General features: G+C 40.1%; 3 protein-coding genes and 2 non-coding genes across 8 annotated transcripts; 4 read left to right on the top strand and 1 right to left on the bottom strand.

Annotated features, from left to right (window-relative positions):
- The first annotated feature begins 91,420 nt into the window (after positions 1–91,420).
- Positions 91,421–203,987, top strand: RAB3GAP2 (RAB3 GTPase activating non-catalytic protein subunit 2). Its single transcript, XM_070767967.1, has 35 exons — positions 91,421–91,657; positions 120,994–121,055; positions 139,720–139,843; positions 140,685–140,766; positions 142,880–142,927; positions 143,012–143,087; positions 143,410–143,511; positions 147,982–148,081; positions 150,574–150,672; positions 157,063–157,211; positions 158,570–158,649; positions 158,770–158,859; positions 160,460–160,599; positions 162,330–162,546; positions 163,095–163,238; positions 163,672–163,754; positions 164,109–164,173; positions 168,086–168,176; positions 171,372–171,499; positions 173,364–173,577; positions 173,912–174,009; positions 182,071–182,176; positions 182,785–182,945; positions 183,970–184,198; positions 185,547–185,720; positions 185,820–185,926; positions 188,405–188,471; positions 191,186–191,256; positions 193,744–193,779; positions 195,234–195,308; positions 195,607–195,825; positions 199,543–199,632; positions 199,831–200,052; positions 200,679–200,837; positions 201,034–203,987. The coding sequence occupies exons 1-35, from the start codon at positions 91,543–91,545 to the stop codon at positions 201,187–201,189; spliced, it is 4,179 nt and encodes a 1,392-aa protein (XP_070624068.1). The 5' UTR covers positions 91,421–91,542; the 3' UTR covers positions 201,190–203,987.
- On the top strand, positions 153,365–153,496 carry LOC139176560 (small nucleolar RNA SNORA36 family). Its single transcript, XR_011561022.1, has one exon. It is a non-coding gene; the product is annotated as a small nucleolar RNA SNORA36 family (small nucleolar RNA).
- A 241-nt stretch (positions 203,988–204,228) lies between the features above and the next one.
- On the bottom strand, positions 204,229–248,339 carry IARS2 (isoleucyl-tRNA synthetase 2, mitochondrial). The gene is made up of 23 exons (XM_070767968.1): positions 247,977–248,339; positions 246,076–246,198; positions 241,124–241,283; positions 240,101–240,249; positions 239,967–240,016; positions 239,776–239,885; positions 239,598–239,688; positions 239,136–239,251; positions 234,466–234,635; positions 233,433–233,523; positions 231,708–231,859; positions 229,816–229,976; positions 219,249–219,351; positions 218,536–218,629; positions 216,690–216,798; positions 215,619–215,721; positions 214,610–214,735; positions 213,871–214,002; positions 212,961–213,067; positions 211,655–211,800; positions 209,992–210,182; positions 205,852–205,996; positions 204,229–204,716 (listed from the first exon to the last, which is right to left on the bottom strand). The coding sequence occupies exons 1-23, from the start codon at positions 248,241–248,243 to the stop codon at positions 204,574–204,576; spliced, it is 3,039 nt and encodes a 1,012-aa protein (XP_070624069.1). The 5' UTR covers positions 248,244–248,339; the 3' UTR covers positions 204,229–204,573.
- Positions 248,340–250,916: 2,577 nt separating this feature from the next.
- On the top strand, positions 250,917–277,840 carry BPNT1 (3'(2'), 5'-bisphosphate nucleotidase 1). Of its 4 annotated transcripts, none has more exons than XM_070767962.1 (10): positions 250,917–251,176; positions 257,556–257,683; positions 260,824–260,928; positions 261,642–261,749; positions 263,150–263,198; positions 265,964–266,055; positions 267,789–267,833; positions 272,373–272,570; positions 275,307–275,412; positions 277,247–277,840. In XM_070767962.1, exons 1-10 carry the CDS (start codon positions 251,161–251,163, stop codon positions 277,393–277,395), a joined length of 996 nt encoding a protein of 331 aa, XP_070624063.1. In that variant the 5' UTR covers positions 250,917–251,160; the 3' UTR covers positions 277,396–277,840. The 4 variants fall into 4 exon arrangements, with proteins under 4 accessions (XP_070624063.1, XP_070624066.1, XP_070624064.1 ...); XM_070767963.1 differs by having other exon boundaries at positions 251,170–251,307; XM_070767964.1 differs by lacking the exon at positions 250,917–251,176 and adding an exon at positions 254,125–254,143.
- Positions 262,008–262,080, top strand: TRNAE-UUC (transfer RNA glutamic acid (anticodon UUC)). The gene has a single exon. It is a non-coding gene; the product is annotated as a tRNA-Glu (tRNA).
- Positions 277,841–288,358: the final 10,518 nt, after the last annotated feature.

The raw sequence follows: 288,358 nt of genomic DNA, 5'->3' as shown, positions 1-288,358 counted from the left end.
AGATTGCCGGGAGAAATATCAATAACCACAGATATGCAGATGACACCACCTTTATGGCAGAAAGTGAAGAGAAACTAAAAAGCCTCTTGATGAAAGTGAAAGTGGAGAGTGAAAAAGTTGGCTTAAAGCTCAACATTCAGAAAACGAAGATCATGGCATCCAGTCCCATCACTTCATGGGAAATAGATGGGGAAACAGTGGAAACAGTGTCAGACTTTATTTTTCTGGGCTCCAAAATCACTACAGATGGTGACTGCAGCCATGAAATTAAAAGACACATACTCCTTGGAAGGAAAGTTATGACCAACCTAGATAGTATGTTCAAAAGCAGAGATATTACTTTGCCAACAAAGGTCCATCTAGTCAAGGCTATAGTTTTTCCTGTGGTCATGTATGGATGTGAGAGTTGGACTGTGAAGAAGGCTGAGCACTGAAGAATTGATGCTTTTGAACTGTGGTGTTGGAGAAGACTCTTGAGAGTCTCTTGGACTGCAAGGAGATCCAACCAGTACATTCTGAAGGAGATCAGCCCTGGGATTTCTTTGGAAGGAATGATGCTAAAGCTGAAACTCCAGTCCTTTGGCCACCTCATGCGAAGAGTTGACTCATTGGAAAAGACTCTGATGCTGGGAGGGATTAGGGGCAGGAGGAGAAGGGGACGACAGAGGATGAGATGGCTGGATGGCATCACTGACTCGATGGATGTGAGTCTGAGTGAACTCCGGGAGTTGGTGATGGACAGGGAGGCCTGGCGTGCTGCGATCCATGGGGTCGAAAAGAGTCAGACACGACTGAGCGACTGATCTGATCTGATCTGATCTGAACAGTAATCTTTTGTTGTTCGACTACATGGCTTTTGGGTTTTTGTTTTTTTTTCCAACAAAAATTCCTATGTATTCTGACTCCTCCTTTTCCCCTTTGGGACAGTTCCTCAGAACTACCTGAGAGGCTGCCTTCTCAGGCTATCATCCTCAGTAAGGTCCCCAAATAAAATGTAACTAGCAAATTGCAGGTTTTCTTTTTTTCTTTTTCTTTTTTTTAGTCAACAAAAGTAACACACATGAAACCCTTAGAGGGATAATTAAGTGCTCGATTACTTGGACTATGTGTTCAGAGAACAGAAAGTTCCAGTGTGCTGAAAATGAAAATTACCTTCATACAACACTATTCATATTAATTCACCTCCACCTTAGGTACAAAGAGCTGCATTGAAGATGGGTCATAGATGCATTCTCTGGCTAGAAAATAATACCAACCTGTTTCCTAGAAATGAATGAAAAGGATTTGTGAAAATAAACCATCACTCTTGAGAAAGGGAAAGGCAAGACTCTGTAGCAGTTTGAAAATGTGACATTGAAATTTCCCAGTCAGCCCCAAATCATCATCTCCCTCCCAGGAGTGGTTCTTGGAAATCCATTGTATACTCATTTTCCTCCATGGAGTATTCACTTGAGCATCAGCATCATATTCTGTATGTAAGTTACATTGAACCTCTAGCCCTGAGCGAATCCTGTGCTCTGATTTGAGGCAGGACGTAGATGGGTTCCAGGCTAGACATTTGCAGCTAGACTTCTGTTCATATTTCTAGAGGCAGAGGATAGATGGGCCCCAGGTTAGACACTGATGTCCAGCTTCCTGTTTATACTTCAAGATAGAAATAACAACAGAAACAGGGTGAGTAGCTGAACTTTGTCTCCTGTGGCCACTTTAAGATAATAGTAACAGCAGGCGCAGAGACAGGCTAAGCCCTGCTGGCGTAAAGGATCAGGAGATCACAACTTCCCTATACCTGGGGCTGGGAAGATTTCAACTGCACATGCGCAGATAGGCTCCTCGGGGGTCAAAGGGAGGGGACACCAGGCCATAATAAGTTGTGCTAACTCCACCAGTGGCCCTTGAGCTGAATTCACCTTGGCTAAAGGATGCACACACACATAAGGGAGAACTCTGAGGCAGATTAGCCATGGGATCAAAGCAAGACGATCGGCCAGAGGAAAACAAAGACCTGGAAGACTTTACCCCTTACTCTCTCTCTGAGCTCAAGCGTGTGTCTATCCACATGTACTCTGCTTTTCTAATAAACCCCTTGCTTTCATCTCTGCCTTCCATCTCCCCGTCAGAATATTTTTTTCAAGGTAGACAGGGTCTGGGGCCCAGACCCTAGTCACTGGCCCTCGTGGTCTGGTGGTTAGGACTTGTCGCTCTTGCTGCTGTGACTGGTGTTTGATCACAAGTCAGGGCACTAAGATCTCACTTCAAACTGCCGTTCACCGCAAGCTATCACTCTCACTGTATGTCTGAAATCATGCTCAGCATGAATGGAAAAGAATCAGTGGAACTGAAGCCATAGATGCTGAACACTGGTTAGGAGTTGAAGGGTAGTTTTATCTTGTGTCTATGACTGTCTGAAATAATCTTATATTCTATTCTCACTGTGGGGTGTTACTACAGATTTTCTACCCATTTGCCAAGAAGAGTACAGAGAAAGAGAGGAGTGTCAGAGAGCTGTATTCAAAATAATTATCTGTTGCTCTTGGTAACTGAGACTTGCAGTAAATTAAATTAGAGGAAACTATGGTCCTTTTGGATTTTCAGATGGTTGAATCTTTTAAAAAGTGGACTTAGTTTATTTTGGGATTTTATGGTTCAAATATTTCTCCGAAGGTCAGTAGGCCTTGGGAAGGTTTATATCCCATATTTAGATTTCTAAAGCTATGTTTTAAATAAGAGTATTTGGGATTTATCCAGAATTTGAACTAAAAATAAGAATTGTGAGAAAAGTAGGATTTTCACAGCCAACCCAGTCATTTGCATGTCCCCATTCAAGGCCATCATTAGAGATCCTCTTACTTCACGGCCACATGTCCTCTTACAATTTGCTCGTCTTTTTCTTCAAAGTCTTCACCCTGTGCTTGCCCTTTGGACTTGACAAAAGAATTTGGCTGACCAAATGTATACACTGGGATTTTTGCAGTTCCAAGTAATAGAATATTCAACTCAAATTGGCCTAATCCAAAAAAGAAATGTATTGTCTCATGCAACTAGAAATTTCAGAATTTCAGGTGCACCATGGTGCAAGGGCTCAAGTGATATCTCCAGGACCCATTTTTTCCTCTGTGCCATGACTCAACTAACTCTACTTTGATTCCATTCTCAAGAAGGCTCTCCCTGTATGAACCCCCAAGTGGCTGCTACGTGTTCTGGGAATAAGTTCCTACGAGGCCCAAATCTGGTAGAAAAGAGTGGGGAATCTTTGACTCAGAATTCTCTAGAAAAATCCACAGAAACATATTGACTAGATTAGGCTAGGTCTTATGCCAAGAAAATATGTTACAGCCATTGGCTGAGACTTCAATCCCAAGAGCAAGGGCCTACTCTAGGCCACAGGAATGAAAGGGAGCAGGAGTGGATCTCAAAATAAAAATAGGGGCCACTGATAGCAGCAAAAGGACTGGATACCAGGGAGGCAAATGACAAATGTCCATCCATCCAGCTTAGAGCATTAGCTCTTTCTACGTTTCATATAGACACAATCTGCTGTGCTAAGTCGCTTCAGTCATATCTGACTCTTTGCAATCCTACGGGCTATAGTCCGCCGGGCTCCTCTGTTCATGGAATTCTTCAGGCAATAACACTGGAGTCGGGTGCCATTTCCTCCTCCAGGGGATCTTTCCAACCCAGGAATCGAATGCAGGTCTCCTGCATTGCAGGTGGATTCTTTACCATTTTAACCACCAGGGAAACCCAGGAACACTGGAGTAGGTAGCTTATCCCTTCTCCAGGGGATCTTCCCAACCTGGGAATTGAACTGGGGTCTCCTGCATTGCAGGTGGTTTCTTTACGAACTGAGCTAATACTCCTGTCATATTGAGCTCCCCATACTCAACTGGCCATGCTCTTTCCACTTTGTGTCACCCCACATGCTGGGACATGTGATAAGAAGTCGAGTCTATTGTCTGCCTGCCATGAAAGAGTGTAAATGAACTTACTCCAGGTACATAATTGAGGGCTTTGGACCCTGTCCGATGAAACACCCTAACAATACCAGGATTGCTACAGACCTGCTGAAATGAGCGTTGTTGCTTCAATGCATATTGATCATGTAAACTCAAGAACATCTAATTTTAAAACTTATCCTGCTGTAGGAAGAATGGTGATACAACATCTGTAGCAGGAGATGGGAAGTTCTCAGAGGCACTTAACATGGTGGCCAATAACACTGGGAGTGCTTTTTCTCTATTGTCTTAAAAAAATATTTCAAAGTTTATCCTCCAACTAATTAATCCTTTTTAAACTACTTGGCACCTGATAAGGTCTATTCAACCTAGAGGAAAATACTTATTCAAATTATGGATAAAGTCGTCACCTACCATATCAATAAACCAAGGATGTTACAGCTAACAAACCATCACCCACTGCAGCCTCCCCTAAAGGTGCACCCTGAGGGGATTCAGGGTGGAGTAAGGCAAGATCCTGTCTAGGACAGTTAAGGTGCATATCAAAGGAATGATTTTAGTGAGCCCAGACACGGGGCTTCACAGGTGGCCCTAGTGGTAAAGAATCCACCTGCCAATGCAGGAGACGTGGGTTCGATCCCTGGGTTGGAAAGATCCCCTGGAGGAGGAAATGGCACCCGACTCCAGTGTTATTGCCTGAAGAATTTCATCAACAGAGGAGCCTGAGTGTATACAGTCCATGGAGTCACAAAGGGTCAAGATATGACTGAGCACACACACACAGTCTCTTCCATCTTCCCAGACACAGAAAAGCATGCTAGATTCGTTAACTTGAGATGTCTGGCTGGCTGTAAGTAACAGTAATCTTTTGATGTTCCAGTCACCTAGTTTTTATTGCAAAAACTTCTGTATATCCTGGCTCCTCCCTTATCTCTTCGGAGCAGTCCCTCAGAGGTATCTAAGAGGCTGTCTTTCAGGCTAAAGTCCTCAGTTTTGTCCACAAATAAGACATAATTCTTAACTTCTAGGTTGTGCATTTTTTCCCAGTCAACAAAATTATCTCAAGAACTATGAGTTAAATAATAAAGAAATGGACTTATTTTGTTATTTTTTTAGCATATGAACAGAGCTAAAAGGAGAATTTCAAAAAGAGCATATTTCATTAAACATATATTTATCAAGAGCCTGGGAAGTGCCCAGCTGGGTATACACCTTTGAAATGATAGAGGTAAGATCCTTGCCCCCAAGGTGCAAATAATCTAGTAAAAAACAGTCTTGTGAACAGTATACACATTTAAGTGAAGTGAAGAGAAGAGAAGTGAAGTCGCTCAGTTGTGTCCGACTCTTTGCGACCGCATGGACTGTAGCCTACAAGGCTCCTCCGTCCATGGGATTATCCAGGCAAGAGTACTGGAGTGGGTTGCTATTTACTTCTCCAGAGGATCTTCCCAACCCAGGGATCGAATCTGGGTCTCCCACATTGTCGGCAGATGCTTTACCATCTGAGCCACTAAGGAAGTCCATACACATTTAACACTCACATTAACACACACATTACCAGATGCCCCCAAGCGTGCCAGGAACGCTGACTGAGAACCACTGCACCCTCCCCTTGGCTCTGCCAACATTCCTACCTGGAGAAGAGGTGATCAGTGTTAGACTGTATAACATCCCTGGGCCTGCTTGGCATCTTCCAACAGATGACTCTTCCTTATTTTTTCACCTCCCCTTAAATCCTGCTGCATCAAGACCATCTTGGCAGTTTCTCCTGCTTTCCTTATTGTTGGGAAATGCCGGTGAACTGGAGAGAGGCTCACTGGAATAATTTAAAGGCAACTCCTCACTTGCAGAAGCAATGCTCCAGTTACGTAAAGATAGCATCAGGCCACCCAGCCTTCAGCCTGTGCCTGAGGCGGGTATAGGCTAGTGATGGCTTCAGCTAAAATAGCCAGTGAGGCAGCAGTGGCCATAACCACCCCAAAATTGTCATTAATTATGGGCTTCATTCTAAATTGAGGGATGATGCTGTGTGTGGGAGAGGGATTGGTTAGATCAGTTGGTCAGCAGCAGGAGAGCTGGTAAAAAGTAACACTTATTTGATCTGTAATAAAAATATCATGATTATTTACATTTTTTGAAGTCAAGTATGGAAATTTTATCTACTTTCTCCACCTGCTTCCAGCCTCTCAGTTATTTCTTTAAAAGAAAAAAAAAAACTATTGGAGTGTAGTTGATCAGTGGCTCAGCAGTAAAGAATCAGCCAGCCAATGCAGGAGACGTGGGTTTGATCCTTGGCTTGGAAAGATTCCCTGAGGAAGGAAATGGCAACCCACTCCAGTATTCTTGCCTAGAGGATTTCATGGATAGAGGAGCCTGGCGGGCTACAGACCACGAGGTTGCAGAGTTCGACACAACTTAGGGACTAAACGACAACATAGTTAATTTACAATGTTGTGTTAATTTCAGGTACAGTAAAGTGAATCTGTTATACATATACACGCATTCATTCTTTCTAAAATTCTTCTCCTATGTAGGTCATTACAGAATATTGAACCTCAGTCTTTTCAATAAGCACCTTCACCACGGAATTCAGAGAAACACAAATCATTAATACATTTGAGTCCTAAACATAAAATAAGCAGAAGTGAGACTTCTGTGAAAAGAAACAATATGCAGTAAGATCTAGAACTCCCAAACAAGCTTTGTTCATTCAAATCCCCAAAGAAATTGTGTTCAAAATTATGATCATACTTGCCAGATTTCTAGGTGTGACTATTGAAATATACTGATTTAGTCAGGGCTAAAGATTGAATAGAAGCTAAAGCTGGAAAAAGAATAGAAACAAATCCAAGAAACAGCGTCCTTTTTATATCTGCCCTGTGGAAGTTGCTTTTATTAGTTTAATTAAGCTCCTGGATTAATTCAGGTAAGCCCTTCCTGATCCACCCCTTGCTCAGGCAGGAAATCCAGCACAAGCCTAAGCTGAGTTCATTCCAGGACTCGGGCAAGTTGAGGCGTGTTACAAGGACTGGCAGGGGTGAGGGGTTGGATCTACCTAAATGAGGTGTGGAGGGACCTTCTGGGAAATGACTCCCTTTCAGGAAAGGGATTTTAAGGCAAACAAATTTGATACAGGCTTCCCTGATGGCTCAGACAGTAAAGAATCTGCCTGCAATGTGGGAGACCTGGGTTTGATCCGTGGGACAGAAAGATCCCCTGGAGAAGGGAATGGCAACCCAGTCCAGTATTCTTGCCTGGAGAATCCCATGGACAGAGGAGCCTGGTGGGCTACAGTCCACGGAGTCTGCAAAGAGTCGGACACAAATAAACAACTAACACTTTCAGAGGTTCAGAATGGAAGTGGTAAATGAACAAAAGGGGTGAGGGGGGGGATCTCGGGGAGGCTGAGGGAGCCCCAAACTCTTTTGGTGTTTGAGGCCTCTGAAATACTACAACATTAATTAATATCAATACTGGGTTATAAAGAACAGTCACATTTTACTAGTTTACATATAACATGTACATGTCAGATATTAATGTTGTTAACACCAAAATAAAAACACATTGCAGATATTCACAAGGTAATTACAGGATTTCTAAGTCAAGCATTTCTAATTCATCATTCAGTACAGGTGGACTGAGCCAGACAGACACACAGAAGAAAGGCTTTATGGCGAGTGCTCCTTTTTCTGTTTCGGAGACGCCTCTCTGAGATGGCATGAATGACCTATGGCTTCATCCCCGCGACTGTCCTGTGGCTGGCTCTATGCATCCCTCAGATTGTGCTCCTGCTCAGTCCTCACTGCCGCAGCCCGAATCTTATGCCTGGGGGCGGGGGGGTGGGGGGTGGTTGCAGGAAAAGGACAAGTCGAAACCACAAGAGCTCTTTATCCGCAAGCTCTGAGAGACGCTGAGTTTGCAAATGTGCTGGGGCCAACACTTCTTCAGCAACTCTGGCTTCTTTGGCAACCACCGGAGTTGGCTCAGACTTTATCGCCTGGACTGGACGTCAGCGGATTTGGCTTGGGTGTTCCTGGGGCATCATAGCAGTGGAAGTGCCTTCACCTGACACCAGCAGTGGCCGCATCTTCCGGGCATATTGACAGCTGAGCTGTCACTGGTTACAAGAAAGCTCACCAATGGCAAGAAAATTGCAGTAGCCATGGGATAACTAGAAGGGTCATATTTCATTGATTAATCCATCCCTGTCCTTTCACTTGGGGGCCAGTCTTCCCTCAGAGAGCACACTTTCTGTTTCTCTGTGGTGAATTTCGTAGGACAGTCTTCATGGGAAGTCTCTCCCTGTAACTGGGTGGGTAAATCTATTTAATCCTCAGGCTTAGTATCTAGAGGGCTTCCCTAGTAGCTCAGATGGTAAAGTATCTGCCTGCAATGTGGGAGGCCCAGGTTCCATCCCCGGGTTGGGAAGGTCCCCTGGACAAGGCAACCCACTCCAATATTCTTGCCTGGAGAATTCCATGGACAGAGAAGCCTGGCTGGTTACAGTCCATGGTATTGTGAAGAGCTGGACACAACCAAGCAACTAACACACACACTTAGTATCTAGAAGCCCACTTGTCCACAGACAGAAGGTTCAGTCTCCAATATAAGCTTAATTGGGAATTTTTTTAAAGTTATAACTTTGAATGTAAATGCTGGCTCTTTTGTCTTATTTCTGGATTGGCTCAGAATTCTGGAAAGAGAAATGCTATTTGTTGAGCTTCTTAAATACTCACAGGAACATCATCATCAAGATCATCATCACACTATGTTCTCAGGGCTTATATATTATTTGCCCCTAATAGACATATAAAAGTACATATGAGGAATGAATGCATGAGAAAATGTGTGTAACACTCACCCTGCAAAAACAGCAGAAATATCTGACCGGAAATGAAAGGGTGCATAATGGGAAGAAGGCACATCTAAAGAAAAACTGTTACAGTGACTCAATTTTTTTTTCCCTAAGGCTGGTATACCCCAGCAAGCAAAGTCTGCTCATTTACTGATTCGTACTTTCAAGAAACACCTTTTGAGCATTTAACATGTACCAGGCACTCAGGAAAAGAATCCCCACCTTTAGGCAGTCATACTCTAGTTGGGTAGGCAGACCTGGGTGTGAGTAACTGGAACTTAATATGCAAATGGTTTACTAACCACAGAAACCAATTCCTATAGAGCATCAAGGCGGTGGCAATGAGTTCTGACTATCAAGAAAGTTAGGAAAGTTTCAAAAGACAAAGGACCAAAGGATATCAGCTAAAGTTCATGGATTCACAGTGAGGAAAAGACAGATAAGTTTGAGACATTGAACGTCAGTGAACTGGCAATTCTTCTGGAAGCTAGCAGATGGAAAAGACCCCATTCAAATGAACTGACGATTCATTCATCCAGAGTATTAGCTGAGGGACTGCTATATGTAAAGAACTGCCCTGGGACTGTGCAGATGCAAGCATGGCAGAAAAAGGACCTAGAGCTATATGTGAAGGGGAATCATAGAACTTCTCTGGTTTCAGCACAGAGCTCTCACTCCCAGACTCTGTGCTTGGCATAAACTTCCTTCCAACAGAGTCCTGTTTTACAATAACTCTGAAAGTGAAAGTGTTAGTCAGTCAGTCATGTCTGACTCTTTCAGGCCCCATGGACTGTAGCCTGCCAGGCTTCTCTGCAAGAATACTGCAGTGGGTAGCCATTTGGAATATAACTTTTAAAAATTATGAATCACTATATCATACCCCTGTAACTTATATAATATTACTATACATCAATTACACCTTAATTAAAAAAAATAAATGAATAAAGTGACTGTATTTCTGAGGAGAGAAGCCACCTTCTATGGGCTGGGGTTGCCTATTTTTCTAAAGGGAATGGAAATTTCCAGAACCTGGCATATGGAAATGGGAAGATCCAGGGCCAGAAAGACAAGACTCAGAAGGCAGAGAATCGTTTACCTTTAATGGATTTGGGGACCACGAACCAATGGCTCAGCAGAGGAGGAGATGCCTGAGGTCTTTCCTCTAACATGGGAAGGAGAAAGTTGGCATCCACCATGACAAGTGAGGTCAGGCTTCGGCCATTGCCTCTGAGAACAGGTGTATCTATCAATGATTCTAGTTTCACATTTCTCTGCGTTGCATTTTCCTTCTGTGACGTTCAAGCCCTCAGTAAAGTTGGGTTGTTACAGTCTGGCCTTGGGTTGTCTAAAACCTAAGGTAAGGATCTGTGTAAAGTTGTTTTGAGGGAATAGACTTTTCTTATCCTTAGTTTAGCTTCATCAGAGCAGCAGCATTGATTGAAGGAAAGTAGAAAGTTCTAGAAATGCAGAAAGTGACCAGCAGGAAAGTGAATGGTGGTCCGAGGCAGAATGGAGTTCACCAGTCTGGAATCCTGCAAAGCAGAGGCATAGGTGTGGCATGATCGAGCGGGAAACCACATGAGACCCTTCCCATTCACCTCCTTCTGAGCACACGGAAGGGGAAGGAACCCTTGTGGCTGAGAAGCGCTAGGTGCTCAATGATACTGTTGCCACCTCCTGAACACACAGACTGCATCTCCTAGGTCCCTTGCAGTGGTCGAAGCAGCATGACTGGAACAAACATAGGGGCACCAACAGGGAAAGGGCAGGGTAAGATGAATTGGGAGACTGAGATTGACATACATACAGTATCGATACTGTGTATAAAGTAGATAACTAATGAGAATATACTGTAGAGCACAGGGAACTCTACTCAAGGCTCTGTGGTGACCTAAATGGGAAGGGAATCCAAAAAAGAGGGGACACATGTATATAGGTGACTGATTCACTTTGTACAGCAGAAAATAACACAACATTGTAAAGCAACTATATGCCAAAAAATGAAAAGAGCACGACTGGAATTGAGGTAGGCCACTATCAGGCCTGGACCCTAAAAATCTCCATGATACCCTCTCTTGGTCTTCCCTTGCTCGCTGGTCAGCTCTGTTCAGATACTCTACAGAGGACTCCAAGAGGGCCATGCGTGTGTGCCTGCTAAGCCAACTCAGTCATGCCCAACTCTGTGTGACCCTATGGACTGTAACCCTCCAGACTCAACTCTCCATGGGATTGTCCAGGCAAAAATACTGCAGTGGATTGCCATACCTTCTTCCAGGGGATCTTCCCAACCCAGGGATCGAACCCACGTCTCTTACGTCTTCTACACTTGCAGGCGGGTTCTTTACCACTAGCATCACCTGGGAAGCCCCCATGGAGGGCCATAGAGCGCAGCAAACTCAAAAGACAGAGGAGCCTGAATGCCTGAGTCATCACTTGGAGGAGAGCTGGCAGACTTGCTTTGGGAGTTGTGATGTGAGCAAAGGATAAACATTTACCGTGTAAACCATTGAGATTTTGAGCTTGTTTTGCTACTGCAGCTAACATTAATTACTCTGACTAATACAACATAAAGGGATGTCTGAAGTCCTATTATTAAACAGATGAGGGCCTTTGAACCATCTGAGGTCTGGGTTACAAGAATACAAAATCAGACATAGATCTGTCTCCCAAAGCACTAGCAATTCACTAAGAAGCTTAGAGAGAAAGTGACAATAGAAAGATAAACAGGAACCTAATAAATGACTGCATTTTCCTATTGTAGACATTCGTGATGAGGCACTGAGCCAGGAGGAAATGTTTAAGCGACGATTGTATAGTATTGTTCTTCTGTCAGTATTGCCAAGAGTTGAGTCCTTATTTCACAAGCGGTGAAGTCATTGCAACCCTACCCATTTTTCTCTCCGAGTCTCTCACAGGTTTTTGTTTATAACTTTTATTTCTACACTTGATCTTAGCCAAAAGGCCGAGAAGCAATATTTATAACTTTTATTTCTGCATTACCATGGTTTTATTTTTTATTTCCCCGTGGCTATTGGAAAAGAAAACAAATTATACTAAGTCGGTTCTTATTGAGCCAAAACTTTGCTAACACAATGTTCTTTAAGTATATATAACTTCAAACCAAAATATGACTAAAACTTCCCCCAAAAAAAGTTCATTTGGCACCCCTGGAGGAATAGCTATTCACCTGAGACATATAGATTTTCTTTGTTTCTTTTAATCCCCTTTTCCCATTTCCTTGGAACTGGATAAAGCATTAAATCAGAGGTTCGCAAATCTGAGTGGAAGGAAATATCCAGCCAGGTGAAGTGGGTCTGTGACTTTTCTTCTCAATTTTTTAAAATTCAAAAGTAACTTAAAATATATGCTGCACCATGGATAAACTTTAAAAACATTAAACTATGTGAAAGACGCAAGACACAGAAGACCACATATTGGGTAATTCCATTTATATGAAATAACCAGGCAAATCCATAGAGACAGTAAGCAGATTAGTGGTTGCCTAGGGACTGGTGTGAGATGGGGGTAGGGGAATGACTGCCGCTTAATGGGTACAGGGTTGCCTTTTGGGATGATGAAAAAGTTCTGGAACTAGATTATGGTGGTGGTTGTACAACATTGTGAATGCATGAAATACTATTGATCATACACTTTAAAATGGCTAAAAGGATGTTAAGTGAATTTGACTCAATTTTTTAAATATTCTGACTTTCAAAGGTAACTTACTATTATCTGTTGCCTTGCTTGCCACACATATTCTTGTTCTGTCTCCTATTCATCTTTCCTAAAGCTATAGCATTAATAACAGCAGAAATTAAATGCAGCTCACTGCAACCAGACTGGCAAAAACACAAAACTCAGCTTTAGGGCAATTGACTGTCTGCTGAATCAATGGAAAATCTGAAAGGGGAAATCGTATGATCTTCAGTCAAGCCTCAGGGGAGACTGTGCTTCCACTTGGAGCAGACATAGAACTGTAAGTTCCTGGATGGGAGATTAAAGACTAAAGAAATGTATCTGGATCTTTTCAACTCACCTCCCCTAAATGCATATTGGTGTTATATACAGATCTGACCATTTAAAAAAAAATCTTACCTCCCAGAACTGGGATAAGCCACTTGGATAGTGAAGAAGGATAATGACTGGCGGGCCGAAAAGGAGCTGGGGTTGGATTGAGGTTGTCACATTGATCCCTAAAAAGCCACCCAGTCACTGTCATTGACTTTGTGCCAAGCAGGTAGGTAGAAAGACATGAGGCTTGAAGACAATGGACTGAAAGTCATTTGCTTTAAATCCCTGCCCTCCCTTTCTGCCTTGGCCATGCTTTCAGCTGGGATGCCTTTCTGGGAGAAAAAGGGCAAGGCTGTCACTTCATAAAGAAGTACATACCCTCATCTCAGGCTCCAGTCTGTTCTTTGAGATGGTTTCCAGGCATCTCAGGATGTAAAGTTAGCAAGATGTCAGCAGACACTCCCTGGTCCAGCACGACAGAAAGCAAACACCATTTGGTGTTTTGATTACTGACTCCTACATACTAGCCCTGCTTTAAAGAAGATTTGAAGAGAATCAAGCAAGGTGACTGCCAGCCCCTAAGGCAGAGGTGTGCTGGAGCTGGCTTGGCTTATAAGAGTTAGATGCTAAATTTTCAAGAATTTTTCAAGCCAGTCCTTAAATGAAACCATTATTTTTTAAAATTATATTACAAATGTTATTAGAGCTAAAAGAGCTGTCAGTTTAATGGTTATAATTTGTATAAAGGTGATAAATACTACATCAACAGTAGACTGCATAACAGATGTTATGATAATAGATTTATTGGGTAAGGATTTAGCGAATTGGGCTACAACACTGTTCGTCAGGTCATGGCTGAATTGCAATCATAGGTTGACTATGGATGTATGATTCCGACAAAATCAGCAAAAGCCTTTACTAAGGGTCAGTGGCTCTGTGGAATTTACGATAAAGCATGCTGTATTCAGTTCAGTTCAGTTCAGTTCAGTCCCTCAGTCGTGTCCAACTCTTTGCAACCCCATGAATTGCAGCACGCCAGGCCTCCCTGTCCACCACCAACTCCCAGGGTTCACTCAAACTCACGTCCATCGAGTCGGTGATGCCATCCAGCCATCTCATCCTCTGTCGTCCCCTTCTCCTCCTGCCCCCAATCCCTCCCAGCATCAGAGTCTTTTCCAATGAGTCAACTCTTCACATGAGGTGGCCAAAGTACTGGACTTTCAGCTTTAGCATCAGTCCTTCCAAAGAACACCCAGGGCTGATCTCCTTTAGAATGGACTGGTTGGATCTCCTTGCAGTCCAAGGGACTCTCAAGAGTGTTCTCCAACACCACAGTTCAAAAGCGTCAATTCTTCGGCATTCAGCTTTCTTCACAGTCCAACTCTCACAACGCTGTATATTTATTATTATTTGTAAATTGTACCCCACACTCCTTTTATATTGATAAAACTCATAATAAACTCATAAACTACTTTTTTTTGACAGCCTGTCTTTAAATATTACCAGCACACCTCTACTTAAGGTCAATAACCATAGGAGACCTGTAGCAAGCCATTTTCCCACCTGTGAAAAGAAAGGAAGGAAAGGAAGGAAGGAAGAAAGAATGGAGGCTGGGAGACAGGGATGGTTCTAGGCAGGCCTGTCTCTCACACTTTAGATTTAAAATAGTGAAGAAAAATCTACATATAAAAAAAAAAAAACCACAGGGCTCTCTCCTTATACATGTAGAGCAGGAAGCCTCTGACCTTGTACAATTTGAGAAGTACTCCAAGGCTTAGAGCCCAGAAAAATCTACTCCTTCAGCTTTCCAGAGCTTGAGTCTTGAAACTCACAGGATTTGAGCATCCTTCCTTTGGGTAAGCCTGTCTCCTAGAGCTTTCTTTTGCCTCCAATCTCACTCATTAGCACGTTAGCCCACGTGTGTGTATAAATAACTAGATATGACCTTGAAAAGCACTGTACCTCTTCTTTGCAGGGAAATGAGACAAAATTAAAAACTCAGATGTGGGAAGAGAGTTGGGAAACGCCAAGACTTTGGACCTGCCTTGACAGTATCGGCCACGAAGTGAGGATATCAGATAGCGTCTGGCAAGGGCGCCAAAGGCCCTGTGGGTGAGCTCAGGGCTTCTCAGAGGATGGCAATGCTCCAGGGGTCATGTCACGTGTGGACCAACCTCATGTGGGTCATGGGACTGAGCCTGCACATCAGACCCCTCAGAAAATAAAGAGGCTAGAATGAACCCTAATGCAAACTGTGGACTCTGGGTGATGATGGTGTGTCAACATCGGTTCACCAATTGAAACAAATGTACCACTCTTTTGGTGGGGAATGTTGATGGCGGGGAGACTGTATGTGTAGAGGGGAGCAGAAGGAATATGGGAATCCTCTGTATTTTCTGCTCAATTTTGCTGAAAAATCAAATATACTTAAAAATAAGAAGAGAGTTTTACTTGGTAGTTCTGGTTCTCAAGTGTGTACCCAGATACCTTCTTTCACTGCCATTCACAATCTTCCAGGGTCTCATGCCGTGATCGTAACATTACAATCCTTGGAAAGATTAAACTACAGTGGTGGTGGTGATTTAGTCACTAAGTCGTGTCCGACTCTTTCGCAACCCCATGGACTGTAGTCTGCCAGGCTCTGCTGTTCATGGGATTCTCCAGGCAAGAATTCTAGAGTCAGTCGCCATTTCCTTCTTGAGGGGATCTTCCCAACCCAGGGGTGGAATTCACATCTCCAGCACTGCAGGTGGATTCTTTACCTCTGAGCCAACCTGGAAGTCCAACTTAACAGATAAACAGGTATAAATGTGTGGATTTATAAAGTGGTGGCAGGGAGAGAGAAAGCATCTCTCCCTCCAATCAAATTCAGAACTAATAAACACTTATAATGTTTTACTCTTTCAAGGCCATTTCTCCCTTGCCCTTCAGACAAAATATTGTGACAAATATTGTGGTTTTCAAATCTGTATCGCAATCTCTTCTCAGATGCATATTTTATTTTGTTTATAGAGACCACCCTGGTTTTCAAAATATTTCTCTGAATGTCTTTTCAAAGGTTTATTTGATTTCACTTCCTATCCCTCCCCCTTTTTTCAAAGTGTATACTTGAATTGCTCTTCAATACTATCATCAGACCTTTGAAGTTTGTCTACTGGCAGTCCAAGGGGCTCCCTTCCTTGTATGTTTCTGGAAAGGTCAGAGGGTCAGAAGACACTGAGTTGCACTCAGCTGTGAAACGGGCCCTAAAACTAATTCGACAGCAGCCTAGCTGCTCTTCCCTCCCTCCATCTCTTCCTGCATACAGATGTTTTAGTAAACGGAAAAGCTGTATATTTTTAAATGGGATGAGGAACCACTCACCATGTACACAGAGGGCAGAGTTGGCTCCTGGTGGTGACTATAAATGTCAGATCTGGGCCAGATCGTAGCTGGTCCAGGTGGAGGTTCACACCTGCCCTATACTGGGTCTCACTCACCTCCTGTTCTGCGGGCCACAAGGTCATCCTAATGAGATTATACCTGCCTATTGGTCCTGCTCCATTCAAAGCTCTGGGCCAGCTTCCGGCAGTCCAGATGATCTTTCTCCACCAGGACCCCAGTCATCAGCTGGCTCTTCTCTTGCCTTGTTTGGGTTTTCCCAACCAACAATGCTACCAAGTGGTCTAAGAAAAACATATTTTTGACTTGTTTTTCTTATGAAGTCTGAAAGTTCTTAGGAAGACAAGTTAAATCTCACTTCCATATTTTATGAACAGCTTTTACTGCAAGGAATCACAATTGACCAAACTGGGACTGTTGAGGAATTCGGAATGGGTGGTCACCATGCCAGGATCTTCTCTCACAAGGGCCATTGGTCCTCCAGCCAACATCCATGGACACTTTCACTTTGTGATCAGAGATGGGAACAGAGGAACTCATTCATTTGTCTCCCAGGTTGGCAGTACTTTTCCAAGATGTCACCTTTGAGAAGTTACTGCTCTGGGGAATTCCCTGGTAGTCTAGTGGTTAGGACTCTAAGCTCTCACTGTCAAGAGCCTGGGTTGGATCCCTGGTCTGGTAGCTATGATCCCCCAAGCTATGTGGCATGGCTGAAAAAAAAGAGAGAGAGAAAGAGAAGTTATTGCTCCAGATTTCAGTCTAAGTGTGGGTCTTGGAGGGTTTTTTCCTTTCACGCCCCCAACCCTAAGACAGACCCAGTGGATGACTCTGTCTTTCCTGGAGTTCACTCTCAAATGGATGATTTGTTTCATCCATTATAAAGTTGTTTCACCAAGACTATAAAGGAAGTGATCTGGTATAAACAGAGCACCTGGACTCTGAGTTAAATTTTTGATCTGAGCTAAAGCTGTCTATATTTTATAGGATAGCAGGGCAGATAATGACTTGTGTGAACTATTCTTAGCTATTAAGTAGAGGCCAAAAACATGATAAAATGATGATTACCAGTGCATCTTCTGCTGTTTGCACATGGCCAGCTGTCTCTGGGAGCCTTCCTGGGGATATCATCTCTATGGTTGCCAAAGAGAGGAACTGCATAAAGGAGATGACCGGCTCCTTGACTCAGCTTCTCTGGATCTGACCAGGATTGAGACCAGGGAAGGGATGGTGTGTTCTGTAGGTCTGGGCTTGACATTGGATGTGTTGAAGCCATTTCTCAGCATAAGCTTTCCTTTACTTGGCAGGTTGGAAAAACTGATTTATGGCTGTCAGGCAGAATTCACAGGAGTCACAAACCTAAGATGCATCTCCTCATGGCTGAACTCGCCCTCAGCAAGTGGGTAAGAGGCTGGTGTGCTCCACAGCGACCCTTGCTGAGTCATGGCTTCTGGGCTGTGGGGAGAGTCCGGCAGCAGAACCTAAACCACAAGAGAGGAAACACCGAGGCTGGAGGAGACTACACAGTCCAATTAGCGCCTGTGATGTGTGTTCTTTCCTGAGTACTGCCTCCGCAGTAAAGCCTCCAGACAGCTAAAAACTAAAAGTAGCAGCTGCTAATTAATCCTACCTCCTATTCCCCTACTTGGTGTCCATCCATTTGTTCTCTATGTGTGTGTTTCAATTTCCGATTCACAGATAGGTGGATCTGTACCATTTTTCTAGATTCCATGCTGCTACTGCTGCTAAGTCACTTCAGTTGTATCCGACTCTGTGCAACCCCAGAGATGGTAGCCCACCAGGCTCCTCCGTCCATGGGATTTTCCAGGCAAAAGTACTGGAGTGGGGTGCCATTGCCTTCTCCGAATAGATTCCATATATAAGCCTTAATATGTGATATTTGTTTCTCTCTTTCTGACTTACTCCACTCTGTATGACAGACTCTAGTTTCATCCACAGCTCTGAAAATGGCACATTTTTGTTTCTTTTTATAGCTGAGTAATAGTCCATGGATGAATTGGGAGTTTGGGACTGGCATATACACACTGCTGTGTATAAAATAGATAATTAATGAGAACTGCATATCACAGGGAACTCTACTCAGTGCTCTGTGCGACCTAAATGGAAAGGAAATCCAAAAAAGAGGAGATATATGTATATATATGTGTGTGTATACATATATATCTGATTCACTTTGCTGTAAAACAGAAAAATAGCATGACATTGTAAAGCAACTATACTCCAGTGATTTTTTTTTAAAGTAGCAGCTCCTTGTTCTTCTCTGTGGTTTTCCTCTCTCTTCACTCAGAAAGGGCTGCAATTAGCTTGGCTCATGGGAAGACTGGGCCATGGCCACCCCAGACCACCAACCATCCTCCCGCCTGGAGAAAGTCACTGGTGAAGAAGGGTCAGGAAGGAATATCTGCTTAGTCTCTTTGCAAGGCTGCTTGTCTTTGACCTTGTTTTCCAAACCAAAGCTCAGGACGTGTGGTCTGAAAAAAGGATCTTTGTACTGCTCCCAGGGGCATGAGTCAGTCGGGAGAAGCACAGTTTAGAATACAGATGTTGGAGTCTCTGGCACACTTTAAGAATAGCAAGGGAGAACACTAGTTTGGGAGTCAAATGGAAATGATTAAAAATCGTATCTGCTTAAAAACTGTGCGGTCTTAGACATATTATTGAGTTGGCCAAAAATCTCATACCATCTTATGGAAAAACCAGAACAAACTTTTTGGCCAGCCCAGTATTTTACTAGGACACAGCTTTCTCCTCCATAAAAGAGAGTCATAATTCCTATCTCAGAGAGCTGTTCTGAATACAGAGATAATATATATGTAAGGGAGAAAGGGAGAAGCATGGCTATAGATGTCACAATTGCTTTTCAAAAAACCAGGATTCTTTTGTTCTTCTGGATTCTTTTGTCTTCATGGGTTGGCTGCCCTTTCTTAGTAAAGAAACAAGAATTTGGACTTGCTGGAAATAGGCCAGGAGGGATCCCCTGGGGAATGGGATGGAACCAGGGAAAGAAAATAGGATCTGGTGAGCTGGTGTGAGAGGCAATGGCACCCCACTCCAGTACTCTTGCCTGGAAAATCCCATGGATGGAGGAGCCTGGTAGGCTGAAGTCCATGGGGTCGCTAAGAGTCAGACACGACTGAGCACCTTCACTTTCACTTTTCACTTTCATGCACTGGAGAAGGAAATGGCAACCCACTCCAGTGTTCTTGCCTGGAGAATCCCAGGGATGGGGGAGCCTCATGGGCTGCCGTCTATGGGGCCGCACAGATCAGACACGACTGAAGCGACTTAGTAGCAGTAGCAGCAGTAGAGCTGGTGTGAGGCTAGAGGCGGAGGTTCTAAACTTAGGGACTTGAAGGCTGGACAGATGAAGGTTCAAATCCTACCACTGTCACTAAGTAACTTGGAGCTTTGGGCCAGTTCTTTGCCTTCATTTAGTTCAGTTTCCTGGAGAATTGGGATCAGCATATTGAGGTAAGAGAGAGTGAGCATCTGGGCTGGACACCTGGTATTTGTCAAGTGGAGTAAAATTGAATCTTTGTACCCACCCAGACACTCCAAGATCAAAGCTAGTGGCAGAAGCTGAGCTCTGCTGAAGCAGAGATAAAGTGCCCACTCCTGAGGTCAAGGAAAATTTCCCTGTCTGTATATATGCTGGAAGCCTACTTGAGGGTCAAAAGGGGAGGGGTCCCCACCCATAATGAGTCTGGACATGCACCCATAGGCTTCTGCAGTAGGATCCATCTTAGAAAAAATTTGCGCTTGCATCCTGGGAAGGGTTCAAGGACCAGTTAGGTGTGAAGAAACAAACAAGATAATCGGCCAAGATATACAAAGACTCAGAAGGATTGTTCTATATACGTGATTTACACCACCGCTTCCCTGCTCTCCTCCTCACGCAGGACACCTGCATTCCTCTCCAGGTATGTATCTCTGCCTAGCTTCTGACTTCTCACTTAACTGCGCTCCTCCTCACTGGAGAGGACGCCCATGCCCTTCCTCTCCAGGTGTGTATCTCTGCCTAGCTTTTGACTTACTGTGCTCCTCACTCAGGGGGTCCACACTCCCTTTCAGGTGTGCGCTTCCGCCTTGCTTCTGTCTGAAATAAACAACCTGTTTCACTGTGTGTTCTCCCATGCATTGTGCTGTGTCTCTAATATTAGACTTTGGACCTGTTTTTACAGTTTTTGCTTCCTTGAAACATTCTTGCTTTTAAATAGGGGAAAGAGCCAGGGCCACTTGGCTTCTAACCTCTAGCCCTGGTGGTCTGGTGGCTAGGGTTCCTGGTTTGAATCTAGGCTACCCACCTTCAATTCCTGGGCAGGGAACTAAGATCTCTCTTTAGGACTGCTCACTGCTCTCCCTCTGAGATCAATACATCCCTCCCAAAGCTAGAGTAAGCATTAAATGAGATAATTATTTTGAAATATCTAGTACACAGTACCTACCATTGCTATGGGTATGAATTACATTGAGATTTTATGGTCTGGTTTCTACAGTGAGCGACCCCATGGCAAAAGCACATCTCCTGCCTGTTCAACTAAGAGTGGACACAGTCTTGGCCCAACCTTTCCAAAGTCCAATGTCAGATGGGAGAGAGTTGAGAGAGGTTAGGCTACATCCCTGGGTTCCAGCAGCAGGTACCACAGTCTAAGCCCCAGCTGAAGACCAGGAATCACTTCCCCTTCACACTCTCTCTTTAATGTATTTTTAAAATTGGGGTCTAGTTGCTTTACCATGTTGTGTTGGTTTCTGTAGAACAACGAAGTAAATCAGCTATATGTATACAGATGGGTCCCTTAATGTATTTTAATTAATTAATTTTTATATTTATTTATTTATTGACTGTGCTGGGTCTTCATTGCTGTGCAGGCTTTCTCTAGTTGCAGAGAGTGGGGGTTACTCTTTGGTTGCAGTGTGTGGGTTCCAGTGGCTTCTCTCGTTGGGTAGCATGGGCTTTAGTTGTGGCTTGTGGGCTCCAGAGAGCAGGCTCAGTTGTTGCGGTGCATGGGCTTAGTTGTTCCATGGCATGTAGGATCTTCCTGGGCCAGGTATTGAACTGGTGTCCCCTGCATTGCAAGGCAGATTCTTAACCATTGGGCAACCAGGGAAGCCCCCTTTTAATGTATTTTTGATTCAGAAGAGCAGCATTTGCTTTCTGTGACTGGGATGACAAATGTAAACAGTTTGTTTTACTTGCTATATTTATTGTTTTCTTTATTATATTTTACTTTATGTATGTAAAATAAATTAATGTACATAAAAGAGTTTTGTAAACAAATAGGTGTATCATGCAAAACTAAGCCATTAGGATTATTATTACCAGAAGAAAAGGGTTTAAAACCTCCAAGGCTGGATATTCCTTTTCCATATCAAGTACAGTTTTCGTCAGATACATCATCTAGGCACTAAGCACTTTTAAAAGTCTTCTCTGGAGTTCCACCAAGTTGCTCCAGGGCCACTGAAAATGAATACCCCTTTTGCATGTGGTGTGGTTCTGAGACAAGGGTCAAGTGGACCAGCCCACTGAGTCCTAGATGGGATGGTATCTTCATCCCTGTGGCAGTGAGGGGATGGGGCTGTCACAGGGAGAAGAAGACAGGCAGTTCTCTGCTGCAAAGGTGCTTACTATGGAAAACATTTCGAGTAAAGTCCACAATATCTATTCACTTCCTTTTCGGTAACAAGTAATACAAAGTAAAGCCTACAAAAGTGTTCAGATAGAGACTTGACCTCATCTGAGAGTTAAGGCAAAGGCTTTTCTGAAGAAATGATACTGCAGCACTTGATCAGAGTGTTTGCATGCAAGAGAGAAAGCCCAGTCCCACCAGGAAGAGGGAGAGCATGTGCAAAGGTACTGAGGCAGAAAGGAGTGTGGTGGTTGAGGGTCCAAAAGAGGGTCAGGATGTCTCAAGTCTAGTAAGAGGATGGGGAAAGTAGCCTGGGATCGAGGGGCAACTAAGAATGACTCATCCAGGTTGTTTACATGGGTGAATGGTACAGATAAATCCTTCCTCTCACAACCAGGGGAACAACCATCTGTAATGTATGAGAGAGAGGGACAGCAGACGTGAATATATGAACACCTTCATTAAGGGTGTGGATGGTTTACCAGCTGCCTAAAACACTGTGCCAAAGTCAAGGACCGATGAACTGTTTGAGCTGGCTGATCTTCCTCTGTCATGGCCAGCTTGCAGACAGGTGGGCAGGAGAGAGGCTGAGGCAGTGTGTGGTTCTGTGCAAATTCATTCCCACTAGTAGGAACAGGCTCAGAGTGAAGCCTACTGATGATCTCACATAGAGGAGAGAACACATTATAGTCTAGACACCAACCAAACACGTATCATAAGAGTTGTGTGCATGAGAGCACCCAGCCAGAACCCAACCTGCTCCTTGGGTAACTCCTCTGCTTCCAGAGGAGCGCCCATGTGAAGACTCTCTAGAGAAAGTGTTTCTACTTCTCAAACCCTGCTTATTTGTCCTGGCCCCTTGGAGGAATGAAAGCATCAAGGTATCTGGAGCTGGCCACAGGCAGCCTGCCTCTAACACGAGGGCTTGAGAACAGAGTGGGGTCCTCCGGCTGAGCTGTCTGGGGCTTGTGATCCTTTCACCCTGGGATGGTACTTTCTGGCACATCTATACCCAGACATATTCACTGTCCCTCCAAGATGGGACACCTCTGTAACAACGCCAAATGAAAGTCCTCTCATTCAGGTAAAGAGAAGCAAGAGAAACTGTTACCAGTTCAGAACTCTTGGACTCTTTGGTGGTATTAGTAGCTCACTCATGTCCAACCCTTTGTGATCCCATGGACTATAGCCTGCCAGGCTCCTCTGTCCATAGGATCCTCCAGGCAAGAACACTGGAGTAGGTAGCTATTTCATTCTCCAGGGGAATCTTCCTGACCCAGGGATCAAACCCAGGTCTCCTGCATTACAGGCAGATTCTTTACTCTCTGAGCCGCCAGGGAAGCCCAGTAGAAATTGATGAGTCCAGACAAGAAATGCAGGCCAGGCTTTACCCGGACTTGTGCTGAAGCTTAGGGAGCAAAAAGGAGTAAAAAGTGCCCCTGCCCACTCCCTGAAAGTGAAGGAGCTGGTTCCTTAGGTGGGGTGAGTGGTGAGGCAGAGTCATGGGTCAGGCGGAGGGGTGGCTTGGATGGTCTGCCTACCCCTTTCCTTGGAGGTATTGTGTCCAGGGGGCACGTGCAGTCCCCCATTTTTGCTCCCCTCACCTCAGAAGTGGCAGCTGGGGTTTTGGTCTTTTTGTGTCTTGTTCATAATTTGCCTCAACTGCCCATGCATGCAATTATTTTTGTTGTTGTTCAGTTGCTAAGTTGTGTCCAACTCTTTGTGACCCCATGAACTGCAGCATGCCAGGCTTCCCTGTCCGTCACTATCTCCCAGAGTTTACTCAAACTCATTTCCATTGAGTCAATGATGCCATCGAACCATCTCATCCTCGGTCTCCCTCTTTTCCTCTTGCCCTCAATTTTTCCTGTGTCTTTTCCAATGAGTCAGCTCTTCTCATAAGGTGGCCAAAGTATTAGAGCTTCAGCATCAGTCCTTCAATGAATAATCAAGGTTGATTTCCTTTAGGATTGACTGGTTTGATCTCCTTGCTGTCCAAGTGACTCTCAAGCGTCTACTCCAGAACCAGTTCAAAAGCATCAATTCTTCAGGGGCACTATTTTTAGTTCCTTCTAGTTTGTATTCTGCTGCTTGAGGAGACGTTTGTCCAGGTGCAAGCACTGCTCCGAAGGGTCCGAGGTCCCAGGTTCCAGCCTGGCTCAAAATCAGTTTCTCCTCTTTCAGGTTCATGTGGGAAACATTTGTTCTTAGCACTTGTCTGCTAAGAAACATCAGGAGCCTTCCAACTATCCTTCCCACGACCCGTAGCACCTGTCTCCTCCTCTTCACCTCATCCACCTCCTTCTCTTCTTTTTTCTCTTTCTTCTTCTTAACACTTCCCTATACCATTCCAATATTTCTCTAATGAATATCAGTTCAGTTCAGTTCAGTCGCTCAGTCGTATCCGACTCTGCGACCCCATGAATTGCAGCAAGCCAGGCTTCCCTGTTCATCACCAACTCCAGGAGTTCACCCAAACTCATGTCCATCGAGTCAGTGATGCCATCCAGCCATCTCATTCTCTGTCATCCCCTTCCCCTCCTGCCCTCAATCCCTCCCAGCATCAGAGTCTTTTCCAATGAGTCAACTCTTCACATGAGGTGGCCAAAGTATTGGAGTTTCAGCTTCAGTTTCAGTCTTTCCAAAGAGCACCTAGGACTGATCTCCTTCAGAATGGACTGGTTGGATCTCCTTGCAGTCCAAGGGACTCTCAAGAGTCTTCTCCAACACCACAGTTCAAAAGCATCAATTCTTCAGTGCTCAGCCTTCTTCACAGTCCAACTCTCACATCCATACATGACCACTGGAAAAACCATAGCCTTGACTAGACGGACCTTTGTTGGCAAAGTAATGTCTCTGCTTTTGAAGATGCTAACTAGGTTGGTCATAACTTTCCTTCCAAGGAGTAAGCATCTTTTAATTTCATGGCTGCAATCACCAGCTGCAGTGATTTTGGAGCCCAGAAAAATAAAGTGGTCCACTGTTTCCACTGTTTCCCCATCTATTTCCCATGAAGTGATGGGACAAGATCCTATGATCTTCGTTTTCTGAATGTTGAGATTTAAGCCAACTTTTTCACTCTCCACTTTCACTTTCATCAAGAGGCTTTTTAGTTCCTCTTCACTTTCTGCCATAAGGGTGCTGTCATCTGCATATCTGAGGTTATTGATATTTCTCCCAGCAATCTTGATTCCAGCTTGTGCTTCTTCCACTCCAGCATTTCTCATGATGTACTCTGCATAGAAATTAAATAAGCAGGGTGACAATGTACAGCCTTGACATACTCCTTTCCCTATTTGGAACCAGTCTGTTGTTCCATGTCCAGTTCTAACTGTTGCTTCCTGATCTGCATATAGGTTTCTCAAGAGGCAGGTCAGGTGGTCTGGTATTCCCATCTCTTTCAGAATTTTCCGCAGTTTATTGTGATCCACACAGTCAAAAGCTTTGGCATAGTCAATAAAGCAGAAATAGATGTTTTTCTGGAACTCTCTTGCTTTTTCCATGATCCAGTGGATGTTGGCAATTTGATCTCTGGTTCCTCTGCTTTTTCTAAACCAGCTTGAACATCAGGACGTTCACAGTTCACGTATTGCTGAAGCCTGGCTTGGAGAATTTTGAGCATTACTTTACTAATGTGTGAGATGAGTGCAATTGTGTGGTAGTTTGAGCATTCTTTGACATTGCCTTTCATTGGGATTGGAATGAAAACGGACCTGTTCCAGTCCTGTGGCCACTGCTGAGTTTTTCAAATTTGCTGGCATATTGAGTGCAGCACTTTCACAGCATCATCTTCCAGAATTTGAAATACTTCAACTGGAATTCCATCACCTGCACTAGCTTTGTTTGTAGTGATGCTTTCTAAGGCCCACTTGACTTCACCTTCCAGGATGTCTGGCTCTAGGTCAGTGATCACATCATCGTGGTTATCTATCTTGGTCATGAAGATATTTTTGTACAGTTCTTCTGTGTATTCTTGCCACTTCTTCTTAATCTCTTCTGCTTCTGTTACGTCCATACCATTTCTGTCCTTTATTGAGCCCATCTTTGCATTAAGTGTTCCCTTAGTATCTCTAATTTTCTTGAAGAGATCTCCAGCCTTTCCCATTCTGTTGTTTTCCTCTATTTCTTTGCATTGATCACTGAGGAAGCCTTTCTTATCTCTCCTTGCTATTCTTTGGAACTCTGCATTCAGATGCTTATATCTTTCCTTTTCTCCTTTGCTTTTCACTTCTCTTCTTTTCACAGCTATTTGTAAGGCCTTCCCAGACAGCCATTTTGCTTTTTTGCATTTCTTTTCCATGGGGATGGTCTTGATCCCTGTCTCCTGTGCAATGTCATGAACCTCATTCCATAGCTCATCAGGCACTCTATCTATCAGATCTAGTCCCTTAAATCTATTTCTCACTTCCACTGTATAATCCTAAGGGATTTGATTTAGGTCATACCTGAATGGTCTAGTAGTTTTCCCTACTTTCTTCAATTTAAGTCTGAATTTGGTAATAAGGAGTTCATGATCTGAGCCACAGTTGGCTCCCGGTCTTGTTTTTGCTGACTGTATAGAGCTTCTCCATCTTTGGCTGCAAAGAATATAATCAATCTTATTTCAGTGTTGGCCATCTGGTAATGTTCATGTGTAGAGTCTTCTCTTCTGTTGTTAGAAGAGGGTGTTTGCTATGACCAGTGCATTCTCTTGGCAAAACTCTATTAGTCTTTGCCCTGCTTCATTCTGTATTCCAAGGCCAAATTTGCCTGTTACTCCAGGTGTTTCTTGACTTCCTACTTTTGCATTCCAGTCCCCTATAATGAAAAGGACATCTTTTTTGGGTGTTAGTTCTAAAAGATCTTGTAGGTCTTCATAGAACCATTCAACTTCAGCTTCTTCAGCATTACTGGTTGGGGCATATACCATATTATAATAAACAGGGAAAAATAAAAGAGAAGAACCGAAAGGAAACTTGATCCTCAAATTACTAAGAAAGGTTGACCGGAGGGGGTGAGTATCCTGGGCTCTGGTCCTGGCCTTTTCACTCATAATCTCTACAGCCTTCAGCTCTCTCTGAGAGGGAACGCTTAAATCATTTCTAAACTCTATTTAAGCTTTAAGCTAATGGAACATGTGAATAAGTTGATTTTTTAAAGGCAAAACAATCCTCAGGGACCAAAAGCATTCTCCAGTAACTTCATCATGGGACAATAAAACAAGAAACTAGCCTTGAGCAAGGTTATTGAGTTCAACCCCTGACTCCAGTTAGCCATGCTAAAAGGACTTAGCCCTTAGACCTCAGTGCAATCCTGCCTTTAGGGCAGTGAACACAGACACACACACAGACACACACACACACACAGAGGAAGTAAAACACTGGAGAGATCCTTGAAAGAAGAATTTCTATTATCACTGATTTGCTAAAATGTTGTCAAAATTAAAGTCTCAAATTTGTTTATCCTCAGCTTTAGAAATGAATAGGATGATGGTGTCACGAAGCAGTTCCCTTGAGCTAGACTATTATTGATTAATACTTTCTCCACTTCTGAGAATTCATGCATATTCTGTCCCCCCTACAATGTCTTCTTGTGAAAGTCTCTCAGTCATGTCTGACTCTTTGTGACCCCATAGACTATACAGTCCATGGAATTCTCTAGGCCAGAATAGTGGAGTGGGTAGCCTTTCTCTTCTCCAGGGGACTTCCCAAACCCAGAGATCGAACCCAGGTCTCCTGCCTTGCAGGCAGATTCTTTACCAGCTAAGCCACAGGGGAAGCCCAAGAATACCAGAATGGATAGCCTATCCCTTCTCCAGCAGATCTTTTCAACCCAGGAATCAAACCGGGGTCTCCTGCATTGTAGGCAGATTCTTTACCAACTGAGCTATCAGGGAATCAGGGAGAGCTCTGATGAATGTGTGTGTGTGTGTGTGTGTCTGAGTCGTGTCTGATTCTTTGGGACCCCATGGACTGTAACCCACCAGGCCCCTCTGTCCATGGGATTCTCCAGGCAAGAATACTTTAGTGGGTTGCCATGCCCTCCTCCAGGGGATCTTCCCAACCCAGGGTTCGAACCCTGGTCTCCAGTACTGTGAGTAGATTTTTTACCATCTGAGCTACCTGGGAAGCCCATTGTGATGAATGGATGGCATCAATTGCCCTAGAAGACTTCCCATATTTTGAGGGACAGATAATATTTAGGGGGCTCCCTTGAGAAAAAATGTCTTCTTGTTTATCAGAAAGCCTAATGCTGAAGACCTGCTGGTAGGATCAAAATCAGATTTCACCTGAGTTTCTATGGGAGTTTTAACCTATGAGAACAGGAATGAGGTTTTCTCCCATCTCTCCCTGTCTATGGGTTGTCTGGGAGAGAGAATTTTCCCTCTAGCCTTCTTGAGTTCTTGCAGCTGAACTAATAATAAGTTCAACACAACACAGGACTTCCCTGGTGGCTCAGACAGTAAAGCGTCCACCTACAATGTGGGAGACCTGGGTTCGATCCCTGGGTCAGGAAGATCCTCTGGAGAAGGACATGGAAACCCACTCCAGTACTCTTGCCTGGAAAATCCCATGGAGAGAGGAGCCTGGTAAGCTACAGTTCATGGAGTCGCAAAGAGTTGTACACAACTGAGCAAACTTTTCTTTCAACACAACACAGACTGATGGAAGAAATGGCAACAATTTTTTTAAAGATACTTATTTATTCATTTGGCTGCACCAGGTCTTAGCTGTGGCATGCAGGATCTTTAGTTGTTCGTGGTATGCATTCTTAGTTGCGGCACGTGGGATCTAGTATCCTGACCAGGGAGCAGACCTGGGCCCCTGCATTGGGAAAGCAGAGTCTTAGCCACTAGACCATCAGGGAAGTCCTAGGAAACGAATTTTAATTCATGTGCACAAAGGTCTCATAGAAATGGCACCGAAGTAGCCAATGCTGGCAGTATTGATGCTTTTTAGACAAACAATAAATTTGTGAGAATTGACAGGAGTAAGAAACTTGGGTTTGGGTGCTCAGTTAGTGAAGAATCTAAATGGAGTTTGGGCTTGGGATAGCAAATTAAGTAACAAAGTTTGCTTATACAGGCTTCTGGGCTCAAATCTCCCACCTCTGGTAATAACAGTGTCCGACTTCCAGATGTAGGCAGTGCACCTCTCACATGAGGGTTTTTATTTCCTGTTTTCAGAGAGACAGGGAGAAGGGTCACAGTGTCTCTCTTGCATTGGTCATTTCAAAACTCCCTCACGATGGATAGTTAACAAGAGAAGCAGAAGAGTACTGCTGAGAAATGAATAGCAGGAAGAAGTCAGGAACTGCAGGAACCGAAGGGCACTTACTTTCATTGCTGAGATCATCAGAGCTGCCAGATGACTCAGATTACTCAGGTTCAAGAACTGCTCCTGAGCTGCCATGGGATCTTCATGGGGAGGAGTTGAGCCCTGGCTGTAATCAGGGATGCTCTTCCTTGTCTGCTTTTACTTCATCATATTACCTTCTCCCACCCCATGTTAACACGTCTCTCTGATCCTTAAAAACTGTACTTTCATTTATTCAACAAACGTTAAAATCCAGGTTAAAAAAAAAATAATCAGCATATCATTGAGGCACATTTTGGGGTGGCTTGCCCTGGACCTCAGTGGAATCCTGGTTGACCTTACCACCACCACCTTTACATCTCCATCACTCATGGGGATTTGCTTTAACTTGAGAAGCATAATCTATGGCTGCCTCGAGGAGGTTTGAATCCTAAATCACAAAAGTCGATGCCAAAAACCGACAAGTTGCAAACCAATTGAGAAAGCCATTTGCATATTTGGAACATATGGTTCAATTATGTCATTTAAGCTCCATAGTAGTAGACTGCTGCTTATTAGTGCTCTCATTTTGGAGATCAGGAAACAAAGGCTCCATGAGTTATATTAGGTCTGAATTGAATATTAATAGATCCCTTTAATGTCAGACCTAAAATAACTGGGAATAAGAGATCAAATAAAAATCAAAAGGCTAAAAAGAGAAAACAAGTCTGTCATGAGTCGGAGAGTCTCAGCAGATTTCACAGTTCCCTGAAAGCCCTCGAACTTCACTGTCTAATCTGATCACGATGACCCACATGTGGCATTTAAATTTTAATTGTAATGATTTCCTCAGTTACATGAAGCGCATTTCAAGTGTTTAATGGCCACACATAGCTAGTGGCTACCTTACAGATTTATATAGCATTTCCATTATCACAGAAGATTCCATTAAACAATACAACTCTAGAATGTATCCTCATGAATGAAGGGGTCTATTCTTAGAAGATGATGGTTTTTTAAAGGCTATTATCTGAGCAGTGCTAGTATGGAGCTCCTGGAGGACAGAAGTAATCTGCTTTCTCCTGCCGATGCAACAAGATGCAGCAGACAGCCTTTGTATTTGAAGACAAAGCAGAGAGTCTTTTAAGAACCCACTCACTTGCCCAGGAGGCAGAGATGCTTCAGTGGCCAATGCGTGAGGTCTTTGAGGGCCCAGGAGGCACAGACTCATCCTCTGAGCTCTCTCTTCCTCTCCAGGAGGCTTGATGGACTAGAGGACTCAGGAGGCCCTGTCTAGTTGCTCACCTCAACATGCTTCTGTGATGATGGGACTTCCCTGGTGATCCAGTGGTTAAGACTTTATGCTTTCAATGTAAGGGGCCCGGGTTTTACCTCTGATCAGGGAACTAAGATCCTACATGCCACCTGTTGTGGCCAAAAAATAAATAAATACATAAAGTAAAATGTCTCTTCCAAAAAAAACAGTCCTTCTGTGATGCAACCAGCCAGAGGTAGGTAAGATTCTAAGGCTTAGTTTTATGGGGAGGAGAGAGAAAATGCAGGATCAGAAATCTCAATTATGCCTCAAGCCTAAGCCAGATGTCCCCCTATCGCCTCCAGAGCTGCGCTGAGTGTTACTGCCTTTGGTTTGGTCCTTAATAAAAACTGCAATTTGATTTTTATTTGATATTCCTGTATATACTAATTCTTTGGAAAACCTGAAAGAAAGAGACTAGCAGGTAGGCCTGGGACGAGGTGACTCTGGGAGGCTAAATATTAACTACCATTAAAACCTCATCTCCCAATGAACGACACTTTATCCATTTCTTTTCTTTAGGACATGCTGCCCATCCCCTTCTTTCTGAAAGTCTCCTTCCTTTGTTTCCATGACAGTATTCTGAGTTTCCTATTTCTTTGACTGTTCATTAAAAATACCTTTAATTTAGTCTTCTTTTTCAACTGTCCTAAATGCTCCTACACAATCACACCTCTATTTATGGTTTTGCCCACTTGCCATATATGAATACTCTGGATGTTCTAATTGCATCTCACATCTATTTAGCTCCATACACAGATACTCGGTGACCTGCCAGATGTCACCATTCAGATGTCCACAGGCAATCCAAAGTTATTTCATCTTACACAGAACTCATCATTTCTCTTCCTGTTGCTAAACCTTTTTTCACCCAGTTTCAGCCAAGGCTAGCCATTGCTAGTGCTCTAGTGCTTCTCAACTTTACTGGTCGGCTTTAAACCAGGATTATGGTTCTGTTGGCCCTAGGCTCCCTCCAACAACCTGAGACACAGAACTTCGTGAAAACGATCTATAAGATATCAAAGGCTGTTTCTTTGTTTGGCTTTTGTTGGTTTTGTCTTGTTGTGGCCGCACCACACAGCTTTCAGAATCTTAGTTCCCTGACTGGGGATTGAACATAGGTCCTGGTAGTGAAAGCTCAGAGTCCTAACCACTGAACCCCCAGGGAATTCCCTGCAAAGATTTTTAAGATAATGTTCAGTGCTAGTGAGAAAATAACGTGAGAGTCCATATACATGCTTTTATGATGGGAGCATAAATTTATACATTCCTGAATAGCAATTCAGTGGTATGTGTTGTTACTAATATCAAAACACCCTTTCAGAACACACTTGGGTTCCTGAAATAACATAGCAAGACAGAGACCTATCTGACCTGAAGAATCTTTGGAGTCTATACTTGCCTTCTTGATGCCAGGTGGCACTCCTACACATCGCAGGAGTAAAGAAGGTGATGCCTTAAGATCAGCTTGTCGGAATAATTTTTCATAAAAGTTTAAGTGTCTTGAGCCCATCTTCCAACAATATCATCCATAATTCCCTCCAGAGCCATTTGTCTTTGATAACAACTCACAGTTTATTATATCAGATTATCAGGGCTGATGACAGATGGCAGCCTGCAAATATAGACACTCCTTCCAGGTTTGGAGGTTGGTGCTCAAGAGTCTCATCTAGAGCTAGTTTCTTCTCCTCACAGGTACTCAGAGGCTAGATACAAGACCTCAGCCAATCAGAGCTTGATGGACCCTTCCAGACCCTTGCAATGAGATATATATGTCCTAGGTAGAAAACACAGAAACGGCAAAGAATTCCAACTCTGTCACACCACATTCCAGCACAAAAGTTAACCATAAAATTTTATAAATACCACCAGAAATGTACTTTCCAATGGACAGAAAGCTCTATTCAAGGAAATCAAAGAAATGTAAAGCAAAGTAGTGAGTGAATCGGAGACATAATGTGGTACATTAGCCCCCAGAGCTGGGTGTCTGAAGCAATGCAACATCTTTCGAACACGTGTTGAGAGTTTCCAAAAATTTATTCTCAATTCCTCTAAAATGAATGTGTACTAAATGAGTAAGTAGAGACAAGGGTAACTATTTGTGGTCTAGGATGTTTAATGCAATATTATTCATAAAAAATAAAAATAGTGGAAACTATAAATGCACTATAATTTATTTGTTATATGTTATGTTAGTTGCTTAGTCATGTCTGACCCTCTTTGTGACCCTATGGACTATAGCCTGCCACTCTCCTCTGTCCATGGAATTCTCCAGGCAACAATAGTGGAGTGGGTTGCCATTCCCTTCTCCAGGGGATCTTCCCAACCCAGGGATTGAACCTGGGTCTTCTGCATTGCAGGCAGATTCTTTACCATCTGAGCCACCATGGAAGTTCTATTTATTATAGGTGGGTAATAAATAAATTACAGTACTATGAATACTATGCCACCACTAAAATTATATTTTGAAATAGTTTTAATATCCTAGTAAAATGCTCATGATACAATATTGAATTTTTAAAAAGTACATATATGTACAAGTATAGCTCAATTTTAAATGTCTCAATATATATACATATGTGCATTGTAAAACAAGAGTTAAAACATACTAAATGACAGAATTAGAGATTTTCCTACAATGTGTAGCTGTTATCTTTAGAATAAGAAAAATATTAGAAAAGCAGTCAGGCTGTCCTCACAGTATTATTTAATACCTGGTGACAGAGAAAAGAAATACATTTTATTTCCAAGTTCTTTCTTCCATTTAGATTTGAATACCTTGAAGGGATTTCCCTGGCAGTCCAGTGGTTAAAGCTCCACACTCCCAAAGGAGAGGGCACAGGTTTGATCCCTGGTCAGGGAACTAAGACCCCATATGCCACATAGCATGGCAAAAAAAAAAAAGAAGAACTTGGTTAGATTTACATACCTTCAAAGTAAAGACTTGTCTACTATTTTTTTTTTTCTCCCTTATGTTTAATAGTACAGGGTTTTATGCACAGGAAGGCAGTCAGCCAGTAAGTTTAAGGAGAAATATCTAATGTGATCAGTTCAATGATCACTTCTAAAAAGGGCCCATGGTCAATCTGTCAATAAAAAGACCAATAAATCACAAGGTGAAATTCAACATCAGTAAAGATGTCAAAATTTCCAGTGTAGAGGAATACCAAAAAAAATTAGGGTCAAGCACATCTGAGTTCCAACCCAAATTTCATCACTTAATAGCTAAGTAAATTTGGCTCAGTTACCTACTTCTTTGAGCCCCAACTGGTCACCAATAATAACCAATAGTTAAAAGAATTAAAGGAGGTTCGGTACCTGGCAAATTGTTGGTATTTTGTTTTCCCCCTCTTGAAGCATGCATCATTTCACCAAGAAATGAAAGTTATAAATAATTAAAATTGTCATCAGCATCCTCAGTTCATTAAATATCTTCTTTTGAAGAACTCAAAGGATTTAACATTAAATTTTAAATGGTATCTGTGTGGACTAAATCCACCCACATTTGGAAAACTGGAGTTGAATCTTTTGTTCTTGCTGCCAGCAATTAAATTTTTCAATATTCCCCTGAAATCCTTTTGTTGTCTCATCAAATCTGAGTGGGACGGGACACTCACTTCCCCAGGGTCTGGGGTTGAGCATTATATATGAAAGTCACACCAAGATCAGGAGAAATGAATACTTTGTCTCAGGCCATTTATTTTCAAATGCTTTTTGAGGTAGGAGAAGTGAATGGGAGGAACTTTGAAAGAGTAACCAGCTTTATGAGACGAAAGGATGTCATTTTCATAATTTAATACTAGGAAGCAGAATAATCTTTGATGAAATAGTTATTTTGGAACTGGAGTATCTGCTATTTCCTTTATATTTTCCTCTTACAGTATAGGGACATTAATTACAGTGAATGTAATAGGGCCATGTGAAATTTTATTTTTCATGCAATACCACTTCTTGTGCTTTGACTAGTTGGTTAAGCAGTAAATTTCAAAATATCTTTTCTTAGTCATCTACTTAAAAAGATATTCTTTCAAAAGACTTATCAAAACAATTCTATATTCTTCTATTTTGATCTATGAACCACAGGACTTTTACATTACGCTTACTTTGAAGGAGGTGGCAATAATTATTAATAGCTGGGACTATATGTGCATTAAGCAAACCAGTCATTTCAGCAAAGAAAACTGGGTAGTAATAATGATGTGATATGCTTGATTCAATGTTATTTAAGCTAAGGCAGTGTACAGCTGAGTGTTGGTTCTGCTTTGGCCCAGCTGCTTCATCCTTTCTGGACCTATTAGGAATTGTCCTCTGTTCTTCCCCATAGCACATCAGACACTTTCTGACCTGGGGGACTCATCTTCCAGTGTCATATCTTTTTGTCTTTTCCTGCTATGAACGGAGTTCTCTGATCCTGGGAAAGATTGAGGGCAGGAGGAGAAGAGGGCGACAGAGGATAAGATGGTTGGATGGCATCACCGACTCAACGGACTTGAGTTGAGCAAACTTTGGAAGATGGTGAAGGACAGAGAAGACTAATGTGCTGTAGTCCACGGGGTTGCAAAGAGTCAGACACAACTTAGCAACTGAACAACAACAACAAATGGGGTTCTCCAAGGCAAGAAAACTGGAGTGGTTTGCCATTCCCTCCTCCAGCGGACCACGTTTTAACAGAACTCTACACTATGACCCGTCCATCTTGGGTGGCCCTGCATGGCAAGTCTCATAGCTTTGTTGGAGTTATACAAGCCCCTTCACCATGATAGGCTATGATCTATGAAGGGGACAGTTAAATGTGGTGGGATCCCATTCCACATCACGCTTTGGGAAATTTTTTTGGTCATTATCATATAACTTGCATTCCAGCATCCTTGCTTTATACTACAAAATTCTTATGGTGTGGTTTTTGTTCTCATGGACTCAAGATGGTGCCTCTATGTCCTCTAGACACAACACGATCATTCCAGGCAAGAGGAAGAGATAAGGACAACACTGTAAGTCTGCCAGCTGGGAAACAATTTATTTCCTAGAATTTCCACCCAGTAGAATGCAGCTTGCATATCATTGGTCAGACTTATGTGACATGTTCATTATTAACTGCAAAGAAAGCCTAAGAAGTCATCCTCATGAAATGTTTTTCCTCTGCAGAAGTATCAGATATCCCATCAGATTCATTCTCACCCCCGGAGACATCTTCCTGGTGCCTCTTGCCCTCCTCCAATCTGACCTGGATCTGCTCTAATCTTAATACTCAGTCAGGAACCCGGAACACCTCCATTTTCATCATCCTAGGAACTTTCTTCCTCCTGCTCCTGAGTTAGATTCTCTCTTCCTTGTAGGCTTAGTTCTTGCTTACTCCTTTGTTTTAGTGATGCACATCCTTCAGTAGTTTTTTGAAAAGGATAAAAAATATTTGAGATCTATTTACTTTGCCAACAAAGGTCCATCTAGTCAAGGCTATGGTTTTTCCTGTGGTCATGTATGGATGTGAGAGTTGGACTGTGAAGAAAGCTGAGCACTGAAGAATTGATGCTTTTAAACTGTGGTGTTGGAGAAGACTCTTGAGAGTCCCTTGGACTGCAAGGAGATCCAACCAGTCCATTCTAAAGGAGATCAGCCCTGGGTGTTCTTTGGAAGGACTGATGCTAAAGCTGAAACTCCAGTACTTTGGCCACCTCATGCGAAGAGTTGACTCGTTGGAAAAGACTCTGATGCTGGGAGGGATTGGGGGCAGGAGGAGAAGGGGATGACAAAGGATGAGATGGTTGGATGGCATCACCGACTCAATGGACGTGAATTTGAGTGAATTCCGGGAGTTGGTGATGGACATGGAGTCCTGGCGTGCTGCAATTCATGGGGTTGCAAAGAGTTGGACACGACTGAGCAACTGAACTGAACTGAACTGAAGACATCTGAAAATATATTTTATCTTGTGTCACACTTGAATGCTAGCTTGGCTGAGTAGAAGCCTAGATTATTAATCAGATTTTGGGGCTGCTAGTTTCTTTTTTTTTTTTCTTCCAATATTGTGGAGATGTCATTCAGCTGTCCTCTGTTGAGTTCTCAGATGTCTGCGCAGCACTGTGAAATCCCAGAATCTTCAGTCAGCTTCCTGGAGTCTCTCCATCCATGTGTGCAGCTTCGTGTTTGGCCAAGAATCCAGGAGGACTCTTTGCTGATATCTGGGTACTTCTCCCAAGTACCTGACTCAAAAATGTCAACTGTCTTATTGTCCGTGAGTCCCAGTTTCTGTCTTATCTCCTCTCTGATTTCATTTCTATATGCCATCTTTATAGAAGGCCCCATGGAGAAAACCAAGGTGAATGTGATGGTTACATAATGTGTTTCCCTTTCCTTAAGAACCTTATCCCTGCAGTGTTCAATGCTGAATAACTGAAAAGTTGCTTCATATATTCTGCCCAGTTTTACGGTTGTTTGCTGTAGGAAGGAACGTCTGTATCAGCTACTTCATTAAAGCTGAAACTAAAATCTGATTGACAGAATTTTTTATTTTTTAAATTTTTGGCCGTGCTGTGAGACTTGCGGGATCTTATTTCCCCACCCAGGGATCAAACCCAGGTCCTCGTCAATGAAAGCTCAGAGTCCTAACCACTGAATGGCTATGGAATGCCCTAAATTTTCTTACTTTTAACTTTGTTCCGTTTTCAGTGCACATACAACAGAATTTAATTCAACATCTTAAAAGGGACAATTTTTTATTGTGATACTAGTTCTACCCCCCCCCCCCCCACCAAGTAATTAGTGATCAGGAAATGGCAACCCACTCCAGTTTTCTTGCCTGGAAAATCCCATGGACAGAGAAGCCTGGCAGATTACAGTCCATGGGGTCGCAAAGAGTCAGACACAACTGAGCGACTTCACTTCTACTTCATAGAAAAAAGTGGGGTGTTTCAATGGGAAACTGTATGACATCTGTAAAAACTTAACAGCCTAAGTGCTAGTAAGGTTGATTTCTCACTATGAGATAAGGTGTAAGTGAAAGAAGATGCTTTTGCTCTGGATTGATCCGGGGAAGATTTGGATTTCTATTTTGACAGGCTGCTCAGAGTCTTCAAATATTAGCTCTAGAAAAATGAGCTCCCCATTCTTAGGAATGGAGAGAAGATTCTGCCAGAATAGATTCACATAGAGGAATTTCCTATTATAATTCCAACACATAGCTAAGCTAAACAATCCGTTGGACCAGAAAAATTCAACAGATAATGAAAACCAGTGTTTAAGATAAAAGGAATTTAGGGACTTTCCTGGTAGTTCAAAGGTTAAGACTCCTCACTCCCAATGCAGGGGGCCCAGGTTCAATCCCTGGTCAGGGAACTAAGATCCGACATGTCGCAATTATGAGCCCGTATGCCGCAGCTGAAGAAACTGCATGCAACTTAAAAAAAAAAAGACAGACCCTGCCCCCATGCTGCAATAAAGAACCAGAGCAGGCAAATACATTTTTAAAAAAGGAAAATAAAAGTGATTTATCCAAACTCTGGGCTTACCAGATGGCACTAGTGTAAAGAATCCGTCTGCCAATGCAGGAGATGTAAGAGACACGGCTAAAATCCCTGGGTCAGGAAGATCCCCTGGAGGAGGGCACAGCAACCCACTCCAGTGTTTTTGCCTGCAGCATCCCATGGACAGAGGAGCGTGGCGGGCTATGGTCCATAGGGTCACAAAGAGTCAGACACAACTGAAACAACGTAGCTTGTACACATGTGTTCAAACTCCAGTGTGTACTGTGGATAAAGACAGAAGCTGGGCTCCTTTTCACACAAGGCTTCATGACTCCTACATCTCTGATCTGGAAGGTCGTCAGCATACTCCTAATATCCCTACAGGTTCTGCTTTTGCCTTTCTCAGATATTGAGAAATGAGCATCGATGGTCTCTCAACATGGGAATGTGGACTTTGGGGTCAGACTCACTAGTTCAGATTCAAGCTGCCTCTTACCAGTTGTGTGATCTTCAGGATGTTACCCTCTTTGAGGCTCAGTTTCTGGAATACAGCAGAAAGCACTGCTTCCTGAGACATTATCTGCCTCTGCCCTGCCAAGCTGTTGGTACTAAAGCTAACTTTCTAGGGCAAGTGCCTGGACCGAGGAAAGGGGTAGGTGGCTCAGGGGATAAAGAATCTGCATGCCAACACAGAAGACATGGCTTTGATCCCTGAGCCCAAAAGATCCTACATGCTGTGGAGCAACTAAGCCCGTGTGCAACAGCAATTGAGCCTGTGCTCCAGAGCCCGGGAACTGCAACACTGAGCCCTCGAACCACATCTACTGAAGCCTGTGTGCCCTAGAGCTCGTGCTCTGCAGCAAGAAAAGCCGCTGCAATGAGAAGCCTGCTCACTACAACCAGAGAGTAGTTCCCGCTCACCAAAACTAGAGAAAAACCTGTGCAGCAACGAAGACCCAGCACACCCAAAAAATAAACAAAATAAATAATTTTTTTTTAAAGACACCTTCCTCTTAGAAAGAAGAGACAGGAACATGCACATGTTACCCATCCCACCTGTGGAAGTAGCAAACCGCTGCACACCCTGTGAGTGTTGGCCACAGACAACTCCTCGATCACTGTTTTTGTCCCTCAAGTGTGCCTTGCCTTTTCTTGCCCCCAGGGCTACACACAGCTCTTTCCTCCAACAGCAGTGCTCTTCCTTATCAAATCCTCACAGTGAGTCCCATCCCAAACTCATGTTTCCTGGTTAACTCTTACTCTTTTTACAAATCTCAACTTAAACATCTCTTCCTCAGGGGAACCTTCCCTTCCCTAGACCAGGTTCACCTCCCCCTGCACTGGGTTCTCTGAAAATTCATACTTCTCCTTACATAGGGGTCCCCAGTCAGATCAGTGGTGGCATTAGATTACAAATAAAGTGCACGATAAATGTAATGCCCTTGAATCATCCTGAAACCACCCCCCTACCACCCCAGGTCTGTGGAAAAACTGTCTTCCACGAAACTGACATGTGCTACGTCGTATCCGACTGTTTGCGACCCTATGGACTGTAGTCTGCCAGGCTCCTCTGTCCATAGAATTTTCCAGGCAAGATTACTGGAGTGGGTTATCATTTCCTCCTCCAGGGGATTTTCCCAACCCAGGGATGAAACCTGCGTTTTTTGCATCTCCTGTACTGGCAGGTGAGTTCTTTAGCACTATCACCACCTGGAAAGCCCTATAAAATTGATCCCTGGTGCCAAAAACGTTGGAGACTGCTGCTCAATATGTCACAATACAATAACAGGTGCCACAAATGCAATTATTTATTTAATATCTGTTTCTCAGCTAGATCATAAACTCCATGAGGGCAGGGATTATGTCAGGAATCTCTAGGACCTCACCCCGATCCATAGCCAGAGGCTCCATAAGCTATTGCTGACTTGAGTTAGCATTAGTGGTGACGCACACATGTATATTTGAAGTATGTTGGTGCTGGAGAAGTGGGAAGACTGGTTAGAAGCCTAAGATGGGGTCCAGCAGCAAGATATTTTGAAAACACATCTCTTTTCTATTAAAAATTCCACACATAGAGGGAGTTAGGTAACAGAGACAAGAATTCAGAGCTCAGTGGATAGGCAAGCACTCTGTCTATGAAGTTCTTTATGGAAACTTTGTTGAATAGAGAAAAGAACAGAAATCAGTGTCACTGAGCAACCTAAGCTCACCTGGTTGGTACAAAAAGGTAGAAAAGGAAAATATTTGAATTCTGGCCATTGTCCAGTTTTGGGTGGACTCCAGGAGCTAGTGATGGACAGGGAGGCCTGGTGTGCTGCGGTTCACGGGCTCGCAAAGAGTCGGGCATGACTGAGAGACTGAACTGAACTGAACTGAGAAGTCATTTTACGGTTCAGTACTTTCCTTTCTTCTCTAGTGAAACACAAGAAAGAGATAGGGTGTTTATGACCATTATATTGTCCTCTTCTTATACTGAGTGGGGGGTGGAAGTATATAGTTTAAGTGTGAAGGAACCAAACACAAAAACAAACCCTTTAATTCTAAAGAAGAGACTCTCAACAGGATCAAGAAGGGAAAGATCAGCAACATTTGACTTGAAAATTTTAAATAATTTACCATTGTTGTTCAGAAAATTAGATGTAGGGACTTTCTTAGCTCTCCAGTGGTTAAGACTCCATGCTTCCACTACAGGGGGCACAGGTTTGACCCCTGGTGATGGAAGTAAGGTCCCACAGGCTATGTGGCATGGCCAGGAAAAAAAAAAAAAATTAGATGTACATGATAGATGGAAAGATAGATATAAATTTTGCTTTATTTCTCTCTTTAGGGTGTGTGTGTGTATGTGTGTGAAAAAGAGAGGAAAATAAAACATATAGAAAAATAATAACTGGCAAATCTAAGTGAATGATAATATATGTGTATTTCTTTTAGCAATCTCATTTTTCTGCATATTTGAAATTTTTCAATTAAAAATATCATCGTGATTAATAAAGCTTTGTGTTTTCAAAATATTATACTTGGTCCGTACAGGGAGTTTGTAGAAGCTTCATTTCCCACCCCCTTGCACTTCCATCCCTAAGATTCTCTCTCGCTATCCATTTAGAAAACATACGAATCTTTGCTGTTGACACCTGGCCAAGCTCTCCCCTCACCACTGCTCCCAGACATTCAGCCAGTCCAAGTAAGAGCTACTGTTCTAGGGGTAGGGACCCTGGAGCCACAGACTAAAAGCAGCTTATGTACCATCATTCTCCTCAAGAGTTTTACACACTTTGAAGTTTTAGATATAATTCCCTAATAGCTCAGTTGGTAAAGAATCTGCCTGTAGTGCAGGAGACCCTGGTTCGATTCCTGGGTCAGAAAGATCCCCTGGAGAAGGGATAGGCTACCCACTCCATTATTCTTGAGCTTCCCTTGTGGCTCAGCTGGTAAAGAATCTGCCGGCAATGCGGAAGACCTGGATTTGATCCCTGGGTTGGGAAGATCCCCTGGAGAAGGGAAAGGCTACCCTCTCCAGTATTCTGGCCTGGAGAATTCCATGGACTGTATACTCCATGGGGTCGCAAAGAGTCGGACACAACTGAGCCACTTTCACTTTCACTTCCTAACAGTACACAGTTGAACCAGGTAAGCCTCCCAAGGTCCTTTCAATTGTAAATGTGCTTGAATGTGAACTGGTAAGGGTTTAGCGTCTCCCAAGTAAGTTTTACAATACTGTTTCTTTTCCCTTGTGATCTGACTACTCAGATTTTTGAAGCTGGCACACACTTTTGCTTTGCTTTCTTTTCTGTCTCTCAAAAGAGCTAAGATCCAGTGTCTGCCAGGCAAAGTTGCTAGAGGTGGCATTCCTGGAAGCTCCCACCCCTAGGTGATGTCAGACCTCACGTGACCCAACCACCATGCAATGGGATGCATGACGTCATTTTAGGATGTGAGTCCTTCTAATGCAGAGATTGCTGCTGCTGCCACCGCTATGAATAACAAGCCATCACCGTAGCAGAGTCAACTTTGCACATGTCAGTGGTCAAGGCTGTGTAGACAATAGACTCCTCTGAAGGTCACATTGCCCCCCCCTAACGCAGGGACCTTGGTGGCAGGTCACAGAACATATTAAACATTCATGAAACATTCTGCAATTGCAGATCTGAAATGAAAGCAAGGTGGGTTTTCCCTGCCAAGATGTGGTATCTTGTGGTTCACATTTTGTTGAGTCAGGCACTTCAGTTGGTCAAGCTGGGGTTATGTGGGCAGATGTTGGAGTGAATCGTCACTGTCCACTGGTGGAAAGAGACTGACTCTGAATATAAAACTCACGAGTAAACGTATCAGGACAAGAAGCCTTTAGATGGGCATTAAAAGAAGACAAGGCATACTTTAAAGAAACTTCTAATTCATAATTACTTCAAAATAATTATAGATGCAGAACTTGAGGGTGGAGGGAAAAGATGAATAGCCAATATCCATTTGAAAGATAGTTATCAATAGAACAATAGAAATAATAACAATATTTTTTCTGTGGAGACTTTAGAGGCCTCTACCATAGACAGAGAGAAATGTGTTAGTTGCTCAGTTGTGTCTGATTCTTTGCGACCCCATGGAACGTAGCCCACCAGGCTCCTCTGTTCATGGGATCCTCCAGGCAAGAATACTGGAGTGGGTACACATTCCCTTCTCCAGGGGATCTTCCCAACCCAGGGATCAAACCCACATCTCCTACATTGCAGGCAGATTCTTTACCATCTGAGCCACCAGGGAAGCCCTCTACCAGAGAATATCATGTCAGTTCAAATAGTGAGTTTTATCTCTTCCCTGCAATTAACTCTGTTTCTTAAAACTAAATCTGGAGTCCAGAAAGTATTTGCTTCCCTACTTACTTAACAGTTGTGTTCACCCTCCTTGCTCCCCCAGTGCGCTGAGGCCCTCTTGATCACTGCCTGCTGCTGCAGCCCTGGTCTCCTAGCAACACTCAGCTCCCCACAGCTTGGGAAGTGGGGATGTCAAAGGGAGCCTGGAGGGCAGAGATGAGACCATGAGGAAGGCTCTTTTCTCCCAGGTCTGGAGTAAAGAATTGCTGCTTCATAATCATTAATATTACAGAAGAAGGGATTTGCTTTCCTTGGCATATTGAGGACTCAGCCCAAGGGTAGTAAATCATGTGCCAAGGAGGGTGGGACTGCATTTTGGTGCCAGAAGCAGAGAGTTCTATTTGAGAGATGCCTGGTAATTCTTTCTCTACTTGCCCTAAGGACTGATGAAGAGATAGGTTAAATGTATTGTCTTTTTGGTACACAAACAGACTGTTAGGATGCGCTTCAGTTGTTCTTTGGGAATAATGTCATTTCAGAGTCTGATAATATTTTAGGATGATGTGGCTCAAGTATCTGATCTTCTGTAACCTGGTAAGTTGAGGCCCTGGGAAGTTAGATGACTCACTTGGGCTCTCCCAATAAGGAAGGGTGAAGTCGGGACTAGAATACTACCACTCACGGCTCAGTCTTATGCTCCTTCCAGAATCAGTGTAGAGGTGCATCGGGCCATGACGGTTCACATCATAGTCAAGGTCATGGGTTGCAAAACAGCTGGCTATTTTCAGGGATACGGTCTGTGTTGCAGACGGAGCAGAACTAACTGAAACACACGACCTGTGCTCTTGGCCACACTAGCAACATGTTCTCCTTGGTTGAGCTAACCAGGACAGATACCAGTGAGAAAATGGCAAAAATCAGTGAAAACAACAACTAATCATCACTCACCCATGAGTCTTGCATTGAAAGATGGACTCTGGGTTTATCCCTTTGTTTATGGTCAGAGGGAAGGTGATACCACGCTATGAAACTCTTTTCCTCTCCCACTCAACAAAATTTTTTGTTATGACAAAAATCAGCCTCAAACTTTTTTTTTTTAATTTTTAAAAATGTTGACTTTGATTGGACCATTTTTTAAAGTCTTTGTTGAATTTGTTACAATATTGCTTCCATTGTTTATGTTATGGTTTTTTCGGCTTTGAGGCAAGTGGGATCTTACCTCCTGGACCAGGGATCAAACCCACAACCCCTGCATTGGAAGGCAAAGTCTTAATCACTGGACCACCCTGAGAATTCCCTCAAGCTATTTTTAAATGACAACAAAAGGAACTGATCTCAGCTCTTGTCAGTTCAGTTCAGTCACACATGTAGCTCATGGAGCTAAGTATAATAATTAGGGTCATTCAAAGAATGAGAGAACCTGAAGAATCAGAATCAGGAATTGGGAGTCAATCCTCCATTTGGCATTTATCTCTGGGTCTGTGGTTAACTTTTGTATCTCCTCCTACAGCAAGTCTTCTCCATTTAGTTAGAAAGTGGACCACAGTCATCTAACTTTATATCTTTCTGGCACCATAACCCCTGAGACAAGACAGTTATTCCTCCAATTTCAAACTTGGGAATCCCAGGAAGGGACTCTGATAGACTCAGCTGGGGACTTCCATGGTAGCTCAGCTGGTTGGGAAGTTCCCCTGGAGAAGGGATAGGCTACCCACTCCAGTACTCTTGGGCTTCCCTGGTGGTTCAGATGATAAAGAATCCACTGGCAATGCGGGAGACCTAAGTTCGATCCCTGGGTTGGGGAGATCCCCTGGAGGAGGGCGTGGCAACCTACTCCAGTATTCTTGCCTGGAGAATCCCCATGGATAGAGAAGCTTGGTGGGCTACAGACCATGGGGTCACAAAGAGTCAGACACGACTGAGCAACTAAGCACAGCACAGCACAGGCCCAGCTGGATGTCGTATCTTCTCCTGAATCATCACTGAGTTGGGAGAAACAGGAAATTATGATTAGCCAGACCTATGCTACAGGTTCATGTCTCAGAGTGAGGGAGGAAAAGGGAATAAGGGGTAATAGGAAAGCTTGCTTGTATAGCAGAAAGACCACAGCTACACCAGCTCCTTCCATTGCATCTTTATGCCTGTAAGTGCTGTCATTCAGCAAAACTGGCATTACCTCATGCCCCCCCTCCCTCTAGCCCACATGCACAGAAATGAACTGTTAATAAACTTGGATGATGACATTGGTGGTCCAGGGATCTCTTGGCAAGTTAAACAGCCTTGTCAAAATCAATCTATATCAATGAATCCTGCAAGAACCTTCCAAGGACAGGAGGGCAAGAGACAGTGTATAAGTAAGCTCCCTACATATGAATGAGTTCCATTCTGAGAGCAAGTTCAGAAGTCCAATTTGTTCATAAGTCCAACAAAGTTAGCCTAGGTACCCAACTAACACAATTGGCTATATGGTACTGTACTGTAATAGGTTTATAATACTTTTCACACAAATAATACATAAAATAGACACAAAAAATAAAGAAGACATTTTTAATCTTACAGTACAGTACTTTGGAGAGTCCAGTAATACAGTACAACCGCTGACATACAAGGCCTGGCATCGAGTAAACAGGCAGGAAGAGTTACTGATTGGAGGAGGGAAAAGAGGTTGAGAAGGTAGAGCTGAAAAACCGTCAGCATAGGAGAGGGAGGGCAAGCTGCAATTTCATTTACGCCTTGTGGTGGAATGCACGTTCACATCTTTGAAAGTTCACAACTTGAAGTTCATGTGCAGGGGACTTACTGTCCAGTGATTAAGAGTGCTAGGAGAGACAGCAAGTGGTCTGGGTTTTGTCACTAACCAACTCTGCGACCTTAGGCAAGTCCTTTCATCTCTCCATCTGTTTAGAAAATGGGAGAAGCTGGCCCACGAGATCACTAAGTTCCATCTAGCCCTATCCTTCAGGTGCAATGTAGGTGCTGCTACAGAGCCTATGTGTCACTGCCCCCTCTAGTGGCTAAAGTAGGAAAAGCCTACTTCCAACTTCAAATGAAGAGGGAAACAACTTTCTCCACCGAGCCTGACAAGCACTTTCCCTCGGAGAAAGTTTTAAAGGCCTGCTGCTGCTGCTAAGTCGCTTCAGTTGTGTCCGACTCTGTGCGACCCCATAGACGGCAGCCCACCAGGCTCCCCCGTCCCTGGGATTCTCCAGGCAAGAACACTGGAGTGGGTTGCCATTTCCTTCTCCAGTGCATGAAAGTGAAAAGTGAAAATGAAGTCGCTCAGTCGTGTCCGACTCTAGCGACCCCATGGACTGCAGCCTACCAGGCTCCTCCGTCCATGGATTTTCCAGGCAAAAGTACTGGAGTGGGGTGCCATTTAAAGGCCTAGTTCATAGCTTTCTCAATAGAAGCCCTGGAGAAGTGCCAAGGGCAGCCTAGCTCCTGCCCAGAAATGTAGCAGAAACCCTGACATTGTGATTCTCCACGTCACTACGTGTGTCCAACCGAGGTGGTAGAAATAAGAAACTGACCACAGAGGAAGAAAAAATTGGTGAAGAGTGTAAACACCTCTGCAGACAGTAGAGGACGAGAGGGAGAGAGAGGTTAGTCTCGTGAATGCTATTGATTGAGATTCATTTGTCTTGAAGTGCTTATTGCGCATGTACTGTTGTCCTAGGCACTAACTGATTGATAGCACTGAGGATAAGGGAATTCACAGTTTCAGTCCTCCCAAAGCTTATATTCTAATATAGGACATACACAGAACATATGGATGGATACAAAAACAGTATCCATAAATATAAGGATAGTAAATGTCGGAAAGTGAAAATCTAAGGTGTTCTCTGAGCTCACAACAGGGGGCCCAGCCCTTGACTTTGGTATCAGAGAAGATCTGTCTGAGGAAGTTATCTTTAAGCTCAGGTTTAAGAGTGCTAACAGGGCTTCCCTGGTGGCTCAGTCGATTAAGAATTCGCCCTCAATGCGGGAGACCTGGGTTCATTCCCTGGGTTGGGAAGATCCCCTGGAGAAGGGAACAGCTACCCACTCTGGTATTCTAGCCTGGAGAATTCCATGGACAGAGGAGCCTGGCGGGCTACAGTCCATAGGGTTGCAAAGAGTCGGACATGACTGAGCAACTTTCACTTTCAACAGTGTGGTATTTTGATTTACAAGTGTACATACATCTTATTATAAATATATATTTATACATAGATATAGTTGTTGTTCAGTCACTAAGTTGTGTCTGATTCTTTGCGACCCCATGGATTACAGCATGGCAGGCTTCTGTGTCCTTCTCCATCTCCCCGAGTTTGCTCAAACTCATGTCCATTTAGTTGATGATGCCATCCAATCATCTCATCCTCAATCGTCCCCTTCTTGTCTTGCCCTCAATCTTTCCCAGCATCAGGGTCTTTTCAAATGAGTCGACGCCTCGCATCAGGTGGCCAAAGTATGGGAGCTTCAGCTTCAGCTGATTGTCCTTCAGCATCAGTCCTTCCTATGAATATTCAAGGTTGATTTCCTTTAGGATTTACTGGTTTCACCTCCTTGCTGTTCAAGGGACTCTCAAGAGTCTTCACCAGCACCACAGTTCAAAAGCATCAGTTCTTCAGCGCTCAGCCTTCTTTATGGTCCAGCTCTCACATTCATACATGACTGGAAAAAACATAGTTTTGACTATATGGACCTTTGTTGGCAAAGTGATGTCTCTGCTTTTTAATACAATGTGCAGGTTTGTTATCGTTTTTCTTTCAAGGAGCAAGCGTCTTTCAACTTCACGGCTGCAGTCACTGTTTGCATTGATTTTGGAGCCCCCAAAATGAAATCTGACACTGTTTCCACTTTTCCCCCTTCTACTTGCCATGAAGTGATGGGACTGGATGCCATGATCTTAGTTTTCTGAACGTTGAGTTTTAAGCCAGCTCTTTCACTTCTCTTTGACCTTCATCAAGAGGCTCTTTAGTTCCTCTTCATGTTCTACCGTTAAAGTGGTATCATCTGCATATCTGAGGTTGTTGATATTTCTCCCAGAAATCCTGATTCCAGATTGAGCTTCATCCAGCCCAGCATTTCATATGATGTACTCTGCATATAAGTTAAATAAGCAGGGTGACAACATACAGCCTTGACATACTCCTTTCCCAATTTTGAACCAGTCTGTTGTTCCCTGTCCGGTTCTAACTGTTGCTTCTTGTCCTGTATACAGGTCTCTCAGGAGGCAGGTAAGGTGGTCTGCTATTCCCATCTCTTTAAGAATATTCCAGTTTGTTGTGATCCACACAGTCAAAGGCTTTACTCTAGTCAAAAAAGCAGAAGGAGATGTTTTTTCGAAATTCCCTTGTTTTTCTGTGATCCAGCCTATGTTGGCAATAATGATAGTAAATGCCAGCAAGTGCAAGCTGCTTCCCTCAGACTCTTCAGCCTCATCTGTTGAATTCATTCAGAATGTAGTGTTGCTGACTTCGATATGGAGACAAGGGGCAGGAAGAAGGTTGGTGCTAAGTCAATGCCCTGCATAGAGTAGGTTCTTTTTTTTTTTTTTAAAGAAAGTCCTGCTTTTAAAAAAATTAGTTAATTTATTTGGCTGCACCGGGTCTTAGTTGCAGCTCCATGAATCTTCAATCTTCGTTGCAGCATGCAAGCTCTTAGTGTTGGCACGTGGGGTATAATTTCCCAACCAGGGATTGAACCCAGGGCTCCTGTTTAGGGGGTGCAGTGTCTTAGCCACTGGACTACCAAGGAAGTCCCCAGAGTAGGTTCCTAACTCAGTTGAATGGATGTGTGAACAAAGAGCTTAGTCTGCTGGTGTGTCCAACAACTAGGTGATGACAAGGGTGTCACGTCCATCAGAAAACTGAGATGCTGATAGAGTTTTAAGACTCAAAAGAGATCTTTAATTCCAAGCACAGTCACCTCCATTTTTTTGTTGTTGGCCATCCTCACTCCTCCGGAGAAGGCAATGGCACCCCACTCCAGTACTCTTGCCTGGAGAATCCCATGGACAGAGGAGCCTGGTAGGCTGAAGTCCATGGGGTCGAGAAGAGTTAGACACAACTGAAAGACTTTACTTTCACTTTTCACTTTCATACATTGGAGAGGGAAATGGCAACCCACTCCAGTGTTCTTGCCTGGAGAATCCCAGGGACGGGGGAGCCTGGTGGGCTGCAGTCTATGGGGTCGCACAGAGTCAGACATGACTGAAGTGACTTAGCAGCATCCTCACTCTCAGCATCGCAGGCTTCCTGTGTCCCGCTGCTGAGACTCTTGGATAAAGTATGATTTTCCATGATTCTAAAGATGAAGAAAAACCAACCCCAGTTCAGGGATAGGTGGTCTGAGGGCCACTGAACCAGGTGTCAAGATAGGACAGGAACTGAAATCACTCTCTCCTACAACTGAGACTTTATTTCATAGAGTCGGCACATTTATCAAGGAGAATATATTGGGAATTAAATCATTTTCAACACACTAAAGGTCATATTTGAAGGAAGATTAATGAGGGTCCTTTTTCAAAATTAAGATTTCCTAATGCAGGAGGAGAAGGGGATGACAGAGGATGAGATGGCTGGATGGCATCACTGACTCAATGGACATGAGTCTGAGTGAACTCCAGGAGTTGGTGATGGACAGGGAGGCCTGGCATGCTGCAATTAATGGGGTCGCAAAGAGTCGGACACGACTGAGCGACTGAACTGAACTGAACTGAACTGAATGGTTTCTGTGTGTGGACTTTCCCCACCAGGTTTTCTTAAAATGTGGTTGACCTTTAAGGCAGAAATTTGTGTTGGAAAACAAGCCTCAGTTTCTGAAAATAAAAACTTTTAACAGTCATCATCCTATACCCATAAGGATTCTTTCTTGCAAACAGTCCAAAACAACTCCAATTGCTCTAAGGAAAATGGGAATTGGTGAAAATGAGAGGTACGTCACACAGAATCACAATAAGGTTGAAGAACCAGTTCAGGGTGATGAATCCAGAAAGAAGCCTGAAATCATGTTACAGAATGGGTCCCTGCAGCATGACCCCCCTCCCCGACCCTGCCCCACATTGCAACTTGCACCACTGAGAGAGTGCATTGGTGAGATTACCTTCAACACTAACTGCCAGAGACCCCCCAGTTACAAGACTGTAAATAAGAGAAAGACAAGAAAGACCCATCTTTCTTGTTTTAAAGCCTGGAGCCTCAAGGCTGACAGGTAAACTCCGTTCCTTGGAGCCCCCTCTATGTTCATGTTCTCCCGTGCAGTCTCTGTTACTATGGTTACCTCATGATTTGTGATCGCTGTTCCAGTTCAGCCATCCTGAGCCCCACTCTAGCCAACATAAAGAGGGAAGGGATGAAGTCCCAGCTGTCCTTTATTTTTTATTTGAAATCTCTTGCATTCCTATGCGCTAACAATGAAAGATCAGAAGGAAACAACCATATGGAGAACAGTATTGAGGCTCCTTTAGAAAGAGGCATCCCGGAAGAAGTCAGAAAGAGCTCCCCTGTACTGTGCACTGGCCAGAACTAGTCAATCCCTGCCTCAATGGAGCAGGGTGATATGGTCTTTATCCTGAGTGGCATGTGCTCACTTAAAAAAAAAGAGGTTTGGGGAGACACTTACACTGTTGGTGGGAATGCCAACTAGTACAGCCACTATGGAAAACAATGTGGAGATTCCTTTAAAAACTGGAAATAGAACTGCCACACAACCCAGAAATCCCACTACTGGGCACACACACTGACAAAACCAGAATTGAAAGAGACACATGTACCCCAATGTTCTTTGCAGCACTGTTTACAATAGTTAGGACATGGAAGCAACCTAGATGTCTGTTGGCAAATGAATGGATAAGGAAGCTGTGGTACATATACACAATGGAATATTACTCAACTATTAAAAAGAATGCATTTGAATCGGTTCTGATGAGGTGGATGAAACTGGAGACTATTATACAGAGTGAAGTAGGCCAAAAAGAGAAACAGCAGTACAGTATATTAGAACATACATATGGAATTTAGAAACAGGGTAACTATGACCCTATATGCAAGACAGCAAAAGAAACACAGATGTAAAGAACAGACTTTTGGACTCTGTGGGAGAAGATGACAGTGGGACAATATGAGAGAATAGCATTAAAACCTGTTTATTACCATACGTAAAATAGATGACCAGTGCAAGTTCAATACATGAACCAGGCACTCAAAGCTGGTGCTCTGGGACAACTCAGAGGGATGGGGTGGGGAGGGAGGTGAGAGGGAGTTTCAGGATGGTGGGACACATGCCTACCCATGGCTGATTCATGTCAATGCTTGGCAAAAACCACCACAGTTTTGTAGAGTAATTAGCTTTCAATTATAATAATACATAAGTTAAAAAAAAAAAGAGGTTTGGGGGAGAAATGTTGGGTATAAGATAGGCTCAAAGATGTATTGTACAACATGGGGAATATAGCCAATATGTTATAATAACTATAAATGGAAAGCAAACTTTAAAAACCGTATAAAAATGAAAAAAAAAAATAGGGGACTTTCCCAGTGGTCCAGTGGTTAAGAATTCATCTTCGAGTGCAGGGGATGTGGGTTCAATTCCTAGTCCAGAAACTAAGATCCCACATGCCTCAGAGCAACTAAATCCATGGGCCGCAACTACCGAGCCCACGTGCTGCAAGAGAGACCCAACGCAGACAAATAAATAAATGTAAAAACCAAGAGGTTAAAAAATGAAAAAATACACATGCCTATGTTAAACAAATTAAGATCTGTTGTTACTAAGGATGAAAGGAAGAACAGAAACCTAGAGGCGTCTGACACACATAGCAGACACTAGACATGAGACACCATCATTTGCTCCACTGTCCCTGTCTGTTAATTCCCAGGAACTCAGGTTTTCTGCAGCCACTGTCACTGCAAGGAACAGCTGTGTCTGATGGGCAGGGCCAGGGTCACGTGCCCACTCTCCACAGTGAGAAGCAGGTCGGGGAATTGAATATCTGACCTAATTGGCCTCCAGAGTTAGGAAAAGATTCCACATTCCATAATATTCATAAAGTGTAAAAATTCCCAAAGGAAAATGTTGATTTGAATCTTAGAAAAGTTCTCAAACAATTATAATCCCAGACAATACTGATTTTGCTCCTTCTCATCTAGAGTCTCACTGTGAAGCTACATAAAAATATTATTGCTTTTGGCAGTGATTTCTTGGACATAATACCAAACGTATAGGCAACAAAATTTAAAAAATGGAAAAACTGGCTACATCAAAATTAAAAACATCTGTGCATCAAATGACATAGTCAACTGAGAGAAAAGGCAACTACAAAATGGAAGAAAATATTTGTCAATTATATATCTGATAAGGGGTTAATACCCAGAATATATAACTAACTCTTACAACTCAACAAACTGAAACCAAATAATCCAACTTAAAAGTGGCAAAAGAATGTGAAAAGACATGTGTCCAAAGATATACAAATCTCCAACAAGCACATGAAGAAGATACTCAACATTACTAATCATTAGGGAAATGCAAACCAAAACTTAAACACATTAGGATAGTTACTATTTTTAAAAAGAAGAAGAAAGAAAACTGCAAGTGTTGGTGAGGATATAGAGAAATTGAAGCCCTAGGCACTGTTGGCAGAAAAGTAAAATAATGCAGCTGCTAAAGAAAACAGTATTGAGGTGCCTTACAAAATTAAGTCATACGATCTAGCAATTCTATAGTCTGAGTATATACACAAATAATTGAAAGCAGTGTCTTGAAGAAATATTTGTACAACCAGGTTCATGACATTATTCAACACAGCCAAAAGGTGGAAATAACCTGAGTGTCCACTGACAGGTGAATGAATGAAGATGGTGTGGTATATCCATACAACCACGTAGTATTCGACTTTCTAAAGGAAGGAAATTCTGACATGCCAGAGCATGGGTAGACCTTGAGGACATTATGCTAAGTGAAATAAATCAATCACAAAAGACAAATACTGTATGGTCCCACTTATGTGAGGTGTGAACACCCAGTAGTAAATTTCATAGGGACGGAAAGTAGATGGTGGTTGCCAGAGGGTGGTCTTAAGGGGAAAGGGGAGTTTGATGGGCATAAAGTTTCAAGTTTCGCAAGATGAAGCACTGGGGAGATTGGTTGCACAACGATGTGGAGGTACTTACCACTACGGAACGGTATATTTTAAAATGGTTAAGATGGTATATTTTATGTCTATTTTATCACCATTTAAAAATCTGTTAAAAATACTACTACTGTTTCTTGATGTACACAGCAGTGGCCAAGGTTCTCAACTAGTCTGGCATTCATCTTGCCCAGAATGTGAGAATAGGTAGTAAGAAGAGACACATAATAAAATCTATGGCACACAACCCAAATCATAGAAGTCTTTGCTCTTGGATGAGAAAAAGAAGGAGATTTTTTCCTTTAGCTTTAGGAATTTATCTATTCCTGTGTGTATCTATTCCTATTTCCTATAACCTTAAGAATTTAATCTTATTTATTCCCTATACCTGAGATACAGGGAATAAAATTTTCAACATGAATAAATTAGAATTAGTATTCCGTGAAGAGTTTAATCTAGCCATTCTCTTTTATTTAGAAAAAGTTCTAGCATTCAAAAAAGGCAGATAAGTGGGTTAAGACCCACAATCCTCAGAAGAATTCAGTATAGGGAATAAAAGCAAGTATAATTCAGTAGTCCCATTACTACTTGAAATAGCAGTAAGTGTAATTTGAATCATGTCTTCAGAAACCTGTCACCTACTATATACATTATCTCATTTGAACCTCAAAATAGTCCCACAAGAGAATTAAACAAGTATCACTGCTCCTATTTTAAATGTGAAAGCCAAGGCCTTTGGAGGACATATCTAGGGTTAAATAAAGTGTTCTATGAAGGGCAACGACTCAAACCCAGAAGGCAACAATCCATTTTCTTCAAACACATTATGGTGCTTCCCTTAACACTTAGAAACAAACTGGTTAATACAGAAAGCAGGCCAAAGATTCTATGCCCTTTAAATATATATACTGGCTTTATTTTCATTCCAGTTTTCAAACTTTGCTCTTTCATGATATTTCTTCCATCACAATGGAAAAAAATATCTTAAAGCTTTGTTTTGAATAAAAGCCAAATTTAAAGCTCTCAAAAAGAAATAATTTTGAAAGTTTCTGTTTCCAGATATAAGGAGGACTAACATATCTGAGACTCTTTTAAGCATTTCAAAATGCTGGGTAAAATATAGCAAATACTCTTTTCAGTCATAGCTGAGAGCACAAAAACAAAGGGAAAGCTTCAGGACCTGGAAATTAAAAAAACAAACAAACAAACCAAAAAACTGAAAAACACAGACGTGAGCTTGTAAATTAACACACAGACTGTGCTGGAGCAGTGGGCATTACCAGTGTTGGTAACCAGGGCAACTTTTGTGCTCGTCTGGGAAAGGATGATTATGCCTCAGGCTGGTTCAAAACAAGATCTGGAACTGAGAACGTGCTTCATAAAACTAAAATTCAAAAAGAGCTACCCCCTCAATTAAGCAGTAATTTAGAAAAGCTTCCACCTTCTACCGTAGATACGAAAGGCACTTGTTTGAGTAGTCCTGGCTCTCTGTGAAAAATTCTTTGTGAGAATTAAACACCACCTCAAACAGAGGAATTAGCACAAAAAAATGATTCCAACTTCCTGATACCCCATGACATGTGATAAGAGCAAACCGAACTCTGCTCTAGATGAGCATGCCTTCAACCCAATTTGCTCATATAAGGCTCTGCTAAAGACGAGATATCAGCCCCAAATTATGAGACACACAAAGAAACAATCTACTCTACATGAGAGTCAAAACTAGACCTCCAAAACATGTGATATTAGGATAATCTAAGAAAAAACATAAAAGTATGTTTGAATTTATTAAAGATATAAAATAAGAAATGAAAACATAATAAAATGCAATTACACTATTGAAAAAAGGAAAACTTTTAAAAGAAGTGAAGTGAATCTCTAAAAGTTAAAAACATAGTAATCAAAGTTTAAAATTGCAAGAAATAGGTTAAATAATAAGCTAGACATGTTTAAAAAGAGCATTAGTGAACTGAAAAACAAGTGTTAGGAAATTGTCCCAAATGCTGCTGCTGCTAAGTTGCTTCAGTCATGTCCAACTCTGTGTGACCCTATAGACAGCAGCCCACCAGGCTCCCCCATCCCTGGGATTCTCCAGGCAAGAACACTGGAGTGGGTTGCCATTTCCTTCTCCAATGCATGAAAGTGAAAAGTGAAAGTGAAGATGCTCAGTCGTGTCCGACTCTCAGCAACCCCATGGACTGCAGCCTACCAGGCTCCTCCGTCCATGGGATTTTCCAGGCAAGAGTACTGGAGTGGGGTGCCATTGCCTTCTCCGTGTCCCAAATGCAGCTCAAGCTAAAAGAAGAGGGTGGGTGGAAATGAAGTTCCAAGAGGAAATAGAGGTGATTGAGAAAAGCAATACACAAAGAATTAATGGCTAACTTTTTTAATTGATAAAAAAGTCGTGAATCACTAGGTTCAAGAAGTACAGTGAATGTCGAATGTAAATAAATTGTTGTAAATAAATGTAAACATTGCAAATGTAAATAAATATTGAATGTAAATAAACACTGAATGTAAATAATTCTACACATAGAAACATTATGAAACATTATGAAAATACTTTCAGAACACCGAAAAACAAAAGGAAATGTACAAGCAACCACAGAGAAAAGGTACTTTTAATTTCAAAATAATGAATTAGATCCTAAATTTACAAATCATATATGTTTCTGCCTCAGTGACAAGTGCCATATTTTGCTTTTCATAGTGAATTATACCCATTACCAGAATCATGCGTGCTTTTTCTTTTTTAAAAATAAATTTATTTTTAATTGGAGGTAATTGCTTTACACTATTGTGTTAGTTTCTGCCATACATCAACATGTATCAATCGTAAGTATATGCATATCCCCTCCCTCTTGAGCCTCCCTCCCACCCCATCCCACTCTTACAGGTTGTCATAGCACCAGGTTTGAGCTCCCTGCAGCAAGTTCCCACCGGCTATCTATTTTACATATGGTGATGTGTATGTTTCAATGTCACTCTCTCCATTCACCCCTTCCTCTCCTTCCCCCACTGTGCCCACAAGCCTGCCTCCACTGCTGCCCTGTGAATACGTTCATCAGCACCACCACGCGTGCTCTTTCTATCAGCCAGCATTAAGGACAGTAAAATATTTCAAAAGGACGAGATCCTGAAATATTATTTTTCTGAAAAATAAAATAACTTTTATACAAACATGAGCATTATATTCAGAGTAGGTTCCTTGGAGGCAATGCTTTTTTTCCCAAGGTGTAGGTATTGCTCTTTATGTTTATACAGGTCCTCTTTTTAAACGTCCTTTAAAAAAATTAAAAATCTAGAGAAAAATTATCTTTGGGTATGGTGCCTTATTTTTTAATTTTTAAAACTTTTAATAAACTTTTCTCACTTTTTCCTGCCTGTCTCAGTTCACTTAACACCATCTCTCTTTGCGTCTTACATGAAACCACTGACCGGTGATCTTGGGGCTGTAGTCTTAAATAAATGTGGCCCACATATTAATTCAATTCAGTTCAAACTAGCAAACATTTACGAAACCCACACCATGTTTTAGACCCTGAGCTATAAGCTAGAAAGCAAAGAGGAACTAAAGAGCCTCTCGATGAAGGTGAAAGAGGACAGTGAAAAAGCAGGGTTAAAACTCAACATTCAAAAAACAAAGATAATGGAATTTGGTCCCATCACTTCATGGCAAATAGAAGGGGGGAAAGTGGAAACAGTGTCAGATTTCATTTTCTTGGGCTCCAAAATCACCAAACAATGATTGCAGCCACAAAATTAAAAGATGCTTGCTCCTTGGAAGTAAAGCCATGATAAACCTAGACAGTATATTAAAAAAAGCAGAGACATCATTTTGCCAACAAAGGTCCATGTAGTCAAAGCTATGGTTTTTCCAGTAGTCATGTACGGATGTGAGAGTTGGACCATAAAGAAGGCTGAGCACTGAAGAATTGATGCTTTTGAACTGTGGTGTTGAAGACTGTTGAGAGTCCCCTGGACAGCAAGGAGATCAAACCAGTCAATCCTAAAGGAAATCAACCCAGAATATTCATTGGAAGGACTGGTGCTAAAGCTGAAACTCCAGTACTTTGGCCACCTGATGTGAAGAGTAGACTCATTTGAAAAGACCTGATGCTGAGAAAGATTGAGGGCAAGAGAAGAAAGAGGGCGACAATGGATGAGATGGTTGGATGGCCTCACTGACTCAATGGACATGAGTTAGAGCAAAATCAGGGAAATAGTAAAGGACAGGGAAGCCTGCTGTGCTGCAGTTCATGAGGTTGCAAAGTCGGACACAAGTTAGCAACTGAACAACAATAAGCTAATTATACAAGAAACAGTCTCTACTTTCCAAGAGCCCATCATTTATCAGTGGAAGCAAGTCTACAAACAAATAACTACCACAATGTGGTCAGCACTCTAATAGAACTGCGTGCAAAACCAAGGTTAGGCAACCATTCACTGTGCATGAGCGCTGACATGGAGAGGGGCAGAATCAGGGGAAGCTTTAGAATTGACACTGATTTGGGTTCTAAAGAAGCAGTGGGAATTCAGGAGGCTGACAGGAGGATGTGGGTGAACTGGAGACCAAAGTGACAACACAGACAAAGAGAAGAGTCTGATGGTGCACAGGACCGAGAAGACCCCAGTGTTGATGTGCTCTGGGGAAGCACTGAGATGTAGGGGAAGGAAGGGAGGTGGGAGAGATCTGAGAGAGCTTGGGAAGGCTCCTGATTCCATGATCAAAATCTGGGAACTGGGATTTCACTGGTGGTCCAGTGGCTAAGACTCTGCCCTCCCAATGCAGGTGGCCTGGGTTTGATCCCTGGTCAGGAAATGAGATCCCAATGCCACAGCTAAGAGTCCCAATGCCACAACTAAGAGTCCGCACGCCACAACTACACACCCTGCGTGCCACAACTAAGGCCCGGTACAGCCAAATTAAAAAAAAAAAAAGTTAGGAACTGATATTTTTTTGCACCCTACTGTGTGCCAAGCACGCAGAGGAGCTTTTCATATATTCTCTCATCTAAGAAGTTTGAACTTGACTCACTGAGTACCAAAGAACATTCAGAAGGAAGGCAGTGACATCATTAAATGAGGAAGGAAAAATGACATAAATCCCTTTGTATCTTTATGCTTCCTTTCAATGCTCAAAATGGTACTAGCTGGGAAAAACTGAATGAATGCTGGGAATGCAAAACAGTGAATGTAGAAACAACCAAAATTGAGGACTGTCCGAATTTACTGCAAGCTTCACATTCCTTGAGGGCTCCCCAAGGAAGCTATCATTTACTCCCTTCTTTATTTGGATGAATAGAGTAGATGTTCCTGAAAATTTACAGACTAATTTGGAAATGCTGTAATTGGAGGTGGCTTAATCAGGAATGCAACCCAGAAAACCTTATCCATTCAACACTATAGCACCTCATTTGACAAAGGGTACACTATCTGACAATACAGGCCCTCCTGAGGGAAGGGATACTAAAGAATAGTAAGAATCGCCATCATCATCACCATTATATCATTACATTAAATGTAGTATAATCTACATATGTACAAAGTATAGCCTAGAGTGTATAGAGTGTACTGTATACTAGCTATTCATGTCTTATTTAACAATCTCCACACTGAGCTCTAGTTCTAAAATGGGTCCACTATTCTGTCTCCATTTATTCAACTGTAAAAGGAGAGTATTGGGGACTTCCTTGGTGGTCCAGTGGTTCAAATCAGATCGGATCAGATCAGTCGCTCAGTCGTGTCCAACTCTTTGCGACCCCATGAATCACAGCACGCCAGGCCTCCCTGTCCATCAGCAACTCCCGGAGTTCACTCAGACTCACGTCCATCGAGTCAGTGATGCCATCCAGCCATCTCATCCTCTGTCGTCCCCTTCTCCTCTTGCCCCCAATCCCTCCCAACATCAGAGTCTTTTCCAATGAGTCAACTCTTCGCATGAGGTGGCCAAAGTACTGGAGTTTCAGCTTTAGCATCATTCCTTCCAAAGAAATCCCAGGGCTCATCTCCTTCAGAATGGACTGGTTGGATCTCCTTGCAGTCCAAGGGACTCTCAAGAGTTTTCTCCAACACCACAGTTCAAAAGCATCAATTCTTCGGCTCTCAGCCTTCTTCACAGTCCAATTCTCAAATCCATACACAACCACAGGAAAAACCATAGTCTTGACTAGATGGACCTTTGTTGGCAAAGTAATGTCTCTGCTTTTGAATATGCTATCTAGGTTGGTCATAACTTTCCTTCCAAGGAGTAAGCGTCTTTTAATTTCATGGCTGAAGTCACCATCTGCAGTGATTTTGGAGCCCAGAAAAATAAAGTCTGACACTGTTTCCACTGTTTCCCCATCTATTTCCCATGAAGTGATGGGACCGGATGCCATGATCTTCATTTTCTGAATGTTGAGCTTTAAGCCAACTTTTTCACTCTCCACTTTCACCTTCATCAAGAGGCTTTTTAGTTCCTCTTCACTTTCTGCCATAAGGGTGGTGGCACCTGCATATCTGAGGTTACTGATATTTCTCCCAGCAATCTTGATTCCAGTTTGTGTTTCTTCCAGTCCAGTGTTCCTCATGACGTACTCTGCATATAAGTTAAATAGGCAGGGTGACAATATACAGCCTTGATGAACTCCTTTTCCTATTTGGAACCAGTCTGTTGTTCCATGTCCAGTTTTAACTGTTGCTTCCTGACCTGCATACAAATTTCTCAAGAGGCAGATCAGGTGGTCTGGTATTCCCATCTCTTGAAGAATTTTCCACAGTTTATTGTGATCCACACAGTCAAAGGCTTTGGCATAGTCAATAAAGCAGAAATAGATGCTTTTCTGTAACTCTCTTGCTTTTTCCATGATCCAGCAGATATTGGCAATTTGATCTCTGGTTCCTCTGCCTTTTCTAAAACCAGCTTGAACATCAGGAAGTTCACGGTTCACATATTGCTGAAGGCTGGCTTGGAGAATTTTGAGCATTACTTTACTAGCGTGTGCGATGACTGCAATTGTGTGGTAGTTTGAGCATTCTTTGGCATGGCCTTTCTTTGGGATTGAAATGAAAACTGACCTTTTCCAGTCCTTTGGCCACTGCTGAGTTTTCCAAATTTGCTGGTATATTGAGTGCCGCACTTTCACAGCATCATCTTTCAGGATTTGGAATAGCTCTACTGGAATTCCATCACCTCCACTAGCTTTTTTTGTAGTGATGCTTTCTAAGGCCCATTTGACTTCACATTCCAGGATGTCTGGCTCTAGGTCAGTGATCACACCATCATGATTATCTGGGTCGTGAAGATCTTTTTTGTACAGTTCTTCTGTGTATTTTTGCCATCTCTTCTTAATATCTTCTACTTCTGTTAGGTCCATGCCATTTCTGTCCTTTATCGAGCCCATCTTTGCATGAAATGTTACTTTGGTATCTCTAATTTTCTTGAAGAGATCTCTAGTCTTTCCCATTCTGTTGTTTTCCTCTATTTCTTTGTATTGATCGCTGAAGAAGTCTCTCTTATCTCTTCTTGCTATTCTTTGGAACTCTGCATTCAGATGCTTATATTTTTCCTTTTCTCCTTTGCTTTTCACTTCTCTTCTTTTCACAGCTATTTGTAAGGCTTCCTCAGACAGCCATTTTGCTTTTTTGCATTTCTTTTCCATGGGGATGGTCTTGATCCCTGTCTCCTGTACAATGTCACGAACCTCATTCCATAGCTCATCAGGCACTCTATCTATCAGATCTAGTCCCTTAAATCTATTTCTCACTTCCACTGTATAATCCTAAGGGATTTGATTTAGGTCATACCTGAATGGTCTAGTAGTTTTCCCTACTTTCTTCAATTTAAGTCTGAATTTGGCAATAAGGAGTTCATGGTCTGAGCCACAGTCAGCTCCTGGTCTTGTTTTTGCTGACTGTACAGAGCTTCTCCATCTTTGGCTGAAAGAATATAATCAATCTGATTTCGGTGTTGACCATCTGGTGATGTCCATGTATAGAGTCCTTGTGTTGTTGGAAGAGGGTGTTTGTTATGACCAGTGCATTTTCTTGGCAAAACTCTATTAGTCTTTGCCCTGCTTCATTCTGTATTCCAAGGCCAAATTTGCCTGTTACTCCAGGTGTTTCTTGACTTCCTACTTTTGCATTCCAGTCCCCTATAATGAAAAGGACATCTTTTTTGGGTGTTAGTTCTAAAAGGTCTTGTAGGTCTTCACAGAACCATTCAACTTCAGCTTCTTCAGCGTTACTGGTTGGGGCATTCACTTGGATTACTGTGATATTGAATGGTTTGCCTTGGAAACAAAGAGAGATCATTCTGTCATTTTTGAGATTGCATCCAAGTACTGCATTTTGGGCTCTTTTGTTGACCATGATGGCTACTCCATTTCTTCTGAAGGATTCCTGTCCGCAGTAGTAGATATAATGGTCATCTGAGTTAAATTCACCTATTCCAGTCCATTTCAGTTCGCGATTCCTAGAATGTCGACATTCACTCTTGCCATCTCTTGTTTGACCACTTTCAATTTGCCTTGATTCATGGACCTGACATTCCAGGTTCCTATGCAATATTGCTCTTTACAGCATCGGACCTTGCTTCTATCACCAGTCACATCCACAGCTGGGCATTGTTTTTGCTATGGCTCCATCCCTTCATTCTTTCTGGAGTTATTTCTCCAGTGATCTCCAGTAGCATATTGGGCACCTACTGACCTGGGGAGTTTCTCTTTCAGTATCCTATCATTTGCCTTTTCATACTGGTCCAGTGGTTAAGAATCTGCTTTCCAGTACAGTGGATGAGGGTTTGATCTCTGGTCGGGGAACTAACATCTCTCATGCCATGGAGCAAGTAACCTGTGTTTCACAGCTACTGAAGCCCACACACTCTAGGGACCGTGCTCCACAACAAGAGAAGCCCTTGCACTGAGAAGCCCCGTGCACCACAACTAGAAAGAAGCCAGCTCACTACCATGAAAGATCCTGCATGCTGCAACTAAGACCAGATGCAGCCAAATAAATAAATACTAAAAAAGAGAGAGAGAATACTGGACCAAATGGTCTCCAGATTTCCTTCCCGCTCTAAATTTCTATGATTCTAAAGGTGATTTCTCTAGAAAAAGGAATTATATTCAAGTTCTGTATTTTGTGTGAGAAAGTTACAAAGGATTATACTGTATCAACATCACTTGTCTTCACTGGTTTAATATCCTTTATTGAGTTACTTTACACTGAGCCATATACATACACATCTCTTCAAAAGAAACATTTCAGGACATTTGATGAAGTAGTTGTTGCTCTTAAAATTTTTTGATTATTTACAATTTCAGAGATATTAGCAGTTATACTGGGGAATATTAGCATTAACTACTATAATTTAGGATTATGCAATCTTCCTTTAGGCAAACCACTTACATGAAAATAGAATAAACTTGTGGTTAGGTGGTTGCTTTACAAAAATAATCTCATAGGATTTACTTCAAATAATGAAGTCCTCTAAATACAATCTTTGTAGTGGTCCTGTCACAAAAAGCCTATCTATTAATAAAAGACCAGGATGAAATAGTCACTATAGATATGCTTGTGCATGTGGATACATATTTACACACATATATGACAAAGGGTTTGTATCCAGAATATGTAAGGAACCCTTATAACTCAACAAGAAAATAACAAGTTGAAAATAGGCAAGAACCTTATGCAGACACTTCACAGAAGAAAATGCATGACTAGCTAGATAGCACATGAAAATACGCCCCAAATCACTAGTTATCAGGAAAAAAGTAAATCAAAACCACAATGAGATACCACCAGAGAACCATGAAAATAGCTAAAATCAACATAACTGACAATACCAAGTGTTAGTGAGAATGTGGAAAAACCAGAGCTCTTATGCATTGTTCATAAGAGTGTAGATGGCACATTTATTCATAATGGTGATAAAATAGTTATCTTCTGATACACCAATTCTAGTTCTAGGTATTTACCTAAGAGACCTAAAAATAAATGTCTATAAAAAGACTGGTGCATAAAAGTTCAAAATAGTTGTTTATAATAGCACCAAACTAGAAACAACTAGAAACAACCCAAAATTCATGCAAGGTGAATGATAAACAAATTCTGGTATAATTAAACAAATAACTAGTACTGCTAAACATAAATAAGCAAATTTCTGATATCCACACAAGAGGGACAAATCTCACAGAGATTCAGGTGAGTGAAAGAAGTCAGACATAAGAGTATATCTATCTCATTCAATTTATATGAACAGGGAAAATTACCATTTTTGAGAGATGGGGCAGGGGCTGGGTTAGTGTAATCAGGACTGACAGCAAAGCAGCAGGAAGGAACTGATTAAGGCGATGGGAATGTCCTACATATCGACTGGGGTCAAGGCAACACGGGTGTAGATGTTAAAACTCATCAAACTGTGCACTTAAATCTTCACAATTTTAAATGTATGTAAGTTACATTTCAATAAAGATGACTTTATAAGAGTAAGAAATGATTTTACAAGAACGATGGTATCGATTACCAACAATTTTCTGTTAAAAGATGTTTGACACTTTCTTATGTCATGACTCCTAAGTATCAGTTTCTTGTTACTGTAAAAACAGTGGTTCTTGAATGGATAAAGAAGATGTGGTACACGTATATAGCGGAGTATTACTCAGTCATTAAAAAGAATGAGGAATTCCATGGTGGTCCAGTGGTTAGGAATCCACACTTCCACTGCAGGAGGGCACAGGTTTGCTCCCTGGTCAGGCAACTAAGATTCCCACAGTCCATGCAGTGCAGCCAAAAAAACAAAAAGAAGAATAAAATAATGTCATTTGCAGCAACATAGATGGATCTGGAGCTTATCATACTAAGTGAAGTCAGACAAAGAGAATGACAAGTATCATATGATATCCCTTGTATGCAGAATCTTTAAAAAAATGATGCAAATATTTACAGAACAGAAACAGACATAAACAGAATGAATTTATGGTTACCAGGGGGAAGGTCAGTGTGGAGGGATAGATTGGGAGCTTGGGATTGACATGTACATATTGCTATATTTAAAATAGATAATCAGAAAGAATCTACTATAAAATAATAACAAATAAAACCAGTGGGTTTTTAAAATATAAATTTATTTATTTTAATTGGAGGCTAATTACTTTACAATATTGTATTGGTTTTGCCATACGTCAACATGAATCTGCCACAGGTGTACACGTGTTCCCCATCCTGAACCCCCTTCCCATCTCCCTCCCTGTACCATCCCTCTGGGTCATCCCAGTGCACCAGCCCCAAGCATCCTGTATCCTGCATCGAACCTGGACTGGCGATTCGTTTCACATATGATATTATACATGTTTCAATGCCCTTCTCCCAAATCATCCCACCCTTGCCCTCTCCCACAGAGTCCAAAAGACTGTTCTATACAACTGTGTCTCTTTTGCTGTCTCACATACAAGGTTATCGTTACCATCTCTCTAGATTCTATATATATGCGTTAGTATACTGTACTGGTGTTTTTCTTTCTGGCTTACTTCACTCTTTATAATAGGTTCCAGTTTCATCCACCTCATTAGAACTGATTCAAATATATTCTTTTTAATGGCTGAGTAATACTCCATTGTGTATATGTACTACAGCTTTCTTATCCATTCGTCTGCTGATGAACATCTAGGTTGCTTCCATGTCCTGGCTATTATAAACAGTGCTGAGATGAACATTGGGGTACACGTGTCTCTTTCAATTCTAAACCAGTGGTTCATGACAGAGGGTGACTGTATCCCCTACCAGATGTCTGGCAATGTTTGGAGGTATATTTGGTTGTCACAAGTGGGGCAGTGGGGTGAAGGTAGCTGCTGGTGTCTGGTGTAAAAAGGCCAGGATACTGCTAAACATCCTACAATGTATAGGATAGGACTGCTTCTATTCAGAGAATGATCAGGCCCCACATGTCAAGAGCACCCTGCTGTAAAACACTTCCCGAAATTATATTCTGACGTGCACACAAACATTAGGGAACTTATTAGATTTACTCACTGAATGTGAGCATTTATACAATATCACCATTGTGCAGTACGGTGACCAAGGGGACAACTTTGCAGTTGATGGTGCTAAAAATTCTTCATCTTACATTATAATGTCAAACTTTGAAATATGGACTGCTAAAGGACAAAGTAATAAAAATAATATTTGACTTTTTAAGAAGTCCATCTGAAGACATTTCAGGGACACAGGTGTAACATAAAGAGAAGCTGTAAGTTTAATGAAATAGCAATGATTCCCTTAATATTTGTGTTTAGAATCACCTTGACAATCTAGTTTAAGAGGGAAGAGTTCTAATAAATACAATGAAAGCAGACTTAGGGTGTGATAAATACATATCTTTTCCTTCAAATGTCTTACACTATTAATGAGCTCATTTATTAAAATATCCTTAAAGTGTTCTTTTCATATTCATTACAAACTTTTGTTAAATACTTTATCTAGAGACCCATGCATGGTCAATAGTGCTAAATAGTTAAGCTGTAACATATAAAACAGTAAAAGAATTTCACTTACCAAGATATTAACGTGCATTAACCAGGACTCCATTCAGTACTGAAATATTTATTAATACGAGTGAATTATTTATTCCCTTGTTTTATTCATTACTTAACATCTCAGCCCTTTTGATTTTGAGATTTCATTTCTTTAGGAAAAAAAATCTCAGAATGGATCCTGCCATGTTTACAGAGCTTAATGTCATAGCTTACAAAAAATACTATTCTCCAAAGGATGAGATTTTCAGCAAATGTGATTTAGCTAGAAGGGCTGCATATAGTACGGTGTTGTGCTCATAGACAGCATACAGTGTCTGAGGATGAAATGATGATGGGGGAAAAGGAGAGGAGGGACAAAATAGACAAATGGAAATAGAATGGGAATGGATATCAAAGGATTGATATTAATAGTATGTGGCTAAATTAGTCCATAAAATGTAAGATGAGATTACACTTTATCAAATAATTTAAAAAATTAAAATGTAGATGGCTCAGTGCCACAAATAAAACCCGTATTGATTTGTATCATCATCACGGGTAGTAATTTTAAAAATTGACAGTTATTATACTTATCAGAGTCAGAGTCTATTTTCTGATTAAATGGAGCCCAGTAAATCATTTTCTTATCTCACCAGTAAAAAAGCATTTGTGTGAGATTCGAAAGATTACACAGAGCATAAATTAAATAATAAGTATTTCTTGTTTTTATTCCGTTTCTATGTAAATCACCATTCAGTAAATATTTCATGATAATGGCAAACTATTTTGTAGCTACATTTTAAAAAGTACTAGTTGCAAAGGAAATGACTGGACAATCTAAAAGTCATAGCATTGATTTTTTTTGAATTCTGCAACAAGAAATTATATTTTATTTTCCTGATTACAAATGATTATCCAACCTTTTGTCTTTTCAAACTCAACGTTTATTAAGTATAGTTTTTGAAATGGATTCAATGCTTCAGTTTGCTTTGAATTTTGACCTTTTAAAAAGTAGTGTTTACTGCCTCCTCAGTTTTCTGCCATGTGCATGATGGTGCAATTGCTTGAATCTCTGTTAGTATCGACTAAAAGCATAGCCATCATAAATTTTCTGCTGAACAAGTTGTATTTCTAATTTAGTGAGTGTGCAGTATAATATATAATCCTTGATGCTTGTCTCCCTAAGGATCACAGTTAAATTCCACCTTAAATAGCTGGTAGATACATCACAAAAGTGACTCTTTTCCCAATAAGATATAAATCACCTAACTGACTGGAAAGACAATCAAATATTTAGTTCTGTGCTCCTGATTTTCTGTTAGGAACAAAGAACTCTCCAGGGTTATCACAGAAAACAGAAAAAAAAATTTTTCTTAACCTTTTAAGTTCAGAAAAGATTTGGCAGAAGAGGGAGAACTTCATTATTAAGAAATAGAAATAAATCATTAGTAATAAGCACCACGTGTGCCTTTTAATCAACTGACTAGCTTGACTAGGTTTACTAGCTTTACTTTTAATAAACTGACTAGCTTTATTAGGTTAACTACCATTAATAGGTCAGCGTAAAACTACCATAAATAAACTAAGTCATCCAAAATACTTTAGACAATGTCACAGAAAAGTGTGGGGATATCTGTGTTTTTTAAAAAAGAAAATGTATTCATTGTTCTAAAAGTTGGGCTTTACCAGTGGCTCAGCAGTTAAGAATCTGACTGCATTGTAGGAGCTGCAGGAGACATGGGTTCCATCCCTGGCTGGGGAAGATTTCCCAGAGGAGGGCAGGGCAACCCACTCTAGTATTCTTGCCTGGAGAACCCATGGACAGAAAAGCCTGGCGGGGTCCATAGGGTCACAAAGAGTTGGACACAACTGAAGCAGCCTAGCATGCATGCACATTGAGAAAATTTCTCACTGTCAAATGTTCTAATTGTAGAAAATACTTGAGAATTCACTATCATATATCACTGATTCTAAGATATATTTTCCCACACTATAACAACTCTAAAATAGAACTTGTTGTTGCTGTTTAGTCGCTAAATTGTGTTTGACTCTTTTGCAACCCCATGGACTGTAGCCCCAGACTCCTCTGTCTGTGGGATTTCCTTGGCAAGAATACTGGAGTGGGTTGCCATTTCCTTCTCCAGGGGATCTTTTCCCACCCAGGGAGTGAATCAGTGTCTTCTGCATTGCAGGTGGATTCTTTACCACTGACCCACCAGGGAAGCCAAAATAGAGACACATTTTACAAAAAAAAAAAAAAAAAAAGCTATATTATAGTTTAACAATGTATTTAAATAATGATATATCTTTTAAGCAATAATATCTTAGATTCAATGAAATATAGTAAATGACAGGTAGAATCTGTACTAAATGGATTGCATGAATTAGGTCATGTTAATGTACCCATATTACAGGTGATGAAATTGAATCTAAAGAGATTAGAATACTGTGGCTGCTTATACCATTAAAAACAGTAGTACCTGAACTCAACCTTAAGGTTTAGAAAAAGCTCTCACTTTACCTAGACTACACCATCTTATACATTTGTATGAGGCTTGCAAGAGGAGCAAGAATTGAGAAATGTGCAGAAAAGTATCAGTTTTACATAAAAATAAGTGTCACGTGATTGTGAAAGCCTGCTTGAGATTTAAAAAAAATAATAATAAAAGCTCTGCATTAAGAAAACACAGTAAGTTAAAAATCTATTTTTTTCGAATTAGCTTGATCACAGTCAATGATGTCCTGGTAACTATTTAACAACTGGTTTGGGAGGGCTTCCCTGCTGGCTCAGACCAGGGAAGAATCTTCCTGTGATGCAAGAGACCTGGGTTCGATCCCTGGGTCTGGAAGTTCCCCTGGAGAAGGAAATGGCAACCCACTCCAGTAATCTTGCCTGGAAAATCCCATGGACAGAGGAGCCTGGCAGGCTACAGACCATGGGCTTGCAAAGAATTGGACACGACTGAGCGACTATCACTTTCACTTGGGAGTGGTAGGAAAGTAAATCGTGGTAGTGTTTGCTGATTTCTATGGTATAAATATTCTCACTACTATGGCAGATTTCCAGACACCAAAGTGGAAGCAATTGGTTTATGAATTTCTTAAAAGTTAAGCAGGTCTGGCAAACTAGTAGGAGACATCTTGAGTACACCACTGCCAGTAAATGTTAACCAATCATAAAGAAATTGTTATATCGCATGATTATCTTATAAAGTCTCATTTGCAATATTAATTCAAATTGTCTTGGGAAGGAAGATTAAAAACTGATAAAACTATCAAAGTCATTGCTGCTAAGATGATGGAGGAATAGGACGGGAAGACCACCTTCTCCCCCACAAATTCATCAAAAGAACATTTGAACGCTGAGTAAATTCCACTAAACAACCTCTGAATGCTGGCAGAGGACATTAGGCACCCAGAAAAGCAGCCCATTGTCTTCAAAAGGAGGTAGGAAAAAATGTAAAAGATAAAAAGAGAGACAAAAGAGGTAGGGACGGAGCTCCGTCCTGGGAAGGGAGTCTTTTTAAAAAAGAGAGAAGTTTCCAAACACCAGGAAACACTCTCACTGCCGACTCTGTGGCGAGCCTTGGAACCACAGAGGGCAACATAACCGGGAGGAAAAATAAATAAATAATTAAAACCCACAGATTACGAACCCAACAGTAACTCCCAGCGGAGAAGCAGCGCAGATGCCTGCATCCGCCACTAGCAAATGGGGGTTGGGCAGGGAGGTGCGGGCTGCATTGCTTAGAGTAAGGACTGGGCCTGAATGCCCTGAGGTCAATCTGAGCGAACTAACCTGGGCTAGCAAACCGGACTGTGGGATAGCTACCACGTGAAAAGCCCTAACCTAAGACACCGCCAGGTCCCCTCACAGAACAAAGGACTGAGCAGAGCTAGCTGGCTGCAGATCGGCCCATCCCCCCTCTCTGGTGACAGACAGGAGAGGGCAGCCAGGCCAGAGGAGGGCAGTCACGGCCCCAGAGAGGCATCTATCAAACTGCAAGCAGGCTTTGTTGCTAACCAAGACTTCTTAGGATTCCGGACAGTCAACATCCGCCTGAGAAGGTGCGCCGATTGTACACCCCGAAAACTGAGCTGCAGGGATGGGGGAGGCGATAAGTTGCAGCAATCACGCTCGCCAAACACCTGGTCACCTGAGCTGCTCAGACCTGGGAAGGGCACAAAACTCAGGCCCAACCAAGTCTGCACCTCTGAGGACTACCCGAGTGCCTGAACCTGAGAGGCTTAGACCTGGGAAGTGCATACAACCCAGGGCCGGCATCAGACTGTTCCCAGCAGAGCAACCTAGAGCCTAAGCAGGGTAGACTGGGAAAGCACACACACTGTGAGTGAGGGCAAACCCAGGGTGGCCAAGACACTGCGAGCACGCGTGTTATTTGTTTGCAGTGTTCCTCCCTCCCCATAGCACGACTGAACAAGTGGGCCTAAAAAAGTGTCCACCACCTCCCCCTGTGTCAGGGCGGAAATTAGACACTGAAGAGACCAGCAAACAGAAGAATCTAAAACAGAGGGAACCTCCTTGGACATGACAGGTGCAATAGATTAAAAACCCTGTAGTTAGTACCGACTACATAGGAAAAGGCCTATAGATCTTGAGAAATATAAGCCGGATCAAGGAACTATCTGAAAATGAACTGACCCCACACTGCCCACAACAACACCAGAGAAAGTCCTAGATATATTTTTACTACTTTTACTATCATTCTTTAATTTTTAAAAATTTTAAGTCCTCTATTACTCCTTAAATTTTCATTTTTATAACCTACTATTACTTTGCAAAAAAAAAAAAGAGAGAGAGAGAGACCCTGTTTTTTAAAGCAAACTTCATATATATATATTTTATAATTTTTGACTTTTTTTCTTTAATATTGTATTTTTGAAAATCCAACCTCTACTCTAGATTTTTAATCTTTGCTTTTTGGTATTTGTTATCAATTTTGTACCTTTAAGAACCCAATCTTCAGTACCCATTTTTACTTGGGAGCGAGATTACTGGCTTGACTGCTCTCTCCCCCTTTGGACTCTCCTTTTTCTCCACCAGGTCGCCTCTATCTCCTCCCTCCACCTTTTCTTCTCTACCCAACTAAATCTGTGAATCTCTTTGCGTGTTCTGGATGGTGGAGAACACTTAGGGAACTGATTACTGACTGGATCTGTCTCTCACCTTTTGATTCCCCCCTTTAACCTCCTGGCCACCTCTGTCTCCTTCCTCCCTCTTATCTTCTCTGTGTAACTCCGTGAACATCTCTGAGCGGTCCAGACTGTGGAGTGCACATAAGGAAGTGATTACTGGCTAGCTTGCTCTCTCCTCTTTTGATTCCCCCTCATCTCATCCTGGTCACCTCTGTCTCCTTCCTCCCTCTTCTCTTCTTCATGTAACTCTGTGAACCTCTCTGGGTATCCCTCACTGTGGAGAAACTTTTCATCTTTAAACTAGATGCTTTATCAACGGTGCTGTATAGATGGAGAAGTCTTGAGGCTACTGTAAAAATAAGACTGAAAACCAGAAGCAGGAGACTTAAGTCCAAATACTGAGAACACCAGAAAACGCCTGACTCCAGGGAACATTAGTTGACAGGAGCTCATCAAATGCCTCCATACCTACACTGAAACCAAGCACCACTCAAGGGCCAACAAAGCAAGACATACCACGCAAATTCTCCAGCAACACAGGAACATAGCCCTGAGCTTCAATATACAGGCTGCCCAAAGTCACTCCAAACCCATTGACATCTCATAACTCATTACTGGCCGCTTTATTGCACTCCAGAGAGAAGAAATCCGGCTCCACCCACCAGAACACCAACACAAGCTTCCCTAACCAGGAAACCTTGACAAGCCACGCGTACAACCCCACCCACAGACAGGAAACTCTACAATAAACAGAACTCCACAAACTGCCAGAATACAGAAAGGCCACCCCAAACACGGCAATATAAACAAGATGAAGAGAAAGAGGAATACCTAGCAGGTAAAGGAATAGGATAAATGCCCACCAAACCAAACAAAAGAGGAAGAGATAGGGAATCTACCTGATAAAGAATTCCGAATAATGATAGTGAAAATGATCCAAAATCTTGAAAACAAAATGGAATCACAGATAAATAGTCTAGAGACAAGGACTGAGAAGATGCAAGAAAGGTTTAACAAGGACCTAGAAGAAATAAAAAAGAGTCAATATATAATGAATAATGCAATAAATGAGATCAAAAACACTCTGGAAGGAACAAATAGTAGAATAATGGAGGCAAAAGATAGGATTAGTGAGGTAGAAGATAGAATGTAGAAATAAATGAATCAGAGAGGAAAAAAGAAAAATGAATTAAGACAAATGGGGACAATCTCAGAGACCTCTGGGACAATGTTAAACGTCCCAACATTCGAATCATAGGAGTTCCAGAAGAAGAAGACGAAAAAAAAAAAAAAAAAAAAAAAGGACCATGAGAAAATACTTGAGAAGATAATAGTTGAAAACTTCCCTAAAATGGGGAAGGAAACAATCACCCAAGTCCAAGAAACCCAGAGAGTCCCAAACAGGATAAACCCAAGGCGAAACACCACAAGACACATATTAATCAAATTAACAAAGATCAAACACAAAGAACAAATATTAAAAGCAGCAAGGGAAAAACAACAAATAACACACAAGGGAATTCCCATAAAATAACAGCTGATCTTTCAATAGAAACTCTTCAGGCCAGGAGGGAATGGCAGGACATACTTAAAGTGATGAAAGAAAATAACCTACAGCCCAGATTACTGTACCCAGCAAGGATCTCATTCAAATATGAAGGAGAAATCAAAAGCTTTACAGACAAGCAAAAGCTGAGAGAATTCAGCAGCACCAAACCAGCTCTCCAACAAATGCTAAAGGATCTTCTCTAGACAGGAAACACAAAAAGGGTGTATAAACTCAATCTCAAAACAATAAAGTAAATGGCAACGGGATCATACTTATCAATAATTACCTTAAACATAAATGGGTTGAATGCCCCAGTCAAAAGACAAAGACTGGCTGAATGGATACAAAAATAAGACCCCTACATATGTTGTCTACAAGAGACCCACCTCAAAATAAGGGACACACAGACTGAAAGTAAAGGGCTGGAAAAAGATATTCCACGCAAATAGAGACCAAAAGAAAGCAGGAGTAGCAATACTCATATTAGATAAAATAGACTTTAAAACAAAGGCTGTGAAAAGAGACAAAGAAGGACACTACATAATGATCAAAGGATCAATCCAAGAAGAAGATATAACAATTATAAATATATATGCACCCAACATAGGAGCACCGCAATATGTAAGACAAATGTTAACAAGTATGAAAGGGGAAATTAACAGTAATGCAATAATAGTGGGAGACTTTAATACCCCACTCACACCTATGGATAGATCAACTAAACAGAAAATTAACAAGGAAACACAAACTTTAAACGATACAATAGACCACTTAGACCTAATTGATATCTATAGGACATTTCACCCCAAGACAATGAATTTCACCTTTTTCTCAAGCACACATGGAACCTTCTCCAGGATAGATCACATCCTGGGCCATAAATCTAGCCTTGGTAAATTAAAAAAAAATTTAAAGCATTCCAAGCATCTTTTCTGACCACAGTGCAGTAAGATTAGATCTCAGTTACAGGAGAAAAGGAGAAGGCAATGGCACCCCACTCCGGTACTCTTGCCTGGAAAATCCCATGGACAAAGGAGCCTGGTAGGCTGCAGTCCATGCTAAGGGTCGGACACGACTGAGCAACTTCACTTTTACTTTTCACTTTCATGCATTGGAGCAGGAAATGGCAACCCACTCCAGTGTTCTTGCCTGGAGAATCCCAGGGACGGCAGAGCCTGGTGGGCTGCCGTCTATGGGGTCGCACAGAGTTGGACACGAATGAAGCGACTTAGCAGACTTAGCAGCACAGGAGAAAAACTATTAAAAATTCCAATATATGGAGGCTGAACAACACGCTCCTGAATAACCAACAAATCACAGAAGAAATCAAAGAAGAAATCAAAATATGCATAGAAATGAATGAAAATGAAAACACAACAACCCAAAACCTGTGGGACACTGTAAAAGCAGTGCTAAGGGGAAGGTTCATAGCAATACAGGCATACCTTAAGAAACAAGAAAAAAGTCAAATAAATAACCTAACTCTACACCTAAGGCAACTAGAAAAAGAAGAAATGAAAAACTCCAGGGTTAGTAGAAGGAAAGAAATCTTAAAAATTAGGGCAGAAATAAATGCAAAAGAAACAAAAGAGACCATAGCAAAAATCAACAAAGCCAAAAGCTGGTTCTTTGAAAGGATAAATAAAATTGACAAAACATTAGCCAGACTCATCAAGAAACAAAGGGAGAAAAATCAAATCAATAAAAATAGAAATGAAAATGGAGAGATCACAACAGACAACACAGAAATACAAAGGATCATAAGAGACTACTATCAGCAACTATATGCCAATAAAATGGACAACGTGGAAGAAATGGACAAATTCTTAGAAAAGTACAACTTTCCAAAACTGAGCCAGGAAGAAATAGAAAATCTTAACAGACCCATCACAAGCATGGAAATTGAAACTGTAATCACAAATCTTCCAGCAAACAAAAGCCCAGGTCCAGACGGCTTCATAGCTGAAATCTACCAAAAATTTAGAGAAGAGCTAACACCTATCCTACTCAGACTCTTCCAGAAAATTGCAGAGGAAGGTAAACTTCTAAACTCATTCTATGAGGCCACCATCACCCTAATACCAAAACCTGACAAAGATGCCACAAAAAAAGAAAACTACAGGCCAATATCACTGATGAACATAGATGCAAAAATCCTTAACAAAATTCTAGCAATCAGAATCCAACAATACATTAAAAAGATACATCATGACCAAGTGGGCTTTATCCCAGGGATGCAAGGATTTTTCAATATCTGCAAATCAATGAATGTAATACACCACATTAACAAATTGAAAAATAAAAACCATATGATTATCTCAATAGATGCAGAGAAAGCCTTTGACAAAATTCAACATTCATTTATGATAAAAACCTTCCAGAAAGCAGGAATAGAAGGAACATAACTCAACATAATAAAAGCTATATATGACAAACCGACAGCAAACATTATCCTCAATGGTGAAAAATTGAAAGCATTTCCCCTAAAGTCAGGAACAAGACAAGGGCGCCCACTTTCACCACTACTATTCAACATAGTTTTGGAAGTTTTGGCCACAGCAATCAGAGCAGAAAAAGAAATAAAGGAATCCAGATTGGAAAATAAGAAGTAAAACTCACTGTTTGCAGATGACATGATCCTCTACATAGAAAACTCTAAAGACTCCACCAGAAAATTACTAGAGCTAATCAATGAATATAGTAAAGTTGCAGGGTATAAAATCAACACATAGAAATCCCTTGCATTCCTATACACTAATAATGAGAAAATAGAGAAATTAAGGAAACAATTCAATTCACCATTGCAATGAAAAGAATAAAATACTTAGGAATATATTTACCTAAAGAAACAAAAGACTTATATATAGAAAATTATAAAACACTGGTGAAAGAAATCAAAGAGGACACTAATAGATGGAGAAATATACCATGTTCATGGATTGGAAGAATCAATATAGTGAAAATGAGTATACCAAAGCAATCTATAGATTCAATGCAATCCCTATCAAGCTGCTGCTGCTGCTGCTGCTAAGTCGCTTCAGTCGTGTCCGACTCTGTGTGACCCCATAGACGGCAGCCCACCAGGCTCCCCCATCCCTGGGATTCTCTAGGCAAGAATATTGGAGTGGGTTGCCATTTCCTTCTCCAAAAAATGCATGAAAGTGAAAAGTGAAAGTGAAGTCGCTCAGTCGTGTCCGACTCTTAGTGACCCCATGGACTGCAGCCTACCAGGCTCCTCCGTCCATGGAATTTTCCAGGCAAGACTACTGGAGTGGGGTGCCATTGCCTTCTCCCCCTATCAAGCTACCAACAGAATTTTTCAGAGTTAGAACAAATAATTTCACAATTTGTATGGAAATACAAAAAACTTTGAATAGCCAAAGCAATCTTGAGAAAGAAGAATGAAACTGGAAGAATCAACCTGCCTGACTTCAGGCTCTACTACAAAGCCACAGTCATCAAGACAGTATGGTACTGGCACAAAGACAGAAATATAGATCAATGGAACAAAATAGAAAGCCCAGAGATAAATCCACGCACATATGGACACCTTATCTTTGACAAAGGAGGCAAGAATATACAATGGATTAAAGACAATCTCTTTAACAAGTGGTGCTGGGAAAACTGGTCAACCACTTATAAAATAATGAAACTAGAACACTTTCTAACACCATACACAAAAATAAACTCAAAATGGATTAAAGATCTAAATGTAAGACAAGAAACAATAAAACTCCTAGAGGAGAACATAGGCAAAACACTCTCCGACATAAATCACAGCAGGATCCTCTATGACCCACCTCCCAGAATATTGGAAATAAAAGCAAAAATAAACAAATGGGACCTAATTAAAATTAAAAGCTTCTGCACAACAAAGGAAACTCTAAGCAAGGTGAAAAGACAGCCTTCAGAATGGGAGACAATAATAGCAAACGAAGCAAATGACAAAGAATTAACCTCAAAAATATACAAGCAACTCCTACAGCTCAATTCCAGAAAAATAAATGACCCAATCAAAAAATGGGTCAAAGAACTAAACAGACATTTCTCCAAAGAAGACATACAGATGGCTAACAAACACATGAAAAGATGCTCAACATGACTCATTATCAGAGAAATGCAAATCAAAACCACAATGAGGTACCATTTCACACCAGTCAGAATGGCTGTTATCCAAAAGTCTACAAGCAATAAATGCTGGAGAGGGTGTGGAGAAAAGGGAACCCTCTTATACGGTTGGTGGGAATGCAAACTAGTACTGCCACTATGGAGAACAGTGTGGAGATTCCTTAAAAAACTGGAAATAGAACTGCCTTATGACCCAGCAATCCCACTGCTGGGCATACACACCGAGGAGACCAGAATTGAAAGAGACATGTGTACCCCAATGTTCATCACAGCACAGTTTATAATAGCCAGGACATGGAAGCAACCTAGATGTCCATCAGCAGACGAATGGATAAGAAAGCTGTAGTACATATACACAATGGAGTATTACTCAGCCATTAAAAAGAATACATTTGAATCAGTTCTAATGAGGTGGATGAAACTGGAGCCTATTATACAGAGTGAAGTAAGCCAGAAAGAAGAATACCAATACAGTATGCTGCTGCTGCTGCTAAGTCACTTCAGTCGTGTCTGACTCTGTGAGACCCCATAGATGGAAGCCCACCAGGCTCCCCCGTCCCTGGGATTCTCCAGGCAAGAACACTGGAGTGGGTTGCCATTTCCTTCTCCAATGCATGAAAGTGAAAAGTCAAAGTGACGTCGCTCAGTCGTGTCTGACCCTCAGCAACCCCATGGACTGCAGCCTACCAGGCTGCTCTGTCCATGGGAGTTTCTAGGCAAGAGTATTGGAGTGGGGTGCCATTGCCTTCTCTGCCAATACAGTATACTAATATATATATGGAATTTAGAAAGATCATTAATGATAACCCTGTATGTGAGACAGCAAAAGAGACACAGATGTATAGAACAGTCTTTTGGACTCTGTGGGAGAGGGCGAGGGTGGGATGATTTGGGAGAAGGGCACTGAAACATGTATAATATCATATGTGAAATGAATCGCCAGTCCAAGTTCAATGCATGATACAGGATGCTCAGGGCTGGTGCACTGGGATGACCCAGAGGGATGGTATGGGGAAGGAGGTGGGAGGAGGGTTCAGGATGGGGAACACATGTACACCTGTGGCGGATTCATGTTGATGTATGGCAAAACCAATACAATATTGTAAAGTAATTAGCCTCCAATTAAATAAATTTATATCAAAAAACAAAAACAAAAAAACTATCATAAAGCAAATATAAGAGTATGGCCAGTCTATTTAAAAGAAGGATGTACAGAGGAATAATAAATCTGTAATAATAAGTCAGGATATTGTCTTAAAGTAAATACTGAACTTCTACAGGGAATCCAGCAGTTTTAAGCCATAGTCTATAAATAATGTGAAATGTGGCAGTCAGCTTTCAAAGGTTTTTCTAAGAGAGAGGGAAAATAAAGCTTCAAAAGGAAAGGTAGAGATTATTCTAAATTTGGGAGTGACACAAACAACAGCAAAGACTGAAAAGAAAGCCAAATTTTTTTAAGTTTAAAAGAAAAAAAAACAGGGGAAAATACATTTTAACTTCATAAAATGTGAATCAGTAAATTTTGAGAAAATAATTTCACACAATAAAATTGGAAAAATAAAAAATTCAAAGATACCCAACTGTGATATGCAAGCAGAAACAGGAAAATATGTTGACAAGATGATGGGCCAAAATGCCAGAGCCTCTGATAGAAGACTTAGCCAGGATGGTAGAACTCAAATGCTATTACACAGCCTCTGTGGAAGTACCTACAGACTTTTGCTGTTCTAGAATTTTCTTGGTTAAAAATTGCTTGAAATTTTCAGGGTATTGGTTGCTTTTGTAAAGCAGAAAATGATCCTGTTTAAAAAATAATTTTTGCTTTAATGAACACTGAGCACATTTTGTATCTCTGGACATCTTTTTTTTTACCCCACCTCAGAGCACATATCCCCACCAAAAAGTATATTCAAGCCGACTATAGGAATTTGAGTCTCCCGAGCTCTGACCCTATAAATGGGCTTTCCTCAACAGAGTGCCCTGGCGCATACTCTGGGGTCTTTCAGCAAACACCTTGGTGCACTTCTGAAAACAGCTCCTAATTAAACAGAAGTTGATAGGAAAAGGAACCAAAACAGGTTTAGAAGGGTTACACTTCCTCCTTCATCTTGTCCTCCATGTCCTCAGTTCCATGCAGTAAAACTCAAAATGTCCTTTTTTTCTTTTCTTCCTAGTTAAAAACTACACTCATCCAACAGATGCAGGGCAGGTCTCACCTTCTTGACACAGGTCCCCCGACAGCCTCCTGGCACAGCGATCTCTCCAGACAGAACCATGCTTGCCTGAACCACTTTCTTTCACTATATAATCATATGGGACCTCTTTTGATTTATCTGTTTAGACAGCAATGTCTATCTGTCCAACAGCCCTGTGGGCAGGCAGGATCTGTATTTCATGCCATTTATCTCCACCCCCTGGCTATTGGACCATTCTTTCTTTTCTTTTTTCCTCCCTTCCACAAATGTCTATTAGCAAGCTGCCTGTTTGTCAAGTACTTATCTGCTAGACACTGGAGATGAAAACAAATTTGAATAAACTATTGTCTCTGAGTCTGAATGAGAAACAAATTTGAATGAACCATGAGTCCTTTTTAAGATTTTGCCCCTCCTTACCTCTCCGTCGTCCCCTTCTCCTCCTGCCCCCAATCTTTCCCAGCATCAGAGTCTTTTCCAATGAGTCAACTCTTCGCATGAGGTGGCCAAAGTACTGGAGTTTCAGCTTTAGCATCACTCCTTCCAAAGAAATCCCAGGGCTGATCTCCTTCAGAATGGACTGGTTGGATCTCCTTGCAGTCCAAGGGACTCTCAAGAGTCTTCTCCAACACCACAGTTCAAAAGCATCAATTCTTCGGCTCTCAGCCTTCTTCACAGTCCACCTCTCACATCCATACATGACCACAGGAAAAACCATGACCACAGAAAAACCTTGACTAGACGGACCTTTGTTGGCAAAGTAATGTCTCTGCTTTTGAATATGCTATCTAGGTTGGTCATAACTTTCCTTCCAAGGAGTAAGTGTCTTTTAATTTCATGGCTGCAATCACCAGCTGCAGTGATTTTGGAGCCCAGAAAAATAAAGTCTGACACTGTTTCCACTGTTTCCCCATCTATTTCCCATGAAGTGGACGGAGGATGAGATGGCTGGATAGCATCACTGACTTGATGGACATGAGTCTCAGTGAACTCCAGGAGTTGGTGATGGACAGGGAGGCCTGGCGTGCTGCGATTCATGGGGTCGCAAAGAGTCAGACACAACAGAGCGACTGATCTGATCTGATCTACCTCTCCAACCTAACCTCAACACTTTTCTTTTAGCTCTAGACAGACTAAAAGATATTCAATTCTCTAAATACACAGCTGCTGCTGCTGCTAAGTCACTTCAGTCGTGTCTGACTCTGTGTGACCCCAGAGACGGCAGCCCACCAGGCTCCTCTGTCCCTGGGATTCTCCAGGCAAGAACACTGGAGTGGGTTGCCATTTCCTTCTCCAATGCATGAAAGTGAAAAGTGAAAGTGAAGTCGCTCAGTCAAGTCCGACTCGTAGTGACCCCATGGACTGCAGCCTACCAGGCTCCTCCATCCATGGGATTTTCCAGGCAAGAGTACTGGCGTGGGTTGCATTGCCTTCTCCATTAAACACACTAAGTCCTCCCATCTCCAGGGTACTGAGTTGTTTCCTGTGTTTAAGAATGCTTTGCCCACCCTACTCTTATTCTGTCCTTCCTCCAGTTTGTATCTGAACAACATTGACTCAATCCTTCTGGTCTCAGACTAATGGTATTTCTCCAGGAGCCCTCCCTGATATCCAAAGTGGAATACCCTTTTTATGGTCTCCTCTGTACTTTTCACAACATTGCACTTTCAAAATGGAGTTACAGTTGTCTATCTGTGCGCGTCACGGAAATCTGTTATCTATTAGTACAGATATGTGCTGCTGTTGTGTATTAGGTATGAGTCATGTGCATGTTCATGGTATTTTTGGTACCTAGCGGTATTTTTTACAAGGTAATGAATGAATGAATGTCCATAGGTAAGTGGGTCGAAATTCCTGCTCTTGAGAACATCACCATCTAGTGGAGGAGTGTGTATCAGTTGCTCAGACTCTGCGACACTATGGACTATATAGCCTGCCAGGCTCCTCTGTCCATGGAATTCTCCAGGCAAGAATACTGCAGTGGATTGTCATTTCCTTCTCCAGAGATCTTCCTGACTCAGGGATCAAACCCAGGTCTCTTGCATTTCAGGCATTCTTTACCATCTGAGCCACCGGGGAAGCCGCCAGTGGAGAAGATACACATTCAAATAGATAAACCATCGTACGAGGTGCTACATTTTATGACACAGGGGCTTTTCAGATGGCTCAGTGGTAAAGAATCCGCCTGTCAATGCAGGAGACACCCAAGACTCCAGTTCGATCCCTGGGTTGGGAAGATCCTCTGGAGGAGGAAATGGCAACCCACTCCAGTATTCTTGTCTGCAAAATCCCGTAACAGAGGAGCCTGGCTGGCCCCAGTCCATGGGATCACAAACAGTCAGACATGCACACAAGTCCCCTACGTACAAACCTTCAAGTTTCAAACTTTCAAAGATGTGAACATGCATTCCATCAGCATCAGGTGTGAGTGAATTTGCAGCTTGTTCTCCATCTCCTATTGCTGACGATCCTTCAGCTGTACCATCTCCCACCTCCTCTCCCTCCTCCAGGCAGTAACTCTTCTTACCTGTTCACTCAGTGCCAGCCTCTGTATGCCAGCGGTTGTACTGTACTACTGTACTTTTCAAGGTTCTGTACGCCAAGACTTAAAATGTTTTTTGTTTTTTATGTATTACTTGTGTGAAGTGAAGTGAAGTCGCTCAGTCATGTCTGACTATTTGCAACCCCATGGACAGTAGCCTACAAGGCTCTGCCATCCATGGGATTTTCCAGGCAAGAATACTGGAGTGGGCTGCCATTCCCTTCTCCAGGGGATCTTCCCAACCCAGGGATCGAACCTGGGTCTCCTGAATTGCAGACAGACGCTTCACCATCTGAGCCACCAGGGAACCTATTACAGTACTATATAGTCAATTGTGTTAGTTGGATACCTAGGCTAACTTTGTTGGACTTATGAACAAATTGGACTTATGAATACACTCTTGGAGCTTGTTCCTATGTAGGGGATTTACTGTAAATACATAGACAAATAAGCTATGGGGTTCCAAAGGGATTAATTTTGCCTGTGAAGACAAATTCCTCACTAAGGAGGTGAAATTTGAGCTGAGTTTTGAAGGCTTTCAAGATGTACTAGGAGAGAAGAGGCTCGTAGCATATGCTTAGTGATTTAACTCCTTTTGAATGTTCCAGCCTAGCTCTGTACAGGTCTATATGGTCCTAAATGTTTCAGACCTTCCAGATGCCTTTCAGTGCAAGAAAGAAAAGACCAGAGTTTGACCATAAATGAAGGACGTGACTAAACAGGGAAGGAGGGAAGGACTGTATTTGGAAAAAGACTGTGTGTGTGTGTGTGTTAGTCACTCAGTCATGTCTGACTCTTTGTGACCCCATGGACTGTAGCCAGCCAGGCTCCTCTGTCCATGGAATTCTCTAGGCAAGAACACTCGAGTGGGTTGCCATTTCCTTCTCCAGGGGATCTTTCCAATCCAAGGATTGAACCCAGGTCTCCTGCATTGCAAGCAGATTCCTAAACATCTGAGCCACCGGGGAAGCCTAGGGAAAAAAAAAAGATTCAATAGTATCAAATATAAATCAAACCAATGACTTCTGGCAAGACTATTAACACTGACTACATCTACAGGAAAGAAACTGCATCAAGAAGAGTGAAACAGTTGATTGCCTATGCCATTCAATGTAAAGAGCACAAATTAAAAGGCTTGAGAGAAGGGAATTCTTCACTGAACACATAAGGGAAAGTTCCACAGTTCTGGAATCTTATAACCCATGAAAGTTTTACCAATGATGAATAGAAAGCCAACATTCAACATGAATCTAGACTCTGGTGGAAATCATTAAGAATGTCATGGAGCTGGACATGTATGACTCCCAACCTATAAAACCTTCCCTCCACAGCCCTTAGAGTGCAAGCAAGATGTGAAAAGTGGTATCAGTAAAGACCAAAAGGAGGCTTTTCTCACTTTTAGGCAAATGAAGAAATATTGATTAGTCCTTAATTTCTGGAGAAATTAAAATTTGAGTAAGTTTAAAATTATTCAGGCTACTGCTCTAGACTCACTACTGACCATGATGTCACAATTCACATACCAGAAACAGCTGCTTGTTTGTCCACACACACAAATCATCACTACGCCAAAGCCTTTTATGATGTTATTGCGTTTGCCTGGGCTACTTTCTCCTATCTCCCTTCTACCATCATTAACCAGCTAAAGACAAAGCTTAAACATTACCTCCAAAAAGCCTTTTATGAATCCTAAGGCTGTGGTATTTTCCCTTGCTCTGTGCCCTTGTAATATTTTTGCCTGTTTTTGTCTTAGTAGCCTACCAACTCTACCAGTAGAGGGTCTTACTTATATTTATGTTCATAGGGTCTCTAGCTATTCCTAGGACCTAACGGGCACCCAGAAAATAAATGAATAAATTAAAAGAATATATTAAAGTGTTACTGGAAGATTTCTAACATGATTAGACATGGGGCTTCTCTGATGGCTCAGATAGCAAAGAACCTGCCTGCCATGCAGGAGACCATGTTTGATCCCTGGGTTGGGAAGATCCCCTGAAGAAGAGAATGGCTACCTACTCCATCACACTTGCCTGGAGATTTCCATGGACAGAGGAGCCTGGCTGGCTATAGTTCATGAGATTGCAAAGAGTTGGACACAACGGAGCGACTAACACTTTCACTTAACTTCCACTTTTTCATGATTAGACCTATGCCTCAGGAGGACAAGTCTGACAGCAATGTGCAGGATGATTAAAGTGTGAAGACATCAAAACCAGAAGCAAGAAGAACTGGGGGCTATAAAAAGAACTCAGGAAAGTGGTTATGTAGATCTAGATTAAGGAGATGGCAATGGGGACTGTAAGGAGGGGATCAATCTGGGAGGCCTTTGAAGTTAAACCAATGGAGTCTTTAACAAGGGAGATAAATCATATTTTTAGTCTTTCTGTTATTAAGTAACCCATCAACAGAAGAATTATACCATTAACAAAAAGAAAGGAGTCTAGAATGAGGGTGACTTTGGAGGAAGGACTAGAGGAGGAGAGAAAGACAGCAAGAAGCTAATAAAATATCCAGACATAAAATGATTAAAGAGGAAGAAAGGGGCCAGGAGGATGCAGCTTCACTGAAGCTAATGTTTGGGAAAGCTTTAAGCAAAGTGTGGTCCGGAGTAAGAACGCTACAGCAAAGTCAAGAAAGATGTCAGGGAATTTCCTGGCAGTTCAGTGGTTAAGACTCCATAAGTCCACTGCAAGGAGCATGGGTTCAATCCCTCTAGGGGAACTAAGATCTTGCAAGCTGCATGGTGCGGTCAGAAAAAAAAAAAAAAAAAGAAAGATGTCAGCCTCAGTTATCTTAGCTCACAAACCCCAAGGCAATGGCTTTTGGGATTTAGGGTCTCAGATTTAAATACAACTCCTTCCAACAGTTCCCCTTCCTCCTAACCTGCCCTTGATTTTCCATTATGAAAATTGATGGTTGAAACTTACCACTCAGGTACTCAACAACACTGGGAATATTCCTTTATTTCACGGAACCTTTTAAGGATCAGTTGTGCCAAAAATAACAAGAAATATTCAGTCATTTGGAGCATATTTTTATGTCCAAATGAAACCAACATATTTAAGTCATTAAACATGTCCTGTTAACTGGTTTAATCTCTTCTGAACGGTGCTAAGGAAAAATGTCAGAGAAATAAAAATGCTTTTATTTCAACAACACAGATGGAAGAGACCAAGCTTCCTCCTTGAAAAAGTTCCTTTTTGTTACTTAGGTCATACTGTGTTGGGATTAGGTGCAGCTACAGTAACAGAAAACCTAAAATAACAGTAACTAAAACATGGAAGGATTTATTTTCTTCTGTAAAAGAAGTCTCCATGTGGTAGTCCAAGCTTAGACGGCAGCTCTGGGCAACAAAGAAGCCTGGAGCCTTGCCTCCATGCTCTGCCATAGTTTAAGTCACCTCATGGTCTAAAATGGATGCTGCAGCTACAGCCATAACGTCAAACTCCATGAAAGAAACAGAAGAGGGGAAAGAAAGACCACAGAGTTGTCCTTAGCTGCCTGTTCCTCTTTAAGGAAACTTTCTGGAAATCCCTCCCAACAATTCCAACAATTTATGCTCCATCTCATTGGCCAGCACTTAGTCATTTGGATCCACCCAGTCAGTGAAAGTAAAAGTGTTAGTCGCTTAGTCCTGTCCAACTCTGTGGGATCCCATAGACTGTAGCCCAGTAGGCTCTTCTGTCCAAGGGATTTCCTAGGCAAGAATACTGGAGTGGGTTGCCATTCCCTTCTCCAGGGGATCTTCTCGACTCAGAGATCGAACCAGGTCTCCTGCATTACAGGCAGATTCTTTACCATCTGCGCCCCAGAGAGACTGAGGAATGTGATTTGTTTTTAAATCTGAACACATAGCTTGCCCAGTAATATAGCAGTTCTCTTGTTAAGAAAAACGGGGTATGGATAATAGGCTAGTAATCTCTTCCACATGTCTTCTCACTGTTTTAAATATTGTGACCTCCTTACCTAACATGTCTTAAATGCAGTAAGGTCAAGAAGAAGGAAACTTACATGTAGAATTAAACAATAAATAAACAAAACCAAAAATGAGCTTTTAGAGAACAGAGTGGTGGTTGCCAGAGGCAGGAGTGGGGGATGGGCAAAAAGCATGAAGGGAGTCAAAAGATAAAACTTCATTCATAAAATAAATAAATCAAGGGGATGTACTGTACAGTATTGATGTAATGTACATCAAGGGGATGTAATGTGCAGCATGGTGATTTAATAACACCATAATAACACTGTAACGATATTTCTAAGTTGCTGAAAGTAGAGTTTAGAAGTTCCCAGTGCAAGAAAAAAATTTGTAATTGTGTATGGTGATGCAGGTTAACTACTTATTGAGATGATCATTTCACAATATATAAATATAGAATCATTATGTTTTACACCTGTAACTAATATAACATTATATATCAATTATATCTCAAAAAAGTTATCAATAACACATACACTCAAACTATGGAGACTTAAAAGCACTATAGCATTCAAATTTTTAAGCTATTTTTAATCTTCCTTTCTTATGCTATTTAAGTAGATTTTGCCCTTATATAAAAATTGGAAAATATTGAAAACACATATATTTTATATTCAAAAAACCTAAAGTTTTTTTTTCATAACTGATAAATGTCAGCAAAAAACAAAAACACTTCTCTTACCCTCAATAAAACATTTTTCCTTTGCGTTGTTGCTAAGTCGTGTTTGACTCTTTGCAACCCCATGGACTGTAGCCTGCCAAGCTCCCCTGTCCATGGGATTCTCCAGGCAAGCATACTGGAGAGGGTTTCCATTTCCTCCTCCAATTTTCCCTTTACCCAGAGTTAAAGACTGCCATAACCAGTCTCTGTGGCTCCTGGAAAAATAACCTACTTCTGAAGAGAGGTTATAAATTTTCTTCCAAGGATAGAGTTTGGTTGATCCATAAGCTGATTACTTGTGACTTCCTACCTACTAAATGCCATCACTTTGTCTCAGCATTCACTGCCCTTAAATTCTTCATTGAATTCAACACAGTAGATTCAACTGTTCATGAAATTTTCTTTTCCCTCCCTTGGCCTCTCTGACATGGTTCTATTATGCCTGGTTTATTTCTTTGACTGCTTCTTTTCAGTCTCCTTTTCGAGAGCTTCTTCCTCCAGGCACTCCTAAAAAAGCAATGCTCTCATTTTCTTTCCAGGACCCAATCCTTCTCATATCCCATGTGAAGTCCAGTGACACTTTAACTCCCACCCTTCAATATAATGTTGTGTGAATGACTGCTCCAATCCCACATTTCTAACTTCTGTTGATAAAAAACATGTGTGGTTTTTTTTAACCTAGATCTTCCGCAGACACTTTGAATTTAAGGAATCCAAGACTAAATTCACCCTATTCGTGTTAACACTCAAATGCATTCCTCTTCTTGCCTTCTTTTGGTTGCTAACATGACATTGCCATTGCCTTCTTGGGTCTCATCTTCCCTCCTTGCCATCCATATCTAATCACATACCAAAAATCCAGCTCCAGAGCAGCACCACCTTTCCATTGCCATTACTTCTCACTTATTATAGAATAATGTTATGCTGGGACTTCCCTGTTGGTCCAATGGCTAAGACTCTGTGCTCCCAATGCAGGGGGCCCAGGTTCAATCCCTGGTTAGGGAACTAGATTCCACATGCTGCAACTACTGATCCCTCATGCCACAACTAAGACCTGGCACAGTCAACTACTTAAATAAAATTGAAACCTTTAAAAGACAGAATAATGTTCTGTTATCTTGAGGTGTCTCTCTGCTGTCAGTCATGCATCACACATACAGTTATCCATCATACCATACTTCTTCAAAATAGTATCAATTGGCTATACCTTGCACACAGAATAAAGCTCAGATTCTATTTGGACTTTGCAGTTCTCTATAATCTGGATCCAATCTGATCATCGCCTTTCATATTTCTTCCCCACTACTCCTTTTCCATAAGACAACCTAGCGATCAAAATGAATCTCCCCCTTAATTCTCCCATGGCCCTTTATGACTACTCAAAGTCACCCGTGGTACTCATTACACTCTGTTTTTAGAGCTATTTGTGCTTGTCTGTTTCCCTGCTTAGGTGGTAAATCTCTGGAGGGCTGGTTCTTATCACCCCTCTGTGCTCACAGGAGTATCTTTAGTGGAAGAAGATAGATGTTATCTTTCGTGGATGTTTATTGAATAAATATGGGTTGTATATAGCCTCCGCTTCTGCTCACAGAATTTGAAGTTCAATTTAAGGATAACCCTCAGCACAGCTATGAGGTAAGCCTTCGGTGCTTCAAGATATCCCCTTTCAGGGACTTCCCTGGCAGTCCAGTGGTTAAGACTCTGAGCTTCCACTGCAGGGAGCATGGGTAAGATCCCTCGTAGGGGATCCTGCATGCCACATGGCATAGCAAAATAAAATAAAATATACTTGGGAATTCCTTGTTGGTCCAGTGGTTAGGACTCTGCACTTTCACTGCTGAGGATGTGGGTTCAATCCTTGGTCAAGGAACTATGATCCCACAAGCTGTGTCACCAAAATTTTTTTAAAATTTTGACCACCAGTCAACCACTGGTGGTCCAGTGGTTGACTATATGCTTCCACTGTAGGGGGCATGGTTTTGATCCCTGGTTGGGGAACTAAGGCTGTGAGGTGCAGCCACAAATTTTATATAAATATATATATATATATATATATATATATATATATATATATATCCTCTTTCTTTTACTTACAGATGCTCAGTGCCCTCTCATTCACTTCTGCCTTCCTTAGACCCCTTACTGGGGTGCGCACATAGACCCCTCCTTTTGAGCAAGTCGAATGCCCAGATCTTTTCCTTCCCAGTTTCTTACCAAAACTTACACTTCCTTGAGATGCACTTTAGACTCCAATCTTCTCATTCTGTAGATCAAGGCGACATGAATTGCTCAAGTCCAAGTGACCTACTAGCAGGCCTAGCTGAGATGGAAACTAGTCTCTTGACTCTAAGTCCACTGCTCGCTCTTTCACACTTTGCTGCCCACCCTGTTTCTCAGCCCCTCCAGTCTCTGGCTGCTGTTAAAGATTGGCAAGGACTGGCCTCTGGTACTCCATGAGCATCTCTCTCTTTGCAAGAGTTACCAGTGCTCTAACCCTCAGGAACAGATCCTGGGGGGAGCTCGCATTCATTCTTCTCTTGGCGATTGTTTGGTCAGTCTCTTCCTAGCTTCTGAACACAGAGACACTGTCTAGGCTGGGATCCGGAAAGCCTACACATTTTCTGCAAAGTGCTTTCCCATGGCTGTGTGGTTACTGATCCTCACAGCATAACAAACCTCCCACACTTCACAGAAACCATGGCAGCAGAACTCCAGAGGCATCACCCTGCAGTTTTACAACTTCCTGGGGCGGAAGAGCTCCATTCACCAACACGAAGTAATTTCTGTAAAGGGGATCTAGCATCCTTAAAAGCAGTCATGTATGGGTCTTTTCAGTACTACTTGGAAGGAAGTCAGGGACTTCACAATTGACACTAAGCAGTAATGCCATTCAATAGCAGCCACACAAGAGATATATGAACGCCTCAGGGCAGAACAAAGACCAGCTGAATCAGCCAAGGGCAGTTACTTCTACAAAATGCATTTACCTGAATAGGAACTTGAAGGGTTTTCAAGGAATGATACTGTATCCTTTCCAAAAGTGTCATGTGTTCTTTGCTCATCTTATAAAACTAAGAATTGAAATTTAAATTTTATTCTAGTATGGTCTTGGTGTTATATTTTAGGATTTAATCATCAGGGCTGATCTGAGGAAGTGTTATATATTTTTTTTTTTCAAATGGAAGAAGGAAGCACTGAAAGTTTGCCTTTTCTGCAAGATTTGATTTTACAATTATAGGTATTTGATGTTGAAGGAACTTCGCAGTACATCTTAAGTGAAAGTGAAAGTCACTCAGTCATGTCTGACTCTTTGCAACCCCATGGACTGTACAGGGGGTTCTCCAGGCCAGAATACTGGAATTGGTAGCCTTTCCCTTTTCCAGGGGATCTTCCCAATCCAGGGATCGAACCCAGGTCTCTGGCATTGCGGGCAGATTATTTACCAGCTGAACTACAATGAAAGCCCAAGAATATTGGAGTGGGTAGCCTATCCCTTCTCCACCAGATCTTCCTGACCCAGGAATCGAACCAGGGTCTCCTGCATTGCAGGCAGATTCTTTACCAACTGAGCTATGAGGGAAGCCCCAGTACATCTAAACCAACCATATATTTTAGACGTAAAGAACTGGCCTCACATTTGATAAAATTATCTATTTTGTGAAAATTATTTTACTTTTGAAAGGGCATCTCAGAAAACTCTGAAAACTGTTCCACTAATTAGAAGTCAAAGTGCCATTATATATGTTTTTTGAGACAGAGGGCTGGTTACATCAAATTGTTAGGGGAACTACCAACTAAAACTGCCTGCCCTGGCCTGGCACCATAGTAATCACTTGCATGAGTTATCCTTACAAAAGGAGGTCCTGGTTAGGAACAAGGATCTAACAAGCTACCATTAACCAGAATAATTCAGGAAACGTCAAGAGGAGAGAAGAGACTCCAGTCCATATGTCCTGCCACCCTCCCAGAAACCTGCTTGCTGGAATCCATCTTGGCTGAGTGACAGGCACACCACCAGGAAGGACCCTGAGTCACAGTGATTGGCCAGAGACAACCTGAAACCAACCAGATTACTGTAAAACCCAAGACTGTGAACCACATGGCAGAAGAGTTCTCCTGGGTTTCCTCACCCTGCAGCTCTCCACCAGAGTGCCCTTTCCCAATAAAGTCTCTTACTTTGTCAACACCTGTGTTTCCTCAGTCAACTCACTTCCATGTGTCAGCCCATTCTTGGGCCCTGGAAGGGGTCCCTTTTCCTGCAACAAAATGACATATTATAGACAGCTTACATAATCCAGTTCTAAGTGCCATGAGATCAAGTGCCCTTATGAGTGCCCTTATGAGATCAAGAAGGAATGTTATCTTTTTCAGCTTTTACTTTTTAGAAAAATCATTTAAATGTGCTTAAAGGGTCTTCTCTTTGAGTAGTCATGTACAGATGAGAGTTGGACCATAAAGGCTGAGTGCCAAAGAATTGATGCTTTCCAACTGTGATGTTGGAGAAGACTCCTGAGAGTCCCTTGAACAGCAAGGAAATCAAACCAGTCAATCCTAAAGAAATCATCCTTGAATATTCATTGGAAGGACTGATGATGAAGCTCCAATACTTTGGCCACCTGATGCGAAGAGCTGACTCATTAGAAAAGATCTTGATGCTGGGAAAGGGCAAGAGGAGAAGGGGGTGACAGACGATGAGATGGTTAGATAGCATCAACAACTCAATGGACCTGAGCTTGAATAAACTCAGGGAGATAGTGAAGGACAGGGAAGCTTGGCGAGCTGTTGTCCATGGGGTTGCAGAGTCTGACACAACTTAGCAACTGAATAACAAAAGGGTCTTCTCAGATACACACACATATATCTCATTTAAAAAAATTGAGATAAGACACATTCAGGATGGCATTGTGACTACCTACCTTTAAAGTGTGTGGAAAAATACTTTAAAAAAATATAAAGTGCTTTGTAAAAGAAGTGGGTTATTCTATTTACCTTATGTACATATTCCATTTCATTTATTCCTCCAGGAAATATTTATTGAGCACTATGTGCCAAGTCCTGGGAAGAGACACTGAATATAAAGGACACAAAATGACATCCCAACCTTCAGGAATTCACAATGAAGTCTGTTCCTGAAACTGGCAACACCTCCAACCCAATAAAACAAAACAACTTGGTGAGGTTCCCTGTTATGCTATGAACTTCTTTTCTTCCTAGCATCATGATAATTTCAGTTAAATAGTTGAGTAATTAATATCTTACTATCCATGTCAACCATCAGAATTTTAAGCTCCATGGAACAAGTATTTCACCTCTTTTGGTCTCTGCTTTATACTGAAGCCTTGCGTGCCTGACACAGAAGAGGAGCAATGAATTTGTTGAATGGACGGAGAAACGAATGAAAAAGCAAACGGATGTCGGAAAACAACAGAGGACAATACAGTATAATAAGTACTGTATTAGGCGTGCATAGTGTGACGAGAATTTATATGAGGCGTTTAGAACTAGGCTTGACGGAGCTGACTTCCAGAAGAGAATTTGATCTTTTCAAACTCAGATACTTGCACGACACCGTCCCCCACTGGCCTGGCAGTAGCTTAACAGGTATTATTCTCCACCAGGCCATCTAGAAGACTGGTTAAATGGCTCAAAGGCCGGCGCGGACAACGTCCAATGAGGTCACCTCTGGCTAAGAGCCAGAATGACTAAAAGGGTTCACCCCCGGTGCGAATGCAGAACCCGGACTGAAGCCGGATCCCGGCCTCCACCGCGACGTTACACCCCGCGGACGCCGCCGGTCAGGTGATTCGGCTTTCGCCCGCCAGAGCGCCTGGGTTGTCCCGCGCATGCGCAGTGCTCCGGGCGGCGGAACCGAGGGCGCTGACAGCTTCCGGTTTGGTTTCCCCGCCCCCTGTGTAGCTGAAGCTCTTCGGGCTCCGCGGTGGCGGCTGGAGCAGCGGCGGGGTGGCGAGGGGGCAGGGCGTGGTGAGGTAAGGTGAATGCCCGAGCGGGCTTCCCGGAGCCATGGCCTGCTCCATTGTCCAGTTCTGCTCCTTCCAGGACCTCCAGGCCGCCCGGGACTTCCTCTTCCCTCATCTGCGGGAGGAGACCCCCAGCGGCGCCGTGAGGAGGGACCCCAGTAAGTGCCCCCGCCTCGCCGCTCCCTTCCCCGCCTCCTCCCGCGGGACCTGCGCGGCGGGCTCGGGTCTCCTGCCCGCCCCGGCGCTCCTAGTTCCTCTCTCGCCTCCCCTTTCCTTTCCGCGCGGATCCCCTGCCGTGCGTCCTGAAGCCGTGTCCGTCTGCCCCGACTGCGTCGGTGTTGTCTTCCTCTCGCCTAAGCCACTCCGCCCTCAGCCAAAACACTGCATCTGGCTTGCTCTGCTCCCTGCCTAGCCCACTTCCCCACCCCGCAACTCCTACTTTTCTGAGTCTCTTCTCCGTCTCCCCCTCTCCCTCCGGCCCGGGGTCCCCCGTTCTACACTGCCTGCCCCGTGATCGCATCCTCCTCCCCACTCCTCGCCAGCTGTCAGCGCGCTATCCTGGTTTCGCCTCAGCCCCCACGCTCCTCCGTGTTTGGGACTGTGTGGCCTTCTGCTGCTTCTCTTTCTGAAAGTGTCTGTCATCGCCCACTCTCTGCCTTCTTCCATCCTCTTTCTTCCCATTCAGGTTTAGAAAATAAGTGATTGACAAGTGAGAGACTCCTGAGGTGGTGAGTTGGAGGCTCCCAAATAAAGGAAAATAACCTGTCAGGGAGTGAGAAGCCACATCAGGAGTTAAAATCACAGCAGCTTGGCCATGAAAAGTTAATGAGATGAGAAGCCTTCTGCTTGTTATTATCATCAAACAGCGTGACTTGCCCACGTAGTGTAAAACCCCAAGTCTGTTTATTCTGCTGCAGAATTTCCTGCGTTTTACCTTTTAAAGGGGGTATGTTTTGTGTGTCAGTTTTTTTTATTTCCATTTTACTGCAAAGCCATATGTCCAAAGTGCTGTTGCTTTGTGCTGTATTGGAATGATGATGAAAAGCCCAGTAAATAAGTTTCTCTCCGTTTTTAAAATTTAGAAAGTATCAAATCACATCTATTTATGACTGTTAGCTCTGTGCTGTCGGTAGTGCTGCCAATCAAGTGAGACTGGTGGTCTCTGTCCTCTAGGAGCAGTATAGTGTACTGGGACAAATAAGTTAACCCCTCCTGTACAGTGTGAGCCGTATATATACATATGGCACTAGGTGATACAGTCTTTGAAGTGGAGGTACTTAAGTCTACCTTTGAAGTGGCCCTTAGATGAATAGGGGAGAGGGAATAGCACCTGTAGAAGAAGGGAGGCCTGAAATGGCATGGTATTTAGCTAAGAGAGGCTGAATGACTGAAGAGGACGGTGTGAGGAGAAGAGTCATAAAGGTAATAAGGAGCTTGATCATGAGAAGCCTTGTGAAAGGAGTCAGATACATCTGAAGACATTAAGCAAAGGAATGATGTGATAAAATTTGTCCTTAATGGAATCAGCAAAATTCTTGCATAATTGTTAAGTGTGTTGGCAGCAGTATGGAGGAGAGATAGGAAGCAGGGAACTTCATTCTGAGGATATTTCAATAACCCATGCAAAAATGATGCAAGCATGGACTAAAGTAGCTTCAGCAGGACTTGAGATCAGCAGCTAGATCAGGAAGATATTAAGAAAGAATCTGCAGGACCTAGTGAAGATCTGGTGCTGGGGGTTGTAGCTGGTGAGTGAGAGGGAGGTGAGGTTGCCTTTGGCTTTTGACTTGGGCAAGGGTTTCTAATGAAAGGGAATGAAGGAGATCGGTTTTGGATCTTTTACATCTTAAATGCATCTAGTTTGTCCAGTTTTAAATGTATGCAGTGTCTAGTCGAACAGGTCTAAAACTTAATAAGGATCCCTGGCCTCGAGGTGTTAACTCAGGAGTTACCAGTAAAAAGTGTCAGTCCGTCTCAAGGGTTATGAATATAGAGAAATGAATGCAGGACTGAAGATGTAACCATAGAGGAGCACTGAAGTTTAAGTCAAATAGAGATGAATGGGAAGAAGACTTAACAGAAAGAGGAAAACTAGGTGAACGTAATGCCCCAGAAGTGAGAGAGAATCTGATGAAAGGGAGGAGTGGTCAGTAGTTGTGAACACAGCAGAGATCAGCTAGGATGAGGATGGAAAAGTGCTCATTGGCTTTGGGTGGATGGAGGTGACTAGGACCTTAGGACAGTTTCAGGGGAAGGGCGGGAGAGGAGTTAAAAAATAAATTTGCCTGTTCCAAGGAGCCAGGTTGTGAATGATGGTGGATATAGGACTGTTGATAAAGGATGCAGAGGAAAGAACACATTTCCTCTATCCCATTGCCACTCCCCTTGTCCAGGCCACCATCTTCTCTCACGTGCTAGATGGAACTGGTCTTTTAACAGATCTTCCTGCTTCTATGGTTGGTTTTGTTTTTTTTCCTGTGTATGATAGTTTGTATCTGCTAATCCCAATCTCCCAATCCTTCCCGCCCCTAACCCCCTCCCCTATGGCAACCACAAGTCTATTCTGTGTCCTTAAGTCTGTTTTTCTTTGGTAGATATGTTCATTTGTGTGGTATTTTAGATATCACATGTAAGTGATATATGGTATTTGTCTTTTTCTGACTCACTTTGTTTAGTATGGTAATCTCTAGGTCCGTCCATGTTGCTGCAAATGGCATTATTTCATTCTTCTTAATGGCTGAGTAATATTCCATTGTGTGTGACACACACACACACACACCACATTTTCCTTATCCGTTAATCTCTTAGTGGGCATTTAGGTTGTTTCCACGTCTTGGCTATTGCGAATAGTGCTGCTGTGAACATAGGGGTGCATGTAGCTTTTTGAATTACAGTTTTGTCTGGGTACATGCTCAGGAATGGGATTGCTGGTGGGTCATAAGTCGGTTCTATTTTTAGGTTTTTTTTTTTTTTTTTTTTTTTGAGGAACCTTCATACTGTTTTCCATAGTGACTGAACCAACTTTTATTCCCAGTAACAGTGTAAGAAGGTTCCCTTTTCTCCGTACCCTCTCTAGACTTGTTAATTTGTAGACTTGTTAGTTAACTTGTTAGTTAGTTAACTCGTAGGTAGTTCCAAAAGCTGTCAAAGTGAACTTTTGAAGACAGTTTAATCATAACAGTCTTCTCTCTATAACTGCCTGTGGTTTCAGTTGCACTTAATATAAAATCCAAAGTTCTCACATGGCTTAAAGGACCGTGAGACCCCACTTCCTGCCGCTTCTTGTACCCTCATACTGTTTTCCCCTTATTTCTTATGCTTCAGACACTTTTTTGTTGTTAAAGCTGTGATGTGCTTAGTTGCTTAGTTGTGTCCGACTGTTTGCGACTCCATGGACTGTAGCCTGCCAGGCTCCTCTGTCCATGGGATTCTCCAGGCAAGAATACTACAGTGGGTTGCCATGCCCTCCTCCAGGGGATCTTCCCAACCCAGGGATCGAACCCAGGTCTCCCTCATTGCAGGCGGATTCTTTACCTTCTGAGCCTCCAGGGAAACCCACCAGGCTCGTTTGTACCTCAGACCATTGCCCTTGCTCTTGTCCCCACCTTGGATGTTGTCTGCAGATCCTTGCATGCTCAGTGCATCTCAGGGAGACCTTTTTTGAGTATGTAATCTAAAACAGCATCACTATCCCTTTTTCTCATTTGTTACTTGCAGGCATTTCATCTTGTTTATTTTCATCACCAAGTCTGTATTGTCCAGTACGGTCGTTTCTTGCCAGAACTAGCCGTTGAAATGTGGCAGTTGCTGCGAGGAACAGAATTTTTAATTTTACTTAATTTTAATTAAATTTAAATAGTCAGATATAGCTGGTGGCTACCATGTTGTATGGCATGGTTATGAATGCTGAAATTTAGGCAGCTACAGATTGAATACTTGTGCAGGGTCACACAGTGGAGAGTAGCCATAGGCTATGAATTTGATCCAGGCGTTTGGGAATATAATCATACCTGAGACATCAGATTAATTTATAATATGCCTGTGAGTTTTCAAATACAATTTAATTTATTACCCTTTTAAATAAAATTATTTGGTATATGTATGTTGGTATTATTGTGGCTACTAGCAATTCAAGTGGAAGATAAGTGGAGAAAAAACCCTCTTAATCAGTGAACCCCTTTGCCAGATCTGTATTTTACAGTTAAAATGGTGCTTTAATTTAGAAATGAAAGTCTAAAAAATAGCTTGTCCTGTTGTAAATAGTTTACTTGGAATTCTTGGAATGACTGGTTTATAGATCTCAGTAATCTCTCTGCCCATCTTTTACAAAACATCAGGCTTTGTGAAGAGTTCATCTTTAAGAAAATCTGAACCTAAATTTTTATGAGGGTGAAAATTTGCATTGTAAAAATGAAGTTATGGTGGTTATTTGGTTTTGCTTTTCTTCACTTTGTTCTAAATGATTATTGGGAAATAGAAATCATGAGATCATTTTATTTAGTTTATATAGTTTTGCTTTTAGTATGTATCTTTTCAAAAAATATTTATTTGAAATCTTTGGTTACTGCATAACGGATCTTCTTTGCATCATGAAGGATCTTTCGTTGCAAAGCACAGATTCTCTAGTTGTGACACTCAGGCTTAGTAGTTGGGGTGCGTGGGCTCGGTTGCTCTGCTGCATGTGGGATCTTAGTTCCCCAATCAGGGATAGAACTTGTTTCTTGCATTACAAGGTAGATTCTTAACCATGGGACCACCAGGGAAGCCTCAAGCTTATATAGTTTAATTTCTTATACAAGCTCATCTCTGGAGGATATATAAACAGCCCCCTCCTGCAAAAAATAGAAAACTGAATTACTTGTCATGATTTGTCCTAGGCAGCTGATAATTTTGAAGACTTGTCTGTTGGTTTAATGGTTTTGTTTGTTTGTTTCTTTTTTTAATGTGGATGGCTGCTGTTGACAAAGTGAGACCTAGTACTGGGAACCCTGAACTCAAAACTACACCTCTATATTTGAATTGTCAGAGAATAAACAACAGTATGACTTTGTGTTACTTTGTATCATCAACTATGAAATGAGACTGTCGTCTATTGCTTTAAAAGAGATCTTGAACCCTATTTCCCAGTCTTTACATTAATTTATACTAATGCTGCTGCTGCTGCTAAGTCGCTTCAGTTGTGTCCGACTCTGTGCAACCCCAGAGACAGCAGCCCACCAGGCTCCCCCGTCCCTGGGATTCTCCAGGCAAGAACACTGGAGTGGGTTGCCATTTCCTTCTCCAGTGCATGAAAGTGAAAAGTGAAAGTGACGTCACTCAGTCATGTCCGACTCCTAGCGACCCCATGGACTGCAGCCTACCAGGCTCCTCCGCCCATGGGATTTTCCAGGCAAGAGTACTGGAGTGGGCTGCCATTGCCTTCTCCAAATAAATGTTAGTAATTGTGCTCTGCTTAATCGCTCAGTCATGTCTGACTCTTTTTGACCCCATGGACTGTAGGCCCCCAGGTTCTTCTGTCCATGGGATTCTCCAGGCAAGAACACTACAGTGGGTTGCCATTCCCTCCTCCAGGGATCTTCCCAATCCAGGGATTGAACCCAGGTCTCCCTCATTGCAAGCGATTAATAACTGGTTCTACTCAATCAGATGCTGTTTTAGACATAAAATTTGCTCTCATATTTTGACATTTTGGAGATGGGCAATAGTATAGGTCCCCACCTGGCCTACAGTGACACAGTTTCCAGGGAGATTGGATTTCTGTACCAGAGTTTTCTGATATTTGTAATTGCTGAATTCGATCCCTGGGTTGGGAGGATCCCCTGGAGAAGGGAACAGCCACCCACTCCAGTGTTCTGGGTGAATTCCATGGTCAGAGGAACCTGGTGGTCTACAATCCATGGGGTCGCAAAGAGTCAAACACAACTGAGTGACTCATTTTCATTTTTTTAGGCCAAAAAAAAAAAAGAGAGAGAAGGGAAGAAATACATGTACAGATAGGGAGAATCAGACTATTTGGAGGTAATTTACATATTATAATATTGTGGATCTGTTAATTTACCTGGGCTTCCCTGGTGGCTCAGTTGGTGAAGAATCTGCCTGCAATGCGGGAGACCTGGGTTTGATCCCTGGGTCAGGAAGATCCCCTGGAGGAGAGCATGGCAACCCACTCCAGTATTCTGGCCTGGAGCATCCTCATGGACAGAGGGGCCCGGCAAGCTGCAGTCCATGGGGTCGGAAAGAGTTGGGCACAACTTAACAACTAAGCACAGCACATTAATTTACCTAATAGTAAGTTAATTTTCTGTTAACATTCTAATGAGGTAGAGCAGCCTCTACTTTCCTTCTTGCTCTTTTACCAGAAAGATAGAAGAAGATAAAGCATACAGGAAATTACCTTTGAGTCATCAATTAAAGTTTGTTTTTGTCCAATCACTAAGAAAAGTATGCTTTTTAGGATAACCTAAAGTCATGGACTCAATTTGGAATATTATAAATGGTATAAAGTACCCATTTTTTTATACTGAGTGAAATGCTTTCATTTGTTTGTGATCATAGTAGGGAGAGAAAAGTAATCTGAAAGTAGAATATTTATAAGAATTTCAGAAAATTCCTAGTTACTGCACTTCAGTAGCTGTTTAAGGTTGGAAGAGGTCTTAGGAGATAAATTTCTGTCGATGACAAAACTGACACAGGACTAGTTAATTCCTTTATTCAGCTGGTACTTATTGAGCATCTACTACATACAAAGTAGTCCTAAAGGTAAATAAAATAGGTCCCTCTCCTCAAGGACCTTTGAGCCAATAAAGGAGATCAGTATGTAAAAGAAGTGTTAGAGGTACTGTGCTATAATTTGGCATATGATAGTTGGAGAATGAAGGGGTGTTGGCTAATGCTGTATAGTGGACTCAGAAAAATCTTCACGAAGGAACTGTTTTCACCATGTCTTAATAGTTTCACAGAGGTTCAGGTGGAGAGAAAATGGCCAGGCAAGGGATGTGAAACAGTATGGGGTTCAGAAAGATGGAGATAGTAAATTCTGTTGGAAGAGTGGGATGTGGTAGGGTAAAGAGACAGATTGGCAGAGGAATTTAGATTTTATGCAGTAGAAAGGAAATAAGAATACTTAGGAATTACAAGGAAATTTGCTTAGGGTTACTTGGGAACAGATAGTTTTAAATAGATTAGTTTCCAGATGCACCTGTGTAAATGCCTACTTTCCCACCCTCCATTCTGCTTTACTACACAAAGGCTTACTTCTCACACATTTTAAATATTATTATAGTAAGTTGCTTCCAAAGCATTTAAGCAAAAATTTGTGTTTAAGTCTCTGTAAACTCCACCCCCCATCCATCTCAACAAGGGATTTCCAAATAATATTTGCTATTAATGTTTAATAATTATTTCTCAAAGTTGTGATAATGTATGTTTTTTCAGTTATCTGCTTCTAATAATAATTGTAATAAAACAATAATATTTAGAGCCTTAGATCCCAAGAAAACTTTTTTGTGAATTCTTAACTCTTTTTGCAGAGAAACTTTCGGACTGATGATATATATCTGTATTACATTAAAATAGCATTCTGTGGAGGAAATAGAATGGAGATAAGAATTCAGTGAGAAAAAAGAACTTATAAAATTATTCTTAGAGACACTAATCATAGTTTTAAAATGGGTATTTGTGGGTATTGTTTCCCAAAAGTATTTAGAATCCACTGAATAAATTTAAAAGGATGATATAAATACTATATTAAAATATCCATGTTTAGTATATCAGAAATTACATTTTTGTCAAGGAGGCACATATTACTGAAAAATTCTTTTGGGGTGTATATAATCAGAAAGCTTGAAGACATTCTATGGAGCTGTTGTTCCCAGTGTGTTTTTTTTTTTCTTTTTCATTATAACATGCATAAAAAATGAGACCTAGGCCCTGAATAGTGAAAACAATTTTAAAGAAGGAGGAAGAAGTTGGAGGACTTTACTTTTTTATTTTCAAAATATATACAAAGCTATAGTAATCAAAAATGTGGTACTGGCATAAAGACAGAATAATGGATTAGAGAGAGCTCAGAAATAAACCCTTGCATATATGATCAGGTGATTTTTGACAAGAGTGTCAAGACCACTCAAGGGGGAAAGGACAGTCTATTCAACAAATGGTGTTGGGAAAACTGCGTATCCAAATACAGGAGAATGAAGTTGGACCCTTATCTTATACCACATTCAAAAATTAACAAAAATGGATTAAAGACCTAAATATAAGACTTAACACTATAAAATTCAGAGGAAAGCATCCGGGGAAAATTCATGACATTGGATTTGGCAGTGGGTTTTTGGTTATAACACCAAAAATACAGGCAAAAAAGCAGAAATAGGTAAATCGGGCTATATCAGACCTTAAGACTTGTGAATTGAAAGATGCAGTCAACAAAGTGAAAATGCAGCCTACAGAATGGGAGAAAATATTTGCAAATCATATATCTGATAAAGGATCTGTATTCACAATACCTTATTTCTCCAGCCTAGTAACAGCAAAATACAAGTAAAAACTGAGCAAAGACTTGAATAGATTTTTTCCCAAAGATGTTATAGAAATGACCAGTAAGCATATGAAAGATACTCAGTATCATGAATCATGAGAAATGCAAATGAAAACCACAGTAAGGCATCACCTCACACTCACTAGCTTGGCTTCTATTAAAAAACTAAAAACAGAATAACAAGTGTTGGCGAGGATATGGAGAAACTGGAACTCTGTACACTGTTGCTAGGATTGTGCAACTGCTGTGGAAAACCATATTTAAAAATAAAATAGAATTACTATATGATTGAGCGATCTCACTTAGAGGTGTATATCTAAAAGAACTGAAAATAGTATCTAGAAGAGATAGTTGCACACCCATAATCATAGAGGGATCGTTCATAAAAACCAAGGAGTGGGACCAACCAAAATGTCCGTCGATGGATGAATGGAATGGGGTATATATATGTATAAGATGGAATATTATTTGGCCATTAAAAAGAAGGAAATCATATCACATGTGACAACATGAATGACCTTGAGAACATTCTGCTGTGTGAAAAATTAGCCAGTCAGAAAAAATAAATGCATGATTCATTTATCTAAAAGTTAAATTATTCCATTTATCTAAAACAGTTAAATTCATGGCAACAGGAAGTAGAATGGTAGTTACTAGGAGCTAGGGAGAGGGAGAAAAGGAGTCTTGTCTAGTGAGCATTACAGTCTCAGATTTGCAAGATGGAAAAGGTCTGAAGCTCTGTTTCACAACAATGTCAGTAAACACTACTAATGCACTTAAAAATGGTTCTGATAGCTTTTATGTTGTGTGTCAATAAAATATATAAACTAGTATGATAATAAATAGGTCGTAAAATGTAAAACAAAGCTGTTCATGGTGAGAAGTGACCTGCTAGAAGTTCCAGTAGCCCCAGGCCCTACCAAGCTATCCTGAGAGCCGAGAGGATCAATATCTTGGCTCATCTGTAATCCATTTGCAGTTCCCTGGGCATCTCTGCTATAGGCAGAGGGTAACCACTGATGTAAGGCAAAAGTATAGCATTTCAAGATTTGATTTGCAGAGAGATGGGTTTGGTGGCTCTGAAAAGGATAGGTTTTGTAGTTCTGAGTTAGAGGTAGGTGATCATTTGGGAGATGTTTATACAACTCTAGATCAGGGTCTTCAGAAGTAAAGACAGGACTAAGGCAGTAGCAGGGTGATGGCGTTTGAAACTTGAGAAACATAGCAGTGGCAACCTGTGCAAGGAATTTGAACTGAGAAATAGGACAGCCAGGTTAATATTTGAAAGACATTTCTGTGTTAGCAAAGAAGAGAATGAATGGGAATGGTGGGTGAAAGTGGAAATAGAATGACCAGTTGGGTGGCCTTTGTAGTGTCTGTCAAGAATCTTTTCCTTAGATTGGTATTCTTCAGATGGTATTTAATGGTCTACACAGGGACAGTTCTGGATCTGTACGACAGTAAGTGTTTTTGTATGACTACTGTGTTAATATCATTTGGGACTATTGAGACCCTAAATGAACTTTCCTCATGAGAAAGAACTCTTGAAATTCTTGGGTGTCTGCCATACCATATTGCTGTTTTGAAAAGGTGACCAAAACCAGTTCTTTGAACACAGATCATTGTTGTTTGTATCATGTGAGCCTAAGCCTCACATATAAATTCTTCAGAAGAGAGACTCTCAGGTCAAGAGAGATAATCACCTATTATTACATCGCCTCTATTTTTTTTAAGTGTATAAAGTCAGACATAAAATCTGTCTTCTAGCTACTCATATCCCCCCTTCCAGATGTTAAAACTTTAGTCTTAAGCTTTTTAGTATAGTAGCCACTAACTACATGTGGCTGTTTAAGTATAAATTAATAGAAATTAAGTAAAAATTACAGTTCACTTTTTCAGTCATACTAATTACATTTCAGTGGCCACATGTACCTACCTATTGGCTACCTAATGGACAGCACAGATACAGAACACCACCATCATTATGGAAAATTCTGTCATTATAAAGTGCTGCCCTAGCGAGAATCTTCCAGACTTTCTGCTTAGACAGTAAACATACATGCTGCTGGGATGTTTTGTTTCTCTATTTTACATTTTATATTATGGCCTCATTTTTGTAAAATGTACCTTCTGGAACTTTTTTGGTTAATTTTTAATGTCAGCTGTTTTGACAGTGTCAAAATGTCAATTTCTTTTTCAACCTGTGTATATAACTGTAGCATTTTTTTTTTCTAATGCCTGTACAGTTATTTCAGTGAAGACTACCAGGTTTTAAACATTACCCTATCAATGAACATTTAGAGTATTTCCGGTATTTTTGCTACAAGAAAATGTTCTAGTAAGCATCCTTATACATGCTTTACCTATGATGTTAATATTTCTGTATGTAAATTTCTGGGATTGGAATTGCTGGATAATAGAAATTCACATTTTAGTTGTTGAGCACAGTCACATAGTTAGTCTAAAAATTGGTCAGGTTTATTCCTGTCCATGGTAAACAGAAATGCTCATTTATACACACATTTGTCATCTTCCTGTGTTATCAGTTTCTTTGCTTTTTGCTCTTCCAGTAAATGAAAAATGGTTCTTAGGTGATGCTAATGTTATTATCAGACTTTATCTGTGTTTTTTTTTAAAAGCAACAAGTAATAGCAAGATTAAGCTGGTATTGGAAGAATTTACCTTAACTATGAGGAAAGTTTTCTCACAAGGACAATCATATTAGAATTGAATAAGTAAGGAAAATACTGAATTGGCTATAGAATTTGCAGAAATTAGCTTTGGTGAGCAGTATTTATATACCTGCACCTTCATTTATGTTCCCTGTTCAGTTCAGTTCAGTTGCTCGGTTGTGTCCGACTCTTGCAGCACACCAGGCCTCCCTGTCCATCACCAACTCCCGGAGTTCACCCAAACTCACGTGCATCAGGTTGGTGATGCCATCCAGCCATCTTATCTGTCGTCCCCTTCTCCTCCTGCCCCCAGTCCCTCCCAGCATCAGAGTCTTTTCCAATGAGTCAACTCTTCACATGAGGTGGCCAAAGTACTGGAGTTTCAGCTTTAGCATCATGCCTTCCAAAGAAATCCCAGGGCTGATCTCCTTCAGAATGGACTGGTCGGATCTCCTTGCAGTCCAAGGACTCTCAAGAGTCTTCTCCAACACCACAGTTCAAAAGCCTCAATTCTTTGGCGCTCAGCTTTCTTCACAGTCCAACTCCCATATCCATACATGACCACTGGAAAAACCGTAGCGTAAGTTCTATCTAATATACAAAATATATTGTTGCCCTTAGTCAGTGACTTCCTTTAAAAAATAAAATGAGTAGAAAGAAGAATAGGGCATGTTAAATTTCTTCAAGTCTACAGTTTGTTTTTATCATTTTTGTTAGGATGAGTCTAAAGATTTCTTAGATTTGGAGCAAAAGAAGCATACTTGTGTTTTTGTAACTATTTAGAGCAAGAAAAGTGAAAGTGTTAGTTGCTTAGTTGTCTTCAACTCTTTGCAAGTCTATGCACTGCTCTTCTCTCCATGGAATTCTCTGGGCAAGAATACTGGAGTGCGTAGCCATTCACTTCTCCAGGGGATCTTCTCGACTCCAGGATCAAACCTGGGTCTCTTGCATTGCAGGCAGATTTTTTTTTTTTTACCATCTGAGCCTCCAAGGAAGCCCTTTAGAGCAAGAGGATACACTTTGTTTCTGCTTAAAGATATTTTCAGTTCTGTCCTTTTTTGAACTGTCAGAACATTTTCCTTGAGTGATATAGAAGGCCACTTATTTGATAACAGGAGTCCTTAGAAATCTGGAACTGGAAGGGGCCTTACAGACCTAGTCTGATTTAATCCTGGTGTTTTGAAAGAAACTGATGTTTGTTGAAAATGGGAGCCTCCTCATTTTAGATTGCTGCATATTTTTATGTGCTGAGAGGATATGCTAATATAAAATTTATATTCCCATTTTCCATTTCTTTAGAAATAGAAAAAGATGAATAATTCTGAGGCATAGGAAATGAAGTAGCTTCTCTATTCTTTAGTCTTTTTTTTTTTTTCTTTGTATTGCTATGTGATGCTTTCTGTGGCTTGGCCAAGAATAGCCAACTAAAATTGTTGAACCTACGAATTATTTACAAGTTACAAGTTCTGGAGGTTGGTGCTCTTTATAGAAACAAGTACATTCCCTTTTTCCTGTTTTAGAAGAATGGAAATGAATTTGCTTCAATGCGAGTAAGATCTTTTCTTAGACCATGGAGATTAAATTTTCTTTTTCCTAACATTTAATGATTTCAGTTTCCCATTTAGTTTTCGATCCTGACATACTTATATTGAAGAAAGCAAATACTGTCAAATTAATTGCCCACTTCTAGAATTCATTTTCCCTTTTAGCTTCAGGTTCTTTTTAAATGTGAAACTATTACTCAGTTTATGAGGACAGACTGTTCAGAAGCAAATTGGAATAATGTATATTTTAAATTAAATAGAACTGTGAAAAGCAAAAGTTGAATTTCTCATTTAAGCTTTTGTTGGTAAAATAATTCATTCGTTGGAAATATACCTTAAAAGACATCTATTATTTTTTGATGCTTGAATTACAATGTTTTCTCCATAGTTCGAAGGTTTCAGTGACTATAAATGACTGATGATATCAAGTGAGAAGCTGAACAGTTTTTTTAATACTAGTATAATCTAATCTCTTTAGGGAAAAAATTCTCCCTAGAGGAAGTTGTAGTTACATTTTATGTTTTAAAGCCATTGGTTTTATTCATTTACCTGATAAGGGTAAGAACAAGAATTTATGTTGCCAGTTATTCTAGACAGTTCAAAATAGTCCTCTTCAGTGATATGTATTAAAAAATGATTGAAAAGTCAAATTACTTGTCAATGAGGAGGTTGTTGCTTTTCATTACTAATACTTATAACTTCATTTTGCTCGTGTTTATTTCTCTCTACATCATATAAGTTGATTGGAGATAAGCTTAGGAATTTTGTTTAAATAGAGAGCAAGTATGATTCAAGGTGTGGTATAAAATATGAGTGAGGGGTAATTTTAGCAAATGAAGTAGTAATGACATAGTAATTATAACTAACATAGTAATCTAAACTGGCAAACTTCTTTTTATTGTTACTGTTTATTTATTTACTTTTTAAATTTGTTTTTGGCTGTCCTGGGTCTTCCTTGCTGTGCAGGCTTTTCTCTAGTTGTGGTGAGCAGGGGCTACTCTCCAGTTGCAGTGCGCAGGCTTCTCAGTGCAGTGGCTTCTCTTGTCGCGGAGCACGGCCTCTAGAGCACGAGGGCTTCAGTAGTTGTGGCTCCCCTGCTCTCAAACACAGGCTCAATAGTCGTGTCTCATGTACTTGAAAGTGCCTTTTTTTTCAGTAGGCTGTACTGGAAATGAGGTGGGAAAGCCCAGTTGAAACATGGACATCTGAAATATTTGGCTTACAGCTGATGCTGTCCTGCTGTGCTGTAGTTGTAAAATCACTGCTTTAGGAGCAGCATCTGGCACATGAGTCATAGCACTAAAGTAACAAACCTAGGGAGGCAGTCTCGTGATCTAATTGTAGATGTCTCCAATAGGCAATATTTGCCATTTCTTAGCTGTTTTGAGTATAACCTGTTTTATTCACTGTTGGCAAAAAGAATATTTGCATAATAGAATACAGACACATTTTGAGAATGATGTGGTTGTTCTTTTTTGTCTTCAAAATGATATGGTGTTTATTTGGGAACTCAGTGTTCTTTGTAATTGTTTTTTCTAGCCTACCAAAAAGTCAGGTTGAAAGTAAATGCTTAATTGAATGTATTGGTTTTTCTTTACTGATGCAAGATCTTTTTAAAGCAATGATACAAGTTTTGTTTTGAAATGTTGAAATATGCATTGTGCATGTGTGTGTGTGTGTGTGTGTGTGTGTGTATCTGTCAGATACAAAGATCCATTAATCCATATTAGGCCAACTATATTGAGCAATATTTCTAGAGGATCTTTTTTTACATTGTCAGATTCTGCCATTTAGACTTTAATTAGAACAAAAATATTCTGTTTCTTCTGTTCTTAATCAAAACTAAAGCTAAAGATGGTTAATTATTTTTTCTGACTAAAATGGAATAGAGAATTATCAAAATTTATCAATATATATTTATAATTTTACATAGAAAACTTATTTACAAAAGATAGTTTTGATTTGGAATATAAAGTCTTTGTATATAAAGTTTATAAAAATAAAATGTTTTTGTATTTCTGTGAAAATTTAAAATATTTAGAATCAACATCTGATTTGTTTACTATATTTAAATATGTTAATTTAAATCCTGCTTCTTTTATAGGGATATATGGGGAAACCTTTGGGTAAGAAGGTTATTTTCAAAGACTTGATGTCCTAAATGGATATAAATATTTAAGTACCTACAATGTTCTTGAAGATGCATATATGTGTGTGTGTAAGAGTTTGAGCACACACAGTATGTATATTCCTTGTCCTCCAAGGCTTAAATGTTTAGCTGTATTGACACGGTATTCATTTAAGATCAACCAGACAAGTTAACAACACAACAAATGACCCAACGCAATTTATAATTCTGAAAGGAAAATATAATCAAATGCTGTGGTTTCACAAGAGGGAAAGATCATTGATAGATGCAATAAAACTTCATAAATAATTAATCCAAGTCCTGAAGGAGAAGGTGAATTTGGAGAGCTGGAGACAAATGGGAATACTTAAATTAGTTGACAGATAAGGGATAGGCTAATGCAGAGAGTAAGAATGAAGAAAGAGGGTGCTGTGTTTGGAGAGTAATCGTTTTAACAGCCATCAAGGGTGTGTATGTGCCAAGCACTGCTCTTTTAACTCTTAACAAAAATGGATACAGTTATTAACTCCATTTTGCTAAAGAGGAAGCTGAGAGGGAAGAGATTAAATTGCCTAAGGATATATGACCCCTCAGGGGTAAAGCTGGGTATCAAACCCAGGCAGGCTGACACCAGACACCTAACAGTTGTTCTGGACCTGTGCTGTCTCGTACTGTGCAGTGGAGCACTAGGAACATGTCTGGTCCCAGCTGAGATGTGCGCTGAGTGTAAAATACGTGTTGGATCTTGAAGACTTAGAGAACCAATGTGAAATAGCTCGTGAACAACTTAATAGTGATTACATATTGAAATGACGTTTGGGGCTATACATATTAAATAAAACATTTTAAAGTTAACTTCACCTGTTTCTACTTTTTAAATATGGCTGCTAGTCAGTTTAGCAGGGCATGTGTGGCTTGTATTACATTTTTATTGGACCGTGCTGCTAAAGACTGCCCTCCAGTAAATGAAGAGGCTAATGAAGTGACAGAATAGAAATAAGGATGAGGGCAGGCAGAGGAAAACAGATTTTAGATCAGATTAGATTGGCATTGAAGTTTATCCTTGAAGCTAGTATTCTTCAGAGCGTCATCCATGGACAGCCTGCCTCACATTTTCAGGATGGGGTCAACCCTGAAACTTGAGTCATCCCTAATTCATTGTTTTAATCTCTTTGCAGAGATTTTAAGGTTCCCTAGAGAGGCCATGCTGCAGAAGAGACTGTAGCTCCAGTTTTGTAAAGGCAATGGATGTGGATGCCATTTTCTTAATATTCTGATCAGTGTTGTTGGGATACAGGCAGTTGATGACAGTGTCATTTAAAGGATTGCTTTCTAGAGATGAGGTGGTTACGACTTACTTATTTAATAAATGGGGGGATGGTAAATACTTAAAATTACCCCATAATTTATAGCCTAGCCTTAGACTGAAAAGCATGCCACTTGGCTCATTAGGTGAACTGGATGATTTGGTGATTTGTGCAGTTTTGGGAATTCTACACTGGATCCTGATCACCCTAAAGAAGTTTATGTCTTGAGTGTCCATCCGTGATAGTACATTTTGTTAAACTGACTTCAGTTCAGTTGCTCAGTAGTGTCCAACTCTTTGCATCCCCATGGACTGCAGCACGCCAGGCTTCCCTGTCCATCACCAACTCCCGGAGCTTACTCAAATTCATGTCCATAGAGTCGGTGATGCCATCTAACCATCTCATCCTCTGTCGTCCCCTTCTCCTCCCGCCTTCAATCTTTCCCAGCATCAGGATCTTTTCAAATGCGTTACATCGGACTTACATCTTTTCAAATGAGTTTCAACTGACTTACATCTCAACACATACAAGAGTTAGGACTTTCAAATCACCCTGGCTTATAGAAGGTTTTGATCTATTTATTCTAACAGACCATCATCTTTTGATGTCTTATTTCTTCCTGTTATGTAGAAATTTATAGACCTTAAAGTTTTGTAGTAAATGTTCCTTACTGACATTAAATGGCCCAGTTCTCAAATGTAAAACACATTGCTCTTGTTATTCACAAATTTGATCAATAATCGATTAAAATATACTGATAATGACATGGATTGAAGAAGAGCATCCCTCATAGAAAAGTTACCAGAAGGAAAGACCACCTGAATAAAATTTTGTATATGAATGGCATCTTTATTAGACATTCAGCAGCTATTTTTTCAATATAAACTTTTTTTGAAGATTGTGCTTGACCTGCTTTCGTATTTGAGGACATAAGAAATAACCTTGGTAAGGTACTACGATTCTGATACTTCAACAGTAGCTGTCAAATAGCAGCCTGCAAAACAGTATCAGATGAATTTTAACTGAAGTCAGGAGGCTACAAACTTTACATCACTGACACTGAGTAACAGTAGCCAGAAGGTAGTACCTTATTTACTGATGTTTCCATCTTTGATTTTTTTTTTATGTTTCTCATTTTTAAGTTGACTAAAATTTGGAGTCCATTTTCTTACATTATTATAAATAATACTGAGAATTCTAAACCAACCTTCAAAAATATCTTTAAGCTCTCCAAGTAACAGTTCTGTTTTTCACCTTCACCTTCCTTTAACCTTTTTGTACCATGACCCCTTTGGGAAATGTATTCCTGTGACAGTGGGAGGTGCCTGATTAGTTTTTCTTTGCCTCCAGTTAATAGAAATTCCCCAGGCAGAGACATTGAGACATGGGTAAACCGTCATGAGCACCACTTGTTTTGTAAAAAGAAGGTATTTCTCAGAGTTTTTTTTCTTCCTGGAATGTTTTGAATTGTGCTTTATGGAGAGAACTGGGTCTCGGCAGGGGCTGATAATCAAAATTTCTGCTGTCTTCTCCTGATTGAATGAGTCATTTGTGAATGGAGCTGGGTACTTTTTTACCAGTATGGAGGAGAAATAACACATTTTTTTAATAGTTTTCTTTTCAACAGCATTCAACAGAGGTTATGTGCACAGACTAAGCTCTTTGAAGGCTTATTTTGCTTTTGTATGTCCAGCACTTAGCACAGGGCCCAACACAGAAGAGATGCTGGGTTGTGTTTGTTGAATGCATGAATGAATACATGATTAGCTGGCCTTCATGAAGTACTTTAAATTCTGCATGCTTTTCCAGAGAGTTTGGTAATTTGATATTTTTATAGCAGTTTTAACATTGAATTGTGGACCTTAGAGCAATAAGCTTTACTACACATTTTGCTCTCTCGTACAAAAGACATTATCAGTCGGATGGCCTAGTTACCATTAGCCCATAAGAAGATAGTTGCTTTCTATGCAGTAGAAAAATGAGCAGACTAAAGGGATTGCCTAGCAAATTTAGATTGCCAAAGAGCAACTGTAGTTTTCCAAGTTACAAAAAAGAAATTTCCAAGGTTCAAGATCACAGGAATATTTCCATGTTAATGTAATGAAATCTTGCTTTTGGTCTTACTTGTAAGCCCCACTGTTTCCTAATCTTACTCTTATTCACAGGCCGTAGGAGTAAGTATGGGAGAATACTAGGCAGCGTGGGCTCTGGAACTCAGGCAGAACTGGATTCAAACCCCGCCCCTCCATTTAATCCTCTGGATTTTAGGCAAGTGATGTAAACTAGGCAATCTGCTTTTCTCTGTAAAAAGAGAGAGATAGGGGATCCTTGTCGTGCTTATGTGAATTAATGTCAATAAAGCATTTAAGCATATAGAAATGCTGAAAACATGTTAGTTGTTGTTATGATAACCTCTGTCTGAATGGCCTTTTTTTTTTTTTTTTGGTCTCTTTGCCTTTGAAAAGTTTCTAGCCACTTAAAAAAAAAAATCTGTGGATCATTTTTAAAGTCTTTATTGAACTGGTTACAATATTTGGCCCCAAGGCACGTTGTCATCTTAGCTCCTTGAACAGGAATCATACCTGAAGCCCTGCATTAGAAAGCGAAGTCCTAACCACTGGATCACCAGCGAAGTCCCTCTAGCCACTTTTTATAAGATTTCATTTAAGATGACTCCTCCCTGTAGTTTTTGGTCTCTTTTACGGCCTCATCTGAGTTTCCATAGTAGTCAGTAGTCAGTTACAGCCATCACCATAACGATTACTTGTTTGTCTCTCTCCTACACTAGATCACAGATTCTTTAAAAAGAAAAGGAGTTCATATGTTTGTATTTTTCTCTGTTTCTACTACAGGATTTGGCACAGGGTATTTAACAGAACATTTGTTAAATTGTTCAATTGATGTGTGTATGGAAATCTTCTATTAGTTGTACAGTGTTAAATAAATGATTAGTACTATGTTATACCTAGCAGTGTGCTTGGCACATTATAAAGTAGCTATTTGGTGTTTAAGTACCAAAGACGGGGATATTGCCACAGAGCTAATTGAGCAATGATTTCAAGTACCATACTGTAACTTTTTTTTAATCATCTAATATATAGTTGATTTTAGCAGCTTTTGGAACGTTGTAGATAAGTGGAAGTTCTTTTTGCTTCCATCCTCCTGTCAGCAGATAACATGTTCAGTCCCATCGTTTAGGTTGCTTCTTCCTCCAGAATTTTGAGGCTAATTGGTTTAAATACAATATTTTATTTATATTTTGTAGTATTTTAATAGCTAAATCCTGATGACTGGTATTAAGAACTTACTATGTTGGGAGAATGACATTGAAACATGTCTAATATCATATGTGAAACGAATTGCCAGTCCAGGTTCGATGCATGATACAGGATGCTCGGGGCTGGTGCACTGGGATGACCCAGAGGGATGGGATGGGGAGGGAGGTAGGAGGGGAGTTCAGGATGGGGAACACGTGTACACCCGTGGCGGATTCATGTTGATGTATGGCAAAACCAATACAATATTGTAAAGTAATTAGCCTCCAATTAAAATAAATTTATATTAAAAAAGAACTTATTATGTATCAGGTACTGGGGACTTAGCATGCTGATGGCAATCCCACTAACCGTAGGTACTGTCATTTTCTATGATGTTATGGTAAAAGAGCTAAAGCTTATGAATACGGGGTAACTGTTCTGGGTCACAGAGCTGATAAGGGCTGGATCCAGGATGAACCTAGGTAATCTGATTCTGGGGCTAAACTTATTAGACAACTCTCTGCTCTTTTCACACTTAGGGAAACTTTGATTTGTTTTTTAATTTGATTTGAAGTCATACATATAGAGTATCTGGTGTTTGGTTCAGAATATTAATAGTTCCTTTAAAAATGATAGTTTTATTCATTCTCTTCTGATATGATATAAAATAAATTCAAAGATAATTATATAAAAATGTACTCATTAATTTGGGATTTTTTTTTTTCATTTTTTAAAAAATTTGACTGTGCTGGGTCTTTGTTGCGGCACGTGGGCCTTCTCTACTTGCTGTGCGTGGGCTTAGTTACCCTGTAGCAAGTGGGATCTTAGTTCCTTGACCAGGGATCAAACCCTCATCTCCTGCATTGGAAGACAGATTCTTAACCAGTGACTACCAGGGAAGCCCCCAGTTTGGGATTTTTATTTATTTATTTTTTTTTTAATTTTTATTTTATTTTTAAACTTTACATAATTGTATTAGTTTTGCCAAACATCAAAATGAATCCACCACAGGTATACATGTGTTCCCCATCCTGAACCCTCCTCCCTCCTCCCTCCCCATACCATCCCTCTGTGTCGTCCCAGTGCACTATCCCCAAGCATCCAGTATCGTGCATCGAACCTGGACTGGCAACTCGTTTCTTACATGATATTTTACATGTTACAATGTCATTCTCCTAAATCTTCCCACCCTCTCCCTCTCCCACAGAGTCCATAAGACTGTTCTATACATCAGTGTCTCTTTTGCTGTCTCGTACACAGGGTTATTGTTACCATCTTTCTAAATTCCATATATATGCGTTAGAATACTGTATTTATGTTTTTCCTTCTGGCTTACTTCACTCTGTATAATAGGCTCCAGTTTCATCCACCTCATTAGAACTGATTCAAATGTATTCTTTTGAATGGCTGAGTAATACTCCATTGTGTATATGTACCACAGCTTTCTTATCCATTCATCTGCTGATGGACATCTAGGTTGCTTCCATGTCTTGGCTATTATAAACAGTGCTGCGATGAACATTGGGGTACACGTGTCTCTTTCCCTTCTGGTTTCCTCAGTGTGTATGCCCAGCAGTGGGGTTGCTGGATCATAAGGCAGTTCTATTTCCAGTTTTTTAAGGAATCTCCACACTGTTCTCCATAGTGGCTGTACTAGTTTGCATTCCCACCAACAGTGTAAGAGGGTTCCCTTTTCTCCACACCCTCTCCAGCATTTATTATTTGTAGACTTTTGGATTGCAGCCATTCTGACTGGTGTGAAATGGTACCTCATAGTGGTTTTGATTTGCATTTCTCTGATAATGAGTGATGTTGAGCATCTTTTCATGTGTTTGTTAGCCATCTGTATGTCTTTTTTGGAGAAATGTCTATTTAGTTCTTTGGCCCATTTTTTGATTGGGTCGTTTATTTTTCTGGAGTTGAGCTGTAGGAGTTGCTTGTATATTTTTGAGATTAGTTGTTTGTCAGTTGCTTCATTTGCTATTATTTTCTCCCATTCTGAAGGCTGTCTTTTCACCTTGCTAATAGTTTCCTTTGATGTGCAGAAGCTTTTAAGGTTAATTAGGTCCCATTTGTTTATTTTTGCTTTTATTTCCAATATTCTGGGAGGTGGGTCATAGAGGATCCTGCTGTGATGTATGTCGGAGAGTGTTTTGCCTATGTTCTCCTCTAGGAGTTTTATAGTTTCTGGTCTTACGTTTAGATCTTTAATCCATTTTGAGTTTATTTTTGTGTATGGTGTTAGAAAGTGGTCCAGTTTCATTCTTTTACAAGTGGTTGACCAGATTTCCCAGCACCACTTGTTAAAGAGATTGTCTTTAATCCATTGTATATTCTTGCCTCCTTTGTCGAAGATAAGGTGTCCATATGTGCGTGGATTTATCTCTGGGCTTTCTATTTTATTCCATTGATCAATATTTCTGTCTTTGTGCCAGTACCATACTGTCTTGATAACTGTGGCTTTGTAGTAGAGCCTGAAGTCAGGTAGGTTGATTCCTCCAGTTCCATTCTTCTTTCTCAAGATCGCTTTGGCTATTCGAGGTTTTTTGTATTTCCATACAAATTGTGAAATTATTTGTTCTAGCTCTGTGAAGAATACTGTTGGTAGCTTGATAGGGATTGCGTTGAATCTATAAATTGCTTTGGGTAGTATACTCATTTTCACTATATTGATTCTTCCAATCCATGAACATGGTATATTTCTCCATCTATTAGTGTCCTCTTTGATTTCTTTCACCAGTGTTTTATAGTTTTCTATATATAGGTCTTTAGTTTCTTTAGGTAGATATATTCCTAAGTATTTTATTCTTTCTGTTGCAATGGTGAATGGAATTGTTTCCTTAATTTCTCTTTCTGTTTTCTCATTATTAGTGTATAGGAATGCAAGGGATTTCTGTGTGTTGATTTTATATCCTGCAACTTTACTGTAGTCATTGATTATTTCTAGTAATTTTCTGGTGGAGTCTTTAGGGTTTTCTATGTAGAGGATCATGTCATCTGCAAATAGTGAGAGTTTTACTTCTTCTTTTCCAATTTGGATTCCTTTTATTTCTTTTTCTGCTCTGATTGCTGTGGCCAAAACTTCCAAAACTATGTTGAATAGTAATGGTGAAAGTGGGCACCCTTGTCTTGTTCCTGACTTTAGAGGAAATGCTTTCAATTTTTCACCATTGAGGATAATGTTTGCAGTGGGTTTGTCATATATAGCTTTTATTATGTTGAGGTATGTTCCTTCTATTCCTGCTTTCTGGAGAGTTTTTATCATAAATGGATGTTGAATTTTGTCAAAGGCTTTCTCTGCATCTATTGAGATAATCATATGGTTTTTATTTTTCAATTTGTTAATGTGGTGTATTACATTGATTGATTTGCGGATATTGAAGAATCCTTGCATCCCTGGGATAAAGCCCACTTGATCATGGTGTATGATCTTTTTAATGTGTTGTTGGATTCTGATTGCTAGAATTTTGTTAAGGATTTTTGCATCTATGTTCATCAGTGATATTGGCCTGTAGTTTTCTTTTTTTGTGGGATCTTTGTCAGGTTTTGGTATTAGGGTGATGGTGGCCTCATAGAATGAGTTTGGAAGTTTACCTTCCTCTGCAATTTTCTGGAAGAGTTTGAGCAGGATAGGTGTTAGCTCTTCTCTAAATTTTTGGTAGAATTCAGCTGTGAAGCCGTCTGGACCGGGGCTTTTGTTTGCTGGAAGATTTTTGATTACAGTTTCAATTTCCATGCTTGTGATGGGTCTGTTAAGATTTTCTATTTCTTCCTGGTCCAGTTTTGGAAAGTTGTACTTTTCTAAGAATTTGTCCATTTCTTCCACGTTGTCCATTTTATTGGCATATAATTGTTGATAGTAGTCTCTTATGATCCTTTGTATTTCTGTGTTGTCTGTTGTGATCTCTCCATTTTCGTTTCTAATTTTGTTGATTTGATTTTTCTCCCTTTGTTTCTTGATGAGTCTGGCTAATGGTTTGTCAATTTTATTTATCCTTTCAAAGAACCAGCTTTTGGTTTTGTTGATTTTTGCTATGGTCTCTTTTGTTTCTTTTGCATTTATTTCTGCTCTAATTTTTAAGATTTCTTTCCTTCTACTAACCCTGGGGTTCTTCATTTCTTCCTTTTCTAGTTGCTTTAGGTGTAGAGTTAGGTTATTTATTTGACTTTTTTCTTGTTTCTTGAGGTGTGCCTGTATTGCTATGAACTTTCCCCTTAGGACTGCTTTTACCGTGTCCCACAGGTTTTGGGTTGTTGTGTTTTCATTTTCATTCGTTTCTATGCAAATTTTGATTTCTTTTTTGATTTCTTCTGTGATTTGTTGGTTATTCAGCAGCGTGTTGTTCAGCCTCCATATGTTGGAATTTTTAATAGTTTTTCTCCTGTAATTGAGATCTAATCTTACTGCATTGTGGTCAGAAAAAATGCTTGGAATGATTTCTATCTTTTTGAATTTACCAAGGCTAGCTTTATGGCCCAGGATGTGATCTATCCTGGAGAAGGTTCCATGTGCACTTGAGAAAAAGGTGAAATTCATTGTTTTGGGATGAAATGACCTATAGATATCAATTAGGTCTAACTGGTCTATTGTATCGTTTAAAGTTTGTGTTTCCTTGTTAATTTTCTGTTTAGTTGATCTATCCATAGGTGTAAGTGGGGTATTAAAGTCTCCCACTATTATTGTGTTATTGTTAATTTCTCCTTTCATACTTGTTAGCATTTGTCTTACGTACTGTGGTGCTCCCGTGTTGGGTGCATATATATTTATAATTGTTATATCTTCTTCTTGGATTGATCCTTTGATCATTATGTAGTGACCTTCTTTGTCTCTTTTCACAGCCTTTGTTTTAAAGTCTATTTTATCTGATATGAGTATTGCTACTCCTGCTTTCTTTTGGTCCTTATTTGCATGGAAAATCTTTTTCCAGCCCTTCACTTTCAGTCTGTATGTGTCCCCTGTTTTGAGGTGGGTCTCTTGTAGACAACATATGTAGGGGTCTTGTTTTTGTATCCATTCAGCCAGTCTTTGTCTTTTGGTTGGGGCATTCAACCCATTTACGTTTAAGGTAATTACTGATAAGTATGTTCCCGTTGCCATTTACTTTATTGTTTTGGGTTCGAGTTTATACACCGTTTTTGTGTTTCCTGTCTAGAGAATATCCTTTAGTATTTGTTGGAGAGCTGGTTTGGTGGTGCAGAATTCTCTCAGCTTTTGCTTGTCTGAAAAGCTTTTGATTTCTCCTTCATACTTGAATGAGATCCTTGCTGGGTACAATAATCTGGGCTGTAGGTTATTTTCTTTCATCATTTTAAGTATGTCTTGCCATTCCCTCCTGGCTTGAAGCGTTTCTATTGAAAGATCAGCTGTTATCCTTATGGGAATTCCCTTGTGTGTTATTTGTTGTTTTTCCCTTGCTGCTTTTAATATTTGTTCTTTGTGTTTGATCTTTGTTAATTTGATTAATATGTGTCTTGGGGTGTTTCTCCTTGGGTTTATCCTGTTTGGTACTCTCTGGGTTTCTTGGACTTGGGTGATTATTTCCTTCCCCATTTTAGGGAAGTTTTCCACTATTATCTCCTCAAGTATTTTCTCATGGTCTTTCTTTTTGTCTTCTTCTTCTGGAACCCCTATGATTCGAATGTTGTAGCGTTTAATATTGTCCTGGAGGTCTCTGAGATTGTCCTCATTTCTTTTAATTCGTTTTTCTTTTATCCTCTCTGATTCATTTATTTCTACCATTCTATCTTCTAATTCACTAATCCTGTCTTCTGCCTCTGTTATTCTACTATTTGTTGCCTCCAGAGTGTTTTTAATTTCACTTATTGCATTATTCATTATATATTGACTCTTTTTTATTTCTTCTAGGTCCTTGTTAAACCTTTCTTGCATCTTCTCAATCCTTGTCTCCAGGCTATTTATCTGTGATTCCATTTTAGTTTCAAGATTTTGGATCAATTTCACTATCATTATTCGGAATTCTTTATCAGGTAGATTCCCTATGTCTTCCTCTTTTGTTTGGTTTGGTGGGCATTTATCCTGTTCCTTTATCTGCTGAGTATTCCTCTGTCTCTTCATCTTGTTTAAATTGCTGAGTTTGGGGTGTCCTTTCTGTATTCTGGCAGTTTGTGGAGTTCTCTTTATTGTGGTGTTTCCTCGCTGTGTGTGGGTTTGTACAGGTGGCTTGTCAAGGTTTCCTGGTTAGGGAAGCTTGTGTCGGTGTTCTGGTGGGTGGAGCTGTATTTCTTCTCTCTGGAGTGCAATGAAATGTCCAGTAATGAGTTATGAGATGTCTATAGTTTTGGGGTGACTTTGGGCAGCCTGTGTCTTGAAGCTCAGGGCTGTGTTCCTTTGTTGCTGGAGAATTTGCTTGGTATGTCTTGCCCTGGAACTTATTGGTCCTTGTGTGGTGCTTGGTTTCAGTGTTGGTATGGAGGCATTTGATGAGCTCCTGTGAATGAATGTTCCTTGGAGTCAGGAGTTCCCTGGAGTCAGGGTTTGGACTTAAGTCTCCTGCTTCCGATTATCGGTCTTATTTTTACAGTAGTTTCAAAACTTCTCCTTCTATACAGCACCATTGATAAAACATCTACATTAAAGATGATAAGTTTCTCTACAGTGAGGGTCACTCAGAGAGGTTCACAGGGTTACATGGAGAAGAGAAGAGGGAGGAGGGAGTTAGAGGTGACCCAAATGAGATGAGGTGAATCAATAGTGGAGAGAGTGGGCTAGCCAGTAGTCACTTCCTTATGTGCACTCCACAACTAGACCACTCAGAGATGTTCACGGGGTTATACAGAGAAGAGAAGAAGGAGGAAGGTAACAGAGGTGGCCAGAAGGATAAAAGGGGGGAATGAAAAGGAGGGAGACAGATCCAGCCAGTAATCAGTTCCCTAAGTGTTCTCCACCGTCTGGAACACACAGAAATTCACAGAGTTGGGTAGAGTAGAGAGGGGTTAGGGAGGAGACACAGGCGACCTGGTGGAGAAAAAGGAGGGTCCAAAGGGAGAGAGAGCAGTCAAGCCAGTAATCTCACTCCCTAGTGAAAAATGGGTCCTGAAGATTGGGTCCTTAAAGGTACAAAATTGGTAACAAATACATAAAAGCAAAAATTAAAAATCTAGAGTAGAGTTTGGAATTTCAAAAATACGATGTTAAAGAAAAGAAGAAGGAAAAGAAAGAGAGAAAGAACGAACAAACAAAAACAAACAAGGTCGCGAAAATTATAAAGAAAGTACAGGTACAAAATTGATAACTAATACCAGAAAGCGAAAATTAAAAATCTAGAGTAGAGTTTGGAATTTCAAAAATACGATGTTAAAGAAAAGAAGAAGGAAAAGAAAGAGAGAAAAGACGAACAAACAAAAACAAAGAAGGTCGCGAAAATTATAAAGAAAGTACAGGTACAAAATTGATAACTAATACCAGAAAGCAAAAATTAAAAATCTAGAGTAGAGTTTGGAATTTCAAAAATACAATGTTAAAAAAAAAAAAAAAAAAAGAAGAAGAAGAAAAATAAAGAGAGAAAACAAACAAACAAATACGAACAATGTCACAAAAATTATACAGAAAATACAGGTACAAAATTGATATCAAATACCAAAAAGCATAAATTAAAAATCTAGAGTAAAGTTTGGAATTTCAGATATACAATGTTATATAAAAGAAGAAGAGAAAGAAACAGAGAAGAAGAAAAAAAAAAAAAAGTCACAGAAATTATATAAAAAAAAACTATAGGTACAAAATTGATAACATATACCAAAAAGCGAAAATTAAAAATCTAGAGTAGAGTTTGGAATTTCAAAAATACAATGTTAAAGAAAAGAAGAAAAAAACAAAAACAAACAAACAAAAAAAACAAGGTCAAAAAATTATAAAATATATATATATGAAGTTTGCTGAAGAAGAAAAAAATAGGGTCTTTTTTTTTTTTTTTTGCAAAGTAATAGGTTATAAAAGTGAAAATTAAAGGAACAATAGAGGACTTAAAATTTTTTTTTTTAATTAAAAAAAAAGAAAGAATGATTGTAAAAATAATAAAAATATATCTAGGACTTTTTTTTTTTTTTTTTTTTTTGTGGGTGTTGTGGGTTCAGTTCATTTTTGGCTAGTTCCTTGGTCAGATTTACATTTCTCAAGATCTATAGGCCCCTTCCTATGTAGTCCGTAGTAACCACAGGGTTTTGATCTATTGCCTGTAGCTTCCAAGGCGTTTCCCTCTGTTATATCTTCTTCTGTTTGCTAGTCTCTTCAGTATCTGGTTTCCGCCCTGACTCAAAGGGCACGGTGGAGGACACCTTTTTTTTTTTTTTTTTTTAGGCTTACTTGTTCAGTCGCGCTGTGGGGAGGGAGGGAGGGAGGGATGCTGCAAACAAATAACACTGGCGTGGGCTCGCAGTGCCTCAGCCACCCTGGGTCTGCCCCCGCTCACGGCGCGTGTAGCCTCCCTGTCCACACTGCTCGGACTCTAGGTTGTTCCGCCGGGAACAATCCGAGGCTGGCCCTGGGCTGCATGCACCTCCCAGGTCCAAGCCGCTCAGGTTCAGGCACTCGGGTAGTCCTCAGAGGCGCAGACTCAGTTGGGCCTGCGTTTTGTGCTCTTCCCAGGTCCGAGCGCCAATTTGCTCTTCCCAGGCGAGCGCCAATGCTGCGACTTATCGCCTCCCCGCCACTCGGTTATCTGGATGTAAAACCGGCGCACCTTCTCAGGCAGATGTTGACCGTCCAGACCCCCAAGAAGTTTTAGTTAGCAAAGAAGCCTGCTTACAATTTTATAGATAATGTCTCTCTGGGGCTGCGATTGCCCCCTTCCGGCTCTGGCTGCCTGTCACCGGAGGGGGAAGGTCTGCAGCCGGCTATCTCTGTTCAGTCCTTTGTTCCGTGCGCGGGCCTGGCGGTCTTAGGTTAGGGCTGGCTTTTCGCGTGGTAGGTATCCCACAGTCTGGTTTGCTAGCCCAAATTATTTCGCTCAGATAGCGCTCAGGGTATTCAGGCCAGATTCTTACTCTCAGCGATGCAGCCCACGCCGCGCCTCCCTGCCCAGCCCCGGTTTGCTAATGGTGGATGCAGGCGTCTGCGCTGCTTCTCTGCTGGGGGAGTTACCGTAGGGCTCGCAATCTGCGAGTTTTAAATTGTTTATTTATTTTTTCTCCCTGTTATGTTGCCCTCTGTGCTTCCAAAGCTCGGCACAGATTCGGCAGTGAGAAGGTTTCCTGATGTTTGGAAACTTCTCTCTTTTTAAGATTCCCTTCCCGGGACGGAACTCCGTCCCTCCCTCTTTTGTCTCTTTTTTTTTTGTTTTTAATATTTTTTCCTACCTCCTTTCGAAGAGTTGGGTTGCTTTTCTGGGTGCCTGATGTCCTCTGCCGGCATTCAGAAGTTGTTTTGTGGAATTTACTCGACGTTTAAATGCTCTTTTGATGAATTTGTGGGGGAGAAAGTGTTCTCCCCGTCCTACTCCTCCGCCATCTTGGCTCCTCCCCCCCCAGTTTGGGATTTTTAATTCCCCATTGCAGTGGTGGTTGGACATCTTATTTTAATCCAAGACAGTGTTATCATGTATAAGAATTCCCAGAGTGTCAGGAAAAGGTGGGAAATAGTAGACCAATCTGGTTTCAAAATTGTTTTCTTAATCTTTGATACATTATCTTATTAAAACACTTTTAAAGATATCTGTGTGAAATTTTAGGTGTGTTTTTGGCCACTATGTACATTTAACTTGTCTAATATATGAAGTAACAGATACTTGTCATTTTAAGATTTTTTAAAAAGTCACCTTTGCAGTTTGATTTAAATGTGGGTAAACTTGATGTCCAATATCTTAAAATCCAACCAACTCGCACACTTTTACTATCACATAGTGGAAATCTGGGTCAGATGTTTCCTGAGTATTATTACATATAGCAAAATCCTGACCTAGTATAGTATAGTTTACCGTTGTTTTCTTCCTTAATATGAGGTTGGTTCTATTATGTTTAGAGGAAATGTTTTTAAAATAACTTAAGCTCTATATTTTACGTAGTAAGCACTTTTCATCTTTTTCAAAACAGGTAAATCAAACTGGGAAGATGATGGTTGGGGAGCATGGGAAGAATCAGAACCCCAAGAACCTGTAAGTCTGCAAAAATATGCATGCTTTTTGATAGTGGCATTTTCCTTTTGTAATGATGGTGACATATTTCAGTGTTAGGTCAACATTTTAAAATCGTTATCAAGAACCTTTTTTGCTTACTCAATAGTACTTAAGTAGATGCCTGTTCTTAAGGATTTAATGACATTTTATAGCTCAGTCATTGGGCTCAGTGGAGAATAATTGTTTTAGGATTCTTTCTCCTTCATTGGTTATTCTTTCAGACTCTTGAATTTATTCATTCAACATAGATTTGTTAAGTGCCCACCATATTCTAGGTGTTGGGAGTATAGCATTGAGCAAGTAAACAGAGTCCCTGTGTGTAGTGTATTTTTACCTATAGATAATACAAAATCTAACCTACACTGGCTTAAATAAGAGGGACACTTATTAGCTCACATAAAAGGAAGTCAGAGATACTATGTATTCCCAGATGGGTTGACGAGGCAATTCAACTATGTCATCAAAGACTCACGTTCTATTCTGCATACACCATGTTGACTTCATCCTAAAGCTTGTTGCTCTCACAGGTGTGGTGGGGCAACTTGTTTTTTCATTCCTGCCCAGAGAGAGAAAAAGGCTGGGGCTTTTCATAGCTTTCTTCCTTGCCTTTTATCTCCTTGGCTCATTTCTGAACTAGCCACTAGCAAGGTATATGAGATTTTCGTCAGTCAATCATATCAGTCATTCCTGAAGTTGGAGGATAGAGGGTCAGCTTTTCCTGAGGCCCATGGCTGCACAGGGGAGGAGTTGATACCTGAACAAAATCAGGGTTTAGTTTTTTTTTGTTTTTTTTTGTTTTTTTACGAAAGAGAAATGAACCTATATACTGGATAGGTCTTATCATCCCTGTGCCCAGCTGGCGAGAGAGGGGAAAAAAATTTTTTTTAAGGTACATGAAAAATATCAAATGGTGGTAGTAGAGAATGCAAATGGTGATGTAACAACTGTAGATTGGGTGGCCTGGGAAGGTGTTTAAGGATGTGACTTTAAGCTGAGGTTTGAAAGATGGCGGGGAATCAGCGAAGTATAGGTCTGGCAAAGAGCATCGCAGGCCAGGGCAACAGCTCATGCAAAGGCCCTGTGGCAGGATGGGCTTGGTATTAGAAGGAAGGTAGAGAAGGCCAGTGGGGCTTGGCAGGACTGAGGTGGCTACAAGAGGGGATTAGAGAAGCAAACCAGCCTGATTAAAGACTTCATGAATTTGAAGTTTATTCTAAATGCAATAGGAAACCACATTGATCTGATTCCTTATTGTTCATCTTGCTGCTGTTTAGAATAGATTGAAGTAGGGAGCAAAAGTGGAAGCAAGGAAAACCAATTAGGAGGCTGCTAGAGGAGTTTAGTTGAGAAATGATGGTGACTTGCATTAAGATAGAGAAAATGAGAAATTGGTAGATTCAGGATGAGTTTGAGAGATAATGCTAAGACATTCCTATGAATTGGCTGTGAGGTATGAGGGGGGAAGGAAGAACCTAGATTTAATTTCTTTAATCTGGGGCATGGTGTATAGTAGATAAAGTATAACAAGATGTTGCTGCTCCCTAAAGCTGAGTAATAGGTACCATTCTCTTTATTTTTGTCAATCTTTGAAACTGTCCATAATAAAAGGTCTTTGAAAATCCTTCCAGATATTTGGCTTGAGCTACTGAATGCATGGTGTATCACTTACCTTGTTGGGAAAGACAAAAAGAATAGATGTGGAGGAGAAATGAGAGAGCATCATGTGAGCAGCAGAGCATGTAAATGTCATATAGAGTTGTAGCAAAGCTCCAAGGGGAGATGCAGAACAGGGAACCATTTCAGAGGACCTCAAGGAGGATTGGGATGCGGTGCAGCTCAAGGAACTTAGTTATCCCATCACCTCCGCAAACACCACCTTGTCCCTCTCTGCTCTAGTCCTGTGTCAACAGGGAGACTCAGTTATACTGTCTCTGCATTTGCTAATAAGACTGACTTACTCATAACTTAGACTCTAGATTGTCTTCAGTTCTTTCTCCTTTTCATTTCACCCTCAGAGCTCATATGAGGATTTTACTGAGTCTGTTCTTCAGCATCCAGTGTAGGATATTTGGGTGGGGGGTGCAGTGCGTAGATTTATGTGAGGTCAGGGACTTCCCTGGTGGTCCAGTGGTTAGGACTTCTTGCTTCTGCTGCAGAGGGTATGGGTTCTATCCTGATCTGGGAACTAAGATCCCGTATGCCACATGGTGTGGCAAAAAAAAAAAGAGGAAACTACAGAAAAATAAGCTGGTGCTGAGTTTTGGTACCTATTTAGAGGCCCAGAGGCCCTCCCTCATCTTAAAGAGTTTACTGGTCCATTTGGAATGGGTTTTTACTTGTGAATGACGCAGCTGGGGATTTGTGTGCAAGGCTAGTTCTCCTTACAAAGATCTGCTACATCTTCCCTGATAATATTACTGGGGTGGGTTCACTGATTGTGTGTCATAGACCCGCTTTTTGGTTTTGCCTTCCTTAAGCTCACAGGTTCTCATGGCGTATAAGCCAACATAGGAGAAAATGGGACTTGCTGGTGGCTCAGACAGTAAAGAATCCACCTGCAATGTGGGAGACCCGGGTTCTATCCCTGCGCCAGGAAGATCCCTTGGAGAAGGAAATGGCAACCCACTCCAGTATTCTTGCCTGGGGAATTCCATGGACAGAGGAGCCTGGTGGGCTGCAGTCCATGGGATCACTACAGGCTGGGGTCAGAGAAGCAGGCAGGCCTGGTAAGTCTTTGTGAATTTGAAGTTTATTCTACCTGTGATCAGAAACCACACTAATTTCTGGTTTTTGAAGCTCACCTTGGCTGCTCTGTGTGATAGGTTACCTCCCATGCTCATAAAGGTCATGGGTTGTTTATTGTTCAGTACTTCATTTTGATGTTGCACCTTCCCAGCTGATCCTGGTGACATGGACAATGACAGCCTAGTTAGACTGTGTGAGTGTTACCAACCTCCTTTGAATCTGACATGTAAGTATGTTGTCTTCTCTTTATTGGGAAGGTGATCCTAAATCTAGGGATGACATAGCTTAACTGTTTCAGTTAAAAGCCAAAATATGCTTCTACTCCTTCTGAAAACACATGAAATTACTCACATGTGAGCATGGCTTGATTCACATAAAAGTTGAGTATTCACAAGTGACCCTTGGGAACGAGGGTGGCCTTTTCTCTTTGTCTTGATGGATTTGCTCACACTGTGGACTTGAAATGCAGCAAGTAAGGCAGTATAGTTAGGCCTTGTTGACAACAGTTTGGGGGTACCAGTCATTCCTGTTTGAACCCTTTGCCCTGTCATGGTCTCATATATATGGTGAGGGAGAAGGTATTTGGATGACAACAAAAGTGGGCTAGAACACTAAGGCAGTTATTCAGATGTTCAAGTCATCCTGCAGTGTTTAAGAGAGCTTCTTTGAATTTGGATCCAGTCTTCAAAACAAGACAACATGGCACTGTGGCCAGGGAAAAGGATGTGACCTCTGCCTGACACAGCAGCAGCATCTAGAACTTTCTCTGTGTAGCATCATTATGAAGTTCTGTTGAGAAAAATTTTATAACCAGGACTATTAGTAATTTTACTCAGCTGAAGCAAGAGACTTCTGTTACTTCTGCTACCATCTACGGTGATTAACAACTCCAAAGGCACAGCCAGCTCCAGGGGCCTAGCAAGAATCAAGAGTGCATTTTGTCGAATGTGTGAAATGCAGAAGTGGCACGCTATAGTCAGGGTAGTAGGTGTAACCACCTAGTTGGAATGGAGAGGGAACTTCCTACCCTCTCTTGTCGTGTACAGACAGCAAACCCAAACCCTGCCTTCCATGAGTCCCTTGAAAGTTCTTGTTCACATTAAAGATGAGTGAAGTGAAAGTCACTCAGTCATGGTCTGATTCTTTGCGACCCCATGAACTACACAGTCCATGGAATTCTCCGGGCCAGAATACTGGAGTGGGTAGCCTTTCCCTTCTCCAGGGGATCTTCCCAACCCAGGGATCGAACCCAGGTGTCCCACATTGCAGGCGGATTCTTTACCAGCTGAGCCATAAGGGAAGCCCAAGAATACTGGAGTGGGTAGCCTCTCCCTTCTCCAGGGGATGTTCCCGACCCAGAAATCAAACTGGGGTCTCCTGCATTGCAGGCAGACCTGAGCTATCAGGGAAGCCCTTAAAGATGAGAGAGACCACTTCTTCCAATCCTTAAAGATGAGAGAGAACAGGATTGAAGAAGTGGAGCGGCTTTAAGTCAGGGTGCTGTCACTATCAAAACAATGAGAGGCTTCTCCACCAATTGCCATTGGCAGTTACTGTGACTAGCAGAGTAATGAAAGTAGGCTTTCATTCTTGTTTAGTCTGACATTAAGAGACGAGTCGTGTTCTGGTCTTCAGGAGGCTGCAGTGGTGTGTCAGTGAACCACAGAGAAGGGTACCTAAGAGTAAAGTATGGCAGCCTCTGCCACTGACTGCCGACCTGAAGGCCAGCTCACTGCTGTTGAGTCCAGCAAAAGAGCTATAAAAAGTCAGAGTGCTTTTAATCTCCAGGAGACTGTCAACTCTTTGATAGTAGTTTATTTTTATGGCAGAAAGGAGTAAAAAGCTTTTGTAATCAGAGAGATTTAGTACCAGGGGTCTGGATAAGGCTTTGCTAAGGAAAGAGAAAGCCTCTTTAATTTTGCTTCTGGGGTGTCAAGTAGAACGAGGACTCAGTGAAGAAAGCATAATCTAGTATCTATTATCATCAATAGCCAGCCGCGTCCAAGAAGGCATTCATCTGTATGGCAGGCTTTGGAACTTTAAGCATGACTTCCATTATAGAAAAGGACAAATGTCCTTCTCCTGTAGATATTTCATGCCTTTGTTAGTCTCTTCGGCTGCCATAACAGAATACTGCAGACTGGGTGGCTTAAACAACAGAAATTCATTTTCTCACAGTCCCAGATGCTGGAATCCCAAGGGCAGGGTGCCATCCGGGTTGGTTTCTGATGAGACTCTTCTTCCTGGCTTGCAGGCGGCTGCGTCCTTACCTGGCCTTTCCTCTGTGTGTGAAGACAGAGAGTGGGTTCTGGTGTTTCTTCCTCTTATAAGGATACCAATGTAACAGGTTGGGGCTGTGCCCTTAAGACTTTATTTCACCCTAATTGCCTCATTAAAGGCCCATCTTCAGATAGTCAAGTTGAGGGTTAGAGCTTGTGAATTTGGGGGTGGGATACAAATCAGTCCTAACAGTGCCCCAAATAACAGATCCATATCAGGTGTAACTTTTATGTCTAGAAGTGCATTGAATAAGGTTAAGAAGTTCCTCCTCGCCCGTGAGTAAGTACACTAAAAGATTGAAAGACAAACAGAATAGGTTTTCAGGATGGAAGAAAAGGCTAAACAAAGATCTTTCCCCATATTGAATTCTAAGTTGGCATCATGACAGATAGTACCTGACTGGGGGAAATGGGGAAAGAAGATATTGTACTGTAATACCTATCACTTAATGATGTATGACAGATAATAAATTGTATTTTTTACAGTGTTATAATGGGCTTCCCTGGTGGCTCAGATGGTAAAGAACCCACCTGCAATGTGGGAGACTTGGGTTCGATCCCTCGGTTGGGAAGATCCCCTGGAGGATGGCAATCCACTCCAGTATTCTTGCCTGGAGAATCCCCATGGACAGAGGAGCCTGGCGGGTTACAGTCCATGGGGTTGCAGAGTTGGACACGACTGAGCAACTATGCGCAGCACAGCACAGCACAAGGGCTTTTAGTTGGGGTATAGTTTTCTCTTTGGGAAGGAGGTGATACTTTGCTGAGCCTCATGCTGTAATGGGAATTGAGCTTCCCAGGTGGTGCTAGTGGTAAAGAACCCACCTGCCAGTGCAGGAGATACAAGAGACACGAGTTCGATCCCTGGGTCAAGAAGATCCCCTGGAGAAGGAAATGGCAACCTACTTCAGTATTCTTGCCTGGAAAATCCTATGGACAGAGAAGCCTGGCAAACTACAGTTCATGGGGTCACACAGAGTCAGATATGACTGAAGCTACATATCATGCATGCAAGGGCTTTTAGTTGGGGTGTAATTTTTTGCTTTGGGAGTAAGGTGCTATTTTGCTCAGCCTCATGCTATAAAGAGAGTTGAGGCAGTGGGAAGAAACTTGCCAGATTAATTTAATTTTAACTAGCAAGGCAGATTGAATGAGCTTTCTTTCATTAAAACCAAAGGGTTGGAAGTACAGAATCAAGGATTAGCTTGACAGCAGTTTCTGGAACAGGAACACAAAAAGTCTTGGGTTAAGGTCCTCAGTTAAGGTAGGCAGCATGGGAAATTTCCATTCAAAAAGACACTCTAGGACTTTGTTCCATCTGTTTTACAGAAGGTGATAGCATGCCGTTTACAGAGGCACTACTGATTTCACACATTAATGGGAATATAAGCATGCTGGCCAGATAGAGGCCCCAGAGGAGACAGCACGACCTGATTAGAGATTCTTAGAGCATTAGTGAAAGTGTTAGTTGCTCAGTCCTGCCGGACTCTTTGTGACTCCATGGATTGTAGCCCGCTCCTCTGTCCATGGGCTTCTCCAGACAAGAATACTGGAGTGGGCTGCTATTCCCTTCTCCAGGAAATCTTCCCAACCCAGACCTCCCACATTGGAGGCAGATTCTTTATCATCTCAAGCAATAATCTGGGGTAATGCTGGAAAATATCTTGCCTTATTTTAGTGCCAGTGGACTCTGGTGCCATCTGGCACAGAAGAGCCATAAGCATGGGCTGGGCCAGAGGCAGGAGAGCACCCACAGGATGCTGCGGGCACGCCCCAGGCTCTCCTGTGAGGGGTGTGGTCGCAGAGGGTCTCTTTCCTAAGGTGGGCCTCATCAGGACTTTGGACTATTAGAAACACTTTTGTTTCCCAGTGTCCTTCCTCTCCACATTAACACGAAGCTGGGTTTAGCCTAGTGCTTCTCAACTGGGGGTGATTTCGCCACTGAGGGGACATTTGGCAATGTCTCGAGACACTTTGGCTTGTCATAGCTTGGGGGGAGGTGCTAACTGGAGGGATGCTGTGAGGTGTCTTACAGGGCACAGGGCATCCTCCAAAACTGGATTGGCCACCCAAAATGTTAGTCATGCTGGAGTTCAGGAATAGAAATCGTGGAAAGCCCGTGGTTTTTTGTGTAACTGTCTCAGCCTTTCTTCCCACCTTTACCCCCTTTTGTTCTCTAAAATTTCTTGGCCTTGTTTGGGGGCCTCTAAGCTTTTGGTCTTGTAAATCAACCATACCTCAATATAAAAAATAAAGTTATTTAATTTTTTTTAAAAAGGAGGGGGGAATAAACCCTTTTTATCTTTATGGCCATGAGTTTGGTTTTAGTAGATTCCGGTGGAGTGGTTTGCTCGTATGAAAAGTGCAGCTAAAAAACTGTTCACCAGCAAACAGTGTAAGCTGTTCCTGGGTCTTAGGCCACAGACCAACCAACAGTCCAGGCTCAGTCTTAGTGGCAATATTAATGCCTAAATATTTAAGAGCAACCTATTTTTAGTCTCCATATTTAGTCTCCATATTTTAGTCACCACTTTTCCTTGCTCTCGACAGGTGTTCATTTTAGTTCAAATCTGGACTCCTCAGGCATTCCTGCAGGCTAGATTCTGGGAGTTGGTTTTGCATAGTGATGGCCCTCTGGTCTTCTGGCAGGGAGAGAGGGACAGCGACTGAGTATGAGGAGTCAGGGCAGGGATCTAGGGACCTGCCTCTGCCTAAGCACTTTTTCAACCAAGACTTCTGACTTTAGCCACTCTTTGCTCTCCCTTCCACAGGGAGCTGGCACCAATTCCTAAGCCTGTTGGCAGTTTTGCAGTGCAACTGGAGTTGCTTCTCAGCTTTCCCCGGCATCACTTTAGTGGGAGTTAGTTTTCTAAGGACTGTAAAATCAGTTACCTCCTGTCCATCTGCTTTCTAGTTCTCAAATTTTAGTGATTTTTCTCCTCTTGTTCTTTTTGCCCATACTTGAAGCAAACTCTTTTCCTGCTGGTTTTAGTGGGGTTGAGAGTGCTGGGGAAAGTGAGAGTAAAATTGATACATTTAGTTCTCTTTATGTCAAGGTCCATATAGATTTCATTTTTACATACTGTTCTAAGTCTTGCCTTTTCCATTTAGTGTAATGTGGAGGTTTTTCTGTGTCTCCATATTTAAATCATCTAGTTCTTTTAAAGTAGTACTATTTCATTGTCTAGATGTATTGTGATTGATTCAGGCACACCCCTATTGAGAGACATTTTATTATTTTCTTGTTCTTTTCTGTCACAGGCAGTGCTGTAATCATCTTTACATCTACTGTGCCTCTTTGGTTACACGTGTGTGCAGTATGATGACTGAAAGTCAGACTGCCGGAATTTCTATCTTGTCTTTGCCACTCAGTGACTGTAGAACCTTGGAAAAGTTCTATAACTTCTCTCAGTCCAGTTGCTGCTGCTAAGTCGCTTCAGTCGTGTCCGACTCTGTGCGACCCCATAGACGGCAGCCCACCAGGCTCCCCCATCCCTGGGATTCTCCAGGGAAGGACACTGGAGTGGGTTGCCATTGCCTTCTCCAATGCATGAAAGTGAAAAGTGAAAGTGAAGTCGCTCAGTCGTGCCTGACTCTTAGCGACCCCATGGACTGCAGCCTACCAGGCTCCTCCGTCCATGGGATTTTCCAGGCAAGAGTACTGGAGTGGGGTGCCATTGCCTTCTCCAGTTACCTCATTCCTAAAGTGGGACTAATAGGATTATTAGTCATAGGATTAAAATTATAGGATTATTAGGAGGATGAAATGAGAAGTGCTTAAAATAGTACCTGGAACATACACAGTATGTGCCTCAGTAAATGTTACCCATTCTTATTCTTCCTTTAGAATAAATTCCTAAAAGGTATACATGTTGTTGTTGTTTTAGTTATTACTAAGTCATGTCTGACTCTTTTGCCATCCCATGGTCTGTAGCTCGCCAGTTTCCATCCAAGGGATTTCCCAGGTAAGAATTCTGGAGTGGGTTGCCATTTCCTTCTCTAGTTGACCTTCCTGACCCAGAGATGGAACCCATGTCTCCTGCATTGGCAGGCGGATTCTTTACCATTGAGCCACCAGGGAATCCCAAAAAGGTATACATGTCTATTTCAAATTTGAATAGAAATTGCCAAATGGTGCTTCTAAAAGCCTGCCTCAGCATATATTCCAAACATAGTGAGACTGTCTTCCTTCCCTCTCTGTGTCACAGAAATGAAAACATCTCTGAGCTAATTGCTTTCCATCATTGTACGCTATTTATTTTGTAAAAAATGAAATATTTCTCTGTATGCCTCTTTTTATCAATCCTGGGAAACTCAAGACAATGAGAGATGGATGTGTTTTCTTACTGCGGTACTTTTCGAAATCATTGGCCCCTAGTAGATTATCAAACTATATACTTTGCAAAATCAGAATGATGTGAAATGCTATTTCAGTGTTTTAATTTTATTTTTAAATTTATGAGTGAGGTTGGTCATCTTTTTACTCAGATATTTTTGGGGGAATGTGTACTGTTGTGTCTGTGTGTGTGTGTGCCTAGAGAATCCCGGGGACGGGGGAGCCTCGTGGCCTGCCATCTATGGGGTCGCACAGAGTCGGACATGACTGAAGCAACTTAGCAGCAGCAGCAGCAGTACTGGTGTGTGTGTGTGTGTGTGTGTGAACACTAATAGCGGTTTAAGGTCCATAGCATAGTTTAACTGTCAGATCTGTTCTTATTTATGTTGGGTGCTGATTATTTCTTGTTTATTGAGTCTTATTTGTCCAACTAGATAGTAAAGATTTTGAGCAATAATTGTTTAGTACTTTCTTATATCCCAGGAAGCACATAGATTTTAGTATTAAGTGTTGTCTCAAAAATAAAGAAGTTTGATTTTTTTTTTTTTTTAGAAGTTTGATTTTTATGTTTGGTGTTTTGTTGTAATTATTTGTGAAGTGAATTTTTTGTGAGTAATGAATTTGTTTTGTAAAAATGAAGTTTATAGAAAATTCAGGTAGGGAAAAAAATATAAAGAATAAGATAGTCAACTTTCTGACATCTAAGAATAGTCATCATTACTAACTTTAAGAAGCTGTAATTGTGGGCATATTTGGCTGAGTGGTTGGATGAATGGGCAAACAGATAATTCTCTAAAAATGGGATCATATATATTCAATTTAAAATAATAGCAGAATTAATCCTACTGTAATTGACAGTTGAAATAAAACTGGAAAGGTTACTGAATGATCGTTAAGTTACTCTAAGGTTAGAAAGAGAAATAATTTTAAAAACTGAAAGATTGAAGTCAGAGGTTTTTGTGACTGTGTTTGTAAATTTTTTTCCTTTGTTTTATCTGTAATGAAATTTGTAACCAACATTATAGCTCTTGCCTTGCCTCATTTTAATATTGACAAGACCTTAATTTAAGATGTTTGATTTGAGAATTTTAGTCTGTGATCTGGAAAATGGCCAAGACCAATACTTTTCATGCTGTGTTAGAGAAAGCTCTAAGGTTCTGCAGAGATGCTTCCTCATTTCTGATTTTATCTATTTCATATGTTAAAATACTGTATAAAATTTTGTTTGGGAATAAGAAAGTCCTGCAACCTAAAAAAAAAGTTTGAGAAGCATTGGGTAGTACATATGCTAATAGGAAACTAGAAAAAAAAGACAACTTATATAGCATTGTTATTTACTTCTTTGTGTTTCAAAATTGCCAAGCACTTACATCTCTTGGTTTAGAAAGTGTAGTTCAGTTCAGTTCAGTCGCTCAGTTGTGTCCAACTCTTTGCGACCCCATGAACCGCAGCACGCCAGGCCTCCCTGTCCATCACCAACTCCGGGAGTTTACCCAGACTCATGTCCACTGAGTTGGTGATGCCATCCAGCCATCTCATCCTCTGTCGTCCGCTTCTCCTCCTACCTTCAATCTTTCCCAACATCAGGGTCTTTTCAAATGAGTCAGCTCTTCACATCAGGTGGCCAAAATATTGGAGCTTCAGCTTCAACATCAGTCAGAAAGTGTAGCTGACTAGTTTATGCCCATGAATTAGGAAGTGAAATACTGAGAATTCACGCTGACTGTGCTGACAGTCCCTTATTTGTACTGGATTCTGTCGGCACCACTGTCACGTGTGCGTGTCTGTGACAGCACAGTGACAGTGACAATGAAAACTGCACATGATGGACTTATTAACTAAAGTTGAAGGCCTTGAAAAATTACTCTGGGCTGGGGCTCTCTAGTCATCACAGTGGTTGATGCACCACAAAACATGTGCCACTCTTCAGAGTGATATTTACCAGCCCCTGTGGTGGCCAGCTATAATGAAAGGTTGGTTAAATTACTACATTTTCCCATCTGCTGCCTTGTGAAAGACTAATCGTTTGATGAATTTGTGCGATTAACATCAAAAGAAATAAAATTTTAAATTACATATTTGTTACAGTCCTAGTGTTTAGAATGGATTCCCTTTCATAATCCACATTGATGGCTTCCATATTTGTGCAGATTAAGAAAATATTTTACTAATCTCAAGGCAAAGAAAAAACTTTGAAGTTTAGGATATGCTAAAAGAAAATTATACATTCTCTTTTCTCACCCCTAAGCAGGAGCTGTGTTTTATAGCTAATGGGTGAATTTAATGTTAACTTTAGTATCTGAGTGCATGCTGAGTTTTGTGGAAAGCCAAGGTATTCCTTGATGGTGCTGTTTTGTTTTTTTAAATATCATGCCTCACTAGGAAAATTAAGTACTTTATCACGTGATCACATTATTTTAGAATCATTACCTTCAAGGGAGCATTGTTCCTAGCCACAGGCCCCATATTCGTGTGGGAGGTTTTCAGAAAAATCTTAATTGGTAGCAGATGCCCTTATGGTACAAAACAGTATGAGCTTGCATCTTACCAGCCAGCAAATGTGTGTTGGCACATTCTTACGAGACCTTGACAGCCCACTTTCCTCCCTTTACTTTTTTAATCATCGAGGGGCCCTCATCTTTCAGTTAGAAGACTAGAGCTCCTTGTCACCCCCTTCATTCTGAATGCAGAGCAGAGCGGAATTGAAGGGGCTGTGACTGTTTTGCTTCTAGGGCGCAGCTTCTCAGGGCAGTGCAGCATGGAAACAGCACAGGGGGTTGTCCAGGCAGTTGCACCCCAGGGCCTGCGTTCAGATGCCTGCGTCCAAATCCCTGCTCCCTCTGTGTGATGTAGGGAAGGAGAGGAGTAATGGAACCTTCTTGGAGAGCAACAGTGAAAATTAAGTACGATTTATGTGTAAAGTATTGAACACAGCGTCTGGCACTTAGTGTTTGGCAGATGTTCCTGTTGTACATCATCCAGGTCACTGATGTCAGCCCTGTGTCATTCCTGTTGAGTTAGGTGGCCAAACCCAAACACACATCTGGGGCAAACACTTCCTCTGATGGAATCACTGTCTTCTGCTTAGGGTGGCGCCAAAGGATTCCTGTATCGTGAGAGGAGATTTCACGTGACTGGCCTCATTCCTGCCACGTTGCTCGGGTGTGAGTAGCAGGCATTCTAGGACAGTGAACAGTGTAGGACTTCTACTTCCCGTCCTTTTGTTCTTTGCCTGCCTTTGTGTACAGCATATTAGTTGTTGATTCAGATGTAGCAAGGGATTTCTTTTTCTTTTTGAGGATTTATTGAAAGACATTTGATTTATAGGAGTACTTTGCCCACCTCCACTCCCAGTTGTTTTCAGTTCTTCCATTTGCTTTATCATTTTCTGATAAAAATTCACACTGCATGGGGCAAAATAGCTAAGCCTGTGGAGAAATAACACATTTTAGCTCTGTTTATAATTTTAAAGATAATACTTGTTTTTAGTTGTGTCCTTAAAAGGCTTTTTATTTTATCAAATCTGATACATTGAATATTGTATCTTCAGAATTAAATGTGACCAGGAACTTGTAGTTGCTCCTACCCAGCCCCAGTGTGGCTGTGGATCAAAAGAGCTATCGAACTTGTGTTAAGAGCACACACCATTGGATTTCGTGACAAGCTAGCATCATTCCCAAGCAGCAAGACTAAAGCTTTAAATCTAGAATTTTATAACATGTCAAATCCTAATGATAATATGATATCTTAATATAATGTAACCTAATATAGTACAAGCCCTAGGGAAGGAAATGGCAATGTATTCCAGTATTCTTGCCTGGGAAGTCCCATGACAGAAGAGCCTGGAAGGCTATAGTCTGTGAAGTTGCAAAAGAGTTGGAGGTGACTTAACCACAACAACAAGGAATAGCATACCTTATTTCATTGTGCTTTGCAGATATAGTGGTTTATTTTTCTTTTTAACAAATTGAAGGTTTGTGGTAACCTTGCATCAAACAAGTGATTGATGCCACTTTCCAACAACATTTGTTCACTTCCTGTTTCTTTGTCACAATTTTCTAATTCTTGAAATATTTCAGATCCTCTACTGGTAAAATGATTATGATTTGCTGAAGGCTAAGATGATGGTTAGCATTTTTTATCAATAAGTATTTTTAAATTACAGAGTGTACATTTTTTAGACATAATGCTATTATGCATTTAATAGACCACAGGATAGTATATATAAACATAACTTCTATATGTGCTGGGAAATCAAAAAATTCATGTGACCCACTTTGTTGTGGTGTTTGCTTTATTGTGGAGGTCTGTAGCTGAACCCACAGTATCTTTGACCTCTGCCTATACAAGATAGTCATGTGAGTGTTGTATAACTTAATTTTGGTATATGGAACTCCCACTTGTACTCAGTCAGTTTTGCCATGATAGACTAGGAAGATCTGCTTTTAGTCCCACAGTCACAGGAAAGATGGAGAGTTGGAGAGTGAAGAGTGATGGAAGGTATTGGTTTTTGCCATCTTCTCACCCCTCCCCCACCAGCCCTCATCATCAATAGATGAAATTGGAATGCTGATCCATGTGGTTTCATATTAGTAAAAATGTACATGATTGAGATGGCTCAGCAAGGGTGGGGATGTAACCAGTCATTGTGGAGTAGTTTCTCTGAATTTGCTTCTCAGTGATATCTACTTCTTCTGCTTTCATCTTGGTTAATTCTTACAGGGCAGAACTCATGTTTGTGCTGAAATACCTTATAGTCCACTTGCTGGACATGGTGGCAGACAAAGCTTGATTATAATTTGACACTGAATTCTAAACCCAATAGAGAGAGTAGTTCTTAGTGTGTTTACTTGTACCTACATGGATATTGTACCTACATGGATCAGATCAGATCAGATCAAATCAGTCGCTCAGTCGTGTCCGACTCTTTGCGATTCTTTGCATGGGTACATCAGCCATAATCTTAAAATGTTAAATCATAAAATTACTTAAGGAAAAATATTACTAAAGATACTATTATTCCTTATGGATACATTACTTAGCATACTAGTCTTGAATCAATTGCTCACTGTTACATAGTTTCATGTGTAAGAATAAATACTAGGTAATTCAGGTATCTTTGTGAATATAAATAAGGAGGAATTGGAAAGCTGTTATTCACTCACGTTTGCGGTTGTGCAGTGAGCGGAGTAGAGGAGTCATAGAAAGTATCGAAGACGTCTGGTCTAGGGTTAGAGAAATGCAATCACAGAAGAAACATCAGAGAATAGTAAGACTTTTCATGGCAATAAATCCGAAGGATGGTAAAGTCAGAGGAGAATGAGATTGCAGTAGGAACTGGCATGTGAGATGGACAGATAGAAAAGAGGAAAGAATCTTTCTAAAGGAAGAACTCAGAGCAGTGCCTCAAGAATGTGCTGACTCCCATGTTCAAATATGGTTCCTCACAGCTCTAAATCAGTTTGCAGAACCACAGGAAGAGTAGCCTGGTATATTGTTGTTGTGTCATTGCTAAGTTGTGTCCAGACTGTTTGTGACCCTGTGGACTATAGCCAGCCAGTCTCCTCTGTTCCTGGGATTTCCCAGGCTAGAATTCTGGAGCAGGTTGCCATTCTTCTCTGAGGGATCTTCCCGACCCAGGAGTCAAACCTGCATCTCCTGCATTGGCAGTTGAATTCTTTACCTCTTAGCCACCAGGGAAGCCCAGTCTGCTATTTAGCGATAAGGAATAGGGCAGTTCTTTTAGAGAACACACTTTTCATTGACTGAGACTGGAGTCAAATCCTGCTGCTAAGTCGCTTCAGTTGTGTCCGACTCTGTGCGGCCCACAGACAGCAGCCCGCCAGGCTCCCCCATCCTTGGGATTCTCCAGGAAAGAACACTGGAGTGGGTTGCCATTTCCTTCTCCAATGCATCAAAGTGAAAAGTGAAAGTGAAGTTGCTCAGTCGTGTCTGACTCTTCGAAACCCCATGGACTGCAGCCTACCAGGCTCCTCCGTCCATGGGATTTTCCAGTCAAGAGTACTGGAGTGGGTGCCATTTCCTTCTCCGGGCGTCAAATCCTAAGGCTTCTTAAAGACCTGTTGCAGTCACCCACCAAGATGAGAGTGGTTGTCCTCTGGCCTCAGATGCTGATTGTGTGGCAGGGAGTACATATTTTTAACCATCCCAAGACTTTTATCTTTATTGTAGAATGAGGTGTGGGCCAGTTAGTCTTTAAATGCCTTCCATCTTTGAATTTCTTAAACTCTTTGTCTTTTGGGCAAATGTAAACACAGCTCTCATCCTTTCTAGTGACAGTATTTTGAAAACAGGATAAAAACAGGAATAATACTCTTTGTTGAAAAGTAATTTTTACAAACTTTTTGGAGTTTACTGTTTGAACAAAATTTTGGAAGTATGATAAAAGGAAGGAACCCATTTGTATAGATGTTCTATTATTTAAAAAAAAATTTTTTTATAGAGCTTGCCAAAAGTAGAGCTGTATTATCCCTATTCTGGAACATTGTTTGGATTTCTTTTCTATTACAATGAGATGGAAATTTTATAGAGCAGTCAAAGAGTTTAGATACTCTTAATTTCTTATCAAACAGAACACTTAAATAATAACCCTGTATCACTCTCCCTGCTTTGATTCTTGTTTCTGAAGGATGTTTTCCCTTGAAAACTCCTGAACGTCAGTTAGTGTAATTGGATCTCACTGAAGTAGAGGAAACCATAGGGCAGTGATGCCCTCGGCGGCCAAGGCGCTGTGAGGAGTCCTGGGTGCGTGCCGGCCAAACAGAGACTGTGCACTCGGGTGGAGATTGTGGGTCAGGGGAGAAGTGAATTACAACTCAACTTTTACCTTATAACTTTCACTTTTTAGGGAATAATTTTCTCCCTGGCTTATATGTAGAAAAATACACATTAAAAACAACAGACTAGATAACAAAAGTCCTAAAAATTGTAGCTTTACTAAAATAAGGGATCGTGCCAGTATGACTCTTCTCCCTATCTTTTGGGAGTGAGTGCAACCTCTTTAGCGTACCTTGCAGAAGAAAGAGGAATATGGTTGATTCCTCAGTGTTCCATTGAGAAGGAAAAATAATTCGATGGCTATTCCAGAGGTTTCAGACTTACTTGGAGATTTTCCTAAGGGTTTCTTATAATCCGTATTTTATTTCTGTTTTAAACATTTCTTTGATAGTATCACAGCAAGAAATATTTATCTTTCCTAGAAATACTGCCATAATATTTCTGATTAGGATGATTTTCTGTTTTTAAAATCCTTTAAATTTCATTGTACTAGCAATATATTCTTATTGTTTGTGGTAGTCACGCAATCATGTCTTTTTGCGACCCCATGGACTATAGCCCACAAGGCTCCTCTCTCCACAGAATTCTCCAGGCAAGAATACTGGAGTGGGTTGCCCATCCCTTCTCCAGGAGATCTTCCCAACCCAGGGGTAGAACCGAGGTCTCCCACATTGCAGGGGGATTCTTTACCATCTGAGCTACCAGAGAAGTCCTAAAGCTTTAAAAACCATAATTTTTTTTTTTTTTTTTAATGCCAGCATTCTGCATCTCTTCCCCCCCTCTTCCCTCTCATCTTGGTTAATTCAATCCAAAAGCTGTCGGGTAGGGTTGAGTAAGGTGGAAGATCAAATGACATAAAACCTAGGAGCTATAAGGAGCTATAAGAGAGTAAATATAAATAGATCAGTAATTTTAAGACATAAAATTTTAAAATTCTGCATGAAGAAAACTAAGCTATGACATGAACTGGGGAAAGCTTTTGTTCAAAGGGCCAATTTTCTTTGTATGTAAAAATGCTAAGTAGAAAACGAAAGAAGGGAAAGGTATGTAAAGGTTTTGTTGTAGCATTTTTTTTAATAATGTCAAAACATGCACCTAAATAGCAGAATAGTTAGGCAGTTTCTAAGGAAAAGAACCTTCTATAGCCATTAGGATGATAGTATGAAAATTCAGTGGTGTCCCAATTGTGGGTGATTTTCCCCTTCTATTTTCTGTGTTTTGAATAAAACAAAATAAATCTCCAATAAGCAATACAATGTTATCAGGAAAAATAAATGCTTTATGTAAAAAAAGGTATATACAAATCAATTAGAGAAAGATCAGCAACCCAACAGGGGGTCTGCAAAGGAAAGGAACAATATACTGTTCATAGAAAAGTCTCTTCAGCATATGAAAAAATACCCATTCTCACTCATAAGAGCAATGCTGTAGACTAAGATACTACTTTTTATGTGCTAGTTGGACAAAAATCAGAGTTAAAGCGCTTTTGAAGAGTCCCTGAGGAAGCAAGCACTTTCAAAACTTGCTGGGTTAGATTATAAGTTAACACAACTTCTGCAGAGCACAATTTGGGCATAGCTAGCAAATTTACTAACACACATTCCCTTTGACTAGGAACTTATCCTACTGGCATCCTCCCACATAAACTGATAAATGTATAAAATTATTCATTGTAGCATCATTTGTAGCAGCAAAAGACTGTGAACAACACAAATGTCAATCAGTGGGGGCTGGGGTGTTTCTACAATGGAATGCGCTACAGCCATTAAAAAATTTAGGAACTTTAGGTAGAGTGAAATCTAAGGTATATGTTAAGAGAAAAAAAATATAGAAGTATGTATGTAGCATGCTACCATTTGTGTCAGGAAAGGGGAAAGGGGTAGTTAATTATATTTGCCTATGTGCATGGTGTCTCTGGAAATACACATGAGATACAGTCGCACTGCTGTCTCCAGAGTGAACAGCAGGGTGGCTGGGACACAGGAATTGTCAGACTTTGCAAAGACCTTTTTGGATCTGTGAATTTTTAACCATAGGAATTTACCTATATAGTAAGTACATATTCAGTTGAAAAAAATAAAACACCTTTCAGATCACATAAAAAGAAATGTTACACTTTACAGGCCATAAGTGCCAGGTAATATTTTCTTTGCTGTCTAGCTGCAGATGCCCTAGCTATCTGTCTCAAGTAGGATTAGTTACCAGATTTCCTAACTAAATCATTCCTGGAATGATCCCTATGTGAGATTCTTTTAATGTCTTGCTATCTGTTTTATTTAAAATTTTTACATGAATTTTCAAAATTGAGATCTGCTTGTGGTGAGTATTTTTTTATTGGTCATCTTTGACATGTTTTGGTAACAAATATTATTGAGACTATAAAAGAATTGGGAAGGTTTCTTTTCCGTTGCTTCTCAAGGTGGACGTGGTGAGTTGAACTGTTCTTGATATTTTTCCATGGAAGTAATTGTAGTTTTACTCACAGGAAGAAGAAGGAAATACTTGCAAACCACAAAAAACTTGCTGGCTTCAAGATTGTATTTTATCATTATCTCCAACCAATGATCTTATGGTTATAGCTCGGGAACAAAAAGCTGTATTTCTAGTGCGTAAGTACTCTATAATTTTCATTTATTTTAATGCATAGAATAGAAAATGAATTAGGTAGAAAGAAAAAGTGTTACTTCTCCATTATATGGTAGCATTTGATAGCTTGATATGTTGCACAGCACTTTTGATTCTCTTTTATTTCTTTCTCTTCCCCTTTCTTTTCCTTTCTCTTCTGTTTCTTTCCTCTCTGTCTTTCAATTTTGGCTGCAGATACTCTAGCTGTCTCTGTCTGGCACTTCAGAAGCAGTTTTGGGCATTGCCCAATTCTCACAAGGGGCAGTTAGAGCTAAAAAGGCCACTGCCCCCTTCTCAGCAATAATGTGAATTGGGTGACTTTCAACTCTAATTTGAAAGCTCACAGTACTCTTGTTTCCTTTTTGGGGTATAAGCTTAGCTTACAATTTTTGTTGAAGATTAAAGTTTGGCTATATATAGAAGGTGGAAAACCTCACTGATCAAAATAAGGTCTTGTATTAAATGGGTACGGAGTTGCGCTATTAAGCAGATTTGCTCTCCAATAGCATAAATCTATTAGAAAATTTTTCTTTGCCAATTGAAGATAAAAGTTTTATAAATAAAAATGATGGGGTAATACATAGAATTAATAACTTTATTATATGGATTGCATTGGAAGAGAGACTAAAGAGTTTTGTAACAATCTTATAAAAATTTTTAAACTTTATCTTATATTTACTTATAGAAAGACCTACATAAGTTAATATAGAACTATTAAATTCTGCACCTATCATTCTAAAGTAAAATAATGAAATTAATAAATTCTGTTTTAGTATGCTGTAATTAAAGTTATTTTGTGTGATGATTTTTTTTTTTTTTTTTCAGCAAAATGGAAACATAGTGATAAAGGGAAGGAAGAAATGCAGTTTGCTGTTGGTTGGAGTGGTTCTTTAAGTGTTGAAGAAGGGTAGGGACCAGTTAGTTCTTTTTGTCTCTCCATATGTTAAATGTATATGTGAAATTGTTTGACTTGTATATCAGTCTGCTAAGACGTTTCGTCATTTGGAATGTTGATTAAATGTATGTTCATTGCAGCTTTAGAGATTGTAGAGCATGATTTGGGCAGTAAACTTTAATTTTATTAACCATGTAATTATTAATCAAAGAACCAAAAAAAAAACAACCCTTGCGTTTGGAGAGGATTTACAGGAGAGTTCAGAGAGAACTCCATAATATCCTGTCTATATTTTGTCTTTTCCTTTAGTTCAGTCACTCAGTCGTGTCAGATTCTTTGCGACCCCATGACAACATGTGGTCCCCTGGAGAAGGGAATGGCAAACCACTCCAGTATTCTTGCCTTGAGAACCCCACGAACAATCTTTTCCTTAGCTCTCTGTTATTATTATCTCTCTTTTTTTTTTTTTAAGCATACCACATGGCATATGAGATCTTAGTTGCCCAACCAAGGATCAAACTTGTGTCTCCTGCAGTGGAAGTATGCACTTTTAACTTCTGGACCACCAGGGAAGTCCCTCATTGTTAATTTTATTCAGCCAAAACGTCAAGGGCTGCCATGGTCCTCTCTGCTTTGTTAGCACTGAGCTTGTACTTAAAGGGGACAGTGCTACATTAATTGCTAAAACTCATAAATACTTAAGAAATGCAAGTTAGTAAATTCAAGTTTCTTACCTACCTGGTTAGAGTTTTAAAACCAGATTTCTAGCATGGTTCTGTGATGGAGCTGCTAGCCTGGAACCTGCAGCCAAAAATTGTTTTCAGTTAAATTTTTATGACTGAAAGTTATCTAGTTGGAATGAATAAGGTTCTTTAGACTTTAAATTCAGATAAAAGACAATCAAATAGAAATCCATAGTACATGCCTGACACTCTGTAGAGACTCGGTGAATTATTTTCTACTCTTGTCAAAATAAATGCTATTTCTCCTTGAGTCATTTAGTCTAAGCATTTAGAAGACTTTTAATTTCTGTCAGAAATGCACATGCAAGGTTCAGTTACTTTAGGGCTTCCCGGATCGCTCAGTGGGTAAAGAATCCACCTCCAATGCAGGAAACACAGATTTGGGTTCAATCCCTGGGTTGGGAAGATCCCCTGGAGAAGGAAATGGTAGCCCACTGCAGTATTCTTGCCTGGAAAACCCCATGAACGGAGGAGCCTGGCAGGCTACAGCCCAAAGGGTCACAAAGAGTCAGACATGACTAAGCATGCAGGCATGACAGGAGGGCCCGAGGCTGTCAAGAGCCTCACCCACTTATGCTAGTGTGTTACTTTAATGTTTTCAGTTACCTAGAGACAACAAACAACCAAAAAGATTCATTTTGTTTGGTGTCTAGTTTGATATATGGGGAAGAGGATTTATACTTTGTTGAATAAACTGGTGATGGTCCTGAGTTTGGACAGTTTAAGGAAGAAGTCAGTAGGCATTGTTTTAATTTTGAGGCTTGTCTCTGTGCGTGGGACAAATTTTTCTCAAATCTGCATGTCAGAAAAAAAAAAATCTTTTAGGGACCATCCAGCTCATCAGGTGCTTAGAAATAGGTTATCAGCAGCAATTTCTGCAAAATATAAAAAGAAAAAGAAGCCAGCCAGTTGAAATATGGCAAGTCTCCAGAATCATGTTCTCAACAGAAATGCAGTCTGCCTGTTATGTGATTGCCAGTTCCTCCCACCTTCTGCCCAAGTTCTTCACTTATGTGGAGGAGAAGGGAACAGTGGGAAATGACTGCTTGGTGATCCCTTGATGTTTTCTTACTTTTGTGTATAATCAGTTGTATACGGTAAAGGTTTGCTTTTTTTACTTTTATGCTTTTCATGACAATACAGAATGAAAAATACTGTTTTTTTTATTAACCTCGAGTGAATGTGACGTTAGCTTTTATGTGAATGGGTTTTATTACCCTCCTTATGGTGGAGTTTTGCTCATTTTTTAAATTTATGTATTGGATACAACTGGTCCACAGAACTCATCTTCCACTTAATTGTCCTTTAACATCCAAACATAGAGATAGAAAAGACATTGATAAATTGATTGGGTAAACATATGATTTTGTCTTTGTTTTTAGGGAATGTGTAACCAGTGCTCTGTGCATCCCACTAGCAAGCCAGAAGAGGTAAGGATAAGTGAGTCAAGTGAGGCTTTTTTTTTTTTGGTTTGATGTATGAACTCTTAAGATCATTGATTTTGTTTGTAACAGGAGTTCCACTGGACGTCCAGACTGGACCTGCATTGTGGTGGGCTTTACTTCGGGTTACGTACGCTTCTACACAGAGGTGAGTTGAACATTACGCAGTTGAAAGGCACCATTTGACTGGAAAACCTGGTTCCGCATTCCCATCACACTCCTTTGTGACTCACTCCCTGCCACTTGAATGTGTAGTTATTACTTATGGGGGTGAAGGCTGGGACAGGGGAGGTATGGTGGTAGAAAGTTCTGCTGTAAACTATAGAGAAGAGAAGCCATGTTCTTCTGCAGACTGACCACCTGGCATCCGTGGAAAACCTGTGGGGGAAATGCCGCTCTTTGCCCAGCCTCACCTGTTCAGGTATATTGGTAAGAAAACAAGCAGGGCTCGTCTCTGTGCTTCCTCCTAGAACGGCGTGCTGCTGCTCGCTCAGCTCCTGAACGAGGACTCAGTGCTTCAGCTCAAATGCAGGACCTACGAAATCCCACGACATCCTGGTGTGACTGAGCAGGTAGCGTAAGAGATTGTGTCCAGAGGGACAGTGGCTTTACTCTGAAGTGGTTTCTTCCTTCTTGTTGGGTGGAAACTTTAAGGTATCTTCTCGTGGCACAGTGAGCTCTGCTGTCAGACTTTAGAAATAGAAGCTATTCATAGCTGAGTAAGGAACACCAGTCTTGCTTTTACTTACTGAAATTTCGTGTGCTTTGCTCTACAGTAAAATAAAACACTTAAGTTGGAAACCAAAAGATTTTCTCATTTTTAGAACTTAATAGTGACTTAAGGTAAAAATGGCTTTATATAACCTTGGCTTTATATAACCTTATATCTTTTTTATTTGGACGTAGGTGTTAAAAGTATGTAGAGTAAAAGATTTAGCACTATTAACAACAGAGTTAATAGTGCTACTATATTGCACTAATCTATTTCTCAGAAAAGGGGTTATTCAGTTTTTATTTACTGTGGAAAATATTTTATATTCATTGAAAATTTTGATAGAGAAAATACTATTGAGTGTCTAAGGCACTCCACAGTTTTCACTTCTTCCTAGGTGCTGTGTGAGATTTTGGTTGTCTCACAGTCAAAAATTTTGATTGTGTCTACAGTAATTGTAGAGGCACATGAACTAATATGCTCTTGTTCAGCACATCTTGTGTGGTACATCATCAAAACTATATAATATGCCTTCTCTCTTGGTGCTGTCCGGCTTCCAAGAGGTTTGAAGTAAGCAGATGAATGTATATTGTGTTCCTTTGTGGACGTAAATTGTGTGATAGACTGGAGTGAAATTTAACCAGTAAGAATAGACTAATATCTGTTCATACTGGTGATTGAGTTAATCAGTAGTATTAAGCATTACCTTATGAGTTGCTAATTTACATGAACAGAATAACTTCTGTGCAAATCTAGAGATGAGGGAGCTCAATTAGGACTAGGGTAATAAAGGAAAATTTCATTGAGGAGGTAGAGTTTGAATTAAGCCTTGAAAATGGGTATAGAACTTAGAAAAGAAGGGAAAATATTTTAGGTAGTTAGGAAAAAAATCAGGAAAGATTCAAACATGGAACTGTGAGACAGCAACTGTGTTAGAAACTGAGAAACTGTCCAATAGTCTGAGTGACCAGATTGTTTTCATAAATTTGAAAGTGAAGCGAAAATCAGAATTGCTTCAGAAGATTTAGAAGCTACTAGAGATATGGCAACCCACTCCAGTACTCTTGCCTGGAAAATCCCATGGACGGAGGGGCCTGGTGGGCTGCAGTCCATGGGGTTGCTGGGAGTCGGACACGACTGAGCGACTTCACTTTATTTTTTCACTTTCATGCATTGGAGAAGGAAATGGCAACCCACTCCAGTGTTCTTGCCTGGAGAATCCCAGGGACGGGGGAGCCTGGTGGGCTGCCGTCTGTGGGGTCGCACAGAGTCGGACACGACTGAAGTGACTTAGCAGAGATATGAGAAGGAAGTAGTATCATCAAAGGGATCTTGAAGGACCTTGTTCTGGATGAATTGGACTTGTGAGAATCTGGAATCAGGGAGGCTAGTTATCCTGTTTTTTCAGTTATCAGTAATAGAATGCAGTGCTGCGAGCCAGGACTGGAATGGCTGTGGGAAAAGGGAGGAACATTTGACAGGACGGGGTACTGTATCGAGATGCTGAATTTTTTTTTGGCTGCATCTGGTGTTAGTGATGGCATGTGCGATCTTTGGCTGTGGCACACAGACTCTCTAGTTGTGGTGCTCAGGCTCAGGGTTTGCAGCGTCTGGGCTTAGTTGCTCCACTACATGTGGGATCTTAGTTCCCCTACCAGGGGTTGAACCTGCATCCCCTGCATTGCAAGGCAGATTCTTAATCACTACCACCAAGAAAGTCCCAAGGTGTCAAATTTAAAGAGAAAATGAGTTGGCTCTAAGATCTCCTGCATTGAGGCATTTGATTTTGTACATGTTTGAGGTGATAGTAGGAAATAAAATGAAATGCCATCATGCCTGTAGTGATACAGAACTACCCTAGAGGTACAAAGACTAGATTGAAGATGATGACTGAAGTCACAGATACTGAACGAACTCTTCCCAGGACCCATTATAGGAAAATGAAACTGAAAGCTGAAGACTTAAGTTACAATGCTGATCGTAAGGAGTTGGGAGAAAATGGAACTATTGCAGGAAACAAACAAGGAACTGTTGGAAATCCAAGACGGTGATCTGTTTATTGAAGCTGCCTCTCAAGAGCCATTTAAAAAAAAAAAAAACAAATTCCCTGGAAGATGAAGGTTCTTTAAATACTTTAAACTTGACTGTGTTTGTAATAATCTGTGTTTAGAGCTGGTGGAAAAATATAACTCACATTTAAATACTTGCTCTTTGCTTTTGTGAGTCAAAATCTTTTCACTGAAAAATATTTATTAAACACATGGAGGGAAGTCTTTGTTGTTACTCTGTATTTTACATAAGCATCTTTCGTTCCAATATATATCAGTTTGTATATCAGAAATATCTATTTGCTGCATCTTTAGTGCACTCCCACATCTATTAAAGATCACAAGAGCAGATTTCCTTGTAATTCAGAACTGGGGGCAGTGAGTATAGTAGGTGGGACGACTGGTCATTGCAGGAGAAGATTCTAAAGGGAGATGTTTTTCTGGAATGCCAAAGAAACCTCTTCTGTGGTTTTTGCACAGAGATCCCTATCATTTAGCTCAATTTCTGCAGCTTTTGGACATTGGTGTTTATAAGAGTATCTTTTTCAGGAAAACAGTCTTGTTTTGGAGATACTTGGCTAGCTGGTGGTTAGCTCTTCCCTGTCAGGGACCTCTCCCCCACTGCCATGCTCGGTGGACTGCGTAAGCTAGGCATTGTCAAAGTGTCATGTGAACCCCAACATCAGCTCCCACCCCTTGTGGCCCACAGAAATGTTGTTTAAAAATGGAAACACCCCAACAGTCTAGTAGAAAAAAAGGACAAGGCAGTTCTCCAAAGAAGAAATATAACTGATCGACAGCATATGATAAACTTGTGAATGATACTGATAATCTCAGAATTATAAGCAGCTACATTTGGATAAGTTTTCACCTTTCAGACTGGCAAAGGTGAAGATTAACAAAACTTGGTGACAGAGGGAGAATCAGGCACTGTCATGTATTGTCGGTGGAATTATAAACGGATAGGTACTTCCTTGAGATAGTTTAATAATATGAATGAAAATGAAAATTGTGAATGCTCTGTGACCCAACAGACCTCCCTGAAGGAATTTAGATCAAAGTGATGTGAAAAGATATATACAAAAGAATGTTTACTGCAGTGATGTTCGTAATAATGAAAATATTTCATTCATTCATAAACATTTATTTACTGCCCGTTATGTACCCAGCCTAGTTGTAATCACTGAGAATCCATTTTTGAACCAGACATGCAAGGTTTCTGCTTTTGTGGAGCCTACAGTTTGGAGGTGACGGAGGGTAACCAATGATGAACAGCTGGAGATTTTTCAGGATGTTTCCAGCCTCTGATAGGTTCTGTGAGGGAAGTAATCATGTTGATGAGATTGAAATGAGACAAGGAAATGGAGTTGATGTTTGAGACAGACTCAGGAGTAGCCTTTCAGAGCAACCACATTTGTGCCAAGACCTGAGTGATCTAAAGAAAGGCAGGCAGTGACTTGGGAGGTGAAGGTGCAATGACCTCTGTGTTCAGGGTGCAGGGGGAGAGGGGTGAGATGATGTTGGAGGGAGAGGCCCCATCTTGAAGCTTGGGTAGAGTTCAGGTTTTATTCTAAGTGCAGAAGGGAGCCAGTGGAGAGATTTAATCAGGAGAGTAGTTTGTTCTGCTGTGTCTCAGGAAGATCACTCCAGCTGTGGAGTGTGGATGGTAAAGAGGGAGACTGGAATCAGCAGACCAAACTAAAGTCCATCAGTAATTGAAATTTTGGCACATATGATGCAATACAGCATCGCCACAACAAAAGTTGATTTGCTCACTTACTGAAATGGAAGAATATCATTGATATATTACTGAATAAGGAAAAACCTGTTATAGAATACTGTATATGGTATAGTCTTGTACAAAAGTGTGTGATTATGTATGACCCTATATACTGAAATACGTCTGGGATTTCAGGTGAGTTTTTCTCTTCTTTTTACTTTTATGTGTTGTTTGCATCCATGTAGTGACTAAATTTCACTTTTATGAAACTTGTACTTTTTTGGGTTACTCCCTTTGTCTATCCTGAAAATATTCACCATGTACAAAGGCTCATATTTGAGAAGAATTTTAAGTCCTTGACCAAAAGGCATTCAAAAAAAAGTCTATTTGTTTTTTACTGTTCCTCTGCCTGCTATTGTCTTGTGTGTTGGGTGTTTGATGGTTGTTTAGTTATAGTATTCCTTTATTTTACATTAATCGTGATATTCAGCTATAACAGAAACATAGATATGCTTATTTGGCAATAATGGAAATATTTTCTTCTTTCTTATTCCTTTAACAGAATGAAGAGTTGAGTATATTATATCCAGCTGCCATTGTGACTATTGATGGATTTAGCCTTTTTCAGTCTCTTCGTGCTTGTCGAAATCAGGTAGCAAAAGGTAATTTGGGGCAAGAAATAGCTAACTTGTGGTGATATTTGTCTTATTTAATTTAATCTACTTAGAAAAATATGTCTTCTAAATTAAAAAGGGCTTCTGAACTAGTTCTAAAGAGAAGGAAAAAAAAAAAAAAAAAACACACTACTATAGAAATGAGAGTGTAGTAGATTGCTTCCCTGGCGGCTCAGATGGTAAAGAATCCACCTGCAGTGCAGGAGACCTGGGTTTGATCCCTGGGTTGGGAAGATCCCCTGGAGGAGAGCAAGGCAACCCACTCCAATGTTCTTGCCTGGAGAATCCCCATGGACAGAGGAGCCTGATAGGCTACAGTCCATGAGGTTGCAGAGAGTTGAACATGACTGAGCGACTAAGCACAGTAGATTGCTTAATTAGTAAGATAAAGGAGAGGACTAGATCTTCAGCTCTCGTGTTGCCAGCTGAATGGTTGGCTTTTTTTTTTACTAATTCAGCAATATGTCTTGGCCAGTTAAGAGAGAAGTTCAGCACTGGGATAGAGAATTCAGTTGTGTCTCACTGAGGAACCAGATTTCTCACTAAATGAGTGCCACTTGGGCCAGCATAGTAAAATCAAGTGATTCTGCCTTGCTTCCACTCTCTGGGGCGAAGAAAGCGGAATGTGTGCAGGGGGCGTTTTCCTCACACTAGGCAGGACTCAACAGGCAGGCAGCGTGAGCTGCTTTTAGCTAACTTGAAATACTTCTGAACAGAAAAAACTTAAGAGCCCTAAATATAATCTATGTAGGCAACTATGTCAGTTCCAGACTTTGGCATGAACCGTGCACTTTAACCTTCCCTACCCCTAGTTTAAACTCTGAGGCTATTTGAGGATATTGTGTTTCATTAAAAATCAAGATGTACTGTTATTTTCTGTTCCAATAAGAAGCAAAAATGCTGCCAGTAAGAGTCACGCCATCAGTTTTAAGATTCCAGTTTTAAAGATAGTAAAATAAAAGTAAAAAAGCCCCAAGTCAGTGCAGATACCAGTGTTGGTGCTGACTTACCCCATTTTCTTCTGGTTTAGAATAAAGGAGCCTTCATGGCCCTAAAAAGAGCAAAGTTTAGCTTGTAAATGATTTAGCTCCCATAAAGCAGAGTTTAATTCAGATGTGCTATCCAGTTCATAAAGATTGTTCATAAATCCAGAACTAAACTGTAAGACACAGAAGAAGCAATTTCTTCCAGGGAGAGAATGCAGCATCTCACATTGCAATAGAACAGTTTTCACTGTTTTTTCAACAGGTGGATATATATGATCAGTATCTTCTTGGGTGGTTCTTTAGTAGTACATGCTTTTCTCTAAAGTCAGAATTTGTTTGAATTTTTATACCTATTTTCATAATCTTTTAAATTATTTAAATTTAGTCCATGTAAAGTTTCAATGTCTTTTATTTTGGAGAAATTTCAAATAGTCACCATTAATATATATGTCATTTTCTATAGAAATTTCTATAAGAATTTTCTATAGGTTTAAGAATTTTGTAATTTTCTATGCATAAGAATTCTGCAGTAAAATAAACTAGAAATAGTTATGCTTTAATTGGTATCATTAGACATTTCATTTTTACTACTTTTGAATTGCCATTTATTTTATTATGTATGAGATCATAAAGCCATTTTATCTCCTAGCAAGTAAGTAAGCCATTTACTGCCCTCTTACTATAAGTTGCTCTAAATATCTGATTACTTAGCTACAGATTGTTGTGACTTTTATTTCACAGTATAGGAAAACTCTCTCTGGTTGGCCTTACTTTCAAATCTGAAGTGCTTAGAGGATTACTGTTTTCCTTTGTCAGAGTACTTTTCTTCATCTTCCTGAATAAATGACAAGAATCCAGCTGTATTCTAATACATAGCCTGAGAATGTACTGACACATGGGGTCTTGTGCATGAACCTGTGGCCCCAGGTGTAACTGCTGTTTTTCTTTTCATTCCTCTCTCCCTAGGTGGAAATGCCATGGTCGGTGATCAGCATTTCCTTCATTTTCTTGGCAGTGCTGTCGCTGTTAGCGTATCTTTCTGTCAAGCCTGGTCTCAGTTATTTGCATCTGAGATCCTTCTGTTTTGTCATGTGTGCTTCTGCGGGGTGTACCATCAGGTTTCACTAAGACACTAGTTGCTGCTTCAGGGATTTTATTCACTGTCTTTCTCAAGAGGGAGAAATTGCATACTTGGCTTCAATTGCAGTTTGAATTCACCTTGATTTTTGATGGTAGTCTAGAGTTTTTAGTCGTGTTTTTTAATTCCTTAAGTGTTCCAGAATCTCTTATGTCAGCCAGGTTAGTCTTTTAATATATGTATTTTATGTATATTGTCTTCGTGTGAGTAAATCTCACTGTATGCATGGTTTATATTACTTTATTTTTAATTAGTTTAGAATAATAAGTCGTTATTATATTTTTAATGATTTTTGGTAAAACTTCATTTTCTCCATTATATTTAAGTTTGGTTTGTCTAATTTTTATCTTTGACAGCTGCAGCATCAGGCAATGAGAACATCCAGCCACCACCATTAGCGTATAAGAAATGGGGTCTACAAGATATTGACACAATTATTGATCATGCTAGTATTGGTAAGCCATTACTAGTTCCAGTTCTTTTGGAACTTCTTATACTTTTTAATAGAAGTATCTCATTTATTGGAAATGCAGATTTATTCTCAGGGCTTCCCTGATGGCTCAGTGGTTAAAAAAAAATCTACCTGCCAATGCAGGAGACATGGGTTTGGTCCCTGGATACTGGAAGATCCCCTGGAAAAGGAAATGGCAACCCACTCTAGTATTCTTGCCTGGGAAATCCCATGGACAGAGGAGTCTGGTGGGCTGCAGTCTGTGGGGTTGCAAAGAGTTGGTCACAACGTAGCAAATAACATTTATTCTCATGTGAAAAGAAAATCATTGTCTTCAGTGAGACATTTGGAGGGTAGTTTAGACTTAGAGATGAAGTTAATGTCTTTAAGGAATGGTAGTGGTTTTAGTAATTATGCCCTTAGCATAAGCAGTACTGTACAGTTTTTTTGTTGTTTTGTTTTTATAAGATTGTTTTTTAATATGAGTCATTTTTAAAATCTTTTTTGAATTTGTTACAGTATTGCTTCTGTTTTATGTTTTGGTTTATTGGCCATGAGGCATGTTGGATCTTAGCTCCCTTGACCAGGGAGGTCTGCACCTCCTTGCATTGGAAGGCAAAATCTTAACCACTGGACCATCAGGGAAGTCCCTACTGTACAGTCTTGGATCACCCACTATTTGACTTAAGTTTTATACAGATGAGTTTGATTCATATAATTGCCAGATCAGTCTTCTAAAAATGTAACATTTAGATCAACAAAGTATAGAGCAAAGCGTATGTCTTCTTGTGACCTGTATTTGAAGGCTTGTTATGTTAGGTGTGAGGAATGCAGAGATGGAGAGACTTGGTTTCTGCTGTCAGGATGCATGTAGCTGGTTGGGAGAAACATGTGAAAACAATTACAGTATCACAGCATGTGACAGGGAGAAGGCAGTAGCACCCCACTCCGGTATTCTTGCCTGGAAAATCCCATGGACAGAGGAGCCTGGTAGGCTGCAGTCCATGGGGTCGCTAATAGTTGGACACGACTGAGCGACTTCACTTTCACTTTTCACTTTCATGCATTGGGGAAGGAAATGGCAACCCACTCCAGTGTTCTTGCCTGGAGAATCCCAGGGACGGCGGAGCCTGTTGGCCTGCCGGTCTATGGGGTCGCACAGAGTCGGACACGACTGAAGCGACGTAGCAGCAGCAGCAGCATGTGACAGTTGTCAGAATCAGCAAGTGGACCTATTCCTCCGGGGTGGGGGCAGAGGAGAAGCCCAAGGGAATCAGGGAACTGGAGGTTGACCTCAATCTGAGATTGAAAGAATGAGTGGGATTTGGCCAGGAGGGCAAGCATCAGGGAGGCAGTTTAGCGAACAAGGTTCACATGGCGGTGGAAATGCGTTGTGTGCAGGAGAAACTGACAACTGGCCCGAGTGAGGCCAGCCTGTGAGGAGCAGCCAGATTGTGAAGGCCTAGGATACTGTGCACAGGAAGTTTTATTTTTCTCATCACCATGTTGAGAGTCCTTAAAAGATTCTGAACAAGAAAATGGTACTATCACTTAGCCTGTTGGAAAAATCACTTGAATGGGTCAAGACGAGAAACTTAAGTGCAGTAAGAAAGCTATGATAATCTCAGTAAGAAGTGATGGGCTTCTGACCTAAGAGTAGAAATGGCGGTAGAGAAGAAGGAAATGTTATTTTTAAATATATTCCTATTTTTTCTGTTTAATATTATATGCTTGTTAGAGTTTTCAAATAGCACATAAAAGATAAAGAAAAAATAAGATAACTGGATGAGGTTTTGCTGAGAAACTACTTATACAGTCGTAGTATAGGAGAACCACACTGAATTGGATAGTCCAGTGTCTCAGGGCTCATTAGCAGTGCAACTGTTAGCTCCTCCTAGGCCTAAATTCTACTCATTCGAGATAATGAGTAGAATCAGCAGCTTAAGAGCAGGGTGGTTTTTGGCCAATGGTCCCAAGGAAATACGTATCCTGACTTCATTTTCTTTTCTGTCTTTGACCTCCTGGTGGGGCTTCCCATTGTCTGAATCCAGCTCAGAGTCTGGGTTCATAACATGCACACACCGGGAGGGAGAGAAGGAAGGAGTGTGAATCCAGAGGGGTGAACTGAAGATACCTAACACAGAGCTCATTTGTGTGTTGTGGCATTTCTTGTATGGAATACAGATAGACCTTGTTTTATTGCACTTTGCTTTATTGCACTTCGAAGATACTACATTTTTCACAAATTGTAGGTTTGTGGCAGCCCTTTGTCAAGCAAATCTCTGGGTGCTATTTTTCCAAAAGCATTTACTCACTTCATGTTTCTATGTCATATTTTGGTAATTCTTGAAATATTTCAAACTCCTCTACCAGCGACAAGATTAGGCGTCACTAAAGGCTGAGATGATGGTTAGCAATTTTTAGCAATGAAGTATTTTTAAATTAAGGTATGTTCATTGTTTTTTAAGACACCATACCATTGTACTCTTAACAGGCTACAGTATAGTATAAACATATTTTTATTTGCACTGGGGAACCGAAATATTCATTTACTCACTTGGCTGCGATACTTTCTTTTGATGGTCTGGAATTGAACCTGCGATATTTCCAAGGTCTGCCTATAATCTGTAATAAGCACATTGTTGGTAGACATTCCATTTATCTTTACTTTTTATGAACACAGAAATGTTGCAAAACTCCAAAGTGTTGAGTTCAGTTCAAGGTGACTTCCTTGTTCTGTTAATTAAACTTTGGAACATTGAAACAGGCTAGGAGAAATGACTGGATAGAAAATTTTATTCTATTCATTTATCTCCCAGCCTACAAAATGGAAAAATAAAAAAGAGGGGGCATGCCATGAGCTTTATTCCATGTACATCTTTATGTAAAGGTCTGATTAACTCATTCAACAAAGAAGTGAACGAATACCTGTTGTGTCCCAGACACTAGTTTTGGTGCTAGAAATACAAGGCAGACAGGACCGCTGCCCTGATGAAGCTTAGATTCTTGTGATGGGGAGACAAAAGAGAAACAATTAAACCAAATGAATAAATACGGTAATAACAAAATGTTAGTGAGCATCATGAAAATAAGCAGAGGGTTATGACAGAAGTAAAGGAAGGAGGGGACTAGGTACACAGGTGAGCAAAGGCCTCTCCTGAGACACGAAGGATGGGAAGCAGCCACTGTGTGAACGTAGGATATGCATTCTGGGAGAGAAAGCAGCAGAGACAGAGGCCTGGTCTAGAGGGGAGAGGGGATGGCATGCGGTCAAAACCTGAAGGAGAATGAAATGAGAGCAAGGAGACCAGCAAAGAGTTTGTTGGAACAAGAGAGAAGGAGGATTTTGTCTCAGGAGGAGGCAGTGGTGCTAGAGAGGAAACAGATTGGAGATGTAGTTGGCACTTGCTAAGGGATGGATATTAGAAAAGAGAGAAAGGGAAGAATCAGAGATTTCTTAGTTTTTAAGTGTGAGCAACTGGGTGAATGTTCGGGCTGTGGCTGAAAAGAGGATAGGAGAAGGAAGCGGTAGGAGTGAACGAGTGGAGGGTTATGGTTTTTACAGGTTAACTTCTGATGCAGACTTCCAAATGGAGATGCCAGGTAGACAGATACATGAGTCTAAAGGTCAGGGAAGAGGTCCAGATTATCAGTATAAATTTGGGAGGGAATGGTTAACTGTGGAATGCGTTACAGAATTCAAGAAGGGAGATTTGACAACATTCATTGATTCTTAGAAGTTTAAGTGGAATGGTGAGAATGAAAGCTGCATCGGAGTACATTTAAGAATAAATATTTATTTCCACCCCCTATTTTCAAAGCTCTGAAACATAAGAACAAGAAATCAGCTCACAGTATCTCCATTTTGACTCCAGTCCTGACTTCACTAAACTTCTTACTCATTTTCCAGCTCCTGGTGAACGCTTCCCCCGGGATATCCGAACTTAACATATCCCAAACCTAATTCTTGACTTCTCCCATCAAACTTGGTCCTCCTCTGTGCTTCTCTCTTGTTGTCTCCTCTTGCTTGCACCACAAGCTTTTGAGTCATCCTTGATTCTCTTTTTTTCCTCACCGGTCCTCATCCAGTCCACCTTTGTCTCAGCTGCCCTTACGGAAAATCTGGATCTGACCACGTCTCCTCTCCGTCATTGTCGGCATGGTAGGCCACACCACCGTTGCCTTTTGCCTGAGCTACTGAGGAAGTGAAAATCCTAACTGGTCTTTCTGCTGCCTTTCTTCTTGTCCTAAAATGTCTTTACCCAGTAGCAGCTAACATGATCCTGGTAGAATATGATTCATATTTTTGCCACTTCTCTGCTCACAACCTTCCAGCGGCTTCCCATCTTCTTCCTCATAAAACCCAAAGGCCTTGTATCTCCTGCAGAACTGCCCCTTTCTCACCCCTGTGTTCCCCCACGCTGATCTACTTTTGATCCTCCGCTACACCAAGCGTCCTCCCACTTTGGAGCCTTTGCAGTTGTCCCTTCTGCCTGGAGTTTTACCCAGCTAGTTACATGGCTCTCTCCCTCACTTCAAACAGGTGTCTGTTCAAATGCCATTTTATCAAAGTGACCTTCTTTAGCCAGTATACAGGCCTCGAGAATTATCCAGTGACTTTAACCTTACGGAAGTTTACATTAAGAACTGTAAGGTGTTTCACAGTGTGGAAAGGCCTCAGATGTTCAGGGAAAACCCTAAAAGACAAGGTAGTAACAAATTCAGAAGGAAAAAAAAATGTGCATTTAAGGCATTGTAATTACAGTAGGCAGCTCGTCTCAGCAGTAATGCTTAGAGTTCTTTATAGTGAGAAGGGTGAATGTGAATTTAATTTAAGATTTGAGATATGGTTATATTGGAAGAATATGGAGAGAAAAAGAAGGACTGTAAGTTATATTTTCATTTATCTTCAATCAGTGAAAAATAATGCTAAAATTGGTGACTCAAAAAACAAAATCACACACCTATAGTGTGTAGAGTACAAAGAGAAAGCATTTTGAAACTTAAAATTTCAATTTATATGTGATACCATTCAGCCTTTGATTTTGTGCTGGTACAGTCAGCATATTTAATCATGTCATAAAAACACTTTGTATATTGAATCATGAATTCATTCATAAACACAGAACAGGCATTCTAATCTTTCAGAATAGGTCAACTTTTGTAAGGATTAAAATTTGATGACTTTAAATCCTAAATCCAGTAAGACGTTTACTTATGAACACCTGAAAAGCAGTTCCTTTCCCAGGACTGTCTTTCAGGAGCAGTGCATTCAAAATAGAGGCAGTACATACATAGGAAAATGAGAATAACTCCTGTTCCATTCTGCAGTATGTTTGTGTTCAGAACTGGCTGTCTTTATGTACCAGGAGCATCTGAGCTGGAAGACATCACCCGAGACGAAATCTAGCAGCAGATCTTTACTTTCTAGATCTCTAAGCTCACTTGCCCCCTCCTCTCTCTCCCGCCCAGGTGAATTTAAATGATGTTGGCTTTTCCTCTACTGCTCCTCAGCATTGTCTACATTTACTCTTAGCGCCATGGGGAGATCAGCAGTAACTCTTCATTATGGAAGGCTGGGGATTTCTGGACTAAAAAGCAGATGTTTGAAAGGGTTTGTTTTCACTTCGGGAGAGGATATGGGAGCAGAGGTGCTCTACTGCCTTTCTGGTGTGGACGTGAGGCAGCACTGCCTCTGTGGAATGCCGTGTCACAGCACTTAATAAAATTGTTTACAAATGTAGATCCCCTTTTGAGCCTGCTCTTCTGTTGATGAGGACTTGCCATACAGATGAGCTTATACATAGGTATACAAAGATCTGTCAAGGTCATATATTGCAGCATTATTTGTAGTGGTAAAAGTGAGAACCAACTCAGATGTCCATCAGAAGGTCGGATCAATTATGGCATGACCACACAGTGGAATACTCTGAGTGACTGCCAAGAATGAGGCATGTCTCCTTGATATTTTATTAAATTTAAAAAACAAGGCACACATCAGTTGATTTGGTGTGCTGTCATTTATGTACCTACATTTCTGGAAAGCAATGTAAGAAAATATTTCAGTTGTTACCTCAAAAAAGTATACTTATACCTGGAGATATTGGTAGATTCTATACTTCTTGTACCATTTGAAGTTTTTATCTGTTTAAAAAATTAATGCTTAAATTGTTTTATACATTTTATAGCTTAGAGGAATTGTAGATGGCAATTTTAATATCTTATGGATGTTTTATGGCATTGATCTTGTAGCTTTGAAAAATGACTTTTATCTATTAAATGACACTCAGCAGTTAGCATTTTAGAATGGAGTTCTAATAAAAATCTAGTAATCTAAAATGACAGTGTCATTTCAGTGCATTAAAATTACATATTGTTGCTGTTTTGTCATTAGGTATTATGACTCTGTCCCCTTTTGATCAAATGAAGACTGCCTCCAATATCGGTGGATATAATGCAGCAATTAAAAACAGCCCACCAGCCATGTCTCAGTATATCACTGTAGGGTCCAGTCCATTTACAGGCTTCTTCTATGCTTTAGAGGTAAGTGTTTCATCATTGATTTTGATTTTCAACGTATATACAAATTGGATATGGTAATAGCCTTAAAAAGATTAAGCAGTTTACATTTGTAAGTTTCAGTATAAGCTGAAATTAGTCTCAACTCACTTTCTTCTAAATTCTTTAGATTAACTGAAAATGTACTAAAGTCAATGTAAAATAAGCAGCCTTCTTTGTTTCTGATGCCCCGAATTCTTAGTTGAGTTGTCTTAAAATATTGGTGCAGTTAGTCAGAAGCTTAGAGTTGTTAGTGATGTTGGCCCATGAGGGAGTTGAGTAAATGAGGAATTGTAAAGATAGAATGAGCTGCCAACTATAGCTGATGAAGTGGTGAAACTGCTCCCTAAAATTGGGGAGATTTAGACTTGGCAGTATTAGACTTGGCAGCTCTGATTTCTAACATAAAAAGCGCCCTTCTCAGAATTGTCCAAACAGTCTTTTTACTTTAACAAAAATATATTTTTAAAAAATAGGTGGGGGGGGATAAATTAGGAGTTTGGGATGAATAGATATACACTCCAGTATATAAAATAGGTAACCAACAAGGATTTACTATATAGCACAGGGAGCTATATTCAGTATCTTGTAATAATCAGTAATGGAAAAGAATCTGAAATGTATGTGTATATATAAAACCGAATCACTTTGCTGTATACCTGAAACTAACACAACATTGTAAACCAGCTATACTTAAATTTAAAATAAGTTTTGTACAATATGAAGTATTTCTAAATAAAAACTGACTGAAAAAAATATTTTAAAAAGAGGGAAAAGAGCTAGTTCGGTATGGATGAGAAATCAATAGCCCTGTTAGAATAAGGCCATTTTAATGTCCTAGTTTCGGAGAAGGCAATGGCACCCCACTCCAGTACTCTTGCCTGGAAAATCCCATGGATGGAGGAGCCTGGTAGACTGCAGTCCATGGGGTCGCTAGGAGTTGGACACGACTGTATAGCTTTCAAGTAGACAACCTGAGCGACTTCACTTTCACTTTTCACTTTCATGCATTGGGGAAGGAAATGGCAACCCACTCCAGTGTTCTTGCCTGGAGAATCCCAGGGATGGGGGAGCCTGGTGGGCTGCCGTCTATGGGGTCGCACAGAGTCAGACACGATTGAAGCGACTTGGCAGCAGCAGCAGCAATGTCCTAGTTTAGATTTTTTAATTGTCTACAATTTAAAGAGGGAAATCATGAAGATTATAAACTATTAGTGATTTTACTTTTCAACTGTAGAGTTAAAACTTCTGCTTATATTTCTACCCCCTACCTTTTTAAAGTGCATCTCATTTAGAAAGTGTATTTTGTTTATTTGTCATCTTTCAAATGTTCTGTTTTTCAGGGAAGCACGCAACCACTATTATCTCACGTTGCACTTGCAGTGGCAAGTAAACTCACTTCCGCTTTATTTAATGCTGCCAGGTAATGACATCAGTTTAAATAATCTAATTTTCATCTCACTTAGTTTTAACTTGTATTTGGATGGTCTGCACATTAAAACACTGGAATCCGTGGTTTTAGTCTAAATGCTCTTTCTTTCAGTGGTTGGCTTGGTTGGAAGAGCAAGCATGAAGAAGAAGCTTTCCAGAAGCAAAAACCCAAGGTGGAACCAGCTACCCCATTAGCTGTAAGGCAAGTCTGTCGTGCTGCTCTTGCATTTTAGTATTTTTAGAAATGGACTGTTAAATGTATGGTCTTTCCATGTGCTTAGCTGATTTATTGATTTCTTGAGTCTTTGGAGCTCCTATGAGTCATTAATGTGAGACTGATGTTTTCTACCAGAATGTAAACTTCATGAGAAGAGTGGTTCCTATCTGTTTTAATGACACTTGTCTCCCCATCATGTAATAGATGGCTTATTTTGTGTGTGTGTGTTGGGTGTGTGCTTACAACACTGTACACTTAGATGTACAGTAGAAATATTGGGTTTTTGATAGCTATTGAACTTCTTTCAGTAAAAAGTTTAGTTTATTGATAAGCTGTAGAACCTTAAAAAGGACATAGTGATTTCTTAAAAAAAAAAAGTAAAAATGGGATCACATATATTCAAGCATTATGCTTGAATAATGCTGGCTTATGCTTCCTTGTTTGTTCCAGCAGTACTGGGGGATATTTAGTGGATTTGTCAGGTTTTGCAGGGAGAGGGCATGAGTGTTGCTTGATTCTGTTTTTATATCCTTTTTTATTACTCAATATAAAGTACCACCATGAAGGGAAATAAAAACCTATCCCTTTTTTTAGATGTTCTTCAACTGAAGAGATGTAGCTAATTATCTACTGGGGCTTCCCTGGTGGCTCAGAGGTTAAAGCGTCTGCCCGCAATGCGGGAGACCTGGGTTCAATCCCTGGGTCGGGAAGATCCCCTGGAGAAGGAAATGGCAACCCACTCCAGTATTCTTGCCTGGAGAATCCCATGGACGGAGGAGCCTGGTGGGCTACAGTCCACCGGGTCGCAAAGAGTCGGACACGACTGAGCAACTTCACGTCACTTCAAAATGTATTGAAGATTATCTTCTAGAGTTTTTTCCATCTAACATATCACATCCCCAGTCACCCAAGTATGAAGAAATAAGGCAAATGGCCTTATGCACTGCATGGATGTAACAAAGTTTCTGAGTACTTTGTCTCAGGAAGTTTTTTCAAAATGAGCTATTCTGGTTCTTTCTCAGTACTTCCTTACTTTTATTTTACCCACAGTTCTAATAGGATTGATTATAGACCAAGAACAGTATACAGATAACTATTTAGAAGAAGGAAAGTTCTTGCTTCAGGCAGTTACACTGATATCAGCAGGATATGCTATCTAGAGAAGAAGAAAGAGAAAAGATTAGAAATAAGAAAATATAGACAAAGATGCGAGTGTAGGAGCAAAGTATTCTAAAATTAATTGGTTGTCAGGGTAGTTTCATATGACATATTGCTTAATCAAGGAAAGATATAGTTGTACTTGATACTCTGAAAAAATAAGGTTGTGGGTATTCTGTATCAAATATCTTTGAGATAAGACTTAGGTATTATTATATAATAGAAGAAAGTTCCTTATGTATTTTGTATTATAAAATGTCTGTTGTGATTAGTTAATGAATTTAACTATTAATCCATACAAAATTCATATTTCTTTATATTAATGTAAAATCAGATTCAGTCTGTTTTGTTGCTGTATTTCATTATTCTTTTATTTATTTCTAGATTGAACTTTGATTTCTGCTTTCTTTTTTCTTTTAAATATCAGATTTGGGCTTCCAGATTCTAGACGCCATGGTGAAAGTATATGTCTGTCTCCATGTAACACACTGGCAGCAGTAACAGATGATTTTGGCAGAGTTATTTTGTTGGATGTAGCTAGAGGAATTGCAATACGCATGTGGAAAGGTACTTCTTACAAAAATCCAGGACAAAAGTTAGTTAGCTTTTTACCCCAGTAGCTGAACAGTGCTATCCTTCTTCAGCTTCTCATTGATAACAGTGTTTAATTCTTTATGCTTGCTTGCTTTCTTTTTTTAATCATGTACTCAGATCATATCAACAACATTTGACCCATAGTCCAACTGACACATCCTTTAAGTTTGACCAACGCATAGGTACTTAAAAACTCTTCCTTATGTCCTTCTTTTCAGTTCTCACATTGTCAGTTCCTGAATTCAGTTTCTTGCCCCTGCAAGGTTCATTCCAGTTTGCAGGGCCGTGCTTGAATCAAATCTTTCCAAAACTAGAATGCTGGGTGTTTCAGATTCAAGATGGCAAAACCTAGCAAGATTCATTTTTTTAAAATTTGAGTTCCATATCCATATGCCTGGGTCAGTTCATTTAAGTGTCTTGGTAACATTGTCTGTTAGAAGTTACATTTAGTGACAAGCACAGAGCTATGTACAGGATCAGTATGATATCACATGACATCCTCAGGAACTCAGTCTTATTCCATGTAGCTTCCCCATGAAGGTTATATCATGGTCTAAATGGCTGCTGAAGCTCCAGCCATCTTACATGCATCCCAGGAAGGAAGAAGGGGACAGAAAGACTACCACCTTAGTCTACTTTGAAGTTATTTTCAGAAATCTTGCCAAGCTTTTTCTGCAATACATTATTTAGGACTTAGTCACATAGCAAACCTAACTATAAGGGAGACTTAAAAATATATTGGCACATTTTCAACCTGAATAAAATAAATCCTTTTGACGAAGGAGGAGAGGAGAATTCATTGTTTGTAATCATCTTTAATATTAACATGTAAGCAGAGACTGTTAGTTAGAAACCACAATTTTGATGCAATCTGGTCTGTTTTTAGCATTGTGAGGAATAATGGATTTGAGGGCATTAAATTTAAACTCTGGACCTGACTGAGGCCACTTTTACCTTCTTGCCAAAGAATTCCTGCAGTGTTTACTTGCCACATGTTTAAATGTCTTTAGAAATAGGTTTCAAGGTAGCAGATACATCATTTCTCCCGACCTGGTGCTTGTTTTCTGAAATAACTTCAAGGGTATGTTCTCAGCAAGACTTTTCCAGAATATATACCAGTTGGTCCAGATCCACTCTGGTGATGCTATGACTGCCGTGTGGCCTGTCTTCTGCAGCTGGCGCACTCTGTCCTTTTCCTCCCCGTTACTGGGAAGAGAGGGAATAGGAAGGCATGTCAGCTGCATTTTCCTTCTCACAGGCCGGCGTTGCTTCCCGTTGCTCTGCAGCCCATGTCCTCCCTCTGTCTGTGTGCCACCAAGGGACCTGAATTGCAGGAAACCAGTTTGATCTTCTATTTTAATTGGATTTATACTTTAAATCTGAACCTTAAAATCTCTCCAGAATTTTTTAAAGAGAGGGAGGAAGGGATGGAAATCAGGGAACCTTCCATGATAACTGATTTCTGCTTAAAAAAGAAAGTGATCAGAACCAACTGTAGCAAACTGACATTTTAAAGAGACTTGGCGATTTAGGATTTGTCATAATTATAATTTTTTGTGTTTAATATATTTCATAATAAAAGAGAATATACATTTATTGCTTTTCTTGAGCCCCCCTGACTAAAACATTACGGAGTGCTTCAGAAGGCTCTGCTAAACCTAGATTCCATATCTAAGTGGCTTTCCTTTTCCTCTGTCTCTAAGGGTATCGAGATGCACAGACTGGTTGGATCCAGATTGTAGAGGACCTCCACGAAAGAGTGCCAGAAAAGGGAGACTTTTCCCCATTTGGAAGTCCTCAGGGTCCAAGTCGAGTGGCTCAGTTCCTTGTGATCTATGCACCACGAAGGGGCATTTTAGAAGTGTGGAGTACACAGCAGGGCCCTCGAGTTGGCGCTTTCAACGTGGGAAAGTACTGCAGGTAAGCCGCAAACCCTAGCCTTTTCCTGGCAGCAAAAAGAAATGCTTTTGTTCAAGTAAAGCTTCTGTTTAAAGCTACTTAATTAGATTGCAAGTTGGTTGAGAATTAAAATGTCCTTTATTGTGGTTTTTCCCCATGAGTGGCTGCTATGTAATTATGGATTAAGTGTTTAATAACAAAGGAATCTGACTGAGGAGGCCGTGATACACTACTGAATTAAAGTCAGCTTTGGTGCCCCACTTGTCCCCATCCCTTCTTACACTGTGGAGGCTGGAAAGGAAAGATTCTTTCCGATTCCCCTGGTGATGATACGAAGTCATGTGAGTGCTTTGTTTGCCACTGCGACATCAGCCTGGTTATGTGATTTTCTAGCACACTTTAACAAGGTAGAACCCTGGCAGTTAGGTTCTATTTTACTTTTTTAAAAATATTTATTTGGCTGCCTTGGGGCTTTGTTGTGGCACCCTGGATCTTCATTGCATCACGTGGATCTTTTGTTGCAGCATATAAACTCCGTGGCTTACCATATTGGTTTGTGATTTCCTCAGGCTTCTGTATCCTGGCTATAAAATAATGGGCTTAAATAACATTACTAGTCAGAGTTGGCAGCCCCAGACTTACCAGATCTGCCTGGTTGATCCAGTGTCTGGAAGTGTGAAAACAGTCAGTGTTCCTTTCCACTTAGCATTGAGGTAAGTTGTATCGCGTGCCAGCTTATTAATGTCCCTCTACTGACTTTTCCCAGTCCTTTTATATATATATATATATATTAAACTTTTCATTTTGTACTGTAGTATGGCCGATTAACACTGTTGTGATAGTTTCAGGTAGACAGCAAAGGGACTCAGCCATACATATACATGTATCCATTCTTCCCCAAATTCCACTCCCATCCAGACTGCCACACAACACTGAACAGAGTTCCCTATGCTATACAGTAGGTTCTTGTTGGTTGTTCATTTTAAATATAGCTTTGTTTTGTAGCTATTGTTTTATTTCTCTCTGGACTGATCCCTTTAAAGTTAAATAGGAAGCGTAGAAAAGAAAAAGAAATTTGGATGTATCAGAATTAGAAGGAAGACAGCTTCACTTTCTTTAAGAACTTGTTGTATTTCTTTGTTTTAGCGATAAGAAGAGTGAACGAGCCAAGGACATGCACTTAGTGAAGAAACTGGGAACCTTGCTGAAAGCAAAATGTCCCAATCTTGGTAGGTGTCCTTTAAGAAAAATGAAGGATACTGTCATGGCATTTTTAAAGTTAATAGAATATTCTAAATGGAGCAAGCAAAACACTTTAGTGCATTTATAAGCTGTTGCAACTCCTTTGTGGAATGAGATGAGGTACAAGTAATCATGTATAGCTTTTATTGGAATTATTCTGAAGGATGAAGCATGCCATCGAGGGATTATTAAAATTTGTAACAATAAAACAGTAATTTCCAAGAGGACTCAGAAATCCTTCAGACTGACTGATAGTGCAAATACATGTGTTTTTCTTTAGAATAAAGTTTACCTGTCGTAAAAGTGAACCAAAATTTTATTTTGGTTAATTTTCTTTCTAGATTTGATTGAAACAGAAATAAAGGAATTAATTCTTGATATTAAATACCCTGCAACCAAAAAACAAGTAAGTGTATAAAATAAAAGATCTTTCCTGCCAAGTGACTGTTGTATTCCCTTCTTAATAAAATCTGTATTTTCCTATTTGCTTCCAAAAACATGACAGGCCAAAATCCTCTTTCTGTGTTTTTATGCATGTTCATCCTTTTTTTACATCCCTATGCAAAAGTTTCTATTGTCTCTTTTGTCTTTCTTCTTTTTTGATTAAGTAATACTACCATACATGGAAGTATGTGTGTTTTATATACACGAAAACCCATACATAGCATATATTCAAATTAAGTAATAATAATAAGACAAAGCTGTGTATGACCACCCCCCTTAGGAAACAGGATGTTACCAGGAACTCTGAAGAGCCCTCCCTGCATGTCCCTCCTCCTCCCATCCCTTCTCCCATTCCTACAGTAACCAGTGTTTAGAATTTTGTGTTCCTCTTTTGCTTTTCTTTGTAGTTACAGCATTTCTGTATGACTCCTTTAAAACATAGTGATGCATTTTCCACTTTTTTGAACTTGAAGTGAATCGAGTCCTACTCTGTCTTCTTTGTGACCTACTCCATTCTCTTACCATTGTGTTTCTGGAAGTTGTCTGCATTGCTGCCTGCAGCTAACTCGTGTAATGTATGAATTACACTCTGTGACTGTCATTTATTTATTCACTGTCTGTGGACATTTACGTTGTTCTCAGTTTTTTGCTGTTACCAACAATAAGAGTATGATTATCCTTGTACAATGTTTCCTGGCACACAAATGTAAGAGTTTCTCTTGAGTTTATACCTTAGAGTGGAATCTCTAGGGTATGAGCTTCTGGCTGGTTGTTGATAAATTACTTCTCAAAATACTTGTACTAATTTACATTCACATTGATACTGTAGAAGAGGCCCTGTTGCTTCTTAGCTTCTCATGGAATAATCAAGACTTGTTGCCTTTTCCAGGCTCCTGGTTGTAATATGGTAGCTCGTTACGTTACTGCCACTCCTCTTACCCAAATCCCTGCCGTTGCTGCTTGGGTTCTGACATGGCTCGTTGGTCCTCAGGGATCCCTCTGAACTCTGCTTTTAATCAGAACAGAGGGCTAATGACTGCAGTCTCACTCAGATTCCCTGGGGGTGTTGATTCCAGGACCCCCTGTGAATACCTAAATCTGAAGGTGCTCAAGTCCCTTTATAAAACTGTGTGAAGTGACAGTGGCTCAGTTGTGTCCAACTCTTTGTGACCCTGTGGACTATACAGTCCGTGGAATTCTCCAGGCCAGAATACTGGAGTGGGTAGCCTTTCCCTTCTCCAGGGCATCTTCCCACCCCAGGGATCGAACCCAGGCCTCCCACATTGCAGGTGGCTTCTTTATCAGCTGAGCCACAAGGGAAGCCCAAGAATACTGGAGTGGATAGCCTATCCCTCCTTCACAGAATCTTCCCGACCCAGGAATTGAACTGGGGTCTCTTGCATTGCAGGCAGATTCTTTACCAACTGAGCTATCAAGGAAGCCCCATAAAATTGTGTAGTATTTGCATATAACCTACGCACATCCTCTTGTATACTTTAAATCCTCTCTAGATTACTTGTAATGGCTAACACAGTGTAAGTGCTATGTAAACAGTTGTAAATACAGCGTAAGTGCTGTGTAAATAGTTGCAAGTATGGGGCAAATTCACAGTTGCTTTTAGGAACTTTGTGGAATTTTTTTCTTTCCGAGTATTTTCAGTCTGTGGTTGGTTGAATCCGTAAATGAGGAACCCATGGATACAGAGGGCTGATTACACTTGTTTTCTGATTATTTCATATGTATTAGTCCTAGCTCCCCAGCTTTTTCCTCTTTATATCTTTTAAGCTCCTTCAAATAGGACCTTACCAAATGCGTCATTTTCATAATACACAGCATCTGAATAGTAGGATGATTTAGTGAATACTGGTTTCTTTCTATCCCTCTTATTCTGTTATGGCACTCATTTTCTAAAAACACTATCATTTTATTGTAAAACTGACAGGTTTCTGACTTTTAATTGTGTTTTCCACTCCACTGACAGTACTAATAGGTTCTCATTTTCCTTGGGGCAAAGTTTCCATTATTAAATGTGATTCTTTTGACAGAGTGAGCATGTAGAGAGCAGTTTAGGGCTTCAATCTTAGAAAGGGAGGGTCAGAACCCACATAATTTTTCTCATTTTAATACCATCTTTTTTACATCATAGAACAATAAAATCAGGAAACTTTAGAACAGTACAAACTGTTTCCTTAATTTTTTTAATACTACTGAAGTTCGTATGAAGCTATGAATTTTATAAAAAATACTAAACAACCTAATAGTTAAATTTGTGTATTGTTTTACAACAGTTAAGGGAGGAAAGAAACCAGTTTAGACTTTGAAGACTGAATAATATTAGTAAGGCAGTGAGCCGCTAACTTGTGTGATAGTAGACAAACAGAGGCAGATGACATTTTCCTAGGTATTTGCCTTTTTCGATCACTTTCTGTCTTTTTATTTAATATTTTATTCATTTATTTGGCTACTTTGGGTCTTAGTTGCAGCACGTAGGATGTTCGTTTCAGCATTTGGGATCTTTTGTTGTGGTGCACAGCCTCTCTAGTTTGGCACACAGGCTCTTGTGCTCAGACTTAGTTGCCTGGCAGCCGTTCTTTGTAAGTAAGTAAGTGAAGTCGCTCAGTTGTGTCCAACTCTTTGTGGCCCCATGGACTGTAGCCCACCAGACTTCTTTGTCCATGGGGTTCTCTAGGCAAGGATACTAGAGTGGGTTGCCATTCCCTTCTCCAGGGGATCTTCCCAACCCAGGGATTGAACCTGGGTCTCCCGCATTGCAGGCAGCCTTTCTTTGACTAGGGCTCAAACCTGTGTTCCCTGCATTGAAAGGCGGATTCCTAACCAGTGGGCCACCAGGGAAGTCCCTGGGTCACTTTCTTTATATCCTCCATGCATTTGCCTCATGCTAGGCCGGCCCAACCTCCAGAGCTGCCCTCTCTCTGCACCTGTTTCTCCCCAACAGACACACAGAGTTGTTGTTGGATGAAGTCTGTTATTTGTTATTTGTCTCATGCCACATTCATAGCGTACCTTTTATACTGTTTAATCTCATAATTCAAAATTCAGTTTAACATGCTGATATGAAAGGACAAGTGTGAACTTTAAGTGCTGTGTGTAACCCACTAGTGATTCTGATGGTTGCTCTTTTAGGAGTGAAGTAATGATGAAGATTCTTAAATACCTACCAGTAGGCAGAAGGAGAGTAGGCGTGGAGAGGTGGGAAATATATTCATCTAGATTGGCCTGTGGATACAGCCAGCCATGCTTAAGCACAGTAACATAGCAGTAATTAAGTTGTCAGCTTTTATTATTGGCATGACAATGGCAATGTCTGCTTTTCATTTATGCATATATACAAAACTCTTACTGGTGAATAACTTTGTCTCTGCTCAGCCATCCTGTTGAACCTCAGTTGCTTTCCAAGTTGTTTCATTCTCAGTCTGGACTTCTTGTCATGGTACCATATTTGGCATGACATGAAATTGATTACATATTACTTATGATGCAACTTAAGCTCTTGGATGATTAATACATCTTAAAATGGAGTTTCCCTTTGAAACTTGGGGCAGTGAAACTATGGGCATAAATGTAAAATTGAAAAACCAAGATCTTTGCCTTGTACGAAAATTGTTCCTTATCTTTCTTGTAGGCAGCTTCCCTGGTGGCTTAGACGGTAAAAGCATCTGCCTGTAATGTGGGAGACCCGGGTTCAGTTTCTGGGTTGGGAAGATCCTCTGGAGAAGGAAATGGCAACCTGCTCCAGTACTCTTGCCTGGAAAATCCCATGGACGAAGGAGCCTGGTAGGCTACAGTCCATGGGATCTCAAAGAGTCAGACATGACTGAGCGACTTCACTTTCTTTTTTCTCTTTTTCTTCTAGGCATTGGAAAGCATATTGGCAAGCGAACGTTTACCATTTTCCTGCCTTAAAAACATCACTCAGACATTAATGGACACTTTAAAAAATCAAGGTAATAGGGTTTGTTTATGGTCTCACCTCAAATTCTATAACTCTGACCATAGGAAGTATTAACTGTTTATGATGCCCTTCTGTTACCTTGATGTGGTAATATGTATAAGAAACAATGTATAAGAAAGAAGAAAACTTATTTCATACCTTTGTCATTGGGGACTTTTAAAATTCCCTGTTCAGTGTGTGCTACTGATCTTTCTCTGAGTATGTTGACTCTCTTTCTTACTGTAAATATTTTTCATTTGAATCCATCTATTATGAGGAAAGATAGAATGATGGGAAGTGACTATTGTGATAATAGTTGTAAAGCGTTTTGAAAGCCATTGGCATGTGGGGACAAGATAGCTGGTGGTAAGCAAAAAAACAACCAGGCTGTCTTGCTGCCATTGTATTTTAACTCTCAGTAATGTTGTTTTGACCATGATAATGATTTTTTTTCTAAATTCTATGCTTTGATTAATGTTTTGTCAGTGTATGGAATCCATATTTTTTCATCCACTTCCCTCATGAATGGAACTAGGGCTTCCAGAATCACAGACTATGATTACATGACCAGTTCTGATTGTTTTTTACTGTTCAGAATATATTTGTCTGGAAAAGAATTACATCTGTAACTGTGGGGTTGTAACTCCATATTCTGTCCAGCTGAGCTAGAAAAATTTATTCTGAGTTCCTAACATCAGTTAAAAATGTAGTATGTGGTATACTGACTTCATCTAGTTGTGATTTTTTGCTTGCTTATTGTGTGAATTATATCTTTATTGAATTTGTTACAGTACTGTTTCTGTGTTATGTTTTGGGTTTTTTTGGCCACAAGGCACATGGGATCTTAGCTCCTTGACCAAAAATCACACCCTCAACGCCTATGTAGGAAGGGAGAGTCCCAACCCCTGAACTGCCAGGAGGCTTCATATTTAAGCCAGCCGAGAGTGGCTTATGGAGAAGGAAATGGCAACCCACTCCAGTGTTCTTGCCTGGAGAATCCCAGGGATGGGGGAGCCTGGTGGGCTGCCGTCTCTGGGGTCGCACAGAATCGGACACGACTGAAGCGACTTAGCAGCAGCAGCAGCAGAGTGGCTTAAAAGATAAAGCGTAATATGCTGTTCCAGGGGACTTACCTGGTGGTACAGTGGTTCAGACTCTACTTCCACTGCAGGGGGCACTGCTTCAGTTCCCTGGTGGAGGAACTGAGATGCCACATGCTGCATGGTATGACCAAAAATTAAATAGATAAATAAATATTAATGCTGTTGCAGGACAGTAAGCATCCTGATTTTGAAATTTTTTTCTTAACACACGTAAAATTGACTTTTGGCAAATAGAAACCTCCCTTAGTGCATACAACATGTTAGAAATACCTCTTTTAAAAAGTATCAGATCAGATCAGTCGCTCAGTCATGTGCGACTCTGCGACCCCATGAATCGCAGCACGCCAGGCCTCCCTGTCCATCACCAACTCCCGGAGTTCACTCAGACTCATGTCCACCGAGTTGGTGATGCCACCCAGCCATCACATCCTCTTTCGTCCCCTTCTCCTCCTGCCCCCAATCCCTCCCAGCATCAGAGTCTTTTCCAATGAGTCAACTCTTCACATGAGGTGGCCAAAGTACTGGAGTTTCAGCTTTAGCATCATTCCTTCCAAAGAACACCCAGGGCTGATCTCCTTCAGAATGGACTGGTTGGATCTTCTTGCAGTCCAAGGGACTCTCAAGAGTCTTCTCCAACACCACAGTTCAAAAGCATCAATTCTTCGGCGCTCAGCCTTCTTCACAATCCACCTCTCACATCCATACATGACCACAGGAAAAACCATAGCCTTGACTAGATGGACCTTTGTTGGCAAAGTAGTGTCTCTGCTTTTGAATATGCTGTCTAGGTTGGTCATAACTTTCCTTCCAAGGAGTAATCGTCTTTTAATTTCATGGCTGCAGTCACCATCTGTAGTGATTTTGGAGCCCAGAAAAATAAAGTCTGACACTGTTTCCACTGTTTCCCCATCTATTTCCCATGAAGTGATGGGACCGGATGCCATGATCTTCGTTTTCTGAATGTTGAGCTTTAAGCCAACTTTTTCACTCTCCACTTTCACTTTCATCAAGAGGCTTTTGAGTTCCTCTTCACTTTCTGCTATAAGGGTGGTGTCATCTGCATATCTGAGGTTATTGATATTTCTCCCGGCAATCTTGGTTCCAGCTTGTGTTTCTTCCAGTCCAGCGTTTCTCATGATGTACTCTACATATAAGTTAAATAAACAGGGTGACAATATACAGCCTTGACAAACTCCTTTTCCTATTTGGAACTAGTCTGTTGTTCCATGTCCAGTTCTAACTGTTGCTTCCTGACCTGCATACAAATTTCTCAAGAGGCAGATCAGGTGTATAGTGCACTTCTAAAATCTCCCTGTCCCCCTAAGGATTTTTTTAAAACATCAAAAAAATTATTAAAATTTACCTTGCACTGGGCTAGGAGTAAACCAAACACCATTGTCGGAGTTCTGTAACATCACTAGCTTCAAGTTCTACCCACAAATGAGAGTCCTAAAAATGACAAATATTGAGTATGCTACATTTTATTTTGGCTGTGAGAACATAGACAATCTTCCATGTTATTGTATCCCATAACAGAGTCTTGGAGTTTTCAGTGTCTGCCTTTATCATACAGGAATGTATTATGCAGAGAGTGGGTATTTTTCCAGCGATAATCTCGACAAGAAACCTGACTGATGTGGGTGGAATTCTACTTTTGGTCTCTTTCTCAGCCTCTCTTGAGGATGCATGTGTTACAGTCCAGTTTCTGGTTGAATTATAGTATCTTTGAGCACTGTGATAAGAAGAGCCAGGCAGCTTTCCAATTGTCTTTTCTCAGGGTATGAGAATAATAGACAACATTTGAGTTAGAGAGTGAGGGAAGGATGTTTTCAAACCTGTTTCCAAAATATTTGTTTAAATTTGAGTACTAGACTAAAATATCTCTTCTGTTTTCTTTCTTTTTCTCCTCTCTCACTATTATAGCACCTTCATTTAAAAATGTAGACACTTTGTATAATATAAAAATTATTTTTGCCTTCTTAATTTGTTATTGAAAATATAGCAATATTATAAAATGGAACATCAAGAAATTATGTAAAATTAAGTTATTTTTATCAGTCTGTTAAATATCTCTCTTTAATGTATTTTTTCTTTCTACCTTGTAGAGCTTGAGTCTGTTGATGAAGGACTGCTACAATTTTGTGCCAATAAATTGAAATTACTCCATCTTTATGAGTCTGTTAGTCAATTAAATTCCACTGATTTTCATTCAGATACACCATTCTCTGATAATGTGAGTAATCCCATTATTCATTATACAAAATCATCTCTTTGGTTATTTATTATTTTTTAATTGATAGTAAAGAAGTACAAATATTAAGGTTTTTTTTTTTAATGTGTAAAGGTTTATGTTCTTTAAAAGATCCCTGCTGGCTTCTGTGCCTTGCTCCTAAATTTATGTTATTTAGGCTTGAATATTGAGCTTGTTATTAATCCATTGGTTTTCCTTAAGTTCTTTTATAAAATTGCTTCTTACAACTTCTTTTTGACAGGGTTTGCTAATCAAAACTGTGCAATGAACGGAAGTAGCAAATTTTATGTTTCTTTTAAAGAAAATGATTCTAACAAGCAGAAGAGACCAGCTTTTCTGTGTTGTTGTTAGTAAACTCATACTGCTGTTGTTTACTACATAATAGAATACATTTTTAAGATAGTCCATCTTACATCAGTGTGTTTAAAGTAATTGTAGAAAATGTTCTATGGTTTTATTCTTCAAAATGTAAAAAAGTGATAGGACCTTATAATCCTTATTATAGTACAAGTGCAGTATTGCTCATTTCTAGGAGAGTATACAAAACTCCTACTTTCTCTGCAGAGAAGTAGAATTTCTCGTGATAGAGAACAGAGAGAAATATTGTCCTCTCTTCCCTCAAGTACTGTGTGACCGTGCGCAGATTGGTGGCTTCAGGGTCTCATGTCTTTTACTTATCTAAAGGAAAACCATTAAAGTGACTTTAGTGATTTGTCAAGGCACTGGTAACGCTTTTAAAAAACATATTTGGTATATCTGAAAGCTCATTGAATTTTAAAACAGTTGCCTATTATTGTAAATACATGTATAGAAATAAACAGAAATTTTAAACAAAAATGAGAATTGGCAAATACTGAAAATATTTCCTCTCAGTATTGAAAATAATGCACACATTCTAACTTTTTTTTTTAATCTTTGGTATTATAGATGAATTTTATAAAGTATTTTAACGATCTCTTCATAATACTACTCTATGAATGCCATGATAAATGACAAGGCCATTTTTTAGGAGATTTTGTTCTGCCATTACTTCTCCAATAGTGAAAAATACTTTCAAGCAGCAGAAAAGTTCAGGTTGATTAAGTTATACCTATAGGGTGCCTGGGGTGGGAAGATCCCCTGGAGAAGGGAGTGGCTACCCACTCCAGTATCCTTGCCTAGAGAATCCCATGGACAGAGGAACCTGGTGGGCAGCAGTCCATGAGGTCTCAAAGAGGTGGACACGACTGAGCGACCAAACTGCCGCCGCCACCAGTGGTAGTATCAGGAGATGTTTCTGCACATCTGATGTGAAAACAGTTTGAAAGACTGGCAGGTTGTATCTGTTACTTTTTAACCTCTGCAACCCTGAGAGCCATATAGAGGATTTATATGCAGATACAGTGAGGACTGTTGCCCACTGCTTTTATTTTATAGTGTTTGTGCTGCTTACTAAAACAAGTATTAAATATCAAATAGTTCTTTAGTTTCCTCAGAATCACAAGAGTTGGCAATTAACAACCACTTACATTTTTTTCTGATTAAGCAATAATATATGTTTATTAAAATTCAGACATTTTAGAAGGGTATTGAATAATCTCAAGAAACTTTCTAAGAATGATACTTCCAGTAATATGTAGTGTTTCAAGATTATTTTATTTAAATAACATCCTACTTATCAGTTGAGAGTAACATTTTCAGCAGAGCACACCATAGCTATCATATTAATTAAGAAATCATTTTTTGCTTATAGTCTTGGATTTTGTTTCAGATGATAATGGCAGATAATGACAGATAATTGACACATAGTGGCAGTCGTAGAAAGAGAAATGGTCTGTTGATAACTTCCTTCCTCCCGAAATTTAAGGACTTGGCCGTGTTACTAAGGCTGGATGAAAAAGAACTCCTTAAGCTCCAGGCCTTGTTAGAGAAGTATAAGCAAGAGAGCAACAGGACTGCTGTCCGATTTTCTGATGATAAGGATGGTGTGTTGCCTGTGAAAACATTCCTGGAATATTTAGAATATGAGAAAGATGTGGTCAACATAAAGAAGACAAGTGAAGAGGAATATGTGGCTTTGGGTAGGTAGAATGAATGATAAACTACTTTCTGAATCCTCCCTCTTTTTAAATTAATTAACCAAAGAATTGAATGTATGTTTTACAGTCAACGGAAGACTCTCTGGATAGGTGGGCACTGTCTTATAAAAGTTGTACTGAATTAAAAAGTATACTTAGGAGACAGTGTGAGACATGTAATGATTTGCTTTCTGCTTTAATCACTTAAGCAAACTGAGCCATTGATTTCCCTTCTCTGCTGTTGTTTTGCTCCTCTAGGGATCTAGATTGCAATTCAGGAAGATTTTGAGTTTGGTAAGCAGGCATTGGTTGACGTGTTTTGTTTTTGTTTTACCAGGCAGTTTCTTTTTTTGGAAGTGTTTATGTGGAGAAAGCTCCACTGAGGAAATGTGTCACACTTTGGAGTCGGCTGGACTTAGCCCCCAGCTGTTGTTGGTAAGGTTTCTTGTTGCTGGATGCTGTTCTTCCTCGTTAATGTCATCTGGAAGTGGCTGTCTCTTTTTTTTTTTTTTTTTTTTTTACTCTTGTCTAAAGTGTATTATAGAGCATACATGAAGACTTTCTAAAAACGATCAAGGAAATGTATAGTCATGTATTTAATTGAATAATAATATCTGATTTTTCTCATTCTCTGTAAATTATAACCAGCATATTACAAGGTTGGCCTAAAATAAATTTAGAATCTGTTGTGTATGCATACATTTACAGTGGACTGGGATCATCAGAAAAAAATGTTCATATTAGCCTAAAAAGATCTTATCTAGAGAACAAAACTGTTTCCTTAAAGCATTATTGAATTATCAGACATTCCCAGACCTTGAATATGTGTTAGGATTTAATCTCTGTGCCATAACAAATATAAATAGCACTACATTTTCACGCTTTCTGAAAAGGGCAAGGGAGTTACCCCACATCACTTGTTCTGCTCTTGACTGCCCCCCACATGTAGAGATACGCACGTGCACACCCTTTATCACGTGCCCACTCACATCTCAAGTTTTGGCCAGGATTTGGGCCTTTTACCTCTATGAACTTGTTGACTATGCTAACATTAGTTTTTATTCATTTGTTTGTTTATTTTTAACTGTGCTGGGTGTTTGCTGCTGCTCACAGGCTCTCTCTAGTTCTGGTGAGCAGGGCCCGCTCTCTAGTTGCGGTGCACAGGCTTCTCATTCTGATGGCTTCTCTTGTTGTGGAGCACGGGCTCTAGGGCACAGGCTTAGTTGCCCCGAGGTACGTGGGATCCTCCTGGACCAGGGATCTAACCCATGTCCCCTGCATGGGCACATGGATTCTTTACGTAACTGGACCACGATATTGTTTTAGTTGAACATGTAAGTCCTTTAAAAATGGGTTTTGCCCTACCTCCCTTTGCAGTATAGATGTCAGGAAGTACAGTTAAAGGTGCACATTGCTTGCACATGGTTGTTCATAAGTGGCTTCGTTCATAATAGCCAGACACTGAAACCTGCCCCATGCCCTTTAGTGGATAAACGGATAAACACACTGTGGCACATTCTTACCATGGAATACCCCTCAGCAATAAAAAGGGATAAACTATTAGTAGAAGCAGTAGCTTGGATGAATATGGAAAATGTGCAAAGAGAAAAAAAATTTCAAAGAAGATACATACTGCATGATTCTGTTTTCATAACATTCATAAAATAACACAATCATAAAGATGGAGAACAGATTAGTGGTTGCCAAGAGTTAGTGGTGAATGTCAGGGAGAAGGGTGTGGCTATAAAGCATTAACGGGAGGGAGATTTTGTGCCATGGTGGAGTGTCTGCATGGTGACGGTTATGCAGTGCTACACATGATAAAATTGCATGCTGCAAAATGAGTGCCTGTATCACTGGTGAAATTTGAACAAGCTTTATGGATTTCACCAATGGCAGTTTCTTGGTTTTGTGTAAAGATGTTAACATGAGGGAAGACTGCAGGAAGGGCCCACGGACCTCCCTGTGCTCCTTTGTGCCACCAATGACTCTATAATTATTGCAAATTTAAAAGTTTTTAAAAAGGAGATAACTATTACCTGTCATTCAGAATTGAGATGCTGAAATAGATGAATATGGTATACTACTTGTTTTCTATTGTGCTTAATCAGTTTCATTTAAATTTTGTTTACATTAAAACTGAGGTCATTGTTCAGCTAAGTCATGTCCAACTCTTTGTGACCCATGAACTGCAGCACACCAGATTTCTGTCCTTGCCTATCTCCTGGAGCTTGCTCAAACTCATGTTCACCGAATCGGTGATGCCATCCAACCATCTCATCCTCTGTTGCCCCTTTCCCCTCTTGCCCTCAGTCTTTCCCAGCATCAGGATCTTTTCCAGTGAGCCAGCTGTTCACATGAGTTGGCCAAAGTATTGGAGCTTCAGCTTCAGCACCAATCCTTCCAATGGATATTCAGGGTTGATTTCCTTTAGGATTGACTGGTTTGATCTCTGCTGTCCAAGGGACTCTCAAGAGTCTTCTCTAGCACCACAGTTCGAAAGCATCAGTTCTTCAGCACTCAGCCTTCTTTGTGGTCCAACTCTTACATCCATACCTGACTATTGGAAAAACCATAGTTTTGACTATATGGACCTTTGTTATCAAAGTGATGTCTCTGTTTTTAATACATTGTCTAGGTTTGTCATAGCTTTTCTTTCATAGCTGCAGTGACTGTCTGCATGATTTTGGAGCCCAAGAAAATGAAATCTGACAGTTTCCACCTTTCCCCCTTCTATTTGTGATGAAGTGTTGGGACTGGATGCCGTTATCTTTGTTTTTTGAATGTTGAATTTTAAGTCAGCTTTTTCACTCTCCTCTTTTACCTTCATCAAGAAGCTCTTTAGTTCCTCTTTACTTTCTGCCATTAAAGTGGTACCATCTGCATATTCGAGGTGGTTGATATTTCTCCCAGCAATCTTGATTCCGGCTTGTGAGTCATCCAGACCATCATTTCATATGATGTACTTCATATATAAGTTAAGTAAGCAGGATGGCAATATACACCCTTAATGTACTCCTTTCTCAATGTTGAACCAATCCATTGTTCATGTCCAATTCTAACTGTTGCTTCTTATCCTGCATACAAGTTTCTCAGGAGGCAGATAAGGTGGTCTGGTATTCCCATCTCTCAGAATTTTCCACAGTTTGTTATGATCCACACAGTCAAAGGCTTTGGCGAAGTCAATAAAGCGGAAGTAGATGTTTTTCTGGAACTCTCTTGCTTTTTCTGTGATCCAGTGGATGTTGGCAATTTGATCAAAGGCTGGAAGAAACAAACCTCACACCTATACCTCAAGCCGTATATTAAAAAAATTAAATCCAATGGAACGTAAATATCAATATGAGATAAAACTACAAAATCTATAGAAGAAAACATCAGAGAAAGCTTGGTTTAGACAAAGGTTTCTTAAGGTAGAAAAAGCATGAACTGTAAGAGAAAAATACTGATAAATTACGCTTCATGAAATGTCAAAACTTTTGTTTTTTAAGACTTTTAAGAAATTGAAAAGGCAAGTCTCTTTTACACAACATAGATCTGATAAATGCATTGTGTCCAGGTTGTACAAAGAATTTGTACAACTCAGTAATGAGACAATACAGTTTAAAAATGAGCAAAGGATTTGAACAGATATGTCACCAAAACATACATACAAATTGCAAAAAATTACCTGAATGATGTTCAGGAATTAGCCGTTAGGGAAATGCAAAAATAAAACCATGATGGCCTCTGTCCCAGAGAATGACTAAAACTAAAAAGATTGACATATCCGGTGTTGATGAGGATGTAGAGCAATCAGAATGCTCAACACAGATGATGGAAATGCAACTTGATACAACCACTGTAGAAGACAGTTTGAAAGTTTCTTATCAAGTTGGACACAGATTTACCGTAAAATCCAGCAGTCTTACTCCTAGGTACTTAGTCAAGAGCAATGAAAATGTATGTTTGCATAGACTTGGCATAAACTATTTACAGCAGCTTTATTCCTAACAACCCAGACTGGAAACAACTCAAATATCCAATAATTGATAAATGGATGAAGTATGGTGTAACCATACAATGAAATGAACTACTGATACACAGAATGACATAAATGAATCTCAAAAGCATTAGGCCAAGTGAAAAGATCCAGAAACAAAAGAGTACCTACCGATGATTTCAGTTGATTTTATATGAAATACTAGAATAAGCAAAAATAGAGTAACAAAGGAGATGAATGTTTGCTAGAGGTTGATAGTGGGAGTTGGAGATTGAGTCAAAGAGGCACAAGGGAACTTTGGGTGGAGATGTACTTTATCACATTTATGGTATTATTTACCCAACTTAAAATTAGTAAACTTTACTTTATAGATATGTGTGTGTGTGTGTGTATGTGTGTGTGTGTGTTTTATAATGTGATAGAGTGATGTGTATTATATGGAAATTTTCTGTGCTTTAAACCCATCAGGCTGTGACTTGTATTATTGCGCTACTAAATTTCTAAAATTGGCTAAAATTTAAACACTTTTTAAGAAATCATCTCTTTTGAGACTATTTCACACATTCCAAATGGCTGAATTCTTTTTCCTAGACAAATGTTTTATGGCTGGGTTTTATTTTTAAAGTATTTTTGTTTCAAATGTAATAGAAGATACTGTATTTTTAAAGTATTTTAAAAACAGTTTACTCACTTTAGTTTACTTAATTTGTATGTTAGTCACTCTGTCATGTCCAACTCTTTTTGACCCCATGGACTGTAGCCTGCCAGGGTCTTCTGTCCATGGCATTGTTCAGGCAGGAATAATGGGGTGGGTTGCCATTTCCTCCTCCAGTGGCTTTTCCTGACCCAGGGATCGAACCCTGGTCTCCTGCATTGCGGACAGATTCTTTACTGTCTGAGCCCCCAGGGAAGCCCTTACTTAATTTATAATTAAGTAATTTTAAAAAAATCCTGTGAGTGCAGAGTAAAAAGGAGAAAAATATGACATTTTCACTTAAAGGCTATAATGAATGGGAAGGGAAAAGGGAGCTTCTCTTGGGGGGAGGGGTGGGGAAAGCCCAAGAATTAAAGTAAGAAACTGAGTGTACAGTAAGACTAGGTTTTAAAAGAGCCTGCTTGGTCATTGTGGTGACATTGATTAGACAAAATAGCAGCCCCCGCACTCACACTGTTACTCAACCATCTGGCTGTGGGAAGATAAAGTGCATGGGTTTGTACACCAGGCAACAGGTATGTGTTCTGCTTATATCTTGCTCTTTCCCAAAGCAGTTAATAACCAGTGCCACGATATAGACCAGTGACATTTTTCTGGAGTTATTAAAATTCAAGTCATTTTTTTTTAAAGAGAATATAGATTAACATCTATTATTTAATGTTAAAAGAGTAACAGACTTTGAGGAATATAGACATATAACAGTCATGAATAAAAAGTGATAGGCCTTACAGCAAAATTTATTACTAGTGTTTTAAAGGCACATTATTTGAAATGCTAGCTTTTTCTATTCTTTCCTGATAATTATTTTCTAAATTCTTTTTCCTTCTGAAATATTTGAAAAAATAGTTTTATTGAAATTATGTACATGAGAAAACTTGGTACTTATAATCTAGCTTGTATACATTTTTTAATTTGAAAAGATTTCCCAATCTAGTATAATCACAGATGATGTTATTCACAGGCAACAGCTGATAGTTTTTCACAACGTCTAAAACTATCCTTAATGGAATTGTATAAAGTTTCAGATTCTGTAACCTAAAACAAACCCTAGTTTTCAGGAAAGACTAGGAAATAAGGCTCATCCAAAAGACTGACTAGATAGATTTCTTTGAAGTATAGGCAGGCAAGGCTGGCAGGTGGCCTCACACTAGGTATGCCAGCATTTCCGTTGAGTGAAGGACTAAAACATTAAGGATGTAAATGATATAGGAGGATATTTTGCAAAAGGTAAAACTCATTGGGCGCACCGACCAAAGATCCCTGGAAGTTTCTATTTTTTTCTTGGGCGGAAGTTCTAACGAGTCTTAGATACTCCTTGGTTAGAAGAATTTAGTAAATTTCTGTTCAAGGATTCTATTATTCAGTCTTTTGTTCAAATATATGTGAATTAACAATTATGAAACAACATGATTCACACTTACAGTGTGTGAATCTCTAATACAAATGTTTACATTATGAATAATACATAATCTAACATTCTTTGCTGTGATGTTTTGAAAATATATCTTATTTTGTATTCACTAGTTATGGGGATAGTCACCTTCCAGGTACCGTCTTTTCCTGTTGTGTATGTCTGTGTGTATATTCTACGAGGTATCTGCGTTCCTCTCTCTATTCTCTATACTTGGCTTATTTTTCTCCTTTCCCCTTAATTTTTCCTGAAGTTTAAAAAATCTTTCTGTCACTTGATTCTAAAATTGTCTCATCCGTTCTAAAGACGCCCACAGCATCCTCTGTTTACACTGACTTTCTACGCATAAACAAAAGCGTAACTGGTTTGGAATTTTTTAAGTTTAAAAAAACAAGAACACTCTTTAGCTTATAAGCAGAGATTACCTAGTTGGGCAAGAGATAGAAAGAGCAGATCTCAGAGAGACACGAAAAGGAGAGTTAAGCAGAAGAACAAGGTTTTTTGTTTGTTTCAGGACTTGCTAAATGTAGTGATGGGTGAGGAAGCGGTTAATTGAAGAAAAAATGAGAAGAGTGCTGTGGAAAGAGAGAGTGAAGGCATGACATTTAATTTGTGTAAACATAGTTTAAAACAGCCCTTTGGATTGGCAATCTTTGTGAGCACTTTGAAACCCTTACTGTTGGGGACATGAAATCAGACTTTGAGAAACATAGTGCATTAGAAACCTGGTGTACTCTTAACATAACCCCCGGACATACATTTTGCCTCCAGAGTTAATCAGGGTGAGTCAAATGGCAACCTGGCCATGAACCTAGTAGGTAAATTCTGCCACTTCCCCTCATTTCCTTTTGATTTGCTTCACAGTGTGCGTGCGCAAGACACTGAGACGAAGTAATTTTCACATGATTCTGGAATGTCTTTGTTGTCCATGCAGGCAATTCATTTTTTTTAGCCTGCCTTGTGGTTATAAACAGCGGTGCTGTATGAGGTTAAGAAGAAGTTTAAAACAGAGGGAATAATGTTGATAAATGGCTAGCATCAGTCAAAATTTTGTGGATGACAGAGGATATTATGTAGCAAGTGGAATGAACATGGTATAATACGACCCCATTTTTGTGAGAGTGAACCCCCATCCTGTCCTCCCTCCATAATGCTTTCTGTGTATCTTAACTTACGAAGGCAGTTAGTGGCTTGGCTCATAATAAGCTCTAAATAACCATTAGCATTGATTGTTGTTAATACTGTCATTGTCTTATGATATGAGGGCAAATATGAAAGGACATACCCAGTTTTAAAAAAATGAAAAGGTGTATGGATAGGATGAAGTATAAAGGAGGCTAATCAAGGGAGAGATGTGAAAGGGTTAAAAGACAAGTTAAACCAAAAAGGGGAGAAATAGGAGAAAGTGTGTGTGTATATTTTTATATTTGTACAATCAGGCAGATCTAAGTTCAAACTTTAGTTCTAAGTTAGTAAGTAAGTTATTTTTTCTACTTATCATTTGTAAAACCCCAGTAGTCAGCCCTGCCCCAAGAGGTTGTTGTTGTCGAATGGGAAGATACGCTTGTCGGGTACTTATCTGCCTTAGGTCATTCTCCTGAGTTAATTTCCTTCACACACTTCTCCTTCAGCTTCCTACTCTTCTTAATTTTGAAAATTGTATATACTAATGTGTTTAAACTGGTAGTCAGCCTTTCATTTTATTAGAGCTTTTTTTTTTAACATAAAGACATTGCAGAATTATAGGCAATCAAAACCTTTCACACACACCAGCACTTAACAGATGTGACACTATGCCTTTCAAGTTTTCATTAGCCCAGAATTATCTGTGTACAGATTTTATGAACCCAAATTTTAAAAATTTTAAGTAGATATGCTCATTTTTAAAAAATCACTCTGTTGATTTAAGTGCTTTTAAAATCTGTTTGTCATGACTCAGTGACTTGAAGATTGGAGTTTGATAGTATTACGTACTCACCAACCACTGCCAAGTCCCCGGTTTCTTTGCATGACCAAGGCCAGGGCTAGAGCCACAGCTCCAGGCCCTCCTGTCATAACCTGTGGCCAGCCTTCTGTGATCCATGCTCACTGTCAGTACCCTCTCTGCTGATTTGATCTTTAATAGAAGCTTGCACTGAAGGGTAGTATTGAACCTAAAGAAGTGGTGGAAATGGGGAGATTTTGATCCCCAACAGATAAGGAATCTCTTAAGGTAGACAAGCTACCTTGTTCCTTGTTCTCCTCACACTACATCATGTAACAAGCAAGCACTTACCTCCCAACCAGAAAGGCTGAACCACTCATGAATACACATATGGTCTAAAATTGTACAAGATTTTGTTTATGGTAAATATTTTTTTTACAATAAAGATTTAAATCTGATTTCAGTCTCTGCTCCTGAGTGTTTGGCTTTCTAAGGAAAAAGATATTTTGGACAAACCGCAGTCTGTCTGCTGTCTCCATACGATGCTGTACCTCCTGAGCAAGATGAAAGGTGAGCACTGTGGACGCTGAGGTTTGGCTCCTCGGGAGTGTGGTCTCCACTCCCAGAAACAACGTTCAGTATTGAAATTCCACAAAAACAGGGAGGGAGTATACTTCCTTGTAACAAAAGGAGACTAGAAGGTACAAAACATTTCACTAGAGAGAATCCTTTATGTAGTCATAGAAAACTCTTAATACATTCAAAGTGTGCTTTATGAAAATTTAATTTACATTTTGCATCAACATCAAAAATGATAGCGAACAGTGTGTTTTCTGAGTTCAGTGAGGTGAATTGAGTGGTCTGTGGTTGAAGGTAATATTTTTCTTACTATTTTTGGCATGATGAGAACAATAATCTGTTGTATTAAAACATTCAGTAGTAGTTTTCATCAGTGATGAAAGTATTCCAAACAGAGATTTACAATCGATTCAGAGCAAGATGCCTAAGAGCATGGAATGTAAGTGTTCTGAATAAAATAAAGACTTCTTTTTCCAGTTCATTCAAAAATACACACATACATCGATGGGAAACTTGGTTTTAACATTATATTTAACATCAAAGGTTAAAAAGGAAAATTTGCCAAGCTAAGAGTTTCTTTTTTTGCCATTTGCCTGTAGTGGCCATCGAAGAGACCTGGGATTCCCAGTCAGTGTCCCCTTGGTGGCAGCAGATGCGCACGGTCTGTATTCAGTCCGAGAACAACGGGGCTGCGCTGTTGTCTGCGCACGTCGGGCATGCTGTCGCTGCCCAGATATCCAACAGCTTGACCGAGAAGAAAGTGAGTGGGCAGGGGGGTGGCTCTAGGGGGGCTCCCCTCCAGCAGGCTCCCGACCGCTTTCCCCTTCTGGGCTGCATTGTCGTCAGTGTGTGGAACATCTAGGATTTGAGATATGTGTCCAGCAGGATCTTGTCTGTCTCTTGGAGATGAGTGGTTCTTTAGTTGTTTATTCAGATGACATGCATCCTTGAACCTAGTCTCCACATAGCATAAGGGGAGAAGCACTGGAGTCAGGGCAGAGACCTAGTGTTCACAGCTGGTGGTCTGTGGTGAGTGCCTTTAGAAGGCAGGTCCTCATTCAAAAGGCTCAGGGTTAGACAGCATTATTTCTCAGATTTCTTTCAGCTCTTAATTTCTACAATTGCATTTATATCCCTCTTTTAGAAACAAGGGTGGTTTTGGCACGTAGTGTTGAGTGACTCAGATGATAGCTTCCAGTAGACCTTTTACTTTGTGGCTTTTCCCCATCTCTTGAAGACTAAAATTTATTAAGACAAGACTAATGCCCTCGTATCTCGTGGTGAATCAAAAAATTTTTTCTAGGGGGATGTTGCATTGAATTGGATAGGATACTTAAATAGGTCTGTAGAGATTCACTCAACATTGTCAGTCTCAGTAGTTTGGGGCTAAATTCATTATGACTGGTTTATGATGTTTCTAATAATGGAGAGAGAGAAATTTAAGATACATTTTTTATGTTGGCTTGTACATTCTGAAGAACCGTCAGTATTTGGGAACTTGCAGGGATGGGCCTGAAACCTTTGCAGTGCATGTCGGTTGAATCATGGGCCTCACTACAGGTCTCTTCATAAATGTCTGAACTCCATCAGCATTGCCCCTAAGTCTCCAGTCTACTCCTCACCCTCATGTTCCATCCAGCCAAGTAGTAATGTTTGTGTGCCAACATCTGTATATCGCTTTGTGATGTATCCTGATGATCAGTTGGCTTTCATGTTAAAAGTTCATTCAAGTTAATGTTGATCCAGACTCTTAGCCAGAGTATCAACTGGGTGTTTTCTATTAGTTTTCCCAAACAGTTTCAGGAACTGACTCGGAAGCCCTCACTGATTCCTGGGAGGCCCTTTCTCTTGACACGGAATACTGGAAACTCCTCCTGAAACAGCTGGAGGACTGTCTCCTGCTTCAGACTCTGCTTCACAGCAAAACGAACACCCGGACCTCCAAAGTGTCTTCACTTCAGGCTGAGCCGCTCCCGAAGCTTTCTGTGAAAAAGCTGTTAGAAGGAGGAAAAGGTAACCTGAAGTTATTTGTGCATTTGTAGCCATATATCTATATTTTTATGGTATGAGCTTTCTGGGGCTTTGTTTTGTTTTGTTTTAAATAGAAATGACTGAAAGAAAAATATACTCAGATTTTAAAAGTAAATAAATAACCCACCACCTACCTCTTATCAACTTCCAAGGCCCATCTCAAATGCTGCCTCCTCCAGGAAGCCTCTCATGACCTACTAACTGCGGATTTTCTCTTCTTCCTCCTAATATCTATGGAACTTTATACCTCATTTTCAATGCATCACTTTCTACTATTCCAAAGTCATTGGATTCCTGTGCTTAAACATCTTGTAGGACCACAAATATCTTAAAATATTGGATTTATAATGACATACTTCTCTCCTTATTACCAGCATCTCTGTCAGACGTTTGATACTAGAATGACTATTTCTGGATTTAATATGGCATTTATGGTTTTAATTTAGTTAACTCGTCTTTTCATTCTGTATAAGATTTGTGAAGATTTCCAAATTGTAAACTCAAACTATCCTCTGTTCTGCCACCTGGTGAAACTGTAGGAACACCATTTTAATATTAACTTGAGCAGTAGGATCAGGACTTGATCCTGGAATGGGAATTATCAAATGATTTAGAAGCCAAGCATAAGAAATTAGATCACCTGGCACACTGGTCTCATTTATTTCCGCTGATAATCATGATTTTGTATTCTTGTTGTTAAAAAGGTTTACGGAAGAAATACTGAGAGGAAAAGTTTTAATACATTACAGAAGCTTGTATTTGTTTTAGGTAGTAGGCAGGACTCTTCATCGTGAATGCTTTTTATGATTTATAACTTTCTGGACTATGTTGGTGACTGAAACATTGTACAGCATCATGCCATTAATTAACTATGGCTAAATTTTGCCCTCAAATATTCGAGAGGCAAGTTCTTGACTATTAAAAATAGTATTTTGCCCTAAGAAGGCTTGACACAAGTAGCATGCTAATGAGTTTGTTTTCACTTGTGTTTAAATGAAAGCATTTTAAAGATGTATTCATGCCTTCATCTGTGCCTGGTAAAATGCAGTTTGAATTTGTGGACGTTGAAGGTATTGTGTATAGACATTAATATTTAGCTAATATGTTACAAGAGTGTAAAGATGCCCTTAGAGATCCAGTATCCCACTCGCCTTCACATGGTGAGTGGTACGTGGTGACACTGCTATAAATCTCATGGCTTTGGGGTCACTTCAGGCTTAACCCAATGTGGCACTTAGGTCTTTGTGAGGACATTGAGATCCTGCACTCTGTGGGCTCCTTTTGGCAAATGCTGCCAGTGTTCATTTTCTTTCTTGTCTCCAAACTGTAGGTGGCATTGCAGACAGTGTAGCCAAGTGGATATTTAAACAGGACTTCAGCCCTGAAGTGCTAAAACTGGCTAATAAAGGAAGAGATGCAGAAAACCCAGATGAACCCAGAGAAGGTATTAACCGAGGTTTATTTGAGGTGTCAGAGGTGGAGATGGACTTGGGAGCCATTCCAGGTAAGACATAAACATAGGTAAACAGGAAATCCAGCATGAAGAAGGCAGCTGGAGCTCTCCCTCAGGCAGGAGTAATACATTGCTGTCTCTAACTTTCAGACCTGCTGCACTTGGCCTACAAGCAGTTCCCTTGCAGCCTCGAGCTGGACGTGCTGCACGCACACTGCTGCTGGGAGTACGTCGTGCAGTGGAATAAAGACCCGGAGGTACGACTCTCGTTACCTCGTCCATGGGACTGTTCCCTTTGCTTATAGCACTTGACTTTTCCCCTTTGGAATGTCTCCATGCTAGGAGCTATACAAGGCCTTTTTCATATATAATCCTCACGGTAAACCTATGAAGTGTCGGTGTCATCATTATTCCCACTCTAGAGAAGAGAAAACAGCCTCAGAGAAGTCAGGTTCCTTGCCCAGATTGTAAGTACACTGCTTACAGTGGTCAGGCCAGGATTCAAGCCTAGTAGATTTCTCTGTGTTCAACACCAGTGTGTTCTATCCTATTCTTAATAAGTTGCCATGAGCATCTTTTATTTCCTTTGGAATTTCTATGTAAGATAGCATCAACCTATACACAGTTCTTCACACTGTAGTCATCATGATCAAATCCAGAGTAAAGATCCTGATGCCAGCCTGATTGTCTGCTTGGGCATCACTTTCTGCCCCTTCCAGCAGTCTTCCCTCCCAGACATTCTCAATCTGGAAGCAGCATGAGGCCGTCCAGGCCTGGAGACAGGAGGCCTGGACTTGAGGGCTCCACACAGGTGTCTGGGTTTGGGCCAGTCACTGAATCTCTTGAATCTGGTTTTTCTCTTCCCACCCTTTTTTAATGATGGTGCCACTGTTCAGGATTGACACCTGGATAAAATAAGATGTGAAAATGCCTGCTGTATATTTCTCTTGGCTGTACAGTTCTCAGAGCATAGGCCTCCTTAGTTCTTTGGTAAATTAACCTCAATCAAAATTCTTTCCTTTATCATCCTTGTATCAGGTTGCATTGAAGAAAAATCTCACTGATTAAGTAATTCACACTAAAATACTAATGATAGGAGCTTCCCAGGTGGCGCTAGTGGTAAAGAACGCGCCTGCCAAGGCAGGAGACATAAGAGATGCATTCGATCTCTTGGTGGGGAAGATCCCCTCGAGGAGATCCTGGCACCCTACTCCAGTATTCTTGCCTAGATAATCCCATGGGCAGAGGAGCCTGGTGGGCTACAGTCCGTGAAGTCACAGAAACGTGACTGAAGCAGCTCAACACATAAGCATGCATACTAATGATAATGATATTTTTCCTTGCTCTAAATAAAACAGTGTTGTCTTGAACATGTAATCACTTTCATTTTAAATAAAGACATTTTAAAAATAAGTGCTTTAAACAAAGTAATGTTCTTTGATCAATTAAACTTTGACCAAAAAATGCCCCTCCCATCACTCTTCAGTTGACCTCCCCACAGCCTAAACGGGAGCAAGTTTAGTCTCTTCCTTAAATGGGACACTTTTGTCCCATTATAAGAACCTTATAAGAACTCTTTGTCCCATATAAGAACCTTAGGACTAGAACAAAGGCACGATACTTTCTAAAATCTGAGTGAATTAGTTCCAGATTCAGGTTTAAGAAAACGATATTTAAGTTAAAAATCTTTGTCCTACAGAGGTCATTTCTAAACCAAAGGCAGTTTACATAATAGACACTGTTCAGCCCCATGGCTCCTGGCTGTGTGACCTTTGGGAATGTTTCTGAGCCTTTTGTTCTCAATTTTCTCCTTAAGTAGATGAGGACCGTAACAGTAGCATCTCGAAGAGTTGCAGCAGCTTAAAGAAAATACACACATGGTGCCTGACATTTTGATTTGTGTTGCCGTTGTCATTTATTATAATTATTTACATTTAAAATCAATAGTCATTTTTCTTGTTTGTTTTTTTCCTGTTAAATATTTATCTCCTTGCCCCATCCAAGAACCCCTATCCCAGTTTCATCATTTTACACACACAGTTTTACTAGGTTCAAAACAATTGAAGTTACCTTTGGGGAACTTTTGACACACATTAGCAAAGTTGCTATGTTTAATAATGTACAGGCCACAATTTTAAACTGCCTTGATTAAAAAGAGTTGAATGTTCAGCATTCCCTCTTATATTTCCTATTTCCCTTCACTGCTTTAATATTTTCTCCTTGGCACTTAGCACTAACATCCTTTATAAACATCCTCTATAATTTACTTACCGTACTTATCATCTAGTTCTGTCACTAGAACGTAACCTCAGTGAGGGCAAGGATTTGGGTCTGTTTTGTTCATTACAGTGTGTCTGCTGCCTTTAGCAGCCTGGTGCATAGTAGTTGCTCAATAAATAGTTGTTGAAGAATTAATTAATGATATTTACAAAGAAAATAAACCTATTGTTTTTACATTTGTGTGAAATTCAACTATTTATTGGAGAGAGCATTGCTGTGATGTACAGACCACAGTAAATTTTGAATCCAGATGTCCGGGAATCAGTCATTATATAGATACTGTAAGGGAGACCATTAACATTATCTTATGCAGAATTTCTTCTTATATAATAATTCCATGTTCTTGTAACATTCTTGGGTTTATGTAGAAATGTATGTAAGAAGTCTCCATTTATATTTGAAGCAACTATTGAATAATACCTCTTCTTTCTCTCTTCTTGCTTCCTCTATGCAAGGAAGCACGTTTTTTTGTTAGGTCAATAGAACACTTGAAGCATATTCTTAATGCCCATATTCAGAATGGTAAGTAAATAGGTGTTTAAAATGTAACTGTTTCTTTCAAAAGAGCCAAATCTCTTTTTTTTTTTAAATAATGTTTTTTATTTTGTATTGGGGTATAGCCAGGTAACAAACAGTGTTGTGATGGTTTTAGGTGAACCAGGAAGGGACTCAGCCATACATATACATGTATCCCTTCTCCTCCAAATTCCCCTCCCATCCAGACTGCCACATAGCATTGAGCAGAATTCCCTGTGCTATACAGTAGGTCCTTGTTGGTTATCCATTTTAAATATAGCAGTGTGTACATGTCCATCCCAAACTCCCTAACTATCCCATCCCCTTCCTCACAGAGCCAAATCTCTTTAAATTCACATCCTGGTAAATTTTTATTTGATAAAAATAAAGTAGGTCCTACCACCTAACACGTTACTGTGTGTGGCTGCATACACAGTACCAGCTGTTTTAATTGCTTGAAAAATGCTGTCCAGAAAGGAGATGGGGGCTGGTGGTAATTATCACCATCTCTCCCCACCCATCAGTTTCCCGAGCTGATGACTGTTGCTAGCTGTAGTGAGGAGAATATTATGCATGAATTATTAATTCCCCCTCTAGTTCACGGGTAGATAAGGAACGAGGAATGGGCTGCTCAGAACTGTAAGTCCTGATGAAAAAGTTAGGGTAGCCAAAGCCTAATAATACTGTATCCTAGAAATTACTTTGTGCTGCTTCTTTTTCTTTTATTTATTGATAATCTAAGTTTATTTCATTTGTTTACAAAATAAATGCATCAATATTGTCTTTTCAAAAAATGTTTTATTGAAGTAGAGTTGATTTACCATACTGTTAGTTTCTGGTCTGCAGCAAAGTGATTCAGTTATACACACACATACACATGTATATATATGTTCTTTTTCATATTCTTTTCCACTATGGTTTGTTATAGGATATTAAATATAGTTCCCTATGCTGTGCAGTAGGACCTTGTTGTTCACCTATTTTATATGTAGTAGTTTGTGTCTGCCAAATCCCAGTCTCCAAATCTATCCCTCCCATCTTGTGCTTCTTTTAATGAACATGAGCATTCTCCATTGGCTTCTTTACCACGGGGATTGCTGTTGTCTTCTTGAAAAAAATGTTACAAATTATTGTAGAAAAATGGTCACCAGATTGCTGGCTGCATTTAATAGAAGAGTTTCCCTGTAAGAATTAATCAAGGAACTCAGTAATGAACTAGTGAGATACTAAGATAGGAAGTTAGTAAGGTACTAAGTGGTGAAACTGGATTTGGGTCCAGATAAGGGGAGATAATCACCTTTTTGTCTCTGTGATACATTGTAGAGAAGCTGTTTATTTCTTCTTCTGTAACACCTTCTTGCAGGTGATATGGGGTCAAATTGCAGAAATTCTAAAATTCTTGTTTTACTTGATAAGAACTTATAATTTATTTTGTATATTCATCTCTTTACTCTTAACTTTCTTCCAAGGGTGGAAAAAGGATTTAAAGTGGCTCATTTGGAAAATAAGGTCTCTAGAGGATTTATCCTTACTGATAAAATTAAGTTACCATTGATCACAGGCTGGTATTCAAGTTAGAATTTTACCCAGTTTGTCACGGGAGGAATAAATTCGGAGTTTGGGATTAACACACTACCACACTACTACATACAAAATAGATAACCAACAAGGACCTCCTGTATAGCGCAAGGAACTATACTCAATATTTTGAAATATCCTGTAAGGGAAAAGAATATATATATATATAAATATGAGTGGGGTGTGTGTTTGTGTATATACACATAGATGTGTATGTGTGTGTGTATATATATCTGAATCACTGTTGTACACTTGAAACTAACACAGCATTATAAATTAACTTTACTTCAATTAAAAAAGAAAAACACACTTTACCCAATTTGTACATTGAGTAAGTTTCCTGGCTTCTGCATAACCTCACTCCTAGTTACAGAAGCAGCTTTGTGGGTAATAAGGCAATATGTGAAATGTCATGTTTATGCTGCCTAACTGACAGCTATTGCAGAAATTCTAGTATCAGTGCCACAGTTTATTGTTTATGGACATGTAAAGCCCAGATTTTTTGTTTGGTTGAGTTCTTTTTAAATATTTTTTTTTTGTATTTTGTTTTGCTTTTTAATACTTTTTTTGTATATTGCTTTATTTAGTGGTTACATATAAGAAAAATCCTTTAGGGTTGTTTCCAGTGTTTGGCTGTTGACTCTCTTGTACATATTTTTGTGATTGTTTCTGCAGAGGACTTGCTGGGTCACACGGTAGGCATACGTAGCTTAGGTAGATATGGGCCAGGCAGTTTTCCAAGGGGTTTTTCCAGGTGGTGATCCCACCAGCAGTGTGTGAGCAGCCCCACTGTTTCCACATCCTCATCCACACTTGGTGTTGTCATATTAAAAAATTTTAGCCTTTCTGTTGGTCATGTAATGATATCTCTGTGTAGTTCTAATCTCTGTTTCTCTTATAACTAATGACGCCGTCTTTTCTTATGCTTATTGGCCATTTGGATAGCCTCTCACACAGCCCAGTTCTGATTTTTATAGATGATAAAGGTTTTTATTAATTTTATAAATATTATATAAGATATAAGAAGTGATATCTAAATAACACAGGTAGTTTTATAAACTTAATGAAGAAAACAGTTTGCTGTGTATGGTGAGAGAGGAGACATATAAGCATTCTTCTTCTTTACTTCACTTGCTATCCAGGCATTGCGCTGATGATGTGGAACACATTCTTAGTCAAAAGGTTTTCTGCTGCTACGTACTTGATGGATAAGGTAAGGTCATTTTAAATTTGAAGTTTCCTATAATGACTTCTTGTTTATTTGGCTCCATTAATAATTGGCTGATATAAGAAAGATTATTTACATTAGGCCTTGTTAGACTATTTTTTTAATTTGATAACTGCATTTTATTTATGCTCAGTTGTCCTGGCATTTTGGTGACTTGAAGAGCCCAAATCCTTGAAAGAGAGCAATATCCTGTAAAAGCCTCTTAACCCAGGTGATTAGGACCAGTGGTGAATTCAAGCATGGATTTGTATTTTAAATTAAAACATATAAACACGCAATTTCTCATTGATCATGGGATGTAGGGCCAAGATATTTTCTCTAAATAGGGTTGATTGCAGTTTTACTGAAGTTTTTCTACATTAACCTCACCCATGATATATTGCCTGTAATTTCTAAATCCTGTCTCTTTAAAACAATGATGCCATCTGAGTATAAAATCTTAGGATTTTTGTAATTTGTCCCCTACTCTTTATAGTTGTTTCTCTATATCTAATCCAGTAGACCTTGGAGTGAGCTACTGTCTTCCATAAATCTTTTTAAAGCAGTCTGCAGAGTATTCATGTAAAGAACTCCCTTGTTTTCCTCATTCATATTTTATTAGTTATTTAATTAAATTACAGACTTACAATATGTACAACCAGCATAGGTAGATTTGGGAACAGATATAAAAGGTAAGCCTGTAACTCAGCCAGTGGGAGAGAAGCTGCTGGCGTTGCCTCTGGGCCTCAAGCTGAGCGGCAGCGCACCTCGCAGGCCAGTGGAGAATGTCGGTTACTCCAGCAGCAGCTAAGTGCATGTTGGGAGAGCTACCACCATAATGACAGCATATGCTATTAAATGTACAGTGACAGACATTCCTAAACCATAAAGAGCACTACGGCTCAGACCCACTATAGGCCACGACTTCTGTAGAAAATACTTTGACATCACTGGTAACTTTTTTTTTTTTAGTTAAATCTAACTGTTCTTCCCTGTGTGCTCATCTTCCTTGCCCATTTACCTGCTTATTTCTTGAAACTCACTCCTTTTGGCCTGTGTACTGTTGCTCTGTTTCACAACTCTGACCACCGTCTTGAGAGACATAATGCAAAGCCTTTTCCATGTGTTAAGCTGTGCAGATGTTCAGCATTCTACCCCAACTGTCCCATCTCACCCTCACAACTTGAGTTGGGTTTAGCAGCCCTAAACCAGGAAGCAGAGAGTTTATAATCATTCATTCAATAGATATTTATTATGAGTATCTCTTCTGTGCCAAGGACGGTGCCAGGTTCTGTGGTTGCAGAGAATAAAGTCACAGCCCACCCTCAACCCACCATCGGAAAGATGGTAAACAGGCAATAGGGTGCTTTTAGAACTCAGAAGAGGAACGTGAGTGACAAGGGGAGGCTTCTGGGCTGATTTTGGAGGATGAATATACGTATGAATCAGTAAAAAGAAGGGTGAGAATAAAATGTTTACACAAAAAGCCCTGGAGATGGGAGACAGCGTGTCAGATTCGGAGAGCTGCAAGTAGCTTTGATTGGTTGAAGGTCAGGCTAGAGACAGGAGCAGGAAGTGGACCATGGAGAACCTCCTCTGTGGGCTATGGATCTGGGGTTTTCTAGTGTATGTCAGCTGTTTAGCAGAGGGCCTGGCACAGTCGGGGAGGGCACACTGAACGGTAGCTGTTATTTTTATCTTGGAGACTTGGAGCAGTTTTAAGCAGAAGAATGATATGATCAGATTTGCATCTTAAAAGATGATTTGGGCAGCAGGATGAAGTATGTTGCAATTGGGGTGGGCTGAACGTGGTTGTTTTGAAGGCTGTTGAAGTAATCACAGTGAGAGGTGATGAGGTGAAGAGGCCTTTGTCCTTTCACTTTCTGTTTCCTGTGAATTTTCTTGTCACGTAATATTCTTGAAGGGCAGAACTTTATCTTCCACTTACTACCCCGTATAAAGTGTACAGTAGGATCTTAGGAATTACTTATGGAATAAGAACATCAGCTGATTTTTCTGAGCCAGTAATATAGCTTCTGTCTGCTATAGATGGTTATTCCTTCTGACCTTTTAAAAGTACTGTGTATCATTATGAACAAGCGGAATTTTTAGCTGCTCCTTATTCGTAACCTTCAGTTTGGTTCTAAATAGGTTTTAAGGCAACACAGTTTGATTATGGAAATTGGGAACCTGATCTTTGGGGGTTTTCTTATTTAATAGTTCAAAAATAAGTATTTTTGAAAAGAATGATTTGTGAGCCCAGTGTAATGTATTTTCATAATATGTATTTTTTTAAGTTCCACCACAAAATTAATTGTTTTATGCTACAAATTAGTACAACCAACATTTAATTGATGACACTAGTACTGCATTTACTTATAGCTGCATGTATATTTTTAAAATTTGGTTACTTTTTACTTTCTATACCATAGTTTAATGCCTTTTGATTTAAATTTCTAATTAAATGCAGCATTTTGTGTCCTCTTGTCTTAGGTTGGAAAAGCACCAAAGGATAGATTATGCCGAAGGGTAAGTGAATCTTCCTTAACTAGATGAATAGTTGTTAATTCTGCACTTTATATAGTACCTTATTAACTGTGGGGGTGAACTTTGCCTTTTACCATTTTGATGATGTAGTGAGAGATAAGAAAAATGGAAAGAGAACACTGTATTAATAAGGAAACTGGTTATGACCTATGGTCAATTTTAATTTACCTTTCCACATCATCAAATAGTATGTTTAAACTAAGTTTGCCAAGATGTCTTCAACTTTGGACTGTGGACAGGAGGTCCACAAAAAAAAAATTGCATATTTTTGCTGTCTTTCAAATTAGAAATTTATAATTGAAGTGGATTCATATGAGTAGTGAACTTTATCTACCTTTATGTAATAGCTGTTGTACAAACAGTCTTAAATGATGTTTCTACCCATGGATACAGGGGTTTATATTTGAGGTCAGTGATTAGTAATGCTGCTGCTGCTAAGTCGCTTCAGTCATGTCCGACTCTGTGCGACCCCATAGACCAGGCTCCACCATCCCTGGGATTCTCCAGGCAAGAACACTGGAGTGGGTTGCCATTTCCTCCTCCAGTCATGATAGTGAAAAGTGAAAGGGAAGTCGCTCAGTCGTATCCAACTCTTAGCGACCCCATGGACTGCAGCCTACCAGGCTCCTCCATCCATAGGATTTTCCAGCTAGTGTTGCTCAGAACTTTGAAATATTATTACAGATATTTTAAGAAATACTAGGACACAGGAATCCAGCCTTTATATAGGCCCTTAGTCCTGAAAAATCTCCATCGTTGAAGAATTTGTCTGTATGCTCTTGAGTGTGGCTCTGTGACTACTGTTAATATGTGTGTAAATACACACATACACACATGCTGTATTCCTTAAGGATGAATTACTTAGGGATGTCAGGGATTTGTGGCTGTTGGTTTTAAGAAGACCTCATGTGAGCACAGTGGCCCCTTGGACAGGCCCCTTCAGGAAAGATCCATTGCCCACACCATCAGTCTGGTGTTTACTTCACCAGCTAGGGGATCTTACTTTAGTTCAGAGGGTTCAGTTCCTGAAAGATGCTCTGAAACCAGATCAGGCTATTGTCCTGGAACTTTCCAGGTTGGCCTGTCTTGTGTACTCTTGCACACACACACACACCATGATTGTTTGGCCAGCAGATGCCTAAGCAAGCCAGACGCAAGCCATCTGTGGCTGACTGACAACACCGCCTCTTTCCAATACAGAAAGATACTTAGTTTTTAAAAATTGAGAGCAGAACCATGTTTTTTAAAAGCCAGATTTTAAAATCTGCTGACTCTACACAGAGAGATTAAAATGTGCGAGTGCCTTGACTTTCAGTTCTTACCTGTCTGTTCAGTGGGGAAAGGCAGTTAACTAGATGCATATGTTCTATTTATTCTTCTGATTACAACCTACCAGTTTTCCTGCTGGAGCTAATGATGTCCCTTCTCACAAACAGGATGTGGGGATGAGCGACACAGCAGTGACTTCCTTCCTCGGCTGCTGCTGGGATCTTCTTCAGACTTTAATGGAGGTAGAAGGGTGGTGTTTTTATGCTGAACTGTCTCTAAGATATCAAGTATTTTGAAACTCATTGGACTTCAGAAAGAACTATATAAAAAGAGCTTGTTTTTTGTTTATTCTCTTCGAAGTTTTGACGTAAGCCTAAAAAATAGTGACGTATCTTATTAGTATTTTTTTTTTAATTATAACTTGAGGGATGGGGAAAAATACGGGTTTCTACTTTGCTGCTGGTAAGAAGCTCATTAAGATATTGGCAAACTGTCATTTCTCCGATTCTGAACATAGCTCTCCCTTCTCAAAACACCCAGGCAGACGTCAGCCGGGATGAAATGCAGGTGCCCGTCTTGGACACGGAGGACGCCTGGCTGACTGTGGAAGGCCCGGTCTCCATCGTGGAGCTGGCCCTGGATCAGAAGCACATCCACTACCCGCTGGTGGTGCACCATTCTGTCCTGGGCGCCATCCTCTACGCTGTCATGAGGTTCTCTCTCAAGACCGTGAAGCCACTCTCTCTTTTTGACAGTAAGGTAATTCGGAGAGCACTTGGGATCCTCTTGGAGCTGAGGGTCTAGCAGAACTGTCTTATCAGAGAGAAGTCACTTGGTCTTTTGTGTCTTGTATAGGATTATTTGCTGTGGGGGTCTTGGTCCTCTATTCTTTGTCAGGCTCCCTGTTCTGACTTACCTGAAATATGGGTGTCCCGGGGTTCGGCCCTCTCAGCCGTCTCTACCCGTCATTCATCTTCAATAAGTTATTTTTCTCCCTCTTGTGTGTGTTCAGGCCTGACCTGTCCCCAGGATTTGGGGCATGTGTTTCTCCTGAATGCCTCTATCGGCCTGTGTGGTGGGCTGCACATACCTCCTTCCTGAAATATCTATCCCCGCCCCTACCCACCCTTGACCTACACTTGCTGTTCCCCCAAGTTCACTGGCTTGGTCAGTTGGTGAGTGATGTCACCATCTGTGATGTGGCAGAAACTAGTAGCCTGGGAAACATCTAGCTCAGTCCCCTTCCTCGGGTCCCAGAGCCACCGTGAGCTCATCGTCGGTTCTTCCTTGCATCCCCTCTTGCCCATCCTTCTCCATCACTGTGGCCCAGGCTCAGGCCTCATCGTCTCCCCTAGGCTGGTCCAGCAGTCTCCAGCTTCCCTCCATAGTCCCTGCTGCCAGACCTTCCTTCCCAAACTAAGATTCAGTCATACTAGATTCATGCTGGGACATAAGACACAGCCTTGCCTGGCTTCTCCACCCGGGCTTGTGTCCATAGTGCTGGTCTCACTCTGCAGCCAGACCTCTGCTCCTGGTGCTGGGAGCAGAGGACAGGAGCCCCTGCAGCAGGACTGCCCCCCTCAAGAAGGGGGAAAGCAGGGTGCTGCCGGGGCTCAGTTCCTCCTCCCAAAGGCACTGTCCCTGTGGGGAGCAATGAGTGCAGGGGGAGAGCAGAGACCTGCTGTTACTGTTACAACTACTGTTACTAACCATGTTATTACTATTTCCTGCCGCGTGGAAATGTGGAGCCCAAGAAGGCGGCTTTCCCGCCCCTTGACTTACCTCTCCTCCCGCTTGTCCATTCCTCACACCCCATGCTCTAGCCACTGCTCACCACTTCCACCCCTAGGAGAAGGCAGGCATTTTTCTCACCTCTTGTCTTGTTGTATTGTTCCATTTTCACAGCCAGCTGTTCCATGCGGTCAGTTCCTGTTTGTTACTCACTTATCACTTAAGTGTCACCTCCCCTTCAGAGTCTTTGTCTACATTTCCTGAACTGACCACCTCTTGGCCATGTCCCCATGTCTGTGTGCCGTGCCAGGTACATAATAGGAACCCGATAAATATTTGGTACATTCATAATTAAGGAGATGATAAAGCGAAGTTATGTGACAGAGGTCTGCAGAAGGGATGGGGCAGGTGGTGAGTAGAGAAGCCAGTGGCAGTCAAGGAAATCAAGCCTCTTGGAGAAGCCAGTGGGAATCAGGAGTTGGTGACCATGTGGCCTGGGAAAAAATAATAAAGATCATGGAGGGATTTTGAGGAATAAGCCACCTTATGACAGACTAGTGCAGGGTGAAGGAGAGGGGATGAAAATTCAACCCAATATCAAGTTTGGGGGACTGGACATGCCATTTAAAGGAAGCCCATTTAGAAGGGTTCTGGACATGATGAGTTTGAGAATAAATATAAGCAGAAATAGTGTATTTTAAGAAATTCATTTCTAACAAGTACTTTAAAATTTGATTTAAAAAAATAAATAAATAAAAATAAAGTGTCTAGCTCAGTACTCCCCTCAAAAAGGGACTTCTCAAAACGAGACCACATCCAGCATTGGACAGGCATGGTGGTGATGCTAGTCCCAGCCCAGATTGTGCTTGAGTGGCCTGGGGCAGCTGTGTGACTCACGTGCAGGTACCAAAGCAGTGTGCTGTGGCAGGTGACACAGAGCCCCTCCCACCTTTGCATTTACTGGTAGAGTTGTTTCAGTTCTCCTAGCCTGAGAGTCATGACTCCTGGTTGTCCTTAGGGTTAAATGACATACTCAACACCAAGTGCTCAGCAGTGTCTGGAACATAGTAAATAATAAAGGCACACATACTGCCCATCCCGGAGGCCCTTCTGTAGAACAGACCCCGATATCTAAGACCTCCAGGTAGAAACTACAGACTGTGAGTGAGTGCATGGGAAAACTCTCAAAAGGTGATGTTCAGAGGGAGCAGGTTGCCCTCAGAAGTCTGGCATGTTCTATCACCAGAGGATGAATGGCTTCTTGGCAGTCCCTCCAGATGACCTGTAATCACAGGTTAGGTCTAGAAAGTACCTTAGGCAATATCTGGCATGACCTGAAAGAATAGCACCCTAGAATGGTGGAATCCTTTGTTCAAGATGACCTGGGTGCAAGGAGTGGGCTTGGAGCCCAGATCTTACAACTTACAGGCCAGTGCTCTTTGCTCTTGCAAAGAGCATTTCCTTCTTGAGAACTTCTAAACCGTATTTTCTGATATTCCTTTTTGGCTCTATTTTCTTAAACAGGTGCTTTTAAACAGTTCAACAAGTATTTTTAAGAGGATTCAAATACCTACGATGTATTCAGTTCAGTTCAGTTGCTCAGTCGTGTCTGACTCTTTGTGACCCCATGAATTGCAGCACGCCAGGCCTCCCTGTCCATCACTATCTCCCGGAATTCACTCAAACTCACGTCCATCGAGTTGGTGATGCCATCCAGCCATCTCATCCTCTGGCGTCCCCTTCTCCTCCTGCCCCCAATCCCTCCCAGCATCAGAGTCTTTTCCAAAGAGTCAGCTCTTCGCATGAGGTGGCCAAAGTACTGAAGTTTCAGCTTTAGCATCATTCCTTCCAAAGAAATCCCAGGGCTGATCTCCTTCAGAATGGACTGGTTGGATCTCCTTGCAGTCCAAGGGACTCTCAAGAGTCTTCAACACCACAGTTCAAAAGCATCAGTTCTTTGGTGCTTAGCTTCCTTCACAGTCCAATTCACACATCTATACATATATTAGTTACCGATTATTACTTAACAGGCAGATTCTTTACCACCTTAGCCACCAGGGAAGCCCCATTACATACAAATGATCCCCAAACTCAGTGGCTGAAAACAGCAAACGTGTCTTTTTTGTGAGTCCCGATCCGTGTTCCCCTAGTGTAGGCGGCTTTGGCTCAAGGTCTCTCTTGTCTGCGGTTGGTGTGTCAGCCAGGACTCCACCAGAGCGGGGATCAAAATGCACTCACAGGCTTCCATGAGGTTGGCGGGACTCAGTTCTCCTCACGTGGGCCACTGCACAGCGCAGCTCCCAGGTGGCTGCCCTCAGAGCAAGTGAGAGTGAACAGGAGCTTCTAGGGCAGAAGCCACAGCCCTGTGTCACCTGATCTTCAAAGTGTCAGGCTGTCCTCTCTTCCTAACCCTGCTCACCAGCCCCACATCAGGGGAGTGGAATTACACAAGGCCTGGGTACCGAGAGGAGGGCACCCCTGGGGTTCACCCTTAAGGCTGCTTTCACCATAATGCTTACGAAAATCAAAAGAACAGAATTCTGAAGTGTTGTGTTCAAAGACAAAGTCAAATCATGAGTTCTTTTTAATTTTTTAAATTGGAGGATAATTACTTTACAGTATTGTGATGGTTTTTGCTGTACATCAACCTGAATTGGCCATGGGTATGTGAGTTATTCTTTATACCCCCTCCCCCCCATAACAGCCCATACTTATCAATTTTCTTGGTCTTTTCTTTTTCTTTAGGGGAAAAATGCATTTTTCAAAGACTTAACTTCAATTCAGTTATTACCTAGTGGGGAAATGGATCCAAATTTTATTTCTGTACGACAACAGGTAAATTACAGCTATTGGGATGACCAGCTCTAAGGTATTTTTGAGAACTAGTTTCTCTTTAAATTGTATCATTTTTTGATAACTAAATATAATGGAAAAACTACTCTAAATGACAGAAAAGCCAAGTTACTTGGAATTGCATATTTTTTAATGAAAATACTAACAAGATTTTGCTGTATCTGTTTCTCCACCTTCAAGTTCTTACTGAAAGTCGTCAGTGCAGCTGTCCAGGCCCGACACACAGTTGCAAAAGACAGAGACTCCACAGAAGAGGCAGCAACCGCCCCTTTTGGTAAAGACCAGGACTGGCCAGTGCTGGCTGTGGACCTGGCCCATCACCTTCAAGTCAATGAAGATGTTGTCAGGAGGCATTATGTGGGGGAACTCTACAACTACGGAGCTGACCACCTAGGAGAGGAGGTAACAAACAGCCTATGAGTGTCCTCTGGGCTCAAGTTGTAAAACTGGCAGTTGGGGTAAAGAATCAGTAAAGTTGCCAGTAAAGCTTGTTTTCCCTTCCTTTGTTACAACTCCTAGGCACAATAGTAGAACAGGATTAAAATAAGTAACTAGGGAATTCCCTGGTCGTCCAGTGTGGTTAGGATCTGCGCTTTGATTGCTGAGGGCCTGTGTTCAATCCCTGGTCAGGGAACTAAGATCCCGGATGCTGCACAGCTTGGCCAAAAAAAATTTTTTTAATAGAAACTAATCAAATTCCTGTTTGTGGTCAGTGTTTAGTATAACTCATGCAGTATGCCAGACCTGTTTTATGCAGAGGGACAGAGCAGTAAACAGACAGGGTGCCTTCCTCCAAATGCAGTCTACTTAAGGGAGCTGAGAAGCACGCTCAATTCTGGATTGAGCTGTAAATGCTGTGAAGAAAATCACTAAGATCATGTGAATAAGCAGTAGAATAGGATGATCAGGGGTGACTTCTGAGCTGAGCCCCAAGGACAGGAAGGAGCCAGCCACTCAGAAAACTGGGACCCTTGCCAGAGGCAGAAGTAACATGAAGTCCGTACGTTTGTCCACGCTCCTCCCTGCAGGCCATCCTCCAGGTTCAGGACAAAGAGGTCCTGGCCTCCCAGCTGCTGGTGTTGATCGGGCAGCGGCTGGCGCACGCCGTGCTCCGCACACAGACGAGGGAGGGGCTGGAGCTGCTCGCCAGGCTGCCCCCCACGCTGTGCACCTGGCTGAAGGCCATGGTGAGTGCTGGGCATGAGGGAGGCAGACAAGCCACTGGAGGCTTTCTCTTATGCATTTTTAATAGTGGAGAAAAATGGGATTTTCTTAATTCTGAACAAAAGCATTTTTATTGGGAAATTACTCTCCTGCTAACTCTTAAGTAGCAATTACTTGGTTGTATGTAACTGATGGGTTATTTTTGTGTCCCATTTGCAGAACCCCCAGGATCTTCAAAACACAGAAGTGCCCATTGCAACAACAGCTAAACTAGTAAATAAAGTCATTGAGCTTTTACCAGAAAACCACGGGCAGTATAGTTTAGCCTTACACCTCACTGAAGCTGTGGAAGCCATATCTCTTCCTCCTTTATGACACTTATCTCCTACAAACAGTCTCAAATTGTGTGACTCTAATATGAACTAGTGCATGGTTATTTTACACAATAAGATCTGGAATTTTACGGAGGAAGTATGTTTCTTTTGTAAAGTAAATAAAAATACACATTACTTTTAAAAAGTGCAGTCTTGGCTAAATTCAACCTTTGGTTAATACTGACAATAAAATATAAACAGGTATCAGTTATACTATCAATTTCTCTTGAAGCTGTTTTCCTGTTTATTTTTGATTTAAGCACTTAAGTAGCTTTATTGTCCAAATTTGCTATTTAAAACTGGTTATAATTTACAGATTATGTTCTTATAAGAGTCTATATTTCGTACTCAAAATGTTATTGTAATTAAATTTAAATGTGTTCATGTGTAGTCCCCATCAGTAAAATGAGAGAACTGTCTCACTCTGTTTTAATAAATGTTGGGAAAATGCTTTTGTTATCATGCTTAATCCCATCCTGGGGGACTGCCCCCTGGAGTTCTGGATGCTGACAGGCTTCTTTCCCAGAGGAGGTTATGCTGGTGCCATCAGAGGAGGAATAATGGGTTCAAAACCATCATATTCATCAGAATGGACACTAAGTAGAACCCTTAACCTGTTGCACTTGCCAAAACAGAATCTGAGATGCAATCTAACCCAGCAAAATTAATTATAATGCAAGTTAAGATTTGCTTTTTGCCAAGATTCAAAATTGTATCCATATCAGGTAACTGTAAAAATGTATTATCTTGTAAAACTTATGTTTAAAAAAAGGGCAAAGATGCTAAGAATTTAAATCCAACTTTATTTTTCCTACAAGTGTTTAGAAATGTCTGTTTCTGGGATCTGGTCATGTTTCCTGTTCTTAGGAACAGTATAGAAAATGCTTAGTGATGATACTACAGCTCAGCAAACCTACCTCACTGCTGGCTTGAGAGGATGAATACAACTAATTTTGTACCCTACAGTGCCTAGAGCAGTCCAAGTGCTGAATAATCATTTGTTGATTAAAACCAAATTAACCAAAACTCTGTAAAAAAAAGTACTTTGAGCTGTACAAATACCAAGTATTTATCAAGGTAAATCTTCGGAATGTAGCCATACAGCGCAATTGTTGACATGTCCTGGGTCACAGTTGTTACACGTAGCAACTCGTTGTGATACAAAAGTTTGTTTCTTCACTTCCTCAGGAAGAAGCCAGCTCTTGCAATTGTGCAAATTTGAGGCATTGTTTTCAGGAATATAAAGGAAAAGTCTGATGTCTGAGAATATCCCAATGTAAATTCTTTTTAACAGAGAGATCACATTCAAATAAGAACTGTCTAAAACCTGGTAATTACTGTTTCATTTTAAATCGTGAGAGATTAATTTTTCAGGTGCCTTGAGTGTTTGGGGTGAAGGCCCATGTGTCTGACCGAGGCATACGCTCTGCAGCAGTAACACTGAAAAAGGCCTCCAGGCGGTCCAGCCCCTCAGCCTCTGCTGGGATCGCTGGTACCCCATCCAGACACATTCACGTTATTTCTGAGTATCAGGCATTCTGTAGTCACTTGTTACATGCACTCTACAAGATGAGTTCTTTCCGTGACTTGTCTAGATACTCTGAAAGTAGTTCTGAACCTTGGAGGCTGGTCAGAGAAACTTGGAATTACAGGCATTGTTAAAGAGTAAATTACTCACTCTGATTCCATTATCACTTTGGGGGGTATCTAACAAGCATTTTAGATAATAACACTGGTTGAACTTACTCTGATAGGACACACAATCAAATTTTGGGATTGTTGAGAATATATTAATAAGCTAGAATACGGCTCCTAGGACCGTAACAAATCACTGAGTCTCTAGTTAGATTTATACTCCTAAAATTTGCCATTGAGAGAATTTTAAAATTGAATTCTCAGTTGCATGGTTAAGAAAAGCAGTTAAATATTTTACTGTTTCGTTAAGGGCTTTTAAAATAAATCTGGTAGAGGAAAGGAAAACAAATACCTGTGTATACAGTCTGTAACCATGAAGAGCCACAAAGAACGGAATCAAGTTTCACACAGAACAGGCAGTTTCTGAAACAGGTGCATTGCACTTATTGCAGTTATTGGTGCAAAGCCGATTTACCAGTGAGTAGCTTTTTCTTAGATATACTCCCATCCTCATATACGTTTCCTTGTTATCATTAAGTAAGCATTCTGTACCTTCTTCAATTCTGTTGTAAATGCAGAGGAAGTCAAAAGGGTTCCAATAATCATAACTTCTGCATTACAAGTTGTGTTTAGATGTAGAACTAGAATATACAGGATAAATGCAGATGGGGAGAAATAATAGTACCAGGCTTCTAAATACGTCCTACTTTTGTAAAAAGAAAAATGAGGTATGGAGAAAAGAGTTTCACCTTTGTTATAAAAACTCAACTAGGGTCAAGGTAAACAGTTAAATTTAAATAGTTTTCTTGAAAAAAATGATTACAATTTAAAATCACAGAAAACTCATTTAATAATACTAAGCATACAGGGAATCAGTTCTCTTAGCAGTTATTGTGGTTCATTTCACTTAGGCAGATATTTTTAAAAGTACTCTATAGCAACAGTGAAAGCCCTCCCTCACCCTGATAGGAATGGATTTGTTATATTTCTGCTAAATAGAATTAACCATCCCTGGAAAGATTTTAATCCTATATGGAATTGTTTATTCCATATTATCTATTGTAATGTATTGTAAGTAGTCAAATTCTGTATATACTGCTATTTTCTGTGTCTGTTCATTGTTGTGAACTTATGTATATTAGTGAAATAAATTTTCAGCTTTCATGTTGTTTCCTTAACATTTATATAGTATTAAGGTGTTTTTCCCCTCTTATATGAGACATACTTGGTGACTTTTTCTGATGTGCAGCCCAAAGAGCTAGCTGTTCTGAAAAGGTTGATGTTTGCTGTTAAGGCAGAATGAAATTACTCTCTTCATCTCCTAAGTGACAGACCCCTGCACCGTTGCTGTTCAAAACACATTTTTTTACTTGCTATTCACAACTTTTGTACCACCACCAGTCAGTAATTTTCCAGGTGCCTTTATTTTTAGACGTTACAGAACTTAAATACTGAGTGAAGAAAGTTTATAAAATATAAAACATTTTCCGCTCAGCACATTTGTAGGCAAGCATTTTCAGTGTTATGTTCTGAGTTAAGTCCATTATGGATCCACCTGCAAATGTATATGTTTCCATATGTATATACACATTATTGTTTATCTAGTTACAGAAAAACACTTGTAGCTCTGACTTTGACTCATCCTCAATCTTGGATTTCTCTCCAGTACTGTAAACAAACCATCTAGACCCCTACTCAGTCCTGTCAGGAGGTTCTTGCTCAGAAAGCCGTCGACACACCCCCTGAGGTCCTACTTCCCTTTCACAACTTCTGCGCATCGGGGACACAGTGTGTCTGATGACTCAGCCGTGTACTTCCAACAGCGAGGGCATTTTTCCTTCGTAGTTGGCATGACAATTACTTTGTATGAAGACTCTTCACGAATATCGCCACCTGTGGAAGAAAAACATGTGGAGAGTATTCCTCACAGGCCACTGAACTTGTGCATCTCTGTATTTCTCCAGGTGCCCCCTTTTCAGAGCTTCCTCCCTGCCTTGGGAAATACTGCTTCCCTTACACATTTGTACAGAAACGGCCAAGATTGTAGGCTCACACAACCTGATGACTGGTGAGGAGGAATCTGAGACCCTGAGAGGCTGATTTTTCCACAGGTCATGGGAGTTCTGTACCTACTCAGGCAGAGCATGCCTGCTTGCTCTTCATCTGTGTCCAGTTCTGATAATTACACTGCCTCTCCTCTCCAGCTACATTCTTAAGAATTTTAAAAGAGCCAAATTAGAGGGACAACGAGCAGTGCCCCCACATTAAACTTCTTGGTTTGGACAAAAGGAAACAAACATTTGTCCATAATGAATAGACCTCAGACAGAAAATAAATCATTTTCTAGTCACTGCACAGAGAATATAAATTAACATTCTGGAAAGCAGATTAATATGAGTCTACTACATGATCAGTGCTGCCAGGGCTCAAATTTAAACTGATGGCTATAGATGAGTCTCCCACCTCTTGCTGGTGCCTAAAAGCTACTATGAAATACACAGCATCACTGTTCCTAAGATATACTCAAGTTGTTCTGTTAACGTTACTCAGCTTTCATTTCCATCAATGAGAATGAAGTAAGTTGACAGATCCTCAAATCAAACAAATGCCTACAAAAGGTCTGCTTATAAGATATCACTGTGGGAATGAGTTCAATAAAACTTCCTTGACTCATTATGAGTGGCTACGATACTGTAATTTGGGGTGAGCATAATAAATTGTAGATTGAACATGAGAGGGATGGTAGGGTTGGTCAAAGGACAAGGACACAGGCCAACTGAGGTAAGGCAGACTGACTTCACATACGGTGACTATGACGTTTTCCCTCCTCTCCCTACCCCTGTGTTCCCAAGATCACCAGGTAGGGCACTTAGCTGGTTCAGAAACCTGGCCACTGTTTTCACTTTCTATAGAAAGATGCACTCACCAAGTGTGTATCTGCCTTTAAGCTGGAGATGACCTGTAATTATTGTTCAGTTGTCCACATACCATTGTTATCTGGTATTTGTTATCATTCTCATCTCCTTACCTTCTAAATTGATTAGAAATGTCCCTTTAAGCTCAGTCACATCCTCGCTTATTCCTCGTGGTTCCTGAGAAAGCAAAGTTGTCTGGGACGCCATCATTAATTCATTCAACTGAGAGGTACTGGAAGTCTCCTCAGCTTGTAGCATCTGGGCATAAGTATTTGAAAGTTACTATCTAAATTGTTACCACAAAGGTTACCACAACAATTATAAAAAGACACTGCAAGTTCTTATGTTTGGTGAGGAACTCTTGGGACCATCACCTCCTGAGCTAATACTATTATATAAATCAAATCTTACTAGTATGAAAGCTTTTAACTAAAAACTCCTAATCAATAGTATCCATTGAGAATACAACTGTATGCCAGGCACTTCACTTTACTACTACTACTACTAAGTTGCTTCAGTCGTGTCCAACTCTGTGCGACCCCATAGACGGCAGCCCACCAGGCTCCCCAGTCCCTGGGATTCTCCAGGCAAGAACACTGGAGTGGGTTGCCATTTCCTTCTCCAATGCATGAAAGTGAAAAGGGAAAGTGAAGTCGCTCAGTCATGTCCAACTCTTAGCGACCGCATGGACTGCAGCCTACCAGGCTCCTCCATCCATGGGATTTTCCAGGCAAGAGTACTGGAGTGGGGTGCCATCGCCTTCTTCGAGGCACTTCACTTTGCTAGATGCTAAATGTCCACCCATTATCTGTAACTCACAAAACAGCAACAGCATTTTTTAAATCCCCATTTTACAAATGAGGAAACTTGCTCAGGGAGGTTCCCAAACAGTAAGTGGTGTGCTGCAATTCCAGCCGAGGTCTGTTAGCGTCAAAGCCCACACTTTATCCCTGTATCATGCTTCCTACAGGAGAGGGGTTAAGATACTATCTCAACAAGGATCTGCTTTTAGCGGTACAGACCAATGGTGACAGCCTGAATAATGCTCAGAACTCTTCTGAAGCACACTGAATTGGGATATCTGATAAGCACTTTTGTACATTTTTCATTTTAATTCTGATCTTCAAAGTAAGTGCGTGAGCTAAGTAATACAAAATCCCTTGGGAAAAAAAAACCAACTCATGAGAAAATAGGAGATTCAAAGAGATTGCATTTACACCATTAGTAAGTGACAGATCCAAGACTCCATCAGACAGCCAGTTAGTATAATTTCTAAGGAAAAATACATTCATGTTTTTTTAAATCCTGAATTTTTTTTTTCAAGTATCAATGATCCAAGCAAGGTGTACTGTTTTCAGCTTACTACTCAGAACTAATGACTCCAAGGCAACATGAGAATGCAGTAGGAAAGCTCAGTGCCAGGCTGGGCAGCCTCAGCCGAGTCACAGCCTCAACAGGCCTCAGCTTCCTGGCTCAAAAAATGGCAATCATGAGCTTCCCAACTTACCAATTTTAAAACGTCAATATCTTATCAAACTTTTGTTACCTGAGCAACCATCTTATACCTACTAGCTATTTCAAGCCCTGAATCTTAATCAACCTGATTACATTATTAAAAATTTAGATTGAACTTCCAACCAGCTGAGATGGTCATTTTTCAGTAGACTATAATACCAGTCAAATGTTAAAACATAAGTCACAAAACTAAGTTTTCTTCTCAAACATTAAAAAAAAATCTTGAGTCAGTATGTTAGGCTCTAAGTCAATCTGGTCAATCAACCCCTAAGATCTCAAGGGGAAACTTTTGATGGCCCTTTTGAAAATAAAAAATAAGATGAATGCTTTGAGATCACATGGTAAATTTGCTGGCGCAAATGAATTTTCTTCAGAACTCATGAGTAAAAGATGAAAAAAAAATTTTTTTGTTTTGAGTCTTGTCCAGATGGATAAAATTCTCAGAAAACCAGACCCTTAACACAAAACTCCCAATTTTTGTGTATTCAGATATTACTGCCAGGTGCTGCCTGTTGTCTAACTAGCCCTGAGGGCTCATGTTTCAAATAGAACTTTATTAAACCTTCCTGTCCCAACCTATAAAAAATAAGTAGCAACAGAGTACATGTTTTATAAGAGAAGAAAAAGGAAACACACAGAGGTTGGAAACAAAGAATCAGTGATTAATATTAGGATTAGAAGACAGAAATCCTAACTTACAAATTTTTTTTTTAATGTACTATCAAGACCATCCCCATGGAAAAGAAATGCAAAAAAGCAAAATGGCTGTCTGAGGAGGCCTTATAAATAGCTGTGAAAGAAGAGAAGCGAAAAGCAAAGGAGAAACGAAAGATATACCCATTTGAATGCAGAGTTCCAAAGAATAGCAAGGAGAGATAAGAAAGCCTTCCTCAGCTATCAATGCAAGGAAATAGAGGAAAACAACAGAATGGGAAAGACTAGAGATCTCTTCAAGAAAATTAGAGATACCAAGGGAACATTTCATGCAAAGATGGGCTCGATAAAGGACAGAAATGGTATGGACCTAACAGAAGCAGAAGATATTAAGAAGAGGTAGCAAGAATACACAGAAGAACTGTACAAAAAAGATCTTCAGGACCAAGATAATCACGATGGTGTAATCACTCACCTAGAGCCAGACATCCTGGAATGTGAAGTCAAGTGGGCCTTAGAAAGCATCATTACAAACAAAGCTAGTGGAGGTGATGGAATTCCAGTTGAGCCATTTCAAATCCTGAAAGATGATGCTGTGAAAGTGCTGCACTCAATATGCCAGCAAATTTGGAAAACTCAGCAGTGGCCACTGGACTGGAAAAGGTCAGTTTTCATTCCAATCCCAAAGAAAGGCAATGCCAAAGAATGCTCCAACTACCACACAATTGCACTCATCTCACACGCTAGTAAAGTAATGCTCAAAATTCTCCAAGCCAAGCTTCAGCAATACGAGAACCGTGAACTTCCAGATGTTCAAGCTGGTTTCAGAAAAGGCAGAGGAATCAGAGATCAAATTTCCAACATCCGCTGGATCATGGAAAAAGCAAGAAAGTTCCAGAAAAACATCTACTTCTGCTTTATTGACTATGCCAAAGCTTTTGACTGTGTGGATCACAATAAACTGTGGAAAATTCTGAAAGAGATACGAATACCAGACCACCTGACCTGCCTCTTGAGAAACCTATATGCAGGTGAGGAAGCAACAGTTAGAACTGAACATGGAACAACAGACTGGTTCCAAATAGGAAAAGGAGTACGTCAAGGCTGCATATTGTCACCCTGCTTATTTAGCTTATATGCAGAGTACATCATGAGAAATGCTGGGCTGAAGAAGCACAAGCTGGAATCAAGATTGCCGGGAGAAATATCAATAACCTCAGATATGCAGATGACACCACCCTTATGGCAGAAAGTGAAGAGAAACTAAAAAGCCTCTTGATGAAAATGAAAGAGGGGAGTGAAAAAGTTGGCTTAAAGCTCAACAATCAGAAACCTAAGATCATGGCATCCGGTCCCATCACTTCATGGGAAATAGATGGGGAAACAGTGGAAACACTGTCAAGACTATTTTTTGGGCTCCAAAATCACTGCAGATGGTGACTGCAGCCATGAAATTAAAAGACACTTACTCCTTGGAAGGAAAGTTATGACCATCCTAGATAGCATATTGAAAAGCAGAGACATTACTTTGCCAACAAAGGTCCATCTAGTCAAGGCTATGGTTTTTCCAGTAGTCATGTATGGATGTGAGAGTTGGACTGTGAAAAAGCTGAGCACCGAAGAATTGATGCTTCTGAGCTGTGGTGCTGGAGAAGACTCTTGAGAGTCCCTTGGACTGCAAGGAGATCCAACCAGTTCATCCTAAAGGAGATCAGTCCTGGGTGTTCACTGGAAGGACTGATGCTGAAGTTGAAACTCCAATACTTTGGCCACCTCATGTGAAGAGCTGACTCATTGGAAAAGACCCTGATGCTGGGAGGGATTTGGGGCACGAGGAGAAGGGGACGACAGAGGATGAGATGGCTGGATGTCATCACCAACTCGATGGACATGAGTTTGGGTAAACTCCGGGAGTTGGTGATGGACAGGGAGGCCTGGCGTGCTGCAATTCATGGGGTCGCAAAGAGTTGGACACAACTGAGCAACTGAACTGAATTGATTTACATCGACATCTTCTGAAACCAGATTTTACATGGAGCACTTTGATATGAACCCCATTTCAAAAGGAACAAACTGTGACCCACCTCCATGATCTCAAAAAGCAGCCCAGGCTCGATCACAATGATCACCTCATACTCAGCTGCATTTTTGCCAGGAATGCTTCCAAGAAATGAATCTCTCATTGCACAAGCGCTTTCTATGGCTTCTTCCAGTCCAGGTTTCTTCCAGATAGAACTGGTTTTAATCCACCCAGTACGAAAAACACTCTTGGGTTCTTAAAAAGAAAAAAGTTAAACCAATTTATATATATTTTTAAACTGTATATAAAACTCAAACCATCACACGTTTAGTATTCATGGGAAATAAGGATTGTTATTTGTGGGTAATAATTAATATGGTTGTTGTTCAGTTGCTACGTCATGTTTGACTCTTTGCAACCCCATAAGATGGCAGTGTGCCAGGCTTTCCTGTCCTTCACCAACTCCTGGAGCTTGCTCAAACTCATGTCCACTGAGTTGGTGATGCCATCCAACCATCTCATCCTCTCTCGTCCCCTTCCCCTACTGCCTTCAATCTTCCCCAGCATCAGGGTCTTTTCCAATGAGTCAGCTCTTCACATCAGGTGGCCAAAGTATTGGAGTTTCAGCTTCAACATCAGTTCTTCCAATGAACAGTCAGGGCTGATTGCCTTTAGGATTGATTGGTTTGATCTCCTTGCAACCCAAAGGACTCTCAAGAGTCTCCTCCAACACCACAGTTCAAAAACATCAATTCTTCAGCACTCAGACTTCTTTATGGTCCAACTCTCACATCCATACATGACTACTGGAAAGACCATAGCTTTGACTGGCATCCTAAATGCTTACCAAATATTTACATCAACATTTGGAAATGTAAACAAAGGACAAGATATACAGTAAGATCTCAGAAGATGCCCAGAAGAAACTAAAATAGAAATATCCCAATATTACAGTAGATGTCTGTGGGTTATAAGATCAGGAGTGACATCCTCACTGTAAAATTCCTAATTTTCTGTAAGTTTAATGTAATCAGACAGAAAAAAAATTAGAAAACTATTCACTAGCAGGCACTATACGAAGACTCTTGAGAGTCCCTTGGACTGCAAGGAGATCCAACCAGTCCATTCTGAAGGAGACCAGCCCTGGGTGTTCTTTGGAGGGAATGATGCTAAAGCTGAAACTCCAGTACTTTGGCCACCTCATGCAAAGAGTTGACTCATTGGAAAAGACTCTGATGCTGGGAGGGATTGGGGGCAGGAGGAGAAGGGGACGGCAGAGGATGAGATGGCTGGATGGCATCACTGACTCGATGGACATGAGTCTCAGTGAACTCCGGGAGTTGGTGATGGACAGGGAAGCCTGGCGTGCTGTGATTCATGGGGTTGCAAAGAGTCGGACATGACTGAGCGACTGAACTGAACTGAAAATATATTTCTGACATTTATAAAGGTATATAAGAAAAAGTGACTTCTCTGTATAGCCAAGCTGCTAATATATTTCAGAAAGCATTTTAAAGTGGCTTGAAAGATATGCTGAAATTCATCCTAGTCCTCTACACACAGATGAGATGCAGAAACTAAAGTTGCTGAACCGAGACGCATGGTGCCACAAAGCAGGCACTGTATTAATAGATGAGTGTGTGCCTCTTACTTGAAGCAGATAAAAGGAGATGCTGCACCCTCAGCCAGGGTCTTTCTCACTCAGAGAACAAATCAATATTTCTTACCTTTAATATAGGGTATGTGCTGGAATACCTCTTCAGCCAAGTGAGGAAGAATGGGAGCAAAAGAGCGAACCATTACATCCAAAATTTCAGCTAATGCAGTCTGACAAGAGCGTCGTTTGGGATCATCTGCATTTTCACAATAAAGCCTGGACAAGAACAACTTATTGAGCAGTTGACAACATGCTGTACACAATCACGGCCAAGGTGGGACCGGCCTCAGGCTGAGCTTATTCTGAAGGTGCCTAAGCCTATGGCTCTGTCTTCTAATTAAAGGATAAAATATTCCATCATACAGCGCTTCTGACTACATCCTCTTATTCCACTTGACTCCTTCCAGGTGTGCTCACCTCCTCAAAAACTCAGAGCTATGCTATGTCCAATTCTGTTTTACAGATCGATAATAGCTAGAATCTAGACAACTCAGTGAACGGAAAATGAGTACGTCAGTTGATGGTATTTAAGATTCGAGTCCCCAGGCCTACAGTCTTCCCTGGTGGCTCAGGTGGTAAAAGAATCTGCCTGCAATGCAGGGCACCCAGGTTTGATCCCTGGGTTGAGACGATCCTCTGGAGGAGGGCATGGCAACCCACTCCAGTATTCTTGCCTGGAGGGTCTCCATGGACAGAGGAACCTGGCGGGCTACAGTCCATGGGGTCACAAAGAGTAGGACACAACTGAGCGACTTAGCAAGCATGCCGGCACCCCACCCTTACTTATGACCCTATCAGTACGTCAAGGGAAGGACTGGGATTTGTAATCCCAGTAGAAGGTCCCTGAGGTGCTGATGAGTAGGGCGGGCACTTCACACTGGCTGAGTTACTACAGGAGCAAAACATGAAGACAGTATGCAGCCTGCCTCTAAAAAGGCATCATTGATGTTATATGATGTTATTATATTAATAATTACCTGAATACTTCTCCCGCCTAAAGGCCAGCAAACTCCTGAAAACAAGCACTGTGTTCATGCCCTCACAGTCACAGCTACTACTTATTGAGGACTTGCTTTGTCAAACACAGCATTGAGTATGCTACTCATATTGTATCTTTTCATTTCCACTTTCTGAGATAGGTATTATATCACCATTTTATGAATAAAGAAACTGAGATTATAGGATAAATTGCCTCAGCTCATCAAACTAGCAAGTAGCAGGGTGAAACTGCCCAATCAGACTTGACTCAAGAATCCAACTTCTTAATAATGGCCCAGGCCCCCCACTGCTGGCCTCTGCTTTCCAACATTTGCCGAGCAGAGTAGACAGTCAAGCACTGTTTGTTAATAAGCATTTGAATGTTCAGTCATACATACCTGTCTTTGATTATGCTGAAATAAAAATTGGAGAGTTCCCTGGTATAAAATGCTTGTAACAGCCGAACAACCTTTCCAAAGTCATACTGCTTATATGAATCATTAATCTAGGGAACAAAACCAAAATAAATTTGGAAGCTGGGATAAGCAAATAAAAATGCAAGTCGTCATGAACAGAATATGTTCCTTTTCAAAAATACGTTTCAAAGGCAGACAAACACAAAACAGGAAAAATGCGAGAGCATTTAAGGATCTTTGAAAGGTTATTTCTGGATATGAAAGACTACTATCCTCAGAAAAAAAAAAAAGAATAATTTACCCTGGACTCTACAAAAGAACAGGCATCAAATGAAAAGATCAAGTTTTAAGTGATGAAACAGCATTATTCTAAAACAGCAAAGGGTAAAAGTTACCAATGTTCCCTCATTTATACAAAAAAAAATAAAACTGGGCAAAAGTCTATATGTACAACTCTGACTTAAGTGCAAGCAATTCCAATTTTTGAGAAAATACAAATTACTTGTGTTTATATGTGACAGAGTATTTTACAAGACACATTAAGAACTGTCATTTCAGTTACTGCTGTACTTTTGAGATGGCTATTTCTATACATCTGCAGACAAATAAAAGTACACCTCAACTTTATTCCTTCTTATACATGGAGCTGATTTTCAGAGGAAAATGTGGTCTGAGGAGAAGCCTGGCCTACTTTTGCCACCAGGCACTACTCTCGTCTTTTTTGAGAAACCAGAAGAAAGCTAAGACTTCATACCTAGTCAACCTAGGAACATGTGGAACTGATCAAGTATAACTTTCCTCAGTGCTTTAGTCACTGTTTCTAACAAAGTTGGTTCCACTCAACATGCACCCCAACTGTGCTACCTCCAAAAGCGTATTAATGCTCACTCACCTTGTTTGCCAAATCCTGCAGTAAGTGTAGCATGTACTGGTCTATGACATACATGCTGTTGACAGGGATGGAATCTGTTTCTGGGTTGAAACCAGCCACATTTCCCAAAAGAAAGCGGAGTGTATTCCTAAGCTAGAAACATTGAGAAAAAAGAAATATGCAGTCAAAAAATATGAGTCCTTCAATTATTACTGAAATTGTTTTATTTTTCTATAATTTTTATCCAACTCATGTTACCTTCCTAATGGAATACTTTATTTTTATATCATTCCTTTTAAATAAGACAAAGTGCAAAAAAAAACACCATCTCATTTCAAAAGCCCAGTTATAGAAACAACCATTGTAATTTATAAATAAAACTGAGTTTTCTTTATATTTCTTTAAAATTTTAGGGCAAATCACCTGTCAGTGGCCCAGTCTGTTCATCAGTGTAGATGAGAATATTTTGCAGGTAAAAATAAATGGAATAAATGTGAATGGTCATTGAGCACACAGAAAGTATATTAAAATCAGCGTAATTACATATATTAAAAAGACAGTATATAAAAATGTTAACATTACCACTTACATTTCTAAACAAATAAATTAACATATGCTATTTTTTAAAGCTCACAACATGTGGAGAACGCATTTTCATTCAGTTGTGCAAGTGCCAACAAAACGCACCTCATTATTTTAACAAGGACTCAGTAACCTTTCATTCAGGAATAGTAAGGAACAGAAAGAGGAGTGATCCGACCTTGCTAATGTCATCTCTGGCAGCGTTCAGTAGAGATGGACTAATTGTGACTTCAGTGAAGACGTTGGACTCGGCAACCCACCAGCGAAGCACGTCAGCACCATAGGGGGGCTCTTTGCTGTGATCCTTTTCATTGAGGGAAAAAAAAAACATACCAATAAACAGCTTTTGATGACAATTTGATGAACAGGTGTTTTAGGTAAGACTCCTATTCTGAAATGCTTGAATACAACATGATCATAAAATGCACCTGTATTGTAATGAAATAAGCTAACAATTTCAGAGATCCGGCTGCATCTAAAAAAACAACGCAACTGGAAAAGGGGGAGTATGGCCTGCGGCCTGGTGCAGTGTCTTCCCTGAGGTATCTGTAAACAGCTACTACGGCAGGCGGGCAGTCAGAGTACTGCCCTGGATGCCCTGCGATGGGGGACGGGCCGGGGTGGAGCAGGAGCGGTGCTTCCCTCTCGGTATGCCCAGGCTACTCTGACCAAGAGATGTGATTACTGGACTCTAGGAGGGCAGTTAAAAGCCGACAGGGTTAAAGAACAGATAAGCAGTATCTTTTCTGAAAGCAACTCCAAAATAAACCAAATTACCAGCAGCCCCAGATTTGATATTCTTTAATGAGTTGCTTTAAAGTGTATAATGTCCAAGAATGAAAGTTGCTGTCTCATTTTTTTTCTTATACTGTTTCTATTTAACTGTAAAACCATAGTTTATAAAGTTTTAAAGTTCAGACCATTAAAAAAGGGACAGCGTGAACCTAACTGGAGATTCAGACCTGAAATAAGTCAAAAAAGCCACAACAATCCCAATCCTTCACATTTTCAAAAAAGTCACACAAAACTTAAAGAGTCTAGATTTAAAACATGGTAAAGCATTTGCTACGAGTATAAAAATCAGTTTTGTGAGTTTTTTTTACATTGAAGTAACTATATTAAGGGTCTTGCTGCCAAATTAAGAGCCTTAAAACAAAAATAAAATGCGTTTTTAGGGAACCACTTACTTGTCCTCCATTGATGACAACATCAGGATCAATGATATTCCCAAGAGACTTGGACATCTTTTCTCCCTTTTCTCCAAGGGTAAATCCATGAACAACCACTGTCCTAAGAAGACAAATGAGCCACCATACTAATAAACACAATTATGATGGACATTTTGAAGATGACTTATAGCTTAAAAAGAGTGTCTTAGTTTGACACAAATATAAAAAATTTTTCTTGCCAGAATATATATGAAAATTTTTCTTCAAAGTATAATTCTAAGCTGCTTATTTATCCTGATTATTAAATACTAACCTCTCTATACACAGAAAATATTTTTATGCTTACTTACATTCACTAAACAATTGTCTTCTGATCATCTATAATGTACTGATTTTGATCATTAAAACTAACCAGAAAAAGTATGTCTTAAAAAAAATTATCACCACAAAATTATCTTTGTTCAAAAAGGCAATTTGAGAAATATATCTGTTCCATTGACTTTTAAAAGCATGTTATACTAGAAACATAAACATGCCGATTACTCAGAAGAGTTTTCATTTTGAGATGGCAAAAATCTTAAGCCATTTAAGAATCGTTCTGGGTAGAACCCACATATTTGAATAAGGAAAAGCTATTATCTGTAACGAAATAAGAACCCCAAATTTAATAAAATTCACTAAAAAAATGTTTCAGTTCATTAACCACTTGCGGAAATTACAAATATAAGGTATCTGATCAAGACTGTCCCTAGTGAAACTGGAGTATCCTCTCTACATCTATCCGTGTCTACCATATTTAAGGTCAAGCTCTCGTGGGTTTCTCTACTACGCCAGTCAATGCCGGTTTTACTTCTGGGACTTAGGATCTGTATCAGAGTGAAAGAACTTTTCTGTATTACTGTCTCCTTTGTGTCTTATTTTTTTTTTTTTACTTCAAACATTTCTCTCATGAGATTGAAGCCTGTAAACTAACTAAGGGCAGTGTTTTATCACATACATATTATTCAGCACATATTATTTCACACTGGCAAGTACTCAGCAGAAATACTCAAGGTATGCTCACTCGTTCAGCCCAGGTGTAATACTTACTTAAAAGGCGACTTATTCCTTGCTGCCACACTTGTTAATAAGGAAGACTGAAACCACCCCCCAAGCTGGTCTTTTCCTTCCAAGTACAAATCTGCTCTTTGGTCAGTACCTCCAAAATAAATATGGAAAAAAAACACAGAAATCTAAGTCAATTAAAGTTAAAAAATGGAAATGAATACTTATTAAAATATTAAAAGTAATCATGTTGCCTATTTCTTGTGTCATCCTCCACCCAATGGCCACACTACATTCACCTCAGCTGTTACCTTTACTGTCAATTTATTAACCAAGATAAATAAACTTTGCAGTATGATCTTCCAAACAACAGACAGCTAAAATATTATCTAAATTAGAAACTAATTCATAATGACTGTCAATTATCAGTATTACCAGTTAAATCTTTAGTGAAAATAAACTACTATTTTTATTAATTCAGCAGTTATTTGCTGAGTATCTAATAACCTTATTGTTGTCATTTAATTCTCAGAGTAACTCTAGAGGGGAGTTTTTACAATCAACATTATCGCATCAAGGCTGAAGCAGCTAATGAACTTTGAAAAATACTTCAAAAGCACTATTTCATATATGGCATATGCAATTTTGAAATGCAGGATGTTACTCTAAACACAGTAGGAGGTAACTCTTTTTCCTGTTTATAACACTACTTAACCTACCTACCAACCTTATGGAGTGTTATCTGCTTACATTTTCAATATAATTTAGGAAAACAAAGTGCCTAAACTGGCAATATTTTCTCTTGAGTACAATATTAGAAACTATTTAATATTGTTGCTATTAAACATTACTACAACTGAACATTACTACATAAAAATCATACTATACATTAACTTATATTTGATTATGAATTTTTATGTACACTTTAGCTATAAAACAGAGTGAACATGAATTTATGCGTATTTTACTTCTCAAATTTCCTAGGCGGAAAGAAAGGCCCAAATAGTGGAACACATTTACCTGCTAGGAATCACGCTAATGTCCTCTCAATAACGAGGCCTACTACCAGAAGGATACCCCAAGTAAAACCTACCACGATTTTGGTCAATCCCTTCAACAATGGTGAGCGGAGTATGCAAGGCGTTTTTCCATATTCCTTTGCTCCAGAAAGGAAACCGCCTCATCCCTGTAACCTCCCGGTACCTGTCCGTAAGCTCTCAGTGAGGACACTTTACCTCTCCCCTTTCGCTTAGTATCCTTGAAGGCATCTGCTCACATCTAAACGCACCCTTTGTGCGCCTGCTACTACTCCCTTCTGATCCCTGCCTAATCTCTCCTTCCTCTTTATCCATGGAGTCAAAAGCTCACCCTAACCATGAGCAAGGAGAAACCAGTCAGTTGTCTGTGGCAAGAGGGGAGAAAGCTGTGAGAAGGTAATGGAGTACCAAAGAATAAGAACGGAAAAGCAGGGTGCCCGAGTTCTACTCTGACTCTAACCTGTGTGACCACCAACTAATGTGATTCTAATTCAATCTCATGTCCTTTTCTGAAAAATGAGATGCAGTCAGGCTATTTCAATGATTTCCACACTTGGTTTTACAGAACTCAGTACCTTGGGGCTGCCAAGGAGGTCAAAGAGAATGAGCTGATTGGGAGGAAGAAGAAAATTCCCACCTTTATTTATCTTATGTATTATGGGTCTATATAAAATTTCATAGAAGACACTGGATTAAATGATTGCCAGTGGCTCTTTCAGGTTTAAAATTATACTATAGTAGGAGATATACTTCCAAAAAAAGCAAAAAAAAAAAGTTCTTGATTAGAGATTTCTTCTGATAGCATTAATTTTCAAAACTGCCTGACAGGCAATAGACCTCTTGTTTTAGATTACCTGGGAGAACATTAGACCATGAAGTTCCACTATCAAACCAGATGTCCAAAATATCCTGACCTGGCACATACTCCAACGCATCGGGACCACCGACCTAATAAGACAACGTAAAAACATTTTAATTACACAAAGACCATGATACTTACAATTAATATCCAAAAAAAGTCTTAAGAAAATGAAATACAACCATTAAATTCACATTTTACACTGACATTTCTTAAGTATTTTGCCATTAGGGACAACTACTTCACTACTTCATCTACATGTACAAGTGACTGTGGCCACCTACACATGTATTAATGTAAATGTAAATTGTGTTCATTTTCTTGCAATTATCTTCCAGTTTGGATTTCTCCATGTACGATGCCATTGAACTCATGTCCTATGAAGGCCCTGATGCACCAGTGTTAGGCACTATTCTCCCACATCACACGTGTCTCTACTCAACCAACAGAGCAGTTGCAGTCAATCCTGGCCCCCGGGGAGACAGCAAACCGCCCCCCCCACTCAGCCTCTGCTGCTCCACAAACACCCAGCTTCTCTCGTGAAATCAAACTGTCTACTCTCAAACTGCTCTGGCTGCTAGTTTATGATGACTAAACTCATGAACTTGACATGATAGCATCACCACTTTTTAACTCTCAGGAACCTCTCGTGTTGTCCTTAAATCATGCAATACACACAAAGGCTGGTTAAGTCCAAGGGAAACGTACCTGAGATAAGACTTCTTTCGGAAGAAGTTGCTCCGGGGGAAGAGTCCACCAGATATCACTGCCATGCTCTTCCACTAGTTTAATAATGTGCTCGATGGTTTGGCTATTTTCAGGTGGACAAAGCAAAACTGTTCAATTAGTTACTGTGGTTAATAGCAAACATTTAAAAAATTACAAAGTGGTGATTTTTTTCCCCTATCTGCAGGGTATTTTTCCCAATATGCAGGACATTTTTTCCTATCTTTCCCCCAAACTTTAGTGATATTATCTTCAATTATTTGATTACTTCGTTGCTACTGTCATTGGTCATAAGTAGACCTTAAAAGAAAAAGGGAAAAAAGTTTTTTTTTTTTTAAATAAGGATATCTCCTGATACCTCTTTTTTGGTTACTAATTGCCCTGTTTCTATTTTCTATCCAAGTACCTATATTCAAAACCTCTTAATTATCTACCTCCTCCAATTTCTGCTCAAATTAAGCCAATACATTCCCTCAGTTCCACCTTAAAATGGTACTCAAATTTGTTCTTTGTTCAGATACTAGTATTAGTCCAACCTCTCTGCCTCCTACCAGACTGGTGCAATGGTCTGACTTTTCCCCTATTCGCGTTCCTTTATATGACACATGTAATTTAATTTATAGGATACATCTCTGCATTCCTAAAATTGCTTTTATCACACCAACCCTGTCTCAGAAACTTCCAGTGCCCCCTCACTGCTTACAGGACTGAATCCAAATTCATCTGCATAAGAGGCCATGCTGTACCAGAGCATGGGTTTTGGTAACAGATATCCAGGCTTATCTCCCAACTGCTACTTTTCATATACATGACACACACAGTAGTAAAAGTTCTCTAAGTTTTGACTGTCCCTTCTGTTAAGACTAATAGCACAATTTTTATTCAAAAACATTTACTGAGTACTCCAACATCTTGGTCACTGTTCGAGGCACTAGAGTTACAGCAGTTAACAAGGCGGATAAGATTCCCACCATAGTGGAACTTGCATTTTAGTGATCCTGGATACTTTTGTCAGGATGACTACAAACTAGATGAGATGATCCAGTAAAACTTAATGCATGCCTAACACACAAAAGAAAGCCAGTAAATGTGTATCAAATGCATACTGAAACTGATCATATCTTTGGGAAGATAAAGATACATAGTTATAAATCATTTGAAAATTAAACTCAGGGAAAATTCTACACTAAATTTTCTCACAGTAATAATATACTTTTAATTTATTATCACAGCTTTATGAACATTACAACTTCCCCAGCTGCTTTCCACCAAGTCAGAATACAGTGGTCAAGAAAACAGAGCATGTGTGGAGAAAATGGAACCCTCCTACACTGTTGGTAGGAATGTAAACTGATGAAGCCACTATGGAAACAGTGCGAAGAGTCCTCAAAAAACTAAAACTAGAGCTGCCATATAATCCTACAATCCCACTCCTGGGAACATATCCAGAGAAAACTATAATTGGAAAAGATACAGGTAACCCTTATGTTCACACAGCAATATTTACAACAGCCAAGACATGAAAGCAACCTAAATATCCATCAATGGAAGAACAGAGAGAGAAAATGTGGTGTGTACACACACACACACACACACACACACACACACACACACACACACACACACACACGGAATATTACTCAGCCATAAAAAAGAACAAAATAATGCCATTTTGCTTCAACATGGAGGAACCTAGAAGTTATCATACTAAGTGAAGTCAGACAGAGAAAGACAAATACTATATGATACTACTAATACAAGGAATCTAAAATGTGACACAAATGAAGCTATCCATGAAACAGAAAGAGACTCACAGACACAGAGAACAGACCTGCGGTTGCCAAGGAAGGGAGCGTGGCTAGATTGGGAGCTTGGGGTTAGTAGACGCAAACTATTACATATAGAAAGAGTAAGCAACAGGGGCCTGCTGCATAGCACAGGGAAACATATTCAGGGTCCTGTGAAAAACTAGAATGGAAAGGAATATGAAACAGAATGTGTGTGTATACATATATATACACACACACAGCTGAGTCACTTTGCTATATAGTAGAAATTAACACAACATTGTAAACCAACTATACTTCAATAAAATAAATTTAAAAAAAGAACATGGACCCCAGAGCCAGAGAACTTTCATTTAATTCCTGACCCTATCACTTACTAGCTATGTGACCCTGGGCAAAGCACTCAATATTCTGTACCTTACTTAGTTTGCAAAAATGCAAATAATAAAGTATCATTAAGAGAGCTATTATGGATATTAATTGAGCTTATATGCAAAATGCCTAGAACAGTGTCTGGCACATATTAATGGGCATTATGTAAGCAATAATAAGAGAAGAATAATAAGAAGAAGAAGAATGTAAGAGAAGACTCTTGAGAGTCCCTTGGACTGCAAGGAGATCCAACCAGTCCATTCTGAAGGAGATCAGCCCTGGGATTTCTTTGAAAGGAATGATGCTAAAGCTGAAACTCCAGTACTGTGGCCACCTCATGCGAAGAGTTGACTCATTGGAAAAGACTCTGATGCTGGGAGGGATTGGGGGCAGGAGGAGAAGGGGACGACAGAGGATGAGATGGCTGGATGGCATCACAGACTCGATGGACGTGAGTCTGGGTGAACTCCGGGAGTTGGTGATGGACAGGGAGGCCTGGCGTGCTGCGATTCATGGGGTGGCAAAGAGTCAGACACGACTGAGCGACTGATCTGATCTGATCTGATGTAATCAATATCTATTATTTAAACTGATTCTTTGAAGTCAGGAAACTTTACAGTTAATTTTGTTAACCAATTACCAAAACACATATCACACACATACATATTAATATTTAAAGATTAAAGTATGTATACTAAAGCCAACTTTTGAATTATCCTCCTTTCTACCACACTCCATTAACACAAGTAACTAAGAATGCAGGTCTACAAGAGTTGGTAGAAATGGAAGGAGTGGATAGAAAAAACCTCTATGCTCCTGACCTGGATCTACTTGTTATTAATCATGACCATGTATTATGAATCACTAAATCTCTAAGTCTGATAATTCAGATAAAATGAAGTGTTTATGAAAAATTGCTATGGGAGGCAAAAACCAAATGGGTGTTATAACTTAAATATGCTCTACAAATTGAAAACCAAAATACTTAAGTTGGTTATACTTCAAAGAATAGACTGAAAAAGTATGATGCTACATTTATTTTGAAGAAATTATAAATCATAAGGATGTGTAAATGGGCACAAGTCCATATTTCTAATACAGTCACACATTTCATATGGACTTTAACAGTAAAGATAAACTTTTTGTGACATGAGACCATAAAAACTTTGTGCAATAACTACCTAGTTATATGACAATATTTAGTTACATATTACTATTTTATATAGTTTACACAGAACACTGTATCAGTTAAGAAAACTGAATATACTATAATAGAAAATCTGAATAAATCTAACGCTATTACTCTTAGAACAAAAAAGAGATACTATCAAAGGATTCTCCAGGCAAGAATACTGGAGTGGGTTCCCATGATGTTAGGATTTTATTACTCAAAATAGTTTTTGTGCATATACAAGTTTTATATATATATATATTTATGTGTATACCTTTATTAATAAAAGGACTTTATAAGACCTCTCTAATTGGATTAATTTAAAAATGGCTAAAGTGACAGATAAACTGTTCTGTGTCTTGGGGTTCCTTAAATGCTGGGTCTTATAAGCAAGTAACACAATTAAAAGCGAGGCCTTGAAACTGTGTCTCCCAAATCATGGCTCAATTCTGCTTTACTTCTCCTTTCAGCCTTTCTGGGCTTCCCTAGTGGCTCAAAGGGTAAAAAATCCACCTGCAATGAGGGAAACCTGGGTTTGATCCCTGGGTTGGGAAGATCCCTTAGAGGAGGGAACGGCTTACCCACTCAAGTATTCTGGCCTGGAGAATTCCATGGACAGAGGAGCCTGGTGGGCTACAGTCCATGGGGTCACAAAAAGTCAGACACGACTGAGTGACTTTCACTTTCAGCCTTTCTAACTCTTTTACGAAGACAAACACTGCATCTGTGAACTCATACTCCCCTTCTCTGGGGTTTGCTGGGCAAAGGCAAAAAGACCCTCAGTACCCATGCAGGATGAAGGCGTGAACCAGAGACAAGTCAGGAGCAGGAAGTCTCCAGAGACAAGTGCGCTGACAGAGCAAGCACCAAGTCCAAAGACCAGAGTCTACCTGCAACTTACTAGACACTGACAGGAATACATCACGTTATTCTTCTGAGCTTCAGTTTCTATGGATATTGGGAATGCTGGGAGAAGGAAGACTATTTGAAAATTTTTATTTTTTGTTTTCTTTTGAACTTTTTATTTTGTACTGGGGTACAGCCGATTAACAATGCTGTGACAGTTTCAGGTGAACAGTGAAGGGACTCAGCCGCACATATATGTGTGTCCATTCTCCCCCAAACGCCCCTCCCAGCCAGGCTGCCACATTACCTCGAGCAGAGTTCCATGTGCTACACGGCAGGTCCCTGCTGGTCACGCATTTTAAACACAGCAGTGTGTACATGTCCATCTCAAACTCCCTAACTACCCCTTCCTGCTGGCAACCATAAGCTCATTTTCTGTGAGTCTCTTTCTGTTTTGTAAGTTCATCTGTATCATTTCTTTTTAGTTTCCACATATAAGGGATGCCATGTGGTATTTCTCCTTCTCTGTCTGACTTACTTCACTCAGTACAGTAATTTCTAGGTCCATCCATGCTCCTATAAATGGCACTGTTTCATTCTTTCTAATGGCTGAATAATATTCCACTGTACATATGTACCACATCTCCTTTATCCCTTCCTCAATCAATGGACACAGGTTGCTTCCACATCTTGGCTAGAAAATTTTTATTCTTAAAAAAAAGTCCTAATATTTTAGTCTCCTTACAATTGTAGATGATACTTGCATATCCATTTCAGAATGCCTAATCCAACTATAATGAAATTATTTTTTATATTGCTAAGTCACAGATAAATTCAATGAAGTTTCAGAATTATATTTTAATTATCACTTAACTATATTCAAGTATCTTAGTGAGAGTCTGTAATGAAAAATACCCAACAGCAAAGAAAGATTTCAATTTTGCAACTGACATGTTATTAAGGTAACTATTATTATAGAATCCCATCAAGTTTAGTTAACCACTTCTAGCCTAACTAAAGTTGAAGTTTTAATTGCTACATTTCCTTATAAAGATATAGGTAGTTTATTTACATATACAAAATAATGGTCCAATATAAAAAGTTTAGTATTGTAGTATGTAAACCTTATTTGCAAATATGCTTTTTAACACATAAAAGTCCCTTATTTCAGTGACGAGGAAAGTTTTATTTTGTTTTTCTTTTACTTTACCTAATAATACTTACTAAAATCGATGTAACCACACAATGTTATCTACACCAATGAAAATAATCCTGTAGTAGCTTTAAAAAATCTAATTTCAAAAAGGCTGTCATAAATCAAATACATACTACTAAGAAAATGACTATTTTGTGTTCTTCCCAACATACACAGATGAACAAAAAAAATGTTTTTTTCCAGTGTACTGAAAACAAATACAAAGCATTTTTAAGAGGGGAGAGAAGCTCTGCCACATTAATAGACCAAGTCTTACTAACATTTAGAGGAAGACTTGCTTCCTTCCTTTTTATCATGAAATATAAAAATATGATGTACTAAATGTACCCTAAAGGCATTTTCTTCTGCAACTTAACTCTATTTTGAGATCTTAGACAACTATATTACATATGTTTTTAAAGGAAAATAAAGACAACTCTGAATTAGAGTATAAAAGCTGAACAAAATTTATAACAAATAAGAAAGCAGATTTCAAAGATAAAAACATTCTCATAACCCAAACAAATCAAAATTTAAGTGCATGGAATTGGTATAACAAAGTGAGAACTTTCTCCTGACCTATATACTCTGGTGATCTGAATGTCCCAAAAAGTTGTGGCAGTTTTAAAAATAAAATTTGCAATAAAAATAAATGAGCACATATAACTTTCACACTTGAGATGACCACAGTGGATTGCAAAATAAAGATAAATTTAATATTCAAACAAAATCTGAAAAGTAATTTGGGTAAGAAATACAAGTAAATGCTGTATAAGTGCTCAGAAAGTACTCATTACAGCACTGTAAAAAACTTAGAAACAGCCAAATGTTGGGACGGGCTACATTTATTTGATTTTCATACAGAGGGAGTCAGGCAACCATTAAGAGCTAAGCTACTTAGGCTGCTTGGATTAAAGTCTGTGACAGATGATTCTCATTTTTAACTCCCCCTGCTGATAAGCTCAGATTTTAGTAATTATTTAGGGGCTCCCTAAGGAATGTAAGGAAGATAAAATTCTAATTTGAAAACTGAAATTAAATGAGGATAATTTCATGAGGAATTTGGGGTAGCTCTACAAAGATGAGAATATAATACGATGTTCTAGACTTTTTTCCTGTAGCTATTTTATTAAACAATCTATCAAAACCATAAAAAAAAAAAGAGCTAAGCTACCATTTTTAATGGCTACCTATTAATTTATTAATTTTTAATGGCCACCTATTAATTCTTCCCAAACTGACTTCATTTCTTCTTTTTCATATCATGTTTCTTCATAAACAATTGTATTAGACATCCCTACATTTATCTACCTATATATCTATATCTATACAAGAGATGTTAGTGTATAAGAGATGTTAGTCCTTTTGCTTCCTTAGGATAAATACTTAGAAGTGTAACTTTTTATTACAAAATTGAGATTGTGCTTTAAAGTTTTAAAACAATTTCTAGTGATATTATTCTTCTGAAAAATAGAACATAAGAAGTAGTCAAAATTTATCTTTTGAAATATAAGAAATCCCCCCTTTGTTAATAAAATGCTAAACTTAACACAAACACACAGTTAACTTATAACCTAAAGATCAGTATAAATTACTGTTAATAAAAGTGGGTGAAACCACTTATCACTACATAATCTCTATGCTTCCATCTTAATGCTGCATTTCATAAAGCAATAAGTCCATCATAAAACTTTGTACTTTACGCAATGGCCTTATCTAAATACACATATTATGTGTCCTTCCTGGGTTTCAATCTGTGAAAATGCACTAGGTAGAACCAGCCACTGCCACATCAACCAATCATTCTGAACTTCGATATCAACTGGGCTCAAGTTTATTTAGCGTGTTCCTAGAAATCAAACAGCATTAAGATTATAAGGTAATGAAGAAACTGTTGCTGTCATTTCAGTTCCCTGCGTTTTGTCTTTATAAAAGCAAAAATGCTAAGGACTATAATATTTTTTTCTTCTGGAAGTCACTGGAATTAAGAATGAGGTAAGAGGCTAAATGTTTCATATTTATTTACTACATTTAATTCTAGAAATTGGGGGTGGTGTCTGTTTTTAATTTAATCCTATATTTTGAAGATGACAGGAAACAATTCTGGAGAAATTTTTACTTGATGAATACTATCGAACTTTTTCACAAATAAGTCATTATTATTAACATAAGCAAAAATTTGAGGTAGCTAAATCTAACACTCAAATTTGAAATTCCTTGCATGTTTCTAATGAAATTTCTCATATTTCTGTAAATCAGGGGCTAAGTTTCCTAAATGCATGTTAACTATTGCATTAACACTTAAATGTTCTGAAATGAAAGAAACTTAATAACTTTTTTTCCTTCCTAGTTTCTATATTTATCTTTATTATATAAAGAGTAATTGTCTTTACTAATTAGTAATAGATTTCCACCTAAATTATAAAGATGTTATATCACAGATTAAGATAAATGATCAATGATACTGAAGTCAAAAGTGGAATTATTTCTTGAGAAAATACAAATATGAATATAAAGTACAAATGAGAACATTAATTCAAAATAAAAATTAAACATCAAAGTTTCATATCTACCAGTCTCTCAACTTCTGTAGGAAAGAATAAATCAAGATTTTCTTCTGTGAAACTACATAAGAGATAATTTATACTTTCATCCTGCAAAGCGGAGGGAACCTTCTGATGTTCTTAATGGCGTCATCGATTGTAACAGCAACTCCATGTGGACTGTGCGTCAATTTCCAGTGGAGATGCTGTTACTTTTGACGGCTGCCAACTCACTGCAGTGTAAAGGCATATTCAAGGAAGACCAAGAAAATCATGGTCACCTGATTCTCACTTGATTCAGGAAAAAACACAGACATCCTTTCATGTGGTATTTAAAAATTGACAAATAATTAAGAATTAACATCCATTAAAAAAAAAAATCAACTGTTATGTCACTTAAAGGACCAAAAATGGAAGAGGATTAGAGTTATTATTCAGAAATGGTGTACAGGAAAATGACCTATGAATTGACAGACAACGTGACCAAGTCTGTCTGTCATTTCTGTAGGCCAATGTTCTGTATATCTCTGCGACTTCAAAATCAGAAATCAACTATACCACGCAAGCAACACAAAGCTCAATGCAGAGAAAAGAATCTGTTACTCACCATGTAAACAAACTGACTGAAAATAAAACACAAATTATACTTAAAAAAAATCTGCTTGTTTTTTCTGACAAAGCTCACATTTATTTCACCTACGTCACTGACCAATTGACCTAGGTACCATTTTGTTGTAGTGATTAAATAATGGTCAAATAAACCAGCTTGCTCTACTTACTAATATGTACAACTGGTACACTTCAATCACTTCAGGGAAACTCCCTAAAAATCTTGCTCTCTAAGTGCAGAAAAGAGTGAGGAACAATCACAGTGTTTTTATAAACATTTCCTTCAAGGAAAACTCCCTGGTAAGGAATTTAAGCAATACTTGTGTAAATTTATCTCAACTTTAATTCTCAGTAGGGAAAATAAGATACTAGTTTTTATGTGATCAAGCTCTAAATTTTAAAAATATAAGCAACAATATTTGGGTCAAAGAGTCTTAGCTCGAAACTGTAATAATATTGCAATAATCTTACAATCACTTCCTGATCTCTAACTTCTAGCTTCTTTTTCTAAAACACACTCTTACTCCTCACTCCTACTTAAAAGTTTAAACTCCTTAGCCTGGTATTCAAGGCTGACTTCAGTTTGCCCCAGTCAAGCTTTCTCGGGTGTTTACCTCTCTGCTCCCCTCACACACACCCCGAAGCCCCATTACAGTCCTATACGTGCTATGTTTTCGCCACTCTGGCTCCTCAGCTTCTAATACCACTACTTGCTAAGTACTTTCCCCCATTTCCTGCCCAATTCTCAAGGCCCTTCTCAAATGCCATATCCTCTACAAAGGAAGCAAACAAACTATTTTGGGTTCAAAGCAAATCCTTTAGTTCTTTCTGAGGCATGTTGCCAGAAGGTGTCAGATTTTCCCTGAAGTCGTGACACAAGAATATTTCAAAGTGAAAAGGAGCCTTCACACCAAGGATACTCAGAACTACCCAACATGCAGTGAAAGGTAATTTAAAACAAAACACTGGGATCGACAATTTAAAAAAAAACTAATATATATATATACATAAAAACACCACGTACAGCATACTAATAATGTAGTCAATGAAAAGCACAACCTTTTTACAAAAATGATGTTGAATTCCCCTCGCTGTCTCCTGAATTCTCCATTACTTGCTGCCTCCATGCCCTCAAAATCCTCACTGGATCCTCAACTGATAAAATGTGAAAATACTTCCCAAAATGTAGTCAAACTCTTTGTTCATATTACAGAATAACTTAGTAAAAAAAATCTGAAACAAAATTACTTCCAAAAAAATGAAAATTCAGGATATATTCCCAAAAGAAATGATTAATATTCCCTTTTCCACATCTCTTAATAACAGTAACAATCCTGAAAGCCACCCTAATTTGCCAGAAGATAAACCAGCTAGGTTATTACCACAATAAGAGCGGGGACCATGTCAGTCTTGTCTATTGCCTCAGAAAAAGGGTCTAGTGTATGACCAGCAAAAAAAAAAACCTTTTTATTGTATAAGCTCTTCTATTCTGAATTGTTTACTAGGTTCACGTATTACCTTTCCAAATTAAAAAGAAAATTAAGCAAAAAAAGAAGAAATAACTAGTGCATTCAACTATATTATAGTTTCTTAAATTTTAAATTATCTGTACAATTACCTAACACCATTTCTACTGAGAGAAAAAGCAGACTCAAAGTGAAAGACTGACACTGATTCCTAAATCAAAATTACATACTGGGCCACTCAATCTGCTCACTTTGGGTTCCTGACACCTTACTCCAACACAGTGCTAGGCACACAGTCAGGAATAATGAATTCTCAAAGAAAAAAAGTCAATGCCTTTAATTCTGAATTATCAATACTGAAAATAATCCAGTATTTGTTAAAACTTCACCCATCTGAAAGGATCTTTTTGAAATTTATATTTTACTTCCCTAAAAAAGATAGTTATTTTAGACTATTTTACTTAACATATATCAAGAGTTTTCCATAGTCCACTATTTTTCCATTTTTGAAGAAAATACAACTCACTTTAAAGTGCTGAAAAATTTTGAAAGAGTTCTACCTGTTGATCAAGACTTCATCTTTTGTCTTATGATGAAACACAGGAATTGGAACACCCCAAACTCTTTGCCTTGATATGCACCAGTATGGCCGCCTGTCCATCATTTCAACCATGGCATTCAATGCTGATCCAGGAATAAATTTCACTTTTTTCAACAATTCCTGCAATTGATTCACAAATCAAGTTCAGTGAGAGAAAGCAGAACAAATTTTCTAGAACTCCCATTCTTTATCCTGATACAGTTCCTTATTTTGGAAGTTTATAGGCATTTACATGCCCCCTCTCCCTGCCAAAGAGAAACTAATCTCAAAAAAACCATAGATTTCAGAGCAAACAAGGCGATATTAAAACAGGGCCACAAAGGATCTAATAAATAACATCAAGAGCAGACTCCACCTTTGAAGAAGTGACAAGCGATTTTATACTAATTTCTAAACACTCCTAGATCAAAATTGGTAATAACAGGTTTAATAGAAGTACTACACGTTATTAAACTTCAGTTAAACTCAATTCAAACTTGATTTCCAGGTTTCTTTTTTAAATGTTTAAGAAATAAGCTCCTATCTTAGGTTGACAAGGATATTGAAATACAACCTAATTTTATGTAGTACGGTTTAGTTAAGGAATAATTATTATTTTTTAAGGTGGTAATAACAGCATGAAAATTATGTTTTAATTTTAAATGTCAGATATATATGATGAAATATTTATGGAAAACATAATACCTAAAAGTTGCTTTAAAATAATCCAATGGGTAGGAAGTGTAGATAATGAGTATGGATGTAGCTAAAAATAAAATTGGCAAAAAGTTGATTATTGTTGAAGTTGGGTGATGGAAACATGGCAGTATATTATTTTCTCTATTTCTGCAAAGATTAACTAAAAATTTTCCATAAGGAAGTTAAGAAAACAAACTTGTCTTCAGCGTACTGCATCAGCATCAGATTCGGATGTTCTGCAACAAAAATCTGTGCAGAGCTGAAAGTCACAAACTACATTTACAGGTAAGAAAAACAGGCTTTATAGAGAAATGTAAAAAAAACAGAACAAAGCAAAGAAACAGTCCATAGCACAGCTCTCCAATCTACATGAATGTAGAAAGTATTAACTGCCTCCATAGCTTTGGCAAGGGCCCCAAACTGCCAGGCCAACAAATGAACCAACTAATAACAGTACTGCTATATGCAAGCTGTAAAGCAAAGTATCTGTACACTCAGCATGGTCAACAAATATATATTTGAAAAACAAAAGCAAAATATGGTATTTGAGTTCTTTCATTTAATAGAATCAAGTTATTCATGAGATACACACACACACACACACACAGATACATCTATGTATTGAATGAAAGAGCTTTAATTAATTTAAATTAATATTTAAAATGCCAGCTATAAAGTAATTGTTAGCTCAAAGTAATAGCTTTTCAAATGAATTGTGATTTCAATTCAACCCTTCCAGCAAAGGATTTTAAAAGAATTTTGGTAAATGCCTATTATGTGCCAGACACTGTTCTGGGAACTCTTATTCACGTATCTCATGAGGTAGGCATTATTATCACCTTTATACAGATGAGGAAACTGAGGTTCTGAGAGTTTAAACAATTTGCTGAACTCAGGTCGTAATTTTATGCTACTTTCACACTGGGCAGGAAATTAGAGCAAACTAATTAACCTTTTTAAGCATGAGTTTCCACATATGTCATGACGGAATGGAGAAACCCAAGGTCCCTCCAGATCTAAAATTCCACAATTTTATGAAACCAATTAATAATAGCCTTAATTCCTTCTACCCTCAAAACCCTACCCCAACCTCACAGATAAACCTTTCATCCTGGGGAAGGGATGAATGAGGGAATGATAAACCCAACCCTTACAGCAGGATGCCCTTTATACCTTGGCTGTAGTCTTAATATCCGTGATATTTACAAACCACTGCTTGCTGGCACGAATAACTACTGGTTTCTTAGTTCTCCAGTCATAGGGATAGCTGTGTACCAATTTTTCTTCTTTCAACAAATTCTTTGCAGCCTGAAGCATCATTATAACTTAAAAAACAAAAAACAACTTACATTAGACACAATGAAAAAGTACTATGAAAACCCTAATAACTCTCTAAACTTCCAGGGAGTACGAAATCTGGGCCAACAGGTGACAGGAAGAGTAGCCATCTACCAGGGAGCAAAGGCATAATCTGGGAATCTCCAGACAAAAAAAGCAGAGACTGTAAAACCTTAAGCAGACTCCAAAGTATGCCATTCCCATGGGCTCTTCTCAAAGACGACAGAACACACCTAGAACTCTACATCTCAAATCCAGAGTCACAGTCTCCCATACTATGAATCTTCAAATGGTCTCCAGGTAATCCAAAGAAACCAGGTATACTGGCTTGAATTTTGTCCCCTAAGTCCTTGCCCCTACGACCTGTGACTGTGACCTTATTTGGAAATAGGGCCTTTGTAGATGCAGTCTCGGAAAAGGCAATGGCACCCCACTCCAGGACTCTTGCCTGGAATATCCCATGGATGGAGGAGCCTGGTAGGCTGCAGTCCATGAGGTCTCACAGAGTTGGACACGACTGAAGTGACTTAGCAGATGCAGTCTGCAACTAAGATGGGGTCACACTGGACCTCCCTGATAGCTCAGTGGGTAAAGAATCTGCCTGTGATGCAGGAGACACAGGAGATGTGAGTTCAATCACTGGGTCAGGAAGATGCCCTGGAGAAGGAAATGGCAACCCACTCCAGTATTCTTGCCTGGAAAACCCCATGGACAGAAGAGCCTGGAGAGCTACAGTCCATGGGGTCACAAAGAGTCCGACACAGCTAAGCGACTAAACCACCCACACTGGATTAGAGTGGGCCCTAATTCCAACGCCTGGTGTCCTTGTAAGAAGAAGAAAGAATACACAGAGAGAGACACACAGAGCAAATGACAGGGGACAATGGAGGCAGACTGGAGTGATACAGCTATAAACCAAGGAAAGCCCAGGATTACCGGAGCCAAAAGAAGCTAGGCAGAGGCAAAGAAGGACTTTTTCACAGAGCTTTCAGAGGGAGCAGAGCCTGGCTGACACCTTGACTTCAGACTTCTCGCCTCCAGAACTGTGAGAGAATAAGTTTCTGTTGTTCTAAGCCACCAAACTTATAGTAGTTTGTGACAAGAGCCTAGGAGAATTAATACACCAGATCTAATTGGCCTTAGTCGTGGTGTGGGCAAAGAAAGGTGTTCATAGTGTAGGTCAGTGATATGAGTTACTAGAGGAGTGAGTGAGTGATTCAGTCAACATCCAGCTCCAAGGTGGACTTCATCCTTCCACAAAACTCACACTGCTAATGACTCTCTCTGCTGTTCTAAGGTAACACCACTCCCTGCTGACGGCCCTGATGTGATTAAACAAGTAGGGCAATTCAAAGTGAAAGATGAAAAAGTGCCAAACTCCATGTTACACCACGTGGCAAAATAAAATACAATTTCCGCTTTTTGCTTCTGTTGAAAGTGCAAGACTGAGAGAACTGTCAGCAAAGATTACTGCTGGCTGCTTCTCAGAAAATGCATATTTACAATATCAACATAAAAAAGAAAAAAAAAAAATACAATATCAACATACACAGGACTCACCTGCATCTGTTCCCTCTTTAAGAACAGCTTTGTTTTGAAGTTCAGGACCTGCAGCATCTGTGAAAACTCCATCTTCATTCACTAAACAATCCTACAAAGAGTCGTTCTGAACAATTAAAATAAAGCATCAAGACTTTCTATCTTATGACAATATCTGGCAAAACAATATATAATGTATAAAACATCTCATTATAGTCTAGTCTTTCACTGTACTGAAATTTAGGTATCACTTCTTAGTCAATCAGAATTTGTGAATTTAAACACTTAAATCACCAAAAAGGCAAACTGTATTACTAAAGCACATACCTAAAATTTAATAATAAAAAGTAACAAGATATACTAAAAACTTCTGTTAACTTACAGATCTGTGGCCGTGTATATACACTGTGATGACTTTGAGACTTGTCTTTAACTAAATAGAAAAACTTGCTAAGTAACTCATGTGTAAAATAAATTTTGAGAGGATGGTTTAGTCTGAAAAAAATGGCTCTTTGGAACTATCCAGTATCCCAGGTGGCTCAGTGGTAAAGCATCCACCTGCAAATCCAAGGGACACAGGAGATGCGGGTTTGATCCCTGGGTCAGGGAGGATCCCCTGGAGCAGGAAATGGCAACCCACTCCAGTATTCTTGCCTTCGAAATCCCATGGACAGAGGAGCCTGGTGGGCTACAGTCCCCAGGGTTGCAAAGAGTTGAACATGACTAAGCGACTTAAGCACACATTCACATAAGCAAAACCCACTCACCATTTTTCAGGGCTTGAAAGTAATTTGTCTACGTGACTTAGTACTTGGAAAAAAAATGCCCCTATTTACTATGTATTCTTCAATTTCAACTCTGTGCCAATTCTGTGCTGATTCTAGGAAATGATTCTTAGTTAGTATGAGCTAATGAGGTTTATTGCACAAAAGCATTTCACAACTTAACTATAAAGACAAAAATTATCATTTATTATCAAAAAGTAAAGATGTTAGGGTTTATCACTTCCATTCTACAAAAGCAATTATTAAAAAGGAAAAAGGAGGAGCAGTACCGTGGACAAGTTGTGTTGAGCAGCTACACTGTAATCTTCCATACCATGAGCCGGGGCTGTGTGAACCAGCCCGGTGCCTTTTGTCATGGTCACATGATTGGCAGGTAAAAGAGGAGACTCCCTCTCGGAAATTAAAGGATGAGCACAAGAACCATTTTCCAAGTCCACACCTGTGGGGAAAGAAAAGCACGATTGAGAGTTATTTTATATGGCGATTCTTCTATCTCTTCAAGGAAAGCAACAGATATCAGGCTGAGAAGAGCAAAATCTGAGACAAGGCTGGGCTCAAATTCTGGCTTTCCCTTTTACTTGTTCTGCGACTTTCAGGAATCTATAAACTGTAAGTAATTACAGTTTGTATCTCACAGGTCTGCTGTGAGGATAAACTGGTTGATGCATGTTAAGCATTTTGGGTAACACATCACAATACTTGCTGCACTGTAAATGCTTTAAAGTATTGGTAATTATTAAATTAAATAGATAATCAAATGAACTCAAGAACATTTCTCTAATTTATGTACAGTTATGTGCCTTTTAGACAGAGGACAAAAAAATTCTAGATCAATGGGTCAACGACCAGCAGGTTCTAATACTATCTCTATGGGAACTCATTGCTGTTGCTTTTCATAATGTTACCCTGAAAAGGTAAGATCTGATAAATAATACCTGACATTTACTGGGTACCCACCGTACACTGGACTCAACATAAACTCTGACCTCACCTTCATAATAGTACAAAACAGCTAACATTATCTCCAATTTACAAATCAGAAAACAAGAAAATATAGGCAATTTGTCTGAGATAACATGGCTAACAAATGACTGCATTCAAGTTCAAAGGCAAGTCTGACTCTAATATTGTACATAACTCTAGCTCCCTTTAACAATATACCATACCCATCATCTATGAAGTTTTCTGTCGTCGTTGTTATCACGTAATCACTAAGTCATATCTGACTCTTTATAAACCCATGGACTATAGCTTTCCAGGATCCTCTGTCCATGGTATTTCCCAGGCAAGAATACTGGAGTGGGTTGCCATTTTCTTCTCCAGGGGATCTTCCTGATCCAGGGATTAAACCTGCATCTCCTGCACTGCAGGTGGATTCTTTACCACTGAGGCACCAGGGAAGCCCTCTACACCATTGCTGTTTCCCAACTTTACTGCCTCTTGAGTTGAGCTCCACAAACTAATCTTTCTTTCATACATTCTAAAAATAAACGGTTTCAAGCTTTAAAATGATTCACTGGTTCTACCCATCCACTTACCCAACATACTAAATAGGTCTGTTTATTCTATCTAGTCCTTAGCATTAATAACTCAAGAATGGTAAATGGCCCCCTTATGCCTCAGATATTCCCCACAAATCATTCTTCATCTTTCCAAACTAAATGATATTTAACAACAAAAAAAACTGCCTTTATAAATTTCTCCACTTCTATGATCCTTTTTTCTAGCCATAGAGCAATAAAAACTATACTGCCTAGACATATCAACAGAAGAACACAAATCTTTTAACTTTGGACATTTCATAGAAAAGACAGCTCTTTTGCTGATTTCATTTTGCTTAAAACAGCACAATGGGTAAGAGGTGTGAGAAAAACTGACATTTTCTTATAAAATCCTGACAAAATTCCCTTTTCTGAAGAAAATCACAAGCCTTCCTTGCAGTCTCACTTGGATGACTTGGCATTTTATAACCAGGAAATACCTGAATTACTAGGAAAATTACTTTAGGATGCATTCTTTTCCATGCAAATTTTAATGCTGTTAAGAGAGAAAAGGTCAGCACTGATTTTTAGAGAAATCAACTCTTTAGTTTGTGTTTTGATTCCTTTTCTAGAAATCAGATTGACAAGTAACACCAGTCTCTACAACCTTGTGCTGTACTCTTTATGCATTTTTAGTATGGAAACCACAGCTTTGGAGCAAAGTAAACTTTATGAACTTTCCTTTAGCCCCAATACTTAGTGCTTATAATACTTAATACTCTTCCTCACCTCCCAACAAAGATCCCCAGATGATTGAGAAACAATTGACATTTCTTTCTGGAAAGAAAATCTATCCCCCCAAAAATGTTCCATTTCAGCTGTTACCATTCCTACTACTTTAGTAAATAGAAAGCCAGCTGTTCTTAGATTATTCAGCCAGAAATGAAAAGTATACAAATTGCTCTGAAACATGGTGGATCAAAATGGCAATCCATCAATTCTCTACAAAGTGATAATTTGAAACAGTTAAGCAGTCTAGAAAAAGGATCTTTAAATTTAACCTTATACTTTTACAAACCTTTTGAGCATGCCATTCAACTTCTGTAACAACATCTAAAATGTCAATGAAGTCTATTACTATCTTCTGCACTTAAAAAAGAGGTGGGCTGTAATTAATAATACTATATTGTATATTTGAAAGCTGCTAAGAGAACAGAACCTCTTAAAAAGCCTCTTGATGAAAGTAAAGAGGAGAGTCAAAAAAGTGGCTTAAAACTCAACATTCAGAAAACTAAGATCATGGCACCTGGTCCCATCACTTCATGGCAAATAGATGGAGAAACAAAGTTAACAGTGATAGACTTTATTTTGGGGGGCTCCAAAATCACTGCAGGTGGTGACTGCAGCCATGAAATGAAAAGGTGCTTGCTCCTTGGAAGAAAAGTTATGACCAACCTAGACAACATATTAGAAAGCAAGAAATTACTTTGCCAACAAGACCCGTCTAGTCAAAGCTATGGTTTTTCCAATAGTCATGTATGGATATGAAAGTTGGACTACAAAGAAAGCTGAGCACCAAAGAATTGATGCTTTTGAACTGTGGTGTTGGAGAAGATTCTTGAGAGTCCCTTGGACTGCAAGGAGATCCAACTAGTCCATCCTAAAGAAATCAGTCCTGAATATTCATTGGAAGGGCTGCTGCAAAGCTGAAACTCCAATACTTAGGCCACCTGATGCGAAGAACTGACTCATCTAAAAAGACCCTGATGCTGGGAAAGATTAAAGGCAGGGGAAGGGGACGACAGAAGATGAGATGTTGGATGGCATCACTGACTCGAGTTTGAGTATTGAGTTTGAGTTTGAGTTTGAGTAAACTCTGGGAGTCAGTGATGGACAGGAAAGCCTGGCGTGCTGCAGTCTATGGGGTCGCAAAGAGTCGGACATGACTGAGTGACTGAACTGAAGAGAATAGACCTTAAAAGTTCTCATGACAAGGAAAAAAACTTTGTAACTATGTGTGATGATGATGTTAACTAGATTTATTATGATGATCATCTCACAATGCATACAAATATTAAATCATTATACCAAATGTCTAAACTAATACAATGCTATATATATCAATTTTTTTAAAAAAAGAGGTGAGTGAAGGGTATGGACTTAAGAATATACCAGATCCTCTAACTTACCGAATGTACCAATAAGATACAAATGGTATTAAATACTAAACATTCTGCAGCTTCTTTTATGCCTTTGACATTAAAAACTTTTTGATTTTTGTTAAGATTGTTTAAACCTCTAACTGGCTTATATCTGAACTGATACATTTTGAGGTCTTCTCTATTCAGCTGGACAATCTTTCCATTTTTGGTTTTTCCTGTGGTCATGTATGGATGTGAGAGTTGGACTGTGAAGAAGGCTGAGCGCCAAAGAATTGATGCTTTTGAACTGTGGTGTTGGAGAAGACTCTTGAGAGTCCCTTGGACTGCAAGGAGATCCAACCAGTCCATTCTGAAGGAGATCAGCCCTGGGTGTTCTTTGGAAGGAATGATGCTAAAGCTGAAACTCCAGTACTTTGGCCACCTCATTCGAAGAGCTGAATCATTGGAAAAGACTCTGATGCTGGGAGGGATTGGGGGCAGGAGGAGAAGGGGACGACAGAGGATGAGATGGCTGGATGGCATCACTGACTTGATGGACGTGAGTCTGAGTGAACTCTGGGAGTTGGTGATGGATAGGGAGGCCTGAGTGAACTTTGGGAGTTGGTGATGGATAGGGAGGCCTGGCGTGCTACGATTCATGGGGTTGCAGAGTCGGACATGACTGAGCGACTGAACTGAACTGAACTGAACTGAACTTGTGATCTTTTTTCTTCCATAAGAAACTCAAAGATATACCATCCCTAAAGATCAAAGGTTATTTTAAACTTCCTTAGATTTCCATAGTTATATTTCAAAATCAGCCACTACTTTAGGAGTCCCAAATTATAGCTTACTAAGGATTCTTTTGACAGAAATGCTATCTTGGAAATAACTTTCAGAATTTATTCAGTTTCCTTATTAAAATCATATACCCCAAAATAAATGGGATTTATTTCCTTCCTAGCTCTTTTGATCAAATCAGATAAAAATAGTTTTCAGTAATTTACTTTTGAATAAAAATTTAAAGGAAAATTTGCACATTTTATATTGTATAGAGGACATTTTTCTAATTTTCCACTGGATATTTGTCAAAAATATTTTTTTCAACTATTGTGACTTTGTCAATGTTCATATTTTCTATGCTCCTATCATGTTTAATGTATATTCTCCTTCAGTTTGATCAATATAAAATATATTCTAGAAAGGCAGAAGCCATATTTGTTTTATTCACAATGAGCAATGTTCAGCAAGGTACTGAACGCAGATCAACCCAGTATTCTAATGACTTTGACTGTCAGAGTATCTGTAAATCCTCACCTGAAAATGTTGAAATAACTTCAAATGTTGTTCCCAAAGTAGAAGCAACAGATGTTACTTTATCTGCACCTAGAATGTACAAGTCTCCAGATGAGGAACACTTCACAACAGCATACCTAAAATAAAATTGAGGAGTAAGCTGCTAACAATGAAAAAGGAAAAACCACAGATAACATTTTAAACGTTTCGAATCACTTCAGAAAAACTAACTAAGATTAAAAAAAAGTACTATTTTCAAAGGACTTCATTCCTTACATTTCTGTTTTCTTTTCCAAAGAAGCTGGAAAATAAGGTCTTAAGTAGTATTCTCTAAAGCTTAATAAAATCTATATGAACATAAAAACTAAGTGATAATTCACTAATTTTAAGAGGATAATGAGGATGCAATAAGATCAAAATAATGCTAAAAAATGGAACTGATCCTATTTGTGGACAAAACAAAGATTGCTGTAATATACCTACTTTGATTCTGGCATGTAACAAACAGCTTGATTGGCTGGAATTGTCCAAGGCTGTGTGGTCCAGACTAAAAAACTAACAGGAGATGAACCATCTGTGAAAATAAAATTTCAAATATGCTAGCAAATCAAATGTTTTAATTCCTTAAGTTTAATAAACTCAAACAACGGATAAATCTTACCTAGAAGAGATGCCAACTTAGGAGAAGGTTTCAGGAGAGGGAATTTTACATACACTGAGCGACTGATGTGCTCCGGATTATATTCAAGTTCTGCTTCAGCCAATGCAGTCCTAAGGTTTAAAAACATTAAACATAAATATTTGGAAGTCCCACAAAATTCTCCACTTTAGCTACCCAAAACACATAAATACCTTGATGAAGGAGACCAAAACACAGGTTTGTAAGATCGATAAATCAAGCCCTATAAAAGACAAAGATATATGAAAGCTGGAATTCTGTAACAGGTAATTCAACATACTCAAAGGGAAAAAAAAAACTTTATTACCTTATCATACATTTGGTAGAAAATTCTCAACTGCTTGGCCTCGTATCTCCCATCAAAAGTATAGTAGCAATTATTCCAATCTGCCATTATTCCCCAGCGAATAAATGACAATTTCTGTTTCTCAATTGCCGCTTTGGCGAATGATCTAGCTAAAATCAATAAACAAAAAGCCTTTTGAAAATGAGTTAAAATTCTTGAACACAGTTTAGCATGTATATCTCTAAATGAAAGCATCACACACAATTTGAAAATGAGTTAAAATTCTTGAATACAGCTTAGCATGTATCTCTCTAAATGCAGGTATTACACAAAATTTAGACTATAAAAATGTTTAAAAGTAAAGTTATCCTCAAAGTTAAAAGTATTCAGCAGATAACTTACAACAAATTCTAAAATTAACTAAAATTTCAAAATTTTTAAAAATTATAAAAAAATATACAAAAATTATAAAAATTTGTCTCTTCCATTATTCAGAGATCATAAAATGATCTTACATTTAAAAAAAACAAACTGGAAAAGTTACTCTTACTTCATAATTTAAGAAAACGTCAGAGAATAATTATTTCATTACATACACACACACACAATTAATTAGTGTAACCAATCATACTGTTTCACAAGAAGTATGAGATCTTCAAAATCATATCCAATTATACAATAGTTTAACAGATAAGATCAGACGAGTCCTCCTTGACTCACTCTATTGAAGGAAAGGACCGAAAAAGAGACTTCTAAATAAATTTTAATTTAAAATTTACTTTTGGTTTAGGTATAGGTCAACAGGTTCTAGCCAAGAAAGTACATAAAAACAATAACAAAAATAATAATTTCAAAGTTCTCACAAAAGTCAATTACACAAAATCTGAATCTTCTGTGACACAGTGGTTTCCAACTGATCTCATTATAAGTGAAAAAACAATAGCAAAAAACAAAAAGCAACAAGTGTCTTTGATAAAGTCCTGACTTTTCCAAGGAACTATGGTTTACAAATAACATTTTGAAACAGAAATAGAGATTACTTACCTTTCTCTCTAATTTCCATAGCTGAAAGATTCTGAGCTTTTCCACCAAGTTCTGATAATACTTTGATTTCAATGGGTAACCCATGACAATCCCAGCCTGGAACAAAATGTATTTTGGAACCCCTCATCATATGGTATCGATTGGCTATGTCTTTCAAAATCTGCAAAGATGAAATGATAATCATCATTCATACAAAAAGCATGTGGCCTACAACTTATGTTCTCTTAGTATCATTTTAAAACACTAATAAAATCCAACTTTAAAGGATTTATATAGAATTACCTATTAAATCAACTTATGTTCTACATAAATACAAGCATAACAAATATCTGATTTTTAAAATGTCATTAACTCCCCCAGGAAGAAATCAAATTACAAAAGATTTCAAAGTGAAAAACATTATATCCAAGATTACTAATTTTTTTTTAAGTTGGAGTATGCAAATAAGCAATCCACACTACCACTTTAAGAAATAATCTGAACTTCCTAAAAATTAGAGTAAAAAATTATAATTTGCTTTACTCTCATGGAAGAAAATTATTTATGTGAATAATCCAATATTATATATAATATTATGTATATTTAGCTCATAAATATTACAGAATCAAGGCAGAATTTATAATGCCCTTAGAGTATGAAATATTATGCTTAACTCTGTTACTACTAAAACCCTAAATAACACAGTAGATCTCTTAGTAAAGTTCTGTAACTGTTTACTAGCTCATCTTAAGATACTGCTGCTGCTAAGTCGCTTCAGTTGTATCCGACTCTGTGCGACCCCATAGACGGCAGCCCACCAGGCTCCCCGGCCCTGGGACTCTCCAGGCAAGAACACTGGAGTGGGTTGCCATTTCCTTCTCCAATGCATGAAAGTGAAAAGTGAAAGTGAAGTCGATCAATCCTATCCGACTCCTAGCGACCCCATGGACTGCAGCCTACCAGGCCCCTCCATCCATCGGATTTTCCAGGCAAGAGTACTGCAGTGGGTTGCCGGGCAGCAAATTTGAAAAAATATATATACCCACTGAAAAATGGAGGCTCAAAGGCAAAGGACAGACTTGGCTCCAGGCTCAATTCCTTCTTCCCAAAATTAAATAATGCAGTAGTCCAGAAAAATATATCTTCCCTTCCATGTCTCTCAAAAGTAGAAAAGATAATACACATTCCTCTCACAACTTCTATGTAAAACTCCTTTAGACTTCTTACCAAAGGGCAGGGGGCCTTGCAATCTGGGGGTAGTCATATAACAAAAACATTCATCTACTGATACATACTTAAGATTTGTATACTCTTTGTTATGTATATTACTTACATCAATCAATATAAATAACATCCTTTCTATTTATCCCTATTTGAAGTTGTTTTACTTATTTATCTGTCCCTTCCTGGAAAATACAAACTCTTTGAAATCAGAGCTCCCATCTGTCTTCATCTGTAAACTTCCAGCATTTAGAATGGTGACTGCCACTATTCGTAGCTCAGTCGGTAAAGAATCTGCCTGCAATGCAGGAGACCTGGGTTCGATTCCTGGGTCGGGAAGATCCCCTGGAGAAGGAAGTGGCAACCCACTCCAGGATTCTTGCCTGGAGCATCTCATAGACAGAAGACTCTGGCGGGCTACAGTCTACAGGGTCACAAGAATCGAACACGACTAAGCATATACACCCTATTCTACAAGTACTTAACTGAATAAAGGAAAGCATACACATATGCTCTAGACTGTGATATCTCATACAGTCCTTACTAGCCACCAGCAGTAATAAGCATCAAAACTGGCTAGTCCAAATTGAGATGTAAATATACAATATATACCACTGAGTGAAAAAAGTTAACCCCCCAAAACTGTATGATTACATTTATATAGCATTCTTGAAATGACAAAAATATAGATGTAGAGAACAGTTAAGGAGATGGTGGGAAAAGAGGGAAATAAATATAGCTATAAAAGAGCATCATGAGGGATTCTTGATGGAAATGTTCGGTATCTTGAATGTATCAATGTAACATTCTGGTTATGATATAATACTGCAGTTTTGCAGGATTTTACCACTGGAGAAATTGGGTAAAATGTATACGGAATCCTCTCTATTTTTTTCTTAACGAATGCACTTGAATCTATAATTACTTCAAATATAAACTCTAACTAAAACAAAATTTGAAAGAAATTGCTTTCAAATAGTGTGCACTTAAAAAAAAAAAAGCACTTCAGTTCTATCCATGAAAAGAAATAAATGCTTTTTTTACCATCTGATGTAATATGCCTAATAATTTGAAAATGAGCTATCAAGCAGCATGATTTGGCCTCCGTGGAAGCAAACAAACTTTATACCAAGGAATGTGCAATATGTGTAACATCTCAAAAGTTTTAGAAGTTTTCAATACAATTAAATGGTCTAATACAATGAAAGAAAGTTAAAGAAAGTGTTGGTCGTTCAGTCGTGTCTGACTCTCAGGGACCCTGTGGACTATAGCCCACCAGGCTCCCCTGTCCATGGGGATTCTCCAGGCAAGAATACTGGAGTGGGTTGCCATGCCCTCCTCCAGGGGATCCTCCCAACCCAGGGATCGAACACAGGTCTCCTGCATTGCAGGCAGACTTTTTACTGTCTGAGCCGCCATGGAAGGTCTAATACAATATGTAATACATATTATAATATAATTCTGCTCTAATAGCAACACTGACTTGTTCAATGACCAGATTTCTGGTGGTGAAAATACAGACAGATGTCCAAGGTCATGTCCTCTCCAAACTTTCCATTAAAGTACACATAAAAATAAAGGACTGAAAAAAATAGTAAATAAATTGTGGTACACTCTCTCAATGGAATGCTTCTCTACAATTATTGACAACTAAAAAGGAATCAACTATTGACATCATAACAGCATGTATGAATATCAAACACTGCACAAGTAAAAGAAGCCAGACATAGAAGAATTTGTTATGCTTCAACCTTCTGAAATTTTGCAATTGGCAAAAAAAAAAAAATTATAGCAATAGAAACCAAAATAGTGATGAGGGCAGGAAGCCTTCATTCTGGAAGGCCAGCATCACCCTGATACCAAAACCTCATTTTATCCTCCTCAAACACACCAAGAAAATTCACCTCAAGCCTTTGTACTTGGCACTGTGTGTGTATGCTCAGTACACACACAGATGCAGTGGGTTGTCATTTCTTACTCCAGGGATCTTCCCGACCCAGGGCTCTAACCTGTGTCTGCTGTGTCTCCTGAATTGGCAGGCAGATTTTTTCACCACTTGAACCACATGGGAAGCACTTAGCTATTGCTATTGTTCAGTCATGAAGCTGTGTCCGACTCTTTGCAACCGCACGGACTGCAGCACACCAGGCTTCCTTGTCTTTCACTTGTCTTTCTCACGGAGTTTGCTCCGTCTGATTCAGTGATGCCATCCAACCATCTCATCTTCTGTTGCCCCTTCTCTTCCTACCCTCAATCTTTCCCAGCATCAGTGTCTTTTCCAATGAGTCGGCTTGTCACATCATGGCCAAAGTATTGAGGTTTCAGCTTCAGCACCTGTCCTTCAGTTAATATTCAGCATTGATTTCCCTTAGGATTAAATGGCTTGATCTCCTTGCTGTCCAAGGGTCTCTCAAGAGTTTTCTACAGCAACACAACTCGAAAGCATTAATTCTTCGGCGCTCACATCTGCACATGACTACTGGAAAAACTATACCTTTGACTATATGGGCCTTTATCAGCAAATTGATGTCTCTGATTTTTAATATGCTGATCATAGCTTTTCTTCCAAGGAGCAAGCATCTTTTGATTTCATGGCTGCAGTCACCATCCACAGTGATTTTGGAGCCCAAGATAATCAAGTCTGCCACTATTTCCATTTTTTCCCCTTCTATTTGCCATGAAGTGATGGGACCTGATGCCACGATCTTAGTTTTTTTGAACGTTGAGTTTTAAGCCAGCTTTTTCACTCTCCTCTTTCACTTAGCTATACTTACCCCAAATACCCCACAGCTTACCCCCCTGCTTCCTTGAGGACCTTACAGGAATGTCATCTTTTCAGTGAAGGGGGCATCCCAGATCAATTCAGTAAAACTGCACTTTGCCCAACTGACCTGCCCTATTAGTTTTCCCTTTCTTATATTTTCTTCTAAAGTACTTATTATTACTATCTTTTAGTCAGTTTGGGTTGAGAAGAATTTCTATGTGTGTGTATACGTCTGTCTGTATGTGTGATTGTGTGTGTGGTGGGAGGCAGGGGGGGTTCCCACACATACAACCAAGCAATTCTTGGACATCAGCAGAGTGTCTGAGAATTAGCATAAATGGGGTGGCATAAATAGGAGAAATGTCTTTCTCACTATTCTACAGGCTGTGAAGTCCAAGATCAAGGGGCTGGCAAATTCAGTATCTGGTAAGGGCCACTTTCTGGTTCATAGACCCCCATTTTCCCCACTGTAACCTCACATAGCATACAGGGACAAGGGAGCTCTCTGACCTAATCATCTCTCCAAGGCCCCACCTCCACACACCATTAGAGATTAGGTTTCAATATATGATTTGCAAGGGGAGGGAGACAAATATTCAGTCTCTAGTAACTACCTACCATATTAAACATTTTACTTATCCTTCTGTGCCTTCCTGTTTAGATCACAAGCTCCATGAAAACAGGACCTATCCTTATTTTGTTCACTGTTATCCCCAGAGTCTAGACAATATCTGGCACATAACAGATGCTCATTAATTATTTATTGAATAATATGATACTTATTAACATAAAATAAGTTCAAAGCAAATACCAGTGATGTTATTTTTCACACGGTACTAAAACTGTTCATTGCTGCTTTCTATTAAGACATTTTAGTTTATGTCAATGCAAATTTACATAATTGCTGTAATGTTAGAATATACTCTTTTCCAAAGTGTATTTAAATAAAGATTTTCCCCCACATCTTATAACCAAAATTATAAATTACCTTATTTAAAGCATGTCCAACATGAGGGTCACCATTTGCATAAGGAGGTCCATCATGAAGACAAAATTCAGCCTTCACTTTTCTTTCTCTTTGCCAAGAATAAAGTTCTGAAAATCCACATTTCTGTTTAAAAAGAACAACAATGTCTGCACATCACATAAACACATACACTTTAATCTTGCCATAAATAACACTCAGCACCAGTTTATTTCCTATCACATTCCAATATCTTCAACTCTAAAACACAAGGTGAGTTTTCTAAAATGCACATCTTCCAATTAGAAAATAAGTTTAAGAATGTTTTATTGAAAAAAAACTTCACTCCTTCTAATAACATAAAAAATAAATAAAATACACATCTGAGTACTTATCTTTTAAAACTTTTCAACAGTTACCCTGCAGACTTCAGTTTAAAGTCTAAGCTCTGTATGAAGGTGTACAGCACCCTAAAAGGTTTGTGCTTAGTCTCTCAGTCATGTCGGACTCTTTGCAACCCCATGGGGTGTAGCCTGCCAGGCTCCTCTGTCCATGGGACTGTCTAGCCAAGAATACTGCAGTGCGTTGCCATGCCCTCCTCGAGGGGATATTCCCAACCCAGGGATTGAACGTGTGTCTCCTGCACTGGCAAGCAATTCTTCACCCCTGCACCATCTGGGAAGCCCTACAAAGGTTTAGTACCACAGAATTCTTGGTCATTGTCTCAGAACTCCATCCCCCTCCACTCCATGTTGAAGGACTTGTAGATTCCCCACCACACACACACACACACACACACACACACACACACACACACACACACACACTTTCTCTCATATCTTATTCCTGTTATGCTCTGGCCTCAACACTTGCTACTCTCAGTCTGGAAAAACACTGATTGCAGTCCCACTCCCCTTCCCTCATCTTCTGTGTGACGATGGCCAAGTCACTTTGCCTTTGTAGGCCTATTCCCTCATTTGAAAAAAAAAAAAAATTAATAATATTCAACCCACCAAGCTGGTGTGAAGATTATACAAGAAGGTATCTGAAACTGTCACAATTTCAGAAATACAGAAGGTACTGGATGGAACACTTAAAAAACTAGATGGCCAAAACAGGCTTATGAGTCTAGAACTCTGAGAGCTGTCATAAGAATATTTAAGCTAAGCATATTTCAGTTCAGTTCAGTTCAGTCGCTCAGTAGTGTCCGACTCTTTCCGACCCCATGAATCCCATATATCCAAAATATCAGGGATTTTTAAAGACCCTAGAATTACACAAACTAACAAGTGAATTTCTGGCCTTAGAAAGTTCAGTTTAATACAGGAGACAGAAGCACAGGTGAGGAAGAGGACTGAGATGAAGTAACCACAGCTACCTGACCCTTCAAACAAGCCACCTTCCAACTAAGGACCTATTGATACCATAAAAGTGAACTTCAACTTCTTCTCAGGATCGCATTATTTATATGTGTACATGTTAATTTACTTTAAACAAAATCACTGGACAAGAGCCCAAATTCGACTAGTTTTGTATAAGCTAAAACTGGCATTTGTATTCCATCCATGCTATCTGAGCATAGCTGTTTGACCGCTGGACTTGCCTGGTGGCTCAGACGGTAGGTGGGTGGCTCTGCCTACAATGCAGGAGACCCGGCTTAGCACTCCGGTCTGGAACCCGCCACCTCTAGTGGACTTGTCTAGAGGTTTCTGCACCTGTGTTTTCACCCAGAACAACCTGTGGGAAGTGCATGATTCCCACTGGTCTGATCGCAACACCTCTGGCCCAAGAGGGCCTGGAGCCTGCGGCCGGGCCTGCCTTGCCCTGCCCTGGATGTGGGTGGCCCAGGCGTGGCTCGAGGGAGGGCCCGTGACCCCTCCCGAGGCCCCGCTCCCGGCCCCCGCGGAGCACAGGCCCGCCCGTACCTGCTGGATCTCCAGCTCCGTGTCGGGCTGCTGGCGGCCCAGCAGCTTCATGGGGAAGCTGGTCTGCGGCAGCAACACCGTGTCCCGATAGCTGCCATTACTCGAGTTCTGCGGCTGGTTACTGGCCCCGGTGACTGACCGCACCAAAAGGCTCCCAGTTGTCCCTCGCCAGAGAGGTCGACAAGGAAGGCGGGGTGGCACCCACAAATTCCAGGCCGCGGCCAGGGCCGCTGCCCCCGGACCGCGAGGGCGCAGCCCCCAACGCATGGCGGGCCAGGCCAACCCCAGCGTCCGGGAGGGCGCCGGGGCCTGGGCTCCGGCCGGGCTTTGTGGGAACAGGGAGCCTAGAGTACGGAGGCGAGCCTTACGGGAGTGCGCACGCGCGCGGGGCGGGGAAGAGGCGGGGAGCGCAACGCGGCCCGGGGAGCGATCCACATCCGGATCTTGGCGGCAGCTTTCCCGACTACGAGGGCGGGAAGAGGTGTGGCCCGCGCCACAAGCTCACGTTTCAATCACGGCGCGTTCCTTTTAAAGTTTACTTTATTTAATTCAGTATAACCAACATTACCACTTCAACATGTAATTAATATAAAATTATAAATGTAATATTTAACATTCTTTCTCTTCATTCCAGGTCTTAGAAAATTGCTATGTAATTTACACATACAGCGTATCTCTATCCATTTGGACTGCAATTTGCCAATTCAGTTCAGTCGCTCAGTCATATCAGACTCTGCGACTCCATGGAAACTGCAGCACGCCAGGCTTCCCTGTCCATCACCAACTCCCAGAAATTGCTCAAACTCATGTCCATCCAGTCAGTGATGCCATCCAACCGTCTCAGCCTCTTGTCATCCCTTCTCCCGCCTTCAATGATCCTGCCTTCAATCAATGTTAACATCAGGGTCTTTTCCAATGAGTCAGTTCTTCGCATCAGGTGGCCAAAGGATTGGAGCTTCAGCTTCAGCATCAGTCCTTCCAATGAATATTCAGGACTGATTTCCTTTAGGATTGACTGGTTGGATCTCCTTGCAGTCCAAGGGACTCTCAAGAGTCTTCTCCAACGCCACAGATCAAAAGCATCAAGTAAGTCTTCGCTGCTCAGCTTTCTTTATGGTCCAACTCTCACATCCATACATGACTACTGGAAAAACCATAGCCTTGACTAGATGGACCTTTGTTGGCAAAGTAATGTCTCTGCCTTACAATATGCTGTCTAGGTTGGTCATAGCTTTTCTTCCAAGCAAGCATCTTTTAATTTCATGGCTGCAGTCACCATCTGCAGTGATTTTGGAAACCAAGAAAATAAAATCTCACTATTTCCGCTGTTTCCCCATCTACTTGCCATGAAGTGATGGAACCCGGGGCCATGATCCTGGTTTTTTGAATGTTGAGTTTTAAGCCAGCTTTTTCACTCTCCTCTTTCACTTTCATCAAGAGGCTCTTCAAAAAAAAAAAAAGAGGCTCTTCGGTTCCTCTTATGGTTTCTGCCATAAGGATGGTGTCATCTACATATCTGAGGTTATTGATATTTCTCCTGCCACATGATGGAATATTACTCAGCCTTAAAAAAGAATGACATTTTGCCATTTGCAGCAACAAGGATGAACTTGGGGGTCATTATACTAAGTGAAATGTCAGAGAAGGACAAATATTGTGTGATATCATTTATATATAGAATCTAAAATATACAACAAACTAGTCAATAAAACAGAAAAGCAGACATAAATATAGAAAAACTAGTGATGGGGGGCAATATAGCAGTAGAGCGAAAAATGTTATTATGGGATTATAAGAAACTCTGCATGAAATTTTTGAAAATTGTAAAGCACTATAGAACTTAATGAATCTTCCTTCAATTTAAAAAACTGAAAAGAAAATAAAGCATATGAAACTAGGGGGAAAAAAGCAAAGGCCTGAGCAGATGGCTGTGGAGTCTTTCAGTTTTTTTCTGTTTGAGCAATGAGACTGTGGTCATGGGTTATTTAATTTTAAAATTTTTAAAAATAAAGTATCTTTATTAATATGAAGGATACCTTTAACAATGCAAACTCCCTGTTCCCTTTGGTAATTTTTCTCACCCTGAATTCTACTCTGATAAAACAGTGGGTTTGGCTTTCTAATCAATCAGAAAATTTGTCTTTAAATGGATGAGTTTAAACAATTTACCTTTATTGTTGCAACTGATACCTTTGCTATTAACTCTGCCATATTATTTTATGCTGTCATATTCTAATCATGGTGCCATACTTTTGAATACTGGAAAGAGAAAAAAAAAAAAAACAAACAGTGCTGTTTTCACCACAGGTCAGCTCCCCCGTGCACCAGAAATACAGCCTAAATAAATACACAGTTTTTGTTTTCGCTTGTTTTAACTTTCAGCAGTGCAATAAAAATCGTAATTAGGTTGGGTTGTTGTTGTTGTTGTTGTTTTTTCGATGCCTTAAAAAAAAAAAAAAAAACGAATACGATACATTCTATCAGGAAGACAGAAAATCTTCCAGGACTTATCATCAGGCAAATGAAAGTCACAAGCACTTTTATGAATCTGGTAAGTGCTTTAAAAAAAAAAAAAAGTAAGCGCTAGTAACACACTTCTGCATAAAATTTTCTTTAGGGGAGCAAAGGTGGGCGTGTCCAGGACGCCCAAGGGTTGGAGGTTACTCAGCTGGCTCGCCGCCGCAGGGCGGTACCAATAACCCGACGAGTATCTTAAGGAGGAACTGTGCGCACAAAGTGGATTGGAGGGCTGCTGCTGCTACTAAGTCGCGTCAGTCGCGTCCGACTCTGTGCTACCCCAGAGACGGCAGCCCACCAGGCTCCCCTGTCCCTGGGATTCTCCAGGCAAGAACACTGGAGTGGGTTGCCATTTCCTTCTCCAATGCATGAAAGTGAAAAGTGAAAGTGAAGTCGCTCAGTCGTGTCCGACTCTTAGCGGCCCCATGGACTGCAGCCTACTAGGCTCCTCCGTCCATGGGATTTTCCAGGCAAGAAGACTGGAGTGGGGTGCCATTGCAAGCCAGAATGATTCCTGAATAGTTAATACACCTTTCGTTTTGACTTCAGGAGACTGGCACCTACGTAGAAGCTTGAAGAAAACCCGAAAGTGGAGGTTTCCTGCAGGTGGGGAGTCAGAGCCGGGGATGGCCAAGTAGCTGTTCTGCGCCTGCGCCGAATTAGCCGCATGCTCAGTAGCCGAGGTAGGTTTGCTCCGCATCTACTGTTGACCTATCCCAGGAGGGTGAACGCTGCCCGGGACCTGGTGCCTGATAGCGCTCTTTTGGTTACCCCTGAAGGGTGTTTCGTCTGACTTGGTCCCAGTCTTGTCACCGTAAGTAATTTTCTCCCCTTCGGGTCAGCGCAAGGGCCTTAGGCAGATCTGAGTAGTTTATTCGTCCTCTTAACTCCAGCCCTCTGCACAGATGCGAAGAGATTCAAGGGGTTTATGTAAAAAATAATAATAATAGTAAAAATTACGTCAGTCAGGGTGCCTCTCCAGATACTTCAACTTCGGACCTAGATTCTTGAGTGTCAGTATTTTGATTATTTATCCATGCTATTATTTTCATGCCCCTGGGTTTTTTTATGGCTCTGTATTGTTGAAATAACAAGGCAAACCGGGACGGAGTTTGCTGCTGCTGCTGCTAAGTCGCTTCAGTCGTGTCCGACTCTGTGCGACCCCATAGACGGCAGCCCACCAGGCTCCGCCGTCCCTGGGATTCTCCAGGCAAGAACACTGGAGTGGGTTGCCGTTTCCTTCTCCATTGCGTGAAAGTGAAAACTGAAAGTGAAGTCACTCAGTCGCAACCGAGTCGTAGCGACCCCATGGAATGCAGCCCATCAGGCTCCTCCATCCATGGGATTTTCTAGGCAAGAGTACTGGAGTGGCTTGCCATTGCCTTGTAGAGACTGTCTTACGCCTAAAATTAAATTTCGTTAAATTAGCACACGTTCTTCCTACTGTCTTTTCTGGTTGTAGACTTGCTTGATATGTTTGGATTCCCTGAAAATGTAGATATTAGTTTAAAAGGTTGTATATTTTACTGCTCATAAGATTTTCAAAAAAGAGGTTTCGCCACTTTATATCCTTGGTAATAATGATCAGGAGGATTTTCCCTCACACTGTAGTGAACACTGGCCAAATTTTCTTACCTATGCCTGTCTTACAAATGAACAATGCTTTCTCATTGGTTTAGATTGCCTTTCTTTCATAATTAGTGAAGTTGAGGGTTCCCTGGTGGCTCAGATGGTAAAGAATCTGCCTGCAGTGCAAGAGACTTGGGTTTGATCCCTGAGTGGGGAAGATCCCCCCCTGGAGGAAGAAATGGCAACCCACTCCAGTATTCTTGCCTGGAAATCCTGTGGATAGAGGAGACTGGTGGGTTACAGCCCATGGGGTCACAAAGAGTTGAACATGACTAAGTGACTAACACTTGAACATGTCATGATTCAAGGCTTTTACTTTTATTTTTCTAAGAATTGCCTATTATTGGTGTCATTTACCCAATTTTATTGGATTATTCATCTTTTGCATATTGATATATGTAAGTCCTTTTAACAAAAATTAGCTCATTTGTCTAGTACGTAATGCAAATTTTTTTCTCTTTCTGTCACTGATCTGTTTGCTTACGGTGTTTTGGTTATATAAACGTTTTAATTTTTATGCAGTCAGATTTATCAATTTATTCTACAATGGATTCTTGGTTTTAGTCATGTTTAAAAGTCCTTTTCCAAATTTATAAAACATTTCACTCATGTTTTATTCTTATCCTTTTATGTTTTCATTGTCTAGTCTTAAAATCATGGTTTGGTCTGCAATTTACATTGCTATAAAGACTGCAAAAAATTCCAGCATTTTTTTTAGAAGATTAGCAATAAACGATGTTTTGCACAATTAACTTTCCTCCATGGTTTAAATTACAACCTTTAGTGTATTTGGATCTAACTCTGGAATTTGATGTCATTAATTTGTCTCGAATTCTGTCCAGGACTAAACTTTTAATTACTATAATTTTATATCATATCCTATTTTGATGACTGGTGAGGAGAGTATCTCTGCCCATTGCTTCTTTTTTTTTTTTTAGAATTTGCTCTGTTACAGTCAGGTTCCAAAAGAGAAATAAGCTTAGTATTTTGATAGGGAATTCATCATGTGTTTTCAGTTCCTAATCTCCATATGTTCACCACATTTGTATTGAGTTCAAGAAGCCACTCCCAGGCTTTCGGAAGAAATGGATCATTTGATTTCTGTTATTTTTGTCCTTCTGAATGAGCCCTGTTAGCAACTATAAAGATTTCTTAAGTGATAGGTGTTAGGTTGATTGCCTTAAATGTCATACAGTTTTTTTGTTTTTTTTTTTCCTGCTCTAAGTCTCAAGCCCAGAATGTTGTGAAAAAGAGCTTGAACTGTGTGCGATTCACCATTATACTGGTTATCACTTTATATCCTCAGTCAAAATAGCGTCGCAGAAGCTATAGGGATTTTTTGCCCTTAACGCTGTCCTAATGTTCCTGAACTGAATGTCCCTGCAGGATAGTCAGTAATGAGAACAGTCATCATAATCATGGTTAGCCAGCATTACTTAGTGTTTACCTTGTGCCAGGACTGATTTAATATTTATAACAACTCTATGTTACAATATTATTGTTAGTTCCATATTACCGCTTGAGGCACAGAGAATTTAAGTGGCTTTCCCAAGGTCACAAAGCTAATGTGCGCCAGAGCCGGGAATTGAACACAGGAGATAGGCTCCGGTGCCTGTGTCTTTAACCCCTGTTGTGTTGTTCAGTCACTCAGTCGTGTCTGACTCTTTGTGACCCCATGGACTGCACCATGCCAGGCTTCCCTGTCCATCACCAACTCCTGGAGCTTGTTCAAACTCACGTCTGTCGCATCAGTGATGCCATCCAGCCATCTCATCCTCTGTTGCCCCCTTCTTCTCCTGCTCTCAATCTTTCCCAGTATCAGGGTCTCTAATCCCTGTACTGTTTTTGAGTGAGCTTTCAGAGAGACATGCTCACAAAACACAGTGTTTTAGGACCCAGAAGGTGTAAAACTGATAGAGAAGGAAGTACAGTGGATGTAATCTGAACTGCTGTAAGGAAGTGACGAACTTGCAGAAGGAGCTTTTTTGGCCTTGCTTTGCCTTCACCTTTGCCATCAACAGGTAATTCTCATTTAGGGTGTGGGAGGGGACTTATCCTGTCTATAATAGAAAGGTCTTTTACAGGTTTTGCAATAATATGATTAGCTATGTTTTCTTTACACAAAGAGCCAAAACTCTGTTCATTTATTTAAAAAGTACTTAAGAGAATTACTAGGGCTTGGGGACAGCCTAATATTTTATCAGTAGTTCAGTGTGGATCAAAGAAGTACTTCAGAGAAAATAGTAGAAATATTCTCTCCTTTGCTAACTAAAAGTGATTTACAAGATGTCTTTATAAATCATTGTGCTTTACATCAAACCTGATTTTTTACATTCTTATAAAACTGGTATTTGTTTTAAAGGGTGATTCATAAGTATGGTGCACATTCATTTTCTGAGGAATGTAATAAGACAAAGCCTAAAGCTGTTCTTTAGAAAGAAAATACTGTGGCCTTGGCAAGCAGAAAAGCAAGTGGTTTACTCATATATGAAGCTTGCCAAGGCTGGGATGGTTACTGAACTGGTTCAAAGGTAAATGATATCTGTGAAAAGTTAGAACACTATACAGTGTGGGAAAATGATCCGCCTTTCACAGATGGCATTGTATAAAACATGGGGACTGAAAGAGCCCACAAGCACATTAAAATATCCTCAGTGGTTAAGACACCTGGGGAGTAGAGATCAGCTACCTGAAGACTACTTTTTTCAGCACAGAAAAAATCAATTCCATGGCTGGTCATGGATATAAGGGAGTAGAGATAGATCAACGAAGTGTTTGCTAAATCCTTCTCCTGTTTTCTCTCTGAGTTATTGCTGAAGTATTAATAGTTATCATTGTAAAGAGTTTTTCCACATTAGTGCTCAGTATGCCAAGAAAATGAATCTAACCTGATTATAATGTAATAAGATAAACAGGATTCAGATATATAGAAACCCATTTTGTTTTTATCTTAGTTCCAGACAATTTCTATGTGTTCAGATACAAAGAAACCCATTTTATTTTTATCTTAGTTCCATACTGGTCCCAGTATGCTATTTATTACATCAGTTTCAGTTGTCTTCCTTCTGAGGGGTTTCAAATATTTCACATGTTTATTGTCTCAATTATGTTCATAATCCCCGTGAACAGAATGTGAATGATAGAAAAAAAGGTGTCAAGAGGTTAAAAAGTGCATCAGATTAAACATGCAGTCAGAAATTGGTGGGAAAATGATGGCTATTGCTGAACTGAGGTTAATAATGTCCTTTCTATTCTGTGTTGTGTTCCCTTATTGCATGGAGATCATGGTGACTTGATTTGGTCAGAAGTGAGAGAGTTTTTGTCCCAGATTGGTTCCCCCTAGGCCTCAAATACAAGACAAAGTACAAGGATTGAGCACAAGAGATTTATTAGGGAGTATTGTCAGGATTCCTCATGGGAAGCGTGAAGGAACTAGGAATGAGCCGGCGGGCAGTGGGGGTGGGAAGCTGGGCCGTGGTGTAGCCCCAGCTAAGGCTCAGCCCACCCAGTGGGTATTTGGAAGCTACAATGGCCCATTGGAATTGGGGCAGCAGCCCAGTTGGAATGAGCAGTGGCCTTTATGTCTGCCTGTTGACCAGTTTTGGGTAAAATGACCCTTCTCAGATAAATTCCCTAAGAAAGGTGGCAGCTAAAGGCCATCTGTGGACAGCCCTTTCAGCAAATGGGGAAGTAAGCGATTCAGCCTCAGAGGGGACGTGAGTAGTGTATTTCAGCATCAAAACCATCAATAAGAATGTACAGAAGAATGTGTATGTATATGTATAACTGAATCACTTTGCTCTACAGCAGAAATTAATACAACGTTGTCAGCCAGCTATACTTCAATTTTTAAAAGTCAGTAAGATTGCAGGATTTGAATCTGTATTTTCAAAGAGGAATATATTTGATCCTGGTGGTGGTGGTGTAGTCGCTAAGTTGTGTCCGACTCTTGTCACCCCATGGACTGTAGCCTGTCAGGCTCCTCTGTCCATGGGATTCTCCAGGCAAGAATACTAGAATGGGTTGCCATTTCCTTCTCCAGAGGATCTTCCCAACCCAGGGATCGAACCCTGATCTCCTGCATTGCAGGCAGGCAGACTCTTTACCGACTGAGCTACAAGGGAAGTCCCATACTTGATCCTAAAGACTGTTTTTCCATATTTTTTGTTGGGCCAGGGGCTACATGACACGCCTCACTTTCCCAAATGATTGGTTTTCACTCCTATGACCATGCTATTTGTTCTGTTTGGCCGCTGGTGAAGTCTTAGTTGCTCAGTCCTGTCTGACTCTTTTTGATCCCATGGACTGTAGCCCACGAAGTTCCTCTGTCCATGGAATTTTTCAGGCAAGGATACTGGAGTGGATTGCCATTCCCTTCTCCAGGGGATTTTCCCTACCCAGGGATTGAACCCAGGTCTCCTGCAGTGCAGACAGATTCTTTACCATTCTAGTCACCAGGGAAGGCCCTGGTGAGAATGGTAGTAAATAACCAGCGGGTGAAATTTTATTTAATGTCTAAAGGAATATTCATTGGGTTTCAGAAACTAAATGTAATCACATGCAACCCCTCCCTTTTTAAACTATTAATACGTCCCACATAAGGGCTTCCCAGGTGGCACAGTGGTAAAGAATCTGCCTGTCAATGCAGGAGATGCAAGAGACTTGAGTTCCATTCCTGGGTTGAGAAGATTCCTGGTAGGAAATGGCAACCCACTCCAGTATTCTTGCGTGGAAAATTTCATGAACAGAGAAGCCTGATGGGCAACAGTCCAGGGGGTCGCAAAGAGTTGGATATGACTAAACACACACATACATACACTTCCCATGTACGCAAACGTCCCTTATGCTATTCATCCCTCTCTTGGCATTACCTGTTTTATAGACATTAGGTTACAGTATCTCACCCGCAGCCCAACAAAATATTAGCTCTCATTAGTGGAGAAGTAAATGGCAACCCACTCCAGTATTCTTGTCTGGAGAATCCCAGGGACAGAGGAGCCTGGTGGGCTGCCGTCTATGGGGTTGCACAGAGTCGGACATGACTGAAGCGACTTAGCAGAAGCAGCAGCAGCAGCAGCAGCAGGGCACAAAGTATATTTTTAGCCCCTGAACCACCTTTTAATGGACAGCATTTGCACATTACACACATCATACATCAAACATTTCACATGCTCATAGGCCTAAACCAGTTACCTCTATACCTCTTTTTCCCACCTGCTGAGAAAAAGAATACTGCTGAATTTATTGGGAGAGCTGATGCTGAAATGGAGCTTTCTCCAGGTCTCTTTCAGTAGATGTTTATTAGAGAATCTACAGTTAATTGAAACCGTCCCAAGGAAGAGCTCAATATCTACGTGTTGAATTGAATTCAGGTAAATGAAACCAGCAGCTGGTTTTGAAAGTAACAGAACATTTCTCTTGATTTCCCTTTAGGGCCCATCATGGCATCCAGTCCCACTGTGTTGATGCGGTTGGTGGCTTCAGCATATTCTATTGCTCAAAAGGCAGGAACGATAGTCAGGCGTGTTATCGCCGAAGGAGACCTGGGTATCATTGAGAAGGTACTGAAAGTCTCATCTCATTTCATACCACCTCCATTATTGTTCCTTGAGGTTTAGGTAAAAGGATGTACCAATCTAGACACACTAATAGTTGAAGTAGTCAGTGGCTTCCTTATGGAGCCTGCAAGACCCTTAGTTCAAATGGGTTCCATTTCTGCTCTGAATAGGGCTCCGGACTTCCGACATCCAGAGCTTTTATTTGTATGACTGGGTCTTCTGACCACTGTCCAGGTCCAGAGCACTGGAACCAAGCTTCATATCCTGAAATAATCTGCTTCAGGCAGAGTCATGCTGTCCTTAGTGAACTTAACATATTTGGTCAAATCTGGCATTTAAACAAGTATCCCTTATATTCAAGCTTTAGATTTTTTTTTTCTTCATGGAAAAGAAACCTAAAGCAAAGTTTTTCTTTCCAGTATAATAACTAAAAACTTGGGTAAATTATCAGAAAGATAGTTTAGAATGGTAGTTGATTTTTAAAAGAAGTCTCACCCTGTATGTGTTCTAGTTTAAAACATAATTTCTTCCACAGGATTTGTTATTTCACATTACAAATTTGATTTCTCATCATAATCTTTAAGAAAAATTGTATTGTAGTTTTACCAAAGTGGGAAAATTTAGGATATTATAAACATTTTAATGGTTTGAAATAGAGATGTAGTTTAAACACTCCTTTATGATAAGTCAAGCATCTACTTAAGGCTACTTATATAAAAAATAAGGACCTTATATACAAGTAAAAAAAATAAAACTTAGAAATAAGTTCCTGTGAACTAATTATAAGATTTTTAGCATAACTGCTTTTAAAAATTAAGACTAAAAATCACAAGAACAAGTAAAATAAATCTTATTTCTTTTTTGATAGATTCATGGGCTTAATAGTATAGGAAAGAGATATGTAGGGTATTTTGATCTTGAAGTCAAAATTGATTTTGAATCAAACTTTTTAAAAGATATTATAGTACCTCATTTTCCATTTTCAGAAAGTACTCAAGTTTTTTTATAAATACATAAATGACATCTTCCATCCCTTATCCTGAACCTTGGTTAATGTACTCATAACTCTGAACAATGTCAGTTACCCTCCAGTTTTTTTTCATTATACACTTTCACCCTGGAAAGGGGTCATTGGTGACAGATCAGAGGATTCTGCTCTTGACTGTCTTTGTCTCTTTAGCCATTAACTTAAATACAGTATAAAAAATTTATTGAATGCGTATTTCCCAAAGTGTTGTTAAAGAGGAGGCTGAAAAAAAGGATGCTAATCAAATTTGTCAATAAAAATGAAGCTGGGAGGGCTAGTTAATGTATTGGATCACAGAATAAGTATGTGAAATAGTTGCCAACTCTGAGAAAGATGGGCCAAATTCAACAAGATATTACAATAGGAATAATTATAGAGTCCCATATTCTGTGTTCAAGTACTTAGGAGTGAGTCTGATTCAAATTTGTTTGAAAAAGAGGTTTTAGTTGATCACATACATGCTCAATGACAGATTAACAGTGTAAAACAGCTACTTTAGAAGGCTACTGATCTTGCTATCTTGTCTTTCTTATCATTTTCTCTATTATGAAACATAGAAAGTGGAAAAAATTAGCAAAAAGTACAAAATCATCTATCAGGCCACCACTGCCAATATTTTGGATCATATCTTTGCATATTTTCCCCTTAGCTTCACTTACTTTGTTTAAATTGATTTTCTGTTGTGATTATATTAGATGGGCCACTTTGTAGTGTATAGCTAAAGAGTCATAGCAATACAGTGTTCAAGTTAGAAAAAGAGATAATAGGGACTTCCTAGGTGATACAGAGGCAGGACTCTGCACTTCGAATGCAGGGGGCGCAGGTTTGATCATTGGTCGAGGAACTAGACCCCATATGCTGCAGCTAAGGGTTAGCTTGCCATAGCTAAAAGAATTTACATGCTGCAACGAAGATCAAAAATCCTCCATGCTGCGGCTAAGACTTGGCACAGCCAAATAAATAAATACGTATTTTTTTTAAAAAGAAAGAAAAGATAAAAGATAATAATGTCCCTGTCCTCTCTACTGGTCAGATACTCTTGGTACTTCATATCCACTTGTTGACACCTCATTTTAAAAGAGACAGGAAAAAATCAGATTTGTCACACAAAATATCCAGAATGGTGAGGTCTGGCACTGTGTCAGTAGAAAGAGCAGGAAATGTCTTACCTAGCGAGTCTTTGGGATAGCTTTCCTCATAGAGTTGAATAACTGTCATTGTGTCTTTCCCTCTGAAGCAGTGCTGTCTAAACTTGACTGCTAAGTGAGTAATCTTCAATTTCAACAGACCTTTCTCGTAGTTTCATTCCACAGTTATTTACAGAGCACCTACTATGTGCCAGGCACAGTTCTTTAAGAAATAGAACAAAGTTCTCTGTCTTTGCAGCCCTGCATTCTAGCAGAATTGTTCTTTGCATTGAGATAAGCAGCAAACTTCAGTGTTGCAGAAAAAAAATTTGATTTTCACAGTCATTCCTTATCTCATTACAAAGTATTACCAAAGTTCTTCCTGTTGAAGATAATCTGTAAATCCACCTAAACAGGCATGTATAAATTGTGACATATCCTAACTGGTTGAAAACAAGATAACAAAGTGGTCACTGTGTTTTACAAGTGTGATTTTATGACATGTGGATTGAGTTGAATGCCATAGGTGAGTTAGGTAGTAAATATTACTGCTGTTCACTTTCATATTTTTTATAGTTTAAAAACAAGAATTTTGAAATAAGAATCATTCTGAGGACCTCTTGAATTACTAGAATTAGGATTCGTGACTGAAATTTATAGAAGAATCCATATCAGAATACTGTTAACTGCCTTGAAAAATGTATAAATTTCCTGTCAACCTGCTTGAGCAAAAGATTAATGTAGAGATCTGATAAAAGGAATTTGTAAGCTGGGGCAGAAAATGTTCTAAATAATTTAAAAGTTCGTTTCCAAACTTTAGCCACTAGAAGTCCCATGAGGAAAACCAAGCCAAGAAATTAGCTGACTCATATGATGTTAAGCTCCATCAGTCTTAAAACAGACTGCAATTTAAATGGATATAGATAATCACATGAGACATCAAAGAACAACTTTATTAGTTCTGCTAAAATGTACTTTCTTTGTTGCAGACCTGTGCAACAGACCTGCAGACCAAGGCTGACCGATTAGTTCAAGTGAGCATATGTTCTTCATTGGCACGGAAGTTCCCCAAACTAACAATTATAGGGGAAGAGGTAAGACTTGTCAGGGATACCATGTTTTTTTTTATCCCTGTTCACCATATGGATTTGTAATTGTCACTTTGCTATACACTACTTTTATGATTGCAAGCATTGTATTTTTGTGTTTTAACATAAAAATAGCTGTGATGTTCCTTGAACTTTCAGGCAATGTCTGCTTTTAATATTTTGGCCTATTTCTAGACCAGATGTCTCAGTTCTTGACCATAGACAATGTGGTTATGCTTGTGACATTCAGCATACAAAGTATAAGATGAGCAGAATTCTCCAACTTTGAAATAAAATGAGTTTTGTTGTTCCTGGTTTTTTGGTGTTTTTTTTTTTTTTTTTTTTCAGTTAACATTTACTTGCCTATTTATTCAAAGACTAACACTGTGAAGGTGAAGGAGTTGACATCTCATATATCTGAGAGTAAGACATAGCTGATATCAGAGCCACTTGTGTAGATAAATGTGTAATACTTAAACGTTCTTTTGTTTTTAATCTTTTTTCAGGATAATGAAGTTAGGACCCTTTGTAATCAACTTTGATGAGCCATATATGATTTGTTTTTGCGATTTTATTCCGTTAGCTTTAAAAGCTCCAAATAGAAATGGTAAACAGAAAGAACTAGTGAAACTTATGATGCTGCGTTACTTGTTACTGAGACAGAGGGTATTCTGTAAAGAGCAAATAGCTTCGGTCATCACCAGTATTCCCTGCTTTAGGATCTGCCTCCTGAAGACGTGGATCAAGAGCTGATTGAAGATGGTCAGTGGGAGGAGATACTGAAGCAGCCGTGCCCATCACAGTACAGTGCTATCAAGGAGGAAGATGTATGACCCATACTATTACTTACCTCTCTGTTAATCTTCTGTTTTTGTTGTAGTAAAGGAAATAAAATCTGCCATCATAATAAAAAGTTGGTAGTTATAAAAAACAGGGCAACCAGGAACCTGAAATCTTTTAGAGCCAACATAGAAATGTCTGGCAACCGTACGGGATGTCTCACCTGTTGATTTTGAGTTCATTTTCTCATTCTGTTGATTTCCTCTTCACTCTAAAACTGTTACTAAAAATACATTTGGGGGAATTCCCTGGTGGTCCAGTGGTTAGGGGCTCTGTGCTTTCACTGCAGGGGCCCAGGTTCAATCCCTGGTCGGGGAACTAAGATACCACAAGCTGCATGGTATGGCCAATAATAATGATGATAATGATAATACGTTTAGGAAGAAAATCTAATTTGTTATTTAGTAGATTTGATAGTAAAACTTTTCATGGGTAATTGGAACTGGAAAGTGCTGAAATGGATCACTGCCTTATATTTTTGGAAGGCTGTAAAAAGTACGCCCCTTGCTCTTTATAGTTGCTTAAATTAAATCTGTGACTTCAGATAGCTATCACACTTCTTTAATGTTCGCATTTTAGTTTATTTAACACACATTCGTTGAACACATACTATGAGTCAGGTGCTTTGTTCTGTGATATGGAGTATAGAAAGAAAAGACATGATGTCTTCCATCAGAAATATGCCCTCATAAATTCACATCAAGTGTTGTAATTCTAGTGGTTCATGACTGTGTATCCTGAATCATATTGAAAGTCCTAAGAAGAGAGGATTTCTTGTCTATTCTATTTCAGTCTTATAAACAATTCATTTTTCTTGGCCATATATACACTGTGTCCCTAAGATAGTCAAACTGTCGTTATTTTTTCTAAATCAGCATTTATATATGAGTAGTATCCACACAACACATTTTTGCTGCCACTTTAAAGTTTTCCTTGTATCACGATCTGGAGCTCAGGATGTTCATGGCAATGTGTTGTAGTTGTTTAGGTGACAATAAACTTTTACCAGTTCAGCATTTTATATTTAAAAAAATTTTATTGAAGAACAGTTGATTTATAGTGTTGTGTATCTTTGATTACAAAATACTTTTTTTACTATTTTTTTTGATTATTACAAAACTGATGACATTGGCTTAAGCCTCCCATAATTTCAGAAATGCAAAAGATAGTTTTTAGTTTATCTATTTAAATCAATTTTTTTTTTTAATTTCTGGGTTTGTTTTTTTTTTTGGCTGTCCTGTGAGGCTAGCAGGATCTTAGTTCCCCAACCAGCAATCAAACCTGGACTCATGGCATTGGAAGTGAGGAGTCCTAACCACTGAACCATCAGGCTATTTCCACTTTTTAAAATTTTATATGCTTAATTTGGACATGTTCTCTTTTTTAGCTTGTGGTCTGGGTTGATCCTCTGGATGGGACCAAGGAATATACTGAAGGTTAGTATCTCTTTTGTATTTGGCTTTTGTATCTGTATTTGGCAGCAATAGGACTAGTATATGACGTCCAGTTCAAATACCAATCCCCCCAATACAACCAACCCGAAGGTCCCATACACAAGAATAACTGACATTAAGCCAGTGTAACCAAAGAGACTGTACTGAACCCCCAACTTTATTAGGTAGGAAACCAAGAGCATTGCTGTACTGCCTTGCTCTGCCAGCATCCCATGGTGCACATGCCTCACTCCCCTCCTCTGAGAACTGCTGTCTCACTTCACAGCATCACCTCTAAAGATGGGTTTTGAAACATAGTGCAATATTTCTCCCTCCTGAAATTATCTAAGATCAGCAGACTTAGAAAGCAGCAAATTAAAGTTGGCAACATTGAAGTGAAATGGACCAGGCTCAGAGCCAGAGTGGTAGATTTTAGGAGCACAGCATAAGCTTAGATTCTTATTTTTGAAAGAAAGATTAGCGTGGGTTTTCTTGTATCGGTTCTCAGCTTCATGGCTTAAAAAAAGAAAATGTCTCATAATCACTAGAAAAAACTTTCTCTGTCCTTAGATGAGACACATCTACAAGTGAATTCTGTAGTGTGTATGTGTGTTTTTCCAGAAAACGTCTCTATAATCCATTGAGAAATAGGAGAGCTCTAGACAGTTTAAGTGAGTATAAGAGCAGCTAACAACTGGTTCAGATCTCAGCCCCCACGTCCAGAAAGTTTGATTTACTAGCTCTACAAAGGAGCCTAAGAATCTGTATTGAAAAAATTGAGCCCGTTCATTCTAATGGCATCTTCCCTGGTGGCTCAGATGGTAAAGAATCTGGCTGCAATGTGGGAGACCTGGGTTTGATTCCTGAGTCAGGAAGATCCCCTAGAGAAGGGAATGGCAACCTACTCCAGTATTCTTGCCTGGAGAATCCCACGGACAGAGGAGCCGGGAGGGCAACAGTCCATGGGGTCTCAGAGTTGGACACAACTGAGCGACTAGCACTTTGTTGCACTTTCTTTCTGATGCTGCTTGTTAGTTCATCGTCCACACTGTGAGAAATCTTAATTTAGAGGCTTGAAATACAAATCTTGATGGTGATCCTGGAATTGAGAGTTATCTAGCAGGCAGAAGTGAGTCACATGGTGATGGTGGGGAGCGCAGAGGAATCTAATGATGGCTGTGGAGTTATGGCTGATTTACTTAATTGGTTTACAGATTGTTACTAATGAGACCATGTGTATCAATCAATTCAGTTAAGTGGCCGTAGTTCCTACTCCTGTCCCTGGTCAGCACTCTCTTATAATTTGTGTATTTTGCCAAAAGTAGGTTTAATCAAGGATGCTGCTGCTGCTGTCGCTTAAGTCATGTGCGACTCTGTTCGACCCCATAGACGGCAGCCTACCAGGCTCCACCGTCTCTGAGATTCTCCAGGCAAGAGTTCTGGAGTGGGTTGCCATTGCCTTCTCCGTAATCAAGGATCAGTCAGTTCAGTTCAGTTCAGTTCAGTCGCTCAGTCGTGTCCAACTCTTTGCGACCCCATGAATTGCAGCACGCCAGGCCTCCCTGGCCATCACCAGCTCCCAGAGTTCACCCAAACTCATGGCCATCGAGTTGGTGATGCCATCCAGCCATCTCATCCTCTGTTGTCCCCTTTTCCTCCTGCCCCCAATCCCTCCCAGCATCAGAGTCTCTTCCAATGAGTCAACTCTTCACATGAGGTGGCCAAAGTACTGGAGTTTCAGCTTTAGCATCAGTCCTTCCAAAGAACACCCAGGGCTGATCTCCTTGAGAATGGTCTGGTTGGATCTCCTTGCAGTCCAAGGGACTCTCAAGAGTCTTCTTCAACACCACAGTTCAAAAGCATCAATTCTTCGGCACTCAGCTTTTTTCACAGTCCAACTCTCACATCCATACATGACCACTGGAAAAACTATAGCCTTGACTAGATGGACCTTTGTTGGCAAAGTAATGTCTCTGCTTTTGAATATGCTATCTAGGTTGGTCATAACTTTCCTTCCAAGGAGTAAGTGTCTTTTAATTTCATGGCTGCAGTCACCATCTGCAGTGATTTTGGAGCCCCCAAAAATAAAGTCTGACACCGTTTCCACTGTTTCCCCATCTATTTCCCATGAAGTGATGGGACCAGATGCCATGATCTTCGTTTTCTGAATGTTGAGCTTTAAGCCAACTTTTTCACTCTCCTCTTTCACTTTTATCCAGAGGCTTTTTAGTTCCTCTTCACTTACTGCCATAAGGGTGGTGTCATCTGCATATCTGAGGCTATTGATATTTCTCCCGGCAATCTTGATTCCAGCTTGTGCTTCTTCCAGCCCAGCGTTTCTCATGATGTACTCTGCATAGAAGTTAAATAAGCAGGGTGACAATATACAGCCTTGACGTACTCCTTTTCCTGTTTGGAACCAGTCTGTTGTTCCCACGTCCAGTTCTAACTGTTGCTTCCTGACCTGCATATAGGTTTCTCAAGAGGCAGGTCAGGTGGTCTGGTATTCGCATCTCTTTCAGAATTTTCCACAGTTTATTGTGATCCACATAGTCAAAGGCTTTGGCCTAGTCAATAAAGCAGAAATAGATGTTTTTCTGGAACTATCTTGCTTTTTCCATGATCCAGCGGATGTTGGCAATTTGATCTCTGGTTGAATCACTGTAAATTCCTTACCTTTATTGCAAAAGTAACTTGGGAGGCATTGATGTGCTGCTGATGAATCATAACATGAGTTATGTAATTGATATGAGTTTTCTTCTTTTTAGGTCTTCTTGACAATGTAACAGTACTTATTGGAATTGCTTATGAAGGAAAAGCCATAGCAGGAGTTATTAACCAGCCATATTACAACTACCAGGTATTACTCTTAAATGATACTGAAATATTTTTTCAGATAAATAATTATGGTGTTCTATGATTCTTAATGCTATCTAATCTAGTGGTTTCTAGCTTGGTTGCACCTGCAGTCTGGGGGAACTTTTCAAAGTAAGGATTCCCAGGTCACACCCCAGATGTACTGAGTCAGAACCTCTGGGGGTGATGATACCAGGAATATGTATGTATTTATGGGACTATACATAGACACACTGTATGTGTTGTATATGTTTTTTTACATATGCCTTATGATTCAAATCATAAGCAAAATTGGGAATTACTGATATGGTTCTTGATTAGCTTGGTCATTGAGGCACCTGATTTACAGGTGGTGCTTGAAGCACATTGAAGAAGTGAACCATTTCAATCAAGAAAAGAGGCTAGCCATGTTGTTTTGCAGGTAATTCTACATAATGCCTAAATTATGGTCAGCATTAAATAAATATGCTCTTGCACTGTTTCCTCTTACTTTTTCTCTCTAATCTGCTTTGACTTTCTACTATACTCTCAAGATATTGTCTTCTGTAGAACAAGAGGCTAATGTACTTCCAAATCAGTAATATTACCATTAGATCACATGAAATGTTAAAGGAAATTGTTGAAATAAAATACTTAAGGTATTTACATTAGTGTAACCTTGATGAAAGTGAAAGTGGAGAGTGAAAAAAATTGGCTTAAAGCTCAACATTCAGAAAACGAAGATCATGGCATCTGGTCCCATCACTTCATGGGAAATAGATGGGGAAACAGTGGAAACAGTGTCAGACTTTATTTTTTGGGGCTCCAAAATCACTGCAGATGGTGACCGCAGCCATGAAATTAAAAGACGCTTACTCCTTGGAAGGAAAGTTATGACCAACCTAGATAGCATATTCAAAAGCAGAGACATTACTTTGCCAACAAAGGTCCATCTAGTCAAGGCTATAGTTTTTCCAGTGGTCATGTATGGATGTGAGAGTTGGACTGTGAAAAAAGCTGAGTGCCGAAGAATTGATGCTTTTGAACTGTGGTGTTGAAGAAGACTCTTGAGAGTCCCTTGGACTGCAAGGAGATCCAACCAGTCCATTCTGAAGGAGATCAGCCCTGGGATTTCTTTGGCAGGAATGATGCTAAAGCTGAAACTCCAGTACTTTGGCCACCTCATGTGAAGAGTTGACTCATTGGAAAAGACTCTGATGCTGGGAGGGATTGGGGGTAGGAGGAAAAGGGGACAACAGAGGATGAGATGGCTGGATGGCATCACTGACTCGATGGACGTGAATCTGAGTGAACTCCGGGAGTTGGTGATGGACAGGGAGGCCTGGAGTGCTGCGATTCATGGGTTCACAAAGAGTCGGACACAACTGAGCGACTCAACTGAACTGAACTGAACCTTGATAGATCTTTAGAGAAAAAAGTAACTAGAACAGGGACTATTACTTCTGAATGTCCAAATTGAGTTAAGAGCAGGATTTCTACTTCTTAGATAACTTTGGGTTTTTCCTACTGTGTATATCATTATAACTTTTTTAGTTATAGTCGTGTGCTTCTTAAGAGTGTCATGTAAACTTTAAGGTAAGCTAATACTGTTCCTTAAAAGAGGGGCATTTAATTCATAGATAATATTGCAATGCATGGCACCTTTTAAAAAAAAAAAAAGGTTTAAGTGCTTTGGAGTTACTAAAAATTTCCGTCATTTCTTTCTGAAGTTAGAATACTTGTATTCACTTTCCACAGAACAATGAAAATCAGAAGTTAAGGGAACCCAGGAATGACGCAAAGGTGAGAAAAATAGCTAGGCTTTTGGCTCCACTGGTAGGTAGAAAGAAGTAGGCAGCTTTGGTACCCCAGGAAGCCAGTGTCTGTGCCATTCCCCAGCTCATTTTCCCCTGTTCTGCTTCTCTCCTTTGTCACCTGTCCCTTTACCACCTTTCCTTCTGTACACTCCCTTTCTCTTTGTCTCTTCCTTCTCTCTTGCTTATGCCTTAAAATTTGTTGCAACAAGGAGAAAAAGTCACTCAGCTTTGTTGGTAGTTTTCAAGGCTGAATGTTCAATTTAAGATCTTCATCGTTTATCAAGAGCTTCCTGTGTACTGCCAGACTCAAGGATCTACATGCATTATCTCATTCTAAGGTGCACCATCATTCTTTAAGGACACCTTCATCCCCATTCAAAAGATGAGGACACTGAGACAGATAACTTGCCCTGGTTGGTCACTGGCAGATCTGGGATCTAAACCACAGTCCGCAGTCTGTACTGCTCTCTTAGTCACATAAAGCACTTCTCACAATTCAGACTGCATTATTGCTTCTAACAGATACTGAAGCTGGGAAGCACTCTAATTAAAAGAGCATGGCAGAACCTACTGTATAGCACGGGGAACTCTACTCGATGCTCTGTGGTGACCTAAATGGGAAGGAAATCCAAAAGAAAGGGGATACATGTGTATGTAGAGCTGATTCACTTTGCCGTATAGCAGAAACTAACACAACATTGTAAAGCAGCTATCCTCACATAAAAATTTTTAAAAGAAGAATTCTGAACAGGAAATAAAATTAAAAAAAAAAAGAGCATGGCAAAGTACAAAGAAACCCAGTCTGTCTGAACATCAGAGCTAGCTCCTTAACCATTATGAATCTTACTTGTCTCATCAGTAAGATGAAAGTGTTAGCCTTTACTACACCCAGACAGTTGGTGTGGCTACTCTGAATGGGAGAGATAGTGAGAGAGGCTGAGAGATCAGGAGCTCAGAGGGAGGCTAGCCGGCTGCCTCGTGGGGTTTGCATTTACCTTGCCAGGGTGCCAAGAGTCCATGGTCCCGTCCTCTTTACCTTCGTGTTTATTTACACAGGGCGTGTGAGTTTTCTAGGGCCCAGAATACTCATATCCCCCTATTAAGTATGCTTTCCTTTCTTTTTCAGAATGACTGGAGAGCTGAATTAATAAGTAGGGTTTTTTTTTTTAATGTTTTTATTTACTTATTTTTTTAATATTTTTAATTTTTTGGCCACACAACACTTGGGATCTTAGTTCCCCAACCAGGGATCTAACCCACGCCCCTTGCATTGGAAGCACGGATCTTGACCACTGGACCACCAGGGAGGTCCCCATGAATAGGTTTCTTAAGAGCATGAAGTTTGTCTCGGCAGTTGAGCTGAAGTGTAATGAGTACCCGGAGCCTGTCAGTACTCTGAAAAGTCCAGCTTCTCCTAGGGTGTAGATGCTAGAGCAAACAGGAAAAGCAGGCGAGCATGCACTGAGCCCCAGTGCCTGTTCTTTGGTTCCTCTGTTTCCCCATTTGCAGAGTGCTCTCAGCACTTTGGAGGCCAGCCTCCTCGCCTGTAAAGAACCACCTCGCCAGTGACACGGCCCTCCCCCAGGCAGTCCGTCCATTTCCAGTGGCTGATGATTGGATAGGTGTAAAGGCCTGGCATTTCATCCCAGTTTGTGATATGTTCTCTACCGGGGTCGAGCCCCGGTTGGATCCAGGGATTCCCTCAGGAGGATGGCGTTGGCGATTAAAAGGATAGTTAAAAGGAGAAAGACACAAAGGCTTGACCTGACTGGTTTATGTGGGAAACTAATAAAGTTCGTGACACTGAACTTGCTCAGACCATGGAGGCCGCAGGCGCCCTCTCAAATCGCGGAAGGTGCCTCACCCTGGGCACCTTCTCAAGTGGGTCTTAGAAGCCTAGGCAAGTAAGTGGTCTCAGAGAGCCCCCACGCTCCAAGTCAGTCACCCTGAAGGAAGAACAGAGAAGAAAAGGAGGCAAGAACGACACGGGGAGACCAAGCTTTGAGCAAGGCCCATAGCTTTATTTTTCAAAGGGAGCTTATATACCTTAAGTTGTGCATAGAGGATAACAGGGGGTGTAAAATCATGCAAAGTCAGCAGTCTTTGATCCTTATCGAAACCAGGCTTTCTTTTCTGCAAACTTATCATTGTATACAAATGCTTTAGGTGATTTACATCATCTTCTGGCCAGAAGACCTGTTAACATTTTATGACTCTGATAAAGGTTTGTCAACCATAAGACTTATTTTCTCTAAGAGTAATTATTTTAAAGTTTGGCGCCATCCTCCGAAGGTGTTAGATAAAGTTGCATTCCTATAGGGCAAAGGTGCAGTGGGCTTACAACAAAGGAAAGAATTTATTACCTTGAGGGTCTAAAGTAGTTAACACCAAGGCCACTACTTATTTTTTCTATATACCAACTATATTAATTAATACACTTCCAAGGATACAATACAGGGGATGTGGAAACTTGGCAGCAAGCATTGGCTCAACAATGAAATCTTCTACTAGTTCTATTCTAACAATTTCTAACCCTCCGAGAGGCTCTATACTATTTGAATACCTTAAGCTTCCCATGCCTCTCGCAGTTGGGAGGCTGTAAACAATCGTATGCGTAGCTGTAGGAGTCCGGATAAACCTGTCAGGCAAGTTAGAGAGCCATCTGAGGGGTTTGGATTGAAACACTCCTATTATGCCCAGGAGGCTAATTAACTAGAGCTCTAAGTTGAATTCCTTTAGAGAAAGGTGGTCGGGGATAGCCCCCCGTTAATGTCAGAGGAGTTGGTGAAAGTCGTAAAATAGTAAAACAGATTCTGGTTTTGGGGTAGATGCTCAGGCAGATCCAGGGGGGCCCTTTGCATATCAGGCCTTTGCCTTTGCATATCAGGCCTCTCCGCATGACCTGTGTCACGGGTAGGAACTCCCGTGCTGGCTCCCGGCAGTTCTCCCCAGTTTGGTATAACCCTGAGGAGCCGTTCGGGCTCCAGAGCTCCCCCTGGGGTCGGCTGAAGCTGTGGTCGGGTCTGCATCATAGCTCAATTTCTCCCTCTGCCCACTCACACCACCTCCCCTCCTTTGCACAGTGTGGATCCCAAGGGCAGTCCTTCATAAACACCCTTCTTAACTCAGAGCCCGCTTCCCAGGGAATCCAACCCTGCAACACAAGCGTCTTTCACTGTAACAGCACCCAGAGTACTGCTCTAGGGTATACAAAATGATGTGTGTGAAAGCATTTTGACAAGTACACTGAGGTAGATAGTCTAGTTCAGTGATAACAGATACTGGCTTTGAACACAGAGGAGCCTCAGTTTGATTATGATCTCCCTAGAGTCCTTGGAGAAGGAAACGGCAACCCACTCCAATATTCTTGCCTGGAAAATTCCATGGACAGAGGAGCCTGGTAGGCTACAGTCCATGGGGTCACAAAGAGTCGGACATGAGCAACTTCACTATACTCTATACTATAGAGTCCTTGGTCAGGTTACTGAATGATTCCAAAACTCATTTTCCTCATCTGTAAAATAAGGATGATAATGCCTACTACATGGGACTGTTCTGAGGATTAAATGAGATAATACATGTAAAGCTCTTAGTATGGTGCCTGGTACATGTTTAGTATTCAGTAAAAATACATGTCTGTATATCCACTCTATTGCTATAGTGATATTTCGATGACTTTGTGTTAACCATTGTAGGCTTCAGGTTTAGCTTCCTCGAAATACAGGTTATGTTTTTCTATGCAAAGTCTATCGTTATAATAATGTGGTTGAAAATTCTTTGAGCTCTGCAAAGGAAAATACAGATTCTGGGATTGCATTGTCATTGTCGTTTTACCACCGTAATTGTCAGTAAAATTTTTTAACCCTGACCCCATTATCCACGGCCACTTTTCAGCATTAGCTTCTTCAGTCACTTTGTCTCTGTAGCAGCCAAATGTATTATCACCGTTTCCTGTTCGCATAGTAATGTGATCCCTGTTGTTCCTTGGACAATGAAAAGTAATCAATACATGATATTTCATTTCCTGGGAATTTATGTACCTTTTGCAAAACAGCTCTTTGCAAATACAATAATGAGGCCGTTGGATAATTCTAAGAGGACCAGGAATCAGTATGTGATATTGCCTTTCCTGAAGACTCCAGGCAATAACCAGAAGTTTCTTTCCACACTTTTTTTTTTTCTTTCCATACTTTTGAAGTCCAGTGATTATTATTATTATTTTGGCTGTGCTGCATGTCTTGCAGGATCTCAGTTCCACAACCAGATGTAGAAACTGGACCATGGCAATGAAACCCAGATCCTAGCCACTAAGCCACAAGGGAACTCCCAATTATCAACCAAAACAACAATGAGAATAATCAGTTGATCCTCTCAGGAAAATTTCTTTGTTGATGATACTGTTTTGTACTTTATAACATTACCATTTTTTAAATCATGCTCCTAATATAACTACATGTTGTATTTATAATGAGCCTTTTTCTCTAAGTGATGACAAGCTTTGCTGTTGTTCCATCTGTTTACACAGGCAGGACCAGATGCTGTGCTGGGGAGAACTATCTGGGGAGTTTTGGGTTTAGGTGCCTTCGGGTTTCAGCTGAAAGAAGCGCCTGCCGGCAAACACATCATCACAACAACCCGGTCCCATAACAGCCAGTTGGTTACGGACTGCATCACTGCTATGAACCCTGATGATGTGCTGAGAGTGGGAGGAGCAGGAAATAAGGTATGAAAATGTGTCCATCATCTCCTCTGAAATGCAACTGAATCATTGAAAGAAATAACTGAGCTTTTACAAAATGTGAAATCAGAGTTTGGGAGAAGAGAAGAAAGATCGTTATCTGCCATTAAAGACACATTTCAGCAACATTTGATTTTTTTTTTAAATGTCGTGGTTCAAGCCTTTTTTTAACCTAAGAGAGTTCAGTGATAATATAAGTCATTTGCATAAGGCCCCATGCCTGTTGCCAGTCTTTATTTTCTCAAGGACCCTCTTGGATTACTTCCTAGATCTTCTACAGACTCTAAGGATGGGCCTGCCTGCCCCTCCCTGGATGCCTCCCCCATTCATTCATTTAGGCCCACATCCTGAGAACATGGTGAAATGAAACACAGTTTGATCTCCATCCCTGATCTCCTCTCATCTGATTGCCCCTTGGTTATCATCATGATGACATCCTTCAGGCGTCTCAAATTCAGTATCCCCAGTTGGAGCACATCCTCTCTCTACCAGCACCCAGATGTGTTCCACTCGCTACTTCCTATCTGCTTAATGGCATCGCCATTTTCCTAACTCTTCTAGCCAGACACCTGAAAGTCATCGTATCCTCCTTCCTTCCCCACATCCTATCAATCTGATCCTACTTATGGATCTTTTTAATTCTCCTCTAAAGTCTCATCTGTCTCAACTGCCAGTGCCCTAGTTGAAACCTGTCATCGTCCCGCATCCAAACTTTACGGCAGCTTCCAAAGTGGTTCCCCGTTCAAGGCCATGTCCTCACAGTGCCACTAGAGCGATGAAAACACACAGCTTATCATGGCACTCCCCTGCACCACATCCCTGGGTGATTCCACCTCACAGCAGCTGAGAATGGGATGTAAATGCCTCTATATCCTGACACCCAAATGCCCCCAAGCATGTGTTTTTCCCACTTGTATGTCAAGGGTGACAAATGATAAATATTTATTGAACTGAATGGAATTCATTTCTCCTCCCTTATCCTTTGGAAGTGGGCTTCCCTGGTGGCTCAGATGGTAAAGAATCTGCCTGCAATGCGGGAGACCTGGGTTCAGTCCCTGGGTTGGAAAGATCCCCTGGAGGATGGCATGGCAACCCCCTCCATTATTCTTGCCTGGAGAATCCCCATGGACAGAGGAGCCTGGTGGACTACCGTCCATAGCGTCACAAAGAGTTGGACACGACATGAGCGACTTTGTAAGCGACTAAGCACACACACCCTTTGGAAGCAATAATCAGCTATTTCTAGATCCTTTTCCAAAAGCATTTGCTTGTAAGAGGGTTAAAACTGGAAGTAACAGTATTTTGAAAAAAAAATTTTAAACATCTAAAAGTAAAAATATATTCCTGGTATTCCCTGAAATATGATTTCTCTTTACTCCTTTTATAACTACAAAACCCATTACCTCTTTTATTCCCAAGGGGTACCATTCCCCATTGGAACAAAGTCCCTATCCTGCACAACCCCCCACCTCTTTTTCTTCTATGAAAAGACTTTGTTGGGCAGTTCTTAACTTTTTTGCATCAAGGACTTCTTTGAAAATCTAACAAAAGTTACAACTAGCCCCTCTTCTCTCAAAAAGTATTCCTGGCACAGTTCTTGGCACATAATAAAGACTTGACACAGATTTCCTCAAAGAAAGAGAAAGCTTTTACTCAGAAGTCTACAGCAAGGTTTAATGGTTTGAAGGTGTTCTTGAATACAGTAATCCTAAAAGGAATAGCTGGTTACCTTGTGTTCACTGAGGTTCTTCTCATTCTCCTGGGCTGGTCTTTTCATCTCGATATTTGCATTCTGAATTTTATAGTACTAATTGTTTCACAGTGTAACCAAAAAATAAGCCAAGTGGCTAATGAGGGGCTGATAGCAAGTTTATGTTTAGAGTCACACAGTTTCTATTGGCAACCTTATTTTTATATGAATATTACAGATGTTAGTAATATGAGTCTTTTAAAATTCACACTTTGGTAGCAGAAACAGTAACAGATATGATTCTAAAACATGGCTTCCCAGGAGGCTCAGTGGTAAAGAATCCACCTGCAATGCAGGAAACGCAGGAGGTACAAGTCCGATTCTTGGGTTGGGAAGATCCCCTGGAGAAAGAAATGGCAACCCACTCCAGTATTCTTGCCTGGAAAATTCCATGTTCAGAGGAGCCTGGTGGGCTGCAGTCCATGGAGTCAAAAAGAGTCAGACGTGACTGAGCATACACACACACATGATTCCTAAACAAAGACTTATGAAACTGTTTGTTGGATTAGTCAGCATCACACATCTATTAGAACTTATCACAACTTATACATTACTGTGCTGGCTGATATTTCTGTCTTCTTTACATAATAATGGTCAAATTTTTGCAAGACTAAAAAACTTTACTTTTTCTACAACAAAATACATATAGCTTTCACAATAAAAAGAAAAACAAACACCATAAAAAAGGGAAAACTTTATTTTCCTAACTTGGAATATGAAGAGGCTGCAGATATCCTCCTTATAGCTTATTTGACTACTTCCCCCCCTCCTCAGATCACTGTATAAATTATGCATGTCTTTCTGTATGTTTCTTCATAATACTCATGTCATTTATACCTGCTGAAGGCTTTAACCTAAGTCGAGTCTGATTGAGGAATCAAAATGCTTGAGAAAAAAAAACTAGCAGTTTCCCTTTATTGGTACCTCAGTCATTTCATGGTCAAGGGATTATTACTCTCTTAACCTTACAGATAATTCAGCTGATTGAAGGCAAAGCCTCTGCTTATGTATTTGCAAGTCCAGGATGCAAGAAGTGGGACACCTGTGCTCCAGAAGTCATTTTACATGCTGTCGGAGGTTAGTCCATTTTATTTGGGGGGAATTATACAGTTTTCATATTATGCTAAAAAATTATACAGGTTTTATACAGTTTTCATATTATGCTGGGACATAATATTTCAGTAGTATTACTTTACCTAGACTCTTAAAATGTAAATGATAGAAGGAAAGTTAGAGGTTATACAGTCCAACCCCTGCATTTTATAGGTAAGAAAGTAGATTTCCAGCAAACTCATTCTTGAGTTAGTTTCTCCTTTGGACCTTGATCTTCACGTAGTTAACTTAATGAAATCCTTATTAATGTATGGCTTTAATGCTTTTAGGGTTTTTTTTTCCTCTTGAAAAGTAGAATATTTATTGTGATTATCCTCACCTCAGTTAGTTTCTTCTAAGCCAATATTGATAAATGTCTCGGGGCTAGGGCTGAAGATCATAGACTTGGAATTTTTTTTCTGACTCCAAAAAATACTATAGATACATACATAGCAAGATGATTTTTCACATTCAGATAGACATCAGATCACATCTATATTGGGGCAGGGGTACCACAACACGTGGCTCGTGGGATGTTAGTTCCCCAGCCAGGAACTGAATCTGGCCGCAGGCTTCCCTTGTGGCTCAGCTGGTAAAGAATCTCCCTGCAATGAGGGAGATCTGGGTTCAGTCCCTGGGTCGGGAAGATCTACTGGAGAAAGGAAAGGCTACAGACTCCAGGATTCTGTCCTGGAGAATTCCATGGACTGTATAGTCCATGAGGTCGCAAAGAGTTGGACACAAATGAGCGACTTTCACTTTCACAGCAGTGAAAGCACAGGGCCCTAACCACTGGATTGCCAGGGAATGCCTGTGATCACATCGACTCTTAAACGCTCGATTTTCAGTCTGTCATTTCTCCTAGTACATTATTGCATCAATACCTCATTAGCACATTACATGACAGGGAAGGTAAATACATCATGATCCATTCTCATTCTCATTAGGGCTTCTCTGGTGGTCCAGTGGTCAAGACTCTGCACTGCCAATACAGGGAATGCAAGTTCAGTCCCTGGCTGGAAAACTCAGATCACACATTCTGCAATGGAGCTTGCCCACTGCAATTACTGAGCCCATGCCTGACAACTGGAGAAGTCTGTCAGCTGCAGCGAAGACCCAGTGCAGCTAAAAATACACTTTAAAGAGGGAGAGGGGCTGGCAGGAGAAAATGCAGAAAACAAACAAAAATGTTCAATGAAACTGTAATATGACACAGTTATAGTTTATGAACATACTTCAACTCTTACCAAATAAAGTGTTACTGATAAATGGTAGAATGAAGGAAATACTTTAGAAAGCAGGAATTGTGGGTGATGGAATATAATCAATAGGAAAATAATCACTCCAGAAAAAAAGAAATTAATTGATACCAAGAAATATAAATTGCAAAATTCCTGTTTTGTAAACCAGATTTCTCTAGGGTACAGAACCAGTTGCTACCTGAATTTCATTCTTGTCTTTCAGAGGAATGTAAAAAGTTTCCCTACTCACATTGGACATCCCTGATGGTCCTGTGGTTAAAACTCTGCGTTTCCAATGCAGGGGGCATGGGTTCAATCCCTGGTTGGGGAAATAAGATCCCACGTGTTGCACAGTAAGGCAAAAAACAAAAACAAAAACTATTTTAATCAAGGAGGAAAAAATAATGATAGCCTTTAGTTAGTCTTAAACTGCAAGTGAAATTAACACTTAAGCTTTGTGGTCCCTTCTCATCTTCCTTATTTTATCCAACATTCATTGTATATTATTACATAGGGAAGCAAGAAACACTTAGATGATCTGATCAGTCATTGACATTGTATTGATGTTTTTTCCACAGGCAAGTTAACCGATATCCATGGAAATGCTCTTCAGTATAACAAGGAAGTGAAGCACATGAACTCGGCCGGAGTCCTGGCCACACTGAGGAATTATGACTATTATGCAAGTCGAGTCCCCCAGTCTGTTAAAAATGCCCTTGTTCCTTGAAGGGAAATCTCCTCAACTCAGCCAGGAGAAGGACTTGGTTCTCAAAAATAATACATTTTAAAATTAACTGAATGGAATTTGAGCTCCACTTTTACTTCATTGTTGATCACCAGTTTACATTTGATTACTTAGGAGTAGAAAATAGAATTTTTAAATGTCTGATAAATCTATCACCCAGACCAATTTTGACATCTGGAAAATTTGCAAAGTCACTCCGTGTCACATTTCTTTTCCTCCTTTTATTTGGAGCAGTGAAAGAAAAGTTCATTTCCAATTCGCTGTCCTGATCCATTGCTGAATCAACATTCCTATTTTGTAAACAGATTTCTCTAGGGCATAGAACCAGTTGTTACCTGAATCTCATTCTTGTCTTTCAGTGTAATGTAAAAAGTTTCCCTACTCCCATCCTGAATACATTAAAATGTCATTGTATATGTTGAAGAAACAGATTTTGGAGAAATGTTTCTTTATAATTATTTACTTTGAGCTCTCTCTCTTATTCACCAGCTTTTTTTGTCTCAAGTTATTTGAAAATGATATATTTTCTACTGTGGGCATTACTTTAATCTTACGGCATCATAATGCAACCTAACTGTGGAAAATTAGGTAATTGACCCTATTCCTTCTAAAGGGAGATTATAATATATGCTATCAAAATTATTTGGACATTCTGCCTACTTTTTTATTTTTTAAGTCTCTGTCCCATGCTTTTAAATAATTTTTCTGTTATTGGATTAAGCGATTGGTTTAACTTAATCATCCCCTAACCCACTACATGTCAAAATTACCTGGGAAGCTTTTCAAAAAATATGAATTCACAGCCCAGTGATTTTGATTCTTTGTTGTTGTCCTGCATAATACTTTAATATGAGTGAAAATTTTACACTTAACTCTATATTTCCAAAATAAGATCATTAACACATTTGAACAGGGTATATCCATATGATGATAATAGTATTTGGCTTACCCTAACAGTTTTAACTGCATATTTCCAATATTTCTTACAGAAACTAAATTTTTATTCACTGTTTTTTCATTTTATATTTTACTGGAGTATAGTTGATTTACAACATTGTATTAATTTCAGGTGTACCACAAACCCATTCAACTATACATATACATACCTTGGCTTTCTCTGGTGTCTCCGATGGTAAAATATCTGCCTGCAATGCAGGAGACCTCCATCTGTGGGTTGGGAAGATCCCCTGGAGAAGGGAATGGCAACCCACTCCAGTATTCTTGCCTAGAGAATTCCATGGACAGAGGAGCTTGGCAAGCTACAGTCCTTGGGGTCCCAGAGTCAGACAAGACTGAGAGACTGACACGCATACACACACATACATACGTAGATTCTTTTCCATATAGGTTATTACAGAGTATAGAGTTCCCTGTGCTATAGAGTAGGTCCTTGTTGGTTATCTATCTTATATATAGTAGTGTGTGTATGTTAATTACAAGATCCTAATTTGTAACATATCTCCCATCCCATGTTTCCCCTTGGGTAATCATGTTCAATTCAGTTCAATCAAACTGAACTGAATGTCTATAGAGTTGGTGATGCCATCCAACCATCTCATCTTCTATCGCCCCCTTCTCCTCCTGCCTTCAATCTTTCCCAGTGTCTGGATCTTTTCCAGTGAGTCAGTTCTTTGCATCATGTGGCAAAAGTATTGGAGCTTAAGCTTCAGCATTAGTCTTGCCAATGAATATTCAGGACTGACTTCCTTTAGGATTGACTGGTTTGATCTCCTGGCAGTCCAAGGGACTCTCAAGAGTTTTCTCCAACACCATAGTTCAAAAGCATCAATTCTTCAGCGCTCAGCTTTCTTTATAGTCCAACTCTCACATCATACATGACTACTGGAAAAACCATAGCTTTGACTAGTTGGACCTTTGTTGGCAAAGTAATGTCTCTGCTTTTTAATACTCCACCTAGGTTGGTCATAGCTTTTCTTCCAAGAAGCAAGTGTCTTTTAATTTCATGGCTGCAATCACCATCTGCAGTGATTTTGGAGACCAAGAAAATAAAGTCTCTCGCTGTTTCCATTGTTTCCCCATCTATTTGCCATGAAGTGATGGGACCAGATGCCATGATCTTAGTTTTTTTGAATGTTGAATTTTAAGCCAGCTTTTTCACTTTCCTCTTTCACTTTCGTCAAGAGGCTCTTTAGTTCCTCTTCACTTTCTGCCATAAGGGTGGTGTCATCTGCATATCTTAGGGTGATTGATATTTCTCCCAGCAATCTCGGCAATGTCGATTCCAACTTGTGCTTCATCCAGCCTGGCATTTCGCATGGTGTACTCTGCATTCTAAAGGAGATCAGTCCTGGGTGTTCTTTGGAAGGAATGATGCTAAAGCTGAAACTCCAGTACTTTGGCCACCTCATGCGAAGAGTTAACTCATTGGAAAAGACTCTGATGCTGGGAGGGATTGGGGGCAGGAGGAGAAGGGGACGACAGAGGATGAGATGGCTGGATGGCATCACCGACTTGATAGACCTGAGTTTAAGTGAACTCCGGGAGTTGATGATGAACAGGGAGGCCTGGCGTGCTGCAATTCGTGGGGTTGAAAAGAGTCGGACACGACTGAGCGACTGAACTGAACTGAACTGAACTGAAGCAGGGTGACAATATATAGCCTTGACGTACTCCTTTCCCAATTTGGAACCAGTCTGTTGTTCCATGTCCAGTTTTAACTGTTGCTTCTTGACCTGCATACAGGTTTTGCAGGAGTCAGGTAAGGTGGTCTGGTATTCCCATCTCTAAGAATTTTCCACAGTTTATTGTGATCCACACAAAGGCTTTAGTGTAGTTCATGAAGCAGAAGTAGACGTTCTTCTGGAATGAGTTTGTGATTCTGTGTATTTTAAGATGGGGACTCAGCAGTCACTTGAAGATAGTGCTCACTGGAGAAGATGACAGAGAAGGCAATGGCAACCCACTCCAGTACTCTTGCCTGGAAAATCCCATGGACGGAGGAGCCTGGTAGGCTGCAGTCCATGGGGTCGCTGAGTCGGACATGACTGAGCGACTTCACTTTCACTTTTCACTTTCATGCACTGGAGAAGGAAATGGCAACCCACTCCAGTGTTCTTGCCTGGAGAATCCCAGGGTTGGGGGAGCCTGGTGGGCTGCCGTCTATGGGGTCACGCAGAGTCAGACACAACTGAAGTGACTTAGCAGCAGCAGCAGCAGCAGAGAAGATGATGGAGTACTGTTTCCCAGGACAGCCACAGTCGAGCAGGAAGAAGTCTTAGTGGCTTTGACACCATTGGCCCCTGCCCCTTACAATGAACTCTTCTCACTATCCTGCTTTTCCTCTTCTCCCTGCTTGCCACTCCTACTCAGTCTCCTTTCTTGGTTTCTCTTTGTCTCCCCTTCCATGATTGTCTGTATTCACCATGATTCTGTCCTAGGTTCTCTCCAGATGGTCTAATCCACAAATAATGACTTCATTGATGGGTCTTTTACCTAGAATTCCAATTTCTGTATCTAGTTTAGAATAATCAAACTCTAGATTTCTATACCCAGAATCCTGCTTTGATGTTTTGCAGGTGTCTCTGAATTGTCATGTGTGAAAACTCGTAATTCTTGCCGGTGTGTACTACACTGTGCTTAGTCACTCAGTCATGACTGACCCTTTGCGACCCCATGGACTGAAGCCCGCCAGGCTTCTCTGTCCATGGGATTTTCCAGGCAAGAGTACTGGAATGGGTTGCCATGCCTTCCTCCAGGGGATCTTCTCAATCCAAGGACCGAACTCAGGTCTCCCACACTACAGGCAGATTCTTGCCTACTCCTCTTTATTTTACAAATGCCCATGTTGATCCTGATAACTGGCCATGTTTGGCAATTACCTCTTTCTAAGAACAGAGTTCTCTATCTAAAAACACTGAACTAAACCTAATTTAAAAAAAAATCTAAATGCAATGTGAGAATAACTCTGAAGAAATTTTCTATAGGCTCCTGTATAAAAACTTGAGTTATCCAGGTGGTGTATTTGGAAGTCTGCATCCTCTCTTTACTCCCATTGCTTATATATTAATTTACACACTCATACTCCTTTATTTCTTCCTTGAATCACTGCAGCGTCTTCCTGACTAGTCTTCCTTTCTACACTGTTATTCCTCTCCAACCCATCTATCACTGGCCCCAGGTTCACTTTTTTAAAAAATAAAATCCATTAATACCACTTACTTCCTCAGAAATCTTGTATTGCTTGCTATTGCCTTTAGGATAAAATGCAAGTTAATTATAATGACATGAACCCCTCTTTTTTGGCATGCAGCATGTGGGATTTTAGTTTCCTAACCAGGGATCAAACCAGGCACCTGCTGCACTGGAAGCATGGAGGCTTAACCACGGGGCCACCAGGGAAATCCTGACATATGAGCCTCTTGATGTGACAGCTTCTTCCTTCTCTGGGTTCACCTCTGATTACCAACTTAACACTGCAGCCACACTCAACCATTTAAAGTTCCCGCATGTTTTCTCTCAACTTGGCCTCTATTTATTCCATCATTCATTTAGTCAACAAATATTTTTTGAGGAACTTGCCTGGTGGTCCGGTGGTTAAGACTCTGCTCTTCCAAACGCAGGCAGCAGATGTGAGCACCTGCTGTATGTTAGGCATGGCTCTCGGTATTGAACATTTCAACAGTGGATGTAAGTCTGTTTGTTGAGCCATGGTCTTGTAAAGCAATGACAGAGATAATATTATATATAATATGATACAGATAAGAAGGAAATGAAATTATTTTAGATGGTGGAAAATGGCTAAACAGGAAACCAAGGAGGAAGAAGAGCTGGGAAGCAGCTGGGGCCGGGAGGGGGCCAGGAAGAAGATACCCTGTAGATAGAGTGGGGATGTCTTCTCCGAGGAGTGATGTCTGAGCTGAAAACTGGATGGAGAGAGGTTAACAATATCAAGAGCTGGGTTTACTAATGCGAATAATTGTCTCTGAGGAGAGAAATAAAAAAACAAAAATGTAAAGAAAGCCAGAGTAGGCTGAAGTAAGGTGAACGAAAGAAAGAGTGTTAAAAGTGAGATTGGTGAGGCAGGCAGGGGCCACGTCGTTAAAAGCAAAAAAAATAAATAAATAAAAGCTTTTTTTTTTGAGGCGGGTAGGGGTGTGGGTATTCCCTGGCAGTCCAGTTGGTTAGGACCCCAGTTAGTTAGAATACTGTGGAGGGCCTGGATTCAATCCCTGGTCGGTAAACTAAAATTCTGCAAGCCAAATGGCACAGCCAAAAAACAGATAAAAGCTCTTATTTTAAAAAAAATTTTAATTTTAAGGGTTGAAGTGAAATGAGAGTGACTACTAGAAGGTACAGATATTTCAAGTTTAGAAGATAATAGTATTGAAATACTCCTTTACCTTAAAAATTTTGTCCAAAGGGAATTGTAATGGGGAAAAAAGTGGATTTCTCATGTATGTGGAGAGAGATTGATGGACATTCTACTTCAATCTATTAAATTCTTAGTGATGACTATGATATTGGAAAGGGAAATGAAGCAAAGAGAACTCATCATTTCTAGCAATCAATTTACTGGAACCACTTGGTGAACTTTTCCCAAAAGTACGACAGCCTAACAGCATCTAAAGGGAAGAAATATCTGCCAAAGAACATGATGCTGTTGGTTTTATTAATGTTCGATAAAGAGAAAGGGTGATCACAATAGTAATTTTCATAAATTGGTAATGATGCTGGAACAGTTTCCACACCAATGGTAGCTGCAGCCTTTATGCCCTTCTCAGTCACCTCCAGATAGAATTCGTGCAGGATTTTAGATACCATGGTGCCTGAGGAGTTGGTGTCCCACTGACTGAAGGGGTCCACCATTCCCAAGTCTCCCAGAAAGCCCTTGAGGCCCCAGTTCTTTTCCAGTTTCAACTGAGGTTAAGTACAAATCCACATCACTCTTGTCCATATTCTGTGAGCTTGCCCAGGCTGTTACTTTCTCAGTGGTGAGTTTATCCTCAAGCTTCTGCAGACAATTTACTCCATTTGGCAGCAGCCAAGTCATGCTTGGCTCAGCACGATCGATGAAGCTCGGATCAGCAAAACGATGCTTGCTTTGTATGGTATTTCCGGAATCTTGGCTTACACATCCTTTAGGAAGGTGAAATTAAAGGACTTGCTTTGTTTTATCCTCTGCATGGATTTGCTCACATCCTTGTTCAGCTAAGATTCTCCCCCTTCCGTGTTTTCTTTATCAAGGTCCTGGTTGCACTGCCCTTTGAAATAGACTGTATCCCACCAGAGCCAGGATGGCAGAGTGAAGCCTTAGAAAATGGGTCCTTGATACTTTTTCATTTGTTTGTTTTTCACCCAGGAATTAATCTTATTGCTTTCTTCTGCAGTATTTACGACAGCAGATTCCATGCTGACTAGGTAAAATTTCTTAACAGTATCCAAGTACTCCTGAAGAAATTGATACATCATTTCTCCATAGAGACTGTTGGTGATGTTCAATTAAACATGAACTGGGTTTCTTTAATTTGTGGGTTTCTTTAATTCAGTCAGAGGCTTTTGAAAACGGAGATGCACATTTCCTAACTTTTTAGCATCATCTATTGTAGCTCTAAGTCTTGTGTTCATTAAAGTACTTCATTTTGAATGCAGTGTTTTCTGAAGCCTCTACACAGAGCTGGCCTCAGGCTGATGAGATACTGATGGGGAAGGGAAAACATTGTCCTCTTTTGACTTTTGAACTTATGAAACAGATCAAATGCAAATTGGGCATTTGCTTCACTGAGTCATGTGCTAGCATTTTCAAACTGAAGACCTATTATGCTTGTAATTTTTTAATCTATATTTTCTTCACATCAAGCTTTCCTTTTCCATGAATTATTGAACTGCAGAATTTTTACCTATAAGTATTTTAAAATAAAATATTCCTTTTAAACTTGAAAACACTAAGGATATTTTCAGTCCACATGAGCTTTCTAGTAGAACTTTCACAGCAGTTGTGAAGAAAAATAAGTTATCCATAATCACCAGTTTCTTTTTTAGTATCTGCTAAATCTGGCACATATAAATAACAACTTTTGTAGACAACTTTTATAATTATGGTTTTCTCTGCACTGCCTTCTATAAGAGGCATAGCCAAGAGGAGAGAACTGCTACTGATGCCAAAAATCTTGACTCTCTGTGCACCAATGCTGAAAAGAAATATGGAGACAGAATTTTGGAGGAATGAGAAAAATGGATTCTATCTTTGCCTGGCAAGGGGGAATACACAGCAGGCAAGTGCCTCAAGAACTGTGCCCCCTTCTCTGGGGAATAGGGGGACATTTTATATCTCAATGAAAGCCTTGCTTTTTTTTTTTCTTTTGCAAAGTTTCAAAATGGCCACTGCCAGCATCAGGCAAGTCAGTAATTGGGTCTGGTGTCCCCGAAGTTATCAGACCTGATCTTCTTTCTGAAATTGCAGAATGCTCCCAGAGAGTGTAGGGGGAGAAGAAAGCCAGGTGCAGAGTACAATTCACACGGAGTCAGAAAGTAATTAGCTTTTTTTGGCCTTGTGAAGGGTGAATCCAGCCACAAGTGTTTGTCAGTAGCAACAGCTAAAGAATAGCCAGGATTACTTAACTGTTTCAGGCCTGTTTATGTTGTTTCCCCGGCCTGTTCATTGTTTCCTTATTTTCTTTGTATATCAGAAAATCAAAGTCTCATTTTCATTTAAGAAAAGTTTCACCTCTATTTTTGTTGCAGTAATCTTAGCAACACAATCATGTACATGATTTTAAAAATCTGTATACAGTAAGATGGTGAAAAAATTTTAAACTTTTGTTGACTTAAAAAAATGTACAACGTGAGAGTTGCAAGTGAAGTTTTATCTGGGGCATAATGAAGACTGCAGTCCAGAAGACAGCGCCTCAGATAGCTCCGAGAAGCTGCTCCAAAGAGGCAGGAGGGAAGGTCAGTGTATATGTGATTTTGGTGAAGGAACAGTACATGTAGTCAAGCACACTTTTTTTTGTAGAAGGTTACTGCTAGTTATAAAGAACAGTCGTCACCAGGACAGATATTAGTGCTTTTCTAGATATGAGGAGATACAAGAATTGGGTTCATAGAATCGGCTTCTGAAAATACCTAACTATCTGAAGACCTGTCCTGCCTGCTTTTCCCAGAGCACAAAGTGCCTCGTTTCTGCTCTCCACCCCGAACTCCTACCAGGGAGTGTTGAAGGTCAGCAGCTGCACATAATTTAATCCCTGTAGAGGTAGATGGCAAATGCCCATGGCAAGTACCAATTTGTAGTTTATACTTTGTAATAGCTAGCCAAGGCAATGGCACCCCACTCCAGTACTCTTGCCTGGAAAATCCCATGGACAGAGGAGCCTGGTGGGCTGAGGTCCATGGGGTCTCTAGGAGTCAGACACGACTGAGCAACTTCACTTTCACTTTTCGCTTTCATGCATTGGAGAAGGAAATGGCAACCCACTCCAGTGTTCTTGCCTGGAGAGTCCCGGGGACGGCGGAGCAGGGTGGGCTGCTGTCTCTGGGGTCACACAGAGTCCGACACGACTGAAGCGACTTAGCAGTCTCCAAAGATTGCCCATTTATTAATTTCCTAGAACTGTTTTCAGACATGACCACACACCAGGAGGTTAAAGCAACTGAAATTTATTCTCTCACAGTTCTGGAGATCAGAAGTCAAAAATCAAGGTTTGGCAGAGTTGGTTCCTTTTGAAAGTTCTGAAGGAAGCCATTCCATACCTCTCTTTCACTCCTGGACATTTACAGTAATCCTTGGCATCCCTTAGCTTGTAGCTGCATCACTCTGATGTCTGCATCTGTCTTTCCCCCCATGAGTCATCTCCCTCTCCTTTCTAGGATGATGTCATCACGAGATTCTTAACTTTATTGCACATGAAAAGGCTCTATTTTCAAATAGTTACATTTACAGGTACTGGAAACTTGGACATATCCTTTCCAGGAAACACAAGTCCACCCAGTACAGTCCCCTGTGAGCCACACCTCCTGGCAGTCATGCTTTTTGTATAGTCAGCCCCCTCTTTTGAATCTGTGAGGGCCCTGTGACTCATCAGTCACCAGTCTAGCGCCACAGAAGTGATGCTGTGTGACTCCCGAAGACAGATCAGAAGACTTGCTGTCTTCACCTTGGTCATTTTAAAAAATTTTATTTATTCTTATTTTTGGCTGTGCTGGGTCTTCATTGCTGAAAGTCTTTTCTCTAGTTGGGCAAGCATGGGCTTCTCATTGTGGTGATTTCTCTTATTGCAGAGCATGGGCTCTAGGACACATGGTCTCAGTAGTTGTGGCTCCCAGGCTTAGTTGTGGAATCTTCCTGGATCAGGGATCAAACCCGTGTCCCCTGCGTTGGTAGGTGGATTCTTTTCCATTGAGCCAAAAAAAATCTCCCATCTTGGTCTTTCTGAACCTCCACTCTTGGGGCATCTAGCCACTACTTATAAAGTCTTACTGCCCTACCTGAGGTATAGCATGGAAAGGATCTGAGAAAATGTGGAGAGTAAGCAGAGCTTAGGCTTCCACACTTCCCATTCCAAGCACCAAGTGAGAGTTATATTGTAACTTCACAGATGGCGCTAGGGGTAAAGAACCTGTCTACCAATGCAGGAGACCTAAGAGACATGGGTTCCATCCCTGGGTCAGAAAGATCCCCCGGAGGAGGGCATGGCAACCCACTCCAGTATTCTTGCCTGGAGAACCCCATGTACAGAGGGGCCTGGCAGGCCACGGTCCGTAGGGTCGCAGAGTCAGACACAACTGAAGCAACTTAGCACACCTGCAAACAATCTCCAGTTAAATAGCACCAAATGACCGCACCCAAATCCCTAACCCACAATAATAGGTGATGAAACGGTGGTATTGCTTTAAGCCACTAAATATTATGGTGGTTTGTTAATAGCAAGAGATAAACAGAAAAAGGTACTTTGAATTTCTATTTTTTCTATTGAAAATAAATAAATCACATATTAAAATAAGGAGATCAATAAGTTACATAAATTTAATTATAAAGAACCAGCTTCTAAATAAAGCATCAAGAATCCTGTTAGGTAAGGAACTAGTTTAAATTATTCCTCTTCCAGTTCTTACAAAACCATATATGCACTTTACATATAACTCATGTTTTTAGTTTGTAAGTCTTCATGTGTGTTATTAGGTGGGTTATTGAGCAAGCATGGTGTATTATAGATTACTTTACACACATTTATCCACTCATCCATTCACTTCCAAACTTAAAAAATGTTGACTAAACAATACATTCAAGTTACTGTAGTATGTGTTGAAACATTTTATGGTCCCCTCTCTATAAGACAGTTTGAGACTATCTCTGTATTTAATTCTGGTCTATTAGCACAACTATGTTTTCTTCATCATACAGTAAATATTTTTCTTTTGGCTTTGATTCTAATTTTTTAGCTCAGCCCAGGTGGCACCAGTGCTAAAGAATCTGCCTGTCAATTCAGGCCATGTAAGAGGCTCAGGTTCAATCCCTGGGTCGGAAAGGCCCCCTGGAGGAGAGCAAGGCAACCGACTCTGGTATTCTTTCCTGGAAAATTCCATGGACTGAGGAGCCCGGTGGGCTACAGTCCATGTGGCTGCAGTCAGACATGACTTAGCAACTGAATATACACGTAGCTTCTCTCTTGGTGTCACCTTTTACATTCTTATTATCTGTTTTCCTCAATTAAAATGATGTTTTTATCATGTTTCTCAATGAGGAATTGAAGGATTTACTCCTCAGAACAAGATGAGGCAATATAAGTAAATAAGTATGCTTTAAACTTGGTTGAGGTTCATGACATTGTACAGGAGACAGGGATCAAGACCATCCCCATGGAAAAGAAATGCAAAAAAGCAAAATGACTGTCTGAGGAGGCCTTACAAATAGCTGAGAAAAGAAGAGAAGTGAAAAGCAAAGGAGAAAAGGAAAGATATACCCATTTGAATGCGAGTTCCAAAGAAT

Source organism: Bos indicus, chromosome 16, assembly GCF_029378745.1.
Source record: "Bos indicus isolate NIAB-ARS_2022 breed Sahiwal x Tharparkar chromosome 16, NIAB-ARS_B.indTharparkar_mat_pri_1.0, whole genome shotgun sequence".
In the NCBI taxonomy this organism is placed as follows: Eukaryota; Metazoa; Chordata; class Mammalia; order Artiodactyla; family Bovidae; genus Bos; species Bos indicus.
Note: the sequence above shows the minus strand (reverse complement) of the source record. Positions and strands in the feature narration are given on the sequence as shown.

Excerpts from the sequence above, each read along its gene's own strand:
- IARS2 (XM_070767968.1), bottom strand. The coding sequence starts at position 248,243 with ATGCGTTGGGGGCTGCGCCCTCGCGGTCCGGGGGCAGCGGCCCTGGCC. Across the intron at positions 214,003-214,609 it reads CCAGAGATGACATTAGCAAG|CTTAGGAATACACTCCGCTT; the intron begins GTCGGATCACTC and ends CAATGTTTCTAG. Across the intron at positions 204,717-205,851 it reads ATTTCTAATCAATTTAGAAG|GTGGCGATATTCGTGAAGAG; the intron begins GTAAGGAGATGA and ends TTTCTTCCACAG.
- RAB3GAP2 (XM_070767967.1), top strand. The coding sequence starts at position 91,543 with ATGGCCTGCTCCATTGTCCAGTTCTGCTCCTTCCAGGACCTCCAGGCC. Across the intron at positions 158,650-158,769 it reads GCTTTATTTAATGCTGCCAG|TGGTTGGCTTGGTTGGAAGA; the intron begins GTAATGACATCA and ends TCTTTCTTTCAG. Across the intron at positions 162,547-163,094 it reads AACGTGGGAAAGTACTGCAG|GCTTCTGTATCCTGGCTATA; the intron begins GTAAGCCGCAAA and ends TGATTTCCTCAG.
- BPNT1 (XM_070767962.1), top strand. Across the intron at positions 260,929-261,641 it reads TAACAATTATAGGGGAAGAG|GATCTGCCTCCTGAAGACGT; the intron begins GTAAGACTTGTC and ends TCCCTGCTTTAG. Across the intron at positions 272,571-275,306 it reads TGGGAGGAGCAGGAAATAAG|ATAATTCAGCTGATTGAAGG; the intron begins GTATGAAAATGT and ends TTAACCTTACAG.